The sequence below is a fragment of the Euleptes europaea genome, chromosome 12, assembly GCF_029931775.1.
Source record: "Euleptes europaea isolate rEulEur1 chromosome 12, rEulEur1.hap1, whole genome shotgun sequence".
NCBI lineage: Eukaryota > Metazoa > Chordata > Lepidosauria > Squamata > Sphaerodactylidae > Euleptes > Euleptes europaea.
This window is the reverse complement of record NC_079323.1, coordinates 10,601,947-10,833,499: the sequence shown is the minus strand read 5'-3', so window position 1 is coordinate 10,833,499 and position 231,553 is coordinate 10,601,947. Positions and strand designations below refer to the sequence as shown.

General features: G+C 47.4%; 2 protein-coding genes and 2 non-coding genes across 4 annotated transcripts; 3 read left to right on the top strand and 1 right to left on the bottom strand.

Annotated features, from left to right (window-relative positions):
* Positions 1–13,359: 13,359 nt before the first annotated feature.
* On the bottom strand, positions 13,360–43,013 carry LOC130485693 (glutamate carboxypeptidase 2-like). The gene is made up of 18 exons (XM_056858932.1): positions 42,958–43,013; positions 41,597–41,783; positions 39,988–40,089; positions 37,808–37,933; positions 35,957–36,143; positions 34,698–34,791; positions 31,038–31,133; positions 29,593–29,678; positions 28,490–28,609; positions 25,998–26,080; positions 24,266–24,329; positions 23,194–23,261; positions 20,014–20,096; positions 18,706–18,796; positions 16,859–17,123; positions 15,856–15,937; positions 14,979–15,071; positions 13,360–13,549 (listed from the first exon to the last, which is right to left on the bottom strand). The coding sequence occupies exons 1-18, from the start codon at positions 43,011–43,013 to the stop codon at positions 13,360–13,362; spliced, it is 2,073 nt and encodes a 690-aa protein (XP_056714910.1).
* Positions 43,014–93,471: 50,458 nt separating this feature from the next.
* NOX4 (NADPH oxidase 4) lies at positions 93,472–231,187 on the top strand. Its single transcript, XM_056858931.1, has 18 exons — positions 93,472–93,537; positions 104,008–104,103; positions 121,534–121,644; positions 124,059–124,143; positions 128,510–128,607; positions 130,645–130,672; positions 135,274–135,346; positions 137,624–137,704; positions 146,791–147,019; positions 147,718–147,885; positions 149,234–149,296; positions 160,377–160,437; positions 181,439–181,520; positions 206,091–206,210; positions 208,641–208,749; positions 212,538–212,606; positions 213,571–213,671; positions 231,052–231,187. The coding sequence occupies exons 1-18, from the start codon at positions 93,481–93,483 to the stop codon at positions 231,170–231,172; spliced, it is 1,752 nt and encodes a 583-aa protein (XP_056714909.1). The 5' UTR covers positions 93,472–93,480; the 3' UTR covers positions 231,173–231,187.
* On the top strand, positions 102,916–102,987 carry TRNAF-AAA (transfer RNA phenylalanine (anticodon AAA)). Its single transcript has one exon. It is a non-coding gene; the product is annotated as a tRNA-Phe (tRNA).
* TRNAA-GGC (transfer RNA alanine (anticodon GGC)) lies at positions 109,245–109,316 on the top strand. Its single transcript has one exon. It is a non-coding gene; the product is annotated as a tRNA-Ala (tRNA).
* Positions 231,188–231,553: the final 366 nt, after the last annotated feature.

Sequence of the window (231,553 nt, the reverse complement as noted above, 5' to 3'; positions counted from 1 at the left end):
CCCTCCAGGTGGTGGCTGGAGATCCCCTGGGATTAAGACTGATCTCCAGGCGACAGAGATCAGCTCACCAGGAGAAAATGGCCACTTTGGAAGGTGGACATTCGGCATTACAACACACTGACATCCTTCACCTTCCCAAACCCCACCCTCCTCAGGCTCCACTCCCAAAATCTTCAGGTATTTCCCAATCCAGAGCTGGCAACCCTAACACTGCTTTTCCATAACCAGTGCACAAGAAATATAAAAACGTACACAAGTCCCATGCTAGGGTTTCCAACTCCAGGTTAGAAAATTCCTGGAAACTTGGGGATGGAGCCTGGGGAGGATGGGGTGTGGGGGAGGGACCTTAGCAGGTAGGGTTGCCAGCTTCCAGGTGAGGCCTGGAGATCTCCCGGAATTACAACTGATGTCCAGATGACGGAGGTCAGTTCCCCTGGAGAAAAATGGCTGATTTGGATGGGGGGCTCTATGCCATTATACCTCACTGATGTCAATCTCCTCCCCATACCTGGCCTTCCCAAGACTCCGCCCCTTAAATCTCCAGGCATTTCCCAATCCAGAGTCAGCAATCCAGAGTCGGCAACTCCAGGGAAACTAATTGCTATTGTCTGGAGATCGGTTGTAATTATGGGAGATTGCCGGGCCTTACCTGGAGGTTGGCAACCTTATTTTGCAAGCACAAAATACTAAGGCAGAGTTTCAAGTGTCACAGGAGACATGCAGCAGTTGCCAACTGACCAGAAAGAAACTAAGCTGGCCCATTCCTTAACCTTTTAACAGCACTACAATAAAGAAGAAGAAGAAGAAGAAGAGGAGTTGGGTTTTACACCCTGCTTTTTCTCTGCCTTTTAAGGAGTCTCAAACCGGTTTACAATCTCCTTCCCTTCCTCTCCCCACAACAGACACTTCGTGAGGTAGGTGGGGCTGAGAGAATTCGGAGAGAACTGTGACCAGCCCAAGGACACCCAGCAGGCTTCATGTGAAAGAGTGGGGAAACAAAGCCAGTTCTCCAGATTAGAGTGGGGAATCGAACCTGGTTCTCCAGATTAGAGTCTGCCGCTCATGTGGAGGAACGGGGAATCGAACCCGGTTCTCCAGATGAGAGTCCACCGCTCTTAACCACTACACCATGCAACTTGAGAAGCATTTCAGGGCACAGAGATAACATAAACCACCTGCTAATTTCTGCAGTTAATGGCAAAGGGGTTCATGAAAATCTGGCTACTCCACAGTAGCAACAGAGTATTGCAGTATTTTCTGGCAATGCTAAATCGAGAAGCAAAGGATTCAAATGCGTGAGTCGCAGCTCCAGAAGAAGTGGTGCCTCATTCTCTATAAGCCGCTGCGAAGGAATAAGTTAAGTTACCGCCGTCCTTGTATGGTCTTCTTTGTTCTCTGTGACCGACATAGCAAAAAGAAAAAAAGAAACTTGTTTGGATAGAACAGGGGCTTGAATAAACCAGAAGTGTTATGTAATGCTCAATCTCAGCAAAAAGGTCTCCTGGTTCACAGCCGACCCTCTAAGAATTTCACAGATAAACAGTCCTCATTGCTACAGTCCTAGGACAGCTCATTCACACATGCCTGAGTATAAGGCGGTAGAACGGACGGTGGCCTTTCCGACTGCTAGGGGTGGCTTCCAGCTGTGAATATTCCTTTGCACGTTATCATTCTCCCCTCCTTCATTTTATCCTCACAACAACCCTGTGAGGTAGGTTAGGTTAACAGGGGGTGACTTGCAGAGTGGAGATCCCTGCCAGGGTCTCCCGGATCCTTGCCCAACACTCTAACCACTACACCATGCTGCAGTACAGGCTCTTACAGCGCCGTCCTAAGCAAAGTCATAGCTTTCTCAGCCCCATGGACTTCAGTCGATCTTGAAAGCTATGCAGGGTCAGCCCTATGAGGTTGCCATAAATTGGCTGCAACTTGACTGCACTTTACACACAGAGAGGAGGGGGTAACTGCTGTTAAACCCACCCTGTGATGTAGTGCTTAAGAGCGATGGATTCAGATCTGCAGAACTGGGTTTGATTCCCCACTCCTCCACATGAGCAGCTGATTCTAATCTGCAGAACAGAGTTTATTTCCCCACTCCAACACATGAGTGGCGGATTCTAATCTGGGGAACTGGGTTTGATTCCCCACTCCTCCCCATGAGCAGCGGACTCTAATCTGGAGAACCGGGTTCGATTCCCCACTCCTCCCCATGAGCGGCGGATTCTAATCTGTTTGTTTCCCCTCTCATCCACTTGAAGCCTGCTGTGTGACCTTGGGCTAGTCACAGTTCTCTCCGAACTCTCTCAGCCCCACCTACCTTACAAGGTGTCTGTTGTGGGGAGGGAAAGGGAAGGCGGTTGTAAGCCGGTTTGAGAATCCTTAAAGGTAGAGAAAAGCGGGGTATAAAAAAAACTACTCTTCTTCTTCTTCTTTCCTGATAAAAAAAGTTACATCCCAGCTGCCCTCACAAGGCCTTTTGCACCCCTCCATCTGAGCTGCGTATGCCACAGAGAAAATCGGGAGACTTCTGAGGTTGTAGAGGAGACGGTACCACTTCAGTTTACAGGTGGTCACCCCTTACTCTCTTTCAGCGCCTTCTCAGGACTACAGCCTGCACAGCTAAAGAAAATGTTGCTGAAAACCAGTTCCCCAGCTATCTCAGGCCCGCATTTAAAAACCTGTATTTCTTGAAAAGTTCTCAGGTGGGGCCAAACAGTGCTGTTGGTACGGTTATGCACCTGCGGGCCCCGATCCCTGCCCCAAAGTAAAAAAACAGGATGCTTACATCTCTGGAGGGCAACAAAGAGAGGGATGATGAAGAAGAAGAGCTGGTTTTTATATGCCGACTTTCTCTACCACTTAAGGGAGACTCAAACCGGCTTACAATCGCCTTCCCCTCCCCACAACAGACACCCTGTGAGGTAGGTGGGACTGAGAGAGTGTGACTAGCCCAAGGCCACACAGCTGGCTTTGTGTGTAGGAGTGGGGAAACAAATCCAGTTCACCAGATTAGCCTCTGCCGCTTCTGGGGAGGAGTGGGGAATCATACCTGGTTCTCCAGATCAGACTCCACTGCTCCAAACCACTGCTCTTAACCACTACACCACACTGGAGGGGGGAGAGGCTATTGATCACGGTTGGAAACCTGGTATGGGACTAGGGTTGCCAACTTCCAGATGGGTCCCAGAGTTCTCCCAGAATTACAATTTATCCCCATACTGCAGAGATCAGCTCCCCTGGAGAAAACGGCAACTTCGGAGGACAGATTGAATGCTATTATAGCTCTGCTGAGACCCCCCCCCTTCCCCAAACTCCCCACTCCCCAGGCTCCACTCCCAAATCTCCAGGTATTTTCTAACCAGGAGCTGGCATCCTAGATGGACCTTGGTTCCTCTCCCCCACCCCCACCCCAAAGAGCAATCCTGAAGACAGCTACACCCTTCTAACTCCATGGGTTTAGAAAGTGCAGCTCTGTTTAGGGGATTGCCCTGTTCAACTCAAGAGGGATCTGAAGGGAAAGGGAAGGAGAACGTGAAGTTCTTTGCTGGGGTGGGGCTCAATCCCCTTGTCAATGGGAAAACCTTTGTACACGGGCTTATTTTGTTCCAGGATGTTTTAATACAGGGCTTCTTACGCTTTTCCCACTCGCGACCCCTTTTCGCCCAAGAAATTTTAGGCGACCCTGGGTATATAGGTATATAAAATAGGTATACAAATCAAACTTTTACTGATAATAAATCGTAAAGAAATTTATTTTAAAGCAATTCTTTGGTATACATATAATTTTGCCATGTACTGCTGCCAAATTTTTTGCGACCCCTACGTTCTGTTACGCGACCCCCATACGGGGTCGGAACCCACAGTTTAAGAAGCATTGTTTTAATACATGTTTTCCCCAACCCGTTCTTCGAGGAGCTCAGGACACCCCAGGAGGGGTTCCCTTTATAGTAAACTAGGAATCCCTTCCGACACAAGAGAGGCTGTGGCTCACTGGCCGAGCATCTGCTTGGCATGCAGAAGTTTCCAGGTTCAATCCCCAGCATCTCCAGTTAGTGGGACTAGGCAGGTAGGTGATGGGAAAGACCTCTGCCTGAGACCCTGGAGAGCCGCTGCGGGTCTGAGTAAATACCTGGACCAGGAGTCTGATTCAGTATAAGGCAGCTTCTTGGGTTCATGAAGTCAGTCCGAAACTTGCATCCTGTGTGACAACTGACCCTTTAGGGAAGGGGCTGTGGCTCAGTTTGTAGGGCTTGGCATAAAGAAGGTCCCAGGTTCAATCCCCGGCATCTCCAGTTAAAGGGACTAGGCAAGTAGGTGATGGGAAAGACAGCCTGAGACCCTGGAGAGCTGCTGCCGCTCTGAGCAGACAATACTGATTTTGATCAATATTAAGGACTAAGGTCAATATTAAGTACTTTAACCCACTGGCTTATGATTCAATCACTAAAAAAGACATTCGGTGGAAGATCCAGATTTTGTGCCCGTGGCTGGGGTTAAGAGACTAAAAAATATAAGGAGAAGGAGTGGGGTAGGGACGGGGATGGGCGGGATGGAAGGGAACGAGAAACTAATTGTTATAGATTGTTATACAAGCAATGTATGTAGAATAAGAAATTTGGATAAAAAGAAACAATTTTAAAAAATGATCCAATCACTAAAATAGCCACATTTTAATAACAAACACTAAAAAAAAAAAACCTTCAATTTTGTTGAAAAATTCACTCCTTAAAAAAAAAAAGTTGTTTGGGGTCTCCTCCGGGATCGGGCCCCCTGAAACTATTCGTTTCATAGGAGATCCGCCGCTGGCTTCACGCGTTCAAGACCCTCCCCGCGCCCAACCCAGGGCACAGAGTCGACCGGCGCGCCAGAGCGCCCAAGAGCATGTGCAGACGGCTCTCCGCCCCCCCCGCGGCTACTCACCCACCAAGACGCCCAGCGCGAACAGGGCCAGGAGCGCGGCGCAGCCCGGCCAGCTGCAGAGGGCCGCCTTCCTGCGGGGCATGGCGCTCCTGCCTGCCCGGGCGGCGGCGGCTGGAGAGGCGCGCCGGGCCGGGGCAGAGGGGCCAGCCCCCTGCCCACCCCCTTCGCCCTCCCCCGGGAAGGGGCCGGCGGGGCGAGGGGCGGCGGCGGACAGGGCGCTCCAGGCCATCGGCCGCTCCCCACCCCCGGGCACCGGACGTCTCCTGCCCGCGCCGCCCGGGGGCCGCCCCGAGCAGCTGGCACCGGCGGCAGGGCGGCCTCCCCGGAGGAGCCGCGCCCGGGTGGCTCTGCCCTGAGCCGCTGGGAGGGCAGGTGGGGTTTGTCCATAGATGGACAAGCCTTGCAGAGGAGGCCGGGGCTTGGCCGGGGAACTCGGGAGTGGGTTTCGGTCTCGAACTGGGCATGCAGATAATTCACTGGGCATGCAAATAATTCACTGGGCATGCAGGTAATTCACTGGGCATGCAGATAATTCACTGGGCATGCAGATAATTCACTGGGCATGCAAATAATTCACTGGGCATGCAGATAATTCACTGGGCATGCAGGTAATTCACTGGGCATGCAGATAATTCACTGGGCATGCAGATAATTCACTGGGCATGCAAATAATTCACTGGGCATGCAGATAATTCACTGGGCATGCAGATAATTCACTGGGCATGCAAATAATTCACTGGGCATGCAGGTAATTCACTGGGCATGCAGATAATTCACTGGGCATGCAGATAATTCACTGGGCATGCAAATAATTCACTGGGCATGCAGATAATTCACTGGGCATGCAGGTAATTCACTGGGCATGCAAATAATTCACTGGGCATGCAGATAATTCACTGGGCATGCAGGTAATTCACTGGGCATGCAAATAATTCACTGGGCATGCAGATCATTCACTGGGCATGCAGATCATTCACTGGGCATGCAGATCATTCACTGGGCATGCAGATCATTCACTGGGCATGCAGATCATTCACTGGGCATGCAGATAATTCACTGGGCATGCAGGTAATTCACTGGGCATGCAGGTAATTCACTGGGCATGCAAATAATTCACTGGACATGCAGATAATTCACTGGGCATGCAAATAATTCACTGGGCATGCAGATCATTCACTGGGCATGCAAATAATTCACTGGGCATGCAGATCATTCACTGGGCATGCAGATTATTCACTGGGCATGCAGATAATTCACTGGGCATGCAGATCATTCACTGGGCATGCAGATAATTCGCAGTGGGTGGCCGCGTTAGTCTGTCTGCAGTAGTAGAAAAGGGCAAGGGTCCAGGAGCACCTGAAAGACTAACAAGAATTGGTTCTTGTAGGTTATCCGGGCTGTGTGACCGTGGTCTTGGTATTTTCTTTCCCGACGTTTCGCCCGCAGCTGTGGCCGGCATCTTCAGAGGAGTAGCACTGAAGGACAGTGTCTCTCAGGGTCAAGGGTGTAGGAAGAGTAATATATAGTCAGAAAGGGGTTGGGTTTGAGCTTTCAGCGTTACTCCTCTGAAGATGCCGGCCACAGCTGCTGGCGAAACGTCAGGAAAGAAAATACCAAGACCACGGTCACACAGCCCGGATAACCCACAAGAACCAATGAACTCTGACCGTGAAAGCCTTCCACAATATTACTAACAAGAATATTTTCTGGCAGGGTCTGAGCTTTCGTGAGCCGTAACTCACTTCTTCAGATACAGCTAGAATGTGAATCCATCAGTCTTTAAGTAGAGGGGAGTGAATTCAGACAAGCGTTAGTATGTAAATGTTCACAGTAGGTAAATGTGAATCATTACCAATGCTGATTTCTCAGCACCCATCTCTCCCCTGGACATCACAGGCTCTTCTGCATACCACACCTAATCCCATCACGCCTGCTATTCACATTTACATACTGTTAACATTTGCATACTAATGCTTGTCTGAATTCACTCTCTTCTGCTTAAAGACAGATGGATTCACATTCTAGCTGTATCTGAAGAAGTGAGCTATGGCTCACGAAAGCTCAGTCCTACCAGAAAATAATTTTGTTAGTCTTTAAGGTGCTACTGGGCATGCAAAGTTCTCCTTTTCTCTGTTTGAGCCTCAGGACAGCCCTGCGAGGTAGGCTCGGGGGAGAGGGGCTGATCCCTGGTCACCCCTCAGGTTCTCCTTCCTCTGTTTTGTCCTCAGGACAGCCCTGCGAGGTAGGCTCGGGGGAGAGGGGCTGATCTCCGGTCGCCCCTCAGGTTCTTCTTCCTCTGTTTGGTCCTCAGGACAGCCCTGGGAGGTAGGCTCGGGGGAGAGGGGCAGACCCCTGGTCACTCCTCCAGTTATCCTTCCTCAATTTTGTCATCAGGACAGCCCTGCGAGGTAGGCTTGGGGGAGAGGGGCTAATCCCCGGTTGCCCCTCAGGTTCTCCTTCCTCTGTTTTGTCCTCAGGACAGCCCTGCGAGGTAGGTTAGGGTCAGGGCCGGATTTTGGTTTGATGAGGCCCTAAGCTATTGAAGGTAATGGGGCCCTTTATATGTTCAGCGGACCTTTGTCAACAACAAATTGTCGCTGTTTTTTGTGTTGAATATATGCTATATGGTAATTTATGGACCTAATAGGTATCTAAAGCCATTTGCACTTGACAAAACACTATTGCTGTATGTAGGTTTTATTTTATTTGTTTTTTATCTTATATTTTGGAAATGTACATCCAGGTTTTTTTTTCCCTTTAAATTTTTTGGGGGCCCCCAAGAGAGTGAGCCCTAAGATATAGCTTGTTTAGCTTATACGTAAATCCGGCACTGGTTAGGGTGAGAGGGGCTGAGCCCTGGTCGCCCCTCAAGTTATCCTTCCTCCGTTTTGTCCTCAGGACTGCCCTGCGAGGGAGGTTAGGGTAAGAGGGACTTTTTTTTCCAATTCAGTTTATTGATATAGTCTGTTTGACCAGCCAAAGGATAATACATCAAATTATCTAACTCAATGGGACTGTAAAGCTTATACTAATTACAAAGTTTAATAAAAGTCTAAAATTATTCAAGTGTAAAATATCGCAAAAAATGAACGTATCGACTTGATATTTCTAGAAATACAAAAAGGTTTAAGAGGTTTTTTTCCAGGGTGAGAGGGACTGACCCCTGGTCACCCCTCCAGTTCTCCTTCTTCTGTTTTATCCTAAGGACAGCCCTGCGAGGTAGGCTTGCAAGGATCACAAACATGAAGCTGTATAACAGCGAAATCAGACCCTCGGTCCATCAAAGTCAGTATTGTTTACTCAGACCGGCAGCTGCTCTCCAGGGTCTCAGGCAGGGGTCTTTCACATCACCTGCTTGCCTAGTCCCTTTAACTGGAGATGCCGGGGATTGAACCTGGGACCTTCTGCACGCCAAGCAGATGCTCGACCACTGAGCTACAGCCCCTCCCCAGGGGTAGAGAGGGAAAGTTCTGCAGGCAGGAGGCAAGAGTTACAAGTCTAAGCCTAATTCTGATCCCCTTAATAGAATCAAGGATATCCACACCTCTTGGGACCGAGATAACTTTACAACCGAAGAACACTATTTATTTTTTACGCACCCCCACACTCCCTTTTCTGCGGAGGCAACTTAACAAGACTGGTTACTTTGAGAGGAGAAAACGCTTGTGGCGTTCCCGGGCCATCTGTTTATTTACAAGCATGTGGGTGAGAAAGGCAGGCAGGCTGCCAGGAAAAGCTTGTTTTCGCCCAGTCGTCCCCCCCCCCACACGCAGATATGGAAGCGCCAAGATTCATAACCCACAGGGAGCGTATCATATTAAATCCTACGTGATCACTGGCTTGGTGTATATCCCGCAGCAGCTGCATCCCTCAAAGCCATTCATAAAAATACAGCTATTCCATCCCCAATAACGAGGGTTGCCAGCTCCGGGTTGGGAAATACCTGGAGATTTGCGGGGTGGAGCCTGAGGAGGGCAGGGTTTGGGGAGGGGAGGGACTTTAATGCCATAGAGTCCAATTGCCAAAGCAGCCATTTTATCCAGGGGAACTGATCTGTCGCCTGGAGATCAGTTGTAATAGCAGATCTCCAGCCACCACTTGGAGGCTGGCAACCCTACTTAAGTGGCAAGCCTACTTAAGTGGCAAGCCTACTTAAGTGCACATTGTTCACCTCCTCCCCAACAACATTTGCTCTGGGTTGGGAAATACCCAGAGATTTTGGGGGCCGAGCCTGAGGAGGGCAGGGTTTGGGGAGGGACTTCAATGCTATAATGCCCAATGACCAAAGTGACCATTTTCTCCAGGGGAACAGATCTCTATCGGCTGGAGATCAGTTGTAATAGCGGGAGATCCCCAGCTTTTACCTGGAGGTTGGCAACCCTAGTCACGGCCCAGGCTAGCCTGATCTCACCAGATCTCAAAAGCTAAGTAGGGTCGGCCTGGGTTGCTACTTGGATCGGAGATCCCCAAGGAAGTCCAGGGTTGCTTCGCAGGGGCAGGCAATGGCAAACCACCTCTGATCGTCTTTTGCCTTGAAAACCCCGTAAGGGGTCACCATAAGTCGGCTGTGACCTGACAGCACTTTACAGTGTGCGCAAAGGGCTTTGAGTACAGTGAAGCAATGTCAATCCTTGTGTGCGAAACCTAATCTTGGACGATGGCTGTCTTGCCAATCTTGGCTCCGTGGGGACTGCTGAAACAATAGGAAGAAAATATTGTCGAAGGCTTTCACGGTCAGAGTTCATTGGTTCTTGTAGGTTATCCAGGCTGTGTGACCGTGGTCTTGGTATTTTCTTTCCTGACGTTTCGCCAGCAGCTGTGGCCGGCATCTTCAGAGGAGTAACACTGAAGGACAGTGTCTCTCAGTGTCAAGTGTGTAGGAAGAGTAATATATAGTCAGAAAGGGGTTGGGTTTGAGCTGAGTCATTGTCCTGCAAAAAGTATCAAAGGTAATGTGCTAACCATTGTCCTGTAAGTATCAAGATAATGTGCTAATGAGGGTGTGGTATGTTAATATGGAACCATTGTATCCTGAAGTGATCTGTTAACATGTGGAATCCAAAGGTAATCTGCATGGCTATTGTGGACTGTAGTCTTTGTTCGTCTGGAGGTTTTCAGGACAGGAAGCCAACCATTTTGTCAGATTGAACAGAGAAGCCATTGAAATTCATCAACATCAGCACAACTTTAACAGAAGAGAGTTTAAGAATGAATAAGGCTTGGCTTCCTGTCTTGAAAACCTCCAGACTAACAAAGACTACAGTCCACAATAGCCATGTGGATTAGCTTTGGATTCCACATGTTAACAGATCACTTCAGGATACAATGGTTCCATATTAACATACCACACCCTCATTAGCACATTATCTTGATACTTACAGGACAATGATTAGCACATTGATACTTTTTGCAGGACAATGACTCAGCTCAAACCCAACCCCTTTCTGACTATATATTACTCTTCCTACACACTTGACACTGAGAGACACTGTCCTTCAGTGTTACTCCTCTGAAGATGCCTGCCACAGTTGCTGGCGAAACGTCAGGAAAGAAAATACCAAGACCATGGTCACACAGCCCGGATAACCTACAAGAACCAATAGGAAGAAAATCTGACCGATCAGATAAGTATTATAATGGTTGCAACACTACCGTCTGGAGGCTGGGCAAGATGTCTCCCTCCTCGGTTCTGCCTTCTTTTTTTAACAAGGGGCATGAGGTCATCTGTTCCTGGAGATGCAGATTTGGGGATTTCACAGCAACCCAGGTTCTTCTCAGTTGCATCTGCCGTGTCTGCTATTTCGCTAATCTCCCGGAGCCTGCCTTGGTTTGATAGTCATCACGAGGGATTAGGTTTTGCATGCAAGGCTTGTCATTACGTTGGTGGTTTTGATTGTGTGTGTGCGTGTTTAACCCGAAGACGTCTTACGAAACTGTCAGCAAAACACAGACCATCCAAAGCTTTTCCTGCTCCGGCAAATCTTACCCGGGATGCATTCGCCAGATGGCATTCCACCTCTGCAAACTGTAGCTGTGAAGAAGTCTTGTTATTATTAGCATTGCATCAACTCCAGGGTGGTTGGGCAAGAGATTTTAAGAGGCAGCCCGAGGGCGGGCGGCTGCCTCTATAACCTTGATGTTTTCAGGCATGGTTTTGAAGTTACCTTTGATCTAAATTAGATTGGCTCCCACAGTGTTACATGATGAACTCCTTGCAAATGGAGGACAGGCCCAAAGGCAGAAGTCTTCTCTTAGGCATTCGAAAAGAGCAAGAGTCCAGTAGCACCTAAAGACTAACAAAATTTCTGGCAAGGTAGGAGCTTTCGTGAGCTGTTTTAATATTTTAGATCTATTTCTCTGTATTGTAAACCCTGTTTTAATTGTGTGCCGCCTTGGGGACCCTGAGTTGGGTGGAAAGGCCTTATACAAATGTTTAAATTAAGTAACAGTGGGGACGAACAAAAGTAGAAGAGGAGTTGGTTTTTATATGCCGATTTTCTCTGTCTTTTTAAGGAGAATCAAACCTATGAGATATTGTCGAAGGCTTTCACGGTTACTCCTCTGAAGATGCCTGCCACAGCTGCTGGCGAAACGTCAGGAAAGAAAATTCCAAGACCACGGTTACACAGCCCGGATAACCTACAAGAACCAAACCTATGAGAGTTCAGAGAACTGTGACTAGCCCAAGATCACCCAGCTGGCTTCATGTGAGTGGGGAAACAAACCACCACTAAACCACTAAACCTCACTGGTTCTCTGTGGGCCATTATCTTGCAGAGGGAATGTTATTCTTTTCATGGTTATAAACGTAGAAAGCAAAGGACCATGTAATATCTTTTTGCACCAAGCACACCAGTGCTCCAGGGGGGCAGTAACGTTAGTAAGATAAGACAGGTCAGGTTCCTCTGTGTCCCTCCTCATCTGTTCTGCTGCTGTGGGATCTGATCTGGAGAACCGGGTTTGAATGCCCGCTCCTCCACAGGAAGCCTGACAGGTGACCTTGGGCTAGTCACAGCTCTCTTCAAGCTCTCTCAGCCCCACCTACCTCACAGGGTGTCTGTTGTGGGGAGAGGAAGGGAAGGAGATGGTAAGCGGGTTTGATTCTCCTTAAAGGGTAGAGAAAATCAGCATATAAAAACCAACTCTTCTGCTTCTTTCCTTGTCAGCTCTGAAAGCCCTTGTGCCTAGGGTTCTTGTTTTTCATACCCCGTAGTGGGATCCTTCGACTTTCCAATGAAGCAGATACCTGAAAGTTCCCCAGCTGTTCCATCCACAGCTCTTTATTAATTTTCTTTTTAAGTTTAGAAAAATGTGCGCAAATCCCAAAGAATATGGGGGGCATACCTGTCATAAAAATATATAATTAAAAGATTTTTAAAAGTAGCTTCAAATCCTACACAAAGTCGCATGTAACGTCCGTTGGTTTGAACAGTGGGGCTTCTTACATTAAGCATGGCAAGGTTTTCATCCCGGAAAAGTTAATTACCAGAAAGAAATCTGACATGTCAAAGATGGTTCTTCCACTGTTTACTGTGCTTAATGTCATCCTGGAGTCTGGTCGCTAAGTTAAGGATGGGAAATCCCTGAAGATTTGCGGGGCAGCCTGGGAAAGGGAGGGTTTGGGTAGGTGAGGGCATTTTCTCCAAAGCATTTTCTCAAGGGGAACTGATCTGTGTAGTCTGGAGGTCAGCTGTCATAAGAATTATAGAATCGTAGAATCATGGAATTGGAAGGGTCCATAGAGGCCATATAGTCCACCCCCCTGCTCAATGCAGGATCAGCCTAGAGCATCCCTGACAAGTGCTTGTCCAGGGGCTGCTTAAAGACTGCTAGTGACAGCTCACCACCTCCCTAGGTAGCTGATTCCACTGCTGAACAATTCTCAGTAAAAGAAATTGTTCCTAATATCCAGCCGGTACCTTTCCTCCCGCAATTTAAAACCATTATCGTGAGTCCCATCCTCTGATGCCAACAAGAACAGCTCCCTGCCCTCCTCTAAGGGACAGCCCTTTAAATACTTCAAAAGAGCAATCGTGTCCCCCCTCAACCTCCAGACAAAACATTCCCAAGTCCCTCCGCCTTTCCTCGTAGGGCTTGGTCTCCAGGCCCCTGACCATCCTCATCGCCCTCCTCTCCTCTGCACCCGCTCGGGAGATTTCCAGGCCCCACCTGGAGGCTGGCAACCCTACCCCGGGGTTATCATCCGAACCAATGCCTTGATTGCAGAGGGAAGGAATTCCACTGAGACAGACAGTGACGGAGAAGAATGCCGGCCCTCCATCTCCTCAAGGGCTCTGGGGATCGTTCGCAAGACTCTGTGGATTAATCTTCATTCCCTTGAAGGCAGAAGGGGTACGAGGATCGTTTCTAGGCTGACCAGGCTCCAAACTGAACAAAGTTTCGTACAGTAAAGCCGCCTTCTTCTCGCCTCTGGTATTTTCATGCTGATTCCCTCAGAGTCCCAGCGGCCGCTTGCACCGTGTAGGCTGCAATGGAGATCTGCCTCTTTACTTCCTCCCACGCCTTGCCTGGGTTTGCCCGGTTGCCGATATCGAACAAGGCGTCGTAGATTCCCGGGAAAGACACTCCAGCGTACTTGTTGTGGCGGCTGGGAGCGAAGATGACGTGTCTGAGGCGGGGGGGGGGGGGAAGAGATAACAGCAACAAATAGCCATCAGAGAAACAAACTTTATATTTGACAACGGTCTTTTAAGCATGGGAAGCTCTCTTGATCCACGCTTTTCTGTTCCGAATCCTCAAAATGCTTTGCATGTCGTTGTTTGCCCTGGAGAAAATCCTGGGCTTTCCGGAGTCCCGTAGGATCACCAGCAAAAATTCGGAAGCATCTGAGTTCCCGCCCCTTGAAAACGCAGCTTTGTAAGTGGCTGAAGTGCTTACTGTGAGAAAAAATCACACACACACACATACACACAGCTCCGCTCTCTTGCGCTTTGGCTTATGCATGGAAATGGGGATGATTTGACCCAGGCTAATCTCAGGGGAGAGTGAAGAATTGCGTTACAACAGGATCGGGAAGACCCGGACATTGCGTGGGCTGGGCATGAGGTCATCTCTAAGGGACGGAAAACTCATGCATAACCCCAACAAAAAACCAAGTCGGACCGGCAGAGAAAGTAAGTCAAAGTGCCCAGGCATAAAAGACCAACGTTAGCAAAGCTTCGAGCCCTTTTCGAGGATGACGGATCTTGTCTTTCCGTGGATTTCCTTCATTTTTAAAAAAACGTTTTAATTTTTAAAATTAGCCATAACATCAAAAACAATCAACACACATCATTACACATTTCGTACAATGTACACAGCAGTACATAAATCCTCTACTATCTACCTCTCTCTGGGCAGTTACAAACCAGTTTACTGATCTGTTAAGGTTTTTAATAAAACACTGTTTGCACAGCAGGAGAAAAATTATTAAGTTTAAAACAAATAGCCTTTGCTAAAAATGTGTCTTTTCTCACAAGTTCTATCAGATATAGTACGCTTCTAAATTATAATTTTATCTATTTTGCTTGACTAATATAAGAAAATCATTAGCATTATTTTATCTCATCATCTTTCCAGTTTTACCACTCTTTAAAAAAAAAACACCTGGATTTCATTCACGATTCCCTTTTGTAAGTGCTTTGCTCTCACCTGGAATGAAACTTGCTGCATCTCACCCTAAACCGTGATGCAACAGGAAGTACCAACCGCTTCTGCCTCCTTTCCCATCAACATGACTTCAGGCAGGGCTATCCCAATCCCCTTCCCTTCGCCTCCCCACAACAGACACCCTGTAGGTGGGGCTGAGAGAGCTCTAACAGAGCTGCAACTTGCCCAAGGTCACCCATCTGACTTCATGGGTAGGAGTGGGGAAACAAATCCAGTTCACCAGATTAGCCTCCACAGCTCACGTGGAGTGGGGAATCAAACCTGGTTCTTCAGATTCAACTCGACCACTCCTCTTAACCACTACACCACGCTGGCTCTCAAACCAGTGAAGAAAAAGCTACGGGCTTTAAAAGAAGGAAGTGGACAAAAGGTTTATCGTATCCCCTTACCTATAAAATGGCGTGCCAGGTAAACCCAGAGGATCGATAAATGCTCTTTCCAGAAACATCAGCTGGTCGTTCCGAGATCTCACTGCAAGTGGGCTGAAAATTAGACCAGAGGGACAAACTATAGTTGTTAATTTCCTGCACTGGGCAGGGGGTTGGACTAGATGACCCTGGTGGTCCCTTCCAACTCTATGATTCTATGATTCCATATTGCTGTACAAGCGTGTGCCAAACAAATCTAAATAGATAGAGAATTATATGCAAGTTGTATGCATGTAGGAGCCCCGTGGTGCAGAGTGGTAAGCTGAAGTACTGCATTCAAAAGCTCTGCTCATGACCTGAGTTCGATCCCGACGGAAGTTGGTTTCAGGTAGCCGGCTCAAGGTTGACTCAGCCTTCCATCCTTCCGAGGTCGGTAAAATGGATACCCAGCTTGCTGGGGGTAAAGTGTAGATGACTGGGAAAGGCAATGGCAAGCCACCCCATAAACATAGTCTACCCAGTAAACGTTGGGATGTGACATCACCCCATGGGTCAGGAATGACCTGGTGCTTGCACAGGGGACTACCTTTACCTTTACCTGTATGCATGTAGTCAATAGATTTCTTCTATTAACAGCAGAATCCTAAGCAGAGTTACTCTAGTCTAAGCCCACTGAAATGATTGAGCTTAGACTGGAGTAACTCTTCTTAGGACTGCACTGTAAAACACCTTCTCATACTTTCAACCAAGACTTGGCATGATTCTGCTGATGATGCCACTAATATAATTTTGTCATTCAGAACTACCTCTCTCCCCCACACACCCCGGTGACCCCTATTCCATGCCCAGAAGAAGGGTTACGCACAAGGGATGATTGGCTTGGAGGTATCAGACCTACTCTCTGGTATCCAGTTGCTGCAACCTTCTGTGAAAGTCGCCGGCAGCTTCTGAAAAATTCTTCACTGCGGAGAAAAGAGGATCTGCAAGAATGAAGAGGAAAGGGGCTTAGTGCTGAATTCTGTGCTTCTTGTTCCTACATCTGTGGCATCCGTATGGGTAGAGGATGCAATCTCGGGCAAATTGCCCAGATCCGTTTGCCAGAGGAGGGATTTCAAAGAAGCACGAATCCATCAAAGACAAGCGAGGAATCTGCAAGGGGTGACCGCTAGGCCAGATCCAGAAGAGGAGTGGGGAATCTAGGAATACATCTATGGAACTTGCAGGCAAACCACTTTGAACAGTGATAAACAAACCCTCTCTCCTCTTCACTTAAAAAGGCCTTCTGGCACATGAACATATGAAGCTGCCTTCTAGCTGGTATTGCCTACTGTAACTGGCAGCCATTCTCCAAGGTCTCAAGTGGAGGTATTTCCTGTACCGAGATCCTTTAAATGAGGATTGAATCTGGCACTGACTGTGCCCAAGATACGTGATCTGCCACTGAGCGCCTTAGCGCCTTGCTGACCAGGGCTATCTCGTTGGTGGTGATGTAAAGTACTGTCAAGTCACAGTCAACTTAAGGAAACCCCGTAAGATTTCCAAGGCAAGCGACATTCAGAGGAGGTTTGCTATTGCCTGCCTCTGCATAGCAACCCTGGACTTCCTTGGTGGTCTCCCATCCAAGTACCAACCACGGCCGACCCTGCTTAGCTTCTGAGGTCTTATGGGATTGGGCAAGCTGGGGCCATTTCTCATTTAGTCCTGGCAAAAAGTCAGCATTGTAGGGTTGACCTGGGAGGGTCCATTCTTCCTGGACCCATCAGGATCTGTGTTTCAGGAACAGAAATGTGTTAAGGAGAGTCACAGAGGGCCTTTGGCTTTTCCAAGCAACTCTGTATGGCTCTTTAGGAAATCCCACTTCATTCTTGGATTCTGAGTGGTGCACACTCAACGATACATACCCAACGATACACGGTACGCTGCCAGTTCTGTCAAATATTTCTGAGTCATGTTGTAAATGACATCGGCGTAGCTCTGTAACGCCCCTGCGTAATCCCGGCAGTCGAAAGGAAGGACAAGGGAGTCTGCCAGCTCAAAGACCAGCCCGCCCCGGACCTGGGCCACAGCCCGATGGTTCTTAAAAGTGGGGTCATAAAACCGCTTCACAATCTCATAGGTCTCGTAGACACTGTGATAAACTGGGTAGCTGCTGAATTTGTCCACTTTCTGAAAAAAGAAACACGGCAACGTGTAAATGCATGCTTTTTCCTGGGAGCACCTCTAGGGTTAAAAAAGGTAAAGGTTCCCTGTGCAAGAACTGAGTCATTCCTGACCCATAGGGTGACGTCACATCCCGACGTTTCCTAGGTAGACTTTGTTTATGGGGTGGTTTGCCAGTGCCTTCCCCAATCATCTTCCCTTGACCCCCAGCAAGCTGGGTCCTCATTTTACCGACCTCGGAAGGATGGAAGGCTGAGTCAACCTTGAGCCGGCTACCTGAAACTGACTCCCGTTGTGATTGAACTCAGGTCATGAGCAGAGTTTGGACTGCAGGACTGCAGTTTACCACTCTGCGCCACTAGGGTTACAGAGCTGTAAATTGAAGCCCGGGGGTACAATAGGTTGCATTTTTTTGTCCCACATATCCACTTTTCTTTTGGTTCCGCTTGTTTGGCAACAGTGCTAATTTTCTTTTAAGAAAATAGTTTTGGCAGGGTAGCCATGTTGGTCTGCAACAGAAGAGAAGAAGTTGGTTTTTATATGCCGACTTTCTCTACGTTCTTAAGGAGAATCAAACCGGCTTACAGTCTCCTTCCCTTCCTCTCCCCACAACAGGCACCGTGTGAGCTAGGTGGGGATGAGAGAGTTCAGAGAGAACTGTGACTGGCCCAAGGTCACCCAGTTGGCTTCATGTGTAGGAGATGGGAAACCAACCCAGTTCATCAGATTAGCCTCCGCCGCTCATGTGCAGGAGTGGGGAATCAAACGCGGTTCTCCAGATTAGAGTACACCGCTCCTAACCACTATACCACACTGGCTCTCAGTGTGCTTGATTTAAGTCCAGTAGCACCTTTAGAGAACAACAGATTTCTAGGATTGAGGCTTTTGAGAATATCTGACAAAGGGAACTTTGACTCTTGAAAGCTTATACCTCCCAAATCTTGTTGGTTTCTATGGCGCTACTGGACTCAAATCTAGTTCCGGTTTGCTTTTGTTTCCACTCATTTGACACCAGCATATGATTTTCAAGGATACACTGCCTCTGAACATGGAAGTTCCATCTAAGCCCCATGCCTTAGTATTATTAATTCCCCCCCCCCAAAAAAAAAAAATGTTAGGCCACCTTTCTGCCCAATGAGGGCCACCAAGTTGGCTAACAGTCAAAACAGAACTTTATAAAAACATATCATAAAAATAATTAAAGAAAAAAATCAAAAAGCACATAGTAAAAGCCCATGTGACGTCACCCCATGGGTCAGGAATGACCTGATGCTTGCACAGGGGACCTTTACCTTACCTTTTAAAAAGCCCATAAACCAATAATTAGGGTAGGGTAGCAAGAAAAAGAAGAGTTGGTTTTTATATGCCGACTTTCTCTACCACTTAAGGCAGACTCAAACCGGCTTCCCCTCTCCACAACAGACACCCTGTGGGCTGAAAGAGCTGTGTCTAGCCCGAGGTCACCCAGCTGGCTTCATGTGCAGGAGTGGGGACTCAAACCCGGTTCTCTAGATCATACTCCAATGCTCCAAACCACAGCTCTTAACCACTACACCCCGCTGGCTTAAATCTTTGTTTAAAGGCTTACCCAATTTTTAGTGTAACGAGCTCTGCCAGACGCGATGCCCAGCCTCTGGAAAAAGACTTCGAAATCATTGCCCGAGCCAAGTTTGTTGATCCTTTTGAGAAGAAAAAGAATTGGGAAGGGGGGCCGTGTAAATCTTTGATGTTGTTTCATTGCTTTAAATCAATACAGTACGGTTACTGCATGACTATTTCCACATGGAAAAACCCTTTCAAGTGTGTAGCCAGGATAGGGTTGCCAGCTCTGGGTTGGGAAATACCTGGATATTTTGGGGGTGGAGCCTGAGGGTGGGGTTTGGGAAGGGACTTCAGTGGGTGCAATGCCACAGAGTTCACCCTCCAAAGCAGCCATTTTCTCTGTTGCCTGGAGATCCGTTGTAATCCCAGATCTCCAGCCACCACCTGGAGCTTGGCAACCCTACCTACCCTCCACGTCCCACTGTGGTTCCCTTTGTTCAGATCCAAAGGCTGGTAAGCCCATTTTGGGTTAAACAAAATGAAAAGTCTGAGAAAAGAAGCACGCTGTTGTGCATAATGGCCTTCCATGTGTAGAAACCAGTGCCGGATTTACGTATAAGCTAAACAAGCTATAGCTTAGGGCCCCACTCTCTTGGGGGCCCCCAAAAAATTTAAAGGGAAAAAAAACCCTGGATGTACATTTCCAAAATATAAGATAAAAAACAAATAAAATAAAACCTACATACAGCAACAGTGTTTTGTGTTGTGTAGGCTCCTGTGATGTAAGTAATGGGCCCCGCCTGCTAGCCTGCTCCCTAAAATATCACTGGTTTGCTCATTTCTATATATTGGGTACCTACATTCTGCATGGACTGGTTGCATGGCAACATGTAGCATGCAGCTGCAGACCGCAGCGCAGCACAGTTGAATGTAGGTCAAGCTGTTGTACCTGTTATCTGGACATATAAAGGGCCCCATTACCTTCAATAGCTTAGGGCCTCATCAAACCTAAATCCGGCCCTGGTAGAAACCCTTGGCGATTATTGGTGGTCTGCGGCATAATCGCACACAGTCTGGAACACAAAGTAGGGGCAATCCTCCCACCCACCCTCCCTTCTCAAATGGCATCTTTGATGCAAGAACAGAGCCTTGGATATACGCTCTCTTTTCTTCACACATTGGGGTCCAGCAGAAGCCAGGAAGACTGAGCTGTCTTGGCTCGGCCCCGGCTCGTTTTGCAGAAGATGCTCAGCCGGGCCTTTGTGCCAGACCAGGAGGTATATGAAAGAACTCCCATCTCGGCAAGGAATCACGACTGCTGATGCTATTCATTTCCCCCCGCTTCAGCATTTACCAGGGGACATCCTTCCACGGGTTTTTCTTCAGCCAGCTTTCGTAGAGAGATCTGCCTTCGAACCCTTCATCAGGGCTTGGTATCTAAGTGAGACATGAATAGATTTGTGTGTGTGTGAAAGCTGAAGAGATTGGCAAGCCCCCCCCCCCCCAGTGCACTGTGCTACACTAGAAACGCATGAACACACACACCTGCTATATAGTAGGTCAGGCCATTGGTCCATCAGGGTCAGTATAGTCTACTCAGACTGGCACAGCCTCAGGTAGAGGTCTTTCACTTCACCCCCCTCAATCAAGTCACATCTGACTTATGGCGACCCCGTAGGGTTTTCAAGGCAAGAGATGTTCAGAGGTGGTTTGCCATTGCCTGCCTCCTTGTCATGGCCCAGTTATTCCTCTGTGGTCTCCCATCCAAATACTAGCCAGGGCCGACCCTGCTTAGCTTCTGAGATCTGACATGATCAGGCTAGCCTGGGGCTATCCAGCTCAGGGTTTTCACATCGTCTACTACTTGATTATTATTTTTAATTGGAGCTGCCACGGATTGAACCTGGGACCTTCTGCATGCCAAGCAGGTGCTCTACCACGGAGCCATTGGAGGCAAGAGGAAACATGGTGCAGGAGGGGCAGTGTTTGCTATTTGGATGGCACCTTGTAAAGAAAGGGAAAAGCAGAGGCAAGCTGGGGGGTTATCAAAGCAGAGTGCTCCAGTACCTCACTGGAATATCAGATGTGGTGTAGAATATTCTTATCATCCTCTTAGTTCCTTGAATGTACTTTTCTTGGCTGTTACAAACAGCAGTGTCCCCATCAGTTTGCCTCGGCTTGCAGGACTTGATCAGGTGCTAGACAGAAGTCCCCTTCCAAAATCTTCACCGAGTCACAGCCTTACAAGGACACATTTGGAAGGGGAGAGAAGAAGCCATCTCTCAGCTGATCTCCCATCTTACTTGGGATGTAGGAAGAAGCTGGGGACAGGGACAGAATAGAAGCCGACTCACAGCCGATCTCTCCCGGTCAGTAGAGATTCTGCTTCTGTTCTCCCCACCTCCCAAAGTTTGTTTGTGAGTTCCTCCCACACCCTTCAGCTTTTGGCTGTGTTCCTGCAAGAGGGAACACAATAGCAGAAGCAGATCAGGATCAGATGAGCATGCCTATTATATTAGGTGCTTTGGAACATAGGCAGGATAATGTTGCTGCAGTTGTCTCGTTTGTGAGCTTCCTAGAGGCACCCGGTTGGCCACTGTGTGAACAGACTGCTGGACTTGATGGACCTTGGTCTGATCCAGCATGGCTTTTCTTATGTTCTAAGCAGGTAGAGGGGATCAGTTCACATTATGATCCACCCGAACCTGGGCAGGCTTTTCTGCACGTCTCAGCAGTGCGGGAACACAATGGCAGGCTTGGGAGGGGAGCAGAACAGAAGCCAACCCTCAGCTGATTCCTCATCAGCTGAGAGTCAGCTTCTTTCCCTCAACACAACTTCCTGCTGCCTCAGCAAGGCAGGGATACGACAAGAAGTTTTCCATTCCTGATGAACAGTCCCACAATATCTCGGCTACCTGATCGCAACTGGCAGCCAGAACTGGTGGGTGTTCGAGCATCCTTTACAAAAAGTTTGGCTTGTACCATAGAATCATAGAGTTGGAAGGGACCACCAGGGTCATCTAGTCCAACCCCCACACAATGCTGGAAATGCACAACTACCTCTCCCCCACACCCCGCGACCCCTACTTCATGCCCAGAAGATGCCCAAGGTGCCCTCCCTCTCATCATCTGCTTAAGATCATAGAATCAGCATTGCTGACAGACGGCCATCTAACCTCTTCTTAAAAACCTCCCGGGAAGGAGAGCTCGCCACCTCCCGAGGAAGCCTGTTCCACTGAGGAACCGCTCTAACTGTTAGAAAATTCTTCCTAATGTCTAGAAGGAAACTCTTTTGATTTAATTTCAACCCATTGATTCTGGTCCGACCTTCTGGGGCAACAGAAAATAACTCAGCACCCTTTTCTATGTGACAGCCCTTCAAGTACTTGAAGATGGTTATCATATCACCTCTCAGTCTTCTCCTCTCCAGGCTAAACATACCCAGCTCCTTCCGCTACCATTGACTGCCCTTCCCTGCTTTGGGTCTCCTGTTGGTGGAACAAGCTTTCTCCTTGTTAAACGGTAATGACATTCTTAAAGGTGCAACTCAACCCAACTATCCCAGACAATTAAGTTGGCTGATAGCAGGAATGATTCAGTTTGCATCTGCCGTACACTATAATTAACCCACGCCATATTATCTCTGCTTCCCGGTACCCTGTTATTCACAACCTGACCTTAATTACTGTTTTCCAAGTCACTTTTTATTTCTAAGATGAAAAGTAGATTGGCAAGCAGAGATGCCATAACATTCCAGCACGACACACACACACACACACTTCAGTCCCTGGCTCAGGTAGCAGGGCTAGTAAAGACCCTTGTCTAGAGCCTCTTTGACGGGAAGGACTATGGCTCAACAGTAGAACATCTGCTGTGCATGCAGAAGGACACAAGTTCAATCCCTGGCAACTCCAGTTACAGGTTGAGTACCCCTGATCCGGACAGCTTGGGACCAGAAGTGGTCTGTATTTCAGATCTTTCTGTATTTTGGAATATTTGCACAAACATAATGAGATATCCTGGGGTAGCACTTTGAAGTCTATTTATAGTAGCGCTTTAAGGTGCTACTGGACTCTTACTCTTTTCTGCTGCTACAGACAAACACGGCTGGCTACCCATCATGAATAACCAGTTCAGTTCTTCAAAACACCAGTGTCTACAAATGGCACTACCCCTAATGGAATACTTATTAGACTAAAATAAGAGGAGCTGCCATTTCCCCATTCAAAACTTCCCCTTCCCCAAAGATAGGGTTGCCAACTCTGGATCGGGAAATTCCTGGAGATTTGGGGGTGGACTTTGGGGAGGAAGGCTGCTTCTGCATAATCCCATACAGCCCACCCTCCAAAGCAGCCATTTTCTCGAGAGAAACAGATCTCTGTAGTCTGGAGATCAGTTTCAATTCCGGGAGATCGCCAGGCCCCGGCTGGAGTTTTTCAACTCTACCCAAAGGGCAGGGGGAAAGTTAGAGTTCAGCTTCTTAGAAGTACAATATCTGAACCGATCTGTTTTTTTCTTCTGTGGGCACTCTTACCTCTTTAGTCAGATTGTACACCAGGCTGTACATCAGGGGGGTACAGTCAACCCGGAGGGTGTAGTTGCCTGAAAGAAAACCCTTGTGATTGATAAAGTGAAGGTGATTAAATGCAGACATCTTCAGGCCTGATCCTCACTGTACGTAGGGTTGCCAGGACCCTCTTTGCCACCGGCAGAAGGTTTCTGGGGCGGAGCCTGAGGAGGGCGAAGGGAAGGGAGGGGCTTCAATGCCATAGAGTCCAATTGCCAAAGCAGCCATTTTCTCCAGGGGAACCGATCTCTATTGGCTGGAGATCAGTTGTAATAGCAGGAGATCTCCAGCTATTACCTGGAGGTTGGCAACCCTAACTGTACAAAGTCCTTGCAGCTGCCGCTAGGACTTTATATCATACTTTAGTTGGGAGTTCTGTGGCCCCCTCATGCACATGGGGGTTCATATTCCAATTCTGACCACTGTGATGCATGTGGCTTCCCCCCCACCCCCATCGCTGGTGCCATTTTTGTGGGCTGGCAAGACCCCCAGGGAGCTGATATTGTTCTTTTTGTAAACATGTGCCAGCTGGCATTGTACACAAGTTCCCCAGTGGAGGAAGCTGTTTTTCTCCCTGTCAGGGAAAAAAATATGGAAGTCCTGTCACTTGCCCCCTGTGGATGGGTTCCGGAGAGGTGGGATTCTAGAGGGGAAATGACATGGAGGGGATGGGTTAAACAAACTTTAGTTGTAGAGTCAAAGAAGAGTTAGTTTTTACATGCCAACTTTCTCTACCTTTTTAAGGAGAATCAAACCGGTTTACAACAATCTCCTTCCCTTCCTCTCCCCACAACAGACATCTTGTTAGGAAGGTGGGGCTGAGAGAGTTCTGAGAGAACTGTGACTAGCCCAAGGTCATCCAGCAGGCTGCATGTGGAGGAGTGGGGAAACCAACCCGGTTCTCCAGATTAGAGTCCACCACTCTTAATCACTACAACATACTGGCTTGGTTAGCTTTTATTGACAAAGCAAACTGTAATGACAATAACTCGTATCTTGAGCTGCTTCTGCCTTGCTAAAAAAATCGAGTGTGTTTTACCTTCTACGGAGGAGTCGGCATTGATGTAGGCCACCGCGCGCTCCTGCAACAGTTTGACATTTTCCTGAAACAGGAGAAAAGAGAAACACGGGAGATGTTATCTGGTGGGGATAAGTGTTTTGAATTCAAAACACATATACCTGAGCTTCAAAAGCTGAGAAAATGCCAAGAGCTAATTAAGCACATGTTACAGAGTCCTTGAGGGCTTTTGATCAGACATGTTCTGGAGGTTCCGTGCCTCCAAGCTTGCCAACTCCAGCTTGGGGGAACTCCTGGAGATCTGGGGGAAGGGTAGGTTGCCAACCTGAGTTGAAAAATTCCTAGAGATTTGGGGGTGAAGCCTGGGAAAGGAAGGTTTGGGGAAGGGAGGGACTTCAGCAGGGGAAGAAGAAGAAGAAGAAGAAGAAGAAGAAGAAGAAGAAGAAGAAGAAGAAGAAGAAGAAGAAGAAGAGGAGGAGGAGGAGGAGGAGGAGGAGGAGGAGGAAGAGGAAGAGGAAGAGGAAGAGGAAGAATTGTATGCCAACTTTTTTTATATGCCAACATTCTCTACCCCTTAAGGGAGACTCAACCCAGCTTACAATTACCTTCCCTCCCCACAACAAACACCCTATGAGGTAGGTGGGGCTGAGAGAGCTCTAACAGAGCTGTAACTTGCCCAAGGTCACCCAGCTGGTTTTGTGTGTAGGAGTGGGGAAACAAATCCAGTTCACCAGATTAGCCTCCGCTACTCATGTGGAGGAGTGGGGAATCCAACCCGGTTCTCCAGATCAGACTCAACTGCTCCAAACCACCGCTTTTAACCACTTCACCACGCTGGCTCCCAGCTATAGAGTCCACCTTCTGAAGCTGCCATTTTCTCCAGGGAAACTGACCTCTGCCATCTGGAGATCAGTGGGAGAGCTCCAGCCCCCCCCCCCCCGGAGGCTGGCAACCCTTCATGCTTCTCGGGCACACACATGCCAACTTGGATCAGGGCCATGGAGCACAGGGTGAGGTGGCAGAATGTTCTGCTGACCTGGAACGGCCACTAATAGCCTCGCAGAGGAAACTGTTGTGTAGCCATCAGTACATTTAAAAGTGTCTCCTACAGGGCAAACAGCTGTTCCCCTGAACCATTCCGGGTAAAATAAATGGCATAGGGAGGAAAGGGTTAAGCCTCTCTCACTGAACACCATGTTTCCGATCCAAATCTGGCTGCGTGTTCCTGGAAATTATGGGACTTCTGGAGCACGTCTGATCAAAAGTCCTTGCCGTGGCCACAAGGATTTAGTAACCTGTGAATCGGCCTAGGCATACACTGTGTCATAAGAACATAAGAAAGGCCATGTTGGAGCAGACCAAGGTCCATCAAGTCCAGCAGTCAGTTCACACAATGGCCAACCAGGTGCCTCCAGGAAGCCCCCAAACAAGACAACTGCAGCAGCATTGTCCTGCCTGTGCTCCACAGCTCCCAATATAATAGGCATGCTCCTCTGATCCTGGAGAGAATAGGCATGCATCATGACTAGTATCCATTTTGACTAGTAGCCATGGATAGCCCTCTCCTCCATGAACATGTCCACTCCCCTCTTCAAGCTTTCCAAGGTGGTAGCCATCACCACATCCTGTAGCAGGGAGTTCCACAATTTAACTATTGTGATTAGAAGGGTGTCCTTCAGCGAAGAGAGTAGAAAAAGCTGTTTTTACACATCTGGCTGTGGAAGACCTCTTATGTCACTTCCTCCTGAATTACCTCAGCCCACTCTGTAGATCCCAGCAAGCCGAATTCCTCAGCATCCCAGCTGGCAAAGATGATTGTTCTTCTGGGTCTCCATCCTAAAACAGCAATATTATAATATGACATATTATATCCCGAAACAACAAACACTGTGTTACTCACTGGAGACAGAAGTTAGCGATAGATATAATATTAAGGCCCGGCCTTTTCTGAGTGTGGTCACAACCAAAAATCCTTTCATAACGGGGTTTTGTATGGCGTAGACCCAGGGTTTTATGAGAAGAAAAGTGGGTAGGTAAAGGCTGGGTAGGACATTTTGGAGGATTTTCATTCATAGGGTTGCCATGAGTCGGAAACGACTTGACGGCACTTAACACACACACACAAAGGTTGCTTAACTCTCTTTCTCTGGTTTTATTTCGATGAAAATTACCCTCCCCAAAGCAGGGTTATCAACTTTAGGTTGGGAAATTCCTGGAGATTTAGGGGGTGGGACCTGGGGTGGGTGGCGTTGGGGAGATGAGGGACTTCAGTGGGGTATAATGCCATACAGCTCACGTTCCAAAGCAGCTATTTTCTCCAGGGGAACTCATCTCTGTAGTCTGATCGAGTGTAATTCTGGGACATCTCCAGGCACAGTAAAGTTAAAAACACAAGGTCTCTAACATAGGCAAGACTTTCACATTCAATATACACATACAAACGAGATGTGCAATCTTACATTGACCAAATGTAACATATGTAAGATTGCACATCGCATGTGTATAAGTTTGTATGTGTATACTGAATGTGAAAGTCTTGCCTATGTTAGAGCCCTTGTGTTTTTAACTTTACTGCGCACCTCATTAAAATTTATATATTTGTAATTTTAGCACTTTTCAGTTCAAACCTCCTCAGTTTGGAATCAGCATTTTGGTTGAGTTCCATTTGGTTCCCCCCCACACTTTTCCCCCCCAAATCTCCAGGCACCACCTGGAGGCTGGTGACCTTACTGAGATGCTTTTTCACCCAGGAGGAGAAAAACTGAGGACTCCAGGCAGAGGCAGGATTACTGCTGGAAGTACAACTGATCTCCAGAGTACAGAGATCAGTTCCCTTGGGAAAAAACAGATGCTTTGGAGGGTGGACTCCGCAGCATCACATCCCTGCTGCACTCCCTCCTCTCCCCACACTCTACCCTTCCCAGGGTCTGCCCCCGAACCTCCAGGAATTTCCCAACTTGGAGTTGGGTGCCCTACCTTGGAACTCCTACCTTTTTTTGCTTTATGAAATTTTGCACTGATCATGTAAACGAATATTAATCTAAATCAGCTTGCAGTCGTATGAAATTCCAGGGCATCGGACCAAAAACGCAGAGAATTGCTTTTTGTTGTTTTTTTTGGACAGGGATGACAAATACTCTCTGAGAAAGAACCCTCCTCACTTTTTCGCACAACAGTTCTCGGTGTCCTTCCGGGGAAGCCATACCAGTTCAACCAGTTTCAATTATTTGCCATGAAGATTGGTCATCCAAGCAACTAGAATGGGTTTTTTTTTTTAACTGTTTACACTGAAGCGGTTTAGTGGCCGTTTTGAAACAATCCCATCTGTACGCACCAACTAAATAAACTACAGTTCAGGGCCTCAGATTTTGAAAGGCCTCTAAATAAAAATAAACAGCCCCCAAACGAAAAACTACCAAATTATAGTTTTTGGGGGATGCTGCTACTGGCCTCTTGAGCTTGAAGTAGCACAGGGTCTTAGCATGTGAACTTGGGCAGATGATGAGAGGGAGGGCATGAAGGGGTGACTCAGTGCTTGGCCTTTCTTACATGCCCAGGGTAATGCCCATCGCCACTTTGGGGGTCAGGAAGGAAGTTTCCCCCAGGCCAGACTGGCCAGGGATCCTGGAGGGCTTTTCCCCTTCTTCTGGGCATGAAGTAAGGGGGTCACTGAGGTGTGTGTGTGTGTGGGAGATAGCTGTGACTTTCCTGCGTTGCACATGGAGTTGGACTAGATGACCCTGGAGGGAGAGAGGGGGGGAGAGGGGGGGAGAGGGGGGGAGAGAGAGGGGGGGGAGAAAGAGAGAGGGAGAGAGGGAGAGAGAGAGAGAGAGAGAAAGAAAGAAAGAAAGAAAGAAAGAAAGAAAGAAAGAAAGAAAGAAAGAAAGAAAGAAAGAAAGAAAGAAAGAAAGAAAGAAAGTCCAGTCACCCAGTTAGTATCATAGCTTACTGGGGATAATCCCAGATCTCCAGCCACCACCTGCAGGTTGGCAACCCTACCCAGAAATGATACAGAGTAGCTCTAGGATTCTCCACAAACTTTGTGGTTTTCCCTGGAAGGGATGCAGAGGTGCACGCAACGTTGCAGCCCCTCCCCATGTCCCCGCTCCCAAACTTTCCAGCAGTTGCCAGGCACAGCCAGGCAGTTCTACTGAGGATCTGACCGTGACTCACCTCAAATCCAGTACATTGACACTGTGACCAATATACCCCACCAATATACCCCATGGGTTTTTGACAGCTTACCATTCTGCTTTAGCTTTCCGAAGCTTCTGACAATCTCGTGAACGACAGCAGCCCCGCTCTGAGGATCGATTCCTCCAAACACCCAAGAGTCACGGTGGCCTCCTAGAATAACGTACCTGTCTGGAGATATGTATATAGAAGTGTATTCTAAGATGGGGTCATTCATTCATTCATTCAGACCTCTTATTATTTTAAAACCAGTTAAAAATCTGTCAGACCAAGATTGCCAGGCTGTGCCTGAAACCAGCAGGAGGGCCACGGGCAGGGACATGAGGGGCTGCAATGTCTTCTGTGCAACTACGTCACTTCTGGGGAAATCCTGGAAGTAATGTAGGGAAGCTCTAGGAATTGCTGGAAACTTTATGGTTTACCATAGAGTTTTTGGTGATTTCTAGAGGTACCCTATTTTACTTCCAGGTTTTCTCCAGATGTGACATAGTGGCGCAGATGATACCAAAGTTAAGGCAACTAGGATCACCATAACACAGACAGGGAAAAAGAGAAGTCAATTGCTGAGAGAAGGGTCACAGAAAATTAGGGTTGCCAACTCCAGCTTCACAAATTCCTGGTTATTTAAGGGTGATGCCTGGGGAGCAGTGTTGCCCGCTCCAGGTTGGGAAATACCTTTAGATTTTAGGGGTGGAGCCTGAGGAGGGAGTGGTTTGGAGAGGGGAGGGACTTCAATGTCATAAAGTCCAATTGCCAAAGCAGCCATTTTCTCAAGGTGAACTGATCTCTGCTGCCTGGATATCAGTTGTAATAGCAGGAGTTCTCCAGCCACCACCTGGAGGTTGGCAACCCTTCTAGAGAGGGCGTTTACCAGGAGTGTTATTCCATAGAGCCCACCCTCTGAAGCTGCCGTTTCCTCCAGGAAAACTGATCTCTGTAGTTGGGTGCCCAGTTGTATATTCAGGAGATCTCCAGGAGGTCAGAAGCCCTGCTTAAAATCCCACTAATTAAATATCCAAACTATTCAGCACTGAACATGCCGTGCCTGGAGGGGGGGAAAGCCATCAGACAACAGAGATGCTTTTGCAACAACAGCACTTCAAAAAGGTGCATCGGCTGCCTCGTGAGCAACTGGGACCGAAAATGGGCTTTACCTGGTTCTACAGCTCCTCGGAGAGTACCAATCACATTGTATATTCTTGTCACTTTGTTGAAGCTGTGAATGTGCATTTTGACCTTCCTAATGCCATAAAACAAGACATGAAAATAGATGAAGATGAAGAAACCAAGGCCGTTTTCCAAAGTTGAACACATTCAGGTTGGAAAAGATCAGGACTGAATTTCTTCACTTTGCTGATATGAATGAGGATAACTAGGTCTGGCTGACTTCAAACATTTCGGACACAAGGACCCATCTTTAACCCCAACTGGCAGCCTGTTGAAATCCAGTTAAAATAGGGTTGCCAGCTCCAGGTTGGGAAATACCTGGAGATTTTGGGGGTGGAACCTAAGGAGAGCGGGGTTTGGAGAGGGGAGGGACTTCAATGCCATAGAGTCCAATTGCCAAAGCAGCCATTTCTATTGCCTGGAGATCAGTTGTAATAGCGGGAGGTCTCCAGCCACCACCTGGAGGTTGGCAACCCTAAGTTAACATGAACTGATTGGCTGCAAGGGTAGTGAAGGTATGGTTCCCTAGTGGGGAAAATTGGGTTAATTATATGACATCACATCCCAGCTGAGTTCCTCCCCTTCCCTGGAGTCTTCCCTTCCCTCAAACCCTGGACTCCCCAGGTCCACCCCCAAGTCTCCAGGAATTTCCCATACTGCAGTCTGCACGAATAGGGGGAAATGGTGACTCTCTCTCTCTTTGGTACCATTTCAGGGCTATTCCCACCTCCAAATCTCCAGGGATTGCCCCACCTGGAGCTGACATCCCCATATACACATGAACACACATGAAGCTGCCTTACAAAGAATCAGACCCTGAGTCCATCAAACTCTGTATTGTCTACTCAGACTGGCAGCGGCTCTCCAGGGTCTCCGGCAGGGGTCTTTCACATCACCTACTTGCCTGGTCCCTTTAACTGGAGATGCCGGGGATTGAACCTGGGACCTTCTGCATGCCAAGCAGATGCTCTACGAACTGAGCCACAGCCCCATCCCTATTGTGTGGGGTATATAGTGTATATATAGTGTGACGGAATGTTAGAACCTGGTTCTTGTAGGTTATCCGGGCTGTGTGACCGTGGTCTTGGTATTTTCTTTCCTGACGTTTCGCCAGCAGCTGTGGTAGGCACCTTCAGAGGAGTAACACTGAAGGACAGTGTCTCAGTGTTACTCCTCTGAAGATGCCTGCCACAGCTGCTGGCGAAACGTCAGGAAAGAAAATACCAAGACCACGGTCACACAGCCCGGATAACCTACAAGAACCAATGAACTCTGACCGTGAAAGCCTTCGACAATAGTTAGAACCTGGCTTTTATGGAGAGAAAGAAATAATAATTCCATGGCTCTAAGCTGCTGAAAACTCCCATGATTTTTGCATCACTTCCTGCCAATAAACTTGCCTATAAAACACAAGAAGGCATTTCTCTCCCACCTTTTTGAGGCACTTCCTCCGAACCCTGGCCCAACGTTGTAAGGCACCGAGAGGTTTCCCTTCCAGCTGTCCGGGGGGGCAGGCCCTCCCATGTCCCTGTTGGGGAAAAAAGAACAGGACGGTCCCTTAAAATGCACCCAGCTATCGTTACATGAAAAACAAAAGCCCTTTTTGCCACTGGTAGGAAACATTCTGTTCTTATTATCAACAAGGACTCCAAACGGATGCGACTCATGGGATTTCTCAAAGGGTCTCCCAAAGAGCTGCGCCGGAAGAAGAGCAGCATGGGTGTAGGGCAGCTGCTGGATCGAGCCCTAATTCAGCAAGGAAGCTGTTTCTTGAAACTGGAACGTGGCCAGGTGGATGTAAACGGAGAAAAAAGAAAAGGTCGGCATGGCCGTGTTTCGATTTCTCAAAGGAAGCGGGACAATCACGTTGAGAGTCCACAGACCGTTCGCACCGATAATGAACTTCGTGTTCCAGGTTTTGGGGTTTTTTTGCAGCCTTGCATCTGTAGGCTATCTTTGGCCTTTTTGTTCTCCACCGTGAAAGGCTGTTCCCGCCCCCCTTCCACTTCTCTGGCTTGACTCAAGACGACCGACCGCAAGACAAGGGGTTCGAAAGCATGCTGCCAGCACAGGGAGTTCTTTCCCCCATTGTTAAGCTGCAATAACCTCTCTTATTACTCGTTGTTCCGAGACGAGGTGTGACAGAAGTGCGGTCTTGGCTTATTTTGAGCCGCGCGAGCCTGTAAGGTTAGAATTCTTCTTCTGGAAAGGGGGCGGGAATGAAATGCCTGTATTATTGTATTAATTCCAAATGACAATAACGCAGTAGGAGGTTGAGAGTTTAAAGCAGTCTGTTTATTAGGCCCAGTATACATACCAGGTGAAAACTGCCCCAAATGCGCAGGACAATTCACACCCTGAACAAAGGATTGCAACCACAATTATAACTTTGGGTCAGGGGTGTTTACAATGACGTAGATTCACTGTACATTGGTTGTCTACATCACTTTAATTAGCATTTCGGATAGACGTTGGCTGAAGCTGTTTCTAAGCAAGCATTAGGTCCTGTGACCACATTCCTAAGTGTGCAGGTAAGATGAACAGTCGTACCAGGCAGCGATGTAGTCTTTGTTCTTGCAGCTCTGCCAGACTCATGCTAGCTTAAATGATTTTACATTAGGACCTCTGTTCCAAGGATCAATACTTTACCCCTTATACCTGGGGCTGCATGTCAATTACATATATGTGCTCTCACATGGTATTGTGCTAGATGCTAACCCTTATATTTTGGGCTTAGCATCTTTATAAGTGCGAGTATGCGGACTGTCCTGACCTGGATGGCCCAGGCTAGCCTGATCTCGTCAGATCTCAGAAGCTAAGCAGGGTCAGCCCTGGTTAGTATTTGGATGGGAGACCGCCAAGAAATACCAGGGTTGCTGTGCAGAGGAAGGCACTGGCAAACCACCTCTGTAAGGCTCTTTGAAAACCCCAAAGGGGGTCGCCATAAGTCGGCTGCGACTTGACGGCACTTTACACACACATGGGGACTGAGCATAAAAGCATACATTTCCAATACATTTCCCATAGCATATAAGGATTTCAGGCATTACAGTTAGAAAACAGCCGTGGGGCGGAGGAGAGAGGGACGGCCACGAGCAGGATCAGGGTAAGGATTTTAATCGATTTCTTTAGCCTATGAGCGCAGGGGTGTCGAACTCATTTGTTACGAGGGCAAGATGTGACATAGATGTCACTTGGTCGGGCCGGATCATGCCTCGCCAGCCCAGATCGGGAGCGGTGTGTGTGTGTGTGTGGCTGCTTCACATGGCGATGGGGTTGCTAGCCTCCAGGTGGTGGCTGGAGATCTCCCTCCTCAGGCTCCACCCCCAAAATCTCCAGGTATTTCCCAACCCAGAGCTGGCAACCCTTCCTGAGACCCTGAAAAGCCTGAGCCCATTAGAGTATACAATACTGAGCTGGACGGATCAATGGGTGGACTCCATACAAGGCAGCTGCCTGTTGGCTACTGGCCTGCCAAGACATGCTTCTATTTGCCCCTCTCCCTCGCTGGATAATTATCTCCTCCCTTTAAGTGCAGCCAAATTTCTTCTGGGCTTACTTTTTAATCATAATGGGCTGCTTCCTCGAGCCTCATGTATTTATTTACCCGAGGTGGGGTAGCCTGTCAGCCAAGGAACCGAACTGGGAGGTCAAAACTTATCCCACACACAAACATACTCAGCCTCCGCCACCCATTTGTAGCTAAGGGGTAATACTGGCCTACCTTCCAGGGCTGTTGTAAAGAGAAGTATGATGTCTGCGAGGGGATTAAAACACAAAGCAGAACATAAATGCTAAGCCAGGGGTGTCAAACCTAAGGCCCACGGGCAGGATCCGGCCCCTTGAGAGGTCTTATCTGGCCCGCGAGCCAGCCGAGGTGGCCACCCCGCGCCCCCACTCTCAGTCTGGGCTGGTGAAACATGGCCTGGCCCGACCAAGTGACATTTATGTCATTTCCAGCCCTCGTAACAAATGAGTTTGACACTCCTGTGCTAGCAAAAGTATTTGTTTAGGAAAATGTTCACACCCCACTGTTCAATGTAAGTGCTCCCAAAGCAGCTTATAAGCAGGGTTGCCAACTCCAGGTGGGGAAATTCCTGGAGATTTGGGGGTGGAGCCTGGGGAGAATGGAGTTTGGTGAGGGAAGGGAGCACAGCATAGAGTCTGCCCTCCATGGCTGCCGTTTTCTCTGCCATCTGGAGGTCAGTAGCAATTCAGGTGAACTCCAGGCCCCACCTGGAGGTTGGCAACCCTAAAACACCAACTCCTCTTCGATTCCTTTTTCTCAGTCCATTGCCTACTCTGCATCCTTCTTTCAGCTTTCTGTATTTTGGCTCCCTGCCTTTAGCTTACTAGGTTATCAACATGGTTCTTACTTTCCTATTTTATGCTTACAACAACTCTGTGAGGTAGGCGAGGCTGAGGCCATGGTCGCTCGGCGTGCTTAACGGCTGAGTAGAGATTTCAGGGAGCCTCAAAGGTTGAGCTGGAAACCATAACATCTATAACCAAATGTGATTGCAACTGTACATTATTTCCAGGTACTGGTCCCCCGTTTCATTCATAAAGTGAATGCCCGTCGCCACCTTTCTTACAAACAGATGTACGCACATGCATTCAGAATGTATGTGCGTTCACTGTAACTTGTGAACAGGGCTGCTGCAGACAGCAATCGGGGGGCTTGCAGAAGAAAAAGCCCCACAGGACTGAAAAAAATGAAGAGGGTGATTGATCCACCTGACCGGACGCCCTGGCTAACTGCTCAGATGATATTTGCCCCCCCCCCCCCAAGTTTGCTAAACGTGTTAAACAGCACTGTTTTAAAATATTATTGCAGAATTGACCAAACGCTCTGATGTGGCTAGCCCTGGCTAGCCCAATCTTGTCAGATCTCGGAAGCTAAGCAGGGTTGGTCATGGTTCATCCTTGGATTGGAGACCACCAATGAAGCCCAGGATCACCACGCAGAGGCAAGCAATGGCAAACCACCTCTGTTTGTCTCTTGCCGTGAATACCCCACGGGGTTGCCATAGGTGGGCTGTGACTTGACAGCACTTTCCCCCCTGTAAATCATACCACTCAATCAACTTACTTCAGTAGCTGCTCGGCATCACGGTAACCGATAGGATGGACAGGGATTTTGGGGAGGCCTGCGGCTTCTGCTTCATCATAGCGGTAGGCATACTCTGGAAGAAGAATGCCGTTTATTCTTTTTTTAAAAAATGCTTATTATTACCCCGACTTATATCATCAAACAATTAAATGACAAGCGATATGCACAGCCCTCTAGTTTTCTGTCTAAAAACTACCAGACAATGTCAATTGCTTTGTTTTTGGCAAAAGTCGGTTCTAACGTTACTGATCAAATCCTAAATGTGTCCCCCCCACCCCCTGCAACATGGATCAAAGAATCTGCAAGGGATAGGGCAGGATTTTTTATTATTATTTATTTACAAACCTGGGGGAATTCTCAGATTTACAGAAAAATCATACGGTGAGAAAAAGATGGAAGGATTAACACACACACACACCCAAACTGCTGAAGTGATGCCTGTGCTTGCAATATTAAGGGGAAAAAAGATCTTGCAGCATTTTAGGGCGCTTCCTAGAAACTCAATTAAGGAGTAAACATAGGGTTGCCAGGCCCTTCTTTACCACTGGCAGGAGGTTTTTGGGGCGGAGCCTGAGGAGAGCGAGGTTTGGCGAGGGGCTTCAATGCCATAGAGTCCAATTGGCAAAGCAACCATTTTCTCTGGGGGGGAACTGATCTCTATCAGCTGGAGATCAGTTGTAACAGCTAGTACCTGGAGGTTGGCAACCCTAAGTAAACACGTGGCTGTAGGAATGAGAGGTTGGGAGGGCAAGGTGGGAGTCGGCAGTAGCAGGTGTGTTGGATAGGGTTGCCAACCTCCAGGTACTAGCTGGAGGTAGTACCTGCTATTACAACTGGTCTCCAGCAGACAGAGATCCGTTCCCCTGGAGAAAATGCTGCTTTGCCAATTGGACTCTATGGCATTGAACTCCCTCCCCTCCCCAAACCCCGCCCTCCTCAGGCTGTGCCCCAAAAACCTCCCGCCAGTGGCAAAGAGGGACCTGGAAACCCTAGCGTTGGAGGAAGGGAGGGTCCTAACAGGACTTTCCATTTCCCGAGCATTTCTCATTCCAATCTCCATTCTGACATGAAGCTTGCTGAACGACCCTCGGCCAGCCACGGTCTTTTAGCCTAACCTACCTCACAAGGTTGTTGTGCGGATGAAAACCAAGGAAGAAAAAATATTTATTGTATGCCCCCCCTCCCCGAGCACCTTTAAGAAAGGGCGGGATAAAAATGCGGCAACACGTCAGATTCACCTTTGGCTGGATATCCTGGGGTCAGAGGATCCCCGGCCCCGTTCAGATTTAATACGTTCCCACGCTGGACTCCTCCTTCCGGGAGGTTCCAACCCTCTGGGTAAGGATTTACTCCAGGGGCACAGGAATCTGCGGGGTCAGAGTATAAAATGACACCTGTCGCCCCAGCCATCTCGGCGTTCTTCACCTAGGAAAAGAGCTGTTATTATTTACTTCGTACATTTTTACTTCACCCTCCCTCCGAAGTATTCAGGGTGGCTTAGGTTGTTTCTATGCTCCTCCACCTTATTCTCACAACTACCCTATGAGGGAGGGACATGAGGCTGCAAGAGGGTGACAGGGCAAAGGTCACCTGTATCAGACAGGGGATTTGAACCTGGGTCTTCTACACTGTAGTCCAACACTCCAACCACTATACCACAGTTTGGTCAATTCGGGTGTTGTCTCCGTGCTGGTGTTACATGCCTCCGATTTTGCATGCTTTTCTGGTAACATGCTTCATAGAGCGAAATGGTAACTCTAACCGAAGGAAGCCCCTGAAAAGAGTTTCAGATAGCTGCCAGCATCCCTGGTCACTGTGGCGTTGAGTGGGTAGATGCCAACCATAAAAGATGAGGGTTGGACAGTTTTAATTCCACGGATTCATTCCAGTAGCGATAGTACTGCCCTACCACACAAAGACCCTTCCCCTGGCGCAAGTCCCAGAGGAAAGTGCCATCGCTGCTCCTGGAATGAGTCTGCAGGATTCAGTCCAATTGGTAACATAGAGTTCCCAACCTCCAGGTAGTAGCTGGAGATCTCCTGCTATTACAACTGATCTCCAGCCGATAGAGATCAGTTCACCTAAAGAAAATGGCCACTTTGGCCATTGGACTTTATGGCATTGAAGTCCCTCCCCTTCCAAATCCTGGCCTCTCCCGGCCTCTGCCCCAAAAACCTCCCGCTGGTGGCAAAGAGGGACCTGGCAACCCTAGCATAACGTGATGTTATTATACTCAAGCTCTTCTGTAGCCCCTTTACTTAATTGGAGTCCACTTTGGAGAGGCAAAGAAAATCTGAGTGTGATACATAGGGTTGCCAGGTCCCTCTTCGCAACCAGGGGGAGATTGTAGGGGTGGAGCCTGATGATGGCGGGGTTTGGGGAGGGGACTTCAATGCCATAGAGTTCAATTGCCAAAGTGGCCATTTTTCTCCAGGTGATCTGATCTCTATCGGCTGGAGATCACTTGAATTAGCAGGCGATCTCCTGCTACTACCTGGCAGTTGGCAACCCTAGTGATACAGTGTTGTCTTCTACCAGACAGACAGAGGTGTGATGGGTTTTGGGAGGTGGGGTTTGCAGCAGCAGCCAGGAACATACATCCTGGGCAGACAGAGATCAGAGGAGCAATCCAGTTTGCGTCTGTGTTTATCTGCATGCCAATAAAAGATAGCTGAATGCCACGAACATTCATTCTTGGCTGCCGCTGCAAATCCCTCTTTCCCAAATCCAAGTCATTTTAAAGTGTATGAAGCAGGAACTCCATGCTGTTGAGAGACAGCATGGTGGAGTGGTGAAGTGGCTGACTCTAATCTGGAGAAGCGGGTTTGTTTCTCCACTCCTCCACATGCAGCCTGCTGGGTGACCTTGGGCTAGTCACAGTTCTCTTAGGACTCTCTCAGCCCACGTGGGGGCAGGCAATGGCAAACCACCTCCGAACGTCTCTTGCCTTGAAAACTCCACGGGGTCTGTTATGGGGAGGGGAAGGGAAGGCGATTGTAAACTGCTTTGAGACTCCTTAAAGGTAGAGAAAATCGGAGTATAATTGGGGTATAAAAACCAACTCTTCTTCTTCTGCATATACCCTTTACCTTGTTTCCTCTGAAGATTTTTCCGTATCTGGCAATGACAATTTTCCCGGAACAATTAATTCCCATCTCCCGCTCTAACTTGAAGAAGTCCTCTATGCGGCCGTAGTTCACGTACACAAGATCTCCCTGGAGCGTTAAACACACGGGTTTCAAAGCAAGCAAAGAAGGGGGGAAAGCAGACATCCTGTGCTATGGTGACAGGACTGTCCTAGGGTCATGGGAACATCTGGGAGCCAACATATAAGAATATAAGAAGAGCTCAGCTGGATCAGACCAGTGGCACATCTAGTCCAGCATCCACCTCAGACAGCAGCCAACCAGTTCCTCTGGAGGTCCAACAACAGGGCATAGAGGCCAAGGCCTTCCCCTGTTGTTGCATCCTGGCACTGGGATTCAGAGGTAGACTGCCTCTGAATGTGGAGGTTCCCTTTAGCCACTGTCGCTAGTAGGTACATTTGGAACCATTTAGAACCATTTAGAGGGTCTGCAGCTGACATGATGAAGGAGAGACAGAGAAAAATGAACACTTTTCTCTTGATCCGCCAGGCCAATTCCATTTTACACACATGCATTAACTAAATAGACCCCGGGAACACCTCTTGGGATGCCGGCGCAGCCTTTGACCGTGTAGGGATGCCACCGGAAGGCCCATCGGTGTCCCAGGGTGGCGCTGCCGTGGCATCCAAACCTTCACACCGGCATTGGGGCCACTAATACTGTCATAAGTAGCCTGGGGCCCCAGATGCCGGCGCAGCGCCTTCCTGGCCTCCTAAGGGCTTTCACCCTTAGAGCTCAGGAATGCGCTGACACAGTCCTGTGGCACTGCTTATTGGATGTCCCATCCTGTTGCCTGCATTGATTTCCACTATGCAATTGCCTTGAGTCTCAAGGAGAAAAACAGACGACAAATAATGCAAATAAATAATTAAAAAACTCAGGAACTATTGCAGTGGTACCTCAGGGGAACACATGTTAACCTTTAGGGCCTGCAGATCAAAGGGCATGAGCTATTCCTTTTATCGCATAGGGAGCAAAAGGGCATGTTGCATCACAGGGAAATAAACCCGTAAGAAATTACTGATAGTGGGTTCGCTCACCTTCAGGTAGCTGACGAAGTGGATTCCGGTTCATGAAAGCTCATACACCCTATCAATGTGTTGGTTTCGGAAATGCCACAAGACTCTATTCATTCCGATATCCGTTATCCTTTCCTAAGCCATGAATCGGCTCTCTTCCACCCCAGACGGCATATTCTGACTAACAGTAACCCCCTTGCCGCGGCACAGTGATGGTGATTGGGTTTTCATACCAATAATACAGGGAGGGCAGGTAGGAAGCAAGCAGGCACCCCTCCAGGCCATGCTCGCCTCTCAATCTGCAGCAGTCCCACAAAAGCAACAGCAAACCCTTCCTTTCTAAAAAGCTCTACCTCATTCAAGTACCTGAAGGGCTGTCATATAGAGGAGGGTGCCGAGTTGTTTTCTGTTGCCCCAGAAGGTCGGACCAGAACCAACGGGTTGAAATGAAATCAAAAGAGTTTCCATCTAGACATTAGGAAGAACTTTCTAACAGTTAGAGCGGTTCTTCAGTGGAACAGGCTTCCTCGAGAGGTGGTGAGCTCTCCTTCCCTGGAGCTTTTTAAGCAGAGGCTAGATGGCCATCTGTCAGCAATGCTGATTCTATGACCTTAGGCAGTTCATGAGAGGGAGGGCACCTTGGGCATCTTCTGGGCATGGAGTAGGGGTCACTGGGTGTGTGTGGGGGAGGTAGTTGTGAATTTCCTGCGTTGTGCAGGGGGTTGGACTAGATGACCCTGGTGGTCCCTTCCAACTCTATGATTCTATTATTCTATGATTCCCTGACCCAATTCCACGAGGTAAGCTTTGTTTCTTTTACCTCCAACTTATGTCACATCCACACGTCATTGGATATTGTGTTATCATTGGCAACTGGAATTTCCTGAGCGGACAAGACAATCCAGTTGTGGGTGATTGATCTGGCACAACAGCAGGGCGATCTCCAGTACACCACCTTAGGAAAGGCGCAACACGAATTCAGTGGCTTGGAGCGGCCACTGCCCATCAAAGGCCATTCGTCACAATCCTGTGGTCTGCCCTCAAATTCCAGGGAGCCTGTTGTTTTTGGCTGCCAGGAAAAGAAAAGGTTCCCACAATCCTTACCTCAGGCGTGCCCTGGGCTGAGAATGCGCTGTAGGGTGGAACTACATCTCCAATGTCCTCATACCCCGGAGGAGGAGGCTCAATTAATGATGTGTTGAAAATCTAATTAGCAAAGATAGGGAGAGACAGCATATTGAAAGAAGAATCAGATTTGGACCCATTTCCTGCCTGGTCATGGCCAGCAACTGAGAGAATAACATAGAATAAGAAGAGTTGGTTTTGATACCATGATTTTTCTCTACCGAAAGGAGTCTCAAAGCGGCTGACAATCACCTTGCCTTCCTCTCCCCACAACAGACACCTTGTGAGGTAGGTGGGGCTGAGAGAGTTCTGAGAGAACTGTGACTAGCCCAAGGTCACCCAGCTGGCTTCATGCGGAGGGGTGCTGTAGTGGTTAAGTGCAGTGGACTCTAACCTGGAGAACCGGGTTTGATTCCCCACTCCTCCACATGAGCGGCGGAGGCTGATCTGGTGAACTGGATTTCTTTCCCCACTCTTACACACGAAGCCAGGTGGGTGACCTTGGGCTGGTCACACTCTCTCGCCTACCTCACAGGGTGTTTGTTGTGGGGAAGGGAAGGCGATTGTAAGCCGGTTTGATTCTCCCTTAAGAGGTAGAGAAAGTCGTCCTATAAAAACCAATTCTTCTTTTTCTCTGACTGAAGAGTTAATGCCCCCCCCCCCAATATTGTCCACCAACCACAGATTTCTGCAGGTAAATTGCTCATTGGGGCATCCCATCAAGGATCTCCAATGACATACGTAATCTAGCCTCGAGAGGAAGAAGTAGGATTTCCAGGGTGATAAGAACATAAGAAAAGCCACGCTGTATCAGATCCAGGCCCATCAAGTCCAGCAGTCTGTTCACACAGTGGCCAACCAGGTGCCTCTAGGAAGCCCACAAACAAGACGACTGAGCAGCATTTATCCTGCCTGTGTTCCAAAGCACCTAATAGGCATGCTCCTCTGGTACTGGAGATAATAGGTATGCATCATGACTAGTATACATTTTTTAAAAAATATATTTTTATTATTTTCTCATATAAATATTTACAAAAAGAGAAAAAAGGAAAGGGGAAAATAACATCGATTGCAATCTCACTTGTTCTGCAATATTTCTACCCCCTATTGGTTCGGATACATTATTTCCAGCTTATAGAAAATCAAAAGAAATATATAATAATAATAATAATAAAAATAATAAAGAATGATTACTCAGTGAAATATATTGTTATGTATACAGTCTGATTATTACCAAAATGACTAGTATAAATTTTGACTAGCAGCCCTGAATACCCCTCTCCTCCATGAACATGTCCACTCCCCTCTTAAAGCCTTCCAAGCTGGAGGCCATCACCACTTCCTGGGGCAGGGAGTTCCACAATGTAACTATGTGCTGTGTTTGAACCAGGCTGATACCTGGCTTCTAGTCCTCATGTTCTCCCAGGTCTCTCCACACCTTAACATTACATGGGATCAGAAGTCCTCAAGTAGCTTCTTGTACTTAAAGGAGATTAGCCCTTTTGAGTTTTCAGGGCTTGCCAAGATTTGCAACTCATTAATTCCCAGGAAACTTCAATGCTGGCAGCGAAGGAATACCCTCATTTACCTCATGCCCCTGTTCGTCGACAACTGAGATGTAGTTGGGATTCGTTTCATTTGGGTAGGACAGCAGGACGTCGTAGGGGGCCAGATGAACTGAATCCAAGCCAAATCCCTTCCACTGGGCTTGTATTTGTTCGGCAAGGTGTAGGTTCTCCTCTGTACCCGCCAAGTGAGGACGTCGTGTGAAATTGCTGGGAGGACAGAAAGGGTTGTTTATTTCAAAGCAGGAAATTGGCTTTGTGCTTTTATTGCGCTTCTAATTAAGAACCGTCTCCCACATTCATACTACATTCCAAGAAAAATGAACATCCTTCACAGAGAACAGAAATGACAAAGGTCATTTATGCATAGGTACTTTCACTCATGTCCCCCCCCCCCATCATCTCTGTCGTTCCTTGGAGTTATGCATGAGTTTTCCCTCCTTTAAAGAGAACCTAGCTGCCAGCCCTCACAAATCATGGGACTTCCCGTTCCTCTGTTAGCCCGATTCTTCCCTTTCCCCTGAGTTTAGCCCAGGGGGAATCTCCATGCATAAGGCAAAGTGCGGGACACCAAGCTTAGTTTCGCTCACAGCCAATTACAAAGCAGTGTGTCCAGAGGCAGGGATTCAAATACTTCCTGCTTCCTGGGAGCTCTTTCTGAGCAAAATAAAGGCTTTTTAGAACTGAGGCTTGGATTCCCCCCCCCCCTTCTTTTCAGATTGCGCCATTTTTTTTTAATGTTCTTAAAATGCTTTTTTATGCGGCAATTGGGTTTAGGGGGAGGGAACTTTTCTCTCACTACAGCCACTTACGAAGCAGCATTTCAAGGGGCGGGGATTCAAATACTTCCTGATTTGAACGTGGAGATTGCTGGTGCACAGACTCCCAACAGGAAAGTGTGGGTCCAGCGAGCAAAGGACCTCAGGTAAAACTCCCATGCATAAACGACCAAAGACTTCTTGGTAAGAAAGCTGCCCTACAACTCTCCATTTCCCTTCACAGAGGATTCTAGGTGGATTCTCAGATCACATGCTATACTGCGGCCCAACAGGATTGGCTAGAGTACTGTAGAAGCTAAGCGTGTGAATTAGATCACATCGAAGAATCCTTTGTGTTATTAATTTTTTTAAAAAAATTAGGTTGGATCCTACCAGCTTTTCTGCTGGTAAAAAAAGGGGAGGTTCTTCTTGACTCCCCAAAGGCTATGCTGGGGATCATGGGACTCACATGGACAAAAGCACACAGGTGAGGTTGCAGTGAGGAAGGGAACTGAGCCAAATGGATGTGTGTGTGAGGAAGGGCCCGGTCCTCTCAGTCACGCCTTTGACAGGTGAACAGCCATACTGTTCGTGCATCCCATAAAAGAGAAACAACCGCCCCTTACTGTAAAAATCGCTGGATGTTCTCCGCTTTCATTTCCGCCAGAAACGTTTCCTTCATTTTCACGTCAGAACCTGTTTCTGGCAATTGAGCCGCAGGCTTGCTCACCCAGCCTGCAAGAGACACCAAGACGTTTCCACCACAGGACACATTCCATGGGAAATGCACACTCATCCGTTTCTGGACCTCGTCCCGACAGGGCGGTAACTTCTACACATTCTCAGTGCCAAACTGAGTATTGCTTCTCAATAGTATGCCACGAGAAAACCCATTAATTTTTTCCCCTGTTCTCTCAAAGTACCCATCTGCAGAAGAGGTGCATCTCTGTACGATTTACTGTTCTGACCTTTGGTTCCTCACAACCGGCCCCTGATGTGGGCAGAAGCTTTGCATCACAAAAATTCTCCATGTAGAAGAAGAAGAGTTTGTTTTTACATGCCGACTTTCTCTACCACTTAAAAGAGAATCAAATCAGCTTACAATCACCTTCCCTTCTCCTCCCTACAACAGACACCCTGTGAGGTAGGTGGGGCTGAGAGAACTTGGAGGTCTGCCATCCAAATACTTGCCAGGGTCAAGGCTGAGAGTGTTTGAGTGGCCCAAGGTCACCCAGCAAGCTTCCGTGGCAGAGGGGGGATTCGAACCTGGGTTTCCCAGATCCTAGTCCTACACCTTAACCACTACACCACGCTGGCTCTCTGGAGAGAGCCCTAACCCTTCACAAATCTGCCCGCTTCCTTTTGAGCCCCACCTAAGCTGGCAGCTCACACCACCTCCCGTGAATTTGGGGAAACAATTTCCTTTCCCCATCCTAAAGTTCTCATGCATCCCAGCTTGCCAACTCTGGTTTGGGAAATTCCTGGAGATTTGGGAGACAGTGGTGGGGGAGGGGAGATGCTCAACAGGGGTGTGACGCCATACAGTCTGTCCTCTAAACCTGCCATTTCCTCCAGGGGAAATGACCGCTGTGGTCTTTAGAGAAGCTGTATTTCCAGGAGGACTTTAGACCCCACCTGGAGGTTGGCAACCCCAGCTGCAAGGGGGAAGCTGGAACTTTCCCTCTCTGAATAGATCACTCCCACAACCTGCACCTTCTTCCCCTCCTGAACCAGGGTTGCACCTAGAGATCTCCTGCTTTAAGGGGAAGGCTCAGAGGTAGAGCATCTGCTTTGCATGCAGAAGGTCCCAGGTTCAGTTCCCGGCCTCTCCAGTTAAAGGGGCTAGGCGAGTAGGTGATGGGAAAGACCTCTGCCTGAGACCCTGGAGAGCCACTGCTGGTCTGAATAGACAATACTGACTTTGATGGACCAAGGGTCTGATTCAGTATAAGGCAGCTTCATGTGCTATTACAATAGATATGGTGAGCAGTTCCCCTGGAGAAAAATGTTTGCTTTGGAGGTAGGGTTGCCATCCTCCACGTGGTAGCTGGAGATCTCCCGCTATTACAACTGATCTCCAGGCAACAAAGATCAGTTCCCCTGGAGAAAGTGGCCGCTTTGGCCACTGGACTCTATGGCATTGAAGTCCCTCCCCTCTCCAAACCCTGTCCTCCTTAGGCTCCCCCCCCCATATCTCCAGGTATTTTTCAACCTGGAGCTGGCAACCCTATTTGGAGAGGGGACTCTATGGCATTAATACCCTGCATTATACCCTCCCTTCCCCAAACCCCACCCTCGCCAGAGGTCCACCCCAAATCTCCAGGAATTTCCCAACCCAGAGCTGGCAACCCTAGGCGGCTTCTCCCCAGTTTCAGGAGGGGGAACCCTCTCTCCTTAGGTTAGGAGATATTAGGGTTGCCAGGTCTCCCTTCGCCACTGGGGGGAGGTTTTTGGGGTGAAGCCTGAGGAGGGCGGGGTTTGGGGAGGGACTTCAATGCCATAGAGTGTAGACATTAAAATTCTAGAAATTAGGAAGAATTTTCTAACAGTTAGAGCGGTTCCTCAGTGGAACAGGCTTCCTCGGGAGGTGGTAAACTCTCCTTCCCTGGAGGTTTTTAAGCAGAGGCTAGATGGCCATCTGTCAGCAATGCTGATTCTGTGACCTTAGGCAGTTCATGAGAGGGAGGCCATCTTCTGGGCATGTAGTAGGGGTCACTGGAGGTGTGGGGGGGAGGTAGTTGTGAATTTGCTGCATTGTGCAGGGGGTTGGGCTAGATGACCCTGGCGGTCCCTTCCAACTCTACGATTCTATGAGTCCAATTGCCCAAGTGGCCAATTTCTCCAGGGGAACGGATCTCTATCAGCTGGAGACCAGTTGCAACAGCAGGAGATCTCCAGCTAATACCTGGAGGTTACAAATACCTGCACTGAAATAGTATAGACTTAAATAACCCACAGCGCGATTGGCTCATTTAATATCAAAAAAAGAGGAAAAAAATAACTATTGTATTTCATTTATCATGTACTTGGAACAATCCTTTGTATTTATATAAGTTGAGATCTTATCAACTAATTTCTGTTTTTCTTGGGATATTTATTCTTATGAAGACAAAAGATTGAAATTCATTTTTGTTTGAGACTCAATGCAAGTCTAAGAAAATATATGATAAATGAAATACAGTAGTTATTCCCCCACCCTTTTATTTTGATATTAAGTGAGCCAATACCTGGAGGTTGTATAAAGTAATAGTATGAGGCTCTCAATGCTTATCAAAATGCCATTTTATACTTGTATAATATATTATAACAAGTATAATATAGCATTTCGATAAGCACTGAGAGCCTCATGCTATTACTTTATACAGCCTGTGTGTGTGTAAAGTGCCGTCAAGTCGACTTATGGCGACCCCTTTTCGGGGTTTTCATGGCAAGAGACTAACAGAGGGGGTTTGCCAGTGCCTTCCTCTGCACAGCAACCCTGGTACTCCTTGGTGGTCTCCCATCCAAATACTAACCAGGGCTGACCCTGCTTAGCTTCTGAGATCTGACGAGATCAGGCTAGCCTGGGCCATCCAGGTCAGGGCTTATACAGCCTAGCCCTATAGTATTGGTAGTCAAAAAGGGCAAGAGTCCAGTAGCACCTTCAAGACTAACAAAAATATTTTCTGGTAGGGTATGAGCTTTCGTGAGCCACAGCTCACTTCTTCAGATACAGCTAGAATGTGAATCCATCGGTCTTTAAGTAGAGGAACAGTATGTAAATGTGAATAGCAGGAACATACTGTTCCTCTACTTAAAGACCGATGGATTCACATTCTAGCTGTATCTGAAGAAGTGAGCTGTGGCTCACGAAAGCTCACACCCTACCAGAAAATATTTTTGTTAGTCTTGAAGGTGCTACCGGACTCTTGCCCTTTTTGACTACTGCAAACAGACTAACACGGCTACCCACTGTGAACTATAGTATTGGTGTTTACCTTCTCTAGCTAACACCTGGAGGTTAAGAATAATAAACAGCACCGAGCTCAACTTCAAAAGAAAGAATTGTTGAGTAGTAATAAACCTGATAGGTAAATCTCAAAAGCATTACATCACCATGCCGAAATAAGTAACATGCAAAAACAGAAAATCCCTATGAGATACAAGCAGGGTAGGAAACTTCCCAAAGAAAAAGTTCAGAGGCTCCGGTTTCTGGAGGTTGGCAACCCTAGGAGGTTGCTTTGCAGAAGGGCTTTTGCAGTAAACCCCGTCCCCGTCCACACGTGCATCCCACCCCCCCTCCACCCCGCTTTCCCGATCCCGGGACCCCGGCAGCGCCTCGCCCCGCCCGCCCCCGTACCGAGGAAGAAGCCCAGGAGGAAGATCCCGGCCGCCGCCCCCGCGGCCAGCCCCCAGAAGCGGCGCCGGGGACCCCTGGCCAAGGCGGGCTCGCTGACCGTCTGCAGGGACGTCCACATCCTCGCGGGCCCGGGCTGCCCTTGGCCGAGCCCGGGATGCAGCCCGCCTGGCCGGCTGCGCGGAGCAAGGCGCCCCCTGCAGGCCGCAGACGGGGCAGGCTCGCTGGCACCGCCTGGCACCGCCGCTCCTCCGCTGGGCACAGCCCCGGGGGAGAGGGGGCTGCCAACCGGCAGGGGGCGGCTGGAGATCTCCCACTGTCGCAACGGATCCCCAGACCCTGGAGATCCGTTCCCCGGCAGTAAGCGGCTGCGTCGGAAGGCGGGCTCTATGGCACGATGCCCAAGGTTGGCATACAGTAATGTCGATCCATACAGTAATTTTCATACAGTAATGTCAATCCATCGTTCGCCAAGCTCTCAGTATATCAGATAACCAAGATAACAATGGCACACCTAACAGAGATGTTACAAAAAGACACACGAGGAGCAAATAAAGACAAACGGAATCCCTTCCATGAATATATTAAAACTGAAAAAATAACAACAGAATTTAATGATTGGTTCTTGGGGGTTATCCGGGCTGTGTCACTGGGGTCTTGGTATTTTCTTTCCTAGGAAAGAAAATACCAAGAGCACGGTGACACAGCCCGGATAACCCACAAGAACCAATGAACTCTGACCGTGAAAGCCTTCGACAAAATTTAATGAGTCATGAGAAAATTAAGTTGACGATCAAATCTATTTCGTTAATAAATGACTGTAATAAATAAATGACTGTAATATTAAACCTTGTAAGGGGGTAGAATTATGCATTTTTTTTGTCAAATATTGTATAACCGACGGTTTCCCCTTTACCTTTTCTTTTTCCCTGTATCCTTATTTAACACTGAAAACTAATAAAAACATCTGATAGATAGATAGATAGATAGATAGATAGATAGAGATAGAGATAGAGATAGATAGATAGATAGATAGATAGATAGATAGATAGATAGATAGATAGATAGATAGATAGATAGATATAGATAACCAAGATAAATTATAATAACTGTATTATTAAGGTTGAAGAAACCAGGTTGCTTCACCAGTGGTATTACAAGTTTCACAAGACCGGAATGCAAGTCCCAGGTATAAATCAAAATTAATAACAGGTTACTTCACCAGTAGAATAGAGACCACAAGTAACAAAATCAGAACTTATTGAAGAATCCAAGGTCCGATAACGTCACAGTCCAAAAATGGATTGACATTATTGTATGAAAATAGTTTGAGCCGGTGCTGTTATTTCATTCAACTTTGTTGGGTCAGCATACGTATCGATTTCATTAGTTTTAACCTCCAGGTACTAGCTGGAAATCTCCTGCTATTACAACTGATCTCCATCCGAAAGAGATCAGCTCACCTGGAGAAAAGGGCCGCTTTTGGCCACTGAACTCTATGGCCTTGAAATCCCTCCCCTCCTCAAACCCCACCCTCCTCATGCTCCGCCCCAAAAACCTCCCACCGATGGCAAAGAGGGACCTGGCAACCCTAATTATACTCCATTGAAGTCCCAAACCCCACCCTCCTCCGGCTGCACCCCCCAAATCTCCAGGTATTTCCCAACCCAGAGTTGGCACCCCTACCAGGCAACCAGCCTGGAAAATGCCTGGAGATTTTGGGGGTGGAGTCTGAAGAGGACGGGGTTGGGAGAGGGGAGGGCTCTATGGCATTATGCCTAGGCATAATGCCATAGAGTCTACCTTCTGAGGTGGCCATTTGCTCCCGGATAACTGATCTCTGTCACCTGGAATCATAGAATCACAGAGTTAGGAGGGACCACCAGGGTCATCTAGTCCAACCCCCTACACAATGCAGGAAATTCACAAGTACCTCCCCCCCCAAAAAAATCCCCAGTAATCCCTACTGCATGCCCAGAAGATGGCCAAGATGCCCTCCCTCTCATGATCAGTTGTAATAGCAGGAGATCTCCCGCCACCCACTGGAGGTGGGCAATCCTAGGCATTATTCCCCATTGCAGTCCCTCCCCTCCCCAAACCCCACCTTCCTCAGGCTCCAGCCCCCACATCTCCAGGTATATCCCTACCCAGCACTGGCAAGCCTACCAGGGGAGACGGGTTGCTTTCTTTGCAAGCTGTCTTTTTGGGGGAGGGAGTGTTTGCCCAACGCATTCCTTTGGGGCTGGGTCCGAGCTAACCAGGCTGGCATCACCAGGAATGCCAGCGCAGAAGGGGAAGTTTGGCAGGCAGGGCTTTTCTGTAGGGTTGGCCTGGGTGACCGCGGGGAAACGTCCCTGCATAAAAGGTCTTAGATCAGGGGTGTCAAACATACGGCCCGCGGGCCGGATCCAGCCCCTTGAAAGCTCTTATCCAGCCGGCGAGGCAGTCCTGAGGTATCAATGATCAAAGACTATTAAATAACAGAAAATACTGTAAGAGTGTTATTGGTTTAAACATATTTGTATTTTAAGTAAAAAATAAAGTAAAAAAATATCATTAATCGGTTCTTGTAGGTTACCGTGGTCTTGGTATTTTCTTTCCTGATGTTTCGCCAGCAGCTGTGGCAGCCATCTTCAGAGGAGTAACATTGAAGGACAGTGTCTCTCAGTGTCAAGTGTGTAGGAAGAGTAATATATAGTCAGAAAGGGGTTGGGTTTGAGCTTTCAGCTTTACTCCTCTGAAGATGCCGGCCACAGCTGCTGGCGAAACGTCAGGAAAGAAAATACCAAGACCACGGTCACACAGCCCGGATAACCTACAAGAACCAATGAACTCTGACCGTGAAAGCCTCCGACAATATCATTAATCGGCTTCTCCTGTTTCTTCTATAAAGTTTGTATCTCCAGTACCTGGCATTGAATTTTATGGTACAAATGGCCCGGCCTGACGAAGTGACATTTATGTCCTATCCGGCCCTCCTAACCAATGAGTTTGACACTCCTGATTTAGATTGAGTTTTTCCTCAATGCTACGTCCTCACCACTAGATGGCAGCAATCCCTCGCCTTTGGGTATTTAAATAAGACAACCAGTTAATAGAAAATCTGTTTCTCTCTGGACAGAGAGGCAGGTTGGGGCGAAATGGCAAACAAGCATTTCCCTTTGTACCAATCAAACAGAAGACAATGTAGCCAGCAGCTACTTCCCTGCCGGCCCATTTGTTAGCCCCCTGCTTGGTGGGCAAATATGGATACAGCTGTGCTGAATATTTATCTGCATGTAAACCGTGGCGCAGAGTGGAAAGCGGAAGAAAAAAAGGAGGGGAATAAAACCCAACCCAGAGTGGTAAACTGCAGTACTGCGGTCCAAGCTCTGCTCATAGCCTGAGTTCAATCCCGAAGGAAGTCGGGTTCAGGTAGCCGGCTCAAGGCTGACTCAGCCTTCCATCCTTCCGAGGTCGGTCAAATCAGCACCCAGCTTGCTGGGGGTAAAGGGAAGATGACTGGGGAAGGCCCTGGCAAACCACCCCGTAAAAACAAAGTCTGCCTAGTAAACGTCGGGATGTGACGTCACCCCATGGGTCAGGAATGACCGGTGCTTGCACAGGGGACTTTTACCTTTTTAAACCTTTTTGCATTTTGAAACTAGTGTTTTCAGGGAGAGGAAAGAACCCCCCCCCACACACAATCCCTCTGCCACCCGCCCCCCTTCCCAGTTGAAATGGCACCATCTTTTCCCCTTTCAACTGAGAAAGTCATTCCAGCTAGTCAGGAATCACATGTTCCATATGATGACCCATTGCTGGGGTTGCCAGGTCCCTTGTAGCCACCGGCAGATATTTTGGGTGGAGCCTGAGGAGGGCAGAGTTTGGGGAGGGGAGGGACTGCAATGGGGTATAATGCCTAGGGTTGCCAACCTCCAGGTGGTAACCCAAAATCAAAGCACTTCAGTGCCAATACCGCGAGGTTTGGAAGTCAGCACAGGAACGATACAGTACAAAATAACAACAACTATATTGTGTTTAAACATGCAAAAACAAGCAAGTGGGAATACACATAAGTAGCACTTGTAACAAATATAGACAAAATATACATTCAGCGTTCGATGCAGTCTCAATGCAATATAGTTTTCTTAATATATTTGTAGGAATTTCTCATTAAAAAAAGTCCATAAGGTACATGTATAAATAATCATTGAATCTTCATAATAGAAGGTGAAGATGGGGGACGGCCGTTTCAAGGATATTTCTTCAGCCCCAATTCTATTCAAGTTTCCAAAGTAATAAAGTATCATGCAAGATATGGTCAATTCACTGGTTCCCGTAGGATACTCCCAAGTGTAGCCAACAGGTGGTGGCTGGAGATCTCCTGCTATTACAACTGATCATGAGAGGGACCCAGAATCCCCCAACACCCGGCCCTGGCCTTTTCTCTTATTGGAATTAACATCCAACCTAAAGCATTCTAGCAAAGTCTTGTTTACATTTTGTGGTCCTAACAGAAGAAGAAGAGTTGGTTTTTATACCCTGCTTTTCTCAACCTTTAAGAAGTCTGAAAGCGGCTTAGAATCACCTTCCCTTCCCCTCCTCACAACAGGCGCCTTGTGAGGTAGGCGGAGCTGAGAGTTCTGAGAGAACTGTGATTAGCCCAAGGTCACCCAGCAGGCTTCATGGGGAGGAGGTCCCCAGATTAGAGTCCGCTGCTCATGTGGAGGAGCAGGGAATCAAACCCGGTTCTCCAGATTAGAGTCCGCTGCTCATGTGGAGGAGCAGGGAATCAAACCCGGTTCTCCAGATTAGAGTCCGCTGCTCATGTGGAGGAGTGGGGAATCAAACCCTGTTCTTCAGATTGGAGTCCGCCACTCTTAACCCCCACACCACGCTGTTTTGCCCCTGTTGTTGTTTGGAATGGAGTCACCCAGCACAAGCACACCTGAAAACCCAAAGTAGGTTAAGCAGTGGGAAGTCGGCGCTGTGTGATATTCCCCGCTTGGCATCTGTTGCATAATACAGCTATTTAAATGGGATAATCTTTACAACAAGAGGCTGTGATTAATGAGCCCAATCAAAATTGAGAGGAAAACGAGTCTGGCGAAAAAAAGATTGTGTCTTCAGGAGGCGCCGTGTCTTTTATAGCAAGGTTAATTGAAGAACACTGTTGAAACGGTTTCGGTTAATTAAAAAAAATCAATGTTAATTCTTAAGGAAAAAAACATATTTAATAATCTTCTTCAAAAACAGAAGAACAACTTCATTTACAAGCACTCCCCCCTCCCTTAAAGTTAAATTTTTCCACTTTGGAAAACAGAAATTGTATTTCATTTCCTTGTGATCTTCCTTGAAAGGGCATGGCCATGATCCGGAGAATGGGTGCGGTTTGCGTAGCAGGGACCGGCCCACCATCCGCGACCATCTGGGGCACCTGAATGGATCTGTGACTTCAGCGGGATCACCAAGAAAGCACTGCAGACAGAACAGGGGCAGAATCCAGAACCTTGCGCCAGAATGCCAAAACCCCTACAACAGTTTGACATCATTTTCAGGTGAGACCAGAAGTGATGTCACAGTGCTCTAGGATTCAGTAGAAACTCTATGATAAGACCATGTTGATTTTGCCCCCCTATGTCCCTACCTCTCCCAATCCCCTGTCAGGTGCCAGCTGACAACCAGAGCATATGGATGGGGGAGGTAGTTGTGAATTCCCTGCATTGTGCAGGGGGTTGGACTTGATGACCCTGGTGGTCCCTTCCAACTCTATGGTTGTATGATTCGATTCCATGATTCCATGGCAAGTCTGGATCTAATAGGCTTAAGTTATAGGAGGGCATATTTTTGGTTGAACATTAAGACAAATTTCTCAACAATGAGAGCTGTTCAACAAGGGAACCAATTATCTAGGGGCGTTGCAGGCTCTTCCTCACTAGAGATCCTAAACATAGGCTGGAGAGCCATCCTAGAACTTTACTAATTCAGTTAGTGAGTTATAGAAACAAGTTTATTTACTTTTATATTATTATTATTAATAACTTTTAGAACTGTTTAGACTCTTCTGCGGACGTCAGGTGAAGGGTCACTTTTTAAGGTGGGTGGAGGGTCAAAAGGGTATTTAGGTTTTGTTGAACTTTATAACTTTGTATAATCATAACTGATACTCTTTTGTATTTTATTTTTATTTTTTCTTGTTATTATTGTATTTTTTTGTTTTGTTTTATATTATAAAAATAATATATATATATATATATAAAAAAAGAATGTTCTAGCTTCAGATATCCAAGTCCAGTTTTAGTAGCCTATGATTAGGGTTGCTTGCTCTGGGTTGGGAAATACCTGGAGATTTTGGGGGTGGAGCCTGAGGAGGGTGTGGTTTGGAGAGGGGAGGGGCTTCAATGGGATATATTACCATAGAGTCCACCCACCAAAGCGGCCCTTTTCTCCAGGTGAATTGATCTCTGTTGCCTGGAGATCAGTTATAAGAGCTGGGAGATCTCCAGCCACCACCTGGAGGCTGGCAACCCTACCTATGATATATTACCTGTGGCTTCCACCAAGAACCCACCTAAAATTTACAACTGGGTAAAACTGAGGGTTTTTTTGGCCCAGGTTTCTTCAGAGCCCACTTGGTTGCTTGTTTTCTCCCTTTTGAATAAACCGTCACTTGACGGAGGCATCCATTACCTCAGTCACTTGATACAGACGGTTGATGTTGGCAGCGGTGCCCTTGGGGGTTACCTAGGGCATCTGAAACGGGGCCTGATGTTGCCAAGCACAGGGTGATTACCCAGTGACATATTTGCGGAGGGTCTTCATTTATCTCAGGAGCAGTTGGAGAGAACATCTGGTGCTGGGAATTCGTCAGACATCTTTCATCAATTGCTTTTCTAATAGAATAGTGACAAATCCTCCCAGGGTTAACTGAGGAAAGGTGTGGAAGGCAGCCAAAAGCATGAAGGAGATAGAGAATAACCCAATGAGCAATGGAAAAACAGCATGGTGTTGTGGTTAAGAGTGGCGGACTCTGATCTGGTGAACCGGGTTTGTTTCCCCACTCCTCCACATGAAGCCTGCAGGGTGACCTTGGGCTAGTCACAGCTCTCCCCGAACTCTCTCAGCCCCACCTACCTCACAAGGTGCCTGTTGTGGGGAGAGGAAAGGAACAGGAAGGTGATTGTAAGCCATTTTGAAGGTAGAGAAAAGCGGGGTATAAAAACCAACTCTTCTTCTTCTTCAAATTTCACTGGGGGTGGGGCTATGGCTCAGTATACAACATCTGCTTGGCATGTAGAAGATGCCAAGTTCAGTCGCTGGAATCTCCAGTTTAAAAAGACCAGGTGATTGAGATGAGTCTTGCATGCTCACATTGGCAGTGGCTCCTCCAAGGCCTGGAGTGGAGGTAGTTCACATCATTTACTACCAGATCTTATCCATTGGAGACAACAACCATGTGAATCAGTCTAATCCCCTTTTAAAGCCATCTGTGTTTGTGGCCATCACTGCATCCACTGGTGGTGAATTCCACAGCTCATCTCCAGACCACAGAGATCAGCTCTCCTGGAGAAAACGGATGGTTTGGAAGGTGGTCTCCGGGGCATTATACCCCACTGAGCATCCTGTCCTCCCCAGGCTCCATCCCCAAATTTCCAAGAGTTTCCCAACCCTGATCTGGCAACCCTACCCCCCTAAGGTTGCCAACCTCCAGGTACTAGCTGGAGATCTATTACAACTGACCTCTAGCCGATATAGATCAGTTCCCCTGGAGAAAATGGCTGCTTTGGCAATTGGACTCTATGACATTGAAGTCCCTCCCCTCCCCAAACCCTGCCCTCCTCAGGCTCCATCCCATGGTGAAGAAGGACCTGGCAACCCTATACCCCCACGTCCCCCACTACTGGCCAGGGAGGGTCCTGGCAAGCCTACTCAAAAGGTCCCAGAGGGCGAGAGCTTGGCCACCCTAGCAATAGGGTTGCCAACCTCCAGGTACTAGCAGGAGATCTCCTGCTATTATGACTGATCTTCAGCCAACAGAGATCGGTTCCCCTGGAGAAAATGGCCGCTTTGGCAATTGGACTCTATGGCATTGAAGTCCCTCCCCAAACCCTGCCCTCCTTGGGCTCCGCCCCAATACTTCCCGCCGGTGGAGAACAGGGATCTGGCAACCCTAAGTACTTCCCCTCCCCAAACCCTGCCCTCCCCAAGCTCCACCCCCAAATGCTCCAAGAATGTCCCAACGCAGAGTTTACTACCATACTGACACCCCTCAGCCCATTAGAGCTTATAGGTTCTCATTTTCCAACGTATGGGCATTTAACTTTGCAAACAATTCAAATGCCCAAATGCTAATAGACCTTGTATTCTTCTATAAAGGCTGTAGGTCTTCCAATAAGTAATTAGTGCTTGAAAAAATGACATGACATTTTTCCCCCCAAGAGTGTGGTCAGAGGCCAACTTTAATTGTGGGCCTTTCCCCGTTGCTGTTTGTTTTGTCTCGATTGCTACAAGGCTTCTTCACACACCTCTCTATCTTGGCTTCAGGTCTCATAGACTCTCCACTGTGGAACAGGTTCGACGTTTGTAAGTTCTTCCTTCTCTTCCCCCTGAGAGCTTTTCATAATCCAATAAGTATGCATATTAAACGTTGCTAGGTTGGGTTGCCAGGTCCCTCTTGGAGACCAATTGCCAAAGCGGCCATTTCCTCCGTGTGAACTGATCTCTATCGGCTGGAGATCAGTTGTAACAGCAGGAGATCTCCAGCTAGTACCTGGAGGCTGGCAACCCTGGCTGTAAGAGATGGATGCTGCTGATAGGATTACAGAGAAATGCCACCTGGGGGCAGCAGCGATGTAGCTAAAAGACCTGTACCTCCTTGTCAAGCCCATTAGGGTGGAAGACGGGCTTCTTAAAGCGTAGGGAGTAGCTTTGGATTCGCCACCTGCTCCGCAAGTCTGATTTCCTTGTAGCTTCATCCTTTTCCTGACAAGCCACGTGTGTCAACAAATCAAATTTGGGTTAGGCCTGCAGTATTGCGCGGGGATGCTGAGACCTTTGAAGCAAACATGATCGACATTTGAATTTACCACAATATAGAAATGTCTGCTCACACGCAAGCAGAGTCCCTCATCGGATCATCTCAGTGTGTTTCGTTCAAAGCTGTAATTAAATGCTATCAGGCTAGAGTTGTCAGCCTCCAGATGGGGCCTGGAGACCTCCCAGAAGTTCAACTGATCTCCAGACTGCAGAGATCAGTTCCCCTGGAGGAAATGGCTGCTTCGGAGGGTGAACTCCATGGCATTATACACTGCTGAAGACCCTCCCCAAATATTGTTGCCAACCTCCAGGTGGTGGTTGGAGATCTCCCACTATTACAACCAATCTCCAGGTGACAAAGATCAGTTCCCCTGGAGACAATGGCCACTTTGGCAATTGGACTCTATGGCCTTGAAGTCCCTCCCCTCTCCAAACCTACCCTCCTCAGGCTCCACCCCCAAAATCTCCAGGTATTTCCCAACCCAGAGCACGAGCTAAAAAATCCTGGTCTGAACAGTTCACCTGCCTTTCTCCCTGAAAAAAGACAAGAAACACGTCCTGTGGGCATGACAAGCCAGGAACACAATCCACACAGCCCCAACACCAAGCTTGTTACTGGAACAAAAATTCAGCAGATGGGGAGAGGACTACATTTCCTATGAGGCAGTGCAAATTCATCCATATTCATACAGTTGCCTGTCTTTGGCAGTAATGATCCAGGAAGCCATAAGGGACAATTGGGCACCACACATTACAGCTTCAAGGGGAGATGACAACGTGAGATTGCTGAACTTGGGTTCATTCACAAATTCAGAACAATGGATCCCCAGAGATGAATAGGGACATGGGATTCTTATCTCACTACAAATGCTAATTTTCTGCCCCATAGCATTTCCCCCCAAGCTGATTACATTCTGTATTGTACCTTTGCATCTTGACTTTTTTATTTACAATACCTCACCCACCTTCAGAATGGGATATAGGGGCTCAAGGATCTTCCTTTCTATTACATCTAGATTCGAGTCCAGTCGCACCTTAGAGGCCAAGATTTTGGGGGGTATAAGCTTTCATGAGTCAAAGCTAATGTCAAAACTAATAAAATGCACTTCAACAAAGACAAATGTAAAGTTCTGCATTTAGGTAGGAAAAATCAAATACATAATTATAGTATGGGGGAGACTTGTCCGTGCAGTAGTGTGTGTGAATAGGATCTAGGGGTCTTAGTAGACCAAACACTGAACATGAGTCAGCAGTGTGATGTGGTAGCTAAAAGGCAAATGTGATCTTGGGCTGTATCAACAGAAGTATAGTGTCCAGATCATGCAAAGTGATGGTATCGCTTTACTCTCCTCTGGTTAGACCTCACCTAGAGCAGTGATGGCGAACCTTTTAGAGACCGAGTGCCCAAACTGCAACCGAAAACCCACTTATTTATCGCCGAGTGCCAATGCGGCAATTTAACCTGAATACCACCCCCAGAGGGGGCCAAGAGGGAGAGGCTAGGGTTGCCAAGTTCCTCTTCACCATGAGTGGGAGGTTTTTGGGGTGGCGCCTGAGGAGGGCGGGCTTTGGGGAAGGACTTCAGTGCCATAGAGTCCAATTGCCAAAGTGGCAATTTTTTCCAGGGGAACTGATCTCTATTGGTTGGAGATCACCCGGGGCGGGGCAGAGCCAGAAAGGCCAGCGGATTGGAGGAACCGCGCATGCCGGCAGAGAGGGCTACGCATGCCGGAAGTGGCATGCGTGCCATAGGTTCGCCAACACGGACCTAGAGTATTGTGTTCAGTTTTGGGCACCGCAACGTAAGAAGGACGTAGACAAGCTGGAACATGTCCAGAGGAGGGCAACAAAGATGGTGAGGGGTCTGGAGACCAAGTCCTATGAGGAAAGGTTGAAGGAGCTGGGTATGTTTAGCCTGAAGAGGAGAAGACTGAGAGGGGATATGATAACCATGTTCAAGTTCTTGAAGGGCTGTCATATAGAGGAGGGTGCTGAGTTGTTTTCTGTTGCCCCAGAGGGTCGGACCAGAACCAACGGGTTGAAATTATATCAAAAGAGTTTTCTTCTAGACATTAGGAAGAATTTTCTAATAGTTAGAGCGGTTCCTCAGTGGAAGAGGCTTCCTCGGAAGGTGGTAAGCTCTCCTTCCCTGGAGGTTTTTAAGCAGAGGCTAGATGGCCATCTGAGAGCAATGCTGATTCTATGACCTTAAGCAGATGATGAGAGGGAGGGCGCCATGGCCATCTTCTGGGCATGGAGTAAGGGTCACTAGGGGTGTGGGGGGGAGAGGTAGTTGTGAATTTCCTGCATTGTGCAGGGGGTTGGACTAGATGACCCTGATGGTCCCTTCCAACTCTATGATTCTATGAAAGCTCCCTGGAATCTGACAAAGGGGGCTTTGCAACTTGGCTGCACTTTCCACCATCATAAAAGGGGGGGGGGGAGACGAAAAGGCCATGCGATTCCAGAAGTATGCACTGTCACATTTCTAGGCAAAGCTCAAATAAATACAAAAACAGGCCAGCGAGCATTCCCAGCAACTGTGTTGGGCTGATCACAAAGCGGTTCTAATGTTGTTAAGCTAACTCAACACCTGTAGCAAAGGGAGAACACTTCGATCTCCATTCAACCCGAGATGAATACAATCAAATAACAAGAATCGAATTTAGCGCCTTCACACTGGAGTCTCCCTTTGAAGGGCTTTTGTTCACGGATGTGCATTGAGTGAAAATGCTGATGATGAGCTTTACTCCAAAAGTTCTGGTTTGACTAAAAGAATTCTGGCAGGAAGCCCACATTTCTGGCTTTCACAGAAAAAGAAAGAGAAAAGAAATATTCTGGCAAGGAGCCCAGAATTCAACAAAATCCCCAGCGTTTTCTCTTTCTTGCCCTGTTGGCAACCTTAGGAAGGGGGTATAACTCTCTCGTTCTCTCCTTTCATCATTTTTCTGATCGTAAATGGGCCCCTCCAGGCAGTTGTTATTGATTGTTCTTTTTCTCATTTCTTAATTTTCCAAATTACATTTATACACAAAAGCGTTCATTAAAAACCAGACTCATAAATGCATAAAGATACTTACGAGAACAAAAATCAAGTTGATGGTTTACACAGAATCCATTTGTTTCGACATATCCGTCCAAGTGTTTTCCAGTTTGTACGCCTCTTGAAATCTTTGAAACACCATGAGCTTAAACAATCTTCAAAAGTCTTTAGCTTTTATTTTTATTTTTGACTTGCATCCTGCCCTCTATCCCAGCTAGGGTTGCCAACCTCAAGGTAGTAGCTGGAGATCTCCCGCTATTCCAACAGATCTCCAACAGAGATCAGTTCACCTGGAGAAAATGGTCACTTTGGCAATTGGACTCTATGGCATTGAAGTCCCTCCCCTCCCCAAACCCTGCCCTCCTCAGGCGCTGCCCCAAAAACCTCCCACTGGTGGTGAAGAGGGACCTGGCAATCCTATCTCTGGGGGACGTACCGGGAGAGGTGGCCCCTAGCCCTTTCCCTAGCCCTTCTTCCTTAGGAATATTGGTTTGTTTGTTTGCTTCCAGATCTTCACAAAAACAAGCCTAGCAATAGTTGACATAAACTGAGTCATTATTTATCTCGTGGAAAGAAAACGACATAATTAAGAAAATGCTCTGGGATGCGTGGGATCAACATGATTACAACTGCTGATAACACTACAGAAACCATTTCCCCAAAATCCTGAGCTTGGGGACGAATCCTCAACATATGAAAAAGAATTAGCTTTTTCAGCAGGGCAAAAATGACAACTCCCTTTTGCACTGTGGTCTGTCCTTGCTAAATATTTGGGCGATAAACATAACTCTCTTTTCACCTTCACCGTGTTCTTAATTTGTAAACGGGCCTCCAGGCTAACTCTATTTATTTAGTATTCTAACATGTTCCGGGGGGGTGGGGGAGAAGGCAGCATGGTATGGTCCAGGGGTGACAAACATATGGCCCGGGGGCTGGATCCGGCCCTTTGAGAGCCCTTATCCATCCCACAAGCCCGCTGAGGCAGCCACACACCCCCTCTCGATCTGGGCTGGCAAGGCATTTCATTTCCGGCTCTCATAACAAATCAGATCGACACCTCTGGTATAGTCCAATCTCGTCAGATCTTGGAAGCTAAGCAGGGTTGATATTTGGGCGGGGGACCACCAAGGAAGACTCTGCAGAGGAAGGCAATGGCAAACCACCTCTGCCTTTCACTTGCTCTGAAAGCCCCTTGCTTAGGGTTGCCAAGTGCCCGGTGGTGGCGGGTAAAATCCCGCCAATCCACCGGGCTGCCCGCTGGCCAGCTGATGGCCAGCGGGCACTACGCGTACGTGCGCACACACTCGCGCACATGTCAATTTTGGGTAAACCCAAAAGTGACGCAGACGCTCTGGCAATCTTGGATAAAACTCAATGGAAACCATAAGAGTTTTAGCCGAGATTACTAGAGCGTCCGCGTCGCTTCCGGGTAAACCCGAAACTGATGTAGGTGCGTTGTGCAAGGTGCTCGCGCGCATTGCGCGCCACAGCCCCAGAAAGCTTCCGTCGGTGGAGCTACAGGGCCTGGCAAGCCTACCCTTGCTGGGGTCACCATAAGTCCACTGCAACTTGATGGCACATACATACTTAATATGTTCTATCTCAATTGGTGTACCAGAGGCATTCAAGGTGGCCAGCTAGGAAAAAAAGACAGGCACCACTGTCTGTCTTTCCCCCCACAGGAAATCTATCAGGGAGGCTGCATGGATGGGAAGATTTAACCCCTCCTTTCCCAATGTCCCAGCCCTTATCCATACCATACCCTCCAATGCTGTTTTTACAGCTATATTCCATGTGAGGGGACTTGATCAAGGACCCCCAACATCCTACGTCTGAGCTCCGGTCCTGCCATAGAAAATTATCTGACAGGATGGTGTTCACAGTATCATTGAGCTGTCTGTCATTATTTAGCAGTGGTGGTGCTGAACTCAAGATAAAATCACTTGGATATGTGGTATTCTCCAGACAGGGTTAATGACATTCCTGACAGACAGCTCATTTAAAATATGTTGCTGTCTCTTGGAGGTTCAAGGCATTTCTAAGCCGCTTCAGAGGAACACAATGCACTGTGAATGAAGACACACATGCCAAGCTGATAATGGAACATGACGCATCGACTGGTATGAATCAACGCACATCAAATTTAAAACGACATCCAGGTTTGTGAAACCCTGAACACCTCTGGTTGGCTAGAGGGGAAGAGAAAAAATGTCCTGTTTCATTTCTTTTTGTATTCATTTATACTTTCATCAACCTCTCTGGAACCCAACTTTTCCTTTGTTGGTTTCTGAGAACCTGTTCTTGTTGGGTATACATGCCCCGTGTACATGACTGTCTTTTCCAGTGACTCTTGTCATCTCATGACATGACCAAAATACGACAGCCTCAGTTTAGTCATTTTAGCTTCTAGGGTCAGTTCCGGCTTGATTTGATCTATAACTCACTGATTTGTTTTTTTGGCAGTCCCCAGTATCCGTAACACTCTCCTACAACACCAAATTTTGAAGGAATCTACTTTCTTCCTGTCAGCTTTCTTCATTGTCCAGCTTTCACACCCATACATAGTAATAGGGAATACGATGGCATGAATTAATCTTGGTTGCCAGTGACACATCCTTACACTTCAGAATCTTTTCTAGTTCCTTCATGGCTGCCCTTCCCAGTTTCAATCTCCTTCTGATTTCTCGGCTGCAGTCTCCCTTTTGGTTGATGATGGAGCCAAGGAATAGAAAGTCTTCAACAATTTCCTCATTGTCAACTTTAAAGCTGAGTAATTCTCCTGTGGTCATTATTTTTGTCTTCTTGATGTTCAGCTGTAGCTCTGCTTTGGCACTTTCTCTTTTAACTTTCAGCAGTAGTCGTTTCAAGTCTTCACTATTTTCTGTCAGTAATGTAACGTCGTCGGCATATCTCAGATTGTTAATGTTCTTCCCTCCAATTTTCACTCCACTTTCATCTAAATCTAATCCAGTTTTCATAATTATATGTTCTGAATACAGATTTAATGCATAATTTATTCAAGATATGCTTTTCCACTAAGGGTTCTTCAATCGTTACTGGCATAGAAATAAACAACGATAATCTAACGAAATCTAACCAAGTAGCAGTCGTAAAGCAACGAACAATAATGCAAAATAATCTGTCTCCTAAGCAACAGCACAGCAATGAAAAATAGTCCAAGAGTCCTATAAAAAAAGTCTTAATGTCCAATAAATCAGCAGAGACGCAAATCAACCATCAAACATCTTGGAGAATGAAAGCATCTTAACTGGAACATTGTGGTTAACTTGAACATGGTCCGGAACATTGCAGATGCTGGAAACTGTTGCAGATGGCTTCTTCAAGCTAAAGAGGGTGTTCTTGTATGGACAAGGGGCCACCACTAAAAAGGTTAAATACCACCTACCTAGTCAAAGAAGAAGTTGGTTTTCATATGCCGACTTCCTCTACCACTTAAAGAAGAATCAAACTAGCTTACAATCCCCTTCCCTCCCCACAACAGACATCCTGTGAAATAGGTGGGGCTGAGAGAGCTCTAAGAGAGCTGTGACTAGCTGAAGGCCGCCCAGCTGGCTTCATGTGTAGGAGCTGGGAAACAAATCCAGTCCACCAGATTAGCATCTACCACTCATGTGGAGGAGTGAGGAATCCAACCCGGTTCTCCAGATCAGAGTCCACCGCTCCAAACCACCGCTCTTAACCGCTACACCACACTGGCTGGTAGGTACTTGGATGGGAGACCACCAAGGAAGTCCAGGGTCTATGCAGAGGCAGGCAATGGCAAACCACCTCTGAACATCTCTTGTCTTGAAAACCCTATCGGGTTGCCATAAGTCAGCTGTGACCAGCGTACCAAAGGTTCTTTCTATCTGTCTACCTCTTTTTAATTATTTCTGTCACTCCATAATCTCTATTGCTTTTGGAATTCTGCATGCTGTGTGTGCTTTTGATTTACTTTTGATACTTCACATGGCATTCCTCTTTCTGCAAAAACATAAAGGCTGAAGAATGTATTCAGTGCTCATGCATGCCTCGGGTGCACAATTGGAAATATTTATTTGAGATGACAGAAGGATGAAAAATTCACAATGCATATTTTTTGCAAATAAGCAACATTTTAAAAACAAGTCATCTGGAAGGTCTAATTTAAATTCCCTTGTTCCCTTTTTTGAAAAGTTGGGGGATGCAAGGTCGCGTACTCTTTCGGCTATCTTAAGACAAACAAACCTACAACAGAAATGTAAGACTGGATCCAGTGGGAAAGTCTGTGAATGAAGAAGAAGAGTTTGTTTTTATATACCAACCTCCAGGTACTAGCTGGAGATATCTTGCTATTACAACTGATCTCCAGCTGATAGAGATCAGTTCCCCTGGAGAATATGGCCACTTTGGCAATTGGACTCTACTTCGTTGAAGTCCCTCCCTTCCCAAACCCTGCCCCCCAAAAACTCCTACCGGTGGCAAAGAGGGACCTGGCAACCCTACCCCCCGCCCACCAGCCAGCTGAGTTGTCAACCCTACTTGTGGGGCAGGATAGGCTAAGAGACTGACCAGCCAAAGGTCACCCACCAAGCTTTGATGGCCAACTGGGAACTGGAACCCAGGTCTTCTAGAACCTAGCTGAACACTCACGCTGCCTCTAGGTGAGCCAATATCCTTGCATGTTCTTCAGTATTCATTTGTTTGAAGAAGAAGAAGAAGAAGAAGAAGAAGAAGAAGAAGAAGAGTTGGTTTTTATATGCCGACTTTCTCTACCTTTTAAAGAGAATCAAACCCTTCCCTTCCTCTCCCCACAACAGACAGCTTGTGAGGTAGGTGGGGCTGAGAGTGTTCGGAGAGAACTGTGACTGGCCCAAGGTCACCCAGCTGGCTTCATGTGGAGGAGTGGGGAAACCAACCCGGTTCACCAGATTAGAGTCCACCGCTCTTAACCACTGTGCCGAGCTGGTAATTAAATTAAAGATTTCTTGTGTTTTAAAAAGTAGGAACTTTTAAAAATAAAAGCCATAAAGATAAAACTCGGGAGGCTGGTTGCTTTTAAATCAGCACTATAGCTCATCTGTTATTTACCTCTCAGTCCAAAACACTTTCTCAGATGACTCTACTATTACTTATTGGGGGGGGGAGACTTTTAATTAAAGCAGGGTCCCTCAGTCATGGTAAGCCTGAACAGATGGAACGAATAGCTAATGTATCAAAGCCTTGAGTGTCTTAATGACTTTTGTACGGGTCTGGAACACTTCGGCACAATATAGAGGCCCCAAACATCCAGGTTTAAATATTCAGCTTGATTAACAGACCTGGTAGCCTGTGTCTGTAAAAGTGCCGTCAACTCGTGGCCAACTTACGTGGCCACCCAGCAGGGTTTTCAAGCCAGAAGACAAACAGAGGCGGTTTGCCATTGCCTTCCTCTGCATAGTGACCCTGCTATTCTTTGGGGGTCCCCCATCCAAATCCTAGCCAGGACTGACCCTACTTAGCTTCTGAGATCTGACGAGATCCGGCTAGCCTGGGCCACCTGGGTCAGGGCAACCAATGACATACAGGATAGATAATCTGAAGCTGACTGCAACGTGTTTTGCTTTCATCACATTTCCAAACTGTGGAGGTAGCCTGGAACTCTTATCCATCTCCTAATAGCTTGAGGCAAATTCACATCACTATGCTTTTCCTGTCTTAGAAATCCTTCATTAGTCCATTTTATACATTAGACTTATTTATCCCAGTCTTCGTCCAAACATCCCTCAATGTTTTATTCTCTTAACAAGCCTCTTAACAAGCAAGTTGTCTTGTTTCTGGGCTTCCTAGAGGCACCTGGTGGCCACTGTGTGAACAGACTGCTGGACCCATGGGCCTTGGGTCGTTTATGCATGAGAGTTTTACCTGAGGTTCGTTGCTCACTGGAACCACACTTTCCTGTTGGGAATCTACGCACCAGCAGTCTCCAAGATCAAATCAAGAAGCATTTGAGTCCCTGCCCCTTGAAACACTGCTTTGTAATTGGCTGTAGTGCTTAGCTTACTGTGAGATTAAAGTCCCTCCCCCGCAGAAACCCAACTGCCGTGTTAAAAAGTATTTTTGAAACAAAAAAAGACAACAACACGGAGCTCTCTAAAGGAACTCCCTGCTCGATGCAGGATCAGCCTAGCGCATCTCTGACAAGCTTTCATCCAGCTGCTGCTTGAAGACTGCCAGAGACATGGTGACTAGCTCCAGAGAAAAGAAGAAAGTTGCTTAGGAGATTTTTTTTCCTCATATAGATTTACTTTGGCAGGGCATCTTAAAGCCCATGGAATGGACGTCATAAATAGTATTGGGGAACTTCTTTGTTTTGTGTATAAATTTGTATAGAAACGTACCTTAAAAAAAGAACTTCGAAGAAGTTGGTTTTTATATGCCGACTTTCTTTGCCACTTAAGGGAGAATCAAACCGGCTTACCACCTTCCCTTCCCCTCCCCACAACAGACACCCTGTGAGGTAGGTGGGACTGAGAGAGTGACTAGCCAAAAAATCTTTTGATTTAATTTCAACTCGTTGGTTCTGGTCCGACCTTCTGGGGCAACAGAAAACAACTCCACACCATCGTCTATAGGATGGCTCAAGTACTCGGAGAAAGTTATATCATCTCTCAGTCATCTCCTCTCCAGGCTAAACACACCAAGGTTGGAGATGGTAAGGATTGAACCTGGACTCTTCTGCATCCAAAGCAGGTGCTTTACTGCTGAGCCACAGCCCCTCCCCTACAACACTTTATAGACCAAGCAGGAGCCACCTGAGTCACACCAATCCGAAGTCCTATGAGGAAAGGTTGAAGGAGCTGGGTATGTCTAGCCTGCAGAGGAGAAGACTGAGAGGGGACGTGATAACCATCTCCAAGTAGGGCTGTTGAATCAGTTCGGCCCGAACTGAAAATCAGCCGAATTTCCCCTGATTCGGTGGTTTTTAGTTAGGGAGGAACCGAACTCAAAACTGGCGGGCAACCGGGGGGCCCGAATTCAACGAGTTCGGGAGTTCACAAATAAATTCGGCAAATTCGGGGCCGTCAGTAAGCAGCATTCTCCTCCCCCGGCCAATCGGTGGCCAAGCTGGGTCTTCTTCTGGCCAATCAGTCAGGATTGAGTACTGGAGGAATCAGCTGATGTGCGGCCCGGCCAGGGAGAGAGAGAGAGAGAGCGAAATCCTCCTGTGTGTGTGGGGAGTGCTTGTGCCCATTTGCTCCTTTCTGTGGCTGCAGGGGGCGTATTTTTTGGGGTACAGACACAAAACTTTCAGTGGAGCTTCAGATGAAGCTTCTTAAGATACCCCCCAAGTTTTGTAAACATTGGGTCAGGGGGTCCCGAGATATGGGCTCCCCCCTTTTTCTTTCCATGGCTGCAGGGGGTGCATTTTTGGGGGTACAGACCCCAAACTTTCAGTGGAGCTTCAGATGAAGCTTCTTAAGATACCCCCCAAGTTTTGTAAACATTGGGTCAGGGGGTCTCAAGATATGGGCTCTCCCCCTTTTTCCTCCCCCCTTTTCCATTTATGTGGCTGCAGGGGGCGCTTTTTTGGGGATATAGCCCCCAAACTTTCAGCATAGCTTTACACAATTATTCTTAAGATACCACCCAAGTTTTGTAAAGATGGGTTCAGTGGGGGCAGAAATATCGCCTCCCCCCTTTTCTCTTTCCGTGGCTGCAGGGGGCGCATTTTTGGGGGTGCAGATTCCAAACTTTGAGCGGAGTTTCAGACCAGTGTTCTTAAGAGACCACCCAAGTTTTGTGAACATTGGGTCAGGGGGTCCCGAGATATGGGCTTTCCCCTTTCCCCTTTCCCCTTTTCCCTATTGGGATGAATGGATCAGCCGATCCTGTGCATCTTCTCCAGAGCAAAACGTTCCGTGCCTAATTGGAATCGTCTTGGATTACAAGTCCTCCCTAGCCCCTCTTGATGGAACAGAAGACAGCCACAGTAAGACCCCTTTGGGGGCTTTAATCTATAATTTTTCTCCTGTGTATGTGTGTGTGTGTGGGGGGGGGAAGCAGAGTCTGTGTGTGTGTGGGGAGGGAGCAGTTTCTGTGGGTGGGGGGGAAGCCAAAGGGGGCTTTCGTCGGTTCTGCCTGGGGTGTGTGTTCCCCCTCGAGTCTCTCGCTCCCTGGTTTGAGGGGGGAGGTTTCAGTTGTGTGTCTTCTGGTTTTCCCTGTTGCAAAGATGTTGTTTTACAAGGTTGTGTTGTTTTGCAGTTGCTTTGCAAACGTCTCAGCTGTTGTCGGGGCTGGGAGCTTTGTGCGTGGGCGGCAAGCTCTGCTGAGAGATGCACATTAAGGGTGGGGGGGACCCCTTTCAGGGCCCATATCTCAGCCCCCCCTGACCCAATCTTTACAAAACTTGGGGAGTCTTTCAATAAACGTCCTTTGAAGCTCTGCTGAAAGTTTGGGACCTCTAACCCCCAAAATGCCCCCCCCAGAGCCGCGGAAAGGCGCGATTGTGTTTTTAATGGCTTTATTCGGCCGAATTTTTTCCCGAACTTTGAATTCCCGCCAAATCGAACGGATCCGAAGTGGGGGAGTTCGGATTTCGGCATATCCCGAATCTAAACTGGCCGAATTCGGCCGAATCCGAACTATACCGAATTTTTTTTAATTCAACAGCCTATCTCCAAGTACTTGAAGGGCTGTCATATAGAGGAGGGTGCCGAGTTGTTTTCTGTTGCCCCAGAAGGTCGGACCAAAACCAATGGGTTGAAATTAAATCAGAAGAATTTCCATCTAGACATTAGGAAGAATTTTCTAACAGTCAGAGCGGTTCCTCAGTGGAACAGGCTTCCTCAGGAGGTGGTGAGCTCGCCTTCCCTGGAGGTTTTTAAGTAGAGGCTAGATGGCCATCTGTCAGCAATGCTCATTCTATGACCTTAGGCAGATCATGAGAGGGAGGGCGTCTTGGCCATCTTCTGGGCATGTATGGGTCACGGAGTGTGTAGGGGGAGGTAGTTGTGAATTTCCTGCATTGTGCAGGGGGTTGGACCCTGGTGGTCCCTTCCAACTCTATGATTCTATGATCCTATGAAATGCTGCCTGGTATCCCTGTATGGTAGCCCACAATGGTGCTTTTCTGCAAATAAAGGGGACGGGGTAAAACAGGGGTCATCTTGCACTTGCAAGAACACAATATATGGCTCATGGGATTCTTTGAGCTCAGTGAGTCAAGTCGCCCAAGCCTGCAATTGACCGTGGCTCAGATGGGAGTGAGCGGATTTCTTCTCAGCTAAGCTCCTTGGGCCAGAAATGGCCAGTAGCACTCTAATGCCTGCCATCAGATTTGCTCATTCCTGGTGCAAAAGAGTTTGCTTTCCGCCGTGGCTTTGCATTAACACCTGGCGATGTTTGTTCATCACTCCACCGGCGAGCCGAAAAATGGGCCAGGGAGTGGGAAAGAGGAAAAGGCATTCAGGGAGTTGGAAGCAACGCTCCGAAATATGTCAGAGCGAGAGTGCAAATTAAAAGCAGGGAACTTGCCAAAGCAAAGATTTCCTTTGGAGACTTAATTAGCAGGCACCGCCGGATCCCCTCTTCTCCTCAGGCAAGAGAGATACTGGAGGATCTCCCTGGCTTTGGAGGGAAGTCGACTGAACTATTTATGTGGTCCAAGATCGGAATCCTCACAACCAAATTCTCGGCACACGGTTATTATATCAACTGCCTATCTTACACAACACTGCTGAGAAACAAGGGGATGTTCTCAAAAATGTGATTTATTATTCACAAAGCACCTCACATGTTTGGCACTGTACAAAAACAAGGTGCTTATTCCAAAAGGAGGATGGGGCTCCGGCACCATTAATCTGCAGAGGAAAACATTTCAGCAAGTGGCATTTCCCTCAGCACTGCCGGATAAGCCAAAATAATTTCTTTTGTACAGCCATTAAAGATACAGGAGCAGCTTGGCTGGTAAAAACCTCTGGGTATGGAGAGAAGAAGAAGAAGAAGAAAAAGAAGAAGAAGAAGAAGAAGAAGAAGAAGAAGAGGAGGAGGAGGAGGAGGAGGAGGAGGAGGAGTTCATTTTTTATACCCCGATTTTCTCTACCTTTAAGGAGTCTCAAACAGGCTTACAATCGCCTTCCCTCCCCCCTCCCACAACAGGCACCTTGTGAGGTAGGTGGGGCTGAGAGATTTCAGAGAGAACTGTGACTGGCCCAAGGTCACCCAGCAGGCTTCATGTGGTGGAGTAGGGAGTCGAACCTGGTTCACCAGATTAGACTCCACCACTCTTAACCACTGCACCACGCTTGCTGTCTTCTTTAACTGGAGATGCTGGAGATCCTTTGTTTAATTTCTAGGAGTCAAGCTATATATGATTCAAGTTAAAGGTACACACAAGGTTGGGGGATAGGGTTTCCAACCTCCAGGTACTAGCTGGAGATCTCCTGCTGTTACAACTGATCTCCAGCCGATAGAGAACAGTTCCCCTGGAGAAAATGGCCGCTTTGGCAATTGGGCTCTATGGCATTGAAGTCCCACCCCTCCCCAAACCCTGCCCTCCTTAGGATCTGCCCCCAAAACCTCCCACAGGTGGCAAAGAGGTGCCTGGCAACCCTACTCCCCTCCTTAAACCCCGCCCTCCTCAGGCTTCACCCCAAAATCCTCCTGCCGGTGGCGAAGAGGGACCTGGCAACCCTATGGTCACCCCTCCGTCGACTACAGGTCTTTGTTTTGATAATGCCTGCCGTTTCCGACCATCAGAGGTCACCTCGCTCTCCCCCTGCGTTTCCCAGCATTTTGCCCATGTTTTCAAATTTGAGATAAAACTGGTCTCTGAAAATGCGGGCAAAACACGGGCCAACACAGGGAGGCGACCTCTGATGGTTGGAAACGGCATGCAGGATCAACACAAAGGCCCGAAGTCGTCAGAGGGGAGACAGTGAAGGAAACAGCCATGTGTAAAAGGCCTTTGTTCCTTTGCTCCTAAATGGAGCCAAGGCAACCCTGTCCCTAAAAGCCTCTCTTAAGTGTATTTTGTTTTTATTTTTTTGTTAAGCAGATGGGATTTTTTTCTCTTTCACATCTGACTTCCCAGATTTGTTTTATGGCCTTGCTGGGAAAAAGTACTTTAAGGATGATGTGTGACCGCGTTAAATGGGTTTATGTGTCTTTTCACGAAGAAAATTTAATATCTTCCATCTTATGATCTTCTGGACCGTTTTGCTCGGCGCGAACAAGGGCCACTCTATTTTTTACAGTCAGGGGAAAAGCCTGCTATAAAAAAGGGCAAAATCTATAATTAAAAGACCCTTTCTTATGCCCTCTTCTGCCTTTAATAGAGGCACATGTGGGTAGACAGCAATTCAACCAATGAAGAACAACAGCATGGCTAGGCTCTAGAATTCCTGCCTGCCATGCAGACTGTTGGAGGAAAAAGGGGGTTCCTTTACCCCCATCTATAACTAGGGTTGCCAACTTTCCCCCTTTGGCTCTGCTCCTCTCCGTTTAACAGCAGCATGATCTGCAGGCATTAGTAGGTAGGCATGCCACAAATAAAATTCAGCTGCCAATTTCAGCAGAGCAAACTGCTATTAAAGGCATAAGAACAGTCCACACCTGTTTCTTTCCCTGGTCAGATGGCAACCCTGTCCCCATAATTGGCTACTTTATTTATCTATAATGTTTATTTCAGGCCTTTTAAAGCTGCACTTTTTGCCAAAAGGTGATCCCAGAATGACTTACAAATTATATAAATCAGTAGCATTGTCTAGATAGGTATTGCTCTAGCAAGGCTTCCTAAAATTAGACCTAATTCTTGGTGCTATGATTAAATGCAATCATGGCTAATCTTATTTTATAGTGCTTGTCTTATTTTTTTCATATTTAATCTCCATTCGTCTATATTTGTACTTGATCTAACATTTTGTGCTTAGGGGAAGGACATAGAAGAGTATTCGTCCGCCTTGTTGACTTGTCCTGTTTGTAAGGTTGCTAACTTCCAGGTGGTGGCTTGCCCAGGCAAGCCTGATCTTGTCAGATCTCTAGAGCTGCCAACCTCCAGGTACTAACTGAAGATCTCCCACTATTACAACTGATCTCCAGCCAATAGAGATCAGTCCACCTGCAGAAAATGGCCACTTTGGCAATTGGACTCTCTGGCAATGAAGTGCCTCCCCTCCCCAAACCCACTTTCCTCAGGCTCTGCCTCAAAAATCTCCAGGTATTTCCCAACCTGGAACTGGCAACCCTAACACTCTAGCACATTCCTTTCCATAGAGTTTTTGGAAGAATGTGCTAGAGTATCCCATCACTTCCGGGTTTAATCCAGAAGTAGGTTTGCCAGGTTCCTTAGGTCCACCGGCGGGAGCTTTTGGGGGTGTGGCTGGGGTTTTCAAAGAGTTTCGGCACAGGTTGCTAGAATGACTGCATCACTTCCGGGTAAACTCGGTAGTGATGTGGGCGTGGCGTGCAGGCATTGCCTGACGACCTTCAGCTGGTTGGCGGGCAGCCGGGTGGATTGGCAGGATTTTGCCAGCCACCACCGGGCACTTGGTAACCCTACCCAGAAGTGATATTATTGCACCCATCACCCCCCCCCCAGCTCCACCACAATGAAGCTCCCAACAATGGCAAAGGGGGACCTGGCAACCCTAACCTCTAGTCTGATTTAGGAGGGCTTATGCTCTAATACGAATGGAATTGCTGCTTGCCAGCAAGAGAGACCCAGTGTGGTGTAGTGGATAGAGTGTGAGACTAGGAACTGGGAGAACCAGGTTCAAATCCTCCCCATTCTGCCATAGAAGCTTGCTGGGTGATCTTGGGCCAGTCACATACTCTCAGCCTAACCAACCTTACATGGTTGTTGTGAGGATAAAATGTAGGAGAGAATTATGTAAGCCATCATGGGACTGCATTGGGAAGAAAGGTGGGGGGTATAAATAAAGTTAACAATTAAACTAAATTGCAAAAGATATCTGTTTATTCATTTGCATGGAAAATTTGTAGTTCTGCACATATGGCTCATGAGCCATTATTCTAGCCATTTTGATATTCTTTGATATTCTGCTGTCAATTAATGTCCATTTTTCATGCTGACCTATGGTCTAGGTACAAATTGTGTTTTTGAGTCAGTAAAACAATCCTTGAGACATTCAACTGAAGACGCACTAAAAATGTCATCATAACAATGTAAAAAATGTTGCAAACAAAATAACAGAACCAAATCAAGTGTTTAATAATGTATTTATTTTTCTTTAAAAACATTCAATTTACTTCAAGGCCAGTGCTGTTCTAAAAGGAATGGAATACAAATGTGTAGTAGGTGTTGATTTTGAAATAAGGAAATTGTTTAGAAGAACAGTCCTTAGGGTAGGGACTCAGTTAAAAACAAAAATAATTAGATTTTTCTGCATTCCAGAATCAGAGGTTAAAGCTCTGTAATTCAGTTTTGGAGTCAAAATTGAGCTTCAGGGTCATATTTTTAGCATTTAATTATGTATGGTTGCCAACTTTTTCAGTAGTTTATAACGACTGCATTTTACTCCATCCTTTGTCCAAGGAAAGCATGTGTGGTTCTCACACTCCCATTTAGTCTTCACAACAACCCTGTGAGGTAGCATAGGCTAAGAGAACGTGATTGACCTATGGTCACCTGGTGAGGATGAGTGGGGATTTGAACTCAGGTCCTAGTCTAATTACTGCATCACACTGTCTCCATAACTTACATAGATGCATCTTTCACAGTGGCATGATGTGGCAGGAACTGGCAGAGAAAGCTTGTTCTTGCACAGGGTTGCCAGCCTCCGGGTACTAGCTGGAGATCTCCTGCTATTACAACTGATCTCCAGCCGATAGAGATCAGCTCACCTGGAGAAAATGGCCGCTTTGGCAACTGGATTTTATGGCATTGAAATCCCTCCCTTCTCCAAAACCTGCCCTCCTCAGGCTCCGCCCCCCAAATCTCCAGGTATTTCCCAACCTGGAGCTGGCAACCCTATTACTGCAGGAAAACAGACATTGCCACCAGCCAATCGCTGCAGACCAAGTGGCTCTTCATTTTTTATTCTTATTTATTTCATCGCTTTGTAGCCTGCCTTTCTCCTTCAAAGGACTCGAGGCAGCTTACAATGTTCTTTTGAAAATAAATCTCAGAATAATGCAGCTACCAATGAAAATCGGCATGTACAGCAATGAAAACAGATCCGAACAAGTGGAAATCAATCAGTACACAATTTACTTTATGCTATGGCTTTTAACTGAATGGGGCACAAGACTTGGTCATTCGGTGCATGCAGTAGGTCATAAGAATATGAAAACCTGCTGGATCAGACCAGTGGTCCATCTAGTCCAGCATCCTGTTTCACATAGCAGCCATCCAGTTGCCCTGGAGGGCCAAAACAAACAAGGCATAGAGGCCAAGGCCTTCCCCTGATGCTGTCTCCAACAGAAGTCAAGTTGCCAATTTCCTGGTTGGGATGGGGGTTCCCCTACCCCCAGCTCCTCTTTCCTGCTGCCGCTCAGAGCAGCCATGGGAGAAAAACAGAATTTTAAAAAGGGTTGATGGTTGATGGTTGATGGAGGTTGATGGTGTGATGTCACTTCCTAGAGAGGTATAAAATCACTTCTGGGTTTTCCTGAAAGTGATGTTATGCTGTCCCTGACTGTATTTCCCAGCCTGCCCAGTTTCCTGCTGGGCTGGCCCTGGCAACCCTAAGGCCATTTTGCCACCTGGTCCATTTTGTTTGTTGCCAGTGGTTGTCGGCGCTTGAAGGTTTGCTCTGCAAAGGAACATATAGTTGAGTTATGGCTCCTAGCATCCGTACTGTATACAACCAGGCAATATTTAAGTCTTAGACCTTTTCATGGCTACAGATCTTAAGGAAATTGTGTAGCTCTGGGGCTGGCTACAATTTAGTCAGCCCATGTAAAATCTTGGCAAAGTTTTCAAGGTTTAAAGTCTGGATATTTATATAGTTCTTGGCTGTTCTGGAGAAAGAAGGAACTGTGCCCAGAACACTCAGGGCTTCTGCCGATGAGCAAATATTATTAAGCACTGGACAATTTTGTCCTGGAAAAAAAAGTCTGGCCAAGAAAAAAACCCAAATTAAATTGTATTCCTCTAGTCCCTATTTATCTCAACCTTGTCCTCTGTGTGATTTTTCTTCTCAAGGAATTGCAATTCCTCAAATAGCCTGCTATCTTAACTAGGGACATCTCATTATTTAAACATCCTAAAGTCCTTGGTTTACGCAATGGCAAAGTATTCCCCCCCCAAAAAAAACCCCTCTCATTCATGCAAAATAATATTGTTCTAGACTAGGATGAATGACTAGTCAGTTTTTGGATTTCCTTGTATGTACGGTATGTCTCTGTCTGTCTGCCAGTCCACCTATCTGCCTACATACCGGTACTTACAGATCTATCTGGTATTTTAACTTCCTTCCCCATTTCATCAAGGAAATTTCTTTCATGGGTAGGAGGAAACTGGCTAGGGTTGGGGAGGGGGAGAGGGAGGGACTTCAATGCCATAGAGTCTAATTGACAAAGCGGCCATTTTCTCCAGGTGAACTGATCTCTATCGGCTGGGGATCAGTCGTAATAGCAGGAGATCTCCAGCTAGAACCTGGAGGTTGGCAACCCTTGTTGTAATTCCAGGAGCACTCCAGACCCTAGCTGTGGACTATAGCATACCATGTGGGCAGTGCTGCTATTTTCTCTTTGCACTGTAGTCCCTACTCCCAAGAAGCACTATTAGTTTTTCTCGCTCTTTCTAGCCTTCCTGAAAGCCTAGGGAGAATACACCACCAATTCTTTATCCAGCTTAGTTTGGCATGTCCAACGGTGTCCTTTGATAACGTCCTGAGATCTGGAATTTGGCAGCCCTAAGATGTAGGCTTTCCCATGTTGCTAATGTTGCCAGGTCCCCCCACCCCCCGGCCACCAGCAGGGGGTGGGGGGGCAGGGTTTCCAGATCCAGGATGGGAAACTCCTGGAGATTTGGGGATGGAACCTGTTGAGGACAGGGACCTCAGTGGGGATACAATGCAATAGAGTCCACCCTCCAAAGCATCCATTTTCTCTGGGGGAAACTGATCTCTGTGGTCTGGAGATGAGCTGTAATTCTCTGGGGAGGGGCTGTGGCTCAGTGGCAGAGCATCTGCTTGGCATGCAGAAGGTCCCAGGTTCAATCCCTGGCATGCAGAAGGTCCCAGGCTCAATCCCCAGGCCAGTAGGTAATGTGAAAGGCCTGTACCTGAGACCCTGGAGAGCCGCTGCCAGTCTGAATAGACAATAATGACTTTAATGGACCAAGGCTCTGGTTCAGTATAAGGCAGGTTCATGTGTTCATGTGGGTGATTCCCTGGTCCCACCTGGAGGATGGCATCCCGACCAGAAAGCCTCAGACTCTTTCATATTGCTTCAGTTGTGCCACAGAGAAAACATTTACAAGGCAGAACCTGGTTTGAATTAAGGCTGTGACATTTGATCAACAAAAGATCATGTGAGACAATCATACCAATGGGCCAAGGTAATGGAGAACTGAAGGCCATTCAAATTTCCTCAGAATTCACATCTTAGACAAACAAGAATGAACAGTGAAGGAGGAATTTGCATTCTGGGAACAGAAGCGAGCCCCTCTCCGGCTCTCTGCCAAAGTCATACCTCATGAATTCTCCATTCCCTGGACTAGATGTTGGGCGGAGTATTGTATAAAACATTTGAGACTTTATGAGATTAGGAATCCATGATGCTGTTTATTGGGAGCTGTTAGGGCAGTGGTTCTCAACCTGGGGGTCAGGACCCCCAAGGGGGTCGCGAAGTGTTTTCTGGGGGGTCGCCGCCACTGTCCTGGGACAGCCCCCATCCCGGGCTGTCCAGGACTAACCCAGACACCCTGTAACCCTGATCCGCCCGCGAGGGCAGGGAAGACCCCAAGCAGAGAGGTGAGGAACTGGCCGACCGACAGCCAGAAGGAGCCGGGCTGCAGAGACACGGCGGCGTGCCGCCGCACACCAGCTGTAGCCCCGCTGCCCAGCTGAGAGGTGGGCGGGCCAGCCCTGGGCGCGGTAGCACCTGCGCCGGGCGGATGATGCGGCAGGATGTGTGGGAGGCCGAGGAATCTCCCCTGGCTCGGCCAGTTCAGGTCTCGGAGGAGAAGAGGGCGGTCCCCCTTGAGGCCGCTACAGCCATGTTGTTTTTACTTTTAGCCGCGCTCGGATGGGGCGGGAGCTTCAGCCTGGAATCCAAGTACGCATGTCTGTAGTGTGGCTTCGCTTTTCTGCCCTGAGTCATCAGTTCCGCTCTGGCAAGGCCAAGGGGGAGAGAGTCGAGGTGCATGCGCCGTTCGGGATTTCCCCCTCGAGCGCGCCGATTCGGTGAGGCGCAGAAGGAGCGGTGACTGGCGGAGGGGAGAAAAAGGCACGAAAAGTCCGAGCGGGATAAGTGGCCCTCGGCTCTTTCCTGGCCCTTCGCTCTCATGAGGTGATAAAACAGAGCTCCGCTTTGAGGGATAACTGCAGTTCTGTGCACAAGCAGTGTCCCAGTCACAAGAGAGGGGGTTTCCTCGCGAGAGCCCCGGCCTGCTTGGAAGAGTTTTTGGGGAGAGAGGGGAGGACAAGGAACGTAGTGCATGCTCAGAGGCACTCTTTCCTCCGTGCCAGGAAAGGTTGCCGCGCTACACAGTCACAGCCGTTGCGCAACAGGTGGTAGTACCGTTTGCTTGTTTGTTTTAAACTTTAAAATTTAAAGTAATTATATATATGGATACCCTGGACTGCCAAAAAAACAAATGTGTTTTCTTTATCCTATTGAAAATGTCATTTATGCAAATTTATGCAAATGTGACGAGGGTCGCAGATTACTTGGCAATTGTAAAAGGGGGTCGCGACTCGAAAAAGGTTGAGAACCAATGTGTTAGGGTGACCTAGGGTGACCAGGAAGCCTTGGTCTCTTTTGTATTGCTTCAGTTGTGCCACAGCGGAAACACTTCCAGGGCAGAGCCTGGTTCGAATTTAAGGCTGTGACACATGATCAACAAAAGATCATGCTTTTGTAGCTCTGGGCTTCCTTGTCGGGTTCCTAATGAACCCAGGAATACAGAGAAAAAGAACTGGGTGGATGCTGGGATAGAAGACGGTGCAAATGGCTCCCTCGGGTCCTCAGCCTGCTGCATCCAAATAAAGAGGCTCTCTGAAGAACATTGCTTGCCTCAGGAAGTCCTCCAAATCTAGGATGTGTATCCTGCTAATTTCTACCACTCTTATTTGGAGGGCTCCACCTTTTGAATAGATAGAGGCTGCTTGTCTTCCACACCTTTTTTTATTCCATTTATTTTATTTTACTTCATTCATACCCCACCTTCTTCCCAAACGGGGGACCCAACATGGCTTCCATCATTCTCTTCTTCTCAGTTTTATCCTCACAACAACCCCAGGAGGCAGACTAGAATGAGAGAGTGTGACTGGGCCAAGGTCACCCAGCAAGCTTCCATGGCAGTGTTGGGGATTCGAACCTGGTTCTTCCAGATTCTGTTCCAGCATTCTGACCACTACACCATGCTGGCTCGCAGCCTTGGCAATCAAGAAGCCTTGTGAGTTAGGTAGGACTGAGAGAGTTAAGAGAGAACTGCAACTGGCCCAAGGTCACCCAGCAGGCTTCAGGTGGAGGAGTGGGGAAACCCAACCTGGTTCTCCAGATTAGAGTTCGCCACTCTTAACCACTACACCCCACTGTCTCTCAAGGCAAACTCTAGGCTGCAAGCGGGCAACCCTCCATTATTTGGGGGTGGAAAACGCTGTCAAATCATATCCAGTTTAAAGCAACCATGTAGGGTTTTCAAGGCAAGAGATGTCTGCCACTCCCTGCCTTTGTGTCCCAGGACTTCCTTGGTGGTCTCCCATCCAAAGACTAACCAGGGCCAACCCTGCTTCACTTCCAAGATCTGACAAGGTCAGGCTAGCCTGGGCCATCCAGGTCAGGGTTCCTTTATATTTAGGGTTGCCAACCTCCAGGTAATAGCTGGAGATCTCCCGCTATTACAACTGATCTCCAGCTGATAAAGATCAGATCACTTGGAGAAAATAGCCACTTTGGAAGGAGGAATCTATAGCATTATAAAGTCCCTCCCCTCCCCAAACCTCGCCCTCCTCAGGCTCCACCCAAAAAAACCCCTGTCAATGGCAAAGAGGGACCAGGCAACCCTAATTACTCTGTAGCCACGCTACAGAGAACAGTTCCCTTGGAAGAAATGGCAGTTTTGGGTAGTGGACTCTATGGGGTCACGTCCCTGCTCCCCTCTCCAAACTCCCTGCTCCCCTCCCCTGGCTCCAAATCTCCAGAAATTTACCAACCCTGAGCTGGCAACCCTACGAGCACAGCAGATGTCTAGCAGTGTCCATGGAGATTGGAGTGCAGCGCTAATGGCCATTTTGTTATTATTTGTCAGGTTTTATGATGCCCCAAAAGTCAGCTGGAAAAATGTCCATGTTTAAAAGAGAGTGGGTGTTTTTTTTAATCTTCCAGAAATGTGTTTCTCAAAGCTGTCTGCCCAAGAAAAACTCAATAGATAACCCTCCCCATCCCAAATGAAGGAAGTCAAGGGCCTTATATAACTTCCTGTTTGTAGAGCTAAGTGCTTTCGAATGGGGTAAGGATCTCGGGATGTTATCTAAGGACACCCACTGGGCGAGCCAGCCGAATTCTTCTGCCTTTGAAGTCGGGGGAGCGCTTTGTTTGGCAAAGGACTTCTACTGCCTGAGCCGAGGCCGAGTACCCTGCTTGAGTGGTCGGGTAATATGCGGACCAGGCCAAGAGCTGTTTAACCAGAAGGGATTGTTGAAGTTAGCACAGCTTAATGGGGCGGTTGTGTGAGATGAAGCATACGAGAAGCAAAATTTGAGCGGCCCTCGACTTCTGGCTCAAACTTGGCAAAGCGGACGACAGGGAAGATTCCCACCAAGGGAGAATAGAAGATGGTGGTGGAAAATTTTGAGAAAATTGTGGGGGGCGGGTAATCATACTTCTAAATAGAGTTGCCGGCTCCAGTTGGGAAATACCTGAAGATTTTACAGCGTATGATCACCTTCCCTTCTAGGGTTGCCAACCTCCAGCTACTAGCTGGAGATCTCCTGCTATTACAATTGATCTCCATCAGATAGAGATCAGTTCACCTGGAGAAAATGGCCACTTTGGCAATTGGACTCTATTGCATTGAAGTCCCTCCCCTCCTTAAACCCTGCCCTCCTCAGGCTCCTCCCCCAAAACCTCCCACCGGTAGTGAAGAGGGACCTGGCAACCCTATTCCCTCCCCCACCCCGGTCATTTGGAAATAAACTTATCAACACCAGTCCTGATAAGAGAAGCTTTTATTATTTACTTCCCTTCAAAGTCCTCTTGTAATCAAATCAACTTGAAATCAAAAAATCTGATGACCACAGCAGGATTTAGAATCCTCTGGGTATGGGAGGAAAAAAGGGAGTTTGGTGCAGCAGTTAAAAACCATAGAGTTTTGGGTGAATGCCAGCGTGAGGGGGGAGGTAGTTGTGAATTTCCTGCATTGTGCAGGGGGTTGGACTTGATGACCCTGGTGGTCCCTTCCAAATCTATGATTCTATGATGACCTCACCCCAATGTGATGATGTGTCACTTCCGGGCACAAACAGGTAGTGATGTTAACAGCATTGGTTCAACACCAATTTCATTGTCTCTGCTCTACATTGCTTGGCTGGCAAGCACGAATAACATCCGAGGCTGAGGCAAGAACCACATTTTGGGTGGGTCTAGGTAGGAGGTGGTATTCAGAGCCCTGTGGCACAGAGTGGTAAACTACGGTACTGCAGTCAAAAGCTCTGCTCACGACCTGAATTTGATCCCGGTGGAAGTCAGTTTCAGGTAGCCAACTAAAGGCGGACTCAGCCTTCCATCCTTCCGAGGTTGGTAAAATGAGTACCCAGCTTGCTGGGGGTAAAGTGTAGACGACTGGGGAAGGCCATGGCAAACTACCCCATAAACACAGTCTACCTAGTAAATGTCAGGATGTGACTTCACCCCATGGATCAGTAATGACCCGGTGCTTTAGGAGGTGGAAAAAAGCAATATGAAGGGGGGAAGGTAGGGTTGCCAACTGCCAGGTAGTAGCAGGAGATCTCCTGCTAATTCAACTGATCTCGAGCCTATAGAGATCAGAACACCTGGACAAAAATGGCCACTTTGGCAATTGAACTCTATGGCATTGAAGTCCCTCCCCTCCCCAAACCCCGCCCTCTTCAGACTCCACCCCCAAAAGCTCCCTCCAGTTGAAAAGAGGGACCTGGCAATCCTAGGGAAAGGTGGAAAGATTATTCTTCTGTATGAAAAGGTACTTCCAAAATTTGAAAAGACTTGGCCCCATTACACAGTATTAATGCATTCTTATCTGGGGTTTGCTTGAGGTTCACTAGGCTTTATTATCAATTTTTTTAGATGGTTGTTATGGCCCTGAGATGTCCTTATGGCAAAGAAGGCCATGTAACTCTGATCATGGGGGACTCTCTACCAGCAGTGGTTTTTTTCAGGTGCCCCATCAGGCCAACCCAAGATGGTCCCAGAACAAAACCTTGCCAATTCAAGGAGCACAGGTAGGGTTGCCAGCCTCCAGGTGGGGCCTGGAGATCTTCCAGAATTACTGCTGATCTCCAGACTAAGAAGATCAGTTCCCCTGGAGGAAATGTCTGCTCATGGAGGAGGAGTCTATGGCATTATAGCCCACTGAGGTCCCTGTCCTCCCCAAACCCTGCACTCTCTTGGATCCACCCTAGGGTTGCCAACCTCCAGGTGGTGAATGAAAACAAACAGCACTAATGGCTAACCAAATGACCTGCTTATTAATTCAATTTGTTAACTGGTTTTTTCAAAATTCTTACTATGAAAAAAGATAAATGCAACATATGATGACATGTACTGTCTCTGTTGTTATTGAATCCTATAAGCATAACCAAATAAACATAACGTTGTAACTAGCGACGGAACGTGCCATTTTTTTCTGCGTCAGTTGGCAACACGACTCCACTGTGATAAGTGTAAAGGAAGGACATGAGATTGGAATGTGTTGGGTTAAATTCCCACTCTGTATTTTGAGGACTGTCCTTGCAAACAAATAATAAGGACTTTTCTTCTCCCCCGCCCTTCATCCTGATCCTTAAGCACTGAATGTTAGGTTGTTTGAATAAGGAGGATTTGGACAGATGGAACGTACTTGTCAGGAATGCAAATGGATAATTTTTGTATTATCCAAAGCCATTCCAATTGGTTGCCTTGGCAAGGACCTTTGATTGTGACCACCCTGGCAAACTGAAGTCCTGAAAGCGAGTTCTTTTTAACCCTTTTCTGGAAAGGGAGATTGGCGCTTCAATATGCTCGGGGGCCAAGACTGGGATGTCAGTCCCATCATAGCCAGGTGGAGGCAGTGTGTACACCGCCCCCCACTTACAGCACTGATTCACTGTATGAAATATTGGGGGGGGGGAGTTTTTAATACTTGTGGCATTTCTATTTAAAGAACGAAAAGTTCTTTCTAGAGTAGGAAACATTCTGGTTTAAAAAATTCAACAGGAATCTGTAGCCCCTCAAAAATCTTGCTCCTAAATTCCTCCTTACATCTAAATCAATTTGTGCAGCTAATCCCAGATTCTCCCAATAGGTTTTTCACAATTACTATCACTGTCTTTTCTTTTCTCTGTACAGCCTAGGGTTGCCAACCTCCAGGTGGTTGAATCTCAAATAAACACCCTATGCTGTGACGAGAGTAACTCAAAACAAGAAACAGCACGTAGCCCAAAATTATACAATATATTTCCAACATGCAGCAAAGATAAAACCCGTCTAAATTTCCCAGTACAGAATGTAGCTTTAGAAAACCTGTTGGGAGAACCCTCTGTGGTCACACGGACTGCTACAGGCTGAAGAAGCCTCATGGTGAAACATGCTAAATTACCTAGGATACACGTTCCTACGTTATTCCTCTGTTTTTGGCCCACAACCTCAGTGAGATTAGTCCGGGCTTTCATTGGATTGCACAGCAAACAGAGCAAGAGTTACGCTTTGCAAGCCGGAGTTCACTACGTGGCATGGTGACAACTGGCGAGTCTTCTTGCGTGTCACCGTGGATGTGGCTCTTCGAAACGGTTATTGATTGTTTACAAGCTCTCTGTCGAATGTATCGTGTACTGGAAAATTTAGAGTTAGGTTTTGTTTTTGCTGTATGTTGGAAATAGATGGTATAATTTTGAGCTATGTGCTGTTTCTTGTTTTGAGTTAACCTCCAGGTGGTGGCTGGAGATTGCCCACTATTACAACTGATCTCCAGGCGACAGAGATCAGTTCACCTGGAGAAAATGGCTGCTATGGAAGGTGGAAGGTGGACTCTGTGGACTCTGTGGCACTGTACCTCACTGCAGACCCTCCCCTCACTAAACCTTGCCCTCCTCAGCCTCCACCCCAAAAATCTACATGCCAAGCAGATGTTGTATACTGAGCCATAGCCCCACCCCCAGTGAAATTTGAAGAAGAGTTGGTTTTTATACCCCGCTTTTCTCTACCTTCAAAATGGCATTCAATCACCTTCCTGTTCCTTTCCTCTCCCCACAACAGGCACCTTGTGAGGTAGGTGGGGCTGAGAGAGTTTGGGGAGAGCTGTGACTAGCCCAGGGTCACACAGCTGGCTTCATGTAGAGGAGTGGGGAAACCAACTCGGTTCACCAGATTAGAGTCCGCCGCTCATGTAGAGGAGATGGGAATCAAACCCGGTTCTCCACTGCTCCAAACCACCGCTCTTAACCCACTGCACCACACTGGCTCTCTTATGATGGGCCAGTTATGGTCAATTCTGTAGCTAGTGATTTAATCATTTCATACATTCATGGAGCCGTGATGGCGACACGAAAAACCCCATGTTCGGAGGCAGTCTACCTCTAAATACGAGATCCTGGGGAGCAACTCTAGTAGTAGGTTGAGGTCTCTGTGAACTGCTTGTCAACTTGCTGGGGCATCTGATTGGCTGCTGTGAGGGACCAAATGCTAGACCTAATGGACTCTTTGTCCCATCCAGCAGGTGTTTTCTATCATCACCTTCTTCGTTAAGCGTCCCAGAAAAATTAATATCTCGCTCACATCTGCCAGCCTGAAAACATATCTAATTATTCCAAACTGAAAAGAAATCACTGAATAATTTAGCATAACTTTAATAACTGTTAATAAATTATAAGACCTTTGAGGCCATTTTGCACTCTTGTTAGTTACGGACAGACTCCCCTGAGTCTGATTTGTACTTGGTGCGTTAAAAATGGATTAATTAAGAGGTTGTTTGAAATTAAGTTTTTTTAAAACAATTGGCTCATTTACAAATTACAGGCCTGTCGTCTCTGACATAGAATCATAGAGTTGGAAGGGACCACCAGGGTCATCTAGTCCAACCCCCTGCACAATGCAGGAAATTCACAACTACCTCCCCCACACACCCCCAGTGACCCCTACTCCATGCCTAGAAGATGGCCAAGATGCCCTCCCTCTCATGATCTGCCCAAGGTCATAGAATCAGCATTGCTGACAGATGGCCATCTAGCCTCTGCTTGAAAACCTCCAGGGAAGGAGAGCTTACCACCTCCTGAGGAAGCCTGTTCCACCGAGGAACTGCTCTAATTGTTAGAAAATTCTTCCTAATGTCTTGGCGGAAACTCTCCTACAATTGGTGTTCCAATCCATATTAAATCTGTCATGAATCCCTGTCCAGTAGGGTCAAAAGATAAGTGCCCCATACCCCTCCCATGGGTGAGTTCTGACCACCGTTTTCCACGCTCCAATTACATCCACGCTAGATGGCTGCAATGCGCTGCACGAAATGTGGGATTTGAAGACCGCTTGCAAATTTCACTCTGTCCAGAATGTGGCAGAAAGATTTGTTAAACGGCGTAGGGCATATAATACACATCTTACCCACCTTAAAATAACTTCATTCACTGCTAGTTCATTTCAGGCACCAGTGCAGAGTGCTTGAAAGCAGGGTCCCCCAGCATGGTGCCCATGGGATCCACTTTACCCACCAGTGTTTCCCTTGGTGCCCAACAAGATTTTGAAAAAGTGGGCAGGGCAGGGCTTGTTATTGGCTGCCTTTGTTCAGATGAAAGAGTTTTCATCTTTCCCCCTTCAGGCTTTCCTTCTTCCCTGGAGGTGTGGCTCCACCTCCTCTGGCAGCCGTTTTGGGGCAACGCTAACCATCCCCTCTCAAAATCCCAAAGGTGCCTGCAGGCTCACAAAGTTTGGGGGTGCCTGCTTTACGGTCCGGGACTGAGTTTCCGGAAGGAGAACCTGATACCATTTGAATCTGCCTCTCCGTTCCAATCGGCACCAGAGTTCCTTCTCTGTCTGCCTCACTTGTCAAGGCAAAGGGGCCAGAGACAGGCATCTAACCCACACCCACATTTCTGCAACAACATAACACCTTTCTGCACATGCAAAGGCAGCAGCGCATGAGGCAGCGCAAAACCTGACAGTGGGGGAATGAGTCAGGCCGAGCTAGTAAACAAATATCAAACCTGAAAGGCTGGCATATAGAGGATGGTGCGAGTTGTTTTCTGTTGCCCCAGAAGGTCGGACCAGAACCGAAGGGTTTGAAATTAAATCAAAAGAGTTTCCATCTAAACGTTAGGAAGAATTTTGCAACAGGTAGAGCGGTTCCTCAGTGGAACAGGCATCCTCTGGAGGGGGTGAGCTCTCCTTCCCTGGAGGTTTTTAAGCAGAGGCTAGATGGCCATCTGTCAGCAATGCTGATTCTATGAGCTTAAGCAGATCTTGAGAGGGAGGGCAACTTGGCCATCTTCAGGGCATGGAGTAGGGGTCAATGGGGGTGTGGGGGGGAGGTAGCTGTGAATTTCCTGCATTGTGAAGGGGGTTGGACTAGATGACCCTGGTGGTCCCTTCCAACTCTATGATTCTGTGATTTAATCACACGGCAACAAACATGTCGACGTTGGAAATCACCTGACAGTGCTGTCAGATGGATGGAGAGCTAGTGTGGCATAGTGGTTAGTGTCAGAATACAACCTGGGAGAGGCAGGTCACACACTCTCAGCCCGACCTACCGCACAGGATTGTTGGAAGGATAAAACGGAGGACAGGAGAATGATATAAGCTGCTTTGGGTCCCTGCTGGGGAGAAAGGCAGGGTGTAAATGAAGTCAACGACAGTTTGGGAGTGGTTCCTGTATGTCACGGCAATGTGAGTCTGGTAGAAGGATCTCTGGCCTGGAGGGAAGTTCCTTTCTGACCCCAAAGTGGTGATCGGCATTACCCTGGGCATGTAAGAAAGGGCCATGAGAGCCAAGCACTGACTCATCCCTTCCTGCCCTCCCTTTCCTGATCTTCCCAAGTTCACAGAATAAGTCTTGTGGCCAGATGGCCATCTGCTTAAAAACCTCCAAAGAAGGAGAGCCCGCCACCTCCCAAGGAAGCCTGTTCTCCTGAGGACATTTAATTAGAGGGACCCATGAAGCTGCCTTATATGAAGTCAGATGATTGTTCTGCCAAGGCTAGTATTGCCTACTCTGGCAAGAAGTGGTTCTCCAGGGTCTCATGTTCAGGGGTTGAACATCACCTCCAGCCTGACTGGAGATGCTGGGGACTGAACCTGGGACCTTCTCCGTGCAAATCAGATTTTCCACCACTAAGTCATGGTCTCTCCTCCAGTCATGGACTATTGGTGTCATCCAGCTGGGTCCTCCTTATGTTCCTATGGGTTGGATGGGGGGGGGGGAGGATGTTGAATATGCTCTGATAGGGTTGCCAGGTCCCTCTTCGCCACCAGCAGGAGTTTTTTTGGGTGGAGCCTGAGGAGGGTGGGGTTTGGGGAGGGAAGGGACTTAGAGTCCAATTGCCAAAGCGGCCATTTTCGCCAGGTTGAACTGATCTCTATTGGCTGGAGAGCAGTTGTAATAGCAGGAGATCTCCAGCTAGTACCTGGAGGTTGGCAACCCTATGCCCTGAGCTGCGCTGTTCAAGGTGATAGATCATGATGGGTAGCCGAGTTAGCCTGTCTGTAGCGGTAGAAAAGAGCAAGAGTCCAGGAGGGCCTTAAAGGATAGATGGACTCACATTCTAGCTGTATCTGAAGAAGTGGGCTGTTGACTCACGAAAGCTCATATCCCTGCCAGAAATTTTGTTAGTCTTTAAGGTGCTACTGGACTCTTGCTCTTTTCTGTTGTACATGGTCACGACAGCCAGCATGGTGTAGTTGCTGAAATGTTGGACTAGGATCTGGGAGATCCAGATTCGAGTCCCCACTTTGCCAGGGAAGCTTTCTGGGTGACCTTGGGACAGTCATGCTTTCTCAGTCATGCTTTCTCAGCCTAAAATGGAGGAGAGGACGATGTAAGACACTTTGGGTCATCATTGGGGAGAAAGGTGAGGTATAAATGCCGTAAAATCACCACCACCATCATTATTAACATTATAATATTATTAATAATTAATTAATTAACATTAATAATGCTAATAATAATGCTAATGCTAATAATAATAATAAGAGTTGTTTTTTATATGCCAACTTTCTCTACCACTTAAGGAAGAATCAAACTGACACACAATCACCTTCCTTTTTCCTCCCCACAACAGGCATCTGTGACGCAGGTGGGGCTGAGAGAGAGCCGTGACTAGCCCAAGACCACCCAGCCGGCTTCTTGTGGAAGGGTGGGGAAACAAATCCAGTTTACCAGATTAGCGTCTGCCACTCATGTTGAGGAGTGGGGAATCAAACCCGCTTCTCCAGATCAGAGTCCTCCGCTCCAAACCACTACTCTTAACCACACCACCACACTGGACTCTTGCTCTTTTCTATTGTACAAGGTGATGACAGCCAGCATGGTGTAGTGGCTAAAATGTTGGACTAGGATAAGAAGAGTTGGTTTTTATACCCCAATATTCTCTACCTTTAAAGTGTCTCAAAGCAGCTTAGAGTCGTCTTCCCTTCCTCTCCCCACAACAGGCACCTTGTGAGGTAGGTGGGGCTGAGAGAGTTCAGAGAGAACTGTGATTTGTCCAAAGTCACCCAGCAGGCTTCATGTGGAGGAGTAGGGAAACCAACATGCTTCTCCAGATTACAGTCCTCAGCTTTAAACCACTACACCACGTTGGCCCGACAGTGTGGGGCCCATCAGCCATCACCATCACCAAAGAACTGAGCACTTAGCTGAAGACATGCCGTGGTATCTTTTGCAACGCTCTGTGGTTCTTTGGGAAACAAATCCATGCAGAGGATATTTCTTAAGCTATAAAGAGGAATCAACGGCGGCTATAATCGATTCTCTGTCTGGACGGCTATAATCGATTCTCTGTCTGGACGGCTATAATCGATTCTCTGTAGTGGTTAAGAGCGGTGGTTTGGAGCAATGGTTTGGAGCAATGGAATCTGATCTGGAGGATTGGGGTTCATTCCCCACTCCTCCACATGAGCAGCGGAGGCTAATCTGGTGAACTGGATTTGTTTCCCCACTCGAACATACGAAGCCAGCTGGGTAATCTTGGGCTAGTCACACTCTCTCAGCCCCACCCACCTCACAGGGTGTCTGTTGTGGGGAGGGGAAGGGAAGGTGATTGCAAGCCGGTGTGATTCTTCCTAAAGTGGTAGAGAAAGTTGGCATATAAAAACCAACCTTTCTTCTTCTTCTAAAGCCACATGCAACGCAATCCTTGTGAGAACCAGCACTTAGTTTGTCCCTCCTCACGTCCGGTCACGCTTTGATTCCCAAAGTTATGTGCTGGCCAAATGGAAGTTTAAGATCAGTGGGACGGGATCAGCCATTGCTGATTATTCTCATCCGCCGTTTGTCACGGCCTCCTTGTGCAGCTGTATTTATGACATACCGTCCCCCCCACCCCACCCCCACCCCACATAGGGTCCTCCTGGCATTCCATGGCTTGCGTGTTTACATTCGATCCTGCTGCTGCCGCACACGGTGGCCGCCAGCTCATTCTTCCCTTATTGGAATGAGCGGTGTGTGGGAGAGGTTATTTGGGGACGTCATTCCAGGTGACCTGATGTCATATTTTGAATTGGCCTTAGCAAGGGGAAATCGGGCTGCGTGCTTCTGAGAAAAGAAGGGCCGTTAACAGGAGAAAATCGGATGCTTGTGCAGCAGATTCGGCGGGCTGCATTTGACGCTCTCCTGCTGGTGAATTCAGAGATGGAGCGTCGGCACTAGCAAATTGGCAGCCAAGAATGAGAAGGGTAGCCCCGATCAATATGTAAGATTCAGCCTCATTCCTTTCTTTTTTGAGCCCACTGTAGCATCGGTTCCCTGTCTCTTGCACCCCTTCCTTTCACCTATCCTTCCCTTGGGATCCCATTTCTTCGATTATTATCTACTCTACACTTTTCCTTCTGACACTTTTCCTCTGGGCTCTTTGGCCCTTTGCTTCCTGGCTTCCAAGGATCTTTTTCCAGGCTTCAGCCAGCCAAATAAAGCTATTGACCCCTCAAACCTTGTACATTCAACCAAACTGACTTCCCCTTTCTGACAGGAGGAGGAGGAAGAAGAGGAAGAGGAGGAGGAGAAGAAGAAGAAGAGTTGAACACATGAATCTGCCTTATACTGAATCAGACCCTTGGTCCATCAAAGTCAGTATTGTCTACTCAGACCAGCAGTGGCTCTCCAGGGTCTCCTTCACATCACCTGCCTAGTCCCTTTAACTGGAGTTGCTGGGGATTGAACGTGGGACCATCTGCATGCCGAGCAGAGGTTCTACCACTTAGCCACAGCCCCTCTGCCAACTTCCTCTACCTTTTAATGAGAACCAAACCGGCTTACAATCACAATCCCTTCCTCTCCCCACAATAGTCAAAAAGGGCAAGAGTCCAGTAGCACCTTAAAGACTAACAAAAATATTTTCTGGTAGGGTATGAGCCTTCGTGAGCCACAGCTCACTTCTTCAGATAATAGACACCTTGTGAGGTAGGTGAGGCTGAGGGAGTTCGGAGAGAACTGTATGCCAAGATCACCCAGCTGGCTTCATGTGGAGGGGTGGGGAAACCAACCCGGTTCACCAGATTAGAGTCCGCCGCTCTTACACCACGCTGGCTGCAAACGTTCCAGCACCTTAATTCACAGAACCTTTGGAATGCATCACTCAGTCACTGTGATGATGACTCTCTTTGCATCATCCAGAAAATTTGCTTCAGACTTTCTTGCCTCCGTTTTCATTTTCAGCTGCAGAGAGTTAGGGAGTCACTGGAGGATTCTGCCAGCAATGCTGATTTTATGACCTTAGGCAGTTCATGAGAGGGAGGGCACCTTGGCCATCTTCTGGGCATGGAGTAGGGGTCACTGGGTGTGTGGGGGGGAGGTTGTTGTGAATTTCCTGCATTGTGCAGGGGGTTGGACTAGATGACCCTGGCGGTCCTTTCCAACTCTATGGTTCCGTGATTCTGTCTTGCACTTTAGTTTGCTTGTTGGAGTCATCTGGAGTTACTTGTTCAGAGGTGTTTAAACTTCCTGGCAAGTTGATCACAAGTCAGCTCCAAATTGTGAGACAATATCCCTCTAGAGCACATACTCAAAATTCTCTTCCATGCCTTTGGCATGAATGGGTCTCGGCTGAGCCAGTGAGCAGGAAGCAAACTGCACTGCCTGTTGTTTTTTTCCCTGCTAGCCAAATTGAACTTCCATGTTCAGAGGTTGTCTATCTCTGAACACCAGATGCAGTGCAGAAATGATGCAGGAAGACTGTTTCCAGCCAGTGTAGTGTAGTGTTTAACAGTGGTGGTTTGGAGCGGTGGACTCTGATCTGGAGAACCAAGTTTGATTCCCCACTCCTACACATGAGTGGCGGAGGCTAATCTGGTGAACTTGATTTATTTCCCCACTCCTACACATGAAGCCAGATGGGTGATCTTGGGCTAATCACAGTTCTCTCTGAACTCTCTCAGCCCCACCTACCTCACAGGGTGTCTGTTGTGGGGAGGGGAAGGGAAGGTGATTGTAAGCTGGTTTGATTTTTCCTTAAGTGGTGGAGAAAGTTGGCATATAAAAACCACTTCTTCTTCATGGTGGGTTGATAAGGCAAGGTGGTAATCTGGTAGTACCTACATTTAGCACACAATTTCAATTTTTCCCCTTTATTTGTATGGCAGATACTTTGTCTGTTCAAAGACAGGGTTCTCCCCACAACAGACACCCTGTGAGGTAGGTGAGGCTGAGAAAGCTCTAAGAGAACTGCCTGGCCCAAGGTCACCCAGCAGGCTTCATGTGGAGGAGTGGGGAAACCAACTCGGTTCACCAGATTAGCATCCGCCGCTCATGTGGAGGAGTGGGGAATCAAACCTGGTTCTCCAAATTGACATCCACTGCTCCAAACCATCACTCTTAACCACTACATCACACTGGCTCTGAATTCTTAGAAGCAATAAAGGCTGATGTACCTAAGATTGCAACCTGCTGCCCTACAAATGTGTGGTGCCCATGTATGTTGTGCCCATGTATAAGGGCACAACTAATGAGCCCCAATACCTGAGACCCGGACACCCAACTTTTGGAGGATACCTTGAACTGGATTGGTCTAGCGCTTAGTGCCAGTAAAGCTCGAGTGAAGAAGTTTCTACAACGAGGACTCAATTCTCTTTGACACTCATTTGTTCCCCGATTGCCATCATACCATTCAATTATCTACCCAGCTTCCAGCCCAGGGCCTTGCTCTGATCTCATTACTCCAAGTGCTTAAAAGCGATCTTTCCAAACGACAAAGGTTTGGGAGTATGATGGCTTTAATGGGAGCCCGCGGGACAAAGAAACTGACAAAAAGGCAGGTTTTGCTTTTAGGTTGTGAAGTTCCTCTCTTCTAAAGAAACCAGCATGGGCCAAATACGCCTTGCGCTCATCTCTGGCAGGGAATTGGAAACACACGCCACCCGAGTTTTAAACCCTGCTGATCTTGTCTTCTGACAATCCTCTGTCTGGGTTGTGTTGATTTTATTGATGCGTGCTGAGTTTCTAGATGGATTTTGTTTTAATTTGCAAGGATTTGCAGCATCACTTTTAAGGCAGGGGAATGGGAGACTGAAAAGCTGGATGGAAGTAAATAATACACAGTCAGTGCCCCACGCACATCTCACAACTGTGACATGCAAACACTAAGATGTATATTGCCAGGGTCAGGATTCTGGCCGCAGTTCCATGCATACGTGGACTTATCCCAGTGGAATCAGTGGAACAAGTGCAGACAACACTCCTCTGGAGGGATTAAAAACCCCTCCTCTTTTTTTTAAAACTGTTCTGTTTTCTCCACATGGCCCCAACCTGTAGATTTAAGTATCCGCAGAGGGAGCCGAGTAGAGAATTAGACATACTGATACACTTCCGAGTCCACAAATGTAGGCCAGGGCTATTGGAACCCAACATGCTTGACAATCTTGAGTTTCTCTTTCTCCCTACTTTAAAAAGCCGCAAGTTTCTTCTTAAAGCCACAAAACCTGGTTTGAAAGCAGCAAGCCACCAATTCTGTGTTCTAAATGTTCCCACTTCAGTCCCCAGCATCTCCTGTTAAAAGGTTTGTGGACAGCAGCTGATGGGAAAGACCTTTCTCTACCCAAGACCCCAAAGGGGTTCTGTCTATCAGAGGAAACTATACTAAGACTGATGGACCAGCCATAATGGATCTGGTGGAAGATCTCATCTCAGATCTTCAGCCTACGTAGTTTGGAAGTGATTCAAGTAGATCAGTGGTCTTCAATCTTCCCAGACCCAGGGCCCACTTGTAAGCCTCAGGGAAGTCTGTGACATCAATGGTGGTGTCAAAGTCATGTGACAGGAAGAGGAGCTGGTCTCTCCACCTGCCTGTGCTAAAAAAGCATCCCAACCACCGCTGACTGACTTATTCCTCCATCTTGCCACTCTTCACTGTGCGCATGCATAGAGTGCAGGGTGTGTAGAGCGCTTGTGCTCTATGCACATGCACAAGCAATGGGTCCTTCCAAAGAGGAAAAAAATGGTGGCTCTCTAGGGCCTTGTGACTCAGTAGGTGGGAGGGTCCATGATCCACTTGTGGGTCTCAATCCCTGGGCTGAAGACCACAGGACTAGATCTTTGACCTAGAGATGGGCCAGATGTGTCCCTCTGCAATTTTATCTGCCGTCTGTTCTCACACCAGCTCTACCAAATTTTAATCAAGGTGTGTAAACTAGGCTACATAATATTCTCATCAGGGTAAAGAATGATTTTAGCAACTTGATGGCACTTAACACACATACACACATCAAATGCCCGGATGCACATTAAAACACATCCAAGGAAGCCCTGTTGGATCAGACCCAGGGCGCATCCAGTCAAGCATCCCGCCTTCCACAACGGCCTACTAGATACTCCCACAAAGCTCACGTACACGGCACGGAAGCCCTAGTCTCTCCCCACCGCCTCCCCTACCAATCTAGCATTCAGTAGTTAATTGCCTTTGAACATGGAGGCTCTGTTTTGCCAACCTGGCCAATAGCTAGTGATTACAGCATCAAGCCTACAATCGGGGAGAACCGAGTTCAAATCCCCACTTGGCCCTGAAACTCGCTGGATGACCACTGGCCAGTAATTACCTCTCAGTCTACCTTGCATCTGCAGTTGTTGTAGAGATGCTAAAGCAGGGGATGAGGCCCCGGCCTCTCCAATTAAAGGGACTAGGCAAGCAGGTGATGTGAAAAACCTCATCCTGAGACCCTGGAGAGCCACTGTTGGTCAGAGTAGACAATACTGACTTATATGGACCAAGGTGAAGGGTCTGATTCAGTATAAGGCAGATTCTTCATGTGTTCACATTGACATGTTGAGAGGCAGGCATGATGGGATGAGGTGTGGTATGCAGAAGAGTCTGTGATGTCCATGGCTCATTACCAATGCTGATTTCTCCACACCCATCTCTCCCCTGGACATCACAGACTCTTCTGCATACCACACCTCATCCCATCACGCCGGCTATTCACATGTACATACTGTTAACATTTACATGCTAATGCTTGTCTGAATTCACTCTCCTCTACTTAAAGACAGATGGATTCACACTCTAGCTGTATCTGAAGAAGCGAGCTGTGGCTCACGAAAGCTCACACCCTGCCAGACAATATTTGTGTTAGTCTTTAAGGTGCTCCTGGACTCTTGCCCTTTTCTACTACTGCAGACAGACTAACTAAGCTGCGGCTCAGGAAAGCTCAGACCCTGCCAGAAAATATTTTTGTTAGTCTTTAAGGTGCTACTGGACTCTTGCCCTTTTCTACTAGTTTAAACGGTTAATGCCCTTTTAGTAGCTTGAAAACAGAAGTCCCAATACCGTGACTGTGCGCAACTACAATCGGAGTTGTACCCTTTTTTTTCCCCCACGCATGCAATTTTTTTGGAAAACTTTTCTTTCTTAGCAAAAGTAAAGCCTGCTGGTGGCGGGTGGGACAAAGCCCCCCCCCCTTTGTCTCCTGGCCACCTCGATCTGGAGACCCCGTCCGCCCTGGCAGCAGCCGCCCCAGAGGAAGCCGGGGAAACCCCTGGGCGCGGCGGAGACCCCCCCCCGGGCCGGCCCAGCTCCCCACCCCGGCCGGCCCCAGACAAAGGAGGCCGGGGGCGGCGGCGCAGGGAAGGGGGGGGGCTGGAGGGACGATCGGGGGCCCCGGGGCAGGAGGAGGGCGGCCGGCCGGCCGGAAGGAGGCGAGGCGGGGGGAGGCCCCCCGGCTGCCCGCTGAAAAGGCGGCGCCGCGGCGGGGCTGCCCCCCAAACGCCCCCCGAGCGCGGCCGCGGATGGCGCCATGGCCCTCTCCCGCCCCAGCTGGCTGGCCAACGAGGGCGGCAAGCACTTCCTCCTGGTAAGGCGCGCCTCCGAGCGACCAGCGCACGGACTGGGGGGTCCCTGGGGGCTTGGGGAAGGGGGACCTAGTTGGGAAGATCCTGCCTTGTGCCCGGGGGGGGGGTTGGACTAGATGGCCCCGGGGGGTCCTTTCCAACCCGGTGCTCCTAGCGCTCTTGAGCCTGTGCAGAGGGACCTCTGCCCCTTGAGCCTGTGCAGAGGGACCCCTGAGCTCGGTTGGGGTCGCGCTGGTTCCCAACGCGCCTTTGGCTCTTCGCAGATGCAAAAGCGGAGAACCGGTGGGTGGGTAGGTGGGTGGCGGGGGGGGGGGGGGACGGAAGAAAACTGGACCCTGGGGGCGCCTTAAGGACTTTATATATATATATATATATATATATATATATATATATATATATATATATATATATATAATTTTTTTTATTATTTTCTTCATTTAATATATCAACATCTAAATCAACATCTGTTACTAAAAACTGATGTAAGTGATGCAAAACAAATAATAAAAGTAATTGAAACTTAAAATGACTCCCCCCCCCCTCTCTCTCTTCCATCTAAAAATAAATTTATTTCTTGAGCCTGTGCGGAGGAAGCCCTGCCTCTTGAGCATGTGCAGAGGGACCCCTGAGCTCGGTTGGGGTCGCGCTGGTTCCCAACGTGCCTTTGGCTCCTCGCAGATGCAAAACCAGAGAACCGGTGGGTGGGTGGGTCGGTGGGTAGAGGGGGGGACGGAAGAAAACTGGAGCCTGGGGGCGCCTTAAGGACTAACCAAAGTTATTCCAGTTAGATTCGAGTCCCGAAGCACTTTAGACACCAACCAGATTTTTTTTGGGGGGGGTGGGGGGTGAGCTTTCGAGACTCAGCGCACCCTTCCATGGAGATAGAGCATCGCTGTTTAGGCTTAGGGCTGCTTAGGTTGGAAAGGAGGCGGTTAAGGGGAGGCATGATCCAGGTCTATAAAATGATGCATGGTTTGGAGAGAGGGGACAGGGAGACGCTTTTCTCCCTCTCTCGTAATACCAGGACGGTGGGGTCAGCTGCTGAAGCTGGGGGACGAGAGATTCAAAACAGTCAAAGGGCAGTATTTCTTCACACAACGCATTGTTAGATTGTGGAACTCCCTGCCCCAGGATGTGGTGATGGCTGCCAACTTGGAAGGCTTTAAGAGGGGAGTGGGCAGTAGGCAGATCATGAGAGGGAGGGCACCTTGGCCATCTTCTGGGCATGAAGTATGGGTCACTGGGGGTGTGGGGGGGAGGTCGTTGTGAATTTCCTGCATTGTGCAGGGGGTTGGACTAGATGACCCTGGTGGTCCCTTCCAACTCTATGATTCTATGATTCTGTGTTCATGGAGGTTAGGGTTATCCATGGGTACAAGTCACAATGGCTACTAGTCATGATGAATACATATTCTGTCCAGGATCAGAGGGGCATGCCTATTATCTTGGCCACTGTGTGAACAGACTGCTGGACTTGTTGGGCCTTGGTCCGATCCAGCATGACCTTTCTTATGGTCAGTATTAGTCTGTCTGTAGCGGTTCAAAAGACCAATAGTGCAGCAGCACTGTAAAGACTAATAAAATATCTGCCAGTCTTTAATTTTGTTAGTCTTTAAGATGCTACTGGACTCTTGCTCCCATAAAGTATGAACTTTCGCTGACTCAAAACTCACTTCAACAGGTGCAGTGTGGTGTAGTGGTAGACTGTCCAACTAGGACTGGGGAGACCAAAGCTCAGATCCTGCACAGGCCGTGCAGCTCACAAGGGGACTTTCGGCCGGTCACTGTCTCTCAACCTCCTACCTCACAGGGCTGTTGTGAGGGTAAAATGGAAGAGGGGAAAAACCACTCATGCTGCCCTGAATTCCTGGGACGAAAGTTGGGATAACAATGCAATAGGTCGATATAATGCAGGTTTTGTCTGTGGTGTTCATGCATTATATTGCTAATTCACGCAATAACCCTGTAGAGCGTGTCAATATTATTGTCCTGGCAGATGGGCGAGAGTGGTTTGCCTACAACCGCTGCTCGTGAGTTTCTGGAAGAGTGGAGATTCAAACCTGGAACTTCCTAGGCCGTGTGTGTGTGTGCGTTAAGTGTCGTCAAGTTGCTTCCGACTCATGGCGACCCTATGAATGAAAGTCCTCCAAAATGTCCTATCTTTGACAGCCTTGCTCAGATCTTGCAAACTGAAGGCTGTGGCTTCCTTCATTGAGTCAATCCATCTCTTGTTGGGTCTTCCTCTTTTCCTGCTGCCCTCAACTTTTCCTAGCATGACTGTCTTTTCCAGTGACTCTTGTCGTCTCACGACGTGACCAAAATACGATAGCCTCAGTTTAGTCATTTTAGCTTCTAGGATCAGTTCAGGCTTGATTTGATCTATAACCCACTGATTTGTTTTTTGGGCTGTCCACGGAATTCGTAACCCTCTCCTCCAACACCACATTTCAAAGGAATCTATTTTCTTCCTATCAGCTTTCTTCACTGTCCAGCTTTCACACCCATACATAGTAATAGGGAATATGATGGCATGAATTAATCTAGTCTTGGTGGCCAGCGACACATCCTTACACTTCAAAATCTTTTCTAGCTCCTTCATGCCCTTCCCAGTCTCAATCTCCTTCTGATTTCTTGACTGCAGTCTCCCTTTTGGTTGATGGTGGAGCCAAGGAATAGAAAGTCTTGAACAATTTCAATTTCCTCATTGTCAACCTTAAAGTTGTGTAATTCTCCTGTAGTCATTACTTTTGTTTTCTTGATGTTCAGCTGTAGTCCTGCTTTGGCACTTTCTCTTTTAACTTTCAGCAGTAGTCATTTCAAATCTTCACTATTTTCTGCCTATAATGTAGTGTCATCAGCATATCTCAAATTATTAATGTTCCTCCCTCCAATTTTCACTCCACCTTCATCTAAATCTAATCCAGCTTTCCTAATTATATGTTCTGCATATAGATTGAAGAGATAGGGAGATAAAATACATCCTTGTCTGACACCTTTGCCAATTGGAAACCATTCCGTTTCTCCATATTCTGTTCTAACTGTGGCCTCTTGTCCAGAGTACAGGTTGCGCATCAAAACGATCAGATGGAGTGGCACACCCATTTCCTTTAAAACCAGCCATAGCTTTTCATGATCCACACAGTCAAAAGCTTTGCTGTAATCTATGAAACACAAGCTGATTTCCTTCTGAAATTCTCTCGTATGCTCCAGTAACCAGTGTATATTTGCAATATGATCTCTAGTGCCTCTTCCTTTTCTGAAACCAGCTTGAACATCAGGCATTTCTTGATCCATATATGGTAACAGCCTTTGCTGTAAGATTTTGAGCATCACTTTACTTCTTGAGCATCCTAGGCCATACTCTTCACTAATATGTTGCTATAGCTCCCAGTTGCTTTCCAGTTTCCCCTGAGAACACCCCAGTGGGTTTCAAAAGAAGAAGAGGAAGAGTTGATTTTTATAGGCTGACTTTCTCTACCACTTAAGGGAGACTCAAACCTGTTTACAATCACCTTCCCTTCCCCTCCCTACAACAGACACCCTGTGAAGTAGGTGGGGCTGATAGAGTGTGACTAGCCCAAGGTCACCCAGCTGGCTTCATGTGTTGGAGTGGAGAAACAAATCCAATTCACCAGATTAGCCTCCGTCACTCATGTGGAGGAGTGGGGAATCAAACCCAATTCTCCAGAACAGAGTCCACCGCTCCAAACCACTGTTCTTAACCACTACACCATGCTGGCTTCTGAGTGGGGAACCTGAGTTGGGAACTTGCTGGCGTGGTATAGTGGTTAAAAGCAGTGGTTTGGAGCGATGGAGTCTGATCTGGAGAACCAGGTTTGATTCCCCCACTCCTCCACATGAGCAGCGGAGGCTAATCTGGTGAACTGGATTTGTTTCCCCACTCCTACACACAAAGACAATTGGGTGACCTTGGGCTAGTCACAGTTCTCTTAGAGCTCTCTCAGCCCCACCTACCTCACAGGGTGTCTGTTGTGGGGAGGGGAAGGGAAGGTGAATGTAAGCTGCTTTGAAGTCTCCCTTAAATGGTAGAGAAAGTCGGCCTATAAAAACCAACTCTTCTTCCACATTCACTTAAGTCCTTTTCATTTGGGAATTGATCCACTGCGCCCGTGTTTGGACAGACTCATGTAAGCTGGTCGAAATTTCCTAGTTCTTTCAACAGGGAACAGATTGAGCGCTGTTTGTTGGATGAGTTCCCCCTCAACTTTCCTTAACTCAAAGCTGTCCTGGCTGTCGGGGTGGTTGCACGCCTTCTCTACACGCAATCCTGCAATCCGATCTGCTCTGGTGGTCATTCATAGCAAACCCAGCAGCTATTCTGGATCGGTGAATGCGGAGCGCTATCTTGTATATGTGCCGGCTGATAAAAATAGGCACCCTGGCCGCAGCAAAAGAAAAAGAAAAAAGGATTCTTGTAGTGAGATAGGTGGCAAAGAACACGAGAAACTGCTTTTGGGGGGGGGGTATCTGATGTCCCGATTGTTTCCTCAAGTCAGCGTGGTGTAGTGGTTGAGAGCGGTGGGCTCTAATCTGGAGAACCGGGTTTGATTTCCCACTCCTCCACATGAGCGACAGACTCTGATCTGGTGAACCGGGTTGGTTTCCCCCACTCCTCCCCGTGCAGCTTGCTGGATGACCTTGGGCTAGTCACAGTTCTCTCCAAACTCAGCCCCGGCTGCCTCACAAGGGGTGTTTGTTGTGGGGAGAAGAAGGGAAGGTGATTTGAGTCTCCTTAAAAGGTAGAGAAAGTCAGCATATAAAAACCAACTTTTCTCCTTCTCGTGCTCCTTCTTGAAAATCGGGGTATAAAAACCAACTCTTCTTCTAACTTTGAAACATACTTTTCTGTTACCAGCTCAACCCATAGTTGCAACTGACTTAAGATGACCTCAGCAAGGGGCTTTCAAGGCAAGTGAGAAGCAGAGGTGGTTTGCCATTGCCTTCCTCTGTAGAGTCTTTCTCGGTGGGCTCCCATCCAAACAAAGACCCTGCTTAGCTTCTGTCTGACAAGATCAGGCTACAGTATGCTGCCTTTCCTCCATATAGAATGGTAGGCCGTGTGAATCTCAGGCTTCCGCTATGTGTTCAGGAGGCTGCACAGATAACTGACAGACGAGGAGTAACAGCTTTGAACATCTACGTGTCCTTTTTTTAAAACCTCTCTTGGAGTAGGAAACCAGCACAACAGGTGGAAGACTTACCCCCTGAGGTTCTACTTTTCTAATTGCAAGGTGATTTTTTATATGGGAAAGCATTCAAGAGTTCTGTCTTCCCCTCCCTCCCACAGCCTGAAGTTGTACAATTCCCCTGCACACTAAAGTGGTGCAATCCATTCTCCTCCAGTGACACAACCTCGTTTTACTACAGGTGAAGAACCTGCCCCTTTATAACCTATAGATCTGATGCTTCTACTTTCCTAACTTTCCAGACTCCATCAGTATCCATGATATTTTTGCTATTTAGTGTCAGATTGAGAAATGGAGTATTCTAGTGAACCGGTGGTAGACTTGGGTTCAAATTCTGTCTTGGCCGTGATGCTCACAAGGTAATCTTGGGCTAATCGCTTTCTGTCGGCTGACTTCACAGGGTTCTTTGAAGGACTGAATGATGGACGGAAGACTAAGCCCTATGAGGAAAGGCTGAGGGAGTTGGGAATGTTTAGTTTAGAGAAGAGGAGGTTGAGAGGGGATATGATTGCTTTCTTGAAGTATTTGAAGGGCTTTCACTTAGAGGAGGGCAGGGAGCTGCTCCTATTGACAGCAGAGGATAGGATTAACAATAATGGGTTTAAATTGCGGGCGGAAAGGTACCGGCTGGATATTAGGAAAACGTTTTTTTACAGTAAGAGTTGTTTGATCCTGGAATCAGCAACCTAGGGAGGTAGTGAGCTCCCCCTCTCTGGCAGTCTTTAAGCAGAGGCTGGACAAGCACTTGTCAGGGATGCTCTGGGCTGATCCTGCATTGAGCAGAGGGTTGGACTAGATGACCTGTATGGTCCCTTCCAACTCTATGATTCTAAGAAGTACATAATCTGCCCTGAGTTTTTTGGAGGATAAAAATGTAGTAAATAGGTAGTGACATTTCCAAGATACGTTCCGTAACTTGGCTGAAATTTGGGTGATGCTGATAAATGGAACACCGAGGGCAAGTCTAGACAGCACTGCTCTTCTTGTCTGGCGCTGTTCTGTAGGGAATGGCCAATTACGTTGCAATTCTTCACACAATTGACTTCAGTGGGCATAACCGTGTTAGGATTGCAGTGTTAGATTCATTTTTTTCCCCTTCCAAAAGCCCCTTAGCCGAAAGCAGGGAGTTGCAGCTAAGTATCCTGAACGTTTCTAATGTTGGATTTGGATGTGCTGAGTCATCGCTGATCAATGAAGCTGATAGGCAGCAGATCCCACACGGACAAAAGGAAATCCTGTGCTCAGACTGTAATTACCGTGTGGAATTTGCTGCCCCAGGAACACTAGCATAGTAAAATTAAGCAGGAATCCAGGGGCACCTTAAAGGCTAACAAAACGTCTTCCGGCATGAGCATATGCAGATCGGGGCTTGCTTCAACAGACGCCTGGTGTATAAGTGTAGTTGTCTAATAGATGTACCCCCCCCCCCTAGGCATCTGATGAAGTGAGCCTCGGACTGGATTTCTGCTTAATTTTGCCACAACAGACCAGCGCTGGTTTAGGAGACTTTCAAAGGGGATTAGTCAAATGCATGGAGGATAATTTATCAGCCACAATGACAGAATGGAACTTCCTTGTGCAGAGGCAGTATACCTCTGAATATCAGTGCTTGGGGCTGAGGGAAACAGCATGGGGAGGTGTTGGTCTCCATGCTTGTGGGCCTTTTGGGGACATCTGGTTGGCCCGTCTATGGTCTTTTATGCACGGCTGTTTCCCTCACTGTCACCCCTCTAACGACTTCGGCTCTTTGTTTGGTTTATGCATGCCGTTTCCGAATGTTAAATACAAAATAACCCTATGCTGAATACAGAAATTAGTAGCAAAAGAACAGCACAATGGCCAAACTATATGTAACAAAAAATCTAAGCAATTATTGTATATCAATCTTTTAGAAATGTAAATAACAGTTATCCACAATAGGCACTGCAGGTAAGTACAACGTATACAAGATGATTTCCAAATACTGTCCATAGAACAGTCCCAATGTGACTGATATGAGTTTTTCTTCTATCATATCAATAAAAAATCATTGGGACTGTTCTATGGACAGTGTTTGGAAATCATCTTGCATACATTGTACTTTCCTGCAGCGCCTATCGTGGATAACTGTTATATACATTTCTAAAAAATTGATGTACAATAATTGCTTAGATTTTTTGTTACATATAGTTTGGCCATTGTGCGGTTTTTTTTTTTTTTTTTTTTGCCATTTCCGAATGTCAGAAGTTGCCTCGCTCTCCCCCTGCATTTCCCTGCGTTTTCAGGGACCTGTTTTATCTTGAATTTGAAATTGCGGGGAAACACAACGGTAGAGCAAGGTGACGGTCGGAAGCGGCATGCATAATCCAAACAAAGACCTGAAGTTGTTGGAGGGGGTGACGGTGAGGGAAACAGCCGTGCATAAAAGGGATGTTGGACAGAACGGACCACTCTTCTGTCTCAACACTATTCCTTTTATATTCTTACCACCCTAATAAGAGCTTTGCTGCCATGGGCACAGTGAGACGGTGATTTCTACACCTCTTAATCGAGCACGGCTGATTATTTGCAGATGTTTTGCATATGTTTTTGTAGTGAACTTGCCAACAGTCCTCCGAGGTAGGCCAATATCGATTTATATATTTCTTCAGTCCTTTTCTCTTTTTTACCCAACCAAAATTGCCTCCCAAAATAGAGTGAAAAGGTGATACAAATGGCAATGAAAAAATAAGAAGAAAGGCTCCTTAGGACGGGGGGCGATCAGGCTGCATCCTGCTTTCCTTCGGATGGTTCCGGCACTGGTGCTGAGACCTTGGGGCTGAATCCTGGCTGCTGCTTCTCCTTCCTTCTCATGTTTTCATCAATGCCAGTTATTCACTTATGAGACCGACTCGCCTAAGACCTCCCAAGGAGTTAGGCAAGATTTGTACCAGGGACTTTTCTGAGGTCGCGGCTTGGATTCCTAGGCATTGTGTTATCACCAGGTCTCAACAAACGCATGCACATTTACGGTGCAATTCTATGCACTGTTAAACTGGTTTATTTAGTACGTTTTTATCCTGCCCTTCTTCTCAGGACCTCATGTGGTATCCGCCATGCTCCCTTTCTCTGTTTTATTCTCAGAACAACCCTGTGAAGGAGCTTGGCTTCATGGCAGAGTAGGGATTTGAACCAGGGACTCTTGGGTCTTTGTCTGACACCCTAACCACCACTCCATGCTGAATCACAGTTTCTTGTGTACCTGCATAGTTATATGATACATTATTTCCATAGGAAGCAGTTTTGAACACATGAAGCTGCCTTATACTTAATCAGACCTTTGGTCCATCGAAGTCAGTATTGTCTACTCAGACCGGCAGCGGCTCTCCAGGGTCTCAGGCAGAGGTCTTTTACATCACCTACTTGCCTATTCCCTTTAACTGGAGATGCTGGGGATTGAACCTGGGACCTTCTGCATGCCAAACAGATGCTCTACCACTGAGCCACAGCTCTAAACCATGTTTGGTTCCTCAGTGGAACAGGCTTCCTCAGGAGGTGGTAAGCTCTCCTTCTCTAGAGGTTTTTAAGGAGAGGCTAGATGGCCATCTGTCAGGAATGCTGATTCTATGAACTTAGGCAGTTGATGAGAGGGAGGGCATCTTGGCCATCTTCTGGGCATAGAGTAGGGGTCACTGGGTGTATGTGGGAGAGATAGTTGTGAATTTCCTGCATTGTGCAGGGGGTTGGACTAGATGACTCTGGTGGTCCCTTCCAACTCTATGATTCTATGTTTCTATGTTTTGGCTTGGCATCTCTCTTTGCTCCTTATAGCGAGTGATTTTGGTGGTGCTTTTGGTTACATTTAAAAGATAGTTACTAGTCTTACGCTGCCTAAGAATTCCATTACTATGGTATCAGTTGGCTAAACCGGCACCCTTTTGGTAAAGTGGTGCCTTTATGGGAACCTGAGATGGCCCTGAAGCACCAGGGATTCTTCAAAAAGACGTTCTGCCGTGGCCATTCCTGGGAGACCGTGTGCTCCCCTTAGCTGACCTCCCCAGCAATGGTGAAGTCCCCAAAGACCTTGCTGACACGCTGTGAATGTGACTTAGAACAGGGCTCCAAATCCTTTGTTGAGGGTTTCCTCCTAAAAAGCATTATCTGCCAGAGAAAAGTTCTAAACCCTTGTTTTTGAAGTCACATCTAGCCATGGGAGGGGCTGTGGCTCAGTGGAAGAGCATCTGTTTAAAATGCAGAAGGTCCCAGGTTCAATCCCCGGCATCTCCAGTTAAAAGGATCAGGTGGCAGGTGATGCAAAAGACCTTTCCTGCGACCCAGGAGAGCCACTGCCAGTCTGAGTTGACAATACTGACCTTGATGGACTGGTGGTCTGACTCAGTATAAGGCAGCTTCATGGGTGTTCATGTATGCTTTGACTAACTCCATGACCCAACATATCAATTTTCCTTGCCTGGTGAAGTTACATCAGCATCTGCTGATATGTTTCCTTGGTGCCCACTTTATTTCTCCCCAAAACATCTGTTTCCCAAAAGCAAAGCAAACATCTCTTCCCTAAAACATCTGTTACTCCTGGCTTTCTTCCGTTTCGTTGGAACAGGAAGTACGTCAGAAAAGCCGAGAAGGCATTGCCTTTCGATCTGCAGAGAACACCCTTATCAAAATGGCCATCTCCATCATAGGAGCATAGCTACCTTGGCTCCTTCCATTGTTTTGGGACTGCAGTCAACCACCCCTCCTGAGTCATGTTGTGATGCCATTGACTCAGTGTAACATGTGCTATGTTGGTCTGTCACTGAAGACTAACTCCAGTTGGTATAGAACACCATAGCTTGGTTGCTATAGGAGCTAGGTAGAGTATATGTATTATACCTGTCAATGTGTCTTCGACTCTTGAAAGATTACATCCTGAAAATCTTGGTGGGCTCTAAGGTGCTACTGGACTTGCATCTAGCTCATATTATTACCTTTTTTGCAGATGCTTCATTGGTTATCAGTTAGTTTCCAGGGGGTAGTCGTGTTGGTCTATAGCGGCAGAACAAAATTGAAGTCCAGTAGTTCTTTAAAGACCAACCAGATTTTCCAGGGTATAAACCATCATGAGTTAAAGCTCACTTTGGCAGATACGAAGTGAACTGTTTTGCTGTTTTGCTGCTTCAGCCCACTCCGCACCCTTGCCTGAGTGTTCTGTATGTCGGAAATAAATATGAGAAAGTCCTGGTTTTGTGCATGCAATTTCCACTGACCGTGGGTGTGTTTCTCTCTCCCCCCCCCACTTGCTTCCTTCAGCTGCTCTGGCTGACTCTCAACGTGGGGCTGTTTTGGAAAACTTTCTGGATGTATTACCACGGGCCGCAGTATTATTACTTGCATCAGATGCTGGGGGTAAGTGAGGAAGCAACGCCTCTCTCTCTCTCTCTCTTCTCTCTCTCTCTCTCTCTTCCACCCTTGAGAATGTGGGAATGGGAAATGGAAAATCTTGGCTAAGAGGGAAGACTGGGAATTTCTTGTTGACTCACAAGGAGGGGAGGGATGGACGCAATGGGGGTGGGGGGATTCTGTAGGGGGAAGGGGAGGGAGGTTACAGACAAAAGGAGCTCTTTCTTGGGTTTGAATGGAGGAAGGTCTCGGTCCAGAGTCTTGGAAAGCCGAGCCTCCTCCCCCCCTGCCCCCTCCAGGAGAATCTGCTGTGTGAATGTTTCTCCCCGCTGGCTCGAGCTGAGCTCTTCCTCACAGCAACTTTAACCGACCTTGTGGGCCTGTTCCAGCCTGCGCTTACACGCCAGCTCTCCTGGCATCTGTTTTCTCAAGGGCAGTTAATTTTTATGGACATCGGCAACTCCTTTCCAGCTCATGTTTGTGAACCCTGGTGAGGTTCAAAAGGCCAAAGAGAAAGCAGTTGAGGGAATGTGGAATAGGGTTGCCAACCTCCAGGGTCTAGCTGGAGATCTCCCGCGATTACAACTGATTTCCAGCCGATAGAGATCAGTTCCCCTGGAGAAAATGGCCGCTTTGGCAATTGGACTCTATGGCATTGAAGTCCTTCCCCTCCCCAAACCCCGCCCTCCTCAGGCTCCACCCCAAAAACCTCCTGCCGGTGGTGAAGGGGACCTGGCAACCCTATCAGAGCATATTCAACTTCCTCCCCCTACCCAACCCATAGGAACATAAGGAGGACCCAGCTGGATGAGACCAATAGTCCATGACTGGAGGAGAGGCCATGACTTAGTGGTAGAAAATCTGATTTGCATCGCCTTCCCTTCCCCTCCTCACAATAAACACCTTGTGAGGTGGGTGGGTAGGGTTGCCAACCTCCAGGTACTAGCTGGAGATCTCCCGCTATTGCAGCTGATCTCCAGCCGATAGGGATTAGTTCACCTGGAGAAAATGGCCGCTTTGGCAATTGGACTCTATGGCATTGAAGTCCCTCCCCTCCCCAAACCCCACCCCTCAGGCTCCGCCCCCAAAACCTCCCACCAGTGGCGAAGAGGGACCTGGCAACCCTAATGTGGAAAGAGAGAGGAGGGAGGAAGAGAGCCCAAAAGAGGGGCGCTGAGCTGGTAGAAAAGCCTTGAAGCACATTGGGGAGCTTCCTGTTTCCAGAGTGGTGCAGAGGTTACAGTGTGGAACTAGGATCTGGGAGACCCAGGTTCGAATCCCCACTCTGCCATGGAAGCTTTCTGGATTCCTTGGGCTAGTCGCACTCTCAGCCTCACCTACCTCACAGGGTTGTTGTAAGGATAAAATGGAGGAGGGAGATTGAAGTAAGCTGTTTTGGATCTTCCTTGGGGAGAAAATTGGGGTGTGACTATCTAAACAACCAAGCACTTTTTTTTTGGGGGGGGGGGTAAAAGGATTTTGAAACCTGCTTTAAAAACTTTGTCCAGTGCATTTTTGCCTTGCCCTTCATCCAAGGAGCTTCTCCCTTTCTCATATTGCCTTCACCACAACCCTGTGAGGTAGGCTGGGCTGAAGGAGAATGATTGGCTGAAAGTCACCCAGCAAGTCTCCCTGGAAGAGTGGGGATTTGAACCCAAGTCTTGCGGATCCTGGTCTGATTATTCGACTATGATACCATACTGGCTTTAAAATCCTGCTGGAAACAAACATATTGGTGCCTCCCTCATGCTCATTTTATCCCTCAGGAGAGAGAACAAATCCGAGATCTTTTCCCGAATTGTTATGTTTGTGAGTTTTGTAAGGAGACCCAGATGCACATGCATAATTCATAATCGATATCATTACATGGGAGCATTTGTTTAAACAGTAAAGTGTGAAGGCTTTTTCAAAATTCCCAGCCTTTGGGCCTCCCAGGCCTTTAAACATTTTCACGGGAGGCAAAAATCCAACAGGTACAGCTTTTCCCTGCATGGTGGCTCAGGGATGAGGAAATATATCACTTGCTGAATTTCTTCTAGTTGGACAATTGCCAGGACCAGAGGGATTCCGGCTCATTTTCTTCTCTGTGAAAGCAAATATTCTCTGCTCATTGAGTTCTCAATGAATTGGTTTGATTACTCGATTGAAAACCTTTTGGTCAACTAAAATCTGCCCCTCGATTATTTAGACAACACTTATATTAAAATGAGTTGCTTTTTAAATAAAAAAAATACTTGCTGATGACATGCACTATCTTAGAAGAGGTGTTCCCTCCTCACACTTATGTAGGAAAACATGTGTCTTCTAACAAGATAGGTACTTCAATTCATGTATGTCACCTTGAAATCCAAAGAGGGCAACAAAGATAGTGAGGGGTCTGGAGACCAAGTCCTATGAGGAAAGGTTGAAGGAGCTGGGTATGTTTAGCCTGAAGAGGAGAAGACGGAGAGGGGATATGATAACCATCTTCAAATACTTGAAGGGCTGTCATATAGAGGAAGTTGCTGAGTTGTTTTCTGTTGCCCCAGGAGGTCGGACCAGAACCAACGGGTTGAAATTAAATCAAAAGAGTTTCCAACAGTTAGAGCTGTTCCTCAGTGGAACTGGCTTCCTTGGGAGGTGGTAAGCTCTCTTTCCCGGGAGGTTTTTAAGGTTAGATGGCCATCTCTGTCAGCAATGCTGATTCTATGACCTTAAGCAGATGATGAGAGGGAGGGCATCTTGGCCATCTTCTGGGCATGGAGTAGGGGTCACTGGGGGAGGTGTGGGGGAGGTAGTTTGGAATTGTGCAGGGGGTTGGACTCGATTACCCTGGTGATCCCTTCCAACGCTATGATTCTATGAAAATATACTTTTCTGCCTGTCCAATATATTTCCCCTCACCATTCCTCAAGGAGTTCAGAGTGACATGCAAGGGGTCTCCCCTCCTGGATTTTTTCCTACATAGATGGCATCTGTCCATCTAGATGGTCAGACAACGGCTCTCCAGAGTCCCAAGAAAAGGAACTTTTTTTCAAAGATTTGCTACCTGAGATCCTTTTAACTGGAGATGCCGGGGATTGAGCTAGGGTTGCCGACCTCCAGGTGGCGGCTGGAGATCTCCCACTATTACAACTGATCACCAGCTGACAATGGTCAGTTCCCCTGGAGAAAATGGCCACTTTGCCCATTGGACTCTATGGCATTGAAGTCCCGCCCCAAACCCAGCCTTCCTCAGGCTCTGACCCCAAAATCTCCAGGTGTTTCCCTACCTGGAGCTGGCAACCCTAGATTGAGTCCAGGCCTTTCTGACATGTGGTCCATCACTGGGCCGTGACCTTTCCTCAAAAGGCTCTTTAAACAAAGGAAGACTTAAATGTGCCTCAGTGGGTCTTTTGAAAACTGGGATCCCGCAAAGGTGATAGGCCAAGTTCCCACGATCTTTAACCCTGGGATGGCAGGGCAAGTGTCAAAAAATAGATCAGATACAGGGAGTTCTGTGATCAGACATTTCCAGAATCTTTTTAAAGTACGGCTGAACAGTCCATGGAGAAATGGGAGAGGCAGTTTAATGGTTCTAACCCTTCTGGTTTTGCACATCTAAACTGTTATAACTCTTCTGCCCCGACTTGGATGGCCCAGGCTAGCTGGATCTTGTCAGATTTCAGAACCCAAGTAGGGTCAGCTGCGGTTAGTACTAGGATGGGAGACCACCTTTCCTTCCCGTTCTCCCATTGAAGCTCCATGAGACAATGCTCTGGAGAGCCAGCGTGGTGTAGTGGTTAAGAGTGGTGGACTATAATCTGGAGAACCAGGTTTGATTCCCCACTCCTCTACTTGAGCAGCAGACTCTAATCTGGAAAACCTGGTTTGATTCCCCACTCCTCCACATGAGCGGTGGACTCTAATCTGGAGAACTGGGTTGGTTTCCCACTCCTCCCCATGCAGCCAGCCGGGTGCCCTTGGACTAGTCACAGTTATCTCCGAACTCTCTCAGCCTCACCTACCTCACAAGGTGTCTGTTGTGGGGAGAGGAAGGGAAGGAGATTGTAAACCCATTTGATTCTCCTTAAAAAGATAGTGAAAATCTACCTTATAAAATCCAACTCTTCTTCTTCTTGAATGGTAGAAAGAGCTATGACTTAAAGGATGAAAGGACTGAAACAAAATTTAAAAAAATACAAAGCATCTGAGATTGAAAGTTCAGAATGGCAAGTTAGAAGAGCAGTAATCAAATGTGCTCTAAGAACCTCTAAAATTGTCCACTCAGACTGGCAGCAGCTCTCCAGGGTCTCAGGTGGAGGTCTTTCCCATCATCTGCTGCCTGGTCCTTTTAACTGGAGATGCTGGGGATTGAACCTGGGGCCTTCTGCATGCCAAGCAGAGGCTCCACCACCGAGCCGCGGCCCAATTCTTCAGCCCTGCAATATAGTAATTTTAAACCGAATCGATGCTGCACATTTTAAAAACCCGTTTATTAGGGAAGTGGGGAATCTGAGAAAAAGGGATCATGCTGCATGCTTGTTAACCTGTCTACACAAGGTGGCAGGAAGCTGTCTTTTGCAGAGTCGAACCGGAAGTGGCAATGGGGCCCAACTCTGTAACTGGGGTGGATCCAGCCATCTTGGGTCCCACTGCCGCTTCCAGTTTGACTCTGCGAAAGAGCACTTCCTGCCACTTTGTGTAGACTGGTAAACGAGAGCCAATGTGGTACAGTGGGCAAGAGGGGCGGACTCTTATCCAGCGAACCAGGTTTGGTTCCCCACTCCTCCACACGAAACCAGCAAGGTGACCTTGGGCTAGTCACAGTTCTCTCCGAACTCTCTCAGCCACGCCTATCTCACAAGGTGTCTGTTGTGGGGAGGGGAAGGGTAGGCGATTGTAAGCCGCTTTGAGACTCCTTAAAGGTAGAAAAAAAGTGGGGTATAAAAAAACAACTCTTTTTCTTCTGATAAAAAAAAGGGAGGAAGGGTCCCCTTTGACCACCCAGAAAGGTTAGGCTGGAGATCATGGGATCTGCAGGGACTAAAACCACATGAGTCGGGGTTGTAGTAAGGAGTGGAGCTGGGCAAGATTGAATGGAAAAGCTGGTTGGATCGGCCCCTTCGTCTCCTTGGACTGACACGGCTGCCCAGTTCCTTTAGCGGAGCTCCTTCTCAGCCCCAAGAGGAGATGTGGCTCAGTGGTAGAGCATCTGCTTGGCATGCAGAAGGTCCCAGGTTCAATCCCCGGCATCTCCAGGTAAAGGGACTAGGCAAGTAGGTGATATGAAAGACCCCCGCCTGAGACCCTGGGGAGCCGCTGCCATTCTGAGTAGAGAATACTGACTTTGATGGGCCAAGGGTCTGATTCAGTATAAGGCAGCTTCATGTTTATGTGTTCAATTAATTAAAACATTTATGTCCCCCCTTTCCTCATAGTTCATGGTAGCTTACAATCACAGTAAATTGAACAACAACAAAAGGAACTACTGCAACAATAAATCAAAACCGAGGAATCAAAAGTTGCAGAGAAACAATATGTATAAATGTATTATAAAAAATTGATACAAAGTGTCTCTGTGTACCCAAAGTACCAAAGCAAATTAGAAACGCGCAACCAAGCAAAATAAATACAAATTATCTCCATGTAAGACAAATCAGAAATAAACGCTTTTCGACCATGTCTTCTTCTGTGGTTATCTAATAAACAAAATTCATTGTTATGTTAGCGTTTTGGCTACACTTGTTTTTTGTCAGGAAAATAATGTTATTGTGTATTTCTGGAGCCTTTGTATGGAGGACTTCTTTGTATGGGTGTTTATATATATATATATATTCATTTATATGCATACAGCACTTTTTATCTTTAGTTATTTCTAATTACATTGTTTTTAACTTCTAGGGTATTATAGTAAGACGTTTTACTGTGGAGGCAATTTGCTATATTAACGTTGCTTCCAGGATAACTAATTACATTCATTTTTACTTTACATTTGAAAGTATTAAGTAGATTTAAAAAAAACAAACTTTTTTTTAGGTTTGCCCATTGCAATGCAGAGCATCCCTGCCTCTTCATTTAGTATATTTTTTCTGTATTCCAGGATTGTTTTAATTTACTTTATTTATTTAGATTTTTACCCCGTCCTCAATGCCTGGCTAGAGCCAGGCTCGGGGTGGCTAACAACGTGTCAATAAATAAATATTATAACATGCAATAAAACCACAGATAAAACAATTAAACTATCCCCATAAAACCAGAGGTAAAACAATAGATGGTATTCTGTTATGAACACAGGGTCCACTATAGGTAGGATCACCAACCTCCAGGAACTAGTAAAAAAGAAACAGTATAGACTCAATATATATCAGACATTATATTCTATGCAACTACCTATGAAACTAAGTGCAACAAAGACAATACAAGTGATTACATACAATATACAATTATATACAAAAATAGTCAAAATTGACCGGCAACGACGCAGCATAATAGCTATCTCCAAAGGAAGATGAAGGCAAAAGAGTCCAAATAAGAGACGGTGGTTAATAACCTAGCGTCTATGATGGCAAGAGCAACTCAAAGATGGCACACAAAACTCAGTTTTTACTATTTTTGTATATAATTGTATATTGTATGTAATGCCACCGAGTCCAATGGCCGAAGTGGCCATTTTCTCCAGGTGAACTGATTACAGTTGTAATAGCAGGAGATCTCTAGCTGGTACCTGGAGGTTAAACGAAAGAAGGGCAGGGTACTGTAGGATAATTGCAAACAAAGGAACAGTACCCAAATATAGGCTACAGGTGAAGCTATATTATACAGCTATATTACACAGGTGAAGTTATAAAATCAGTGCAAACATGAAAAACATACAAAACACCTACATGGTACAAACAGACAAACAACTCAAACCTGGTAAGTTTCTAGGCAAACAGTTAACAAGGAACGTCAATAAACGTCAATTTGAATTCATAAGGCAAATGCCCTTAGAGCAGTCCATAGAGATGTGATGCCATTCAATTGAAGAGAATTGATCCAGGGTTGATATCGTAGGAATCTTCGGAACGTGTAATATAGCACTTTTTTGTGGCCTTTATTTGGATACCGTTCCTTTGTTTGCAAGTACCTGGAAGTTGACAATCCTACCACTGAAGAAGGCATGATCGAAATGTGTCTGGTCATGTATTTCTGATTTATCATATGTGGAGATAATTTGTATTTCTTTTAATTGGGTGTGCATTTCTGATTTGTGTGGGTGCTTTGTTAATGCAGTGACACTTTGTATCCATTTCTGTATAATTATACATATCGTTTCTCTGCAAATTTTGATTCCTTGGCTTACAATAATAGTTTGAAAGATTTTCAGTTAAAAAATAAAATAAAATAACCAACCCCAGACCTTTCTCCCTTCACCCCCTTAAAAGATGCCTGCCATTCAAACCCCCTCAAAAGACCTGGCAAGTTGGCCTCCTGAAGACCTCCAAGAAGAGCCTCCCCCTCACCTATTCAGGGAGCCCCTTCCACAGAGCCGGAGCCACAAGGCAAAGACCTGGGCTCCTGTCAACGCCATACGGGCCACTATAAGTGGTGGGATTGCCAACAAATTCCTGCCTGATGACCATAGTTAAATGGTGGCACTCCCTGCCCCAGGATGTGGTGATGGCTGCCAACTTGGAAGGCTTTAAGAGGGGAGTGGACATGTTCATGGAGGAGAGGGCTATCCATGGCTACTAGTCCAAATGGCTACTAGTCATGATGCATACCTATTCTCTCCAGGATCTGAGGAGCATGTCTATTGTATTAGGTGCTGTGGTACACAGGCAGGACGGTGCTGCTGCAGTCGTCTTGTTTGTGGGCTTCTTGGAGGCACCTGGTTGGCAACTGTGTGAACAGACTTCTGGACTTGATGGGCCTTGGTCTGATCCAGCATGGCCTTTCTTATGTTCTTATTGTTGGCACACGGGGGCTGTGGTTGGGGATCTTTGAGCTGCGCCTGAGAGCTTGTGCCACCACTGAGCACAAGGGAACGTCCTTTGCTTGCGGGAACATCTCACCTGACATTCCGTTTCAAATTGGCAACTCGGCCGCCAAGAGAGGAAATGTTCCTTCTGACCCACGAAATTGCATTTTTCCTGCAGGGAAAATTTTCGGAAATGACAGCATACTCATGTTAGGGGATGGGGATTGTAAGAGAGCATAAGGAAAGAAAGCTATCTTGTCACTCCTTTCCGATTTTTTTGTGCGTTAACAATGATTTCCTCTTGCTTAAAATATTCTCCAGATGTTACGAGGGTTTGCTGCCCCTCCGCTAAAAAGAAGAAGAAGAGAGAACGGCCCCTCTGTCTGTTCCCCTGTCTAACATTAGAGCAGCTGAGAGGGAAACTGTAGACGCTTTGTCGTTTAGATGCGGCGTTCACACATGATAGGAAACCCTTTTGTAACCAAAGGTTGAAGGGGCAGGCAGAAGTTCTCAACCTACTTTCAGGATATTGGGAAGGGACCTTAAGAAATGGGAAAGGTTGTGGGAAATTGAAAACTTACATGTCCTCAGCGCTGAAAAATGCATAATTCGGGGAAGGGGGTAGGCAGGTGTAGGAGTTAAGGCACCAGACTGAGGTTGGGTAGAAGAGAAGAAGAAGAGTTGGTTTTTATATGCCTACTTTCTCTACCGCTTAAGGGAAACTCAAACCAGCTTACAATCACCTTCTCTTCCCCTCCCCACAACAGACTCCCTGTGAGGTAGGTAGGGCTGAGAGAATGTGACTAGCCCAAGGTCACCCTGCTGGCTTCGTGTGTAGGAGTGGGGAAACAAATCCAGTTCACCAGATCAGCCTCCGCCACTCAAGTGGAGGAGCAGAGAATCAAACCCAGTTCTCCAGATCAGAGTCCACTGCTCCAAACCACCTCTCTTAACCACTATGCCACGCTGGGTACAAACCAGCTTCAAGACCCTGCCAGGCAACCCACCTAGGAAGGACAAAAATGGAGGAGGGTCGAATGTTGCAGGTTGCCTCAAGGTCTTCCCCTCCCTTCAGAAGGGCAGGGCAAAACCGGAATCACAAATCAATAGTTCGGCCTGGCTGTGACCTGTGAATCCCCGCAAGAAGAGAATTTGGTAGCGTGTACATGAATTTCAAGCCCAGAGTTGGCAACCCTGCTTGGTGATGCATTTCAGCTTTCAGCCAGAGAGGGTTGCCGGCCTGCTGCATCGTTTGCATGAATGCAGTGAGCAGAGCTTCTGCTAATGCTATTAGCCCGTCTTTCGAAACTAGATTTGCAGGTTGTCTTGTGGGCATTGCAGGCAAGTTTTTGGATGCCGGGAGCATTCAGTTCATGCAGAACCCCCAGTGTAGCATTACCAGGCAGAGGGGTGATCTTCAGGGCTCGGCTTTTAAGCACACAGCTCTCTGGCTCTCTGTCCTCCTGTATAATCCCAGCAATCCTCTGGTCTCTAAACATGGGGGAGCACCTACTTTCTCAAGACAGAATATCCCCCCCCCCAAAAAAAGATGTCTCTCTTCAAAAAAGGATGTCTCTGTTCAGAGAAGAACAAAATTTATGTTTTCTATGTAGCTGAGGGTGTCAGGCTGCTATCTCGGTTTCGTTATTGCCTCTGTCTCTGTGCTGTATTGTCTGCCCCCCAAGGTCGCATGCCTAAGCCTAAGCCTGGGAACTCAGCTCCTGGGAAACTGTATTCCTGCGTGTAATCTCCCGCCTTTCCTGCCTTATAATATCTCCCAGCTAGTGAGCCTTTCATAGCTGTCATTTTATTCGTTTGCACTGTATGCCTATTTGATCAGTAAAATCCATCTGTTTGGACTCTATACGACTTTGTGGTGATTTCTGGTTCTGTGGGCCAAGGGCTGACATTATGACAGCTATCCTACATCTTCACCGTTCTCCTAGCCAGGCTGGAGCCCAGGGGGGTTCGCCTGCCACTTGGATGGGAGCTGTGCAGCTCTCCAGGTGATCTACTACCCTGGAGCCCTTCTCAGGGGACCCTACTCTGTTACAGGACTTAATCGCTGAACTTTTCCGGACGAACCGAGAGGTTTGCCGCTTGAGGGGACTGGTACACGCGCAGTGGCAATCTCTTACAGGACGTCTCTGGATGTTAACATCGGAGGATACTGATGCTCGTTTAGATCTTCAGGACTTGGATCAATTACTGGACGATGCCCGATTGGCGACTGAGGATTTACAAATATTAACTGGACTTCTGGATAATCTTATTTCTCGACAAACTCTTTCTACCATGGCGGGAGCCCCACCGGAGGGTTTTTCCCTGATCCCGGATGCGGCCAGCTGCCAGGCTGAGGCCAAGCGAGTCGCTATTAGCACCGCTCTTCTCCTTGTGGAATGTACAAAGGACACCCCGGTAGCCACCTTGGCTCAAGTTTTGACCCCGACGTTTGGAGCCGAGGCATCCGCACTGGCGGTTCGAGTACAACCTCTGCTGGGCGGGGAACCTGACCCCATACTCTTGCTCCTCGAGACAGAACTTTTGCCGCGCATTACGGCAGAGGCTGCCCTAAGACTTGAGAACGCCAAAGTTCTTGCGGATCAGCAAGCCGCCGAAGCGGCTAGGGTCGCAAGAGAGAGAGAGGCGGCGGAAGCAGCCAGGGCGGCTGCAGCAAGGAATCAGGCGAACGTGGACACGCGCCCCAAGGACTATGTACTGGGACTATCAGGTCTAACCTTTTCCCCGGCGTTTGTCCCGTCGCGTGCGACCCAACGCGCACGCCGTTTGGCTGACCGACGTCGAGACTCAGATGAGTCTGAAGACGAGGATTTATATGGGGATAGCTCTCAATGGGCCACGAGCTTCCGAACCAGTAAGCCTCATCTTACTGGGGGCCCAAGTGAGGAGGTTCATCTTTTACGAGCCCAGAATCGGGAGCTCTCCGACCGTGTGGATCAACTCCAAGAAGTAATGGAACTTATGCTTCACGAGAACAGGCAATTACAACAAACCCTGATAGCTCAGAGACAGCCCGTTCCGATACCGGGTCAGGCGGTACCCGTACAACCACCCGCTAATGTGCCTGCTCCACCCTTACCTCCTGGAGCTCCTGTTGCTCCTCCGCTCCGACCACCCGTGCAACCACCTGCTAATGTGCCTGCTCCACCCTTGCCTCCTGGAGCTCCTGTTGCTCCTCCGCCCGGACCACCCGTGCAACCGGGTCAGCCCGCGCCCGGCCCTTGGAAGCAACTCAAATTGAGGACTACGTATGACGGATCTCTTGAGACTTTGCCTTGTTTCTTGCATCAAGTGGACAGTTATATGCGAGAACAAGGTCAACTTTTCCCCACGGAAGATAGCCGGGTGCGGTACGTAGCTTCCCTCCTGACAGGCAAAGCGGCTGACTGGATGGTCCTCCAGTTTGACACCCGCTCTCGTGCGATTCGTTCCCTCAACAACTTCATGACTGCCCTGAGAAGGAGGTTTGAGGACCCCTTCCTGGGAGAAAGAGCCAAAACGGAACTTTTACAATTAAAACAAGGCTCTGCTACAGTTCGGGAATTTGCCGATGAATTTCAGCGACTGGCAAGTAAAATTGTAGGTTGGCCCGAGACCACCCTAATCCATCATTTCAGGGAAGCCTTGCATCCTGACATTCTGAACTGGTCTTACATGCGGGGCGATCCCGATACCCTCGAAGGCTGGATCCTATTAGCCGAGGAAGTGGAAAGCCGCCGCCGCTTTATTTCTCTCGTCCGTCAAAAGCACAAGGAGAAGGGCACCCAAAAGCCTCAACCCAAGGCACCACTGCTCGTCCCGCGAAATCCCCCACGTCCGCTCCAGGAACGTGAAGCCCGATTTCAGAGAGGTGCCTGTCTTACATGCGGAGAAATGGGCCACTTTGCAGCCGTTTGCCCACGCCGCCAGGAATTATTTCGTCCCAGCACGACAACCCGCGCCCGAGGTCGTCCACCACGCAGAGGCACCGCGGCCACCCGCAGCGCAGCTCCGGGAAGGCCCACACCCTCTGCACTCCATGCCGGGGACCCAGCCTCCCTGCCTGCTTCCAACGACCCCGCCGGGTCTCGGATTACAAGTGCCCCATTGGGGGACAGCTTTCCCTCTTCGGATGAGGAAAACCCTTGGATTTCTCCAGCCTTAAACCTGGAATCTCCCCTCGACTTGTCAAAAAACGGCTCCGGTCTGTGGTGAATGGAGCATCTCCACAGACCTCTCAGGATCTTCCTATCAAACCGAATGCTCCTACCAAAATCAAAGAAGTGGACTCCACCGTCTACGTAGATGCAGTTTTACAACAACTTAACGGAGGTCCACAAATCCCCGTCAAAGCACTAATTGACTCCGGTTGCTGTCGCACTCTCATAAACGAAGCCACGTTTGCTGCCCTCAGAGCCGACTCAGAGGCTTTACCCGCCCCCGTCCAATTTGCTCAAATGGACGGGAGCCAATTCCAGGGGGGTCCAGTTGATCATCGCACCATAGGGGTGGCAATGGGAATTGGTTCCCACTGGGAACAAATAGACTTCACTATAGCCCCTATCCGATTTGACGTGGTCTTGGGAATTAACTGGATTAAAGGACATAGTCCCAGTATTGATTGGGAAACAAACACTATTTCTTTCGCTAGTCCCACCTGCGACCAGCATCGGCAAAACTTTGCTCTGCCATTTCCGCCCATTCCAGCGTTAACCTCTACTGCTCCAGTACCACCGGCTCTACCCGCTGTATACCGGGACTTTGAAGATGTCTTCGACCTTAAGGAATGTGATGCCTTACCCCCCCATCGGGCCTCAGACTGTGCGATTGAAGTAGTAAAGGACTGCACATTAACCAAAAGTAAGATTTACCCGATGAGCGCTTCCGAGCGCACTGTCCTCCGGGACTTTTTGGACAAAAACCTCGCCAGAGGGTTCATTCGCCCTTCGAATGCCCCAAACTCGGCCCCCGCGTTTTTCGTCCGGAAAAAAGAGGGCGACCTTCGCCTGTGCATTGACTTCAGAAAGCTCAATGCGGTTACCCAGACCAACGCCTATCCTATCCCATTAATATCGGATATTTTGGGACAATTACAGGAAGGCCGTGTATTCTCTAAATTAGACTTGGTGGAAGCCTACTACCGAGTCCGTATCCGCGAAGGAGATGAACACCTCACTGCCTTCTCTAGCTGTTTCGGAATGTATGAATTCCTTGTAATGCCGTTCGGATTAAAAGGGGCCCCGGGGGTCTTCATGCAACTCATCAATGAAATCCTACATGACCTTCTATATCGTGGGGTGGTGGTCTACTTAGATGACATTCTCATTTATTCGAAAACTATGGACGAGCATGTGACTCTGGTCAGAGAAGTTCTACAACGCCTGCGTAACCATCAACTGTTCGCTAAACTAGCTAAGTGTGAATTTCACCAAAGCAAACTCACGTTTTTGGGATACATCATCTCCCACCAAGGTCTTCGCATGGACCCCGCCAAAGTCCAAGCCGTCCTCGATTGGACTCCCCCCACCAACCGTAAGCAAGTACAGCAATTTCTGGGATTTGCAAACTTCTATCGGGGATTCATCCCTAACTTCGCCCAAGTGGCTCTACCCATTACGGACCTACTGAAAACTAAGGGAAAAGTAAGCTCGGCTGCCTTGCCCTCCGCAAAAATCCTATGGACTGAGCAATGCCAAGCCGCCTTTCTGGCCCTCAAACGCCTCTTCACTTCGGAGCCGGTGCTACGGCACCCAGACCCAAATCAAATGTTCATTGTACAAGTCGATGCTTCCGATGTAGCCATGGGAGGGGCTCTCCTCCAACAAGGACCGGACGGTCTTCTTCACCCTTGCGCTTACTTTTCAAAAAAATTTGCGCACGCTCAATTAAACTGGCCCATCTGGGAGAAAGAGGCCTCTGCAGTTCATCATGCACTGACTTTATGGCGGCAATTCTTGGAAGGGTCTAAAGTACCCTTTGAAGTTTGGACCGATCACAAAAATCTAGCTGCCCTCACGGGGTCCCATAAACTATCGGCGAAACAACAACGGTGGGCGGAGTTCTTTGCTCAGTTCCGTTTCACCCTGAAGCACGTCCCTGGGAAGCAGAACGTTCTCGCGGATGCCCTCTCCCGTTTACCACAATATCCGGTAAAACTCGAAAGACCCACCAACTCTCTGTTCACCCCTATGCAACGTGGGGCCCTACCTATGCTGGCTGTGCAAACCCGATCCCAGCATCAACACACCTTCCCTAACTCGCAAGCTCCGCCAGCCCAACCGGCTGCCCAGCCGCCACCGCATCAGACCGGAGTTCCCGCCCCTCCTACCCCTCCGACCGCTCAGCCGCCTGCAGTCTGCGCGCCGCCGCACGTAAGCACTAACCCTATAACTATTTCTCAAATCTCCGGGACCGACGGGGGGGCTCCCTCCAAGCTCCCCATCTCCGAATCCTTTTTAACGGTCCTTCGGGACCAGTGCCTTTTAGAACGTTCCGCTCATACCCTACCTCCTGGTGTTTTGGAACAAGGGGGGTCCTGGTACAAAGACTCAAAATTGTATGTACCCAAAGCTCTCCGGAAGGACGTTTTACATTTAGCTCATGGAGCCAAAACAGCTGGGCACTTTGGGTTTCTGAAGACCCTTCACTTATTGCGCAGACAGTTCTGGTGGGGGGGAATGCGTTCCGACATTGACTCCTTCATCCGCAGCTGTCCCGTTTGTGCCGCTGCGAAACGATCGCAGGGCAAACCCCCGGGATTGCTACAACCTCTTGAAACGCCCAGCAGACCTTGGGAAGTGATTGCTATGGACTTCATGACTGATCTCCCTCTCAGTGGGGGTAAAACTGTGTTGTGGGTTGTTACTGATTTGTTTTCTAAGCAAATACATTTGATTCCATGTGCAGGGATCCCCTCTGCTCAGAAACTGGCCCGCCTCTTCGTAACGCATATATTTCGTTTACATTCGTTTCCGCGTAAAATAATTTGTGACCGCGGAAGTGGTTTCGTTTCTAAGTTTTGGAAAGCTTTTCTCAAGTTGGTGGGGGTGGAACAGGGAATGTCTAGTGCATACCATCCTCAAACTGATGGTCAAACTGAACGTGTCAATGCTGTACTCGAATGTTATTTGCGTTGTTATGTTAACTACCACCAGGATAACTGGGTAGAACTCTTACCTTTAGCAGAATATGCCTACAATAATGCCATGCATCAATCCACAGGTTTTAGCCCGTTTTTCGCTGTGTATGGACAAGATTTCAGTCCCATCGTTCCTACAGATGATGTAGAGGGGGAGGGGAACCCCGACATTGCCTCCTGGGCACACGCCCTCCGTACCACTTGGCCCTGGCTCGTTAGCAACCTCGACCGGGCCAAACGTAAATACAAAGCGCAAGCTGACAAACATCGCTCCCCCGGGGGTGATCTGCAAGTGGGTGCTTTGGTTTACCTTTCCACCAAAAACCTCCGGTCCACCCAACCGTGCCATAAACTCAGCGCCAAATTCATTGGCCCTTTCCCCATTACTCGGGTCATAAACCCTGTCACAGTGGAACTGGCTCTCCCCAAATCTTTGAGGCGTGTGCATCCTGTTTTCCACATAAGCCTCCTCAAACCCCATGTTGCTTCTCCACGGTGGCATCCGGACCCACCGCCTGCGCAACCCATCATGGTGGGGGGGGAAGAACACTTCGAAGTCTCCAAGATCCTTGACTCCCGTATTCACCATGGTACTCTCCAGTATCTAGTTCGTTGGAAACATTTCCCCCCTGCCTATGACGAATGGGTGCGCGCACGGGATGTCTCCGCCCCCGACCTCGTCGACGCCTTTCACATTGCTTACCCGAACAGGCCAGCCCCCTTGCGAACTGGGAGGGGGCCTTGAGGGGAGCAGAATGTCAGGCTGCTATCTCGGTTTCGTTATTGCCTCTGTCTCTGTGCTGTATTGTCTGCCCCCCAAGGTCGCATGCCTAAGCCTAAGCCTGGGAACTCAGCTCCTGGGAAACTGTATTCCTGCGTGTAATCTCCCGCCTTTCCTGCCTTATAATATCTCCCAGCTAGTGAGCCTTTCATAGCTGTCATTTTATTCGTTTGCACTGTATGCCTATTTGATCAGTAAAATCCATCTGTTTGGACTCTATACGACTTTGTGGTGATTTCTGGTTCTGTGGGCCAAGGGCTGACAGAGGGCAATGAAGATGGTGAGGGGTCTGGAGACCAAGTCACACATGAACACATGAAGCTGCCTTATACTAAATCAGGCCCTTGGTCCATCACAGTCAGTATTGTCTACTCAGACCGGCAGCGGCTCTCCAGGGTCTCAGGCAGAGGTCCTTCACATCACCTACTAGCCTAGTCCCTTTAACTGGAGATGCCGGAGATTGAAGATGGGACCTTCTGCATGCCAAGCAGGTGCTCTACCACTGAGCCACGGTCCCTCCCCTAAGTCCTGTAAGGAAAGGTTGAAGGAGCTAGGTATGTTTAGCCTGGAGAGGAGACGACTGAGAGTCAATATGATAACCAGCTTCAAGTATTTGAAGGGCTGTCATAGAGACGATGGTGCCGAGTTGTTTTCTGTTGCCCCAGAAGGTTGGATCAGAACCAGCGGGGTATAAAAACCAACTCTCCTCCTCCTTCTTCTTCAGCAGCAGCTGCTGCCAAAGCATTTTTTTAAAAAAAAATCTGCACAGCCAATCAGAAGGGCAGCTGGACGAAAGCCCAACTGGCTTTCCCATTTTTTCAACACCACTTGGTGGGCACCAGGAAAGTTGTCAGTGGCTGCCGTGGTACCCACTTTCACCATGTTGGGGAGCTCTGTCCTAAAAGAGAGCATTTCCAATGCTGGAGAACTAGCGTGGTGAGAGCCAGCGTGGTGTAGTGGTTTGGAGCGGTGGAGTCTGATCTGGAGAACCGGGATTGATTCCCCACTCCTCCACATGAGCGGTGGAGGCTCATCTAGGGAACCGGATTGGTTTCCCCACTCCCACACAGGAAGCCAGCTGGGTGACCTTGGGCTAGTCTCGGCTCTCTTAGAGCTCTCTCAGCCCCACCTACCTCACGGGGGGTCGGTTGTGGGGAGGGGAAGGGAAGGTGATTGTAAGCTGGTTTGAGTTTCCCTTTAATTGGTAGAGGGTGAAAACGCATGGTCGCTTTATCCTCCATTAATCCCTGTTTTAACCAGGATCGAGTGCACATTAGGTGAAACGCTTGCGTTTGATCCTGGCTAAATTCTGGATGAAACGGGATTAAAGGAGGATAAAGCAACCATGCGTTTCCGCCCAAAGTCGGCATATAAAACCCAACACTACTACTACTACTACTACTACTACTACTACTACTACTACTACTGCTACTGCTACTACTACTTCCTCCTCCTCGCATTAGAAGAGCCTCGCTAGGTCAACTGTAGCTCATTAGCCGTGTACGGTGGCTCACTAGGGTCCCTCTTTGCCGGGAGATGGGGATTTCGTATTGGGGTTCCGGAGGCCTGATTCTAACCCTGGCTGTCTTTGTTCAGCTAGGATTGTGCCTCAGCAGAGCTTCGGCGTCTGTCCTCAACCTCAACTGCAGCCTCGTCCTTTTGCCCATGTGCCGGATTCTCCTGGCCTTCCTCCGAGGGTCTCAGAAGGTAAGAGGGAAGAACTGCAACAAGGAGAGCGAACGAAGAGGGAATGGATCGCTACGGATGGTGGATTCCCCTGTGGCGGTGGCTTTCAGCGCATGTCGAGGGCACATGGCTGCTGTCAGGCAGTTATTAGATCCTTCCCTTTGAAGGAATTAATGTGTTGCTGTCGTATCTCACTGTTCCTCCAGGCAGTGGTGATCGTTGCTTAATGAGAAGGAAGTTTTCGTTGTTCACTGTGTGTCAGTCTAGGACATGGGTTCTCAACAAGGGGGGAATTTCCCCCCGGAGGTAATTTTGGGGTTCCAGGGGAGAAATTGGGACCACTGTTCATTAAAGTGAGATGTCCTGTAGATTATGTACAACCTGTAAAACTGTAGTTAGTTTATTTTTTGAGTTAGACTATCTTGGGAAGGGGGGAATTATATTCTGAACAATGGTGAAAGGGGGGAATGGAGCAAAAAAGGTTGAGAACCACCGGCCTAGGAAGAACAGCTTTCATTATGCCTGCTCGAGAATTTGGGGTAATGGGCCCTTATCTGGTGCTTTACCATATAGCCCCCAATCTCTCTCCTTTTACCCCAAGGAGCTTATAAGAAAGGCCCTGCTGGATCAGACCAAGGCCCATCAAGTCCAGCTTGGGCTGGTATATATGCGAAGCACCTTCTTTTATGCGAGCCTCAAGCCTGTGATGCCGGTTAATGTTTGTGGGCGGGGGGAACGTTAAGCTGAAGGTCACTGGTTCATGGCGAAGTGGGAGTTTGACCCCAGGTCTCCCTGGGTCTCAGCTAGCATTCTGTTCATCATACTGTGTTGGCTCTTGAGATATCATGAAAAATCGCATAGCTGCGTGGTTGGGCATGGCTGAGCATACACTGCACACACAGATTATCAGCAGTGGCCGAAGGTAGTGGGAGAGCCAATGTGGTGTAATGGGTAGAATGTCGGACTTACTGTATGGCCGGAGAAAAGCCACTGTACTGCCAGAGAAAACTCTTACTGTAAATTTCCCCCCTCTAATATCCAGCCAGTACCTTTCCGTCCATGATTTAAAACCATTATTGCGGGTCCGATCCTCTGCTGCCAACAGGAACAGCTCCCTGCCCTCCTCTAAATGACAGCCCTTCAAACACTTACAGCAGGGGTGGGGAACCTTTTTTCTGCCAGGGGCCATTTGGATATTTATAACATCATTTGCGGGCCATACAAAATTATCAACTTAAAAATTAGCCAACCAAGCTCCAAGCAGGCAGCTGCCCCAGATGACACCCACCCCCCCAGGCATGGGCAAGCAGGCAGGCATCCAACCGGGAATACATTTATCCATGGCCTGGGTGGGAAAGGGTTAACACAGTTTCTTGGGCGGTCCTAGCAGCTCCATAGCTAAAAGACTTTTCTGCAAGGGGGGGGGGGAAAGGGTGCCTTTTCTCAGCAAAACAAACTCACATCTGCCTTGAATAGATGCTATTCCTGTCCATGGGAGGGGGGTGGATCACCAGTCTTAGATCCTTCTGAACTACAGATCTGTCAGGACCCACAAACGGCCAGACCAAATGGTTTCGCGGGCCTTAAATGGCCCCCGGGCCTGACGTTCCCCACCCCTGACTTACAGAGAGCAAACATATCCCCCCCTCTCTCTTCTTCTCCAGACTAAACATTCCCAACTCCCTCAGTCTGTCCTCGTAGGGCTTGGTCTCCAGGTCCCTGATCATCCTCGTCGCTCTCCTCTGCACCTGTTCGATTCTGTCCACATCCTTTTTCAAGCGAGGCCTCCAGAACTGCACACAATACTCCAGGTGTGGCCTGATCAATGCAGTGTACCGGGGGACTATGACATCTTGCGATTTGAAACCATTAAAATCGACATAAGAGTTTACACATGAACAGATGGAGCTGCCTTATACTGAATCAGACCCTTGGTCCATCGAAGTCATTATTGTCTATTCAGACCGGCAGCGGCTCTCCAGGGTCTCAGACAGGGGTCTTTCACATCACCTACTTGCCTAGTCCCTTTAACTGGAGGTGAAGGGGATTGCACCTGGGACCTTCTACATGCCAAGCGGATGCTCTACCACTGAGCCACGGCCCCTCTCCTTACGAATTTCAGGGTGCTGCGGCATAGAACCATGGTAGGCAGAGAGCCCATTTACCCCTACAAATCTATCCTGTGGTGCATGTTGGTGAGGTGGTTTGGGCCCTTGTAGTATTTTGTATGATGTAAACTAGGATTTGTAAGCCTTGGATGGGCCAGGCCAGCCTGATCTCATTAGACCTCAGAAGCTAAGCAGGGTCAGGTGTGGTTACTACTTAGATGGGAGACTACCCAGGAGAGGCAATGGCAAACCACCTCTGTTCACCTCTTGCTTCTCTTTTAGATAATAATTTAATTTTTTTATCCCCCACCCCCATCACTTCCCTAGGTGGCCAGCCGGAAAACGAGGAGGCTGTTGGATAAAAGCAAAACTTTCCACGTAACCTGCGGCATTACGATATGCATCTTTTCAGGTACGTTTCTCTCGCGCCAGGAACACTGACTCTTGCTGCGAAGCGCCTCGAACATTGTGAGCGATCTGAGGTTTTTCTCCAGCAGTACATGAGGGGGTAGTCTTGTTCCACACTTCCTCCTGTAAACCTGTGGGTGTGTTCTCTCGGATTTTTTCCCCTAATCTCTGGGAGGAGGCCTGTGTTCCGGTCCATTCTCCGTAGCGTTGTCTTCTCTACCTCATGAAAAGCATGCTGAACATTCGCCAGCGCCGTCGATATCCGATCGAGCACAGCCAATTTAAACGCAGAGGCGCAGATGCTGGTTCGGCACATATTGTTTAGCGCAGATTGTTCTGCCTGGCTGATGCCTGTCAGATATCGAGGAAATCCAGACTAATGAGTCTCTGTCTATTTCACTCCTTGGCCTCGGTTTAAAAGGCACAGTGGTAGCCATGCTATGAAGGCTTAATTTATACAGGATGCAATCCTATGTATAGCTCTTACATAGAATAGAATTCATAGAATCACAGAGTCGGAAGGGACCACCAGGGTCATCTAGTCCAACCCCCTGCACAATGCAGGCAATCTACAACTACCTCCCCCCCACACCCCCAGTGATCCCCACTCCATGTCCAGAAGATGGCTAAGATGCCCTCCCTCCCATCATCTGCTTACATGTGTAAGCTTTGCTTAAATAGATTTCTAGTATGTGCTGACCCATTTGGACTTTAACCTTAACATAACCAGTATTGATAGGTGCGTTGCTAGAATAAGAATATAAGGGTAACTGATTTTGGCTGATTTTAATGGAGGATTTAATGGCGGATTTTAAAATCATGCAAGTGATAAGTAGTCATCATGATGGCAGGTAGTCTATGAACTATAAGCTAATAATTTATGGATACCGCTGACTGCCAGAAAAACAAATCAGTGGGTTATAGATCAAATCAAGCCTGAACTGACCCTAGAAGCTAAAATGACTAAACTGAGGCATCGTATTTTGGTCACATTTTGAGAAGACAAGAGTCACTGGAAAAGACCATCATAATAGGAAAAGTTGAAGGCAGCAGGAAAAAAGGAAGACCCAATAAGAGATGGATTGACTCCATAAAGGAAGCCACGGCCCTCAATATGCAAGATCTGAGCAAGGCTGTCAAAGATAGGACATTTTTACCCATTATTGTGAGTCCTATCCTCTGCTGCCAACAAGAACAGCTCCCTGCCCTCCTCTAAGTGACAGCCCTTCAAACACTTCAAGAAAGCAATCATGTCCCCCCTCAACCTCCTCTGAACATTCCCCAGTCCCTCAGCCTTTCCTCGTAGGGCTTGGTCTCCAGGCCCCTGATCATCCTCATCACTCTCTCTCTCTTTTTAAAAGAGTTTTATTGTTAGAAAATACAAAGAAAAACAGAACATCATAATTAAACATGAAAAAAATACATAAATTACATAGGCCAAGGAAAAAACTAGAAACAAGACTACAAAGACCAAAGAGAGAAGCCCTGCATGAACTTCATTTGCTAACCCCAATGGGGGCATGAATACATTCAGTTAAATTATCTGCTCATTAAGACATAAAATATTGGTTTACCTAATTAAATTACTTATATTGCAGTCAGAGGTTTTCCCGAAATAAAGTAACAAATTATCCCACACCTTATTGAATTCTTCCTTCACCTTACAACCTTGAATTACTCTGATATTAGAAGTAATTTTTTTCCAAAATCATAAACATTTTTATTTTCTGTCGCCACCTGTCCAACGTAATATTTTCTGCCATTTTCCAATTTGCAGCATCAACCTTGCTGCTATAATCAAAAACTTACTAATGTTTTCTGTATACAATCCCCATTTTCATTCAAAAATAAATTCTAAAGAGGAATCTGCAATGTGGGTTCTATTTTTTCTTTGGTAATCGCCTCAATTTCCTTAAAAAAATTCTTTCCAAAATTTTTGTATAACTGGACAGTCCCACCACATATGAATATGGAGCACCCGCTCCATTCTGTCCACATCCTGTTTGAAGTGAGGCCTCCAGAACGGCACACTTCAAATTCTGCACCTATCTCTCGGCCAAGTAAATGCCCTAAGCCTGTGGAGCTTGGGCCTCAAGAGACCTCTTTGGGCAGAGGATCAGAACCGTGCAACATTGATCTCTGTGACTGGCTGGCAGCATGAAGCCTGTGGATTAGTCAGGCCAGACCGAAATACCAGCAGCCTTGTGTGGTCGACAGAGCAGCATCTTCTTCCTGCTGTGCTCCAGGCCATAGCCCTCTGCACATTAACTGTTGAGCCTGGGGTCCCTGCCCCAAGTCTAAATTTGAAAGAGGGGTCTTCCTTGGCTTGGCACTGTCAAACCGGTTGCAATCCCTGTTCTGCTGCCTACTGTCCAATTTTGGCTGGGTGCCCGCAGGGCAGAATCAGGTTCGTGGAAGAACCCACGAAAGGTAGAGCCACTACAGGCAACGATGGTCAGACTTGGGTTGTTTATGCATGGATGTTTTACCTGAGGTTCGTTGCTCGCTGGACCCACACTTTCCTGTTGGGAATCTCTGCACCAGCAGTCTCCAAGCTCAAATCAGTTTCCTGCCCCTTTAAATGCTGCTTTGTAATTGGCTTACTTTGTAGAGCTTACTGTGAGAGAAAATTCCTCTCCCAAAACCCAATTGCCAAATAAAAAGGCATTCTGAAAGGAGGGGGGAGAAATCCAAACCTCGTTTTTTAAAAGCTTTTCTTCTGCTCAGAAAGAGCTCCAAGGAAGCAGGAAGCATTTGAATCCCTGTCTCTTTACACACTGCTTTGTAACTGGCTATATGCTTTCTGTGAGAGAAATCAAGCTTGGGTATCCTGCGCTTTGCCTTATGTATGGGGATTTCACCCAGGCTGTGGTCAGGGGAGATGGAAGAATCTGGTTAACAGCGGGACGGGAAGTCCTGGGATTTGTGAGGGTTGGCAGCGAGGTCGTCTCTAAGGAACAACCGAGACAGACGGGGATGGGGGCGGGGCGAACATGAGTGAAAGTACCCATGGTTGAAAACACCCTTGGTTGAAGGAAAGCTGCAGAACCTTGGATAGCTCAGAGGTGGACAACTTGTTGCAGTAAGTACTGGAGTCCAGAACGAACTCTTAAATACTGGAGCAAGTTCAGATGGCTCTAGCCAGGATCTACCTTCCTAAGGCAAGAAGTGCTTCTCTAGGGGCCGGGTCCACATTGGTAGTCTGGCTCATCCGTGGGGCCCTTGGATCTCCCACCAGTCCTCTGGCATCTCCAGTGAGGAGGATTTGGTGATGGTGATAACCTTGGAGCAGGGATCCCCAACGTGACCATGGTGCTCACCCACACCTTTTCTGGTGCCCACCCAGTGCTTTTAGGAGGTGGGTGGGGCCAGGTAGGGCTTCTGCCCAGCGAGGCTTCTGATTGACTATTGGAGACTTGACTGTGCAGATTTTTTTAAAAAAATCTTGCTTTGACAGCAGCTCCACCACAGCCCAAGAATCTGTTACTGAAGTTACACCGTGGCAATCATTTTGTGGCTGTCTCCGCCTCCTTTGGCAGCCATTTTTTTGCTGCGCCCACCATGCCATGTCAGAATTCCAAATGTGCCCGCAGGCTCATAGGCTGGGGATCCCTGCCTTGGAGGCTACTGGGAGGACAGCTCCTCTGGGAGGTTTGGCCAAATCCTTGGGAAGAAGGCTGGACTATTGCCACTGGGTTTCAGGGTAAGAGGTGGTGGTACTCCCCCCACCTGTTTTTCCCTAAGTAGGGTTGTTGGCTTGGCCAATTATGTGCACCAGTGTCAAGGGCTGGGTTGGATAACTCCTTATCTGAATCTTGCTCTCTGGGAAGGGACATTGAGATACTTGCTAAGAAGACCTTGAGCAAATCACTACGTTTCGTATGTGATGTCATCGCATCGTGATGGTTCCAGTATTGTTAGACAGGATGAACATGTCCCCTCACTATACTTTCTGCACACCGTGCATAGATGTGTAAACCTCCATCATGTTCTCTCCCCCCTCTCTAACCCCTCATCTTTGTTTCATTTTGGTTTGAACTTGTGGCACTCATGGTTTGACTGTTGAATGGAGCCAGCATGGTGTAGTGGTTAAGAGCGGTGGACTCTAATCTGGAGAACAGGGTTTGATTCCCCACTCCACCACATGAGTGGCGGACTCTAATCTGGAGAACCGGGTTGGTTCCCCCACTCCTACACATAAGGCCATCTGGGTGACCTTGGGCTAGTCACAGTTCTCTCAGAACTCTCTCAGCTCCACCTGCCTCACAAGCTGTCTGTTGTGGGGGAGGGGAAGGTGATTGTAAGCCAGTTTGATTCTCCTTAAAAGGTAGAGAAAATTGACATATAAAAACCAACTCTTTCTTCTTCAGTGGTCCATGTTGCTGCTCACCTGGTGAATGCCTTGAACTTCTCTGTGCACTACAATGAGGAGTTTCTCGCTCTCAACGCTGCCAGCTTCCATGGCGAGGTGAGCAGGAGGATCTGTTTCCTTCTTCCATTAAAAAAAAATGTTCTTAGTGCTTGTGGGACCTTTATGGAAGCGCAGTTGGGTGCCTGCAGTCTTTGCGGGATCCATTGAGATTGGGCAAAGGGTAGGAACAGTGTTCTGGGTTCTGTCAAAGATGCCAGAAGTGCAAAGGAGCCATACAATTAAGCCATTGGCTAACTCATGTGACAACTATGCAGATTTGCCTTTTGCCTCTTCATTCATTTAGAAATGATGTAGGCTGCCTTTCCAGAGCTGTTTGAGGCAGGCTTAGAGTTGGTGCTTTCGGAAGAGGGAAAATGGAGTTATGTTTGGATAATTTGTGGGGTCAGAAGCACAACTTGGTTAATCCTGTACACACTCCCATTCCAGCTGCAATGTTCTTATTAGGCTTTATTGTATGAAGTAAAGTCATCATTCAGTGGAGAGCAGAGTCCTTTTTCTTTTTGGAAAGGGCACGATGTTTAGGAGTGACCTGCCTTCAAAGGTCAGGGTGAGCTCCCTGATCTGATGGGGGGAACCGTTTGGGAGCGGCTCTTTTTAGTGGCTGAATTTCTTGCTTTCTCATAATGTTTTATGCCCTCGCCAAATAAAGCCACTTGAGTAAGGAGAAAATCAATGCAAAAGCAGAATCCAGTGGCTGCAGAGGAGGAGCGGAAGGGGGTCCCTAACAGCGCCTTTTTGTGGGACGCAGGGGGTGGTTGGTTCCTCTTGGTCACCTGGCTCTGTGGCTAGGAGGGTTTTGCTCAAAGGGTTTTGCTTGTTGCCTTGGAGAGCTGCCAAACAGAAGAAAAGAGGGCCGCACCGAACCGAACGAAGACAAAAAACAGCTGTTGGTGCAAGGGAAAAGTATTTAATGAAACTGAATTAAAGTATTTAATTGAAACTGCCCCTACATGTTTCGCATACACTTCCTCAGAGGGATCTTTCTTAACTCAAACATCCCAAGCAAGCAAAGAAACATGTAGGGGCAATTTAAATATAGGTTGTGTATGCATGGATGTTTTACCTGAGGTTCGTTGCTTGCTGGACCCACACTTCCCTGTTGGGAATCTCTGCACCAGCAGTCTCCAAGCTCAAATCAAGTCCCTGCCCCTTTAAATGCTGCTTTGTAATTGGCTTACTTTGTAGAGCTTACTGTGAGGGAAAATTCCTCCCCCAAACCCAATTGCCAAATAAAAAAGCATTTTAAGAAGAAAAAACAAAAAATGGAGCAATCTGAAAGGAAGGAGACGGGAAAATCCAAGCCTCGGTTTTGAAAAGCCTTTCTTCTGCTCAGAAAGAGCTCAGGAGAAGCAGGAAGCATTTGAATCCCTGTCTCTTTACACGCTGCTTTGTAATTGGCTGTAATGCTTTCTGTGAGAGAAATGTCCCTCCCCCAAGCTTTGCCTTATGCGTAGGGATTTCACCCGGGTTGAGCTCAGGGGAGAGGGAAGAATCGGGTTAACAGAGGACCAGGAAGTCCCGGGATTTGTGAGGGTTGGCAGTGAGGCCATCTCTAATAGACGGCAAACTCATGCATAACTACAAGGAACAACCGAGACAAACAGGGGGTAAACATGAGAGAAAGTACCCATGCATTAAAGACCATTAAATACTTTTCCCTTGCACTAATTGCTGTTTTTTGTCTATGGCTTGTCTTTGGCTTTTCTTTTCTTTTTTGTCTTCGCCAATTTCCCTTTCTACGTTCAAATCCTTACTCAGTGGGGAAGTTTGCTGGGTGGCTTTGGGCCTAACAAGGGCCCAGCCTTCCTAACAAGACTGTTGTACACATAAAATGGACAAAGGGGGAATCATGTACATTGCCCTGAGCTCCTTGGGATTAAAATGGGATTAAAAATGCAGAATAGGTGCCAATCCTAAAGAGAATTACATCCATTTTAGCCCATTAGCTTCAATGGTGTTAGAAGACTTTAACTCTGTTTAGGATTGCTCCCAAATAAATTGGCTAAGAAAATGGAATTGTGATTCCTGCCAAAATGTATGAAAGAATTCATGCTCTCTTTGTCTGCTTCCTAGGATCCCAGGAAGCTGCTGTTTGCTACGGGTAAGTAATATTTCTACAAGGACGCTGCTCAGCTAAGTTGTCAGAGCTCTGTTTGTAAAATGGAAATTGACTATAATCTATTCTGCTTCAGAACTGGTGCCGCAGTTTTCTCTGGGAACAAAGTATGCCACTGGCAGCTGTTCCTTCTTTAAAATTAAAAAAAATGCCCAAGTTTTATTACAGTAACATGCATTCCGCTCCAAAACAATATCATGTACTTATTCCATCAGGAAGGATTTGCCAAATCTTAATTTCCCAAACGAAAGGTTTTATACTTTTTGCAATTCTTTTCTCCCACTCACACTACTCAATCTTATGCATGCTTACTGGGAAGCAGGGCCCATTGTGTTCAGCTGTGCTCACTCCCAGGTAAATGTAGGGGAGGGGCTGTGGCTTAGTGGTAGAGCATCTGCTTTGCAGGCAGAAGGTTCCAGGTCCAATCCCCGGCATCTCCAGTTGAAAGGACCAGATAGTCAGTGATGTAAAAGGCTTCTCCCTGAGACTTATAAGAACATAAGGAAAGCCATGATGGATCAGACCAAGGCCCATCAAGTCCAGCAGTTTGTTCTCACAGTGGCCAACCAGGTGCCTCTAGGAATCCCACAAACAAGACGACTGCAGCAGCACCATCCTGCCTGTGTTCCACAGCACCTCATATAATAGGCGTGCTCCTCTGATCCTGGAGAGAACAGGTATGCATCACAACTAGTATCCATTTTGACTAGTAGCCATGGATAGCCCTCTCCTCCATGAACATGTCTACTCCCCTCTTAAAGCCTTCCAAGTTGGCAGCCATCACCACATCCTGGGGCAGGGAGTTCCACAATTTAACTATGCGTTGTGTGAAAAATACTTCCTTTTATCTGTTTTGAATCTCTCACCCTCCAGCTTCAGCAGATGACCTCGCATTCTAGTATTATGGGAGAGGAAGAAAAACTCTCCCTGTCCACTCTCTCCAAACCATGCATAATTTTATAGACCTCGATCCTGTCTCCCCTCAGCCGCCTTCTTTCCAAGCTAAACAGCCCTAAGCGTCTTAACTGCTCCCCATAGCACAGTTGCTCTAGTCCCGTAATCATTTTGGTTGCTCTTTTCTGCACCTTCTCAAGCTCTGTAATGTCCTTTTTTAGGTGTGGTGTCCAGAACTGTAGACAGTATTCCAAGTGTGGTCTCACCATAGATTTGTACAAGGGCAGTATGATATCAGCAGTTTTATTCTCAATTCCTTGTCTAGTTATGGCCAGCATGGAATTTGCCTTTTTTACAGCAGCCGCACACTGGGTTGACATCTTCACTGAGCGATCCACTACCACCCCGAGATCCCTTTCTTGGTCTGCCACTGCATTGTAGTTGAGGTTCACACAATTTACTTATGATAGCTGTAGAGCTACCCTTAGCTTATATATTCAATTAGGGTTTTTAGTTTCTGATTGAACTGAACTCAGCGGAGGGGCAGCAAACCCCTGTAACATCTGGAGCATATTTTAAGCAAGAGGAAATCAATGTAGCACACACAAAAAACATCGGAAAGGAGTGACAAGATAGCTTTCTTTCCTCATGCTCTCTTACAATCCCCGTCCCTTGATATGAGGATGCCGTCATTTCCAAAAAATTTCCCTGCAGGAAAAATGCAGTTTTGTGGGTCAGAAGGAAGATTTGCTCTCTTAGCAGAGGTGGTTTGCCATTGCCTGCCTCTACGTCATGCCGCCGGTATTCCTTGGTGGTCTCCCATCCAAGTATTTGTCAGGTTCGAGGCTGAGAGTGTGGCTGAAATTGTCTAACCTGACTGGCAGCAGCTCTCTGCGGCCTCAGGCTGAGAAAGACCTTTCCCCAAACCTGCTGCTTAAGATCTTTTTCTACCTTGAGATGTCGAGGATCAAACTGGGAAGCTTCTGCATGCAAAATATCCTCTACAGCTGAGCCAGGTCGCCTTCCCACAGGTGGGGTTTTCAAGGCACGAGACGTTCAGGGGTGGTTTTGCCATTGCCTGCCTCCGCATCACACCCCTGGTATTCCTTGGAGGTCTCCCATCCAAATACTTGCCCGGGTCAAGGCTAAGAGTGTGTGACTGGCCCAAGGTCACCTAGCAAGTTTCCATGGCAGAGTGGGGATTCGAACCTGGCTCTCTCAGATCCTAGTCCGACACCTTCACCACTACATCATGCTGGCTGGTTGGCCACTGTGTGAAAAGACTGCTGGACTTGATGGGCCTTGGTCTGATCCAGCATGGCTTTTCTTATGTTCTTGGCTCTCAAGGCCCTTGAATTACATGGGGTTTACGTCTGAGTAGACCTGCTTGGGCTTGCTCCCGAAGTCTTCTCCAAGCGAAGGCTAGAAAGCCATGAATAAATTTGTCGCCATTGAGATGCAGGATGTGCAAGAGCCGTGCATCTTTCCTTTGGCTTTTCTCCCCCACCCTCCCCTCCCTGAGATTTTTCATTTCCTGGGCCACCAACCTTGATAGTTAAGTGCCAGTCAATTTTAAATGCCTCCCTGCTGTCAAGGCTAGATGCGGATTAGCGGTTTTCCCCGTTGAGCTCTAATGGATAGGCAGCAATTTTAGGGCAACACCGATCTGTTATTCAGGTTAATTCTAACGCCTTTTGTATTTCACAGTCAGCAAATGGCGTTTCATATGCCAGAGTTTCTTTTTCTTTGATGGACTTTCAGATCCATTTTGTTGGGGGTGGGGGGGAAGGAGAGGCAGTTTTCCTCTGCTTGCCCCGGTCAGCAGAATTTAAATTAAGACGCTTTGATGAGCTGCTGCATTGAAAGCTGGTGTCGTGTAGTAGCAAAGAATGTGATTGGCATGCCAGCAGGTGCTTGGTTCGAATCTTATCGTTTCTGGGGACTTGGGGCTGTCTGTAGCCCCAGTCTTCCATCTGCGTTATGGAAAGGATAAATGTCAAGCTATCGCAGTAATTGCAAAAATGTTTGCATTTTTTAAACATTTGTGTGCCAGTAAATTAGAATTATGAGAGCCAGCGTGGTTAAGGACCTGGGGAACCCAGGTTCGAATCCTCACTCCGCCATAGAAACTTGCTGGATGACCTTGGGCCAGTCACAAACTCTCATCCTCGACCCTGGCAAGTATTTTGGATGGGAGACCTCCAAGGAATACCAGGAGCGTGACGCAGAGGCAGTCAATGGCAAACCACCTCTGAACGTCTCTTGCCTTGAAAACCCTACAGGGTCGCTATAAGTCAGCTGTGACTTGAGGGCAACACACACACACAAATCAGAATTATGCATTGTACAAATGAGGGATTTGGCGGGGGGATCTCATTTCTGTACTCTCTCTCTTTCCCTCTTGTTTTTTCCACTTTGCCTCTCCTGGTAGTACCTGCAGTCTTTCTCTTTTCCTGCTCTTCCACCCACGTACTTCCCTCTTTGTGTTTCTCCCCCTGTCTTCAGCTTTCTCTCTTCCTGGCAGTCTCTCCACTTTCCTTCTGTCCCTCTCGCCTACCTACCTTGTTCTGCTCCCCCCCTCCAACAGCTCCTTTCCTTCCCCCCTCTCTCACGCTCACCTACCTTCAGCTATCCCTTTTTTGGCTCCTCCTCCCTCGAGTTTGATCTTCTCTTCCTCCTATTTCTTATCTTTTTCCAGTTTTTCCTACCCTCAACACTGTACCAACGCAAGGTTGGAAGTCTCAGCAATGTCGGTTGGGTTGCCTAGCAATAGGGTTGCTAGCTCTGGGTTGGGAAATACCTGGAAATTGCAGGGGTGGAGCCTGGGGAGGACGAGGTTTCGGGAGGGAAGCTGCCTCAGTGGGGGAGATCTCCAAGCCCCACCTGGAGGTTGGCTACCATTCCTAGCAACCTCCTGAATGGCCATCAAGATCTCTCAGTGTAGTCTTGTGAAATCTCAGCGGCATTCTTATGTTAAAGAAACAGATGCTGCTTCTCTTGTTTTAGTTTCTTGTTTCTTTTTTACATTACATGTTTTTTCTGCAAACCTGGAACTTCTCCCAGGCTTGTAGGAAAAAAAAACACATTCCCCATCTGTATGTGGCCCCATTGTGCAGATGTTTCGATCCACACTCTAAGCCATTGATTAGAATCAAATATAACCATTACAGAAATAACAGTGACATTGTAAGCTGAGTTATACTCTTCTAAGTCCATTGTAGTTAATTTTTTTTTTCAAGGCTTCATTTTTGCAGGATCATCCCCAGTATGTATTTCAGTAGTGAAGGAAGTATTTTTTCACACAACACATAGTTAAATTGTGGAACTTCCTGCCCCAGGATGTGGTGATGGCTGCCAACTTGGAAGGCTTGAAGAGGGGAGTGGACATGTTCCTGGAGGAGAGGGCTATCCATGGCTACTAGTCAAAATGGATACTAGTCGTGATGCATAACTATTCTCTCCAGGATCAGAGGAGCATGCATATTATATTAGGTGCTGTGAAACACAGGCAGGACAATACTGCTGCAGTTGTCTTGTTTGTGGTCTTCCTAGAGGTGCCTGGTTGGCCACTGTGTGAACAGACTGCTGTACCTGATGGACCTTGGCCTGATCCAGCATGGCTTTTCTTATGTTCTTATGTTTTTATGATAACAGACCATAATGTACAGTTAATGTACTTCTTTTTGTTTCAGTTCCTGGATTAACTGGAGTGGTTATGGTGCTGGTATTATTCCTAATGTCTACGGCGTCTACTTATGCCATTAGGTAAGATCTAGGCTGACCACTGTGCTAAACCTTCGTTCTTAAGTAATCAGGGCGTGAAGCAAACATTAAAAATCTTCTCCAGGCGGCAAAAGAAGGGAAAAGGGGAGAAACCAAAGGTGCAGAAAAAGAGCAACCAAAATGATTAAGAACCTTTTCTATGAGTTTGAGGCTTTTTAGTTGAGGGGGGAAATGACTGTGAGTAGACATTATAACATTTCATAACATTGTGCATGGAGTGGGGATCTAGTCTAACCCACTGCACAATGAAGGAAATTCACAACTACCTCCCCGCCACACCCCATAAGATGGCCAAGATGCCCTCCCTCTCAGGAACTGCCTAAGGTCAGCATTAAATCAGCATTGTATGATGACAGAGGAGGGTCAAAACAGATGGCCATGAATGGAAGAAGTCCACCAAGGGCTGCAAACTGCAATGACTAGATGGAGCCTCCATATTCAGAAGCAGTAACCCTCTGCTGGGGGGGGGCAGTAACGAGGAAAGGCTTTGGCCTTCAAGCCAAGGAAAGGCTATGGGCCTTCCAGGAAAGACTATGGGCCTTCCAGGAGCATCTGTTTAGCCACTGTGTGGTAGCTTCCAAGCTCCGATGAGATCAGGCAAGTCTGGGCTATGAATAGACCCACGTGTGTGTATGCATGTGTGTGTGTGTATGTTCGTGCATACATATACAAAGGTCTGCTTCTCATTATTCTTTCACCTCGTTAAAGGAGGGAGATGTGAATATATCCTATTCATGCCCAAGATTACACAGAGAAAGCCAAGCTAACCCAGAGTACAAGGAGTCAATGCAATGTAGAAGAAGAAGGAGAGTTGGTTTTTATACATTTCCCACAAGACTCAAGGCAAATTACAGAATATAAAACAACACAGACACCATGAGGCATTTGATAAACAGTGCAATAGGAGTAGGTTTTGCAGACTCAGAAAATGTGAGCATTAGGCGAAGTATACTATCAGCAATGCAGAAAGATGCTTTACAGAGGTAGAAGGCAATGCAGTAAAAGCAAGTCGATTCATACAGTAAGCATTGCAAGAGACTATGATCCTATTCCCTTACAAAAGCATCCTCCTGAACTGTTCCGTTGTGCCACATTTCCAATCCCTGTATAAAAATGCCCTCCTGAACATTTCTGTTTTGCACATTCTACTCAATGATAGAAGAAGAGTTGGTTTTTATACCCCCATTTTCTCTACCTTTATGGAGTCTCAAACCGGCTTACAATCACCTTCCCTTCCTCTCCCCACAACAGATACTCTGTGAGGTAGGTGGGGCTGAGAGAGTTCAGAGAGAACTATGACTGGCTCAAGGCTGGCTTCGTGTGGGGGAGTGGGGAATTGAACCCGGTTCTCCAGATTGGAGTCCACCACTCTTAGCCACTACACCATGCTGGCTCTGTGCTAGGTCATGGGACATAAAGGCTCAAATTCCCCCTCAGCCATTGTGACACCCAGAGTGACTTTAGGCCTGTGACTCTCTCAGGCTCACCTACCTCCCGGGGTGTTTTGAAGATAAAATGGAGGAGAGGAGAGCCGTTTGCCACTTTGAGCTCCTTGGACACAGGGCATGATTAAAAGAGAAAAGAAAAAAGGTAGATGTGGATGAGGGAGAATCATGCACACCCACGCCTACAGGGCCAGTGATGGTCTTCGCTCTGGCAAGCGAGAGACCCTGTTCCATCCCATTTCTACACCCAGTGTGGTGTAGTGGTTAAAAGCGGTGGTTTGGAGCAATGGACTCTAATTTGGACAACCGGGTTTGATTCCCCACTCCTCCACATGAGCGGCGGAGGTTAACCTGGTGAACTGGATTTGTTTCCCTACTCCTACACATGAAGCCAGCTGGGTGACCTTGGGATAGTCACAGCTCCCTTAGAGCTCACTCAGCCCCACCTACCTCACTCACAGGGTGACTGTTGTGGGGAGGGAAGGTGATTGTAAGCCGGTTTGATTCTTCCTTAAGTGGTAGAGAAAGTCGCCAGATAAAAACCAACTCTTCTCCTTCTTCTTCCTTCTTCCTATTTCTCCTTTTGCCTCTCTTTCCTTTTTTGCTCTTCTGTTCCAGTCCTCGAACAGCCCAGACGATGCTCTCTTTTGTACGATCTGCTTTGGGAATCAACAACATCTGTGTTTGCTTCGTGCTCAATCCAGAATTTGTTTTTAGTAGCTACTAAAAATACCGCCGACTCGGCACCCGCTGTTAAACAACAAATAAACCCCCTTTGATTGTCCAGCATTTAGCTGTCTTTCATTCTTTGCAGGATTTCCAACTATGACATCTTCTCGTACACCCACAACCTCTTTTTCGTCTTCTACTTGCTGCTGATGTTGCACGTTTCGGGGTAAGTCGACGGATGTTAGCGAGTCAACCACGGCCTGTTGTGAAAGCTACCAGTATGACAGCTGAAGGTCAGAATGGATGAGACGGAGGGTGGTCCAGGACTCAATCTTCCTGATGGCTTTTAAAGAGCAATTTCAGACACGTGGTAGTTAAATTTAACACACGTAGTTAAATGGTGGAACTTCCTGCCCCAGGATGTGGTGATGGCTGCCAACTTGGAAGGCTTTAAGTGGGGAGCGGACATGTTCATGGAGGAGAGGAGTATTCATGGCTACTCTTAAAAATAGATACTAGTCATGATGCATACCTATTTTCTCCAGGATCAGAGGAGCACGCCGAATATATTGGGTGCTGTGGAACACAGGCAGGATGGAGCTGCTGCAGTCATCTTGTTTGTGGGCTTCCTAGAGGCACCTGGTTGGCCACTGTGTGAACAGACTGCTGGACCTGATGGGCCTTGGTCTGATCCAGCAGGGCTTTTCTTACATTCTTATGTTTTTATGGTGTCCCTCCTTTGGATCTGAACCATGTTGCTTGGGGCGCGGGGAGGATGAACAGAGTTTAACCCTGTCCTTGCCTATCTTTTGAAAAGTTCGTAACAGTGCACGTCTCAGTTGGCACAGCCATGTGGATTGGGGGGGGGGATAGAAGAATTATATGCATTTTCTCCACTGCAGCATAGCTGGAATGGCCCTTTACAAATTGTTGGGAAGATCCGGGATGTGTGACCGTGGTCTTGGTATTTTCTTTCCTGACATTTCGCCAGCAGCTGTGGCAGGCATCTTCAGAGGAGTAACACTGAAGGACAGTGTCTCTCAGTGTCAAGTGTGTCGGAAGAGTAATATATAGTCAGAAAGGGGTTGGGTTGAGCTGAATCATTGTCCTGCAAAAAGTATCAAAGGTAATGTGCTATTACCTTTGATACTTTTTGCGGGACAATGATTCAGCTCAACCCAACCCCTTTCTGACTATATATTACTCTTCCGACACACTTGACACTGAGAGACACTGTCCTTCAGTGTTACTCCTCTGAAGATGCCTGCCACAGCTGCTGGCGAAACGTCAGGAAAGAAAATACCAAGACCACGGTCACACAGCCCGGATAACCTACAAGAACCGATGAACTCTGACCGTGAAAGCCTTCGACAATATGTTGGGAAGATCCTTGTCTTGTTCTTCCAGTGTCCCATCTGCCCTGAGAAAGCCCGTTTTGACTGTGAGAGCAGCAGTGGTTGGAGTGTGGAACTAAGTCACATGCTCAGGTTCAAATCCTCACTGGCCATGAAATTCATTGGGTGACTTTGGGACTGTAATTCTCTTTCCTAAGAACATAAGAAAAGCCATGCTGGATCAGACCAATGTTTTCTTATTGTGTGTGTGTTAAGTGCCGTCAAGTCGCTTCCGACTCATGGGGACCCTATGAATCAATGTCCTTTAAAATGTCCTATCTTTGACAGCCTTGCTCAGATCTTGCTAATTGAGGGCTGTGGCTTCCTTTATCGAGTCAATCCATCTCTTGTTGGGTCTTCCTCTTTCCTTATTATCTCTTTTCTTATTATCTCCTTGAATTACACCTGGTCTCCAGATTACAGATATCAGCTTCCTTGGAGACAATGGTGGTTTGGAAGGTGGGCTCAGTGGCATTCTGCGCTGCCCTGCCCATGCTGCACCCCCAAAATCTCCAGGAATTTCCCAACCCGGAGCTGGCAACCCTAAGGCCAGGATATCCTTGCCTTGAGAATCTAGTTTAAATTGGCTTGGCACGTAGTTGACCCTTCTCCTTCACCCTGTTCATCTTGGCATCTTTTTGGCCGCTGGGAAACATCCTTGAGCTTTCCTTCCTACGGGAGGGGCTGTGGCTCAGTGGTAGAGCCTCTGCTTGGCATGCAGAAGGTCCCCAGTTCAATCCCTGGTGTCTCCAGTTAAGCGGACTAGGCAAGCAGGTGATGTGAAAGACCTCTGCCTGAGACCCTGGAGAGCCACTGCCAGTCAGAGTAGACAATACTGACTTGGATGGAACAAGGGTCTGATTCAGTATAAGGCAGCTTCATGTGTTCATGTGTGTTCATGTGTCACGCATTCTATCCATCTTTTCAGCCCTCCTTTCTTGGATCTTCTCAAGCCAGAGCATAAGCTGTCATGCCTCTAAAAGTGGCACATTCTGGGGTGGGGAGTTTTGTGGGTGACCAATACTTGGTAGGAGCCCGAACGGCTGAGTTCTCCTCTGTATTTTGCCAACAGAAGCCATGCTGGCATCTCCCCAAAGGTATCATCCAGAGAGATGACTCAGCACAATGAGGGCTCCTGGAAACCTTTGGAGGCCGGGTCCTCAGCTGGTGTTAATTGCCTTCTTGCAGTTTGTTTCCTTGGGGCTTTGCCAGCTTGTTCTGCCTGGAGAGCCAGCCGGGACGATGACATTTGCGTCCTCCCCACGACAAGAGCCAGGTGGGCAAAGCATTGTCCAAATTGTCAGTCCTCGCTGGCTTTGTACTGCAGTCCAGAAATGCCATTTAGTCACAGAGACAAGGACCTCAAGAGGGACCAATAAACGGGTCTTTTTTTGCAAAAAAACAACAGCTATGGATACGAGGAAAGTTAGAATCGTAGAACCATAGAGTTGGAAGGGACCACCAGGGTCATCTAGTCCAACCCCCTGTACAATGCAGGAAATTCACAACTACCTCCCCCACACACACCCAGTGACCCCCTATTCCATGTCCAGAAGATGGCCAAGGTGCCCTCCCTTCTCATGACAGTCTCTCCTTCCTCCCCAGTCCTATGTTGCGTTGATTTCCTTGCTCAGTTGAGGTTGGCTAAGACACAAATCGACCCGTGTCCACATCATGGGATGAGCTGTGTTTGCAAGTCCTTGACTTCAGTCAATTTAAGGCCTGGTGTGTGCAGATGTGGCTTTGGAGAGGGGGTATGGGTCACTTGGTAGAGCGTCGCCTTGGCCTGCGAAAGCGTCCAAGTTCAGTCTCTGGTATCTTCGGGTTCAAAGAACCAGGTAATAAGCTTCTCAGACCCTGGAGATCTGCTGCCCGTCAGAATAGACAAGATTGACATTTGGTAGACCAAAGGGTTTACTCGGCATAAGGAACCTTCACGTGACTTTCAAATGTCTGCATGAGATCACTGCAGCTGTTTATAAAGAGGAGACATTTTTGTCCTAGTTGACTATGCTATCAGGCAGTGATTACTCACATGCTTAAACTGAGCATGTATCTTAGAGGGAAAATGTTATGTATGTGATATCATCAATGGCCATCTATGTTTGAGAGGAATAAGTCAGGCTCTACTGGTATCGCTAATCATTTTTGCCATTTGGGGCAAAATCTCTTGAGACAATACAAGTAACAGAAAAGAAGAGCGGAGGTTTGCCTCAGCTGTCGAGTGTGTTTCTAACACTGCAATAACAGACGATGTATTATTTGCAAAGGATCAGGGCATGGATAAAATGATTCACAGAGACGCTTTTGCCTCCGGTGTGTTTACACTGTCTCAGCCCAAAAAAAGTTTGCTTTTACTGCTTGTAAGAAGAATCATTGTCCTTGAGGGAAGTTATGTTCCTGCATGAGTCACTGACCTGGGAAAAAGGTGAGCCCAGAACACTGATTCATGCAGGGATTCAACATATAGCTTCCCCTGAGGGTGTGCGGTTCTACTGTGTTTCTCCTACTGAGCGGGGATGAATGACTGCAGTGGCGAACCATCAGTAATTACCAGGCCCCCCAGTGTGAAAGGAGGCAAGGCCAGAACAGAGATTCCTATGGATTTGAAGTGGGCTTTGAATGGTCTGGCAGGATAATTTAAGCTAATTTATTTAGGGGCACACTCACATTCCTCAGCAAGAGTTTGGGAATGACTGGTTTAGCTGCTGTGAGTTAAACTGAACAAAAAGGAAAAAAAAACATGTTGGCTCAGGGGTTTTATTTCTTTTTTTTTGTATCAGAGCTCCCCCCCCCCCCTGCCTTTTGCCTGGTGTCCTCAAACCAGCTGACAGTATTTCTAAAATTCAATCTATAGTATCACTTCTTTCAGTTGATAAGCTGAAAATATAAAACAAAGCTGCCCCTGCAAAGAGACGTGGATGGGGAAGGAGGGGGAATCAGTTGGAAAAACCTCATATTTCCCGTCACCTTCTACCTGACATTCTTTTAATTGGAAATGCTGAGGACTGAACCTGTGATCTTCTGCTCACAAAGGAAGATATTCTGCCAGTGAGCCACAGCCCTTCTCTATGAATGGAGGGAACAAGTAGAAGGGAAACTCTGGATTCACAGGCAGGCGCCTGATGGGAGTTTCCATCTCCCTTTCTTTGTTCTTGTTATAGGGTAGTTGGTCTTACGTCACTGCTGGAGTGGGGGAAATGTCAGTGCAAATTATCACTTGAACTGTGCATGCAGCAGAATCACATGGAGTAGTTCTTCCTGGACTGTACCATGCAGACTGCAGGGGGGAGAACCTAATTTGGAAACCCTGCATGGGTGGGTGAATCCTTACTGCATGTAGAAAACGAGCAGCCATCGGGGGGGGGGCATCTCTATAGTTTTACAAATCAGCTCCAGAATATTGCTGTTTCAATATACTGTTGTAACAATCGGTGTTACAGGTTCTCTGAATCCTCATCTTTCATTTTATTTAAAAAAGAATCTCTAGCCCTTTTCCTTGCATAGTTCTAAGGGAAAATGGTATTCCAGTGCCAATTTTTTTAAATCGCTGAAGCCCTAGTAGCCCTGGGGAGGGGTGTGGCCACTGCTGGGGGACCACGGCTTGACCATGGCAGCTCTCCTGATTCTGTTGATTGCAGCATGATGAATGATTTATTTACTTACTTCATTTATACCCCGCTTTCCTCCCCAGTGGCGACCCGGAGGCATCCTTCTCCTCTCTTCCATTTTATCTGCACAATAATGCTGTGGGGTAGATTATGCTGAGAGCATGTGACTGGCCCAAGGTCATCCAGCAAGCTTCCAACGCTGAGTGGGGATTCGAACCCAGGTCTCCCAGATCCTAATCTGATACTCTAGCCACACCACACACACAATAGAGTTGACAATGTGGACTCCTCTGGACAAAATCAAGCGGATTGCTATAGCTGACAACTTTAAAAGGCACTTTGGGTAAATGAGGCCAAGTGAGGCCAAGTGAGGGCAATGAAGGTGAAGGGAAGTAATGCCAAGCAAAAGCATCAGCTAGGGGATCGAAACAATGGGGATATTTAACGAAATGAGCACATCCTTTTTCAGGAACTCATATGGCTGCACTGAAGGTGCTGATTTCGAGGCAAGTATTGAAATGGGAGAATATATTCACTGCAACACTAAATTTTACGCCTCATAAAGAGGGAACGCCGGATGGAGCGTGCTCCATTTTTCCTAGTACCGGTCTAGGATTTGAGTAGCTTTAATTATTCGCCATTGTGTGCGATATGGTTCCGTTAGGAGGGGAAAAGAGAGGGAGGGAGAAGGAAAACCACGGAGAAAGAGAGATTTTTAAACCTCTCCTCAGCATTTCGCGACTATTAACTATCCGTGTCTGCCTTGGGGGCCGAACCGGCTTTCCTTGTCGAGCCTCTCCTTCCGACTCCTAGCTGTGCCTTTGAAACCGGAGCCCCCTTCGTTTTAATATAAATGGAACTCTGAAAGCAATAAAGCAACATGTCTCTCAGAAATATTATTTCTGCAAAGACCAATATCGGCCCCGTGCTTTGACGGAGGGGGCTGCCTTCCCCTTCCTTTCCTTCTTTCTCAAGCATCGTCTCCCCGTGCGCCTCTTTCCATCCCCGCTAACCATAACATTAAAGAAACGACGGGCACTTTCTCTGTGTTTGGCAATGCACCTCCGTTCCGAGGCGGCTTCTTACCGAAGGCCGAATTACTAAACTGAGGGCAGGAAAGCACGTTCGGAGGATTTTTAAAAAATAAAAATAAAATAAAATAAAAAAGTGGTGGTAATTACAGCAAAGGAAACAATGCCGTTCATTTCACCGCAGAGTTCTGCGGGATGTTATTTTTTTTTGCCTTTTCACAAAAAGAATAAACCTGATTTTCTGGACTAAGCATCTCATGGAATTTATTCATGACATTATCACGGGGCTAGAGCTGACAACCCTAACCCTAATGGAGAGCGTCCCCAGCCCTCCACATCGATGAAGCGGCCCCGGAGGCGTCGCCAGCGGACCCGTCGGGGTCCAGGATTACAATTACTGCCCCCCCCCCCGAGACAGTTCTGCTAACGCAGCGAGGAAATATCAGATGGGCTGGAGCCGTCCCAAGAACGGCAGGTTGCAGGAAAAAAAGAACGGGCTTATTTTAATTCAGAAGCCAATGTGTTCTAGAGGTGGAGAGTGGGAAACAATCTGGGTTTTTTTCCCTCCGAATAGGAAGACCGCCGGAGGCACAGGGGTGGCATATTGGATTTTAGGATGGGGGTGTGGTAAAGAGGGCTGTGTGAGGGGAGAACCACAGCAAGGTTTAGAATTTTGTTCTTGGATATATTTAAGCCTGACTTGCAGTTGGTTGCGGGTTATCTGTTTTTGGGTTTGCTTGTTTTTTTTTTTTTTGGTATCCCTCATAATAACCGTTGCTCTTCAGATATCTGAAGAAGTGAGCTGTGGCTCACGAAAGCTCATACCCTGCCAGAAATTTTGTTAGTCTTCAAGGTGCTACTAGATTCTTGCTCTTTTCTCCTGCTAGTGACAGACTAACACGGCTGCCCATCATGATCAATAACCGTTGTGAGAGCCTCAGGGCTGGATCGACAGCCCTTCCGGTTTTTCAAGCAGAGGAGTTTGTATCTGTGCTATTATTACTATTTATTATTTAGGCCTCTGTAGTTACTTAGACGAGAGCCCTGTGGTGCAGAGTGGTAAGCTGCAGTAGTGTAGTCCAAGCTCTGCTCATAACCTGAGTTCGACCCCAATGGACGTTGGTTTCAGGTAGCCGGCTCAAGGTTGACTCAGCCTTCCATCCTTCCGAGGTCGGTAAAATGAGCACCCAGCTTGCTGGGGGTAAAGTGTGGATGACTGGGGAAGGCAATGGCAAACCACCCCAAAAACATAGTCTGCTTAGTAAACGTTGTGATGTGACGTCACCCTCATGGGTCAGTAATGACCCAGTACTTGCCCAGAGGACTACCTTTACCTTTTGTAGTTACTTAGATAACCAGTGGGTAGAACTAATTTGAGGGCCACAGCTTTGGGTAGGTTATCAACCAGGATGTGGAATGGGGGAAGGCTCCATTATGGTTCTTGGTAACAGTTTTCTGGTTGCGGGTTGTGCGCTCAAAACCTTGCACATATATGTGTGGAGCACGAAGCAAACTACTAAGCACAGAATACTTCTAGGGATGTTGGCACCCTGAGAGTTTCTATGGTATAGTGACTCGAACATCTGACTGGAGAGATCCCAATTCCAATTCCTGCTCAATGGGCAACTCTTGAGCCAACCAGTCTGTCTCAATCCAAAGTACCTTGCAGGGTTGTTTTTGTGGGGAAGACAGGATAGCCGTGTGTACCAAGTGGAGCTCTATGAAGAAAGGGCTGGCTCAATATCTGATAGACAGATGCCTTGCTTCTCTGAGCTCTTATTATGGTTGCCAGGTTCCCCTTGGTCACCGGCAGTGGATCGGGTGTGTGTGTAGGGTTGCCAGATCCAGGTTGGGAAACTCCTGGAGATTTGGGGACAGAGGTTGGCAAGGACAGGAACCTCCGTGGGGTACAATACCATAGAGTCCACCCTCCAAACCATCCATTTTCTCCAGGGGAACTGATCTCTGTAGTCTGGAGATGAAAGTTGGCTTCCCCAGCTCTTGTCTTACTGGGTAGGAGGGTGGAGTATCGAGTCCAGAAGAGAACATAAGAACATAAGAAAAGCCCTGCTGGATCAGACCAAGGCCAATCATGTCCAGCAGTCTGTTCACACAGTGGCCAACCAGGTGCCTCTAGGAAGCCCCCAAACAAGACGACTGCAGCAGCACCATCCTGCCTGTGTTCCACAGCTCCTAATATAATAGGCAGGCTCCTCTGTTCCTGGAGAGAATAGTTATGCATCATGACTAGTATCCATTTTAACTAATAGAATACCCCTCTCCTCCATGAACATGTCCACTCCCCTCTTCAGGCCTTCCACGTTGGCAGCCATTGCCACATCCTGGGGCAGGGAGTTCCACAATTTAACTGTGCGTTGTGTGAAGAAATACTTTTATCAGTTTCGAATCTCTTGCCCGCCAGCTTCAGCAGATGACCCCGTGTTCTAGTATTTTGAGAGAGGGAGAAAAGCTTCTCCCTGTCCTCACTCTCCATACCATGTGTAATTTTACAGACCTCTATCATGTCTCGGGGGAAGGCTTACTTCTCCCGCAGATGAGGCATGTGGTTGGGAGACTCTCGCCCTGATTCGGATTCACAGGATTCCAGCTCCCACCCCTGTACATTTGTTCAATAGATCATTTTCGGGATCTCTGGGCATTTTGATCAAAGAGCTCTTTTATCAAACCTGCCCTGGTTGGGATTCAAGGAGATTTTTCCCTGTTGTGCATCTGTTGTGCATACGGCTGCAGGAGGCATAAGAACCATTCCAGAAAAATCAGTAAAAGAAGATCATAAACATTATCTCGGGAAGAAATTCATAAATGCAGTTGGAGCAGAGTGCATCTGAGTCTGGAAGACATAGATATGGGTTTAAGGTTCTTTAAAAATATGTAATTATGATCAGTGGTTTGTTGTTAATAAACTGTATACAATTTAGAAAATACCAATGTCTTTTCATGACAGCCAGCGTGGTGTAGTGGTTTCGAGCGGTGGACTCTGTTCTGTAAAACCAGGTTTGATTCCCCACTCCTCCACATGAGCGGCGGAGGCTAATCTGGTGAACTGGATTTGTATCCCCACACCTACACATAAAGCCAGCTGGTTGACCATGGGCTAGTCACACTCTCTCAGCCCCACCTACCTCACAGAGGGTATCTGTTGTGGGGAGGGGAAGGGAAGGTGATTGTAAGCCGGTTTGATTCTTCCTTAAGAGGTAGAGAAAGTCGGCATATAAAAACCAACTCTTCTTCTTCTTCTTCTTCTTTTTTCTGCAGAGGGGTTCTGAAATACCAATCTAATCTAAAGGAACATCCTCCTGGATGTTTTAACCCTAACGTAACAGTTCAAAGTGACAGCAAAGAAGTGGGCAGTCTTGAACATTCAGCGTCTGAACGTGGCCGGCCTTCTGTCCCGGGAGGGTCGGTGGAACTGAACCCTGCCATCCACAACAGCTTAATGCAAGTTTGCACAGAGGAACCAAAATTCCAAGCGCATTTCCCCGAGGTTTGTATGAAAAGCTATATCGCCTTATTCTTATGGGTGGTGAAGTGTGTGGCTGCTGTGGAAATATGGAATGTTCACAAGCATTACAGCTGCTCAGGGAACAAACCAGTTGAAATGTTTGCAGTCTAGTCTCTGTGAGAGTCCATGAGTCTCTTGCGATTTGCTGCCTATTGTGGTCCCAGCCTTGATACCGGCGAGTTCATAATTCTGGTTCTTCCTGTCCTATGCCTGCAGCTGTTGTTTACCAAGTGATATTATTTGTCTCCATGCCACGAAGTGCCCATTTCCACAAATTATTAGAGGGACAGGACTTCTTTCTCCAGGCTTGTTGGCAACATTACTTTACCGGGTTTTTTTTCCCCCCTGCAATCTTCTGGGCATGGAGTAGGGATCACTGGGGAGGTAGTTGTGAATTTCCTGCATTGTGCATGGGGTTGGACTAGATGACCCTGATGGTCCCTTCCAGCTATGATTCTATGCTTAGTAGGGCCTAGCCCCTAACACAGCTGCGGTACCTTTATGATTCTGCCATTTTGAGGTTCCTTCCACCTCTGAAGCATGGTGCCGTCCTGAAGAGGGCAACAAAATTGAATTGTTATTGGCAGGGCAGGCTGGATTTTACATGATGATGTGGCCGAGACAGGCAATTCCTTGTGGCTTTTTGGTTTTATTTTATTTTTTCCCCTACTGCTCTTCAGACTTGGCTTTGGATCTCCGGCCCGTTGTGCTTATATTGTGCGGAAAGGCTGTACCGCTATATCCAGAGCAGTAATAAACCCGTGACGATAACTGCCGTGATCAGCCACCCCTGTAACGTTTTGGAGATACGTATGATGAAGGAAGGTTTCAAAGCAAGACCTGGACAGGTGAGCTGATGTTCGATGTCTGACACATCAGCCAGCATGGTGTGGTGATCTGAGTGTCTGACTGGGATCCAGGAGACCCAGGTTCAAATCCTCACTCTGCATTAGAAGGGCACTGGGTGACCTTGGGCCGGAACACACACTCAGCCTCACCCACCTCACAGGGTTGTTGTGCCAGTGAACTGGAGGACAAGAGCCGCTGTGGGAAGAAAAATGGGATCCGAGTGAGGAAGAAGAAGAGTTGTTTTTTATCTGCTGACTTTCTCTACCACTTAAGGAAGAATCAAACCGGCTTACAATCACCTTCCCTTCCCCTCCCCACAACAGACACCCTGTGAGGTAGGTGGGGCTGAGAGAGTGTGACTAGCCCAAGGTCACCCAGCTGACTTCGTGTGTAGGAGTGGGGAAACAAATCCAGTTCACCATATTAGCCTCCATTGCTCATGTGAAGGAGTGGGGAATCAAACCTGGTTCTCCAGATCAGACTTCACCACTCTTCTTCTTCCTCCTCCTCCTCTTTTTCTTCTTCCTCTTTTTCCTCCTCTTCTTCTTCTTCTTCTTCCTCTTCCTCCTCATAATCTTTATTTCAAAAAGAAAAATTACAATTCAATGGACAAAATTTTTTTTAGAATTTTTTTTAAAAAAAATTAATTTTTTTGGGGTGGAAAGTGCTGCCAAGTTGCAGCCGATTTATGGCGACCCCTGGTGGGGTTTTCAAGGCGAGAGGCTTTCAGAGGTGGTTTGCCATTGCCTGCCTCTGCATAACAGCCCTGGGCTTCCTTGTTGGTCTCCCATCCAAATACAAACCAGGACCGACCCTGGTTGGCTTCGGAGATCTGATGAGATTGTGCTAGCCTGGACCATCTAGGTCCGGTCATCTTGTTATAAATACCAAATTTAAAGCTTGTTGCTGTAAGCAATACTTAATTGATGATCAGTCTTGACTGTTCACTCATTTCCATTATACCATTTAATGTAAAAGTGAGGCACAGTTGTGCAAGTCTAATGTCATGTTAATTCCTGCCTCCAATGTTAAAAAAAAAAAAAAAATTTCCAGCTGTCAGCAAAATATGCTTTTTTAAATGTGACCGTCTCTCTGTTGAACAAGTTCTGACAATTTTGATAGTTTTGTAATACCGTATACTTTTTGAATCCAAGACTGGCTTGTGAGATGTTTGCTAGTTTTCCATTTTTTTGTTAATAGCAGTTTTGCCATTGTAATCATGAATCATCCGTATGCTAACTTTTGGACTATATGCATGTACTAGTCCCAGTAATACCAGCTTAGGAGCCGTGCCTCTTCGGTCTATATTATTTATTTATTTTTTCTTCTCCGGATGGTTTATTTCAGTATGTTATTCTACACTGTCCCAGTGTGTCGTCTTTGGAAAGTCACCCGTTTACCCTCACCATGGTAAGAAAAAGTTTGCATTATTCCTGTGTGTGGGTTTAAGGAACATTGTGCTTGCGCAAGAGTGATCTGAACATGGGTTCCTGCATGTACTGTTGGTAGATACGAAAGATTCCCCAGAATTTATGTATCATGTTTTGTGTGTTAAGTGCCATCAAGTTGCTTCCGCCTCATGGCACCCCTGTGTATTAATGTCCTCCAAAATGCCCTATTGTTAACAGCCTTGCTCAGGTCTTGCAAACAGAGTACCGTGGCTTTCTTTGCCGAGTCAGTCCATCTCATGTTGGGACTTCCTGTTTTCCTGCTGCCTTCAACTTTTCCTAGCATGATTGTCTTTTCCAGCTACTCTTGTCTTCTCATAATGTGGCCAAAGCACAATAGCCTCAGTTTAGTCATTTTAGCTTCTTGGAAGAAGGAGGTTTGGTTTTTATATGTTGACTTTCTCTACCACTTAAGGGAGACCCAAACCGGCTTACAATCACCTTCCCTTCCTCTCCCCACAACAGACACCCTGTGAGGTGGGTGGGGCTGAGAGAGCGTGACTTGCCCAAGGTCACCCAGCTGGCTTCATGTGTAGGAGTGGGGGAAACAAATCCAATTCACCAGATTAGCCTCCGCCACTCATGTGGAAGAGAGGGGACTCAAACCCGGTTCTCCAGATAAGACTCCACCGCTCCAAACCACCGCTCTTAACCACTACACCACATCTGGCATTTCTTGTTCCATGTATGGTAACTATCTTTGTTGTAAGATTTTGAACATCGCTGTACTTGCATGCTCTAAGGAGGGTATAAGTCCCATGGGATTTATTTCCCTTCTTAAACCTGCGTGGAATCAACCTGTGCACCATGAGAACAGCATTTATTGTTCCTTAGGTGAGCTGATGTGGCATGCTGCAAGCGCGTATGGAGGGAGGGGCTCTTTAGAGGAGCAGGCCCCCCTCCCAGGCAAGCTAATGGAATCCCCACTGGGCACAGTCTGTGACATTATGTAGTAGTTAGCAATGGATTGTTTCAATCTCCGCAGGATTGTATCGCCAGGGTGCCAGTGCATGCATTGTTTGTATGGCAAGTATTTTAGTTGCAAAGGAAAGCCCAGTGCTTTCGGACAATGTTGTTAAAGAAGCTACAGGCAAGTGTGGCCGAAAGATCATGGATTTAGGATCTCCTCCCTCCAGCCTGAGCAGTGGACAGCAATTTCCATTTTGTCTAGGTCATAGTTCTGCCTGGGACTGCTACTTTGCTTAGAGCGTAGTTCTCTTTCTCTGTCCCGTCCCTCCCCCCCCCCCCCCGCCCAATCCCTGCTTCCGTATAAAGTCAGATCTGGGGTTGTATCACAGAAGCAGCAGCAGAAGAGTTGGTTTTTATATACCAACGTTTTTTACCACTTAAGGAAGAATCGAACCGGCTTACAATCACTTTCCCTTCCCCTCCCCACAACAGACACCCTGTGAGGTAGGTGGGGCTGAGAGAGCTCTAAGAGAGCTGTGACTAGCCCAAGGTCACCCTGCTGGCTTCATGTGGAGGAGTGGGGAAACAAATCCAGTTCACCAGATTAGCCTCCGCCGCTCATGTGGAGGAGTAGGAATCAAACCCAGTTCTCCAGATCAGAGCCTACAGGGAATATAAGCATCCTCTTAGATGAACACATGAAGCTGCCTTATAATGAATTAGACCCTTGGTCCATCAGAGTCAGTATTTTCTACACAGACTGGCAGTGGCTCTCCAGGGTCTCAGGCAGAGGTCTTTCACATTACCTACTTGCCTAGTCCCTTTAACTGGAGATGCCGGGGATTGAACCTGCATGCCAGGTTCTGCATGCCAAGCAAATGCTCTACCACTGAGCCACGGCCCCTATCTATCACTTCCACCCCATCTGTTGTTGTCGAGCCTACTTATAGTGACCTCATCCTAAAGAATTTTGTGAAGTGTCTTGCATTCTTTTTTATTGGCACTTTTCTTTAAAAATGGGGGAAGAAGAGGAGAAGTGTTGATTTTTGTACCCCGCTTTTCTCTACCTGTAAGGAGTCTCAAAGCGGCTTACAATCGCCTTCCTTTCCTCTCCCTACGACAGACACCTTGTGAGATGGGTGAGGCTGAGAGAGCTCTAAGAGAACTGTACTAGCTCAAGGTCACCCAGCAGGCTTCATGTGGAGGAGTGGGGAATCAAACATCATTCTCCAGATTTGAGTTTGCCACTCTTAGCCACGACACCACGCTGGAGGTAAACATGTATCTTCAACTTAACGGCATTGGGAGGCACATTGTACTACCTAACAAGGGTTGCACAGATAAAAGAAGAAGAGTTGGTTTTTATACCCCACTTTTTTCTACCTTTAGGGAGTCTCAAACTGGCTTACAATCACCTTTCTTTCCTCCCCCCACAGCAGACACTTGGTGAGGTAGGTGGAGCTGAGAGAGTTCTGAAAGAACTGTGACTAGCCCAAGGTCACCCAGCAGGCTTCATGTGGAGGAATGGGGAATCCAACCCGGTTCTCCAGATTAGGGTCTGCCACTCTTATCCACTACGCCACTCTGGAGCTGATTCCCTCACCCCACAGCATACTTTATTCCCCCTTCATCTTAAGATAGGACAAATGGCCCATATAATTCAGCAGCCTGTGGTCCCCCGGTTGCCCCAGAAGGTCCACGGCGGTGTCCCAGGGTCCGCACATTCCCCCATTGTTGCCTCCTGTTGGCTAGCATCCAAAAGTATACCACCTGGAGGTTAAACATGGAGGTCCTGTTTAACCATCCCAGGCCAATCCTCCACGAACTTCTCTTAATTCGAACTCGGCGTGTGTGATTTTGCGTCCCCCAAACGGTGCCTCTACTTTGTGTAGGCTTTCTAGGTATTCGCTGTGCAGAGCATTGGATTTTCCAGGTTTAGGTTCTTTGTTTTATTGATAACTGAGGCTGGCTGGAATAATTCATCTCTGAGGATTGGAGGAATGCAAGACAACTGATCACCATGCATTAGTTTCAGAATTATGATACATGAGCTTTGCTGGGTCATATATGCATACTAATGCAATGCCAGATGTATCATCTTTCCACTGAGGTCATCAGGCGATGCGTTCCAAAATTTGTCTTCAGCATGTGGGCTGATTTAGCAGGCAAATAAATTATGTACCCATCAGGGCTGGGGCTGCCCGGTGGTTAAGGGCATTTATTTTGTTCGTAGGTGTAAGCTCAGCTGTTTGTGTCTTTAAGGAATCTAGGGCTCCGTTCAAATGTCATAAACAAACTGGAGTTTTGTTCGTGATGGGCACAAACTGAATTAGGTCCTGTGTCCTTATATGGTGCATCCTGAGCAGTTTGACCCTTCACAGTCCACCGGAACCAGTGGGTTTGAAAGGCCTAACTCTGCTTAGGACTGCACTGATAGAAGAGGACTTTATTGCAGAGAAGGAGAACAAGTAGAAGAAGAAGAGGAAGAGGAGGAGGAGAAGTTGATTTTTATATGCTGACTTTCTCCACCACTTAAGGAAGAATCAAACCAGCTTACAATCACCTTCCCTTCCCCTCCCCACAACAGACATCCTGCGAGGTAGGTGGGGCTGAGAGAGTGTGACTAGCCCAAGGTCACCCAGCTGGCTTCGTGTGTAGGAGTGGGGAAACAAATCCAATTCATCAGATTAGCGTCCACCGCTCAGGTGGAGGAGTGGGGAATCAAACCCGGTTCTCCAGATCAGAGTCCACTGCTCCAAACCACTGCTCTTAACCACTATACCACGCTTGCTTGGGGAAAGCAGGCTGGCTTAGTGGCTAAGAGTGCTTTCTGTCAGTTGCATCTGGTTGCAAAGCTCTGCTGTCTTACATGCAGCCTGTCTGGCCCTGCTGACCCATGCTTCTGTAACCTTGTGGCTAGATTACTGCAACGAGCTTTGTGTTGGGCTGCCCTTGAAGCTGGAAGCTGCAGCTGGTTCAGAACATGACAGCCAGATTATTGTCAGGGGCAAGCTTAAGGGTACATACCTTGCCTATCTTAAAACAGCTATTCAATTTAAAAAATGTGGTTTATTACTAGTACAGACTTCCGCAGACTTCGACCCATCTATCGAAAAGACCCTCTCTTCCCATATGTCCCCATTTATGCTGATTTTTATTTATATCCTTTTTTTCTCCCTGAACATGACCCCAATCACCTTATCATCATCCTTTCCTCCTTTGATTTATCCTCACAACAACAACCTTGCAGGGTAGGTTAGGCCGAGAGATTGTGATGGGCCTGAGGTCACCCAGCAAGCTTTCATGGCAGAGCCAGAGATTTGAGCCACGGGAGAGGTGCGGTGCAAACCCTGAAATTAATAAACACATTGTCACTTGCAGTATAGTTTCAATATTTATTTTACCAGGAAATCACTGTAGCTTTACATTCAGGGGAGTAGGTGGATTTGAGTTGTCAGCCATATTAGGATCCACGGCTGTGTGTTTTGCTTTTGTGCCTGGATATTACCCAGCTGTTTTGGCTCTTTCAGAGATGAGCAGGTGCCTCATCACAAGAGCTTTACTAATAACAGAGAAGTTAATTTAATGCAAGTGGGAATCTGTAATAGCGCCCACCCCCCCATGCGCTTTCCCTGGATTTCGGCAATGGCTGCGGAAATTAATGCAGTTTTAGTAGAGACTGCATATAATAAACACGATTCGTGTAATTGGCAGGAAGCTGTCTGGCCCCTGCTCAGTGGTAGTGAAGTCAGAACCGGGAAGATGTGGGTTCAAATCCCCACTGAGCCATGACACAGTTCACTGGGTCAGCTTGGGCTAGTCATTCTCTCTAGGCCTAACTTACCTCAAAGGTTTGTTGTGAGGATAACAGAGGAGGACAGAACCCTAGGCACACCCTTAGAGGATGGGTAGGATAGAAACAAATGAATTGATAGATGTAGGGGATGTTTTGGAAGGTCGACTTTATATATTTATTTAGCTAATTTATATGCCACTTCTCTTGAGTCACATGAACACATGAAGCTGCCTTCTACTGAATCAGACCCTTGGTTTATCGAAGTCAGTATTGTCTACTCAGGCTGGCAGCAGCTCTCCAGGGGTCTCAGGCAGAGGTCTTTCACATCACCTACTTGCCTAGTCCCTTTAACTGGAGATGCCGGGGATTGAACCTGGGACCTTCTGCACTACCGTCAGCTGGTGTAGACCTTAAGAACATTAAAAAAGCCATGCTGGATCAAACCAAGGCCCATCAAGTCCAGCAATCTGTTCACACAGTGGCCAACCAGGTGCCTCTAGGAAGCCCACAAACAAGACAACTGCAGCAGCATCCTGTGTTCCACAGCACCTAATATAATAGGCATGCTCCTCTGATACTGGAGAGAATAGGTACACATCACGACTAGTATCCATTGTTACCAAAACTGTTCTTTTATTGGGGAAATTAGCATGAGCAGCGGCACTAATTTATTTATATAGCGGAATCACCCAATGTATACCGAGCTGTTTTCAGTGAATCTCAGAATAACAGACCAAGGAATTCCAGATTAAAAGTGTTTATATATATTCATTCATTCAGTGTTGCAAATACATACATACAAGAAACTATGAATAAAAAGGAGGTAAGATTAGAGACATTTCTCAAGGGAGACGATGTTGTTGATTGGGTAATACGTTACCGATCTAGAAGTGGAGATGTCCAAAATCCGTGGCATATAGGTACAAAATGAAATATAGTGGGGGATGGGAGAGAGATGTATCGGAGCCTTGAGCCAGCCAAGTCACCGGGAGGGAGGTGTGGAGCTCCGCAAAAGTCAACACACACGGTAGAAAAGAGAGTTAGGTAGGGCAGAAGAAGAAGAATATTTTGCTTTGTCAGGGAGGGCAAAATATACCCTTCTCTGGGGTGTGGGGGTTGAGATTCCCCCATATGGCTCCTATCTAAAACAATAGGGATCAAAGGCTTCGGCTGCAGGGATCGGACAGAGTGACAATTTGTAAACTAAGCTGGCACCAATGATTTGCATATCTCCGGGATGACTTGACTCGATCTTCTCATGTTCGACAATACCTCAGGAAGGTGTGACTCTCTACACTCCAGGGATGCGGCAGAGGAGTTCTTCCTAGTTGTTAATGCAGATTGCGGCGTTGTTAATGCAGATTGCGGCGGATGTTTTTCTCACAGGATACTGGGGGGGGGGGTACCGCAGGAGAGAGCGACGTGATGCTCTTGCTTTGGTGTTATGGCTTCCCTTTGAATCAGGAGACAATCAGGATCACGGCTTCCCTTTGGCTGGTTCTGCAGGGGTGACCCGGTCTCTTGTCCTGTACAGCCTGGTAATGCAGCAGAGCGCTAGCCCAGAGCAGCAGGCTTTAACGCTTAGACAGTACAGTGAGTCTCTGGTGTGGTTGCCATGACCAGGGCGGGAGGTCAGGCAGTGCATGTGGCAACATTATTTTAACTAGTAGCCATGAATACCCCTTTCCTCCATGAACATGTCTACTCCCCTCTTAAAGCCTTCCAAGTTGGCAGCCATCACCACATCCTGGGGCAGGGAGTTCCACAATTTAACTATGTGTTGTGTGAAGAAATACTTCCTTTTATCTGTTTTGAATCTCTCACCCTCCAACTTCAGCAGATGGCCCTGCGTTCTGGTATTATGAGAGAGAAAAGTGTCTCCCTGTCCACTCTCTCCATACCATGCATCATTTTATAGACCTCTATCATGTCTCCCCTTAACCACCTTCTTTCCAAGCTAAACAGCCCAAATCGTTTTAACTGCTCTCCATAGGGCCGTTGCTCTAGTCCCCTGATCATTTTGGTTGCTCTTTTCTGCACCTTCTCAAGCTCTGCAATATCCTTTTTTAGGTGTGGTGACCAGAACTGTACACAGTATTCCAAGTGTGGTCTCACCATAGATTTGTATATACACTTTGTTGCATGGTATCAATAGCGGCAGTGGGACAAAGGGGAAATATTCGGCTTTACGGATAAGAATGCGACCATTGTTTGTTGTTCACATTTTTTAACAGCGAACGGGTATTAAATGTTTCATAAATAAAGTCCTGAAACGAAGCACAGCGCTTTAAAATGAGAGACATCTGGAGATCATGTTGAACCACTTAGCTGATGCTCTGCAGACTCCGGGGCTGGTTAACACATTACGCTCGCCTGTTTCCCTCCCTTGTGTTAGCCGCCCGTTTGCAGGAGCGGCTTTTTCATGTGATCCGAGAGGCTGCTGGTCTCCCACAGCCTCCGGAGCTCCAAATCTGCTTTCCTGGCCACCGCTGCAGCTGATGTTCATGAGCCCGCACATTACATAAGTCCCTTAACCAGATGACCTCTCTCGCGTGGAGAAGGTGACTCAAATACTCCGCATTGCCTCTGAACCTCTGTCTAGTCTGGGTTCTTTTGCAGTCTTTCTGGGAATCTGGCAAAAACTCAAACCCTGTTTCACGTCTGTCTGCAAATCCTCTGGAGTCCGTATCAAGTCTAAAATAAGCCCTGGATCTGGGCTAGGCCAGAACAAAGGAGTATCGGCCCAGATGTCAAGTGGTGACATCACTGGGTAACCATTTTATGTCATGAATTGAGCCATGGCTGGTTTCTTTTTCGGCGCTGTGTAGTGGTTAAGAGCGGCAGACTCTAATCTGGAGAACCGGGTTTGATTCCCCACTCCTCCACATGAATCCTATTGGGCGATCTTGGGCTAGTCACAGTCCGAACTCTCTCAGCCTCACCTACCTCACAAGGTGTCTGTTGTGGGGAGGGGAAGGAAGAAGAAGAGTTGGTTTTTATATGCCAGCTTTCTCTACCACTTAAGTAAGACTCAAACCGGCTTAGAATCACCTTCCCTTCCCCTCCCCACAACAGGCACCTTGTGAGGTAGGTGGGGCTGAGAGAGATTGGAAGAGAGCTGCGACTAGCCCAAGGTCACCCAGCTGGCTTCATGTGTAGGAGTGGGGAAACCAACCCGGTTCTCCAGATTAGAGTCCGTCGTTCATGGGGAGGAGTGGGGAATCAAACCCGGCTCTCCAGATTAGAGTCCACCGCTCCAAACCACTATACCATGCTGGATGAGGAAGGCCTTCTAGTTTCAATCCTAGAAATGATTCAGATCTGACAAAGACAGAACGTTAAATGTTCCATGGGTCTTGAATAACTTTTCAATAGCACTAGCAGTAATAACCTGACCCTAGAAGCTAAAATGACTAAACTGAGGCTATCGTATTTTGGTCACATCATGAGACGACAAGAGTCACTGGAAAAGACAGTCATGCTAGGAAAAGTTGAGGGCAGCAGGAAAAGAGGAAGACCCAACAAGAGATGGATTGACTCAATAAAGGAAGCCTCAGCCTTCAATTTGCAAGATCTGAGCAAGGCTGTCAAAGATAGGACATTTTGGAGGACTTTCATTCATAGGGTCGCCATGAGTCGGAAGCGACTTGACGGCACTTTACGGCGCGCGCACACGCACACACACACAGCAGTAATAATGATGATGATGATGATGATAATTTCCTTTCTTGAATGGTTTTTATCATGCAGCCCATTCTTGATGTCAACAATTTTTACATAAATAAAATGGAGGAGAAGGCAACACTGAGGGAATCTTTTCAGACATCATCTTCCTTTTAAATTGTCTGATTCATTAGTTAAAAGGTGAATGACCAGGTTTAACACAATTCTGTTTCCATGAGTCAGACGACTAGCTGCTGTTTTGATTGGCTTCTTTATTTATATTTTTTAATTTAGTGAGTCTGAATTTGTCATCACCCCTTGTCTTTGTTTCCTAGACAAACCAGCTGGAAACTGATTTTTTTTTAATTTTAAAAAAGAAGTTTTCTATGTAAACCAGACAGGCTACGGTTCACTGCCCTTTTGAGACATGAGACTCTCTTTTTTTCCGCAGTAGATAAAAAAGTTAAAACTCTTTTGTGGGGGGAGAGTCCTCCAAGAGGCTTGGGAATTGAAGAAACCATTAAAAAAGGGCTGCCTTTGCTCCTATGTCATTTTGCTGGTAGAATTTTCTGAATTTGCGGGATCTGCAAACACATGCTTGCGTGTCTCAACTGGCAGTCAGACCAGGCCAGATTCTGGAAGATCTGCAAACAGATCTCTCACACGTTTTGATTGCTTAAATCAAAAACACGGCCCTCCAGTTTGAACCGCGGCCAGAGGGAGGAAGGTTCTTTGTCCCTTCTGCACTGGCTTCCTCAGCTTCTCGAGGGATACGGCTGTGATTAAATAAAAGAACGAAAGTCCGTTTATGGGGCGCTCACGAAGGCCTGTCAGGGTAGCGATGGAAGTAAACAATGCGGAGAGTCAGCTAGCTGGCCACAGCATCAAACACAGCACCTTGGCTTCATCAGGTGTTTTCCCTGTCGGGTTGCCAACCTCCAGGTGTGGCCTGGAAATCTCCCGGAATCTCCAGATGAAGGAGAGCAGCTCCCCTGGAGAAAACAACGGCTTTGGAGGGCGGACTCTCTGGCATTATACCCCACTGAGAGCCCTCCCCTCTCCAAACCCTGCCTTCCCCAGGGACCACCCTCCAAATCTCTAGAGGTTTCCCAGCCCAGAGTCAGCAACCGTTATTTCCCTTGCTGGATTAAGTCCTGTGTGTACCAAAAGATGCTGCAGTGTGTCTCTTCTCTCTCTCTCTCTCACACACACACACACACACAGCGCTTAAGGGGCTGTCTGTGGCAATCTCTGCTAGATTGGTATACTTGCCCATCCTCACAGTGATGGCTACATTTCCTTGGCATTTCCTGGATGTGGTGATGGCTGCCAACTTTGAAGGCTTTAAGAGGGGAGTGGACATGTTCATGGAGGAGAGGGCTATCCATGGCTACTAGTCACAATGGATACTAGTCATGATGCATACCTATTCTCTCCAGGATCAGAGGAGCGTGCCTATTATATTAGGTGCTGTGGGACACGGGCAGGACAATGCTGCTGCAGTCATCTTGTTTAGGAGCTTCCTAGAGGCGCCTGGTTGGCCACTGTGAGAACAGACTGCTGGACTTGATGGGCCTTGGTCTGATCCAGCAGGGCCTTTCTTATGTTCTTATGTTCACAAGGCTATTTGGGAAGAGTCTACAGTTGTCAGACCACGTAGGGCAACCCCCTTCTTGTGCTGGCAAATTCTACCAGACAATGAAACCATGAAACCATTCGCGGCTAGCTGGCTGTGTTAATCTTTGTGGCTCACAAGCTGTGCAGGTCTTTCTGTAAGCATTGCTCAGTAGGAGAAGCCATAAAGCTGAAAGAAGCCAGAAATAGTGAGGCTGTGAGGTGAGAAAAATACTGCACTGTATAGTATATATATTGCATTAGTGAAAGCATACAAAGTGTTTTTCCTTTTCTTTTTGCGCTCTCCTGGATGATGGGTTTGTTTCCCCTAGCTGGATTCAGTGGCATGTTAAAGTTTCCCAGAACCCTCAAAGGGGTCTTTAGGGGCTGGGGGATAGTGTTGATGCATGCTTCCTCAAGCCTGAGGGAAGAGGTACCACAGCCTTGGGGATGGCTTATGGGTTATGTGTCAGAGGAATGTCACAGGAACATCTGCTGATGTAATGGAAAAAAGGGTTTGCCTGGGTTTCCCTCAGTTTCAGAGGAAAGCAGCGTGTGATTCCTGAGAAGAAACTTGAACGCACACAACTGCCTTGAGGCAGGCCTAGTGCTGAAGGGAAGAGGATGAGCCAGAGATGTACAAATCCACTTCCTTATGAATGTTGTGATTAAGGTTGCCAACCCCCAGGTACTAGCTAGGGATCCCCTGCTATTACAACTGATCTCCAGCCGATAGAGATCAGTTACCCTGGAGAAAATGGCCGCTTTGGCAATTGGACTCTATGGCATTCACCAGTGGTGAAGAGGGACTTGACAACCCTATTGGGGAAAGTGGAAGCTCTGTTTCAGTTAGTCTTCTTCTAAGACAGAGACAAAAAAAAAATCCATGATTATCTGTAAGCAAAAGCCCTTCCGCGTGTCCAGATTACCAAGGCCACTGCTGATTCTGCCTGGTGTGTCATTTCCAGCATTTGAATCCCATTTCTGCTCCTGTTTGTTTGTTACGCGATATATTCCTCTTATTCACTGTTCGAGTCTTGTTAATGTTTTGTTTTTGTAGTGCCCGACAGCGACCAGAGCGACTTTTGGCGTCCATCTTAAAGTCGTCGGGGATTGGACAGGTACGTGGAACGTAGCCCGGGGACCTTGCCGTGACACTGCTTTAAGAACATAAGAAAGGCCCTGCTGGATCAGGCCAAGGCCCATCAAGTCAAGCAGTCTGTTCACACAGTGGCCAACCATTGCCTCACCATCATCCGTGTACACGTAATTTAACCTCAGAAATAAGCCAGTTTTCTAATTTGAAACCCTTTTACTTATCCTTTCCCCTATGCGCTCGTTTCTGTTGGAAGAGCTGATGTCTTTATTTGTGCCGTTCGATGGCACATTGTTATTCACCTGGGCAAGGCATTCCGATGGTCATGTTCGTTATTACTACTGTGTCTGTCTCCGCTTGACTTTTTAAGATTTCTAATACAAAATGTTTTTTTTCTGTACGGTAACCTACTTGCCTCCGGCCCACAGATGCTGACAGCAGTAGAAGCGCACAAATGTGCAGCTCCTAGATAAGGGGATTTTTTAATAGCAACCATTTGGTCAGCTTCCAGGTTAGTTAACGCTAGCGTCGCGCCGAGATTGCTGAAGCGCTTTCATCTTGTGATACATCGCTCTCGGGGGCTGTGAATATGTTCGCGCCGCCTATCCGGGTCCTCTGGGATTCCACCGAGGAGAGAATTATAAGTTCATTTTTTGGGTAAGAGGCAGGCTCGATATCGAGGGGAATATCGGATGAAACCTGTTCCGAATGGAGAAGGGACAGAAAGCAAATGTAATTGGGGCCGAGAACATTTGGCTGGTTACGGAAGATCTTCCAGATAAATGAATTATTACTTTGTTGAAGCTTGGTCTGCGTACTGTCCTGAAAGCAAACATGGTAAGGGACAGTTTGTATGACAGATAATAGAGTAGGTAGGGTTGCCAGGTCCCTCTTTGCCACCAGCGGGAGGTTTTTTGGGCGGATCCTGAGGAGGGTGGGGTTTGGGGAGGAGAGGAACTTCAATGCCATAGAGGCCAATTGCCAAAGTGGCCATTTTCTGCAGGTGAACTGATCTCTATCGGCTGGTCCACGGTTTCCGTAAAACTTTCCTCCAATGCCGCATTTCTGAGGGATCTACTTTCTTCCTATCAGCTTTCTTCATTGTCCAACTTTCACACCCGTATATAGTACTAGGGAATTAAATTGATCTTGGTTGCCAGCGACACAGCCTTACACTTAAGAATAAGTAATTTCCACAATTAGATTACTCATTATGAATTTAATTACTCGTTTGTTCAGTTCAGGTAGGCCTTGGGATACCAACCTCTGAAAACATTGTATAGAGCCATGGGTAGATTTATTGAGCAATAATTTGGCAGAGGGGAAGCACCCTTGTAAAAAGTAATCACAATCAGCAGTTAGATGCGGATTTGTTGGGGGGGTTTATGCCCTGTGAGCACACAAGTTGGCTAAAGCCTTTGATATCTTCATGTTGATGTGCTGTATGCCTTTTTCCCCCAGCCTGGGAAAAATGTAGCTTCTCTAAATACTTATAGACTTTAACACTACTTTCCTGCTTTCCCGTTCTGGTTTCTTCATTTGTTCAGCTTCCCCTTGCTGCATCCATATGTAGCAAGGATTGTTTGTTTTTCAGCCAGACATCCTAGCTGGCAACTTTTGAAGAGCGCTTAGGCCGGAGGGCATGGCTTTGCTTTCTAGTAATGAAACAGCCAGGAAAACAAACTGATAGCAAAAAATCACCATAGTGAATCAGTGAAATATTCTCCCATCCCTCTTTCTGGAGCCACCTTGGTGTAGTGGTGGTTTGGAGCGGTGGACTCTGAGTGATTCCCCACTCTTCCACATGAGCGGCAGATGCTAATCTGGAGAACCGGGTTTGATTCCCCACTCCTCCACATGAGCGGTGGAGGCTAATCTGGTGAACTGGATTTGCTTCCCCACTCCTACACAAGAAGCCAGCTGGGTGACCTTGGGCTAGTCACAGCTGTCTCAGCCCCACCTACCTCACTGGGTGTCTGTTGTGTGAAGGGGAAGGTGATTGTAAGCCATTTTGATTCTTCCTTAAGCAGTAGAGAAAGTCGGCATATAAAAACCAACTCTTCTTCTTCTTTCTAAATATATATCTTGGCATTAAACACAAAGGGAAGACTCCTAAGCAAGCCTACTCAAGAGTAAATCCCATGTTATACTCCCAGGAAACTATCTTTAGGATCACAGCGAAAGTGGCTTACAAATAGCATTGCAAAAAGTATGCAGTCTCTACACTAGGAATCTATGAATACCTGCCAGTTCCGCTCAGTTCCTGTTCGCCAGCTGCGATTGGGCAACCACTTCATCGACAGGCTGTTTGGCTGTTTGTAACCCGTTTGTGTGGATTTGCAGGAACAGGCCACTTGCAGCTATCAAAAATCTGTTCCCAGCTGATGGCCTGGTAGTTGACTTCTCTTGCTGGGGAAGCTCTGCTTGGTACTCAACAAAGGTGTGTGTGTGTGTTTTTTTTTAAGGGCAGGGAATCAGGAGCTGACCCCCAGCTGATCAGCTGGAAGACAGGTTCTGATCTTTCACCCTGGAAATTTTTCTGCTTCCCAGACTTGCTGAAATGCACCAGATGTTTGCAGGTGGGGGTGTAGATCAGCCAGCCAATTAAGGTTTCTCGTCTTCTCCCTACCCCAAGTTATCATGTTGGACTATAGAGAAAGGAGACAAGCAATGTATTTCTTCTCTCGCTTTTGCAGTGGGGGGCTGAGAAGCATTGCAGCTCAAATAAGGATGGTGATGGTTCTAGGGCCCCGGGGTGTGTGTGGCAAGATTGCCATCATATGTGTTTTTGCATAGGCACAATATGAAAAAGCTATGGCTGGTTTTAAAGGAAATGGGTGTTCCACTACATCTGATCGTTTTGATGCACAACCTGTACTCTGGACAAGAGGCCACAGTTAGAACAGAATATGGAGAAATGGAATGGTTTCCAATTGGCAAAGGTGTCAGACAAGGATGTATTTTATCTCCCTATCTCTTCAATCTATATGCAGAACATATAATTAGGAAAGCTGGATTAGATTTAGATGAAGGTAAAGTGAAAATTGGAGGGAGGAACATTAATAATTTGAGATATGCTGATGACACTACATTATAGGCAGAAAACAGTGAAGATTTGAAAAGACTACTGCTGAAAGTTAAAAGAGAAAGTGCCAAAGCAGGACTACAGCTGAACATCAAGAAAACAAAAGTAATGACTACAGGAGAATTACACAACTTTAAGGTTGACAATGAGGAAATGGAAATTGTTCAAGACTTTTTATTCCTTGGCTCCTCCATCAACCAAAAGGGAGACTGCAGCCAAGAAGTCAGAAGGAAATTGAGACTGGGAAGGGCAGCCATGAAGGAGCTAAAAAAGATTTTGAAGTGTAAGGATGTGTCACTTGCCACCAAGACTAGATTAATTTATGCCATCATATTCCCTATTACTATGTATGGGTGTGAAAGCTGGACAGTGAAGAAAGCTGATAGGAAGAAAATAGATTCCTTTGAAATGTGGTGTTGGAGGAGAGTGTTATGGATTCTGTGGACTGCCAAAAAAACAAATCAGTGGGTTATAGATCAAATCAAGCCTGAACTGACCCTAGAAGCTAAAATGACTAAACTGAGGCTATCGTATTTTGGTCACGTCATGAGACAACAAGAGTCACTGGAAAAGACAGTCATGCTAGGAAAAGTTGAGGGCAGCAGGAAAAGAGGAAGACCCAACAAGAGATGGATTGACTCAATGAAGGAAGCCACAGCCTTTAGTTTGCAAGATCTGAGCAAGGCTGTTAAAGATAGGACATTTTGGAGGACTTTCATTCATAGGGTAGCCATGAGTCGGAAGCGACTTGACAGCACTTAACACACACACACACACACACACAATACAGAGCAGCAAGAGCAGAGGGTGGGATTGGTGGCAGCACTGATTGGCATAGGAACATGAGAAGGGTTGGTGGCAGCACTGATTGGCATAGGAACATGAGAAGGGTTGGTGGCAGCACTCAGTGGCATAGGAACATGAGAAGGGTTGGTGGCAGCACTGATTGGCATAGGAACATGAGAAGGGTTGGTGGCAGCACTCAGTGGCATAGGAACATGAGAAGATTTGGTGGCAGCACTGATTGGCATGATTGGCACTTATTGGCATGATTCCTATGAACATGAGAAGGGTTGGTGGCAGCACTGATTGGCATAGGAACATGAGAAGGGTTGGTGGCAGCACTCAGTGGCATAGGAACATGAGAAGGGTTGGTGGCAGCACTCAGTGGCATAGGAACATGAGAAGGGTTAGTGGCAGCACTGATTGGCATAGGAACATGAAAAGGGTTGGTGGCAGCACTGATTGGCATAGGAACACGAGAAGCGGTCTGATGCCTTTCCGTCCCACTTCCCACTGCTACTGTGGCAGGGGTACATTCTTGTGCCATTGTGTGGATCTGGCCATGCCTTGGATACAATGGAGATAAAAATTAAAAATGGCATTTCCACTTTGTGCAAAGGGTCGTATGTAAGAGGAAAGATAAGAGTGAAGGACCCTGGAAACCCTGGGGCCGGCCCATGCCTCGCCAGCCCAGATCGGGACTGGGAGTGGGGTGGCTGCTTTGTCCGGCTCGCGGGCCAGATAAGAGCTCTCAAGGGGCCAGGTCTAGCCCATGGGCCATATGTTAGACACCCCTGAGCGAGACGCTGAGCAATACATCATCCTCAGTAACCCAAGGAAAGTGATTGGAGCAGCTGAAGAAAGGAAGCATGTAATTGATAGCGGTTGCAGTTTGACTGTGTCTGATCCAGCTGCATGGGACCAGAAAGGGGAGGGGTGGAATAAGGTTGTGGCTTCTGAGCGGGAGGCAAAGAATGTGACAAAGTCTGCTCATTAGCAAACATAAATTAATTGCTGGTGAAGTTTTTTTAAAAAAAATCTAATGAACTGTGGTAAACAAACAAGCAATCAGGCAATTATCTCCTTCGTACCCAGTCGAATTACCTTCTCGTAGGACTTCATTTTGTTTCCATGTAAAAAGGGAGTGGAGTGGGTCTGTCAGAATGATGGAATGAGCCACAACGGTATTTTGATTTTTCAAGTGGAACTCAGCACAACTTTTAGTCTTTGTAATTATTCAAATGGGGCCGCCTTTCCAGAATGCCATAGTAAGAAAATCCAATTGCAGCTTTTAGAGTGAACGCCTTGTGCTTTTATTTTCTGAGCCTGGACTTCTCTAGGCTGTTGTCGGTTTCTGTTTTTAGCATAATTGTTAGCCGTAAGGTCAGGAAATGAATTGGAGGCCTGCTACTAGTAAAAAGGGCTACTAGTTACGATGCATACCTATTCTCTTTAGTATTAGAGGAGCATGCCTATTATATTAGGTGCTTTGGAGCACAGGCAGGATAAATGCTGATGCAGTCATCTTGTTTGGGGGCTTCCTAGAGGCACCTGGATGGCCACTGTATGAACAGACTGCTGGACTTGATGGGCCTTGGTCTGATCCAGCATGGCTTTTCTTATGTTCTTGTTTTCCCTGTCATTTACAGTTGAGCATTTTTTAAAGCGTTTGATGTGGTTGTGTTTTTGTTTTGTTTTGTTCTGGGTTTGTTTGTTTTTACTTGACTGTTTCTGATTTGCCTCACTTGCTGGTATTTTGATCTATCCAGTGTTGCTTAGGCACTTTTTGCACCTCCTGCTTTGTGTGTGTGTGTTTTTTTTCCTCCTGTAAATGTTCCAAATCGCTTTAAGCTGTGGTATTTATTAGCAACTCTAAAAACTGATGTCTTCCTGCTGGTTTCCCCTAACTGTTATGGTTTGGTTTAATATTGCAAGCCATCTCGGCAACTCCTAAAGAGCGTGCGATGCAAAAATGAAAACGTTGAATGAATACATACATAAAGGAATTTCCTTGCCTTGCCTTTGTGTGATGCGATGCTGGAGGCACTTCTGCCAAGCTCGTCCCCTCCCTGCCTGTTACTTGGCGAGCCTCTTAAAGCCACGGCAGTGCGTAGATCAAGGTCTTTTAAAAATAAAAGCAGAAAGCAGTCCACGACAGGAAGAATAGCAGTAGAAATGTGGGTTTGGGGGCTGTCAGGTACCCCAGTGAAAAGACAGGCTGGATGCCACTGCCAAATGGGCCACCCAGCTGCCAATTAACGTCACCACCTTCCATGCACGGTGTAGCCCTGAGTCCTCTTGCCGATGCCCGTACGCCAGGGAGTGGCAGTCCCCTTCCAGACCTCGACCAGTCCCCTGCATTGACTTGCATTGCATTCCACTGCCAAGGTAGTGGCCTATGGGCACGGGTCAGAGGCCGTTTTTGCCATGCCTGGGGTGGATCTTCAGAATGATCCCTCCCCACAGCCTCATGTGGAGCCAAGCATGGTGTAGTGGTTAAGAGCGGTGGTTTGGAATGGTGGACTCTGATCTGAAGAACTGGGTTTGATTCCCCACTCCTCCACATGAGCGGCGGAGGCTAATCTGGTGAACTGGATTTGTTTCCCCACTCCTACACATGAAGCCAGCTGGGGGACCTTGGGTTAGTCAGGCTGTCTTAACCCCACCTACCTCACAGGGTGTCTGCTGTGGAGAGGAAGAGGGAAGGTGATTGTAAGCCGGTTTGATTCTTCCTTAAGTGGTTGAGAAAGTCGGCATATAAAAACCAACTCTTCTTCATGTGTATGCAAACATTAGAATGCTCTTAGGCATGCCAACACATTCCCTATCAGCCACGGCTTGGCAAGTGGAAGGAGCCGACTCCAGACCTCCTGGAGTTTTCCCCCAGCCATTTTCAAGTTTGCTGGGCTAGTAATGAATGGGAAAGTTAAAAAAATAGGGTGGGTGGGAACCATGCAGCATTTCCTACAGCTTCCTGTGAACCTAGAAGCAGTGATGGGCACTTGCCTGGTTGCCAGGCAACCAAGGATGGTATTTCCCCTTTGTTTCCCCTCCGTTTCCCAGTTCACAATCTGTCTTATCTTCTATGTTTATCCTTCCCTCTTTTGGTCTTTACCATAGAGTTTTAAGAAATTCCTAGAGTGTTGCAGGTGGCTGTGATGTCGCTACTGGGTTTTTGCAGGAAGTGACGTCGTGACTCATGCAACCCTGGGTTTTCAAGGGTTTCTCCTGAAAGCTCTCACTACTGTGACTCATGAAAGCTTGCGTGTGTCAAGTGCTGTCCAGTCGCTTCCAACTCATGGCAACCCTATGAACCAATGTCCTCTAAAATGTCCTATCGTTAACAGCCTTGCTCAGGTCTTGCAAACTGAGGGCCATGGAATCCTTTATAGATCTTTATACATGGGTACTTTCACTCACGTTCGCCCCTGGACTGACTCGGTTGTTCCTTGGAGTTATGCATGAGTTTTTTGTCCATTAGGGATGACCTCACGCCCAGCCCTCACAATTCCTGGGTCTTCCCGTTCCTGTTATAACCCAATTCTTCTATCTCCCCTGAGATCAGCCCTGGTGAAATCACCATGCATAAGCCAAAGCACAAGACAGGGGAGCTGGAGGTTTCTTTTTTTTTCTTTTTTTACATTTTTCTCACAGTAAGCACTTCAACCAATTACAAAGCAGCGTTTCAAGGGGCGGGGACTCAAATGCTTCTTGATTTGAGCTTGGTGACATTGCTGGTGCGTAGCAATTTTTGGATTCGCAACAGAAAAGTGTGGGTCGAGCAAGCATCAAACCCCAGGTCAAATTCCCATGCATAAACAGCCATAGAGTCAACCCATCTCATGTTGGGTCTTCCATGAAAGCTGACCCTGGAATAAATTGTTAGTCTCTGAAGTGCTGCTAGATTCCACCGTGTTCTGCTGCAACAGACTAACATGGCTACCCATCTAGAAGAAGCGAAAAATACCCAAAACACTGAAACCAGCTGAGCCAAAATCGTTATCTATAAAATCAACCATTTTCTCTTAAAACTGCAATCGCCAGCTTTTAGTGTTAATACTGGGCAAGTGGGAAATTCCGGGGACAGGAGGTAGCTCCTGGTGAGATTTTGGCAGCTAAAGCAGTGATCCTTGCCAGGTTTTTGGTGGGGCTTGGTGCAGTTTGGAACATTGGAAGATCAAGAAGTGGAGTCAATGAAAGCTTTTTTAATAAAGCTTTTAAAAAAACCAAAGTCAGATAAAATACCACCCAATGCAGTCACCCAGACTTGATGTAAGGTTGCTGACTGTCAAGTATGGTTTTCCCCTCCTATTCATTATTTTTGCTTTGGGTTTGGCATAGGAGGATGAGGGGATTGTGTGCCTGCCAGCATTTCACAGAAGATAGTACGGGCATGTTTGCACTATTCTGTGGTGATACAGAGATTATCTAGACAAGCCCTTCCCAAAAATTCTTTTCACTGTGTTTATGGAACAGGAGCCCAGTTTGGCTAGAACCATAAAATCCAGCAATATAGCCAGTTGGCCAGAGAACACATAACAGATCAACCCTGATGGGATTACTTGCTTCGAGGAGTATGTTTTACAGCAACCCTCAGAGTAGAGTTGAGGGGAGAACCTAAGTCAGAGAAGGAAACTTGTGCCAGCAGGAGAGTAAGACTGGTAAAATCAGGGATGTAGCAATTTAAGGAAGTACAAGGTAGAAGGGGGTTTAAGCTTTCTTTTTGTGTAACAGCTTTGATTCAGTTTGCATATCTACCTTGACTCCTAATCCATTGCCTTCATTTTGAATCACTGTTCCTTTATCCTTTTCTTAGCACATGATTTATGGAGACGGGTGGCTACTGTGATTTCTCTTTCCACACAGATAAAAAAAGAGATAAAAGGAAGTATTTTTTTCAAACAACGCATAGTTAAATTGTGGAACTCCTTGCCCCAGGATGTGGTGATGGCTGCCAACTTGGAAGACTTGAAGAGGGGAGTGGACATGTTTATGGAGGAATGCGCTATTCATGGGTACTAGTAAAAATGGATACTAGTCATGATGCATGCCTGTTCTCTCAAGGATGAGAGGAGCATGCCTATTATATTGGGGCTGTGGCGGGATAATGCTGCTGCAGTTATCTTGTTTGTGGGCTTCCTAGAGGCGCCTGGTTGGCCACTGTGTGAACAGACTGCTGGACTTGATGGACCTTGGTCTGATCCAGCAGGGCTTTTCTTATGTTCTTATGTTATGTACGCACTCCGAGACCGTTCCACAAAGCAAGGGGTTCATCTTTGCTTACTGTTTTTCCCCGTTGCTATCTTTTATAGCACCAGTCCAATTTCAGAGGATCGGGTAAAACTGAATGGCTTTTCCAGTGGTTTGGGGGAGAGAAAATCTGGATTTCGTAACGGCATAGTAATATCCCAATTTCCTTCCCCAGGGTTTTGAGGACATCCAGCATTTCCTTTTCTCCTTCAGTTATTTTTTTTTTTGGGTGGGGGAGATGGAGGCCATCACACCTCCCCCATAGGTCATCACATACCCCATATGAACTTTCCTGCCAATTAAGATTTATACCAGGGGCTCTTCTTGCGGAGTCTCCGCCTGCAGAAGTGAGGCTGCAGAAGCTATGAATATTTTTTTTTCCAGTAATGAGGAGCTCTTTGCAAAGGAGCACTTGATCACAGGAAAGACTCGAGTCATCCTATGAGAGGGAAAATGCACATTCTGCCTTTAACAAAAGACAAAATATATAAGACACCTCTTTCTTGTGCTGTTCTGGCAGGCTTTGCTCTTCTGTTTTTTGGGGGGTTTGTTGCAAGGATAGGCCCTTGCATTTTTGTTTTTCAAAGTGGCATTTCTAAGTTGACTAGAATGATACGTTTAATTTGTGAAAATGAGGACTCAGCTTGCAGATGTTCATTTTATGTTAGTTATTTAGAAGTTTATCCTTGTTTTCATTTATTTACTTCATTTATGTCCTGCCTTTCTCCGGGACCCAAAGCAGCTTACAGTGTTCTGTCCTCGCTCTGTGAGCAAGCACAGCTCTAGTTTCTTTAATGAAGGGACTTCCTAAGAACATAAGAAAAGCCATGCTGGATCAGACCAAGGTCCATCAAGTCCAGCAGTCTGTTCACACAGTGGCCAACCAGGTGCCTCTAGGAAGCCCCCAAACAAGACGACTGCAGCAGCACCATCCTGCCTGTGTTCCTCAGCACCTAATATAATAGGCATGCTCCTCTGATCCTGGAGAGAATAGGTATGCATCATGACTAGTATCCATTTTAACTAATAGCCGTGAATAGCCCTCTCGTCCATGAACATGTACACTCCCCTCTTCAAGCCTTCCAAGTTGGCAGCCATCACATCTCCAGGTGAACTAATCTCTATGGGCTGGCGATCAGTTTCAATTGGAGGATATCTCCAGCTAGTATCTGGAGGTTGCTTTGGGTACAGTATTATTCATAGGGTTGCCAGTTCCCTCTTCACCATCGGCAGGAGGTTTTTGGGGCAGAGCCTGAGGAGGGCGGGGTTTCGGGAGGGGAGGGACTTCAATGCCGTAGAGTCCAATTGCCAAAGCAGCCACTTTCTCCAAGTAAACTGATCTCTATCGGCTGGAGATCAGTTTCAGTAGCAGAAGATCTCCAGCCACAACCTGGAGGTTGGCAACCCTATGTTGTTTAGTCTCTGTAAAGTGATATGTAATACAGAAGCACCATCTTATTACGTCAGATTGATAAACTTGTTTTAAATTCTGAATGTGTTGTTTTTATATTATGTATTTTTAAACTGTTGGAAGCTGCCCTGAGCCCTGCTTGAAGGTGCAGGATAAAGGTTAAAATAAATAAATAAATAAATAAATAAATAAATAAATTAGTGTTGCCAATCTCCAGGTTGTGGCTGGAGATTTTCCTCTATTACATCTTATCTCCAGGCGACAGAGATCAGATCACCTGGAGAAAATGGCAGCTTTGGAAGGTGGACTCTATGGCAGTATTCCCCATTTAAGTCCCTCCTCAAACCCCACCCTCCTCAGGCTCCACCCCAAGGTATTTCCAGGTATTTCCCAACCCAAAGCTGGCAACCCTGTTTCTTGCTGTAGCTACCCAAGATACTTTTGAAACTGCCCTAAGCATCATGTTAAAGTATCAGCAGGCCCCTGCCGCTTCTTACCCAGCATTGCCCAGATGTGAAACATCTGCATATGTTCAGCTTTTCCACTTCTCAAACTCCCCCCATCTAACTACAGATAACATGTGTCCTGACCCCAAAGTGACTGAATGGGTCGAATGGTTTCCCGTGGGGCTGTATTACATCGCCTAACTTCCGTTTCAGCTCAACAGACCATTTTCCAAAACAAAACACTTTCTTTGTCTGAAAAGAATTCTTAAAAAAAAATATTTTTGGAAGGGTATAACTGATGGCTTGTCACAGCATGTCTGAATGCTGTATAATGGGGGGTTTCTATGGCAATCACAAGCCATTCTTGAGCCGCACAGGTGGCCAGTACTGCAAAGATGTAATTTTCAAGGAATTCAGTGTACAATAAGAATAAAGAAATTCCAACTGGAATGAGTTATTTTTATAAGAAAAAAAGACCTTAAAAACTTATGCCTGTTCTTTCACACTTTCTGTCTACAGCACGCAATATTCCCACACTTTAGGGCTTTGATATTTCATTAATTTTTGATAAACTGACACAGTAATAGTGATGTTGGTTGAGAGTTGTTATTAATAAGCTAGCCAAGCAAATCATAGGAATGTGTGTGGATACATGGCTTAAAAGAAAGGCAATGGCTTGAGGGTGGAGAATGTGTATAAACCATCTCTGCTTCCTGGCCTGCTAAGAAAGTTTTGCCTCTTTGGTTGCTAGGCATGCAAATAGGTGTGAGTGGAAAGCAGAAATTAATGCAACAGCTATCCCAAAGGTGAAGGATATTTTGGGGTTAGTGCTTTTTCCTCATGTGAGAGTCTGCAGGTTCCTCGCACAGTTATCATTTGAGCTTTCTGTTGATACGTCTCCTACCCATGCTGGAAAAACAATTTAGGAGAAGATGACTTAGGGATAGGGTTGCCAGGTCCTTCTGCTACCGGTGGGAGTTTTTTGGGGCGGAGCCCGAGGAGGTCAGGGTTTGGGGAGGGACTTCAATGCCATAGAGTCCAATTGCCAAAGTGACCATTTTCTCCATGGGAATTGATCTCTGTTGGCTGGAGATAAGTTGTAATAGCAGGAGATCTCCAGCTGTTACCTGGAGGTTGGCAACCCTACTTAGGGAGCAATCCTAAGCAGGTCTACTCAGAACTCCTGTTTTGGTCAATGGGGGCATACTCCCAGCTAAGCGTTCTTAGGACTGGAGAAAATGGCCGCTTTGGCCATTGGATTCTATGGCATTGAAGTCCTTCCTCTCCTCATAACCCACCCTCCTCTGGCTCTGCCCCCAAAGCCTCCAGGTATTTCCCCAAACCCTGCTTAGGACTGATGCCGTACCTGAATAGTGTTGACTTTGCTTCTGTGTTTGTTCCCTGGGAGAACCTGCCCTTGTGTCTGCCAGCTTAACCTGGACAGGGTTATACCCTTCTAAGTTCATTGAACTCATTGGACATTAGAAAGGCATAACTTTGCTTAGGATTGTATATCACAGGAGTGTCGAACCCAATTGTTACAAGGGCCAGATATTACATAAATGTCACGTCGTTGGGTGGCTGCCTCTGCTGTTTTGCGGGCCGGATAAGAGCTCTCAAGGGGCCGGATCTGACCTACGGGCGTTATGGTTGAAACCCCTGGTGTATCACTTCTGTTTTGCCTTTCCTTCCCTTGCCCCCAATTTGATTATATATGATACTTTGGAGACTTGTCAACAGTCCTTCTTGAAAATATTACGCTTTGGAGAAGGGCATTTTAGCTGTCAGGGGTAAGGATTTGATTTAGATAGGAATTTTTAACAAATGTTGGCCAGTCTCATATTATCTAGGCATATATGGATTTATTATCCTTTGCCCTGCTATGATCTATAGGGAAGAGGAGAACGAAAAGCCCCCTCCCCTAGTTTTCAAATTGAGCAGGCCTTAAGGCACGACTACATTACCAATTTAAACCAGCTTCACTCTGGTTTAAGTGTTGTGTTCACCAAAGGAGCTCCAGGTGCCGAGAATTTGCAATGATGGAATCCTGGATTTTTCCACTGTAGATTTTGCAGAGTTCTGTGCAGGAAGCCATGGCAGTAAAATCTAGGGTTGCCAATCTCCAGGTACTAGCTGGAGATCTCCTGCTATTACAACTGATCTCCAGCTGATAGAGATCAGTTCCCCTGGAGAAAATGGAAACTTTGGCAACTGCACTCTATGGCATTGAAGTCCCTCCCTTCCCCAAACCCCACTCTCCTCAGGCTCAGACCCAAAACCTCCCGCTGGTGGCGAAGAGGGACCTGGCAACCCTAGTAAAATCCCATTGAATCATAGCTTGACTCTGTAGTGTTTGAAACTTGTATGTATGTATTGTTTTTAAAGGGTAGTATCCTAAACTCTGCGGGTGCCAGGCAACAAAGACAAAATTTATTCTGTTTCAAAACAGTTTTGGAAACATAGCAACATATATGCTTTCATATTTGATTTGAGTCAGCTTCCGTGAAAATAGGGCAGAGAAACTTGTTTTCACAGATGGAGATTGCCAAAATAAGTTTTGGTGGGAACAAAGGTTCACATAGGATTTGAGCATTGTGCATAATAAGATGTTAACAGGAAGTGGAACTTCTGAAAACACGGTCTTGGGGAAATATATCCAGCCCCCCTCCCCGTCCCTGTGACTACTCTAGATGGACTCTTGCAGTTTATGTTAGGAACACGAAGTTTAATTGGGATCCAGCTGCGGCCTGATCAGTGAGTCCTGCCCTGTTTGCTTCTGAGCAGCTATTGGCGGAACATTTAGAGGGAGCCTTTTAAGGGTTTTTATGAACAGAAATGCAGCTGAACACACAGCAGGGGGGATCCTTTCTTACGCCGAAATGCCCGTTCTTCCATTTAAGAAAATGTATTGAAATAGGAATATGGAGAACCGCAGAGGCATTATCGAAGATAGATCGGGGTTCTCGTCTGCTTTGAATTACACGCCACGGCTGCAGGCCAAACTGGAGGAGTTTTTTTTCCAAAGAAAGGCCCTTCAGGGGATCTCGCACGAGGAACTGCTAAAAGGGAAAGGATGCAAAGCTCGATCTGGCAAGCATGCGTCGTGGCTGGTGTTTGCATTCTCTGACCAATGCAAACCCACGTCGTCCCACCGGCTGCAGATGGTACAGCTCTGGAGGAAATGGCCTGGGGAATCCAGCCAAAGCCGTTGTTGCTGCGGGTTGTGTTGATTTGGGACATACTCAACTACAGCTGTGTAATGGTTTTATCAGTTTAACTGTCATGGCTACCCTCCCCCAAAGTCTTTGGAGCTGCAGTTTGGTGGGCTTGCTGGGAGATCGTCTATTACACACGGGTGCCCCATGTGGTGCGCGTGGGCGCCATGGTGCCTGCTGACAGCTTTCTGGGTGCCTAGGGTTGCCAACCTCCAGGTACTAGCTGGAGATCTCTTGCGGATAGAGATCAGTTCACCTGGAGAAAATGGCCGCTTTGGCAATTGGACTCTATGGCATTGAAATCCCTCCCTGCCCCAAAAACCTCCCGCCAATGGTGAAGAGGGACCTGGCAACACTAAGGTGGTGGGTGGAGATCTCCCACTATTACAACTGATCTCCAGCCAATAGAGATCAGTTCCCCTGGAGAAAATGGCCGCTTTGGCCATTGGACTTAATGGCATTGAAGTCCCTCCCCTCTCCAAACCCTGCCCTCCTCAGGCTCTGCCCCCAAAATCTCCAGGTATTTCCTAATCCAGAGCTAGCAACCCTAAGTATAGAGGAGTCATCAGTTTCTTCTAAATCTGGTGATGAAGACCTCAGACCAACACACAATTACCTGGGAACATTGAACATTTCTGAGCAGGCATGTGTAAGGTTGAACTGCATGAGCGAAAGGCTCTGGGAAGGTCCTGGTTCGAATCTCGCCTCAGCCATGATGTTGTTAGCTGGATTTAGGGAAGCCAACCATACGCTGAACACACATGAAGCTGCTTCATTCTGAATCACAAACCATTGGTCTATCGAGGTCAGTGCTATCTACTCAGGCTGGCAGTGGCTGGCCAGAATCTCAGGCAGAGGTCTTTCACATCACCTGCTGCTTCGTCCTTTTTCACTGGAGATCCCAGGGATTGAACCTGGGACCTTCTGCATGCCAAGCAGAGCCTCTTCCACTGAGCCACGGCCCTTGCCCTCTTTGAACCTCAGCTCACCATACATAAAGGAATAGGTAATCATGATCTCTTGTCAGGATTACCAACAAATGTCATGTGAGGCACTTTCTGCTCGAGTTGCCAGATGCATGTTGGGAAATTCCTGGAGATTGTGGAGGCAGAGCCTGTGGAAGTTGGAGCCTGGGAGGGCTGAGACCTCAGCAGGGTAGAATGCCATAGAGTCCACCCTCCAAAGCAGCCATATTCTCCAGAAGAAGTGATTGCCTTAATCTGGAGATGAGTTGTTACTCCAGGAGATCTCCAGGCTCCACCTGGAGGCTGACAACGCTGAAAGGGTGCTAAGTATTATTATTCTGAATGCTAAAAAAATAATAGATAAGAAAGTGAGTACACGGGTCCGATCAATGATGAGTGTACGTGTTACTTCCAAGTATTCGTTTTGGTGGCATTGTGGGATTACCAGGGTGAAGAAGAAGAAGAAGAAGAAGAAGAAGAAGAAGAAGAAGAAACCCTCTTCAGTATAATTTGTGTATGGAGAACCAGAAGGTTTCAGTGGTTAAGGTGTCAGACAAGAGTCTGGGAAACCCAGGTTCGAATCCCCACTCTGCTATGGAAACTTGCTGGGTGACCTTGGGCCAGTGATACACTCTCAGCCTCGACCCTGGCAAGTATTTGGATAGGAGACCTCCGATGAATACTGGGGACATGACACAGAGGCAGGCAATGGCAAACCACCGCTGAAGGTCTCTTGCCTTGAAAACTCTACAGGGTCAGCTGTGACTTGACAGCAAAAAAATATATCTGTGTGCTACAGTTCTGTGATACTGAAGATGTAGACCAAGCATAGGCTTTTGAGATCCAGCATGGTGTAGTAGTTAAGAGTGGCGCACTCTAATCTGGAGAATTGGTTCTGATTTCCCGCTCCTCCACACGAGCAGGAGACTCTAATCTGGAGCAATGGGTTTGATTCCCTGCTCCTCCACACGAGCGGCGGACTCTAATCTGTTGAACCGGGTTAAGTTTCACCACTCCTCCACATGAAGCCAGCTGGATGACCTTGGGCTAGTCACAGTTCTCTCAGAACTCTCTCAGCCTCACCTACCTCACAAAGTGCCTGATGTGGACGGTGGGGGGGAGGGAAGGAATTTGTAAGCCGCTTTGAGACTCCTTTCGGTAGAGAAAAGCAGGGTATAAAAACCAACTCTTCTTCTTTTATAAAGAAATTATGAAATCTAAAATTGCTGCATCAACTCGGTGGGTCATCCAGCCCACTACTATCAAGTCTCACTGCCAGAGGCTCTCTGGGGTCTCAGACAGGGTCTTCCCCAGTCCTGCTAGCTGAGAATTTAACTGACCACCCAAGCCTGAATACAGGACCCTCGATATGCATAATGCAGGCTCGCCCCTATGGTTCCCCCCACTCCAGAAAGTGAATCGTTGCACAGCAAAGAGGGAAAGTAAGTAATGTTTTGACACATTTCAAAACATGCGCACACCGCAACTGAAACCGTAAAGCCAGAAAAATCATGCAACAGAATCTGTGTGTCCGAGAGGGGGATTTAAAAAAACCCAACAACAACAGAAGACCCTCCCCCATGCTGCGTGGTAAGCTCTTTCTCAGCGGAGAGGAATTTTGAAACACAGTTTGTGATACGGTGTGTAGTTTCTTTCTTTACTTTTTTTTTTTAAGAAAAAAGGAAATAAGCCAGAAATCCCACTGGGCATTCGGAATCCCTCAGGTTGCCTCTAATAGCTTTTTGGAGCACAGCCCAAGAGCCTGAGCATGCCATAAATCCATGTAAACACAAGGGCTGACGTGTTTTTTAGTAACAGTATATAGCAAGATATACGAGTTGAAACATAACTGATGGAGCTGGGGGACGTGGTAAGAATGAGAAAGCCCATTGGTGCAGAAGAAACTGTTAAGCCTGTGGTCAGCAGAAGAATGTATTGTTATGATCGTGTTCTTTGCTAAGATTAGATGTGTGTATTAGGGCTCCCCACTGTTTTTTTTTGAAGAAGAAGAGTTGGTTTTTATATCCCGGTTTTCTCTACCATTAAGGAGTCTCAAACCGGCTTACAATCGCCTTCCCTTCCTCTCCCCACAACAGACACCTTGTGAGGTAGGTGGGGCTAAGAGAGTTTTGAGAGATCTCCCAGTATTACAACTGTGTATGTGACTGGCCCAAGGTCACCCAAGGGGAAACTAACCTGGTTCACCAGATTAGAGTCTACCGCTCATGTGGAGGAGTGGGGAATCAAACCTGGATCTCCAGATTAGAGTCCACCGCTCCTAACCACTACACCACGCTGGATGAGGAAGGGCCTTCTAGCCCCAATCTTATGAGTGATTCAGATCTGACAAAGGCAGAATATTAAATATTCCATGTGTCTTGAATAACCTTTCAATGGCAGTAATAATAATAACAACAATTTCATTCTTGAATGGTTTTCTCATGCAGCCCATTCTTCTTGATATCATCCTTATGAGGTAGGTGAGGCTGAGAGAGTTCTGAGAGAACTGTGACTGGCCCAAGGTCACCCAAGGGGAAACCAGCCCGGTTCACCAGATTAGAGCCCGCCGCTCATGTGGAAGAGTGCAGAATCAAACCCGGCTCTCCAGATTACAGTCCACTGCTCTTAACCACCACACCACGCTGGCTCTGCCTAAGTTCACAGAATCAGCCTTGCTGTCAGATGGCCATCCACCCTCTGCTTAAAAACCTCAAAAGTAGGAGAGCCCACCACCTCCCGAGGAAGCCTGTTCCACCGAGGAACCGATCTAACTGTCAAGAGGTTCGTTTAGCCAAAAACTCTTTGGATTTAATTTCAGCCTGTTGGCTCTGGTCCGACCCTCTGGGGCAACAATAGAAATAGAAATGAATGACACAATAGAAATGAATTACGTCTCCTTAGGAAGACTGTTCCACCCAGGCACCCCTCTTCCTGTCAGGAAGGTCTTCCCAATGTTTAGCCAAAATCTCTTTTCAGTACTAAGACTTTCTTTTGTAGTGTGTGTGTGTGTGTGTGTGTGTCTGTGTTGAGAGCATCCCCCCTTCCCCTCCAATACCAAAAGCAGGATTAATTGTGTGTGAAGGACAGGAGATGAGAGCCGATGCTGCAGGCTTTCCCCAATCATCAGGAACAATGAAAAAGAATGCGCTTCTGAGGCTTCGTGGTTGATGTTCTAACTCTCTAGGAATGTTCTTGTCTCACCAAAGGGCTTTCTTCCCCCGCTTCTTCAGCCGCCCTAGGATGGTTTGCAATGTCAGCGTTTTTTGGAGGGTTGTTTTCCAGAGGAGGTAAATACTTTGATCCTTGAGTATGAAAAAGTCCTAGGCTGGAAAAAAAAAAACCAAGATGCATTCCAGACCTATGTAACTTCTGACAACTCCTCCCCACAGAGCCAAGTGCGGCTTGGCATCCACCAGATAAGTTAGGTCAGGCATCCATGATGGCCATTATTGGCTTGGGGAGGACCAACTTGTTCTCCTTCATCCCTAGGATTTCCATCTCTGGGTAGAGAAATTCCTGCAGAAAAGAGCAAACAAAATGATCAGGGGACTAGTGCAACTGCCCTATGAGGAGAGGTTAAAACACTTGGGGCTGTTTAGCTTGGAAATAAGGCAGTTAAGAGGAGACATGATAGAGGTCTTTAAAATGATATATGGTATGGAGAGAATGGACAGGGAGAAGCTTTTCTCCCTCTCTCATAATACTAGAACATAAAGTCATCTGGTGAAGCTGGAGGGTGAGAGATTCAAAACAGGTAAAAGGAAGTATTTCTTCACACAACGCATAGTTAAATTGTGGAACTCCCTGCCCCAGGAGGTGGTGATGGCTGCCAACTTGGAAGGCTTTAAGAGGGGAGTGGACATGTTCATAGAGGAGAGGGGTATTCATGGCTACTAGTCAAAATGGATACTAGTCATGATGTATACATATTCTCTCCAAGATCCGAGGAGCATGCCTATTATATTGGGTGCTGTGGAACACAGGCAGGAGAATGCTGCAGTCGTCTTGTTTGGGGGCTTCCTAGAGGCGCCTAGTTGGCCACGGTGTGAACAGACTGCTGGATTTGATGGACCTTGGTCTGATCCAGCAGGACTTTTCTTATGATCTTGTTCTGAGGGCTTTTTAAAATCAAACTCTGAGGAAATGTTAGTGGATCTGTCAGGAGGAAAGAAAGAGCTGGAGGCCATCTATTTTATTCCATGTTCTTCAGCCGGTTGAGGAAACCTCAGCATTTTTTTAAAATCACATTGGTGACAACCTTGCTGAATAAACGTCAGCTGGGGAACATTCAGTTAAAACAGTGTTGAATAGCAAAGATAACAATATGTTGAAAGTATGCTCTAGCCGCGTGGCCTAGTGGGCATTTTTCCAGGTCTGTAGGGGTTTAATATCAACATAATGTCTTCATGCAAGAGTGCTCATGGAGAAATCCATGTGACAAACTGCCTGAGAAGGAGGAAAAGCAGTGTGGGAACTGATCAGGTGGAAGGAGAGGAAAGCCTCCATGACTCAGTCAGTTTTGTCAGCCACCTTAGTCCACTTGCCGAGGACGGTGGGACAAAAATAATGGGACACTTAAAGATACATAACAGTTGTGATTAAGGTTGCCAACCTCCAGGTGGTGGCTGGAGATCTCCCACTATTACAACTGATCTCCAGCCAATAGCGATCAGTTCACCTGGCCACTTTGGCAATTGGACTCTATGGCACTGAAGTCCCTCCCCAAACCCCGCCCTTCTCAGGCTCCTCAAAATCTCCAGATATTTCCCAACCCAGAGCTGGTAAACCTAGTTGTGGTTGTTAGATGCTATTTTTGGCTCAAGGTAAGGACGTTGCCCTTTAAAATGGCATTTAAAGGCTGAATCACAGCTGTTTTCTATTAATATTGACTTCATCGGTCAGTTTGGCCATTAAGGTTGCCCATCCCCAGGTTGGGAATTTCCTGGAGATATGGGGATGAGCTCTGAGTTTGGGGAGGGGAAGAGCCTTGGTGGGATATAATTCCATAGAGTCCACTCTCCAAAGCAGCCATTTTCTTCAGGGGAACTTATCTCTGTAGTCTGAAGATTACTTGTAATTCTGGGAGATCTCCAGGCCCCACCTGGAGTTCGGCAGATCTATTGGCCATTGTGTTTTGACATATTTTACTCTCCATATCGTTCAACATTTTTTGTAAGTGGCCTTGCAGTTCTGACTGATCTGAGAGTGGGAGGCTATGAAACTCAGGTTTGTAAACAAAAGATAGGTAGAGATATTATATTTAATCATTCTTCTGTCCTTTGGTGCCAGGAATAAGCCTAGTCACAAGTTACAACAAATGCACAAACAATTCATGTACAATATATGTTTCATTTTTCTTTATACATGTGTTGCATAATTCTTATATTGCATTCATTGCATGTACAGCTGAAATTGTGATTTAAACCCCACATTTATCTGGGTACATAAGAACATAAGAAAAGCCCTGCTGGATCAGACCAAGGTCCATCAAGTCCAGCAGTCTGTTCACACAGTGGCCAACCAGGCGCCTCTAGGAAGCCCACAAACAAGACAACTGCAGCAGTGGCTTGCCATTGCCTGCTTCCGTATCACGATCCTGGTATTCCTTGGAGGTCTCCCATCCACATACTAGCCAGGGTTTAGACTGAGAGCATGTGACTGGCCCAAAGTCACCCAGCAAGTTTCTTTGGCAGAGTGGGGATTCAAACCTGGTTCTCCCAAAGTCTGACACCTTAACCACTACACCACACTGTATTTGCTGTAACCTGGGAATAGGAGTAAGGTCTTAATATGCGTCAGCAGACCTGACCCTCTGAGCCATAGATACCAATATGAGGTCTGTGTTTTTTTTCCTTTTTATCATTTCAACAGAGCGATTTCGGGACATGCTGTTTCTGCATTCGAGTTGGGATGCTGAGATTTTGCCTGTCTTTCAACAGAGGCATTATCCCAAGTAAGTAAACACCATCTCCTTGGGAAGGTTTTTTTTTTAAAAAAATCCTGCTGTTTCCATGGTGCAAAAAGAAAGGGGAATCCACATTTACAGAGCACGGATAATCCTCACGGGTCAGTGGCTCGCGGCACCTCACTTTGCATGATGCCGTGGGTCTACTCAGGTGGGTGTCTTTTCAGGCTAATTCCTGCCCCCCCCCCCTTGTCTTCAGGGATTCCCTCGCTTGCACTGACAGATTGATCGCGCTTTGTAAAAAAATAAGGCATCCAGGAGAAATGGGTGGGCGCCAGCAGAAACGCTTCGTGGCTTGCTGTGATGAGCAGGGTGCTCAAATCATCTGAGCAAAAAGCACCCTTTTGTGACAACCAAGGTGAAAAAGGAGTTTCTTAATTGCTGGTGGCTACTTGTTAGAAGAAAGGGAGGTAGGAACAGAATAGGAGTGGGAAATAAGTGCACAATTCGTGTTAGAAGTCTTCCATCGGGGAGGGGTGTGTGCTTTCTTATTATTCATTAGCAAAATTAACTGGAGTTGTTGAACACACATGAAGCTGCCTTATACTGAATCAGACCCTTGGTCCATCAAAGTCAGCATTGTCTACTCAGACCAGCAGTGTCTCTCCAGGGTCTCGGGCAGAGGTCTTTCACATCATCTACTTACCTAGTCCCTTTAACTCGAGATGCCTGGGATTGAACCTGGGACCTTCTGCATGCCAAACAGATGCTCTACCACTGAGCCATGGCCCTTCCCCCCCTTTTTTTCTGCAGAGAGAGGTCACACAGATTAAGCAATCAATCATTTATTTATTACAGGCAAAGGCCAGCATAAAATATAAAATATCCATCCTATGCTAAAATTGTACAGCACCCGCTTACAGCATCTCATCCGTACTAATTAATCTGAAGGTTTGCCCATAAGGTCTTTGTTCTTCATAAATGCCTTCTGTTTCCAACAAACATAAGAGCAAAATTTTGCTGTGGAATATGAAATATAAGTCACCCTGTCTTCCAGTAGATATTCTATCAAGGAGGCCTCAGAGGTGTAAGAGTGTACAAATCAAGATAGGAGGGGAAGTAATTAAACGCTTTCTGGCATCATCATAATGTTCACAATGGAGCAAAATATGGGCTAGCATCTCCACCGTATCCATGGAACAAGAGCATTTGCTTGTCTCTCTTGGGCAATGAAGAAACCTTCCTGAAAGCGCAGCAGATGGCAGGGCATCAAATCAGGCCCTAGAAAAAGACCATCTTAATGTTGGGGAAGCAATTGAGGTTAGATAAGGGGCTGAATTGCCTGTCCATGACCTGAGGTTTTTAAAATAGTCAGGAAGAAGAACATTGTCATTTTGAAACTCAATATCAATGAGACGTTGATGAACCAGACTTGGCTTTCTGTAGTCCCAACTCTATCAGATTTTGTGGATCAAAACCAATTGTAAATAATGTTTTGATGATCCAGTTAGACCTTGATGGACATGGTACTGCAGATAAAAACTGTGTTACGAAGCCCGGTTACACAGGTTAAGCATCATCCCTTCTTCATTAATAGACCTGAGCCCCTAATGCTTTTATTTCATTTTAACACACTGCAAGCTTCCACGTGTACATTTGTACTGAGGGGAGGGCCCAGTTAGCCCGGTTCATTTTCATGCCACTGGAAGCCTGACTGCATTCAAGACTGATCAGGGCAAACTGCGATGCTGTTCCAGGGACATTTCACTACCCAACTGCATACACCACTTTTCCCCAGAAAAAGTGTGGGTGTGCAGGAAGTCTCTGAAGACTGCAGAGTCTCTGAAGCAGTGGTACATTGCGTCTTTGTGCAGGATCCTTGTCAGTGAGGGCCCAGTGCTGCTAAATGCACTGCAGCAGGGTCCCAAAGACCGCTGCTTTATTTGCACCTGTACGGTCATTTAAGCTTGGGCACTTGGACTCACTCTCGCCCCTGGTCTGACTCGATTGTTCCTTGGAGCTCTTCATGAGTTCTCCATCCATTCGAAAGGACTTCACTGCCAGCCTTCTCAATGCCCGGGTCTTCCCGTTCCTCTGTTAATTCACCTTTTCCATCTAACCTGAGCTCAGCCCTGCAGAAATCTCCATGCAGAAGGCAAAACCTGGCCACAAAAAGATTGACTTCTCTCACAGCCAATCACAAAGCAGCCTGTAAAGAGGTGGATTCAAATACTTCCTGCTTCCTTGGAGCTCTTTCTGAGCAAAAGAAAGGCGTTTTAAAATGTAGGTTTGGATTTCTCCCCCCTCCTTTCAGATTGCTCCGTTTTTTGTTTTTTGTTCCTAAAATGCTTTTTTATGCGGCAATTGGGGTTTTTGTTGGGGGCGGGATCTTCTCTCACAGTGAGCATTGCAATTACAAAGCAGCATTTCAAGGGGCGGGGACTTGATTTGAGCTTGGAGGCTGCTGGTGCAGAGATTCCCAACAGGAAAGTGTGGGTCCAGCCAGCAATAAACCTCAGGCAAAACTCCCATGCATAAATGACCAAAGAATGGGAGGCAACTATTCACTTATATAAGATGAAAGTAGAGCAATACATCCCTTTGGTGTATGTACCCATTTCTGCTGGTAAAGGCAACAACAAAACCCTGCTTATTCCTAAGCACACATGACTTGATCTGTTAATGACAACGCTAATCATATGACATATAAACATTAAAAACCAATATTAATTATACAACAACATATGATGCTGTGTGAAAATGAGTCAGGACATTGGTCCATCTATCGCAGTTTTGCTGGATCTGAAAGGCAGTGCCTCTGGAGGAGAGAAGTCTTTGCCATCATCTCTTGCCAGAGATCCTAGAGTTGGAGATGCGGGGACTCGAACCTGGGACCTTCTGCATGTGAATGCAGAGCAGGTGTTATACCTCTGAGCCATCTCTGTAGGGTAAGGAAAAGCAATGTGCCCTTTTGGTCGACCCACTTACAGGTGTGTTCCACTTGCATTGGAGAAAGTACAGCAAATCCATTCTTTTTTGGGTGGAGACTAAAGATATTCCTTTCTCTGATGATCCACCAGCCACTGAGAATCAAGCTTGCTCTTAATTGCCAAACTCTGCCACTGCATCTGCATAGCCTGTTAAGAGATTTTGTTTGGGGAGTGTGATGGATTCTTGAAGATTGGCTTAGATTGACAGATAGGCGGGGCTCTGTGAGGATTCTGTCTGTCTATCTCTCTGTCTGTCTCGTAAGGGGAGATTTGGAAATCCCATCCAGCTTCTCCAAATTTCCCCACCTTGATTCTCGGTTCTTAGCTGTGCATTCTCCTCCCCTGGAGCCTCGGTTCTGAGTTGTGCATTCTCCTCCTCCTTGATTCTTGGTTCTTAGTTGTGCATTCTCCTCTCCTCTTCCTTTTTTCCTTTGGGTAGCTTCACTGTATAGCTCAATGAAGATGTCAACCCAGTGTGCTGCTGCTGTAAAAAAGGCAAATTCCATGCTGTCCATAATTAGAAGAGGAATAGAGAATAAAACTGCTGATACCATACTGCCCTTGTACAAATCTATGGTGAGACCACACTTGGAATACTGTGTACAGTTCTGGTCACCGCACCTAAAAAAAGATATTACAGAGCTTGAGAAGGTGCAGAAAAGAGCAACCAAAATGATTAGGGGACTAGAGCAACTGTCCTATGGGGAGCAGTTAAGACGCTTAGGGCTGTTTAGCTTGGAAAGAAGACGGCTGAGGGGTGACATGATAGAGGTCTATAAAATTATGCATGGTTTGGAGAGAGTGGACAGGGAGAAGTTTTTATCCCTCTCCCATAATACTAGAACGCGAGGTCATCAGCTGAAGCTGGAGGGTAAGAGATTCAAAACAGATAAAAGGAGTATTTTTTCACACAACGCATAGTTAAATTGTGGAACTCCCTGCCCCGGGATGTGGTGATGGCTGCCAGCTTGGAGGGCTTTAAGAGGGGAGTGGACATATTCATGGAGGAAAAGGGTATTCATGGCTATTAGTTAAAGTGGATACTAGTCATGCTGGATACCTATTCTCTCTAGTATCAGAGGAGCATGCCTATTATATTGGGTGCTGTGGGACACGGGCAGGATAATGCTGCTGCAGTCGTCTTGTTTGTGGGCTTCCTAGAGGCACCTGGTTGGCCACTGTGTGAACAGACAGCTGGACTTGATGGGCCTTGGTCTGATCCGGCAGGGATTTTCTTATGTTCTTATGCTTTTATGTTCCCTTTAAGTGACTCTCAGCTGTACTCAGAATTGTGTGCTTCCTTCTGGGACACGGTCGATCAGCATGAGGCTGGGTGGAATCCTACCTTAGGCTGCTAGAAGTTCTTCCAGCCAGAGAAACCTTCCTCCAGTTTAAGTGGTTCTTCTTCCTATGGAGGTGTCAGACTGTGCTTAGCATGGGATTTTTTTTCCCCTTTTTCTTCTGGCTACTTTATAACATTTTGCTTCCTATCTGGAGAATCCCCTGAGACTAAAAGAGGTGGTTTGCCAGTGCCTTCCTTCAAGCAACCCTGGTATTCCTTGGTGGTCTCCCATCCAAATACTAACCAGGGCTGACCACCTTTTACAATGGGGGGGGGCGACAAAATACTGGCCTACCTTACCGGGATGTTGGTAGAATTACCAGGTAATGTATGTTAAGTACTTTGGATTCTGAAAGTGCTCTATAAATTCTAACGGTAACAGTGATCAGCTTTTCTGCAGCATTTTGGGCCACAAGGCTTTATGATCCTTGTTCCCTGCCTTCTCACGATGGCCTTTATTCCGACTTGGCTGTTTAAACATTTCTTTCTTCACCTGGGAGTTAATTAAATCGCCTAGTCGAGGGTGAAGCTAAAAAAAGGAAAAGTTAGGATAGGAAGGCATTTTTTTTTTTGCCAGTTACTGAAGATGAGTCAGTTGAGTGGAAAGCTGCAAGAAGATTGTTCCAGATGGCAGGAGAGGAGGAAGAGAAGGTTCCCTTGACTGAGCAAGGCCAGATTGTGTGGAGGATCCAGGCTTTGGGGGGGGGGGGGCGACTAGCCGTGGATGCACAAAAGGGAGCAGGCATGGGAAAAGGGAGAGAGACTTCGTTATAACAGCTGGAGAGCTTTCATGAGAAGCTTCAGAAACCCTATGGGGTGACTGTTTTCCCCCACACACACTAGTTCCCGATCCAGAAATTGAAATAGCAAGACTGTGGACTCTTAACAGCTTTCTGAACTGAGCCAACTACGGCGTGGTGTGGTGGTTAAGAGCACTGGTTTGGAGCGGTGGACTCTGATCTGGAGAACCGGGTTTGATTCCCCACTACTCCACTTGAGCTAATCTGGTGAACTGGGTTTGTTTCCCCACCCCTCCACATGAAGCCAGCTGGGTGACCTTGGGCTAGTCACAGCTCTCTTAGAACTCTCTCATACCCACCTACCTCACAGGGTGTCTGTTGTGGGGAGGGGGAGGGAAGGTGATTGTAAGCTGGTTTGATTCTCCCTTAAGTGGTAGAGAAAGTCGGCATATAAAAACCAACTCCTACTCCTCCTCCTTCTTCTCCCTCAAGTTTGAATGAAGGAAACAGAGCAGCCTATTTCAAAAACAAAAATCAAGGGATTTTATCTTGAACTGAATATATGTCTGTGAGTTAAGTGCCGTCAAGTCACTTCCGACTTACGGTTGAATATATATGCACATCTATGTATTATATCTATATATTAAATGCTTTTATTTTATTTTATTCCATATATACCTCGCCCCACCCCGGCCAGGCTGGGCTCAGGGTAGCTTCCAACAATAATATACAAGTACAATATAAACGTCGAATCAAAACATTAAATTTAAAACCATTGTTTCCAGATGAACCTAATAAGATGGCATCCTATCTACATATCATAAAATAAAGAGAAGAACTCCTTGGTGGTGAGGGTTGTTTAAGATGGGTCTGGAGACCAAGAACTCCAGGGTCCCCCAGAGGGTAGAGGCAGGTGGAATAAAAGAAAAAAAAGGAAGGAAAGAAAGAAAGGAGCAAGGGAAGGGAAGCCAGCTGATCTATTTCACTATTGCTGTCCTCAACCATGTGCTCAAACGTCTGTTTAGATAAGAAGAAGAGGAAGAGGAGTTGGTTTTTATACCCCAATTTTCTCTACCTTTTTAAGGAGACTTAAAGCATCTTACAATTGCCTCCACTCCCCTCCCCCAACAGACACCCTGTGAGGTAGGTGGGGCCGAGAGTGTTCTGAAAGAACTGTGAGTAGCCCAAGGTCACCCAGCAGGCTGCATGTGGAGGAGCAGGGAATCGAATCCGGTTCTCCAGGTTAGAGTCTGCCACTCTTAACCAGTACACCATGATGGCCAGAACCAAACAGGGTATCTAGAGCCCAAGGTCTTCCACTTTCCTCTTCATCTGGGAAAAGGTAGCCCTTAGATTTTTTTTTTTTTTTGGTCATCAGAGCCTTTACTTTTGAGGAGAGATTACAGCTTGGCAACCTTATCTCTCACAACAGACTTTCCACCAAAGGGATAATGGGGAGGGCAAAGGTACATAACAAGAAGGTACATAAAACCCTGGAGAGGAACTTAAAAGGCAAAGGCCACTTCCCTCTGAGGCTAGACAGATAGCTCTCCATCAGCCAGGGCTGTCCTGTGGATCAAGGAGATTGCTTGGATATGTTCAAAGTAGATAAGAGTTGGCTGAAGGACATTTCCTTATCTGCAGCTTTCTTGGACACAATACAGTGAGGCCGTTACACTAAAGGCATCCAGCATAGCGGCAAGGGGTGATCTACAGCTGTCAATCAAGGCTCCCAATCATAACTAGTTGGGGTGCCCTTCGTAGGGAATGGCATCATCAGTGAACCCTGCAGGTGGTGTTGCTGCCCTGAGCCTGGCCTTGGCTAAGGGGGGCAGGGTAAAAACTCAAATAAATAAATATTGGTAGAAGAAGAAGAGTTGGTTTTTATATGCCGATATTCTCTACCTTTCAAGGAGAATCAAACCGGTGTACAATCTCCTTCCCTTCCTCTCCCCACAACAGACACCTTGTGAGGTAGGTGGGACTGAGGGTTCAGAGAGAACTGTGACTAGCCCAAGATCACCCAGCTGGCTTCGTGTGTAGGAGTGGGGAAACCAACCTGGTTCACCAGATTAGAGTCCGTCGCTCATATGGAGGAGCGGGGAATCAAACCCGGTTCTCCAGATTAGAGTCCACTGCTCCTAACCACTACACCACACTAGTTCTCTACCTTTTAAGGAGACTCAAAGCGGCTTATTATTGCCTTGCCTTCCCCTCCCCACAACAGACAGACAGTGAGGTAGGTGGGGCTTCTTCCTCCTCCTCCTCTTCCTCCTCCTCATTATTCCAGCATGAGCTGGAAGCAGGAAGAAGTCCCTCTTCTCTAACCAGGCCATTATAAAGAAGCAGGCTCTGCCTTCTTGTTGGATATAAAGGGGCCAAACAGAAGGTTATTGAATGCCCTCCTTCGTGTTTAAAGAATAAGAATTTACAGTCAGAAAATTATTTTCCAATGTCAGGCAAGCCTCCAAAATCTATTTCAGCACCTCGGTGTGTTATGTGCCTCTTTTGGGAGAAAAAAAAATCAGGGATTTTTTGCTTTTGTTTTTTACTACATAATTATGTGCAATGCACGGTATCCAGCTGGTACCGCTTGGTGTCTTGTGTCTCCTGGCAGTTAATGGTTAGATCTGCCGAATGTTTCCCGTTCCATGTTCAATTCCACCGAAGCAGGGGTTGCCCTTCTTCCCTGAAAACCACAAATCCTTTGAACCACAATCTCACGCTGTTTAGATTATTGAGCAGTGGCGCTCTTTGAAATGATACTGCTTGCTCATTACGGCATCGGCTGAACCGTACCCCTTCCGTGACGGGAATGACTGACCGAGGTTTGGGGTGGGTTCCCCCCCACACACACACACAGAGGGAATCAGCCACACTTTGGCAGCTAAATAAAAGAGAAATCTTTACATGTGTTATTCTAAGCCATTGACTGCCGCTTATAATATAATTAATCTCCTGCAAAAAAGAAATGTTTGCTCATTACAGAAATGAGTCATGGGCACCAGCTCATTAACAAACAAGCTGTAGCATATTGATATATGCTGATTTCTCTTAGGAAATTCTGTAGCAGTCAGGAAACACATATGCTAGCGCTGAGGAATTTATGAAACCCTGATATGTGGCTGTTTTTTTTTTTTTAAATGCACTGTACTGAGAGCGCACATGCGCTACCATGTTGGCCCATCTGTGTTGTGTCTGTAACAGTGTGTGATGATTTTCTTTAAACTTCGTAGAACGTCTTTGTTTGCAAGGACACAATCTCGGGGTTCATTTATTAATACAGCACATTAATACAGCACATACAAAAGAGTAGAATCGTCAACAGTTGATTAAAATCCCATTAGGGACACAATCTTAATACATGACGTATATGAAATGTTATCAGGGAAGGGAACTTTTTTCCTACATTGTTTTTTCAGCCTATTTAAAATACTAGCCAGATGGGGTGCGTCGTGCACAGTTATGTTCAGGGTCAGTGAATAAACTGGGTTGTCTATGTGGCAGTCCCATGTTGCTAGGGATGCTGCAGCTAAACATGTTTGGTGTTCAACATAGCTGATGCTCCCACATGACCAAATGACATCTCTGTTCAGATAACTAAGGTCCAGCTAAGCGATAGCACAGGGAGGGAAGGCAGCATGGTAGTATAGCCCAGGTTGGTTTCCCAACTCCTACACATGAAGCCACCTTGGTGACCTTGGGCTATTCACAGCTCTCCTAGCGCTCTCTCAGCCCCACCTACTTCACAGGGTATCTGTTGTGGGGAGGAGAAGGGAAGGTGATTGTAAGCTGGTTTGAGTCTCCCTTAAGTGGTAGAGAAAGTCGGCATATAAAAGCCTCCTCCTCCTTCTCCTTCTTCTTTCCCCTTCTGTACACTTATGCATGGCTGTTCCCTCACGGTCACTGTGCCGAGTACTTCAGGGCATTGCTTTGATTATGCTTGCATTTTCCAACCGTCAGAGGTCACCTCACTCTCCCCATGCGTTCCCATGCATTTTCCCCTCATTTTCTGGATTCGTGTTTAGCCAGCATCCAGAAAACATGGGGGAAACATGCAGGGAGAGCGAGGTGACCTCTGACGGTTGGAAAATGCAAGCATAATCAAAGCAAAGCCCTGAAGTACTCGGTGGGAGGCGGGGGGCTGCAAGGAAACAGCCATGCATAAATTGCCAATCTGTTTTTCCAAGCCTATCTGCAAGTCAGTTCCTAAACATGAGAGTGCCAGCCTGATGCACGCTATGTACAGTGCCGTTTTCTGTGGGTTTGATTTTAGTGAAGTAAGTGTGAAATGATGTATTGGAGAGGCAGGGAGAAGTCTAGGCCTAAGGCTATGCAATAGCCATATCTAAGGGCTCTGCAAAGCCTATTCAAGAATGCTACGGAACACACGACGCCCTGTGGAACTTTTGGCAAGTGTGCTGTGGAATTGGCCACCCATTCTTGCAGTAACGTTTGGGATTTCAAAGGATGGGGCCTGTGCCTCAAGCGGAATAGCAGCCTTATAAAATAGTTGTGTCTCTTCCTCGCCCAGCCGTTAATTAGGAATCTGCAAAGATATACATACCATTACAACTGGGAGAGTAGAATGAGAATGAAGACAGATGTAACGCAGAAGCAGGATGAAGACAGAGATAATGGGGCAATGACTGGAGAACACACTGCGTGCCCTGCTCTGAAAATTTGTGTGTTTTCAAGATAGCAAATTTTATGTTCACAACGCTTCCCAGTATACTTAAAGAAGTGTGACCTCCGTTTTCACCCCGAGCATTCTTTCTTCGTTGTCAGTTTCCTTTTTTGCTCTTTTCTCCCCCCCCCCCAATGTACAAAGAACACAGATTGAAACCCAGATCCGGCATGACTCAATATCCTTTTTCATTTATAAGATAGCTGTCTTTTTTAAAAAGCCAAACGCTTTAAATAAACTGGGAGCTATCGGAAAGTGTTGACATCATCTGTAAAAGATGGGTTTCGAAGAGAAGATGGAGATGTTCATTTATCAGGTTGTCAGCGCTGAAGCTCGGCAATTCACTGAGAGTTGCCACTTTTGTTCTGAAGGAGGATTGCCTTATGCTCCTCTGGCTCATAAGGCCCTGCGTGGCACACTTGCTATAAAATATGTGCATATTCTTACATTGCTCTCCACACCCCATTCTAAATGCCGTGCTGTTTTCAGTTGAGCAAGGACTAATTTTTAACAGGGGCCATATTTTGCATTGAGCGGGGGGTGTGTGTGTGTATGAAGCACAAGCTGTGTTGACTGCCCCCGAAGAGTTCTTCCCACGCAGACTGACACTTGGGCAAAGAGCCAGCTTGGTGTAGTGGTTAAGAGCGGTGGTTTGGAGCAGTGGACTCTGATCTGGAGAACCAGGCTTGATTCCCCACTTCTCCAAATGAGCAGCAGAGGCTAATCTGGTGAAATGGATTTGTTTCCCCACTCCTACACATGAAGCCAGCTGGGTGACATTGGGCTAGTCATACTCTCGCCCCACCTACCTCACAGGGTGTCTGTTGTGGGGAAGGGAAGGATACTGTAAGCCACTTTGATTCTTCCTTAAGTGGTAGAGAAAGTCAGCATATAAAAAGCACCTCTTCTTCTTCTTTAACCCCCCAGCATGAAGAGCAGTTGAGGCTCTGACAGAGCTTTCCCTTTGCATGTTGACCATTGCTTCGGGAATGGGTCGAACTTGGGGCCACAACAGAGGAGGTGCTTGGAGTTGTGTAAATGTGCTCTTAAGCATTTTCTTCTTCTTCTTTTAAAAATCAGGCACAGGAGAGCTTGATTTAGAACAGGACCGCAGCACAAGGACTGTGTCTCAGTGGTGGAACATCTGCTTGGCATGCAGAAGGTTAAATTGTGGAACTCCCTGCCCCAGGATGTGGTGATGGCTGCCAACTTGGAAGGTTTTAAGAGGGGGGTGCACATGTTCATGGAGCAGAGGGCTATTCATAGCTACTAGTCAAAATGGATACTAGTCATGATGCATCCCTATTGTCTCCAGGATCAGAAGAGCATGCCTATTATATTAGGTGCCGTGGAACACAGGCAGGACAATGCTGCTGCAGCAGCTTCCTAGAGGCACCTGGATGGCCCCTGTGTAAACAGCCTGCTGGACTTGATGGACCTTGGTCTGATCCAGCACGTTCTTTCTTATGTAAGATCCCAGGTTCAATCCCCAGCACCTCTAGTTAAAAGGACCAGGCCTTGGATGATATGGAAGACCTCTACCTGAGAGCCACTGCCCATCTGAGTAGAAAATATTGATCTTGATGGACCAATGGTCTGATTCAATAGAAGGCAGCCCCCTGTCTGTGTTCACAGCGGAAGCAGGGATAAATGTTCTCCATTGTACCATTTTTAGCTCCTTGGGACCATTTCACTCAAGGAATCAGTCAGGAAATTAGCTTAACACCCTCTCCCATTCCTCTGCACCATGGTCCCCTTCCACATCAGGGTTCCTTGAACTTACATTGAGATAGACAAAACTCTCAAGTGCTTTATACACAGAACTCCCAGACTTATATCAGATTTACAGACGAGATAAATTCAGTTACAGCCATATGGAGCCTTGTGGTTAAGAGGAGAGGGAGTTTAACCTTAAGATCAGTTACAGCCAGCGTGGTGTAGTGGTTAAGAGCGGAGGTTTGGAGCGGTGGACTCTAATCGGGAGAACCTGGTTTGATTCCCTACTCCTCCACATGAGCGGCGGATGTTAATCTGGTTTGCTCCTTCAACCTTTGCTCATAGGACTTGAGTCTCCCTTGCCTTGAAAACCTTACTGGGTCTCCCTAAGTCAGATGTGAGTTAACCACGCTTTCCACCGCCACCAAGCACCACTTGGCTTTGCTGGAAACAGAAGTGTGTAAATAGGGATACCATAATGAGGAGTGCCTAAAAGAGGGCCCCAGACAGAGCTGAACTGAAACCTTCCCCCCCACACACTGCTTCCGTTCTTTGTACGTTCAGGCCCCATCTATAAAAAGGTAGTTACAAGACTCTCCCTTACAGCTTTGTTGCCGTTGCAATGCAATTACCGAAGAGTTTGCAGAGTACAGAAATGTTCGAGAGTTGTAACAGATAGGGGGTGAATGTAATAGAAGACGTAATGGCCTGTTAGTAAAAAGCACTCGAATTTGCATCTTTATAGAGGTACAGCCGCAGCAAGCTTTTCGACAAACACAATTTGATGGTTCTCGCTTCCTCGGGCGGGAGGGAAATCCCCCCCACCCGAGGCATCCATTTAGGCGCCTCTCGCAGCACGTCGCTTCGGTATTGACATGTTTTTCACGCTCTGGTTCCTCCTTTCTAAAATGATACCGGGGAGCTGGTAAGAGAAGAGAAGCTGTTATCACCTCTCCTAGGAGCTTTTAAATGAATTACTTTCAGGCCTACCCCCAGGCTTCCCGCCCTCCATTGGCCCAATTGGTATTCTCTGACATTTCCATCCTTGGCTTTCCTAAAGGAAAAGGTTGCCTCTGCTCCTGGAGCCAGAGAAGTATTGACTTCCCCGACTCAAGTTCTTTCACTTGCTCCCCAAGCAGGTAGCGTGCAATAGCCTATTTTGAAATTAAAACTTGGATGCCCAACTCATCTTTGAAATGAGGACTTCTCTGAGACTGAAGCTCTTGTACTATTGCAGGGGGCAGAGCCTGAGGAGGGCGAGATTTGGGGAGGGACTTCAATGCCGTAGAGTCCAGTTGCCAAAGTGGCCATTTTCTCCAGGTGAACAGAGAGAGCCAGCGTGGTGTAGTGGTTAAGAGTGGTGGTTTGGAGCGGTGGAGTCTGATCTGGAGAACCGGGTTTGATTCCTCGCTTCTCCACGTGAGTGGCGGATGCTAATCTGGTGAACTGGATTTGTTTCCCCACTCCTCCACATGAAGCCAGCTGGGTGACCTTGGGCAAGTTACAGTTCTATTAAGAGCTCTCTCAGCCCTACCTACCTCAAAGAGTGTCTGTTGTGGGGAAGGGAAGTGATTGTAAGCCGGTTTGATTCTCCCTTAAGTGGTAGGGAAAGTCGGCATATAAAAAACAACTCTTCTTCTTCATCATCTTCTCTATCGGCTGGAGATCACTTGTAATAGCAGGAGATCTCCAGCTAGTACCTGGAGGTAACAAACCAAAATAACAATCACCCGGTGCTGTACTGAGAGATACTCAATCAAAATAACAGCACACGAATATGTTTATATCAAACACAAGTTGTATTAAGTGACAAGATAATAGGAAATACCTAACTAGCTAAGAACATGCAAAAAGTATCTACAAAAAGACAAGTGGTACTGAACAAAGCTATCACAAACTATTATTTACAAATATATACAGTATACAAAATAAGTCCCATAGCACACTTATATAAGTTCGATAATGTATCTTTAGAACTTTTTCCGAAAGTGTTCTAAAGATACATTATCGAACGTATATAAGCGTGCTATGGGACCTATTTTGTATACTGTACACAGTACCTGGAGGTAGGCAGTCCTACCTCCACGTGCTGTATGGATGCAGAAAACCAGAGTTGGGTCTGGTCTCCCCAGCCATAGTTTGGCCCTAAAGCCATGGTGAGTTCTGGGTAGCACAGAGTTCTGTGAAACTTGTAAAAGCAGGCCTGACCTTACCCCTTTCTCCTCCCCCCAATACTGATTATAAAGATAGATGGGGCTGTGGGGGTGGAAAAATTAATGGCACCCCCCACTTCCTTTTCCTGCCAAACTTGATCAGCTTTTAGGTAGCCTTTAATAATTGCTCAGCAAATCTTTAGCAGCATGACAAGCAAGCAGACGTGACTTGGCCCACAGCCTTATGACTGACGTTTGGCATGAGGGAAGGAAGGGAAGATGGATGAAGGGAAAGTGAATCTAGGAGGTGAGCTGAGCTACAAGTGGGGGGGGGGAGAGAGAAATGTACAGGTAGGACGGGGGTGGCGCAGAGTGCTAAGCTGCAGTACTGCAGTCAAAAGCTCTGCTCACGACCTGAGTTCGATCCCAACGGAAGTCGGTTTCAGGTAGCCGGCTCAAGGTTGACTCAGCCTTCCAGCCTTCCGAGGTTGGTCAAATGAGTACCCGGCTTGCTGGGGGTCAAAGGAAGATGGCTGGGGAAGGCACTGGCAAACCACCCCAGAAACAAAAGTCTGCTTAGTAAACGTTGGAATGTGACGTCACCCCATGGGTCAGGAATGACCCGGTGCTTGCACAGGGGGCCTTTACCTTTAGGACGGGGGTCCCCAACCTTTTAAAGCCTGCGGGCACATTGGGACTTCTGACATGGCACGGTAGGTGGAGCAACCGTGGGAGGCAGAGCCAGCCACAAAACGATTGCCACAGCTTAACTTCAGTAACACAGTGCAGATATTTGTGTTGTGGTGGATGCTGCTGCCAAAGCAAAATTTTAAAAAATCTGCACGGCCAATCAAATCTCCAGTTGTCAATCAGAAGCTTTGCTGGGCAGAAGCCCTACCTGGCCTAGCCCACTTCCTAAAAACATTTGACGGGCACCAGAAAAGGTCTCTGTGGGTGCCATGGCACCCACGGCCACCACGTTGGGGACCCCTGAAAAAGCAGAGAAAAAGAAAGTTTGAAGGACAGGTCTTTTTCGATGGTAGATATAGATAAAGCAGGCAGGTATCAAGGCATATGGGCGCATAATTCCATCAGTATGGTGATACCTTAGAAGGTAAATCAGTATGAGCCAGCGTGGTGGTGTGATTAAGAGCGGTCGTTTGGAGTGGTGGTCTCTGATCTGGAGAACCGGGTTTGATTCCCCACTCCTCCACATGAAGCCAGCTGGGTGACCTTGGGCTAGTCCCAGCTCTCTTAGAGCTCTCTCAGCCCCACCTACCTCACAGGGTTTCTGTTGTGGGGAGGGGAATGAGATTGAAAGCTAGTTCGATTCAACCTTAAGTGGTAGAGAAAGTCGGCATATAAAAACCAACTCTTCTTCTTCTTCCTCAAAAGAGAAGCCACAGCGGTTGCGATGCACTGAATATAATTCTGCACACCTCTGAGGATCCCTTCTCTTCTCCCCCTCTTCCATTCATTCCAGAGCACAAGTGCTGAGTGCATTTTACATTTGTTTAGTTCAGCCCCTAAATAAAAATGGTTGTCGAACACACACACGTACACAAACACACAGCTGGTCAGCCAGCGGTGGGGGAACATTGTTAGCAGCTGATGAAGAACCAATAGAGGTAGGTGCCAGAGCTGTTCTGAGCGCCGCCTAACCAGCCCGCCGGAGCTGCTCTGAGCTGCCGCCGGCAGGCGTCGACTTCGGATGCAAAAGCTGCAGGAAAGAAAGCGTTTTGTGGTGGGGAGAATGATCAGAGCAGGATGTCAGACAAAAGATCTGGCTGGTAACGTGGCAGGACCCAGCAGGTTTCCCCCGATGAGCTTTGCTTTGTGATTCTCCTACGTACAAAACAAAAATTAGAAATCTTCAGCACAGACCGGAATGCTTCCTTCTTTCTGTTCAAGCTCCCTGCCTGTTTTTTCTTTCTTTCGCTGTCACTTTCCCTTCCTTATTTCCTGTCACTCTCCCTCCTTTCCTTTGTTTCTTCCTCTGTCACTGTCCATCCTTCCTTTCTTTCACAGTTCCATCTATGTATATAGCCGGTACAAGGCATAGGGTTGCCAACTTCGAGTTGCGAAAGTCCTGGAGGTTTGGGGGGTGGAGGATGGGGAGGGAGGTGTTTGGGGAGGGGAAGGATCTCAGCGGGGTACAATGCCATGGAGTCCACCCTCCAAAGCAGCTGTTTTCTCTAGGGGAACTGATCTTGGTCGCCTGGAGGTCAAATGTAGCACCGGGAGATCTCCAGGTGCCACCTGGATGTTGGCAACCCCAGGTGTTACAAAGAAGGGTCAATTGGAGTCAGTGGCCTTTTATGCAGGGACATTTCCTCATGGTCACCCCCATTGACTGTTTTCCAGATTCTGGCTAAAACAGCATCTGGAAAACACGGGCAAAACATGTGGGGAGAGCGAGGCAACCTCTAAGGGGCGGAAAAGGCATGCATAATTAAAAGGAAGCCCCGAAGCAGTCGGCGGGGGTGACCACGGGGAAACATCCCTGCATAGAGGCCTCTTTCCCTGGTGGGCTGTTAGAAGTAACTGGAGTTGCTGTAGCAAGGCATGATCTGCACATGCAGCAGAACGAAGCAGTAAAATGGATTTTGTCACTTTGGGTTGCAGGTTCAGGAGGAGATACCACTTCTATGTATACTCCCCTGCATAAAAGTGCCACTCAAGTAAAAGACTAATGCAACAGGTGGCAGTACTTTTCCTCCCTCTGGTCTGCTAGGTTGTCTTTAAAAACATTCTTTACAGAGATTTTTCTTCTTACATGGAGGAGCTTTTTAAAAAGGAATCCAGCCCCTGCACTCTGAAGTGGTGTAGTGAACACATGAAGCTGCCTTTTACTGAATCAGACCCTTGGTCCATCAAAGTCAGTATTATCTACTCAGACAGGCAGCGGCTCTCCAGGGTCTCAGGCTGAGGTCTTTCACATCACCTACTTGCCTAGTCCCTTTAACTGGAGATGCCAGGGATTGAACCTAGGACCTTCTGCATGCCAAGCAGAGGTTCTACCACTGAGCCACCTCAGGATTCTACCACCACATTTTGCACATAGGTCAGGTCTGAGCCGGTGTGGTATAATGGTAAGAGGCTTTTTTTTATGAGGACTGGGGAGACCTGGGTTCAGATCTTCACTTGGCCGTGAGTCTGACAAGGCGATCTTGAGCCAGTCACACTCTCTCAGCCCTTGCCTACCTCATGGGATTGTTGTGAGGATAAAATGGGAAACTGTGTACTGCCGTACCTTGTTTTATTGCGCCTCGTAGATATTGCGTTTTTGAGCAAGCTTATCAGTGCCTTTTTTCCAACAGCGTGTGCTCACTTCGTGTCTCTGTGTCACAGTTTGGTAATTCTTGCAATGTTTCAAACTTTTTCATTCTGATTACAGTACATATTTTAAGACATAATGCTATTTCACACTAAATAGACTACATTACAGTATCAACATAACTCTTATATGCACTGCGGAAACAAACCAAAAAAGGCATGCAACTCACTTTATTGTGATATTCGCTTTATTGCAGTGGTCTGGAACCAAACCCGCAATATCTCCGAGGTATACTGGTATGCCATTCTAAGCTCCTTAGAGGAAGAGGGGAATAAAAAAGCAGGCAATTGTCCTCTCCATGGACACATCACAAAATCCTTGTGTTTGTTGGGGAATTATGCAAGGGCTTTGCGTCATACGTGTGACTGGAGTTTTGTTCTTCCCAGATGCACACTACAGGTTAAGTATCCCTTACCTTGACATCCAATGTCCAGACTGACCCAAAAACCAGACCTTTTGAGCCAGCATGCGGACATTACTCACAGGCCCTCAACAGCACGCCAGTTTGCTTTCTGATGGTTCAACGTACACAAAATTATTTAAAATATTGTTTAAAATTACATTCAGGCTATGTATATAAAGTGTATATAAAAGATACATAAAACGTAAATGAATTTCGTGTTTAGACTTGCATCCCATCCCCAAGAGAGCCAGCGTGGTGTAGTGGTTAAGAGTAGTGGTTTGGAGCGGTGGACTGTGATCTGGAGAACCGGGTTTGATTCCCTGCTCCTCCATACGAGTGGCGGATGCTAATCTGGTAAACCAGGTTGGTTTCCTTACATAAGGTCAGCTGGGTGACCTTGGGCTAGTCACACTCTCTCCGCCCCACCTACCTCACAGGTTGTCTGTTGTGGGGAAAGGAAGGTGATCGTAAGCCGGTTTGATTCTTCCTTAAGTGGTAGAGAAAGTCGGCATACAAAAACCAGCTCTTCTTCTTCTTCAGTATGTATATGCAAATATTCCAAAATACGGAAAGATCTGAAATATGGACCACTTCTGGTCCCAAGAAGTCTGGATAAGGGATACCCAACCTGTACCTCTATTTTCTGTTTGCCACTTTAGCTTCTGTTTGCGGCTGTAGCTTGCTGTTTTCATGTCCTCAAACCACCCCACGTCGCAGCTCTTGGCTGCATTATAAAAACCACGTTGCTTACACGGCAACATATAAGTTTCACGAAGGAGCCGATGGCAGATATAGCCATGTGTGGACGGAGCCTCAGGAACCGCAGCCTCAGCAATACCATTTCCAGTCCCGCCACATCATGTCCAAGAAAAAATAGCTTGAACTGTACCCGAATTGCAGAAATTTGGTCTTGCGCTGAATTCTGCTGGATAAAGCAAATGGTTTTGCTCCGAGACTCATTTTTATTATTATTATTATTATTTTGCCTCAGAGCAGGGAGAGAGGTAGTTGAGTGATAATAGTTGACCTGGAGTCAAGGTCATTGGCTACAATAACAGCAGATGAAAAGCAAGAAAAAAGGGCTCCCTGGTTTTCCACCGAGATGGAGGAAGCATTTTTTCACGGGAAGGAATCGTTATGAGCTGCCCCTGCAGGCTGACCTCGCTTTGTTAGGAAATGAAATGTACGGGGCAAGTTGTCAGCCGCTAATGGGGCCTTGAACTTAAGCGTGAGCTTCAGAAGTAGCCAGGGCAGCTCAAGAAACTTTGGTACTGTCAGATTCTGTGTCCAAACTTCTTTTTCCGGAGGCACAAACGGCTGAGTTTGTGGATTTGTCGAAAGGGATTTGGGAGCTCACGCAGAATCACAGGAACGTTTCCCAGCATTTAAGCAGAGCGCCACCTTTAATTTTGCAGAAGGATAAACAGGGAACTGTTATTTGGCCCATTTAATTTTTATCCCGTCCTTCCCCCAAGGGGCATCGCGGTAAGAAACACGATTCTTCCCGCTTCGATTTTGTCTTCTCAACAAGAAGTCAGCAGGAAACCATCTGCTAGGCCCCACCTTTCTTTCTGATCTTCTCTGAGAGAGGCTTCCACAGTAGGGCTGCCAACCTCCAGGTAGTAACAAATTCACAGCAGCAAAGCCAAAACTACCACACTCAATGCATCAGACGGTGTTAATGATATAATAGAATCATCTGCTAAGTAGTGAAATAACAATATACATTGTGCAAAACAGAACAATTACATTGACCATCATAATGACATAGAGGACTGGCACATAGTCCAAGCTTTTTTGTCCCAGCTGTGGAGGACCACCTAAGTGATCAACTTGACAGAGTAATCAGCCAGAAAGTTTCAAGTCAACAGGATCCCGGTAAAGTCCTGTTTCGCAATATCTTCATCAGATATACGAGATGTGCTCCGTGCAATTCAGTCTGCGGACTGCATACTTGCTAGTTTCCTCCATTTACCAAGGACTAGCTTACGATCACCTTCCCTTCCCTTCCCACAACAGACACCCTGTAAGGTAGGTGGGACTGAGGGAGCTGTGACTAGCCCAAGGTCACCCAGCTGGCTTCATGTGGAGGAGTGGGGAAACAAATCCAGCATCAGGTTAGAATCTGCCGCTCATGTGGAGGAGTGGGGAATCAAACCCAGTTCTCCAGATCAGAGCCCACCGCTCCAAACCACCGCTCTTAACCACTACACCACACTTAGCTTCCAAGATAGGATGAAACTGGGCTAGCCTGGGCCATCCAGGTCAGGGCAGTAATCATTTACATTACATCAATCATTTATATTCAGGATTGACTAGATTTTTTTGTTTTGTTCATTTGACATTTTTAAAGGCACAAACTGCATCCAGTGTAGAAATAATGGTGCCCTGTGAAAGCCGCAGTTGTATTTATTTTCTTCCTTTCTACAAGGAATCTAAGAAACCACCCCAAAGGGAGATGCTTTAAAAAATGATAAAAAATCCTGCTAGCTAAACAGCTCCTTATTTCTGTCTTGCAAATTAACAACTAAGCAGTATGTCTCATGAAACAAATCCAGGTTCTGTCTACGAGCAAGTAAATGAAGATTATGAACTGCATCGACTAAAAGAGGCTGCATGCTCCACCATGAAAGAGAAATTTATTCTCTTCGTCAGAGACAGACTATCTGAAACATTCCTCATCTAACATAAGAAACATTCTTCTTATGAAGTCTGAGGGGAGAAAACTCACCGCCATTTGAAAACGGAATCCAAAACAAATTAATTTGCTTGGGTTTTATGCCGCTTGCTTCCTTATAATTTAGCCATCATACTAGTAAATACCCCAGATTCCATAAGAGCTATAAGAGAAAGAAAACAAAGAGAGAATAGAAAATCCTACAAGCTACCCGTAGCTTGGACGAAAATGTGTTTGATGTTCAAAGGAAAGGATTTGTGCAGATTGTACTTAAGCTGGACTTGTTCCAAGCTGGAGAATCGCCTAATAGAAACTTAACAATCCAATCAGATAATTGTAGAAACGAGAACCGCATTTTGGTATCTCGATACAGAAGTGAAATAGGAAGCTAATTGGTGCGTGCCAAATAACTCCCCTGTTTAAAGCTGCTGTTTCTCATTGCAAACCCCCCCCCCCCACTGAGCAGCATGAGAGATGCACCCAGGGACTTTATTGATCTCACATGCAAACATTCATCTGGAAGCTAGAAAATCAGGGGAACTGAAGGAGGCCCCTGATTTAACTTTATGATTGGCTTGCATAAAAGAGGGGTCTTTATCATCTCCACTGTCATCACAAACCTGTTCTGGATGTCTTTCTTACTTCCAGTTTATCAATAGAGGTGTTGGGGTTGGATCCAAGCAGGATTTCTGCTCAGTCTTCCCCGCTGTTCCTCCTCCTAATTGCAGTCCCCGCCGCACGTGGTTTTGTCCATGAAGGTCCCATGATTTCCAGTATACCCTTTTGGTGGTCAAAGCAGACAACCATGTCCCTTTCCCACTACCAGCAAACATGGTTGGAGTCTGTACAACCAAGATTTATAGGGCGGGGGGGGGGGGGGGAGAGAGAGAGAGAGAGAGAGAGAGAGAGAGAGAGAGAGAATATCTTGTGGCATTTTGAAGTCTAATTATGTAATATGGAACAAGCTTATCTGAGCCACACACATTTAGCAAAGTGGGCACTGGTCCTCAGAAAATGTACTATTTTTATTTATTTCACAGAACTTATACCCCACCTTTCTGTCCTCAGGTGTTTGTGTGTAAAGTGCCATCAAGTTGCCGCTGACTAATGGGAACCCAGTAGGTTTTTCAAGGCAAGAGGCTTTCAGACATGGTTTGCCATTGCCTGCCTCTGCGTAGCAGCCCCGGATTTCCCCGGGGGTCTCCCGTCCAAGTACTAACCAGGGCTGACCCTGCTTAGCTTCTGAGATCTGGTGAGATCAGACTAGCCTTGGCCATCCAGATCAGGGCTCTGCCCTCATTAGAGCCACCAATTATTTGTTACAATATTTTTGTTTAAATTAGTCTTTAAGATGTCTCAGGAAGACTCCTTGTTCCTGGGTAAGAAACAGAGCTGCCACTAAAATGGCAGCCCTTTGTATTAGGCTCCATTCTCCCATCTCAGTCTTACTGTCCTGATGTTTTTAGTGCGGTGGATCCAACTATCCTCTTCTTCCAACTTTAAATGGCTCTTCCTCCAACAGAAGAGCCACTAAAATTGGAGGAAGTTTCCTTAGACTAGAGGAAGCCTGCAAACCTAAGGCAAAAGGAAAGGTGGGGGTAAAAATGTTTTAATAAATAAATGGATACACTTTGCTTGGTGGAGTGGTAGGATGGGGTGGGATCCAGTGTAAGGATTCTTATGCTCCCACCAGCTCCAGCCACTGATGTGAAACTCATGGAGGGAAATGGCACAATTGATGAAATCAGCACTTGTAATTTGCAAAACATGTTATGGAGTGGGAAGAGAATCCTGACACAAAGCTGCTATTTTCAGTTGCAGCCTCGCTTTAAATATATACTCCCATACTACTGCTCACATTTCTACAGGCAGTGTGTTTGGGAACAGCCCTTAAGTATGGATGCTTCTTCCTCGGCTCCTTTTTGCCCATGCATAGAAGAGAGCCTGTGCTGGATACAGTGTGGGATGAACAATTTGTGTCTCATTAGTCTGGATTAGTCTCCATATTCTACAGCCACCCAACCCATCTGCAGTGTGGAGGATGGGACTTGCATACATAGGAAGGCAATTGGTTCCTACATAATTCCACTACAGCTTTCATCACAGGATATCACAGCAACAGAATTGCATTTTGAGATGAGCAGACCCAATCTGAGACACTGCTGTAGTTAGCAAAGAACTGTTCGCTTACACAAAGAAGGAAGGAGCTGTGGCTCAATGGCAGAGCATCTGCTTGGCATGCAGAAGGTCCCAGGTTCAATCCCCGGCATCTCCAGTTAAAGGAACTAGGCAGGTAGGTGATGTGAAAGACCTCCGCCTGAGACCCTGGAGAGCTGCTGCCAGTCTGAGTAAACAATACTGACTTTGATGGACCAAGGGTCTGATTCAATATAAGGCAGCTTCATGTGTTCATTTGTTCAATATGGAAGCTCCACAGCAAAGTTTAGGCTGATTCAAACCACAACAAAACTCTTAGCTTAATCCAGTTTATTTTTGGCCCTAGCTCCTCCTGTGTCCTTTGGATGAAAAAGCAGCAACTGTGCAAGTCCCTAAATTAGTGCATGTCTTGTTGTAAGACGGCTGTAAAGCTGCCGTGCATTCTGGAGAATGTGCTTCGTAAGCCACAAAATTATCATCTGCTATTCCAGGTGGCACCCAAAAAGCCAAATGCAGCCCAGGAGCCATGTCAAATAGCCTTCCAGGAGCTTAATACGTTTCTTGTTTGTTTGTTTTGTCGGCTGATGCTGCAAAAATGAAGCTGGGAAGTTATCCAATCACAATACGCGAATGGTGGCCTTTAATTATTTGGTTGGTGCCATGTTGTTCAGGGGAGGGAAGGCGGCGTGGAGTAGTCCGGGGGTCCCCAACGTGGTGCCCGTGGGTACCATGGCCCCCCCAGGCACCTTTTCTAGTGCCCGCCAAGTGTTATTAGGAAGTGGGCCAGGCCAGGTAGGGCTTATCCCAGCTAGGCTTCTGATCGACTATTGGAGATGTGATTGGCTGTTCAGATTTTTTAAAAAATGTTGCTTTGGCAGCAGCTGCAACCACAGCACGAGGATCCGCACTGGGCTACTGAAGTTAAGCTGTGGCAATCGTTTTTGCAGCTGGCTTCGCCGTTTGTGGCAGGCATTTTGTTGCTGCGCCCGCCATTCCAGAATTCAAAATGTGCCTCCGGGCCCAAAAAGGCTGTGAACCCCTGGTATAGGAAATGGCAAACCCCCTCTGTCACTTGCCTTCAAAGCCCTTTGCTGGGGTCACCATAAGTCGGTTGTGACTTGACAGCACATGCATGCATATGTATATTTTCAGGTCTGATGTAGTTTAGCTTCTCTGCGGTAAGGCAAACAACTCAGACGGCGTCCTAAATCCTACACTCATGTTCCACTTGGCTGAAAGCCTTCCAGTTTCCTAATGCCGTCCCATTATCCTCCTTTTTGCTCCGCGATTGTCTAATTTTCGTTTGTACGCCCCGCCATGTGTTTTGAGCTGTTGTGTTAGAATAATTAACAGCCCTTGAGTCTTAATAAGTGTAAGAAAATCAAATGAGAGCCACTTCATTTGAATTACCATGCGAGAAGTTATTATAATTCTACTCCCTTCATAATTTCTGGTATGCGAAAATCAGTGCTTTTCTGGGACAGAGAGGAAGATTGTACAGCCCTAGTTTTCTCAGCGACAGTGAAGTGTAATAATAATAGTTTGCATCCCATTTGTAGACAAAGAGCTAGTAAATGCAAAATGGCACAGGCCTTTGGTTCGGGGGGGGGGAGCTTCAGCATCCATGCCAAGGCCTTCTTGTCAAATGCCATTAGGGACTTTGTGGCCATCATGATCTCTATGGATCTGACCATGGGTTGTGGTCTGTCCCAAAGTAAATCTGACTTTACATGTGTGGCAGGTCATGTGTTTCCTGTGATATTACTTGCTAATAGCAGGAGAATAGTGACCTGTTGGTGAGCATGTGGTATTATCTTGGGTATTATACTAGATATGTTAAACTAGGGTATTATCTTGGGTATTATACTTGATATGTTAAACAAGGGCGTTATCTTGGGTATTCTACTCGATGTGTCAAACTAGGGTATGATCTTGGGTATTCTACTCGATATGTTAAACTAGGGTATTATCTTGGGTATTCTATTTGATATGTTAAACTAGGGTATGATCTTGGGTAGTCTACTTGATGTGTTAAACTAGGGTATGCTCTTGGGTATTCTACTTGATGTGTTAAACAAGGGTATGATCTTGGGTATTCTACTTGATGTGTTAAACTAGGGTATGATCTTGGGTATTCTACTCGATGTGTTAAACTAGGGTATGATCTTGGGTATTCTACTCGATATGTTAAACTAGGGTATTATCTTGGGTATAATACTCTATATGTTAAACTAGGGTATGATCTTGGGTATTCTACTTGATGTGTTAAACTAGGGTATGATCTTGGGTATAATACTCTATATGTTAAACTAGGGTATGATCTTGGTACCTTTTTTGCAGTAGACGAAAGAACTATTTTAACAATTTAAGAGGAGGGAGAAAAAGAACAACCACTTTGTTTTTCTTTCTTCTGCAGGGTGTACGTAGACGGTCCCTTTGGGAGTCCCTTTGAAGAATCCTTTAACTACGAGGTTAGCCTCTGTGTGGCTGGAGGCATCGGAGTCACTCCGTTCGCATCGATCCTCAGCACCCTGCTGTATGTAAGCCTCATCACATTAGAGCTTTTCCCCCACCCCACCCTTCAGGAGTCCCTTAAATGAATTCTTCCTCTAAATGTGGCCTGGGGCAATGGGGTTGTCACCAGAATAGCAAAAGTCACACTTTTAAAATGTGGAGCGGCTATACCCGTTAGCCAGGGATAGATCTTCCTCAGGTCTCTGATCATGCCAACTTTTTAAATTTTTATTTTATTAGATTAGATTTTTATCCCACTCTTTCCTGACTACAGTCAGACGCAGGGCAACTACCAACCAGGATAAAGAATCAATTTAAAAACATGCCATAAAATTTAAAACCTCAAAAACCTTATACACTCTAAAATTGTTCCCACGCTTCCAAGTCGGCAGTCAGTCGCCAAACTGCAACACTTACTTACCGCAGCCATGTCCCGCTTCCCCAACTGTTAGAGCTGCAGCAGCTAAAATGGAACCTCCATACTCAGAGGGAGTCTAACCAAGTCAGTGATACTGGGGACTTGTATTAAAAACCTTCATGCCCTGCTTGTAGTGGTTAAGAGCAACAGACTCTAATCTGGAGAACCAGGTTCGATTCCCCACTCCTCCACATGAAGCCAGCTGGGTGATCTTGGGCTAGTCACTGTTCTCTTAGAGCAGTGGTCGGCAAACTCATTACTCAACAGAGCCAAATATCAACAGTACAACAATTGAGATTTCTTTTGAGAGCCAAATTTCTCCGTGTTGTGGGGGGCAGGGGCGAGAGGGCGCCGGGCCGAACCTCACAGAGGCCTGGCCCACATCCGAAGCGGGGCTGGGGGCAGCCCTGGGCAGGCCCACCCAGCGCCCCGCGCTCCGCGCCCCACCGGCCAGCGCGCGGTGCGGTGCGCAGTGTGCGGTGCGCCAGGGCGCCTCTCCCCTCCCGCACCGCAATCCCCAGGAGGCCGGGCGGGAGGGGGGTCTGCGGAGCCCGGCCCAGCCCACCTCTCTCCCCCTCCTCGCCCGCCCGCCGGCGGAGACCTACTGCAGTGGGCGAAGCCCAGCACCTGCCCCATCGCCTCAGCCGGCTGCCACCAGGTCCATGCGGGTGCGGGACAGCCCGGTTGCTGGCGGCTGGCGGGCAGACAAAGCCGGCAGCGGAGATGCAGCGGAGATGCTGCAGACAAAGGCGGGCTGGGAGGGGGGGGAGGGAGGGATGGGGCGGCGCCGAGGCCGGGGCGCAGGAGAGCCCGGGGTCACGCTGGCCTGCGCAGGGAGAGAGAGGCCCGCCCAGGCTGGAGAGGAGAGCGCAGGTTGGGGCAGCCTTGCCGGCACGCTCGCCCCGCCGCCCGCACCCACGTGGGCCCCCCGCCTTTCCGCGCAAAGCCCCGCCCTGCCCGCGCGGCCCTCCACCTGCGCTGAGCCTGGGCGGAACGTGGCTGAGAAAATGTGGTTGAGGGAACGTGGCTGAGAAAACCCCCACGGGGCTCGGAGGCCAGCCCCTCTCCGGGGATTCTGCACGGGGAGCCTGAGGCCGGCCGCCCACCCCAGTTGGGGTAGAGCTCCGCAAGCGACAACCAGCGAGCAGGAAGCCGAGGCGCGCAGATTTGTCGCAGAGCCGCACTCAAGGAGCCAAAGAGCAGCATGCGGCTCGCGAGCCTCAGTTTGCCGACCAGTGTCTTAGAGCTCTCTCAGCCCCACCTACCTCACAAGGTGTCTGTTGTGGGGAGAGTAAGGGAAGGAGACTGGAAGAAGCAGAAGCAGAAGAGTTGGTTTTTATAGGCCGACTTTCTCTACCGCTTAAGGGAGAATCAAACCAGCTTACAATCACCTTCCCTCCCCTCCCCACAACAGTCACCCTGTGAGGCTGAGAGAGCTGTGACTAGCCCAAGGTCACCCAGCTGGCTTCCTGTGGAGGAGTGGAAAAACCAACCAGAGTTCACCAGATTAGTGTCCGCCGCTCATGTGGAGGAGTGGGGAATCAAACCCAGTTCTCCGGATCAGAGTCTACCGCTCCAAACCACTGCTCTCAACCACTACACCACGCTGGCTCTTGCAAAGAGCACACCACTTTGATCCTCCTTAAAAGGTTGATAAAGTTGGCATATAAAAACCAACTCTTCTTCTTCATCATCCCTGAAGCACCTGGCTGCCTGCTATTTGCAACAGGTTGCTGGGCTTGGAGGCACCCTTTCTCTGACCCAGAGAGGCTCTTCTTGTGTTGGGAACTTATTTAGGGCCACACTTACTCTTGTCCCTGAGGACTTCAGCTACAGGTTTGCAGGGCTTGCCTCTTTCCAACCGCATCTCACTTGGGGAACCACTATTTGTAATTAGTTGTAAAGAAACCATATCAGTTTGGACAGTGGGGAAACAAGGGGAAGGTGTGATCTGTCTCAGTGGGTGCTTGATTTTTTAAAACAGATATTTATTAATGGACATTTATTTTCCTCCCCGCTCCCCTCATTTTGAAGTGACGACTGGAAAGGCTACAAACTTCGGAGGCTTTACTTCGTTTGGGTGTGCAGAGACATCCGGTACTTCCACTGTTTTGCCGATCTGCTCTGCAGCTTACATAACAAGGTAAGAATATATATATATTTAAGAACAGAAGAACATAAGAAAGGCCATGCTGGATCAGACCAAGGCCCATCAGGTCCAGCAGTCTGTTCACACAGTGGCCAACCAGGCGCCTCTAGGAAGCCCCCGAACAAGACAACTGCAGCATTATTGTCCTGCCTGTGTTCCAAAGCACCTAATATAATAGGCATGCTCCTCTGATCCTGCAGAGAACAGGTATGCATCATGACTAGCATCCATTTTGACTAGTAGCCATGGATAGCCCTCTCCTCCATGAACATTTCCACTCCCCTCTTAAAGCCTTCCAAGTTGGCAGCCATCACCACATCCTGGGGCAGGGAGTTCCACAATTTAACAATGCATTGTGTGAAGAAATACTTCCTTTTATCTGTTTTGAATCTCTCACCCTCCAGCTTCAGCAGATGACTCCACATTCTGGTATTGTGAGAGAGGGAGAAAAGCTTCTCCCTGTCCACTCTCTCCACACCATGCATGATTTTATAGGCCTCTATCATGCCTCCCCTTAACCGCCTTCTTTCCAAGCTGAACAGCCCAAAGCGTTTTAACCGCTCCTCATAGGGCAGTTGCTCTAGCCCCCTGGTCATCTTGGTTGCTCTTTTCTTCATTTCTCTGTGCTTTGCTTTGAAGGACACCTTTTAGGCTTTATCACTCTTGCTGGAGTCCGATGAGCCACAGTTATTAAAGTGGTGAGAACTGGGAGTTAGACAGATCTAAGAAAACTCGGTGGATTCTAGTATCTTTGCAGGGGCGTATATGGGATCATGATCTGTGTGTACCATACTTCCACATGGCCGTTGGAAATATACACAGAATTACAGATACACGTGGTCTTGAAAAGTCACTTATGTAGACTGCATGTGTCTCTTAAAAGCAAACTGAATCAGCGGATTGGCTAGGGATCCTGGAGGTTTTTCGCCTTCCTCTGGGCATAGAGCAGGGGTCACTGGGGGAGTGGGGGGAGTGATGAACTTCCTGCGTTGTGCAGGGGGTTGGACTAGATGACCCTTCAGGTTCCTTCTAGCTCTGTGTTTCTATGTTCTATGTCATTTTGTGGCTTCCGTTCCATTATTGTGTCACAAGTTGTCTCTGTCCTGTTGAATTCTGGTTTAACGAGATGTTCTAAAACTGGTTCTGGAATTGGACTACGGGCATGTTTGCCACACATTCCGGATCCTTCTGTTTCATTCAGATTTCCAGCCTCGGGTTACCTATGAAACAGTGTGGAAAAGCAACCCTAAGGCTATTGTACAAGATTCTTTTTCTTTATGCTGTATTATACTGATGCCCACATCAGTAAACACTGGTAAAGCACTGCAAAAAAAAATGTTTTTAATATAACCACACATACAATTTAATTAAGACTGAGGCGTGTATGTGTGTGGGCAGGTGCCTTATTTTGACTTTCGGCCTGTGCATGCTGGTAACATGGAAGTGGAGAAATATTCTGATGAAATAAAGGATCTGACTCTGCTTTTGCATAGTGTCGTGTATCGAATTCAGAAACAGAAAACTGAAGCACTAGTGCCTTTCAGAAACAAGACTAGGCAATCTGGAACTCCCAACACCTGGATTCAGACAGGGAGGATTTGGGGAGCATCTCTAAGTCGCTGCCAGAGTTTTGTTACCTTAAGACTACAGAGCATAAGAATTACCATGCTGTTTCACATCAGTGATTCGTCTAGTCCAAAATCTCCTGTAACGACCAGTCTGATATCATGGGGAAGGCCACGAGCAGGGTCCACAGGCAACAGCTTCACAGCATCAAACCATCAGAGTAGGTAACACTGATCTTTATAGACCAGGAGTGTGGGCAACCATGGCGCTGACCGACACCGTTCCTGGTGCTCGCCAAGTGTTTTTAGAAAGAGGGTGGGATCCTATGGGGCTTTTGCCTAGCAAGACTTCTGATTGGCCATGGGAGCTTTGATTGGCTTTGGCGGATGTTTAAAAACATTGCTTTGGGAGCACTGCATAAGGATTTTCACTGTGTGACTGAAGGTCAGCTGCAGCCGCCATTCTGTGGCTAGCTCCGTCTCCCGTGGCAGTAGGGTTGCCAACCTCCAGGTAGTACGGAGGCTCAAAAATACAACACCACACTGGAGAATTACAAATAAGTATATAATGATATCAAGGCATTAATTCATGCCCTAAACATGAAAACCAAAACATCATAAATCAATCTGTTACAACAGATAAGAAATGACATGCGCAATTGAATTCACATAGACACATTTTTTCTAGTTGACGGTCTACGGACAACGTGTTCATTTTCCAAACGGACTAAAAAGTTTTACAGTTGTCTTGAATTGTGTTGGAGCTGAAGAAAGCCTTTGAAACGTGCACCAACGACTAGCCACACGTCCTCTTTTTTTGCACTTTTTGGACCTCATTTATAAGCATATCACCTTGGGACTATCATTTATGACTTTGGGGACGGGAGGATCCCGCCCATTTAGGATATGTGTTGTTCAGCCTACTTGAGGTGTTTGAAGATTATCATTGATTTATGATGTTTTGGTTTTCATGTTTAGGGCATGAATTAATGCCTTGATATCATTATATACTTATTTGTAATTCTCCAGTGTGGTGTTGTATTTTTGAGCCTCCGTGCCACCATTTTCTTTAACTCAGTTAATATTGGCACAGGTGTTTCCATTTATTGTAACCTCCAGGTAGTAGCTGGAGATCTCCTGCTGTTTCAAGTGGTATCCAGCCAATAGAGATCCGTTTGCCTGCAGAAAATGGAAGCTTTGTCAATTGGACTCTATGGCATTGAAGTCCCTCCCCTCCCCAAACCCTGCCCTCCTCAGGCTCTGACTCAAAAATCTCCGCTGGTGGCGAAGAGGGACCTGGCAACCCTACGCGGCAGCCATTCTGTGGCGGTGCCCACCACTCTTATTTCAGAATCCAAAGATACCTACAGGCTCAAAAAGGCTGGGGATCCCTATGATAGATCAATGCTCTGATTAAGTATAAGTGAGCTTCAAATGTTAATGGGTCTGACAACCAGAGGCTTTCTGCTTCTGAAACATAAGCCCCATTTGGTTATCATGGGTAGTAGCCAGCAGTAAATGTGTTCTTCTTACATTTCTCCGATGCTCTTAAATCCATCTAAGCCACTGCTCATCCCCACATCGTGTGGCAGTGAGTTCCACAAGCCAACTTCGTGTTGTATGAAAACGTGCTTCCTTTTGTCTGCCTTGAATCTGCAGCCTGCTAACTTCATTAGGTAAATTCAGTCTAGTATTACGTGAGAGGGAGGAAAGTTTCTATCCGCTGTCTGCAGTTTGGTAGGCCTCTGTCATATCACCCCTTAGTCACCCCCCTAGGGTTGCCAACCTCCAGGTAGTAGCTGGAGATCTCCTGCTATTACAACTGATCTCCAGCCGATTGAGATCAGTTCACCTGAGAAAATGGCCGCTTTGGTAATTGGACTCTATGGCATTGAAGTCCCTCCCCTCCCCAAACCCCCCTGCCCTCCTCAGGCTCCGCCCCAAAACCTCCCACTGGTGGCGAAGAGGGCCCTGGCAACCCTACCCCCCCCAATTAAAAAACCCCAGGCATCCTTAGCCTTGCCCCCAACCCCATGATTATTTTGGTTGCCCGTTTCTGCCTGCGTTTGCACATAATGTGGATTTCAGCCCTGAGACATAATGGAATAAAGATCTGTCACTCTCCACGGATTCAGCAATAACATCTTTGTTCCTACTTAAGGGGAAAATGTGCTAATTCATTTATGTCTCCTTTTTTTAAATGAACAATTATTTCAGCTCTGGCAAGAAAACCGACCAGACTTTGTAAACATCCAGCTGTACCTTACTCAGACAGATGGGATACAGGTATGTGGCGCGTCGGGGGGGGGGGGCTGTGGGAGACGACTGCTGCAGTAATAAAAACAAAGACAGAAGTGAAAGTCTTTTGCTGGACTGTGTATATTTTGCCGGAATGATGGGCAATTGTAGGATATGACATTGGGCGTAGAACCCAGCTTTCTAAGAATTGCCAGTTTTTGCATTTTTACAAGCAAGTTGCTAGTCCCTTATAGGTTCAAAATTGTGGTTGAAAGTGAACACACATGAACACATGAAGCTGCCTTATACTGCATCAGACCCTTGGTCCGTCAAAGTCATTATTGTCTACTAAGACCAGCAGCAGCTCTCCAGACTTCTACAGACAGACTAACACGGCTACCCATCGTGATCTGAGCAAGTTTGTTTACGATAGGGCATTTTGGAGGACATTGGTCATTTATGCATGGGAACTTGGACTCACGTTCGCCCCCATCAAGTCGGAAGTGACTTGACGGCACATAACACCCACCCACACACATGCTGCTTCATCTCAGGAAAAGGAGGGGAGACAAGAGCCCCCTGCTCCCTCTGAGCCATGGTCCTGATCCAAATTGGGCCTCTGTGGGCGTTTTTAAGTGGAGTTCCCATTGGGAACTCATTGCTTCAATATTGCTGTGAGTCCCCATGGCTTGGGAAGGGCCATAGCTCAGTGGTCAGAGCATCTGCTTGGCATGCAAAAGGTCCCAGGTTCAATCCCCAGCATCTCCAGTTAAAGGGACCAGGCAAGTAGGTGATGTGAAAGACCTCTGAGACCCAGGAGAGCCACTGCTGGTCTGAGTAGACAATACTGACTTTGATGGACCCAGAGTCTGATTCAGTATAAGGCAGCTTCATGTGTACATGTGACTCACGTACATTGTAACGTGTAGTTCGGCCCTAAGGGTGCCCCCCCCCCCAAAGTGGTAGCCGATTGATCTGTAACAATTAGCAAAGCCTGTCTTGTTCCTTGCAGGAAATAATTGGGGAGAAATACCAGGTGCTGAACTCCCGGCTTTCTACTAGGCGACCTTGCTGGGAGCTCCTGTTTAACGAAATCGCCAAGTGCAACCGACGGTAAGCCAGATTCCCCCATCGGTTTGAGGGATGGGAGACGGAGTGGGTTTAATAAGCTGGGTTTGCATGGGAATGACTTCGGGTTTCAACGCTATTGTTTAATGCCAAAGCACCCCGACGGCTGGTGTTATCCAATATGTAGCATCTGAGAAAGAGGGGTTCTTGGCAAAGAACTGTCAGTTTACACAGTCAGAGCAGCTCATCTTCTGCACAGTGAAGAAGCAACAGGGCGGGGAGGGGGGAGGTTTGCACATTTTCAGAACACTCAGAGCTTTAATGTTTTAATCCGTCCTTCCAAGCCCAATCAACCTCTTGTTTGCGGCATGTATTGGGCATTGAGATGAAAGGTGCATTAGCGGGAATCATCACTTTGAAACAATGAAAAGAAGCAATCAGTCGGGCTGACGGAGCTGTTGAATCTTTCAATATTTGGCAGGGTGTGAGCTTTTGTGAGTCACAGCTCACTTCTTCAGTTACAATAGAAAAGAGCAAGAGTCCGGTAGCACCTTAAAGACTAACAAAATTTCTGACAGGGCATGAGTCATAGCTCACATCCGTAGATATCTGAAGAAGTGAGCTGTGTGGCTCACGAAAGCTCATACCCTGCCAGAAATTTTGTTAGTCTTTAAGGTGCTACTGGACTCTTGCTCTTTTTTGTTGCTAGTGACAGACTAACACGGCTACTCATCGTGATCTTTCTTCAGATACAGCTAGAATGTGAGTCCATCTGTCCTTAATTAGAGAAAAGTGAATTTAGACATAACTGAGATACTTAGATGGACCCTATTTGGTTTGTGTACATGGACTTTTTCGGCTTAAATATCGAGTTTCACATCCTGTGCCTACTATTGGAACTGTCTATGCATCTAATTTTAGCTTGTCAGCCGTAACTGAGATACTTAGATGGAACCTATTCGGTTTGTGGACATGGACTTATGTGATGTACATGTATAGGATATGTATATGGTAACACTGGGGTGTTGGTGAATTGCTAATTGTTTGAGTACACATGCTGAATATATTTTGATCTTAGAAGTACTGAATTGTGGCTGTCCTATGCGATTTTTTTTGACATGGTTGTTATTACATAGGTTGGTGTATATTTTCTGTTAATACCAGTTAAATGACATTAGCAGTTGTGATGGGGTCAGGTGTGATATGCAGAGGGGTAGCAGGCGTAGAGAAAGCTCACACCCTGCCAGAAATTATCCTAGTCTTCAGGGTGCTCCTGGACTCTTGCTCTTTTCTACTACTACAGATAGATTAACACGACTACCCATCGTGATCTTTCAGTACCTGGCACAACCCGCCAGGAAGTTCTCCCGGATGAGGCCCATCACCATGTTTGTGATTGCACAGCTACCCAGTTCATTTCTGTGGGGTTTGCACAGTGGATGCACAGAGCCAATGTAGTGTAGTAGTTAGAGTGTCGGACCGGGATCTGGGAGAGTCAGGTTTGAATCCCCGGTCTACCTGGAAGCCTGTTGGGCAACCTTGGGCCAATCACAGAAGAAGAAGAAGAGGGAGAAGAAGAAGACGACGACTGTACCACTTAAGGAAGAATCAAACCGGCTTACAATCGCCTTTCCCTCCCCACAACACACACTTTGTGAGGTAGTTGGGGGTTAAAGAGCTCTAGGAGAACTGTGACTAGCCCAAGGTCACCCAGCAGGCTTCATGTGTAGGGGTGGGGAAACCAACCCGGCTCACCAGATTAGTGTCTGCCGCTGCAGCAGGACACTCCTATGGCAAGGGCTGCCCATCCATGGGCAGCGCTTATGTACCCAGATGCACACCCCCTTTTTGTGAAATTCACTCCCAGGGTTTTCCATCTGAACAGACTTGTGTCAGATCACAGGGGCTGGCCTTTGTATCTTTTTGTCATCTGCCGTATTTTTTAAAAAACGTGGGCCTGAGGACAATGACTTTCTCAAAGAATATTTTTTTTTAAATCCAGCGGATCGATCAGTTAAATCAGCCACCCTTTTGTATCCACTACCAGTGAGTCCATAATTACATACATTGTGTGGGTGTGCGCGTGTCCCTGTATTTATTCTGGGAACGTCTCATGGATATTTTTTGCACGCTGCTAATTACTCTGTCACCTTGCAACAAATAAGCCGAGGCTGCTTAGAAGGAAGATGTTTGCAGGGTGGGGAAAACCACGGTTACCCTAAACAGATGGGGAAAAAGGGTTTTGCTGTGGGTCGATTCGCACAACTCTCAGTCTGCTCCAGGCGAGTACTGGATTCAAGTGCTTTTTTCCCGACCAGTTTAAGGGTTAGCTCCAGGTTGTCGTGGGCCTCGGGAAGAGGCTCTCCCAGCCTGGGAGACCTGCCTGTCTCTCGGCATGAGTGCATTCCCCATTCTCTTCTACAAGCCTTTATCAAGCCTCCCCCAGTGTATTAGGAGAATGTAGATTACAAATTATGTGGGATCTAGGGCTGGTGAATCCACCCGCCCTCGGGATACCCCCGGTTCCCGTGCGGCTGTCCTCCTTTGCACGGCACACAGCATGCTGCATAACCAAGCATTCGTGGCGTACCTCCATTGAATGGCCATTTTGATTTGCAGCCAGGGGCAGTGGGGAGAGCTACAGCTATCCTTATGGGTTGCAGCTCGGTTTTCATGATGTAAGAATCAGATGACCACTTAGCCATTGCAAACAGTGTTGAAGTATTCTGGGAACCTTTCCTTGAGAGAGGACAATATGGCTCTTTCTCGTTCCTTAATTTGGTTCGGTTCTTAAAAAAACAAAAATCACAGAGATGGAATGCTACTCAGGTGGGAGGCAAAAAAATCATAGAATTATAGAGTTGGAAGGGGCCATAGAGGCCATCTAGTCCAACCCCCCGCTCAATGCAGGATCAGCCTAGAGCATCCCTGACAAGTGTTTGTCCAGCTGCTGCTTAAAAACTGCCAGTGAGGGGGAGCTCACCACCTCCCTAGCTAGCCGATCCCACTGTTGAACAACTCTGACTGTAAAAAAACGTTTCCTAATATCTCGCCAGTACCTTTCCACCCATTTAAACCCATTATTGTGAGACCTATCCTCTGCTGTCAACAAAAACAGTTCCCTGCCCTCCTCTAAGTGACAGGCCTTAAAATACTTAAGGAGAGCGATCATTTCCCCCACCCAACCTCCTCTTCTCTAGACTAAACATTCCCCTCAGCCCTTCCTAATAGCCAACGTGGTGTAGTGGTTAAGAGTGGTAGTTTGGAGTGGTGGACTCTGACCTGGAGAACCGGGTTTGATTCCCCACTCCTCCACAAGAGCGGTGGAGACTAATCTGGTGAACCAGGTTGGTTTCCACACTCCTACACATGAAGCCAGCTGGGTCACCTTGGGCTAGTCACACTCTCTCAGCCCCACCTACCTCACAGGGTGTCTGTTGTGGGGAAGGGAAGGTGATTGTAAGCCGGTTTGATTCTTCCGTAAGTGGTAGAGAAAGTCGGCATATAAAAACCAACTCTTCTTCTTCTTCATAGGGCTTCATCTCCGGGTTGGTTTCAGAATGTCAGAGTCTTTATGGGTTGAATCCTATGACTCCAGCAGCTAAGTTGGATCCTATGACTCTCTTCTTTTAAGTCTTTTTTTTTTCATGAGAAAAAGGCTCCCTCCTGCCGAGACCGACTTTGTCTGATGAAGACAGGCTTCCCTTGATGGAGAAAACTCTTTGTTGAAGGAAGTCTTTCTCTGTTGGCAGAAGGAAGTAATAGGCTCCATCTTAATGTAAGGGAATCGTTAGATCTAACCCTATTGTATCTCCCAAAAAACGAGAAAGGAAATGTTGGATGGGAGGGGCGTTGCCTGGACTAAATTTCTGTGGTACCTGAAGGTGCCCTGTCTGTAAAGCTGCTCAAATAATTTATCCTCCAGTTATTAGAACTTGTTAACATTACTTTATAAAGCACTGTGGGTCTGTAAGGCTTTCTTACAGAGCCACACGAGCAGGAAGACTGGTCCCTGCCACAAAGCTCTTACAGTTGCGTGGCCAAGCTATACATGAACACATGAAGCTGCCTTTATACTTAATCAGACCCTTGGTCCATCAAAGTCAGTATTGTCTACTCAGACCAGCAGCGGCTCTCCAGGATCTCAGGCAGAGCTCTTTCCCATTGCCTGTTTGCCTAGTCCCTTTAACTGGAGATGTTGGGGATTGAACCTGAGACCTTCTGCATGCCAAGCAGATGCTCTACCACTGAGCCACGGCCCCTCCCCATGATATTGGGGATTCATTGCAATTTAGCCTTAAACAGCCAAGAAGGGGGGGCAATACAGATTGTGAAAACTGTACTTTCTCTCCCCCCCCCAAAAAAAGCCGTTTCCATGATTGAACACAACGCATAACCATGTTGGTCTGCTGTAGCAGTAGAAAAGAGCAAGAGGCCAGTAGCACTTTAAAGACTAACAAAATTTCCAGCAGGGTATGAACTTTTGTGAGTCACAGCTCACTTCTTCAGATTTATTTTATTTATTTATTTTATTTATTTGCATTTATAGCCCGTCCTCATTTCCAGCAAGCCGGGCTCAGAGCGGGTCCCGACATTAAAATTCGGAAAACATACTTTAAAATTATAAATGCCAACCTACACAAATTATAAACTCCAACCAACAAAAGATATCTGAAGAAGTGAGCTGCAGCTCATGAAAGCTCATACCCTGCCAGAAATTTTGTTAATCTTCAAGGTGCTGCAGAACCGGCTGGTGAACCGGCTTGGTTTCCCCACTCCTACACATGAAACCAGCAGGGTGACCCTGGGCAAGTCACAGCTCTCTTCGAGCTCTCTCAGCCCCACCTACCTCACAGGGTGTCTGTTGTGGGGAGGAGAAGGGCACGGGATTGTAAACCAGTTTGAGTCTCCCTTAAGCGGTAGAGAAAGACGGCATATAAAAACTAACTTGTCGTCGTCGTCTTCTTCTTCTCCTCCTCCTCCTCCTGTCCTCCCCGAACTCACCAGGTTGTTGTAGGGATAAAACTTAGGAGGGGAGATGCCTGTATGCCCCCCTGATCTCCTTAGAGGAGGGTAGAGATAATAACGTGCAAATGCAAATAAACTTAACAGCTTGGCTTGTAGCATTGGACAGTATAGGAGATCCTGTCCTAGAGATCATGTAAGTCCATTGCAAGGGGGGGGGGAGCCATTTGTCTTTTAGCTTCCTTCCAGATTAACAAAAAGTGTTGTGGTGAGAGTTTTCCCAAACAAGAGTCCGTTTTTATCAGGTGCGTGGCTGTTTTAGCTCAGCTTCGCTGCCTCATTCTGTCCCACAAAACATGCCGAGCAAAAGTGTTCCATCTACTGGCAACTCGGGAGAGCACACCAGACGTTTCTGCGTTTCTCCTTCCCTTTGGCTACGTCTGACGGCGAAGGGGCTCATTAAGTCAAACACTTTTTGGCCGAGACAGAAAGAGTATCATTTGCTTTCGGGCCGGGCAATCTGAAGGCAGAGAAGCGCTTTGGAAGGCGGTCGGCACAAAACTGTGACAGGGCAGCTGTGGCTCGGTCTACGGAACCGAAAACTGACCGGAAAGCAAATCCCTACCCTAAAGCGAAGGGGGGTTATCTGCAATTGTGGGCTATCCAGTCCAGATCAGGACTGGGGGGGCGGGGTAGGTTGACTGCCTTGGTTGGCAAGGCCACTGCGGATCAGGAGCGGGGGGTGGCTTCCTCAGCTGGCGAGCCCTGTGTGTACATCACCCTTCCCTGAAGCCCCTGCCTTCCGGGGTGGCGGGGAAGGGTGATCTACGCACCAGGCTGGAGCCCTCACCTTCCGATTAAGGAGAGGGGCTGTGGCTCAGTGGTACAGCATCTGCTTGGCATGCAGAAGGTCCCAGGTTCAATCTCTAGCATCTCCAGTTAAAGGGACTAGGCGAGTAGGTGATGTGAAAGACGTCTGCCTGAGACCCTGGAGAGCCGCTGCCGGTCTGAGTAGACAATACTGACTTGGATGGACCAAGGGTCTGATTCAGTATAAGGCAGCTTCAGGTGTTCACATGAACACATCCCCGCTGCCTGCAGACTCGGACCTCTGCATGGAGGTCCCAGCCGGCAAACGGCATGAATTGTAAGCCTCCGCAGCCCAGAAACGGGAGCGGGGTGGTGGCTGCCTCGGCTCGTGGACAGGATAATAGCACTGTCAGGCTGCTATCTCGGTTTCGTTATTGCCTCTGTCTCTGCGTTGTATTGTCTGCCCCCCAAGGTCGCATGCCTAGGCCTGGGAACCCAGCTCCTGGGAAACTGTATTCAGCCTGTACGTGTAATCTCCCGCCTTTCCTGCCTTATAATATCTCCCAGCTAGTGAGCCTCTCATAGCTGTCATTTTATTCATTTGCACTGTATGCCTAATTGACCAGTAAAAGCCATCTGTTTGGACTCTATATGACTTTGTGGTGTTTTCTGGTTCTGTGGGCCAAGGGCTAACATTATGACAGCTATCACCTTCTCTTCACCATTCTACTAGCCAGGCTGGAGCCCAGGGGGGTTCGCCTGCCACTTGGATGGGAGCTGTGCAGCTCTCCAGGTGATCTACACCCTGGAGCCCTTCTCTGAGGATCCTACTCTGTTACAAGACTTAATCGCTGAACTTTTCCGGACGACCCGAGAGGTTTGCCGCTTGAGGGGACTGGTACAGGAACAGTGGCAATCTCTTAAAGGACGTCTCTGGATGTTAACGTCGGAGGATACTGATGCTCGTCTAGGTCTTCAGGACTTGGATCAATTACTGGACGATGCCCGATTGGCGACTGAGGATTTACAAATATTAACTGGACTTTTGGATAATCTTATTTCTCGAGAAACTCTTTCTACCATGGCGGGAGCCCCACCGGAGGGTTTTTCCCTGATCCCGGATGCAGCCAGCTGTCAGGCTGAGGCCAAGCGAGTCGCTATTAGCACCGCTCTTCTCCTTGTGGAATGTACAAAGGACACCCCGGTAGCCACCTTGGCTCAAGTTTTGACCTCGACCTTCGGAGCCGAGGCACCCGCACTGGCGGTTCGAGTACAACCTCTGCTGGGCGGGGAACCCGACCCCATACTCTCACTCCTGGAGACAGAACTTTTGCCGCGCATTACGGCAGAGACTGCCCTGAGACTTGAGAACGCCAAAGTTCTTGCGGATCAGCAAGCCGCCGAAGCGGCTAAGGTCGCAAGAGAGAGAGAGGCTGCGGAAGCAGCCAGGGCGGCTGCAGCAAGGATTAGGAATCAGGCGAACGTGGACACGCGCCCTAAGGGCAATGTACTAGGGCTATCAGGTCTGTCCTTTTCCCCGGCGTTTGTCCCGTCGCGCGCGACCCAACGCGCACGCCGTTTGGCTGACCGACGTCGAGACTCAGAAGAGTCAGAAGACGAGGATTTATATGGGGATAGCTCTCAATGGGCCACAAGCTTCCGGACCAGTAAGCCTCATCTTACTGGTGGCCCAAGTGAGGAGGCTCATCTCTTAAGAGCCCAGAATCGGGAGCTCTCCGACCGTGTTGATCAACTCCAGGAAGTAATGGAACGTATGCTTCAGGAGAACAGGCAATTACAACAAACCCTGATAGCTCTGAGACAGCCCGTTCCGATACCGGGTCAGGGGGTACCCGTACAGCCACCCGCTAATGTGCCTGCTCCACCCTTGCCTCCTGGAGCTCCTGTTGCTCCTCCGCCCGGACCACCCGTGCAACCACCCGCTAATGTGCCTGCTCCACCCTTGCCTCCTGGAGCTCCTGTTGTCCCTCCGCCCGGACCACCAGTGCAACCGGGTCAACCTGCGCCCGGTCCTTGGAAGCAACTCAAATTGAGGACTACGTATGACGGATCTCTCGAGACTTTGCCTTGTTTCTTGCATCAAGTGGACAGTTATATGCGAGAACAAGGACAACTTTTCCCCACGGAAGACAGCCGGGTGCGTTACGTAGCTTCCCTTCTGACAGGTAAAGCGGCTGACTGGATGGTCCTCCAGTTTGACACCCGCTCTCGTGCTATTCGTTCCCTCAACAACTTCATGACTGCCCTGAGAAGGAGGTTTGAGGACCCCTTCCTGGGGGAAAGAGCCAAAACGGAACTCTTACAATTAAAACAAGGCTCTGCTACAGTTCGAGAATTTGCCGATGAATTTCAACGACTGGCAAGTAAAATTGTAGGTTGGCCCGAGACCACCCTGATCCATCATTTCAGGGAAGCCTTGCATCCTGACATTCTGAACTGGTCTTACATGCGAGGCGATCCCGATACCCTCGAAGACTGGATCCTATTAGCCGAGGAAGTGGAAAGCCGCCGACGCTTCATTTCTCTCGTCCGTCAAAAGCACAAGGAAAAAGGCACCCAAAAGCCTCAACCCAAGGCACCACTGCTCGTCCCACGAAATCCCCCACGTCCGCCCCAGGAACGTGAAGCCCGATTTCAGAGGGGTGCCTGTCTTACTTGCGGAGAAATGGGCCACTTTGCAGCCGTTTGCCCACGCCGCCAGGAAATATTTCGTCCCAGCACGACAACCCGCGCCCGAGGTCGTCCACCACGCAGAGGCACCGCGGCCACCCGCAGCGCAGCTCCGGGAAGACCCACACCCTCTGCACTCCATGCCGGGGACCCAGCCTCCCTGCCTACTACCAACGACCCCGCCGGGTCTCGGATTACAAGTGCCCCATTGGGGGACGATTTTCCCTCTTCGGATGAGGAAAATCCTTGGATTTCTCCAGCCCTAAACCTGGAATCTCCCCTCGACTTGTCAAAAAACGGCTCCGGTCTGTGGTGAATGGAGCGTCTCCACAGACCTCTCAGGATCTTCCTATCAAACCGAATGCTCCTACCAAAATTAAAGACGTGGACTCCACCGTCTACGTGGATGCAGTTTTACAGCAACTTAACGGTGGCCCACAAATCCCCGTCAAAGCACTAATTGACTCCGGTTGCTGTCGCACTCTCATAAGCGAAACCACTTTTGCTGCACTCAGAGCCGACTCTGAGGCTTTACCCGCCCCCGTCCAATTTGCCCAAATGGACGGAAGCCATTTCCAGGGGGGTCCAGTTGATCACCGCACCATAGGGGTGGCAATGGGAATTGGTTCCCACTGGGAACAAATAGACTTCACTATAGCCCCTATCCGATTTGAAGTGGTCTTGGGAATAAACTGGATTAAAGGACATAGTCCCAGTATTGATTGGGAAACAAACACTATCTCCTTCGCTAGTCCCACCTGCGACCAGCATCGGCAAAACTTTGCTCTGCTATATCCGCCCGTTCCAGCATTAACCTCTACTGCCCCAGCACCACCGGCTCTACCCGCTGTATACCGGGACTTTGAAGATGTCTTCGACCTTAAGGAATGTGATGCCTTACCCCCCCACCGGGCCTCAGACTGTGCGATTGAAGTGGTAAAGGACTGCACATTAACCAAGAGTAAGATTTACCCTATGAGCGCTTCCGAGCGCACTGTCCTCCGGGACTTTTTGGACAAAAACCTCGCCAGAGGGTTCATTCGCCCTTCGAATGCCCCAAACTCGGCCCCCGCGTTTTTCGTCCGGAAAAAAGAGGGCGACCTTCGCCTATGCATTGACTTCAGAAAGCTCAATGCGGTTACCCAGACCAATGCCTATCCTATCCCATTAATATCCGATATTTTGGGACAATTACAGGAAGGCCGTGTGTTCTCTAAATTAGACTTGGTGGAAGCTTACTACCGAGTCCGTATCCGCGAAGGGGATGAGCACCTCACTGCCTTCTCTAGCTGTTTCGGAATGTATGAATTCCTTGTGATGCCGTTCGGATTAAAAGGGGCTCCGGGGGTCTTCATGCAACTCATCAATGAAATCCTACATGACCTTCTATATCGTGGGGTGGTGGTCTACTTAGATGACATTCTCATTTATTCGAAAACTATGGACGAGCATGTGGCTCTGGTCAGGGAAGTTCTGCAACGCCTGCGTAACCATCAACTTTTCGCAAAACTAGCTAAGTGCGAATTTCACCAAAGCAAACTCACGTTTTTAGGATACATCATCTCCCACCAAGGTCTTCGCATGGACCCCGCCAAAGTCCAAGCCGTCCTCGATTGGACTCCCCCCACCAACCGGAAGCAAGTACAGCAATTTCTGGGATTTGCAAACTTCTATCGAGGATTCATCCCTAACTTCGCCCAGGTGGCTCTACCCATTACGGACCTACTGAAAACTAAGGGAAAAGTAAGCTCGGCTGCCTTGCCCTCCGCGAAAATCCTATGGACTGAGCAATGCCAAGCCGCCTTTCTGGCCCTCAAACGCCTCTTCACTTCGGAGCCGGTGCTACAGCACCCAGACCCAAATCAAATGTTCATTGTGCAAGTCGATGCTTCCGATGTAGCCATGGGAGGGGCTCTCCTCCAGCAAGGACCGGATGGTCTTCTTCACCCTTGCGCTTTTCAAAAAAATTTGCGCACGCTCAATTAAACTGGCCCATCTGGGAGAAAGAGGCCTCAGCAGTTCATCATGCACTGACTCTATGGCGACAATTCTTGGAAGGGTCTAAAGTCCCCTTTGAGGTTTGGACCGATCACAAAAATCTAGCTGCCCTCACGGGGTCCCATAAGCTATCGGCGAAACAACAACGGTGGGCGGAGTTCTTTGCGCAGTTCCGTTTCACCCTGAAGCACGTCCCTGGGAAACAGAACGTTCTTGCGGATGCCCTCTCCCGTTTACCACAATATCCGGTAAAACTCGAAAGACCCACCAACTCTCTGTTCACCCCTATGCAACGTGGGGCTCTACCTATGCTGGCTGTACAAACTCGATCCCAGCATCAGCACACCTTACCCAACGTACAAGCTCCGCCAGCTCAACCGGCTGCCCAGCCGCCACCGCAACGAACCGGAGTTCCCGCCCTTCCTACCCCTCCGACCGCCCAGCCGCCTGCAGTCTGCGCGCCGCCGCACGTAAGCACTAGCCCCATAACTGTTTCTAAGATCTCCATGGCCGACGGGGGGGCCCCCTCCAAAATCCCCATCTCCGAGTCCTTTTTAACTGTCCTTCGGGACCAGTGCCTTTTAGAACGTTCCGCTCATACCCTACCTCCTGGTGTTTTGGAACAAGGAGGATCCTGGTACAAGGACTCGAAATTATATGTCCCCAAGGCTCTCCGAAAGGACGTTTTACATTTAGCCCATGGAGCCAAAACAGCTGGGCACTTTGGGTTTCTGAAAACCCTTCACTTATTGCGCAGACAGTTCTGGTGGGGGGGAATGCGTTCCGACATTGACTCCTTCATCCGCAGCTGTCCCGTTTGTGCCGCTGCGAAACGATCGCAGGGCAAACCCCCGGGACTGCTACAACCTCTTGAAACGCCCAGCAAACCTTGGGAAGTGATTGCTATGGACTTCATGACTGATCTCCCTCTCAGTGGGGGTAAAACTGTGTTGTGGGTTGTTACTGATTTGTTTTCTAAGCAAATACATTTGATTCCATGCGCAGGGATCCCCTCTGCTCAGAAACTGGCCCGCCTCTTCGTGACGCATATCTTTCGTTTACATTCGTTTCCGCGTAAGATAATTTGTGACCGCGGCAGTGGTTTCGTTTCTAAGTTTTGGAAAGCTTTCCTCAAGTTGGTGGGAGTGGAACAAGGGTTGTCTAGTGCATACCATCCTCAAACTGATGGTCAAACTGAACGTGTCAATGCTGTACTTGAATGTTATTTACGCTGTTATGTTAACTACCACCAGGATAACTGGGTAGAACTGTTACCTTTAGCAGAATATGCCTACAATAATGCCATGCATCAATCCACAGGTTTTAGCCCATTTTTTGCTGTGTATGGACAAGATTTCAGTCCCATCGCTCCTACAGATGATATAGAGGGGGAGGGGAACCCCGACATTGCCTCCTGGGCACACGCCCTCCGTACCACTTGGCCCTGGCTCGTTAGCAACCTCGACCGAGCCAAACGTAAATACAAAGCACAAGCTGACAAACATCGCTCCCCCGGGGGTGATCTGCAAGTGGGTACTTTGGTTTACCTTTCCACCAAAAATCTCCGTTCCACCCAACCGTGCCATAAGCTCAGTGCTAAATACATTGGCCCTTTCCCCATCACCCGGGTCATAAACCCTGTCACGGTGGAACTGGCTCTCCCCAAATCCTTGAGGCGTGTGCATCCTGTTTTCCACATTAGCCTCCTCAAACCCCATGTTGCTTCTCCACGGTGGCATCCGGACCCACCTCCTGCGCAACCCATCATGGTGGGGGGGGAGGAACACTTCGAAGTCTCCAAGATCCTTGACTCCCGTGTTCACCATGGCAACCTGCAATATTTGGTCCGTTGGAAACATTTCCCCCCTGCCTATGACGAATGGGTACGCGCACGGGATGTCTCCGCCCCCGACCTCGTCGACGCCTTTCACAGTGCTTACCCAGATCGACCAGCCCCCTTGCGAACTGGGAGGGGGCCTTGAGGGGAGCAGAATGTCAGGCTGCTATCTCGGTTTCGTTATTGCCTCTGTCTCTGCGTTGTATTGTCTGCCCCCCAAGGTCGCATGCCTAGGCCTGGGAACCCAGCTCCTGGGAAACTGTATTCAGCCTGTACGTGTAATCTCCCGCCTTTCCTGCCTTATAATATCTCCCAGCTAGTGAGCCTCTCATAGCTGTCATTTTATTCGTTTGCACTGTATGCCTAATTGACCAGTAAAAGCCATCTGTTTGGACTCTATATGACTTTGTGGTGTTTTCTGGTTCTGTGGGCCAAGGGCTGACAAGCACTCAGAGGGTCGGATCCGGCCCGCAGCCCTTATCTTTGACACCCTTGACCTAATCCTTATAATGAAAGATGCCAGGGATTGACCCTGGGACCTTCTGCAAGCCGAACAGATGCCGTCCCACTCAGCTGTGGCCCCTCCTCCCTTCTAAGAAGCGGACTAATTTTTTAAATTTAAAAAATGCAGAAAGAAACTGACAAGGAGCCATGAAGTTTTCTCAGTCTCGAGTGCGGGACTCTCCTTGTCCCCGGGAACTCCGTGCTCAGTTTGCTCTTGTGCCTTGAGTGGAAGTTTAATTTTCAGAAATCAGTGACTGAAGCTTTGCCAGGCATGGGGCTAAACGTTGCTGATCATCTGCTAATTGCTGCCGGCCAGACTGCTGTTAAGGGACGGCTGCACAGGCTGGTTTGCAAAGGCAGTGACTCTCCCCGAGTTCATTCGTTTTAATTCTCTCTCTCTCCCTACCTGCCTACCTGCCTACCTACATGTTCAGGAAAATTTTAAGGTTCATTCCAGGCTGCTTCTACCCAGCGTTTTTTCCCTTTTGTGTGCAAAGTGACATCAAGTTGTTCATTGGAGAGCTTTCCTATGGATTTATCCTGGTATACATAGATTATAGATCCCAGTTATCCCCTCTCACAAGCTCTGTCTCCTCAGCTAATTCCCCCAACTAAAGTGGAGACTGCCCATTTAGGAGGAAGTGCGGGGACTGCATCAGAAAGCGGAAGAAAAGCAGGGGCAGGTGGACACTTTCTACCCATTCCTGCCCTGCTTGCAGCCCCTCAAGAGGTCAAACAACATCCCCAAGGGCCTTGTCGGCTTTAGAAAATGGCACGGGGGAAGGCTGAAGTAGCTTCTTCTCCCACGCTGCAATCCTGATCCACATCGGACCCCTACGGCACTTGGGAAATCATTTCCTAGAAGCTTCTATCTGAAGGGAAGGATTCAGGCCTGGGGAACTCTGACCCAACTTGTTAAAAAAGAAAGGCACATCTAGTTTGGCGTTGAGAAGGATTTGCAAAGGACGAGAGCCATACATCAGCCAGTTTGTTGCGCTTGCAGTTCCTATTTTTAAGTGGCGGAAATCACTGGGAGTCGGCAAGAACATCTGGAACTGTCAGCTTCTGGGTCACCACGTATGAAACGGCTCCGACAGTAGTTAATTGTAACTTTCCCACCGGAGATTACGAGCATGAGACCTGTGGCGGGCCCTGTCTATCTCAGATCAGCTCTTCAGGCACCGGCCTAATTAAGCTAATTACAGCCACCCAGAGGGAGGCCGGAAGCCTGATGCCTTATGAAGGTGGACAGGTGCCAAACGAGCCGTGCATTGTGCCATCGGCCCGACGAGGTTCTTTCCGGACCAGTCTGGGGAAGTTTGAAAGGTTCTCCCTTTTCATAAAACCAGAGTCTTGGAAAGCCCCACAGAGAACTTGAAGGCACTTAGGTAAACCCTCTGTCTGGTAGCTTGCCCTCAGAACAGCCCTTACTTCGCTGCGTTTCCAAACTATGCCCACGGAGGTACTTGCAGGCCGTTTTTTAAAGAAACCTCTGGCTCAACGCATTTGTATATGTGGTGGTTCAGTGTAAGCTCTCCCCCGTTATGTCCTGGCCTGTCCTTTATACACTGAACCCCGGAACAAGTTTTTGGCAAACATTCTTTCAGCGTCACAATTATTATCTGCTGTTGACAGATTAATCTGTTTGTTATCAGATATGGACCCTTATATTTCCCGAAAAATGGCACTGTTTGGCCTTGCGGCCAAGAAAATCAGGGCGAAGCAAATTGCAAAAGGTGGTAAAGCTGGATAGAGCCAAATGGGCGTATTTTAATTTCTTAATTTTCGTATTCTTGTAATGATTCTGGTTTTGTATATTTTAACTTGACGTTATATTGTTTTAGATTGTAACAGCCTATGGCCTTATACAATAAACTTGATCTGATCTGATCTGGTAGCTTGTCCAGAGGAATCATAGAATCATAGAGTTGGAAGGGACCACCAGGGTCATCTAGTCCAGCCTATGGGGCAGCCTATGGTTGGAAAGAAGCTCGGGGAGGGTTACGCTCTCCAAGGGGCCTGGTGGGGAAGAGATGGTGTGCATGGCTTTGTATTCAATGGGCTCCCTTAGACCCTTGAGGGGATGCTCTTACTTGCAGTAGCCTGAATAGCACAGACTAATCCAAGATCATCAGAGCTCAGAAGCTAAGCAGGATCAGCTACGGTCAATACTTGGATGGGAGACCACCAAGGAAGAACAGGGTCGCTACGCAGAGGCAGGCATTGGCAAAGCACCTCTGAACATCTCTTGCCTTGAAAACCCCATGAGAGGGTGCCATGAGTAGGTTACGACGGGACGGGACTGAATTCTTAATTATGCTCTTACTTAGAAGAAGAGTTAGTTTTTATATGCCAGCTTTCTCTGCCAGAGCCAGCATGGTGTAGTGGTTAAGAGCGTTGGTTTGGAGCGGTGGGCTCTGATCTGGAGAACCGGGTTTGATTCCCCTCTCCTCCACATGAGCGGCGGAGGCTAATCTGGTGAACTGGATTTGTTTCCCCACTCCTACACATGAAGCCAGCTGGGTGACCTTGGGCGAGTCACGCTCTCTCAGCCTCACCCAACTCACAGGGTGTCTGTTGTGGAGAGAAGAAGGGAAGGTGATTGTAAGCCGGTTTGACTCTCCTTAAGTGGTAGAGAAAGTTGGCATATAAAAACCAACTCTTCTTCTTCTTCACTTAAGGAAGAATCAGATCAGCTTACAATCACCTTCCCTTCTCCTCCCCCACAACAGACACCCTGTGAGGTAGGTGGGGCTGAGAGAGCTCTAAGAGAGCTGTGACCAGCCCAATGTCACCCCGCTGGCTTCACATGTAGGGATGGGGAAACCAACCAGGCTCACCAGAATAGCGTCCGCCGCTCATGTGGAGCAGTGGGGAATCAAACCCGGCTCTCTGGATCAGAGTCTACCGCTCCAAACCACCGCTCTTAACCACTGGGGCCAGATGCGGTGTGGGTGCCAGGAAAGCATCAGGAGTTGTCCGCAGAGCTTCTTCACGGGACCGGAGGCTGTCCAGTGGGCAGGAACCTGTTCTTCTTTCCATTCCAAACTGCTGCCGCCCAGACATTTCTGCTTTTGGGAAATGCTGGCGGCTTTTTGCCGAGGTGACACTGCCCAGTCCCCAAACAGAAGGCACTTCCCATTGATCCATCACAGTTAGTCCAAGTGACAGTGCTGCATCTTGCTCAGCAGGGGAATAGTGATTTTCCTTCTTTACAGCAGCGGCCCTTAGTCAGTATTTCACAGCTACCAGAGTTTCCCTTCTGAATCTTCCTTTTGTCTCCAGTTCCTCCAACCTGGTAGGATTTGGCTCCTAGTCCTGCTGTCTGCTGTCCTTAAGCAGTGGTAGAGAATAGTGGTTTTGGTATCGGGCTATGATCTGGGGAACCCTGATCTGAATCCCTGCTCTGCCATGACACCTGGCTGGGTGACCTTATTTTATGCAGAATATTTCTATGCAGCCTCTTCAAAGTCCTGCTAGAGGCGGATTACAATAATAATAATAAAAAAGTATAAATGCAAGCCATTAAAAAACAACAACACAGCAGCATAAAAACCATCCATAAAACAGAGCAGACCCTTAAACCCTTAGTTCAAAGCCTGGGTGAAAAGATGTGTTTTAGCCTGGCACCTAATTGAAAGTCAAGTAGGCATCAAGTGAACTTCAAGGGGGCACCAGAGACAAGGTGCCACCCCAGGAAATGCCATCTTTAGTCACCACTTGCCTCACCTCTGAAGGCAGGGGCACAGATAACTGGGCATGAGCACCCAACCCCTTCTCTCTCCCCCTCTCCTCCTGTCTTCCCATCCCTCTCCTCCTCGATCTCTCCCCCTTTCTCCCCTCCCCCTCTCCCCTTTCCTTCTTGCCCCTCTCTCCCCCTCTCTATTCTCTCTCCCTCCCTCCCTCTTCCCCTCTCCCTCTCACCCCCCCTCTCCCCTCCCCCAGTCTTCTCCTCCCCCTCTCGTTTTTCATCCCTCCCTCTCCCCCTACCTCCTTCTCCCTCCCTCTCTCCTTCTCTCTGCCTCCCCTCCACCTACTTCTCCCTCCCTCCCTCCCTTTTTCAGTTTAATATGCCTTACAGGGTTGTTGTGAGGATAAACTAGAGGAGAGGAGAATGATGTTGCAAGCTGCTCCGGGTCACCATTGGGGAGAAACCTTGTGCCTGAAACAAATAAATAATATTTCTAACTGGTCAACATGGTAGGGGTTGGGGGGATAGGGGTGGGAAGAGAACAAAGGAGGCCCAAAAAATATGGGTGTGGATTGCCCCTACCCCATGGGAAGAGTCTTCCTGCTTTTCTAAACTGTCTCCAGAGGGTGAAGAGCTAGACTTACATGCACCTGTAGAAGCCATCCCACTGCTAAGAGGCCACAGGTGGGGTAGATGGTTGCTGTTTTCGGTATGAAGGGAGACTGACCTTTCCCCCAAGTCCTCTCTCAATGCCAGAGAAGCAAGAGAGGGGGGCAAGATGTCAGCGGTGACATCAAAATAATAACTGGATATAAAAAATGTCCAAAATTTGTGGGGCCCAGTAAGAAAGTACCTTTTGGCTCTGTTAACTGTAGCCCTGGTTTTCTGTTTTAGCACAAGTTTGGTGACCCTGTTTTCAATCTCGACAGGAAGACTGTTGGCGTGTTCTGCTGCGGACCAAACAAAATCTCCAAAGCCCTTCACAAACTGAGCAACAGCAGCAATTCTTACGGGACGAGGTTTGAGTACAATAAAGAATCCTTCAGCTGAAAGCCTCCGGGACTTAGAAGGACTGTCCGGAAAACAAACGTGCAATGGGGGGGAGGGAGGGGAACAGCCTTCAGAATCTGCAGCTTTAGCCAGATGCCATGTACCAAAGAGTAGCAAAAGTATTTTTTTAATTATTATTGTTATTTATAACTATTTAAAAATCTAGGAAGCAAAGGACGCCAAAAATACATCCTTGTCGATTATGCACAAAACCAAAATGTTCTTCGAATCCAGCAGGTCAACTTTTAACTTTTACACACTCCGAACTGGCAGAATACAGTTAGAGATTCGTAGTTGCTTATATGGTTTGGTTCGAGATCAATCCACACAGCGGCTGAAATATCCTCGCCAAAGGCTGCAAACCCCCTAAAGCGGAATCGG

Bases quoted from the DNA above. Each gene is read 5' to 3' on its own strand.
- LOC130485693 (XM_056858932.1), bottom strand. From the start codon at position 43,013: ATGAAGGAAACGTTTCTGGCGGAAATGAAAGCGGAGAACATCCAGCGA. The intron at 23,262-24,265 runs GTAAAACACACT...GTTTTCTTTCAG, and splicing joins TGCCGACTCCTCCGTAGAAG to GCAACTACACCCTCCGGGTT. The intron at 13,550-14,978 runs GTAAGGGGATAC...CCCCCGCCTCAG, and splicing joins CCTGGCACGCCATTTTATAG to ACACGTCATCTTCGCTCCCA.
- NOX4 (XM_056858931.1), top strand. From the start codon at position 93,481: ATGGCCCTCTCCCGCCCCAGCTGGCTGGCCAACGAGGGCGGCAAGCAC. The intron at 128,608-130,644 runs GTGAGCAGGAGG...TCTGCTTCCTAG, and splicing joins CTGCCAGCTTCCATGGCGAG to GATCCCAGGAAGCTGCTGTT. The intron at 135,347-137,623 runs GTAAGATCTAGG...CATTCTTTGCAG, and splicing joins GCGTCTACTTATGCCATTAG to GATTTCCAACTATGACATCT.